The 247,822-nt window shown below is 39.0% G+C and overlaps 2 protein-coding genes across 11 annotated transcripts; one reads left to right on the top strand and one right to left on the bottom strand.

Moving 5' to 3' along the window:
• The first annotated feature begins 30,149 nt into the window (after positions 1 to 30,149).
• Positions 30,150 to 66,730, top strand: SLCO5A1 (solute carrier organic anion transporter family member 5A1). Of its 5 annotated transcripts, none has more exons than XM_070747907.1 (10): positions 30,150 to 30,168; positions 33,584 to 35,064; positions 50,384 to 50,516; positions 51,683 to 51,912; positions 53,602 to 53,766; positions 56,559 to 56,757; positions 58,961 to 59,120; positions 60,088 to 60,329; positions 60,918 to 60,982; positions 61,717 to 66,730. In XM_070747907.1, exons 2-10 carry the CDS (start codon positions 34,110 to 34,112, stop codon positions 62,190 to 62,192), a joined length of 2,625 nt encoding a protein of 874 aa, XP_070604008.1. In that variant the 5' UTR covers positions 30,150 to 30,168; positions 33,584 to 34,109; the 3' UTR covers positions 62,193 to 66,730. The 5 variants fall into 5 exon arrangements, with proteins under 5 accessions (XP_070604008.1, XP_070604004.1, XP_070604005.1 ...); XM_070747903.1 differs by lacking the exon at positions 30,150 to 30,168 and adding an exon at positions 31,469 to 31,680; XM_070747904.1 differs by lacking the exon at positions 30,150 to 30,168 and adding an exon at positions 32,045 to 32,132.
• Positions 66,731 to 70,728: 3,998 nt separating this feature from the next.
• SULF1 (sulfatase 1) lies at positions 70,729 to 190,184 on the bottom strand. Of its 6 annotated transcripts, XM_070747900.1 has the most exons (23): positions 189,881 to 190,184; positions 180,252 to 180,309; positions 177,980 to 178,134; positions 137,670 to 137,906; positions 132,689 to 132,928; positions 122,973 to 123,124; positions 119,421 to 119,590; positions 108,573 to 108,723; positions 103,542 to 103,717; positions 102,849 to 102,977; positions 102,527 to 102,583; positions 99,525 to 99,654; positions 90,387 to 90,603; positions 88,558 to 88,849; positions 86,413 to 86,509; positions 85,366 to 85,460; positions 84,771 to 84,839; positions 80,184 to 80,356; positions 79,129 to 79,271; positions 78,301 to 78,424; positions 76,907 to 76,940; positions 73,395 to 73,436; positions 72,022 to 72,099 (listed from the first exon to the last, which is right to left on the bottom strand). In XM_070747900.1, the coding sequence occupies exons 4-22, from the start codon at positions 137,839 to 137,841 to the stop codon at positions 73,412 to 73,414; spliced, it is 2,646 nt and encodes an 881-aa protein (XP_070604001.1). In that variant the 5' UTR covers positions 137,842 to 137,906; positions 177,980 to 178,134; positions 180,252 to 180,309; positions 189,881 to 190,184; the 3' UTR covers positions 72,022 to 72,099; positions 73,395 to 73,411. The 6 variants fall into 6 exon arrangements, 5 of the variants coding, with proteins under 5 accessions (XP_070604000.1, XP_070604003.1, XP_070604001.1 ...); XM_070747899.1 differs by lacking the exon at positions 73,395 to 73,436 and having other exon boundaries at positions 70,729 to 72,099; XM_070747902.1 differs by lacking the exons at positions 73,395 to 73,436; positions 76,907 to 76,940 and having other exon boundaries at positions 70,729 to 72,099.
• Positions 190,185 to 247,822: the final 57,638 nt, after the last annotated feature.

Here is a 247,822-nt window from a genome sequence, read left to right as displayed (position 1 = left end):
TGGTGGTCATGTGACCGGCACTACTAAACACCGAAGGCACACGGAATGCTGTGTTACTTAGTATTACATTTCCCAGTCATTTCTACAAAATAAAGTGTCGTAGAAACATATCCTATGAATAAAACCAGAACCTGTGTAAATTCTCTCTCTTGAATATTTATGAAGATTGACTTACATGGAACTTCCATTTATACTGTTTCATCTTTGCAATGAGATCCATTTTACAGTTTAGTTAGCAAAAATCTATAGAATGTTTCCTAGAGCGTTAATGCAGACATTGCCATAAAGGTAAGTAATAGCAGACATTTGTAATTTCTTTTCAATTAATGTTACCATGGAATACTTTTAAACCTGCTTTTTTTAATGACAGAGAGAGGAAAATAGGAGTTAGAGAAATTTCCTTGAGATCTCTTGTTAAAGAATTTGTAATTCGTAAGAGTAGAAAAATACCTGCGGATAGTACTACAACCTCAACTGATAAAATATGGTGGCTGCTGTTAACAAGTACAGTTAGCTTTTGATTCAGAATATTTTGCAGATGCAGATTTTAGGTTAATTCAGTTCAGTTAACCATGAAACAGTGTATTGTGTAAACGCAACTAATTTTTTGACAGAAATAATCATTCTCCAACTACATTTATTATACTAGAAATCATTTTTACTCTGTAGAGTAAAAGTACAGGTATAGGTCAATGATGGCAAACCTTTTTTTTCCCTTGGGTTCCGAAAGAGCTTGGGCGCTATCATGCATGTGCAAGTGCCTACACCCATAATTCAATGCCTGGGGAGGGCAAAAACAGCTTCCCCTGCCCACCGGAGGCCCTCTGGAAGCCAGAAAAGGCCTATTTCCCAACTTCTATTAGCCCCAGTAGGCTCAAAATTTCATCCTGCCCAGGCTCCAAAGGCTTCCCTGGAGCTGGGGGAGGGTAAAAGTGCCCTCCCCATTCCCCCGGAGGCTCTCTGGAAGCCAAAAACGCCCTCCCAGAACCTCTATGCAAACCAAAAATCAGCTGGCTGGTACATACATGCACATTGGAGCTGAGATATGGCAACAGCTTGCCTGCCAGCAGATATTGTTCGCCGTGCCACCTGTGGCACCCGTGCCATAGGTTTGCCATCACTGGTATAGGTGATTCCTTCACCTTCATTAGGTAAAGAAAATATTAAAGAGTATGGGTTCTTTTTTAGCCCTACGAAACTTGCCATGCCAAACCCCATAGCTTGTCAAAAAATTGATGAGTAGAGATATATCTTGACTTAATGCTAATTGCTTTGCAACTGCTCTGACCATCATCCCTGGGCTTCCTTAATGCCCAGATTTGAAGTTCCAATGGCCATAATCCTCCACCCCAGTGTCCCATCATCAGAGTTTGAACACATTAGTGTAGCCAGTCACTAAACACTCTCTGCCAAAATTCAGTTCCCTGGGATACCGATTGGTAGATTAGCTGATTAAATCATGTCCTCCCTACCCATCTACTAATATACCACCATGCACTTGACATTTTTTTTCCTGATTTTTTTCAGTCCTTGATGGCTTCACTATTAGCTTTCAGTATTTTAAAATTAGCCTAATATGAACATACATACTTACATATAGAAATATCAGGCTCTGCCTAATGATGAAATGAGCTATGGAAGCCCCACACCTTTGCCTTTGATTCTGGAGAGCTGTGCTTTGTTTTGATGCTTATTTGCTTCCCTTTTGTTAGTTTTCCTCAATTTGACTTTTTAAATTTTGGGATTGGAAAAGTCTGCCTCCATACACATGGACAGCTGTTTTGATTCACTGAAATAACTAGGAAACCTTGGCAGAATTTTGAAGAAGGGCAGGTAGTAACTCATTACAATTGTGTGCATTTGATGAGCTTTTCTAAGTAAACTGGGTATTCTGTCTTCGATTTGTGTACAACTGTTAGGATCTAATTGCTAAATATCTTCCTACAATTCTCCTTGTATAGAAATGTCATCCTTTCCTCAAACGTATCCTTCCCTCGATTTTCTATTGTGGATATCACACCAATACTCCACATTTTCTATATTTATTCATTTATTTATTTTATTTATTTATTTTGTCCAATACACAATGAAAGTTGAGACTCAGAACAATATATATATGCTGCTGTAAATATAGTTTTTATTTATTTATTTACAGCAGCACGAAGCTTATAACTTCAGCCTGATGATGGTGAATGTGATTTCACCGAAACGTCGCATAGACACTCAAAATATTGTTCTGAGTTCGGGTTTTGCCCCATGTAATATTTTGAGTGTCTATGCGACGTTTTGGTGAAATCACATTCACCATCAACAGGCTGAAGATATAAGCTTCGTGCTGCTGTAAATAAATAAATAAAAACTATATTTACAGCAGCACGAAGCTTATAACTTCAGCCTGATGATGGTGAATGTGATTTTACCGAAACGTCGCATAGACACTCAAAATAGTACACGGGGCAAAACCCGAACTCAGAACAATCTACATACATATACCCGTGAAAATCTACGAAAACATATACACACACACACACACACACACACAAAACTTCTTGTGAAACAACTTAAAACACATAGGAAAAGAAGGCTAGCAGTTCTATATGTATTTAAATAAAAGTACTATCCTTAGTATGCCCTTGTACTGCTAAGCATCACCGCCTTATTGATTGAAATTTGGAAGTTAATAAGCTTTGGGCTAATTAATCAGATGGGTAGGGACTGGAACTGCACTGCAAGGCTTAATCAAGTCATCAAAATTCTCAAGCCATGGAAAAGGTAATTAGAGAAAACAAATATGCTAGTTATATGGTAACAGGAGCCTGGGGGGGGGGGAATAAGGGAAAGGAAGATAGAGAACCCTCATTTTCTTTTGTGCATCTTTCTGGCATAAATTAGTCCTATGGCGAAGAAAGTGCTTCCAGGTTGATCTTAGCAAATGGTGCCAGACAAATGCATAAATCAGTCCAGAAAAGTCATTTAGTTCAGCTTGCCGAATTGACAGTGAAGTTATGTTTATTTGAAATAGATTTATTTTGGTACTATGGAGGCCGTCAGCAGAAGCTACTTGTGAATGTGCCAGTTTCCTGCAAGGCAGCTTGATTTACTAATGTGTGGCTTACAAACCTAATGAATAAAGTGTATTTGTGAAGACAATAGACAGATAAGGCACTGGTAAAACGTATAGTTTAATGTAAAATCCAAGTCATATATATATATATAATTGCACATTTCATAAAATATATTCTTACAAATAACATAACGAGTCTTCGGAGAGGGGCGGCATACAAATCTAATAAATAAAATAAATAATATACCTTAGATCAGTGATTTTCAACCTTTCTTGAGCCGCGGCACATTTTTTACATTTACGAAACCCTGGGGCACATTGGGGGGGGGGCTGCGGCTAAAAAAAGTTTGGACAAAAAAATTTCCCTCTCTCTCTTCCTCCTTTTCGCTCTATCTCTCTCTCTCTCCCTCCCTTGTTCTCTCCCTTCATCTTTCTCTCTCTCTCTCCATCCCTTTCTTTCTCTTCCTTCCTTCCTCTCTCTTTTGCTCTCTTTCTCTCTCCCTCCCTACCTCCCTCTATGTATTTCTCTCTCTCTCGTTCCCTCCCTCCCTCTCTTTCTCTTTCTATCTTGCTTTCTTTTACTTGTTCTCTTTCTCTCTCTCTCTTGTTCTCTTTCTCTCTCTCTTGCTCACTCGCTCTTTCTCTCTCTTGCTTTCTTTCTCTCTCTCTCTCTTTCTTTTTCTCTCCCTTTCTTTCTCTCTCTGAGCTTCGCGGCACACCTGACCATGTCTCGCGGCACACTAGTGTGCCACGGCACACTGGTTGAAAAACACTGCCTTAGATCAGTGTTTCCCAACCTTGGCAACTTGAAGATATTTGGACTTCAACTCCCAGAATTCCCCTGCCAACGAATGCTGGCTGGGGAATTCTGGGAGTTGAAGTCCAAATATCTTCAAGCTGCCAAGGTTGGGAAACACTGCCTTAGATTACATGCAAAAATGGGCATGATAAAGGATCAAAATGGCAGGGACCTAACATAGGCAGAAGAGATTAAGATGGCAAAATTACACAGAAGAATTATACAAGAATGAGCTTAACATCCCTGATAGCCAGACTGGTGTTGCTACTTACCGCCACTACCGGTACAATGTACGCCCAGCTGCACATTGCCAGTGCACACACATGCACGCACCAGTGAAATTTTACTTCTGCGCTTGCGCAGTGTTATGCCGGGTAATGGAAATTAGCCCCTATGAGTTCCGAATAAACATACCATGCATAAATTGTATAGGCCTGGGGGGAAACGAATATCTCAATTCCCCCATACCTGATGACAGAGGTGAGTTTTAAGGAGCTTACGAAAGGCAAGGAGGGTGGGGGCAATTCTGATCTCTGAGGAAGTTGGTTCCAGAGGGTCGGGGCCGCCACAGAGAAGGCTCTTCCCCTGGATCCCCTCTACAAGCTAGGCTCCAGCAGTACGTGGATGTGGATCGAGAACAACTAGAAGTACAGGAAGGATTTCAAAGAGGCAGAGGAACTAGAATTAAGTTTATTTATTTGTTTGTTTGTTTTTGAGTGTGAAAAGGTTTTTTTAATTTTTTTACCCTTTTATTTTTATTTTTTTTGAAATTTTTGTATTAGTTTTCAAATATATTTTAAAACAGACAAATAAATACCAAGAAAAGATATCATTTATGATATATGTGTGGATGTATATGTGGAAGGAAACAAGTGGGGGGAAAGGGGGGAAGGGGGGGCAGGAAAAAACAGAAAGACCTTTCACATTTATGTGACAACCAGCTTTTTCCAGAAGCCTCTTCTTCAGTTTTAATAGCCAGATAGGTTCCTAGCAAAAAGTAGCAGTTCCACTGTCAGCAAACTTTTCAATCATTTAGTATTTAAAATTTTAAATAAACAAGTTGAACTGAAGCCCAGAAAAACTGACAGCAATTGCAAGGCTTCTCAGATGGTTTTCCATTGTTTTTCTAACACTGTCATTTGAATATGAACTCTGTGCTGTGCACCAGTTACGGGTAATTTCAGTTTATTCAGCATCTCATAAAACTTTGAGCAATGTGTCCAAATATGTCAGTTATGCTCCAGCTTTGGTCTAATATCTTTTAAGTCTTTATAAGTGCTAATCAAAAGGCTAAGGGACTCCCTCTCTACGGAATTATTAATTATTATCAGAATCTCCATTGAATCTGGGTTGTTATGTTCTGGTGAACGTTGACCTACATATGCAAAAAGGCTACTTAACCTCCTGGTGCATGCTTCAACGCTTGCACCCCTTATTTTTCCCCCTTTGACATTGCAGTTATTATTAATTTCATTTATGTAACACAATTTAGCCAAAGTAGTTGCCATGCAGCAGAGATTGTTAGAAGAATACTGTGATGGATTTTTCTGGTAACCTCGGAAAGGCAAAGTGATGGGATAGAGAAATTTAGTTCCACATTTGGATCCGCTGGAATCAATCATCCCCTTGAAAAACGGTGCTCATATATGTTTTTATAAATTTTTAGATGTGTTTTTTCTTTTTCTTTTACTTCCTATGTTATAATTGATAATTTTACACACTTTATAGATGCTGTTAAACAACGATAAGATTTTTCCTTTTTTCTTTTTTAATACAAAGATGACTTCTATCCTGAGCGGAGCGACTGTAGCTCCACTGTGTTATATGTTATGTGTGTCATGTTTGTCTATGCAAATCAATAAAATATTTAAAAAAGAAAAGAAAAACGGTGCTCAAGGATTATAATGAAAGAGCACTGCTCCATCAGGGTCCTTGTAGACTGTTCATAATCTTCAGAAGATAGAAATATAGAAGACTAATGGCAGAAAAAGACCTCATGGTCAATCTAGTCTGCCCTTAAACTACTTCCTGTATTTTATCTTAGAATGGATATATGTTTATCCCAGGCATGTTTAAATTCAGTTACTGTGGATTTACCAACCACGTCTGTTGGAAGTTTGTTCCAAGGATCTACTACTCTTTTAGTAAAATAATATTTTCTCATGTTGATCCCGAACTCTTGAGTGTTTAAGTGAGAAAAGGCTTAAATATTTCTTTTTACATTTCTCCCTTTTGATTGAATGTCTGAAAGAGGTGCTAATCATTGTTATATTAGTCATTAATAATTCTGACAACTGACAGGGAACCAGTTTGATGTAGTTATTAAGGTACTAGATTAGAAACCAGGAGACAATGATTTCCACTCTTGCCTTAGGCCAACTGGGTGATCTTGGGCCAGACCTTCTCTCTCAGCCCTAGGAAAAAGGAAGTAGCAAGTTTTGACATCTTCAAGAAAACTTGCCAAGAAAACTGCAAAGATTTTGCATACGGTTGCCAGGAGTCACTGACTTTAAGAGGTGCACACAATTGTCTTAATCTCAGTAATTCATAGGAATAAATGCTTTTGGAAAGCATTTGGCCAAAAAATGTGTTTTTTGCCGTTTGCTGTGATTGTCCTGTTGGACCAGGCAGATTTCTTTCAGCTACACTTTTATGGTCCTTACAACAATTTTCTAAGGATCATACAGGTAGTCCTCAAGTTGCAAATGCAACGGAGCCTGCCCATTCCAGTTGTAGTTCGAGGATTCATAAGTGAATCTCGTACATTGAACGGGATCACTCCCTCCTTTTGTCCATGCATTCACTAATCCAATGTGAGGTTTGTTAAGTGCACATGAGGAATTTCAGCGTGGAGAGGGCCATGGGGGTGATGGAATGGGCCAACTGTCTAAGACAAACCAAGGCCTCTCCAACCCACTGAAATACTTCATGCTTCCCACAATTGCTTTTCCCCCATCCAACCTGCCACACTGGGCCCCTTACCTTGTGAGAATCTAGCACGAAGTCACCTCTCCAGCCTCTCAGCAGCATATGCTCCTCTGCAGTTCCGTTTGGGCCTCTGCAAGCCTTCCCTGGCCCGTTGCAGGCCGAAATAGATCCATCCTTGGAAGCTCCATTTTGAATGGCAACGTTCTCGTTGAATGTTGCAAAGCCTCCGCGGTTGTTTGTAAGAGCGAATAATTGCCCTGGTGCTGCAAGGTTCATAGTTTCAGAAGTTGGGGCTGCTTATCGCAAAACTTTGAACATTTGCTAAGGAAATGCTTGTTACCCAGGGATTGCCTATACAGTACACAATGGTACTTCTACTTACAAACTTAATTCATTCCTGACAAGGTTTTTAAGTATAAATGTTTGTAAGAAGAAGCAATTTTTCTTATAGGAATCAATGTAAAAGCAAATAAAGCATGCAATTGGAGAAACCACAGGGAGGGTGGAGGCCCTGTTTCCTCCCAGGAAATTCCTAGAGAGGCCGCACAGAGGCTTCTTCCTGCCTTTTCCGGCCCTGTTTCTTCCCAGGAGATTCCTAGAGAGGACCCACAGAGGTTTCTCCCTGCCTTTTCCGGTTACAGTTTTGAGGCTCAGGTTTGTAAGTGGAAAATGGTTCTTGAGAAGAGGCAAATAAAAGTTCGTAAGTAGAGGCGTTCTTAGGTAGAGGTACCACTGTATTAGATTTTTCCTTTTTATATCTGGAAGAAAAAAAGGTTGCAACCTCAGAACAGAGATTTGATGTTGGAATTGGAATTCTTTTATTGTGTCTTGCCATCTCTATGCTAGTCACTTTTTAATATCAGCAAACTGGAAACTGTACAAAGGACAAAAAGTCCCAAGCAAAGCCTGCTAATAAATGACATGTTCAGTGTTGAAGGTTTAATGCTCTTTAGTATGTCCCTCTATTGGATACAATATACAATGAATGCCGGCTTTGGCGCAAATGTTCTTCTTTAGCAAACAAAACTGGGAAGAGAAGTAGTCCCGCAAAAGCCTTTTTTCCTTTCTTTCCAGCCTGCCAGGTGCTTGCCAATAGGGCTTTCAGAATGTCAGAATCACCGACGCCAGAGCACTCTGATTGTGAAAAATTGTATTACCCTCCCAGTAATTTTTTATTGCTTCTTTTGGGCTCTCCTACAGAAAGGCATTAACTTCTGTTAGACACGATACCAATACTTTTTAGGCAATGTTATGAAGGATAAGGATTGAATTTAAAAAAATGCCACCCTCGCTTTACCATTCCAACATCCTGACCATCTACAAGATGCACAAACCAGGGGTGAAATTCAAAAAGTTTCCCTGCCGGTTCTGTGGGCGTGACTTGGTGGGCATGGCAGGGGAAGGATACTGCAAAATTCCCATTTCCTCCCTGTTATGTCCAGGCAACACGGGCGTTGCTGGGTGTTTGCCTTACTCCAGCAGGAAAATCCCTAAGTGGGGATTGGTTTGCCCAGCCTGGCAGCGGGACATATATATATAGCTTCCAGGTGTGGCCAGGTTCCAGTTTTGGTTCTAGCATTATGCACGAATCCCAGCGACCAGTTAGGTCCCACAGAGTGGGCCTTCTCCGGGTCCCGTCAACTAAACAATGTCATTTGGGGGGGGGGCAGGGAAGAGCCTTCTCTGTGGCAGCCCCGGCCCTTTGGAACCAACTCCCCCCAGAGATTAGAATTGCCCCCACCCTCCTTGCCTTTCGTAAGCTACTTAAAACCCACCTCTGCCATCAGGCATGGGGGAACTGAGATATTCTTTCCCCCTAGGCCTTACAATTTACGCATGGTATGTTTGTATGTACATTTGGTTTTATAATAAGGTTTTTTTTAGTTGTTTAGTATTGGATTGTTACATGCTGTTTTTTATCACTGTTGTTAGCCGCCCCGAGTCTGCAGAGAGGGGCGGCATACAAATCCAATAAGTAAGTAAGTAAGTAAGTAAGTAAGTAAGTAAGTAAGTAAGTAAGTAAGTAAGTAAGTAAGTAATTCCACTTGATTACCAGTAGTTTGTTCCTATTGTTCTTCCAGTAAAGGTTACCTTGTAATTACCTGTCTTCCAGCCTCTTCATTGCAAGAATTTAACACTTCCCATTCTTGGATATTGCAAAATCTCCATTCCCACCTCACTCTGGGACCAGTCAGAGGTGGTATTTGCCGGTTCTCCGGACTACTCAAACATTTTGCTACCAGTTCTCTAGAACTTGTCAGAATCTGCTGAATTTCACCCGTGGTGCAAACAGAAAAAAATCCACTTCAGCTGAAGAAGTTATGTCAGCCTGATTTGCACCAACAGTTCAGTCCAAATCCAACATACCGTATATGGAGTTAATGAAAAAAAATATTGCCAAAGTTAAGTTCTCCTTCAGGGCAAGTCACATTCAGGCCTTCCTTGACAACCAAGTGAAACATTTGCCATAACCTCCTATTGGAATCCCCCTCCCTCATTCCAGAGTATAGTTTTGGTACTATTGGTAAGTGCAATCCAAGGGCAATTCTCTTTAGCTTACCACATCCACCAAGACTAGTTGGGTGTTCTGTTGCTAGGTGAAAAAAAAGTATAATGCATTCAAAATAACTCACGTTTATTAGAGCATTAAAATTGTCATTATGTCTTTGTTTAATGTTATAATTAGCAAAATAAGTATACATGCTTCTAATAAAAATAGATGATATTTTTTATTTATTGTTCAATGAAAGTGTAAATGCAGAGACTACATCATGAACTTAATCACCATCTGGCATGTGCAATATGTTTATCTAAGTGATACATTAGCACTCAGAAGAATCTGACATTTTTATAGATAATGATGGCTTTATTACAGATAATTACTATAGACATGCTCCTCAGTCAGGCATGGCATGCTGGTTTGAGTCAGAGTAAAGTTCCTGAAAGTCAAAACAGATTATCCTCTTCAGTATCAGGTTGCTTTCAAATATCTTACCAAATCACTGTGTAATAATTATGAAATTATCTAATTAGCAGAATAAGTATATTAGCATCTGTAATTTTTACGCTGATATGGTCTGTTTGCCTATAAAGACATAGATGTGCATTGTGTATAGAATTCAGTTAAAAAAGAGAACAATTCAATTTCTCTATAGAATGCAGCTACAATGTGTTTAAGACTCCCAATGGGACATACTTTTCCCTGCTAATAAATCATTATAGAATAGGAATATTTGTTTTCATAAATAAATAGGTGCACACGTATGTATCTCCATGCCTTAAGAACCCTGAAATGATTCAGTCTGAAAAGAAAATGATAATTATCATCCAAATAAGTACCATGACATTTATTTCTTCAGGTACAAGAATAACACACAACAGATCAGAACAACTAATAGGTCTCTTTGGGCATTATCTAGGGAAAAATCCTTCCTTGCAACACTAGAATTGAAACCATTATCATGATGATTGAATTATACTGAAATGGAACAATTACAAAAATTTACCTCTTTACATTCAGACTAGCCTAGAGCTAAAGGAAACAAAAGAAAAGTAAAGAAAAGCATGGATTTTCAATTCAGTATTTTTTTAAAGAAAAATTTATTAGACCTTCCTATGTCTTCAGTCATCCAATAAAGAACACACCAAAATGTGCATTCATTAAAAACATTTGTGGCTGGCTTAGCCTTAGCTTAATATGAAATCAGTACAATATTGTCTGAATGTGGATTATGACACAGCTAGATGCTTTTAAAAAAAAAAGAAATAAAGCTGTATCTAGATTTGTAGACAAATGGATATGGTGTGGGAAAATAAATTCATGCTGATTTCTACTGGAGAATTAAAAGCATGCATCATTTTTTAAAAAAATATTTTTCTTCATGTTGTCTGGAATATTTATATAAGACATATATCCTATGAAGCTGAATGCTTGATAACAAACAATTTATGGCATGCTACATGAAAGAACAATTTTTAGATCTTTACTTGAGTTTTTCCTTTCTATGTTGATATATAATTTATGAAGCATGTATTTCAGGCAATAAGTAAGGTACATTTATTACATGATGATTATTTTCAAAACAGAAATTATTTGCCCTCTAGAATTGATGCTTATTAACTGTGGTCTAATTGTGCTCTTGAGCTATCATTCATATATTATTTACGGCCATATCCTCTAACTTAGTTCTCTATCTATTTTGCCAAAACAAGACCACCTTTCAAAATAATGCATGGTTTAAAGATATTGAAGTCTTCAAAACCAGAAAGGTCAAAGAGCGTGTCAGTCTTTTGAAGTCTTTTGGGAAAAGATCAACTTCTAGCAGGGCAAGAGGGGGAATTGAGAATATGACAGACATCTATATTAGAACTTGTTCTGCCGGCGTGTTTCAACCACCCGTAATTACAGGGTAATTAGTCCAGGAAGACACACACCACACGATAAAAGGAAAACCCAAAAGTTTTTATAAACAGAAAAACAGAAACAGCTCCCTTTTTAAATGTCAAAGGGATTTTCTGGTACACACAAGGCACAGGTTAAATGCAATCCAATTGCTCACCCAATAACTGGGAAATTGAGTCCAGTTCTAAAGTCCAGAGAGTCCACACACAATCTTGAACAGCACAAAAACCATGATCTTGACGAAACAATGAATCAGATAAACTGCCATGAGACTAAAACACCAGGTTGCGCTTTAGTAGCACTAATTACAGCAGCCCACCCAACCATAGGTGGCCTCATTTTCTCTTGTAATAATCCTTCAGTTGTTGTCTCCTATGCATCACTCTACGCATGTGTGGATGTGTCATTAATTCTTGTTCAGAATCTAAGGATGATACAGATGATTGATCTCCTCCTGGGCTATCTGCCAAACTCCCCTCTTCCCTGTCACTCACGCTTCCTTGGTCAGGGGAGGCTTCGTCGGCAGATTCCATCGGGAGAAAAACAGGCCTGCGGCATGTGGATGTTTCCCCCACATCCACCTGCACATTCCCCCACATCCACCTGCACATTCCTTGGGACAGGAGCTGGGCCAGAGATAACCACAACAGAACTAGTGGTGGATCTGAACTACAAGGTAATGTGAGCAGAGAAGTTGTGTTGCCGTTCAAAAGGAAAGATAGATGATTTATGGAGAACAGGCTTCCGCAAGTGGCTTCTGAAAGATATGTTGGAAGTTCTAGAATTTGAAGGGGCTGCTATTTTGCTTCAGAAAAACTAATGGCTTCTTTTCTTCTAGGGTTTTCTCAAGAGCAGAACATGTTGTTTGCCATTTCCCCTCAGAATGAATAAAAGGATCAAAGCCTCAAGTTGCTAGCCATTGAATCTTCAAGCTGGTGTTTTAGCTTGGGCTATTGATCATTAAGAATTCAGAGTTTCTTCAATATACTGTATGTATGCTTCTTTCATGCTAATTTACAGATTATTATTCTTTATATAATTGGACAGCTCCGGTCTTTGTATTTGATTTATTTTTTATTTTTATTAGGTTTACATGCTGCCTATCTCGTCTAGAGGTGAGTCTAGATTATTGAAACTTACTTGTTTCAAGAAGTTAAAATGTATACTCTCTCTTAATCTGCAAGTCAGTGTTGACTCCTGATGACTGCTTGGACAAGATTTCCGAAGTGTCTACTACTTAGAGCTGAGGGTGATTTATAAGTCTAAGGTAATTCAACTGGCTTTGTGCCTAAGGCAAGATTAAAACTCATGGTTTTTAGCCTAATGCTTTAACTTTCTTTCTTTCTTTCTATCTTTCTTTCTTTCTTTCTTATGTATGTATGTATGTGTTTGATTTGATTTGATTTGATTTGATTTGTATGCTGCCCCTCTCCGTAGACTCGGGGTGGCTCACAACAACAATATACTATGCCTTCAGCTAATAAACTGGATGCTCTCTAAGTAGAACTGGGTGGGTCATTCTGCTTGGCTCATGTGTAATGATAACAAGACCTAGTTTACTGCACCAAGAAATGCACAGAAGGAAATTCAGTGGTAGAAATATACTGTATGCAGGAGAAAAAGAATGAATATCCATACCTAAAGCAACATGAACTGAAACAGTTTTGTCAGCCTTCTTAAAGAGAAATATATATTTGTCCTCACTGCAAGACCACTGCATTCTGCCCATACAAATGACCTTGGGTCATGAAATATAAAACAAGTATTTAAATTCTTTTGGAAACGCTCAGTTTTAAACATATTAAAAAAATTATCTTAGTGATCAAAATTCTCAGTGGCAAGAATATTTAATCAGTTGATTCTTACTAACTGAGCCTAAACCTAGAAACAAATGGATCAATTAGTCATTGATCTACCTGGTCCTTTTGAAGTTCTTTGGGGAGTGAACAGTAATGTGATCCAGTACTTCAGGGCAACTCCATTTTGCTCACATTATGAGAGCTAATAAAACTCATTATCTTCCAATCTTTTGCTTTTCCTTCTGGCTACAAAGGGGGTGTTAATTTACTTTTGTAGCCATCTTTTAATTAACTTTTACTGGAGCATGTACTGATTTTATACAAATACTCAACTTAGGAAGTGGAAGTATTAAATATTAACTAAGAATGATTATTTTAATTTTATGGGGAAGTTATTGTGAGATTTGTGATATAGCTATTCACTGTAAATACAACTCCTCTGATATATGTTCCAAATTCTTTTTAAGATATTCATTGCAATTCATTTAAGATTTTTTTTAAAAAAAAATCTTGCTTGATATGATTTGTATTGCAAATCAGCAGAATAAAATGTTATCCTCCCCTAACCTGGAAGAACTGAGATGAGGGCCATAGCAGTCCCACTTGGGGAAAGCTTATTAAATAAATCCCAGCTATTAAGATCTTACAGTATTTCTGAATAATGTCATTGGATGCTTACCAATGTTCTGAGCTTAGGAATTTTTGCAGATTGAAACATGGGAACTAGTATAGAATAACTGTTAATAATAATTTAATAATAATAATTTATTAGATTTGTATGCCGCCCCTCTTCTTGTTGGTCAAGGACTGAGTAAAGCAAGGTTCAAGTTCAACTTCAGTTATAGGAAGCTCACTGGATTATCTTGGGCCAGTTATTCTTTCTTGGCCCAAAGTCACTTATGAAGTTTTTCTGAGAAAAAACCCTCCTCCATCTGGTGGATGGAGGAGGAAAGGTAGGGGTAAGAATAAGGTATACTGCCTTGAGCTCCTAAAGGAAAGATAGGATATAAATATGTTAATAATCCAGTGCTCTGAATTGGGATTCGCCACATGTGGCCAATATCCTATCATGTATTAAACTATGGTAGAGGGAAGGTGGGATTCAAAATATAATTCAGGAATTTTAAATTCAGTGGATAAGAGACAAATGTGAGATCTGTCCAAGAAAAATATTTTTTTCAAAAGAGCACTATGTCATAAATCCACATAAACAGATGGAATATTTTCTTTGCACCTTTGAGCAAAACAATTCTACAAATACACTCAGTCTTGGTTTTGCAATTTTCATTAGATCTAAAAAACAGAAAAACTACTAATTGAGGACTGAAGTTGGATTCCCAAGACTTCATCTGAAACAACTGTTGTGTCTGGGGATTATTTTTCCATAACACATTTTCCTAGCCCAGACAGATTCTGTGCTAATTTATGAAAACAATGAAGTATGTTACTGTCGTAGTACATGCCTAGCACAGAAAACCTGTATGAATGAAATGACCTATTGTCTGATATTTTAACTGTATTATGGAAAAGGAAGGAAGGAAGGAAGGAAGGAAGGAAGGAAGGAAGGAAGGAGAAGAAACTCTTAATATAAAGAAGCCACTGCTAATTACCTGGATTGTTCAGCACAGAGCAAGTCAGGTGTGGATTTCTAAGTACGTACACCATGTAATTTTGACAATATTCCTCCAAGGAATTGATGACTTTGAATCTGATAATGTTTAAAAAAAATTGCTGGCCATGCATTCTGTTTAATGAGCTGCTACATCTCAATGCCTTTGAAAAATGGCTAGTTTTTGAAATCTTTCAACAGAGATTAGATTCTTCCACAGCATAGAACATACATTTGCTGTCGTAGGGAAAGAATCGAACATCATCTTTCAATCATGGATGGCTGCAGGAGAAAAAGAGAGCAAAAAGAAGGTGCAAGTGACCTTCTTGTGACATCATTATGATTTCTACAAGATGCCTATGAATTTCACTATTTCAAATGGATGGCAGTAAAAGGTACCCCAATGAGGTAAACAAGGATGGAGAACCAGACTTCAAATAATGCTATTGTAATGTTCTAACATGTAGGGCTGCTTCTCTTCCCATTACTGCATTATTAGCTAAAAATCTTCCCTCTATTATCATGACACAAATCTTTAGTACACGGACTTCTCAGAATTCATTTATCACATTAGGCTATCATTTGGTCTTCACATTCGAAGTATGAACAGGCTTATATAATAGTATACAGTTGTATTATTATATAATAATTTTATTATTTGAACACTGTTTTATTGATACTAAGCAAGCCAGAACTTTTTAAAATATGACAACAATATAAATGTTTTAAATAAACAATAAAGAAGCAAAAATAAAAATGAGATAAGTTAAATTATGAAAGCCTTTCTCTAACAGATTCAAAAACAGGGAGACTATGTTTAGAAGAAATATCAATCAGAACTGTATCTAGCTAATTCTCCCAGATAGTTCTTATTTAGAAGCAGTTCTGTAAATCAGTATTTTGCTGTGTCTAAGAGGTCCACTTGAAAAAATATTCTTGGATTGTGCCTTGATAATACAAAAATCCTGATTCTGATTCTGAGTCTTCCGATTCTGAGAAGGGGGATACAATAGAAGTACTGTACGTACATCACCATGCTTACTTCCTTGCCTATCAATTTATTTCATGAAATGAATATGTAATTCCTGAGGTCTGAAAAGGTGTGTACTCGTAATGTTTATATAAAAAACATATTCTAGCAAATCATATTGGAGTATAAATATATATATATATATATATATATACATACACACACCTATCTGCTTATACAGTTCTATCAATATTGTTTTCCTGGCTATATCAATGAAATCAATAGGTTTTACTTTAATGTAAAAAGGCTTAGTATTGGAGTATAAGTCATTCTGTTAACTGGATGAGTGACCTTTATTTCTTGGAAATTGTCTCTTGAAATATAGGCCCTGGTATGACCTACAGCTTCTTCATTAACCCAGCTCTCAGAATGTGCAGTCTACTTAGTATAACATATATGGGGTCAGTTTTAAATAGGGTTAAATCCCATTCAACATGATGCCTACTTCTGGGGGTAAAATATACAATACTGTTCTATTAGTTTTTATATAATTAATTTAATTCTGTATAGTAAATACTTTTTGAAGCATTATCCCAAACATGGTCCCTTAGAAAGGTGATCTTTTCAGTAAACCTCATTCACAGTTAACCTATTACCTTAGGTTATAAAGGTAAATAGTACACAGTGATGCCACAGCTTTAGTTCTTTTCATATTGTTTTACTCTCCAATCTTCTCTAATTGCCCAAACCAGTTTGCATTGTGTGTTTAGATTTAGCCCCTTAAGTTTTTTTATTGTAGCAGAAAAGCTACCTCCCTATCTGATTTTTCTAACAAAATGGTACAGTTCAAGCCCATCACTTTAATCCTGCTGAGCTATTGTTTGATCTCAATTGCATCCTGTTTCTAAATATGCCAACTGTGATGGATATATGCACATATAACCTGAAAAGCCCCCATCAGACCTTTTGTTAGGCGAATACAGGAATCTAAAAAGCTCTTAATACACAATCATGGCATTAAAATATTAATAAAAATATTTTGCATTATAATTCACAACAAATTGTGTTGATTTCTATTCTCAAATGCTGACAGCCTTTTTAAAGCAAACATATTAAAAGCGTAAAATAAAATAAAAAACAGGAATAGCATTCAATGCGCCCCAATATAAAACATAATTCCTTACCAGAGGGAGAAAATTATGATAATCCAAAAAAGAACTTTATCATAGCCAAAGATCAGAAAGAAAAAGATAAATATAGACAGACAAGTAGTTAATATAGGAGGAATCAGTCTTGTGCTGTGCCCATTTCATCAGCTGCATTCTTCATGCTATAAGAGAGTTTGGCAATCATACAATGGACATTAAACTTTTTGTTGCTTAATAAACAAATTAATAATTGGATAACTAAATTATTACTAAAAAAGTAATGGCATGAAAAAGTAACATACATAAAATTATTGTAGCAATATAAAATCTACATTTTAAATAGATTTTGTATGCCCCAATCAGCCCTTTCAAGATCTCTCTCTCCCTCTCCTGTGTCTGTGTGTGTGTATGTGTGTGTGTTTGTGTGTGACTGCATTGTACAATCTACCTCACATTTGTGGAACATCTTTCACTTTCAAATCACTATGGTTTGTAAATCATGATGAGCGCTCAGCGGGTTGTTCAAAACCTACCAACTATGATTTATTTAACCTACCATGTTTAAATAAGCCCAAGTTATGAGGTTATGTGACCCAGATCAGCAAATTTGCAGAAATGCACATTTGCTTATTTAGTTATACATAGTATGGTGATTTGCTCAACTCTGATACCTAGACCACTCAGTTTCTAGGGTGAAGAAATTAAATGATTGTTAGTGAAATATAGAAGTCATATCATTTATAAGACATCAATAATACAAATACACTGTACAATTTTCCAATGCAAAATAGATTTTTAAGCCAAGAAGGATTTTGTATCAATGGTCCAAGGGTATGCCAGCCAGTAGAATAAAAAATGTTGGTGGAGTGGATTAGCCTTCTCTCTCTTCACCACTCCTTTCAGACACAAAGAAACAGAAGCAGAAATGGAAAACGAGAACAGGAAATACCACTGAAGCTGGATATATAAAATACTTTTAGCATTTTTTTAAAAGGAGTGATTGTACAACTTTTTTTCTGAATCATGATTTCTATCCAATATAAGACTGCATTTCTCACAATTTAACACTATCAGTTTAAATGATTAATGGTTAAATTTAGCATATTTCACCCAAAAAATATAATAATTTAATTTTAAAAAATTCTTAACTTTGTAAATCTATGGCCACATAACCCATTGAACTTAGTCACTCTTGAGAATAGAACTGCATTGTTAATTATAATTTTAAAAAATCTTAAATGTATGGTTCAGTTACAGTTGATGTACAATTTAAATCTTGTACAGTATTTCAAATATGGGAGATTTAAATGTGCATTTATCTGTCTGTCTGTCTGTCTGTCTGTCTGTCTGTCTGTCTGTCTGTCTGTCTATCTATCTATCTATCTATCTATCTATCTATCTATCTATCTATCTATCTATCTATCTATCTATCTATTGTAGTTATATACCACTCATTCCAAAACGGACTCAGAGCGGCTATTTATTTGACTCTATCTGAAAATCAATCACATTTAGAAATATCATCTGTCATTGACTGTTTACCCAACATTCCACCTTCCTGGCTATTGCTGAAACTGTTGTCATTTAGCCCTTGCTGGAAACTTTATCAATTAGCTAATCAACCAGAAAGCAATCTTGATTTTAAAAAGTTATCACCAGTAACTTAAAGAAAAGTCAGTGCTAATCTGATAAACTTGATGGATTTAAAACAGTTTAGAAAATACTAATTCTAAGTAACACTTTAGTAATACTATTTTTTTCTAGGGAGGACAGTTCAGACATGTAGATACATATGAAGTACATATATTTCTATGGACTCAAAATTTTTCAACATTGGACAGAAAAAAATTAGAAAAAATAATTGCCTTCACAAAGGCAATGTAATTATATTTTACTGTTTCACCCAGGAGTCTGAGAAGTATAGCATTTTCAAGTCTTATCAATGTTATTAAATAAGATAGTGAATATGATTCACTCAATTTGTCTGGTTTCCTGCTAAGTTGCTAGCCTTTCGTTAAAATGATTCACTGGTGCCATCTGCAGAACAAGAGTAGTATATATATGGTCTAAAATCACTAAGGATATATCAGAATTTTTGGGATCTATACAGATCATCACTAATTTAGCCATGTAGATATAAGTGAAGATTGGTCCTTCCTCAATACATTAATTTGATGTAGATTCTGTGAGAGGGTAATTATAAGAATCCACTTTTCAGGAGTAATGAGAAAAGTTTCCCTATCCAGTAATGTCTGACACTTGGACATGGGGCTCATCTTCATTTGTTGGTTTAGGGCAGTGTTTTTCAACCAGTGTGCCATGGCACACTAGTGTGCCGCGAGACATGGTCAGGTGTGCCGCGAAGAAGGAAACTCGGGTTCCGGTCTCACAACTTTTTGCTGAGAGAGAGAGCAAGAAAGCAAGAGAGAGAGAGAAAGAGAGAGCAAGAATGCAAGAGAGAGAGAAAGAGTGAGAGAGAGAAAGAAAGAAGAGAAAGAGAGAGAAAACAAGAGTGAGAGAGAAAGAAAGCAAGAGGGACAGAGAGAAAGAGAGAGAAAGAAAGCAAGAGAGAAAGAAAGAGAGAGGAAGGGAGAGAGAGAGAGAAAAAAAAATGAGCAAAAAGGGGAGGAAAAAAGAGAAATGAGAAAATGATTGAGACAGAGAATGAGAGGAAAGAGAGAGAAACAAAAGAGGGAGAGAAGTGACTCTTGATTTAAAGCATATGATAAAAAACACCCCAAGAATAAGAGAGACAAAAACCCCAGCCCTCACCTGTTTTTGGAAATGGTTCAAGAGTGTGTATACACACACACACACACACACACACAAGGGGGGAGGAGACAGGGATGGAAAAAGAGAGGAGAGTGTCTTAGGGTGTCATTTTGTGTCATTTTGGTTGGTGGTGTGCCCCAGGATTTTGTAAATGTAAAAAATGTGCCGTGGGTCAAAAAAGGTTGAAAATCACTGGTTCAGGGAACCAGTATTGTCCAATGATATTTTCTGTCTTCATGTGGTCAGCATGGATATATGTCAAAGGTGCATGGAACACTGCTACCTTCCCACCAAATTGGTTCCTATTAATCAAATTGTATTTCCATGCTTTCAAACTGCTACCTAGTGGCTAAATATAAAACTATCAACACATTTATAATCCTGAATCAAACAATTGCAGAACAAGACCTCTCCGTGATTTTATTTTCTTTCCTCTATAAAAACTGTCCCCCCCCCCTCTTTCTTAGTATTTATAGTGCAAATCAAAAGTAAAGATTGCCCCCTTCTGGGCAACTCTAAAACAACTGCTGTAATTTCAAACCATGAAATCTTCATCTATGGGTTTAACCCAGCTTTCAAATCATGATTTTCAAACTGTATCTAGTATATCTTCTGCATATTTTTATAGAAGTGAACCCATCTGGCTTCAGTGCAGTTTTTAGGTTAAGTATGCATGCGGCCCAAACGGCACGTTCCTGTTCTTAATAGGATTTTAGGCAGCCCCATCGTATCATTGTATAATAGAGTTACTGGGGTTGCAGCACAAATGAAATTTTGCCTAATATGTTGTTTGTGTACATACTGCTGACCTATAGTGGCATGATTAGACATGAAACAAAGATAGAGTGCAAACAGCTTTGTTCTTCCTCATTACAGCACTCCACGTTGCACGTATTTTTCTGACAACTGTTGGTATTAAGAGAAATAGAAGATAAGAGAAGATAGCCTAGAGAAAAGGAGGGCCAGAGCGGACATGATAGCAGTCTACAAGTATACGAGGGGATGTCACAGAGAGGAGGGGATCACTTTATTCTTCAGGGCACCAGAGGGCCGGACGAGGAACAATGGCTGGAAGCTGACCAAGGAGAGATTGAACATGGAGATAAGGAGGAACTTCCTGATGGTCAGAGTGATCAACCAATGGAGCAACCTACCAGCGGACGTTGTGAACTCCAACACTCTGGACATTTTTAATAGAATATTGAACTGCCACTTGACTGGTGTACTATAGGGTTCCTGCTTGGGCAGGGGGTTGAACTCGATGGCCTTCATGGTCCCTTTCAACTCTAACAATAAATAGATAGATAGAAGATAGATAGATAGATAGATAGATAGATAGATAGATAGATAGATAGATAGATAGATAGATAGATAGATAGTAAAAATATCTGAGGGGAAGCCCATATATACAAAACAGACTGTTAGCCAAACACTGCCAATTTTCCAAATGTTGGTATACCATGAAGCAATGCTGTTTGGATAAAACTGCTATGGATGCAGTTTTATTATTGTGCCTAGCTGCAGTAGAACTTTGAGAGCTGACAGTGCTAGTGGGTTTTGTTAATGTTAGATTTCCAATAGCTGTTCAAGAAAACCAGAGTTTGTGTATCAGTTCTGTACAGACATTTGAAACAACCACAAAAATGCAACAGAAATAGGGAGAATGACCTAAATGCTGCTTTAAATAAAGGACAACTTGATATTCCTATTGCTACTTGAACTGTACAGTATGTCAGTTCTGATATGCATTGGTTGCCGATCAGTTTCTGGTCACTATTTAAGTGTTGGTTATGACCTATAAAGCCCTTCATGGCACCGGACCAGAATATCTCCGAGACCGCCTTCTGCTGCACGAATCCCAGCAACCAGTTAGGTCCCATAGATTAGCCCTTCTCCGGGTCCCGTCGACCAAACAATGTCATCTGGCAGGACCCAGGGGAAGAGCCTTCTCTGTGGCGGCCCCAACCCTCTGGAATCAACTCCCTCTGGAGATTAGGACTGCCTCCACCCTCCTTGCCTTTCGCAAACTCCTTAAAAGCCACCTCTGTCGTCAGGCATGGGGAAATTGATTCCCTTGGGCCGTTTCCGCTTTATGTATGGTTTGTATGAGATGTAGGATTGTTTTTATATTAAGGGGTTTAAATGGTTTTTAATTTTTGATTTGTACTGTTTTTGTTGTTGTGAGCCACCCTGAGTCTTCGGAGAGGGGCGGCATACAAATCTAATAAATAATAATAATATAGCATTCTTGGATAAAATTGGTAGTAGGAACCCAAATTTAAATGTGCAATGTATACTTTTGTTATGCAACAGAGGCAAATGGCTAGAAGGATCAGAAAGAACAGATAGGCATAGCTCTATTTCTTGTTCATTACTTTTACTTTTAAGGCCAGCCACAAGCTGGATTTTCTTCCCATTAAACAGAGAGGGGCAATAAATAGCATCATTGCATTGTAAATATTGCATGCAAGAATGTGAAGAACACTGGCTGTAAATAGTTTTCTGGAAGGGGCTTTGGTCCTTACCTGATACGCCTCTTCTCGTAGGGTGGAGCCAACATCCAAGTATGGGATGACACAGTCCATTCAGCCAATGAGCACTGCGTTTGTCAAAGTGTAGATCTCTGCCTCCACCTTCGTCGCCCCCTCTTTGGCAAAGACTGAGAAATAGATTTGCCATGTGTTCTCCCAAGGTCCAATCAACATAAAATAAAGGATCACAATTTGATGTCCCAGAATGCAGACCAGATTGATTTTTGGGGGCATTGGATGTTGGCTCCACCCTACAAGAAGTGGTGTAACAGGTAAGGACCAATGCCCCAAGCATGGGACATATCAAAGCAGTCTGTCCATCCGGAGGGTTAAGTCTGGTTGTAGGTTACATCTTGCAAATGCATCCTCTGAAGTACCTGGCATACAAATGCTATCTCTGCTGAAGCAAAAATGACAATTTTGTAGTGACGGGTGAAGGGTGTTGGAGAGGCCCAAGTAGTCACCCTAAAGACCTCCTTGATGGATGCTTGTGTGGACCACGCTGCTGTCATAGCCGCACTGCACATTGAGTGTACTGTCACATGGCTAGGCCATGTTGTAAGCTTGTAGGTTGTAAGACTGTAGGTTGCACAACCATCGACTAATCGTGGATGTGAAAGCCAAGGGAATTGGGCTGGAGGGAGACAAAAGGAGCCTCTGTTCTGCACAACATGAACGTGCACTTGATATAAAGTTTGAGGGTCCGTTGGACATCAAGAATGTGCACTGTCTTTCCAAGAAATGGGAAGGGTTAGGGCAGAAATTTGGATGGACAAGTTCCTGGGCCCCATGGAAGAGGGAATTTACCTTAGGCATAAAGGTCAGATCTAAATGCAGGATGATACAATCAGCATGGAAAATGCATAGATCCTATCTAACAAATAGGCCACCAGGAACGCCACCTTACAAGAAAAATGGCAGAGAGACAATGTTCTCAGAGGCTCAATATGAATCCCCATTAATGAGATGAGAATCTTAGTCAGGTCCCATGTGGTGTACTTGTGGACCACAGGTGGACACTGTAATAATTCGGTTCAGGGTCAGTGAGGGTTTCTGCCAGCTCAAAAATCTGTGTGCCACAGTAATTGAGGAAAAGGGCACGCTTGCGGCTGCTGTCGACGTCTTTCATGCCGGCTGCTTCCAAAAATATTTCAAACTTCGCCATGTAGGCTGTCCAGGTCATTCTTTCTGGGTCAAAGAATTCAGGTGGCTGGACTACCGATGGAGTAGCCATGATAGCATACGGAGGGTCGGTTTCCTCGTCGCCAATGTAATAACTCTCAAAGCAAGGTTGAATCAAGCAAGGTTTATTTCGCTAACAGGACAAGGAAGTCAATTCAGTGAAGAAGCAATGGAGTATTGAGAGCTCTATACAATGACAGTTCTCCTATTTATACAATCTAGCCCAGCAACAGGGCAGTTTTACAAAGATACATTTTAAGCACCAAAAGAAGGCAACCAATCAACATGCAATAAACAAATCTGAACTTTTGACTTTTACCCTGTCTGGGTAGGTCACCCAGGCAAATATCTAACAGACACAGGTTAGTTAGATGAAGTTAGATGGTAGTTAGATGTTAGATGAAGCAAGATGTTGCTTCTCTTCAGTAGTGCTGATGCTGTACAATTAATAGAAATTAGGATAATATCTTTTTGTTGATATTTCCAAAAGGATTTAAGATGGAGTCTTTCAGAGAGCTTCTCCTGATTCTATATCATTGCATTTAATTCTTTTATTGTTTCTATTTTGATGTTTTTTGTTGGTGCTATTTTTATTGTTGTCACTTGTGAAATATGTTAGATATTATACTATATGGAATCTTCAAAGAGTTAATTTTATTGCTGCAGGTTAATAAATATAATACTATACATCTAATCTAATAAATCTAAACTAATTTAATGCTGATACCTTATGAATCTCTTTTCTTTTTCCTCCCTATTATGTGCAACTTTTTTGTATGATTGTTGTATTCTTTTTTGTTTTTAAATAAAATATAATGATTAAAAAAAAAAAAAAAGCTATTATCCACTAAAATGTCTTTGGGATCTCATAACCACTGAGAGAGACATGGTCCTAAACAGGGGTGGACTTCAAACCTTTTAGCAAGGGTTTCTCTGCCTGGTCTCTGGGGGGGCGTGGGAATGATGGGTGTGGCCTAGTTGTGCTCCTGCACCATAGTGGCGGAGCATTTCCCCCCTCTCCGGGCTCCAGAGGCCCTCTGATTCCAGCCTTTCCAAACTTCCAGTAAGCCCATTTTTCACCCTCCCCAACCCTAAGCCTCTGTGCGTGCCCTGTATTTACCTGCAACCAAAACGGGCTGCATGGGGACTCTTGGGAGGGACAGGGTGGAGTGGGTGGGGCCAGCCAGGAGTGGGATTTGGGGGTTCTCCAAACTGCACAGAATTTTCATTAAAGGTTCTGCCAAATCTCTGTGAACTCTCAGTAGCCCACCCATGACTGGCCATTTTATCTCCATCCTCTTAAAACTAACTAAAAGTGTTGGGTACATTCTACTACATAAAACTGTGCTAAGTACTTTAGAATTAAGGGTACCTTTTCAGGCAATTGTGCTGGAGTTTATCTCCTATTCTGGAACACAGTTTGTACTGATGCTGCCCTCTGTGCCTATAATAATACTGTCCACATTAGAATTTTTCAGAATTTGCCTTTAAAATTCTAGATGCCAACACATTATCTAATGTAAACATTATAGGAGTAAAATTCATTTTAAATGTTCCAAAATGTTTATTCCATTATTAAAAGGGAGTAATTATTTTAATAATAAAAGATAATGTTTAATTAAACCATGACATCTTTCACATTTTCCTATTTCTAAAAGTCCTGATTGCACAGTTGTTTAGAAGGACCTTGAAGAACTGGCTCCTTGCCCAGGCTTTTGGTGCAAGAGAAGACCCTTGTCTACCCTGTCATTCTTTAAAATACACTTTAAACCTATTTTTTTTAACTGATTATTTTATCTTCCTTGTTTTAGCTGTTATGAGTTAGCTGCTCTGAGTTGTTGTATTGAATGGCATTTGACTTTAAAATAAATAAATAAATACAGGCAACCTATATTTAGATTGTCTGCAGGCATTGATTGATCACATGCCTGTTATGCAATAACTCAAAAATAATTTTTTTAAAAAAGAGAGAAGAAAAGGAAGCTTTTGCAGCAAATTAGACATGGCCATATTTTTTAAAAAATAGATACTAAACTTAAATTTTGAAATGACATATAAATCCATTTGTTATTTATTTCAGGTTAATCATATAAAGGCATATGGCCAAAATAATAGTTTTCATTTATTCCAATATACCCTTGTCTAAAGACCAACCACAGCTAATGGCTTAGTATCTTCTACATACTGCTTTAGCTGGACATAGTGAACAAAAGGATTATTTTACTTTATCTGTATGACTCCTCTTGTTCTGAGGGTTAAAATTATTTCTACAGCCTTGATTTAGTGCAGTGTTTCCCAACCTTTTTTGAGCCACGGCACATTATTCATATTTTCAAAATCCTGGGGAACACTGAACGGGGGCGCAGGGGGGCGCGGGGGGGCTAAAGAAAAGTTTGGACAAAAAAAAAATCTCTTCCTCCATTTCACTCTATTTCTCCCTCCCTCTTTCCTCCCTCCCTCTTTCCATTGTATCTCTCCCTCCCTCTTTCCTCCCTCCCTCTTTCCTTTCTATCTCTCCCTCCCTCTTTCCTTTCTATCTCTCCCTCCCTCTTTCCTCCCTTCCTCCCTCTTTCCTTTCTATCTCTTTCCTTTCTATCTCTCCCTCCCTCTTTCCTTTCTATCTCTCCCTCCCTCTTTCCTTTCTATCTTTCTCTCCGTCCCTCAGCGGTGGCAAAGAAGAAGGAAGGCAGGCTGCAGAGGGCACCGAGGACAAGAGCGCTCCCTCGCCCTCTGACTTCCCTCCCTCGCTGCTGAAGGGACGAGTGCGGGCACGAGCGCGCACGCGGGCCCAATGCAAGAAGGTTTTTTTTGCTTTTTTCCCCCTTCCCCCGCCTCACGGGAGAGAGAGAGAGAGAGAGAAAGAGCAGCGTCCTGTCGGTTCCGAGTGCAGCCAGGGAAAGCGGCCTCGAGCCGAGTGCGAACTGCGGGATGCGGCAAAGGACTCCTTGCCAACCAAAAAAGGGATGGGGGGTGGCGAAGGCAAAGCCTAGGAGGCGGGGAAGGGAAGAGCAGGAGACCCCCAGACAGAACGGCTGAGGGGAAGGAAAGACGGAAGAAGGGAGGGATTGAGAAGCAAAGCCAGGGAGTGCTGAGAGAAAAGGGGAGCGGCGCGCGCGAGAGAGGGGCGGGGCGGGCATTCCCGAAACGGACGGAGAAAGCCCTCTCTCGCAGAGAAAGCGCTCCCAGCCGCGGCACACCAGTTGGGAAACGCTGGTTTAATGTATTGACAAGGAGGCAGGTCAAAACCAAGGAAAAAAACCAACCAAACTTGATTGCAGAAAATACGACTTCTGCAACAGAGTGATCAATGCTTGGAATGCTCTACCTGACTCTGTAGTTTCCTCCCCAAACCCCAAAAACTTTAACCTTAGACCAGTGATGGTCTCCTACAGGTATGGTCAGGAATACAGTACCGGTAGCAAAATTTAGAGCTCCACCCCAGAACACCCAATTTGCACTGAAAGATGTTGAAACCAAATGCATAAGCCACGCCCACAGTGTGGTAGTAAAAATTTTGGTAGACCATCACTGCCTTAGACTGTCTAGTTGACCTCGTCCCATTCCTAAGAGGTCTGTAAGGGGCATGCATAAGTGCACCATTGTGCCTACAATCCCTGTCCTACTGTCCTCTTTTTATCGTTACTTTTTACTTATGTTTATACAAATTGCTACTATTCTATAAAGGTTTGACAAATAAATAAAAATAAATAAATTTGCTAGAGGAATCACTAATAGTGATACTTGGAAGAACAATAAGAAGAAAACTGGTAGGAGAGGCAACCACAATTTTGGGTGTATCCAGCAACAGATATGGGGCAAACTTTAAAAGGATATTAATCATAGTTCCTTGAAGGTGAGTCTTCTGCCTGTTCAAGTGCCGGAGGAAACAAAATTTGAGTAATTCCACTTCCCATTAGGAGGGCGAAGCAGGAAACCAAACTGCAGATTTCAAAATAGCTGAGCTCCATCCAGTAGAGCTGCAGTTATTGTAGGAGTCAGTCACCACATTATTTTTAAAACTGTTTTAATTGTTAATTCTTGGTTTCAAATTGTTTTGTACTGTTTTTCAGGGAATTTTATATTGCATTTTGTGTATATTTGGTTGTAAGCCACCTAAAGTCCTCTGGGAGTAGAGGGGCATATAAGTCTGTCTGTCTGTCTGTGGCGAGGGGGACGTTTGCCCAGGTTCGCCTTGTGCACCAGTTGCGACCCTACTTGGACCGGGAGTCACTGCTCACAGTCACTCATGCCCTCATCACCTCGAGGCTTGACTACTGTAACGCTCTCTACATGGGGCTACCTTTGAAAAATGTTCGGAAACTTCAGATCATGCAGAATGCAGCTGCGAGAGCAATCATGGGCTTTCCCAAATATGCCCATGTTACACCAACACTCCGCAGTCTGCATTGGTTGCCGATCAGTTTCCGGTCACAATTCAAAGTGTTGGTTATGACCTATAAAGCCCTTCATGGCACCGGACCAGATTACCTCAGGGACTGCCTTCTGCTGCATGAATCCCAGCGACCAGTTAGGTCCCACAGAGTGGATCTTCTCCGGGTCCCGTCAACTAGGCAATGTCGCCTGGCGGGACCCAGGGGAAGAGCCTTCTCTGTGGCAGCCCCAGCCCTCTGGAACCAACTCCCCCCAGAGATTAGAATGGCTCCCACCCTCCTTGCCTTTCGTAAACAACTTAAAACCCACCTCGGCCACCAGGCATGGGGGAATTGAGATCCTCTTTCCCCCTAGGCCTTTACAATTCTATGCATGGTATGTATGTATGTTTGGTTTTTATATTAATTGATTTTTAATCATCAATACCAAATTACTATTGTACACTGTTTTATTGTCGCTGTTAGCCGCCCCGAGTCTCTGGAGAGGGGCGGCATACAAATCCAATCAATCAATCAATCAATCAATCAATAAATAAATAAATAAAAGAAAAGTTTGGACAAAAAAAAATCTCTCTCTTCCTCTCTTTCGCTCTATTTCTCCCTATTTCTCTCTCTTCCTTCCCTTCTTTCTCTCTCTCCATCCCTCTTTCTTTCTTCCTTTCTTTTTTGCTCTCTTTATCTCTCCCTCCTTCCCTTCCTCTATGTCTTTCTCTCTCCCTTTCTCTCTCTCTTGCTATCTTTCTTGCTTTTTTCTCTCTTGCTCTCTCTCTCTCTTTCACTGTCTCTTGCTATATGTCTCTTTCTTTCTCTCTCTCTGACACTCTTGCTATCTCTTTCTTTCTCTCTTTCTCTGTCTCTCTTTCTCTCTCTGCCTCTCTTGCTATGTCTCTCTTTCTTTCTCTCTCTCTCTCTCGGCTGACTGCGAGCGGGAGCCCTGACGGCGGCAGCTGGACGTGCTGCTGGACGCCGTATATGCCAGCCCCGCAGCGCCAGCATGTACGGCGTCCAGCAGCATGTCCAACCGCCACCGGCAGTGCCTCCACCCTGGAGCTCCCTCTCGCCGCCATCTCCCGACCGCCTGGGGCCGCTGCAGCCGGCACGCTCCCGCTCCCAGTGCCCTCCCGCCGGGCCCCAAAGGACACTTGCCGCCGACGCCAGGGAACTCCAACTGGGCGGGGCGCTGCCGGTGCCGGTGCTTCCGACCTGGAGCTCGGAGGCACCGGCAGCGCCCCGCCCAGCTGGAGCTTCCCTAGGAACTTCGCGGCACACCTGACCGTGTCTCGCGGCACACTAGTGTGCCTCGGCACACCGGTTGGGAAACGCTGATCTAGTGGACAGAATGTAGACTGGATTAAAGTAATATTTTATCTTTTGAATATTCTTTACCATTAATTTTCTATAACATTTTTTCCTTCCATTTCCTCCCCCCATTGCTTTGGATTTCTTTTGTTTCAGACAGAAGTAAGGAAAGGAGAGGACTAAACCTGCAGCTTGACATGCTTGTTCAAGCTCCATCTGGCTGTGAAATCTGCTTGTTAGCACTTAAGTTATACAATAGATTACAAGATATAAAAGAATCACATGAAGTGAGATGTGCAAACAAGGATTAGAGGAAAGTATCAGTTACAATCCTTGTTGTTTTCACTGAAATCCCTGGATGGGTCTCATTCTGTATCCATGTTGAGATTTTAGTAAGAAATCTTTAAAGAAAAGCAGAAAATGTGCTTCATGGTATTAAATTACAGTACTACTTTGTTTCATTTCCCACTCAAATATTTAACAGTTTAAATGTATTCCTGTGCTTTGTAATGTAAATTAAATTAATATACATATTGGTTTAAAAGGGTGCTTAAATATAAACAGGTTTCACTGATTTCTGAATCATGATTGGGAATAATCCACTGGATTATTATTAAGCAAAGAAATGCTTTTCTTTACCCCTCCAAATCTCATAGCAAATGGTGATCCATTATAAAATGTTATTTTATCTGAAGCTTTACCTATTTTACATGGGAGTTTAATTTTAGCATTTAATTGGGGTGGAAAAATCAACAAATCTGCCCTTCCCATTTTCTTTATTGAAGAAATGTGGGTTCTGGGGAGGTAAGGGAGTTTTTAAAAGAATGGGAAAGGGTTTTGGAAGCTCCTTCCTAAATTATGGCTGACTTCCTCAAAATCTAACAAGAGCCAGGAGAGTCTTTCGATAGCCAGCTGACTGTGACAAAGACCCAGCCCCCCATATAATAATAATAATAATAATAATAATAATAATAATAATAATAATAATAACAACAACAACAACAATAATAATAATTATTATTATTATTAATTAGATTTGTATGTCGCCCCTCTCCGAAGACTCGGATTTATATATAATAGGGTTTCATCGGCCAAACATATATAGGCTTGCTTGGAAACTTGTCAGGCATGGAAATGAGAGGCTAGGCCCTAATCAAGCTGAGCTGTTCCCCCTGCTGGGCTGTTTCAAGCTTTGGAAACTGTTTTGCTGATTGTCTGATTCTTTTATGGATGCAGCTGGGTGGTGGATTTTCCAGGCCTCCCCCATCCATGAGGTACCCCATGTTCACTTAATGATCTGCTTGCTTGTTTAACAGTGACATCCGGGAGAGCAGAGCTCATCAAGCAAGGTTATCTCATTTAATGATTGTCACTATTTGTGATTGTAATGGATGGACTCCATTATGGATGTGACTGCCTGTTTTAGTATTTTTAGAAATACTAAAAAAGCCTTTTATTTGGTTCTGATTAAAATTTTAAGATTAGATATAGTTTTTGATAGGAGTTTTGAATCCAGTGGATTGAGATGATTTATTGGAAAGTTTGGGTTGAATTTTTAAAGAGTGATGATTTGATATTGTTTTCCAGTGATTGAGATTTATTATCTGCAACCTTGTATTAAATTATATAAAATCAAATGATTTCATTCCAGTTCCAATACAGCAAACTTCCTCACTTTCTTCTTTGCTATTACATTTGATTCTACAATCTTTGGCCACGTTAAGCCAATCTTTAAATATTAAGGGGTGGTACATCAGCAGGATGTGATTATAAATTATTTCTATATGTTGATGATTTTTGGCAAATCTGGACTCAATTTTTTCTAATTTTATAAAGGTTGTGCAGTACAGTATTCGGAAAGTATTCTGGTTATAAGGTAAATTGAGAATAATTTTGTTTATTTCCTGTGGACTCAATACAATTATGTAAAAATTGGGTTTTTGTTTCTACTGATTAACTCAAATATTTGTGTTTTATACAGTTTAGCCAAAAAGTATTTCTAAATATGTGGAAATAAAAATGATGAAACCTTTTGAACTGGATATTATTAGGTAACTTTGGATAGTATTAGATGGGTTAAAATTCCTTTATGCTTGTGGAGCAATGTTAAAGTTACTAAAATGAATATTATCTCTTGTTTATGGATCTGAGAGGCTTTCCTATGTTAATATCAAATTAAAGATTAATGCTTTAAGATTAATGCTTGTTTTATTTAAAAAAAACCAACAACTTTCGAGTGGCTTTGATACTAAACTACCCAACAGATGTACTGGATTTGAATTGCTAACCCACCACATCCTGGGAATCTGACCCAGATGGGAAAGGCGAAGGTTTGTTGCCTCAACGCCGCCTTGGGAAAGTCAAGTGTCAAGGAGAGGTGGCGGAGACGGTAAAAAAAAACACCACCACCGAGCCACGAGGAGGGAGAGACACGAGGCCCGGGGCGCGCAACGGCTTAAGCTCGGGATTCCGCTCTCACCAACCGTCTTCCCGGGACCTCTCCGTCAGAGAGCGGCAGGAGCAGGTGCCCAGAGATATGAGCGAGCCCGAGTGAAGTGCGCCTGCGCCGACCATAGGGCCTCGCATTTGGAATGGTGGGAGCTCTACATTCAGTGGGATCTGGCCGGGCGGGCTCGCGGGTGAGGTGTGTGTGTGTGTGCGGGTGACGTCGAGATCGTTATCTGCATCTGGGAAACCACCCAGCGGGAGCCGGCGGTTCGGCCGCTCGTTCTGTCGCTCGCTCGCCCTCCCGCCCCGCTTCTCTGCGCGACGTGCAACCAAGCCGAGTGAGTAATTCACATCAATTCCTCATCAGCACCGAAGGCTGGCTATACTTTGCATTACGACCATCCTTTTTTAAAAAAAACTATCATTATCGCTCTCCTTTTGTATTATTACATCCCTTCGGTTTCCCCCTCCGCCGCCTTCTCCCGCCTCCGCTGTTCCCTCAGAACTTCCTCAGAAAAAATCTTTAAAGTTTTTGGACTTGGGGCGGCCTCGGAGCGAGTCCAAACCGACATAAGGCGGTAGAACAAAAGGGGAGAACTGAGGCAGTTTCTGCCCCTGACGGTCGTTACACGAGCGTTCCCCCCTCTCGCGCTCGCGCCTTTAGCTTTTTTTTTTTTAAAAGAGACTGCAGTTCAGGGGGCAGGGGGGTGGTGGGAAATCGTGGAGCTTGATGTGGGGAAGGATGGCGGAGGCTTATGGAAATTAGAGGTCATCCTGGGTGCTTTTTAAGGTGACGGCCGTAGGCTCACTTCGCTGCCAATGAAGTCCGGGGGATTTACTTCAGAGTAAACCGGCTCGGGATTGGTCGGGAAAGTCTAAGCCGGCCGGAGGATAAGATATCTTTGTGTGTGTTTGTGTGCCTTGCGGGTGTATACTGTATAAGCATTCCTCCTTACAGGCAGAAGCGCTTCTGTTGCTGGGAGCGGCGTTATCCCGGCTTCTTTGCACGCGGATGGTAGAGGTCGGGGTTTAATTGATTATCTTTGCTTTTCCCTGTGTTTTCCCAAGATGGTGCGTGGGGTTTTGTTCCCCCCCCCCTCCAAAAAAAAAATTCCAGTGCTAGACAATGTCTTTGCACAGAGCTCGGCAGATGCACAACCGAGGCCGGAATGTTGCTGTTTATTTAATAGGGTGATTGGATCTGGGCTGTATTCAAAACAAAACAAAACCAACCAACCAACCCCAAAACAAATTTAAGAAAATGTGATGGTCTTCTTTGTGATTGTCTGGCTTTTTGTGATCTGGTGGTCATTTTTTTTTAAAGGAGTGGGTGGGATACAAATGCTCATTTTCTCCTCTTAGGCAATTTCTTCTGTTCCTCATCCCATTGTGCTGGAGGTAAATGTGCTCTGAGCATTTAAAATACACATTTGCTTGCTTGCCTATCTATCTATCTATCTATCTATCTATCTATCTATCTATCTATCTATCTATCTATCATCTATCTATCTATCTATCTATCTATCATTTATCTATCTATATACCTACCTACCTACCTACCTACCTACCTATCTATCTATCTATACGGTATCTATTTGCAATATTTATATACCGCCCAATTCCAAGTGGACTCTGGGCGACTTACAATAATAAAACAATATAAAAATACAATCCTAACAAGAGTAAAAAGCAATATTAAAATTGTATTCCTTTGTTCCGTATGCAGTTCAGAAGCTCTTTGTTTTCACAGTATTGTTTTGTTCCCTGTTTTGGGGGAGTTTCCTAAAAAAAAACCCAGCCTTTTGTATCTGGAACAAATTGTGACTTGTAATTCAGAGAATCTGTTGTGCTAATATTTATAATGGAGTATTTATTCTGTCTTTTAATTTTAGCTGTTAAAAAGAAAGCAATTCATATGTCAAGTTTTGCTTTAGAAGTAGTAGAAATAAATAAAAGGGACTTATTGCTTGATATTTGTGAATGTGTTAGCTGTTATAAAAATTGGGGGAAATGAGGGAAAAAACCCTTTACCTAAGGTCGTCCTCAAATGTCTCCTTTTGTGGCAGGACAGATTATACATGAATGTATATAAATGACATGCTTTTCAGAATATTAAGATTGATCCAGACTTAAACTGGGCTTAAACAATTAGGAGAGGGATTTTAATGGAGATCAGGGATTCCAGCCATTCTGTGTTTCTATTCTGAGGCAAGAGCCTGATTATAGTCTGTTCTTTTCTAGCCTCAGGGAGCAGCAGCTGGGAACTACTACTGTGAGAAGACAAAAGCAGCATGCTGACCTTCTGTGCATGATTTCTCTCTCCCTCCCTCTGCATTGATAGACATGTCATCTGAAATCTTTAACATGGAAGCAGGAATTGTACATCTTCAGAATCTACAGTCTTATTGCCAATGATGCAGGCAGTCAAGGACCCTCATCTAGAGCGGCAGGGCATCATTAGGAGCCATGTGGGAATGAGTCTGCTGAGGGGGAGTGGTCCAGTTCACTTTGTTTAAAGGTCAGCTGCTGGCAGAGGAGAGCAATGTTAAGAAGTATGGAACTACAATAAAATCTGCTGGACATGTGCTCTCATGTGTTCATGTAACAGCGTTGAATTGTAGGGTCTCTTTTTTTCCAGAGTGGCTTGGAGAGATCTGGAAAGCCATAGAGGATGATTGTTCTTGGGATGAAAAAAGCATAAATTTGACCAAGGTCATGCATATAACAGGGAATTAGTAATTCAGCCCAAATCAAGCTTGCTCTCAGCATGCTTCTATCAGGAATAATAAAGCACCAGCATCCAAACTCTCTTGGAGAGGAGCAACTAGAAAAAGAAGATAAGAATTCTCGGTCCAAAAGCTTGCCAGCTCTGAATGGGTCTGTTCCGCAGATTAATACCACACAAAGTGCTCTCATTGCAGCCAAAAAGAACTTCTTACAGAGTTTGCAGGGGGGCTCTGATCAGAGGTGTGGCCTTGACCCCGATATATCAGCACATCACAATAATGCTACTGCTACTTCTTCCAGGACAGTATTGTCTTTTACACCTTCCAGCTTTTCGAGAATGGGAAATTTCATTGAAAGAAATGATTGCAGCAACTCTACTAGATTAAGTAATGGTGTGTCACCAACTTCCACACTGCTAGTAATGCCTGGTAGAAAATATCTTGCTATAGTATTGACAGACTCTCGATTCTTTTTGATATGTATGTGTTTCCTGACTTTCATTCAGTCACTAATGGTCTCTGGTTACCTGAGTAGTGTTATCACTACCATTGAGAGAAGATACAGCCTGAAAAGCTCTGAATCTGGACTATTGGTCAGCTGCTTTGATATTGGCAGCCTTGTAGTAGTGGTCTTCATCAGTTATTTTGGTGGGCAAGGGCGAAGGCCTCTGTGGCTTGCTGTTGGGGGGTTATTTATTGCTCTTGGGGCTGCCATATTTTCTTTACCTCATTTCATCTCTGCACCATATCAAATCCAGGAATTAAACTCCTCTGTTTCAAATGATGGCTTGTGTTTGACTGGAAATAATTCAGGAAAAGTGCATCTGGAATCATCAGGCTGTATGAAGAATTCACATGGAAATGGCCACTCATTGTATGTAGCTTTGTTTATTTGTGCCCAAATTCTCATTGGAATGGGCTCCACACCTATCTACACTCTAGGACCAACCTACTTGGATGACAATGTCAAGAAAGAAAACTCATCACTCTACCTAGGTAAGGTTGATATTCGCCCAGATTTTTGTGTCATTATTTTGAATTTCCACTTTAAAGCTCCCAAACCAATGCAGCAGCTTTAAAAGTACAAATGTTTGGATAGACAGACAGACAGAGTAGCTAATATTTGACAGAATAAATAGCTGTTACTTAATCTAAAAACTTTGTTCCATTACCTCTTATATCCTGTATTTTCTTCCATGTTGAAATATCTATGAAAATAATTGAAGTGATACCTATATCTTTCATGAGGAAAATGGAATATGAAATTGTTTCCTTTCCAATGGATTATGTGTAATGGTCTCCCTCCCTCCTTCCTCCTGTGTGTGTGCATCCATCCATCCATCCATCCATCCACCCACCCATCCATCTATCTGTCACACAAACGTGTTTGTAATACTGTATTCATTAAAATAAATGTTAAAGCAGTTTATATTTAAGCAATTTTATCATTTATTTTAACACATACACAAACCATAAAATTGCAATAGGAAAACCAGCAATAATAGATATTACGATACCTGGTTAAAAATCTGAGAGTGGTAATAATAATTTTCAATTTATTGTTGACACATAATTTACAGTGTAAATTGCATAATGTTCATGATTATGCTCAGTTTTAGATCCTGAGTTTTAAAATACAGTGGGAAGATTGTTAGGTAATTTCATATCTTTTAAATAGTTCCCTATAAAAGGGTTTGAGCAGAATTTTGATCTCTTGAAGCCAGGAATATTAAAGATAGTTAAAAATGCTGTTGGTAAATGTCTTTCAGTCTATGTCTTCCAGATGGCAACTATTGCATTGCAATAGTGATATAAAGTAAATCAAATCTTAAGAATAAAATGTATTCATAAAATATAAAACTATATCAGAAATTAATTTCTAAGATTTATTTTTGATATGTATATGTATTTTTTTGCTTAAGCATGGAAAACTATTCAATGGATTTATTCCAGGAAAAATACTTACCGGTACATTTTACATTGATAATCATTCAGTTAATTAGATCCGAAAGGTATTAATGTACCCATGGGCAATAAATTAAGCATTATAAATCAGTTTTTCTGAGTTCATGACCTCCTTCATGAAGTGCATAACCAGAATCTTAATAATTCTTGGTTAGATATTTCATTTGATCTGACATTTATTATATTACTGTGTTGTCATATTGATTTAAGTAATCAAATCAGTAGTAACAATATTTAGTAGAGTCAAATGTTTCCTATTTTGTTTTAGTTCTTTATATATCTAAACGTCATTTAGAAAATTCTTGTCACATTTTCTATTTCCATCCAGGGCCAACTAGAAATACCTACCCAAGTTTTTTTTTACTTGGAAAAAGAGTTTACTTTTAACTTTTGAAAACAGATGGTAAAATCACTGGACTTTCATTCCGCAATAATTATTTACCGTATATCCTCGCTATTGCTTAAATTAAAAAATGCTAAATCATGGTATCATGATCAAAGCTTTAGTTACATAAAGACCTGTGCTTGTTCATACAGTAATCTCCTTCCCCCCCTTTTAAAAAATGATAAATGGTTAAATTTGTTAAAAAGAAAAAGTTTTGAAGACTTTTTTTCTTAAGAGGACAAATGAAAATCTAGTTTGTTTTTACACAAATGATGGGAAATAAAGCCATCTAGGTTTCCTCTCTTTTCCCCCCTGATCAAATCTGTAGTTCTTATACCATTGTTGATGTATCTAGTGACCTGACATTTTTCCAAGAATGAACTTACTTAAATTTTATAGCATTGCTTCATTGGAAACATAAATATGACCCCCAACATTAGACAATACATTCTCCCATTTGAAAAGTGTATGTCAGGTCCCTATTTTCACATAATACTAGATATTATATTACCACATCTTTGTTTCTATATTTGCATTCTGGATTACTACCGTGTTTCCCCGATAGTAAGGCAGTGTCTTACTATCTTTTTACCCCCAAAAGCCCCACTGTGTCTTACTTTGGGGGTATGTCTTACATTGTCCCGGGCACCGGGGCCGGCTTGTCTTCGGGCGCGGGGAGCTGCCGGAAAGGAGGCGGGCGCCGACCTCGACGTTCGGCGGGTTGCGGGGAGCATCCCCTCGCCGCTCCCGGCAATGTTTCTCGGCAGGGGAGGCCAACTCCGCGGCGACACGGACGCTCGGCTGGCTGGCTAAAGGCAGGTCAAGGGGTGGATGGGCAGTCAAAAAGGGTGAGCGGCCACCGCTGTGCCCTCCTTCGCCCGCCTCCTTTCCGGCAGTTCCCTGCGCGCCCCTCGCCTTCGCTCGCCGCGGCGCCACCGCCTCTTCCCCTGCCGAGGCTCAGCTGCAAGCGGCTCCGAGGCGAGCGGAAAGGAGGCGGGCGAAGGAGGGCGCAGCTCCGGCCGCTCGCCTCGGAGCCGAGCGGCCTCGCTGGCCGCTTGCAGCTGAGCCTCGGCAGGGGAAGAGGCGGTGGCGCCGCGGCGAGCGAAGGCGAGGGGCGCGCAGGGAGCTGCCGGAAAGGAGGCTGGTGAAGGAGGGCGCAGCTCCCTGCGCGCCCCTCGCCTTCGCTCGCCGCGGCGCCACCGCCTCTTCCCCTGCCGAGGCTCAGCTGCAAGCGGCCAGCGAGGCCGCTCGGCTCCGAGGCGAGCGGAAAGGAGGCGGGCGAAGGAGGGCGCAGCTCCGGCCGCTCGCCTCGGAGCCGAGCGGCCTCGCTGGCCGCTTGCAGCTGAGCCTCGGCAGGGGAAGAGGCGGTGGCGCCGCGGCGAGCGAAGGCGAGGGGCGCGCGGGGAGCTTGGAAGCAATGTCACCCCCCCCCCCGCAATACCGTTTATACCGTGTTTCCCCGAAAGTAAGACATATGTCTTACTTTCGGGGTATGGCTTATATAAGCCGACCCCCCTGAAACCCCCCATATGTCTTACAATCGGGGGGGTCTTACTATCGGGGAAACACGGTATATTCTCTGATGGATCTTTAAATCCTATTATTGTATAAAAGCATATTTTATACATTCAGTGCAAAACTGCAGCATCTACAACAAAAGCAAGAATCAATAATTCAGCCAAAGTTTACCTATTTTTATCATTCAGCTATTCAATAAAATAATACAATATATAAATTTTAAATGCGTTTATTGTAAAAGAATTTCAGTGTTCAAGCAATTTAATAGGAAAATACTAGTTCTAGATGGAAGTGCTTGTTATGCTATAAAATAATTGAGTGGCTGACAACCAGTAAGTTAAATCTTTTATACAGGCAAGATAGAAATACAGTGATCCCTCGAGTTTCGCGATCTCGAGCTTCGCGAAACGCTATATCGCGAGTTTTCTACCCGGAAGTAACACCACCATCTGCACGCATGCGTAGATGGTGGAGTTTGCATTACCGCCGGGCAGATCAGCTGCTAGGCGGCCAAAGGAACCTTCCCTGGGTCTTCCCGCCGGCATGGGAGGCTTCCTAGCACCCCCCCGAACCCCCAACCCGGGTTTGGGGGGGTGCTAGGAAGCCCCCCATGCCGGGGGAGACCTTTTAAAACACCCGTGCCGCTTCCCAGCTGAGTCCTGAAGCCAAGCGCAGAAGTTCCAAAGGCGCTTGGCTTCAGGACTCAGCTGGGAAGGGCGCGGCTGTTTGAAAAGGTGGCAGTCGGCCTGGGGGGCTTCCCAGTACCCCCCCCCCAACCCTGTCTCCTGCCGCCGGTTTAGCCAGGAGAGGAGCGGCAAAGTGACTTGGAGGAATGGGAAACTCAAACCGCCCAGTTTCAGCTTTCCATTCCTCCACGTCACTTCGCCGCTCCTTCTGGCTGGTGGGGGGGGGGGGGAGTTAGGAAGGTTCTACTTCTCCCCCCCAGCCAAAAACTCAAAGCCTGTCTCCTGCCACACAGTTTAGCCAGGAGAGCAGCGGCGAAGTGACTTGAAGGAATGGGAAACTCAAACCGCCCGGTTTCAGCTTTCCATTCCTCCACGTCACTTTGCCGGGGGAGTCTGGGAGGGAAGATGACGCGCCGGCAGCACAGGGGCGAGGGGTGGGAGGCAAAGCTCTGCGGGTACAGCCCCTTTCGGCCAAGCCTCCCCCCCCCCGCCAAGCAGCCAGGGAAGCCGAGCCGGGCGTGACGGCGGCGGCGCTGCTGCTCCGGTCGCCCGATCGTGTCCTGCCTCCTGCGCCGATGTTCCACGCCCGGCTCGGCTTCCCTGGCTCCGTGGCCGGGGAGGCTTGGCTGAAAGTGGCTGGAGCCGCAGAGCTTTGCCTCCCCCCCCCTGTGCCGCCCGCGCGTCATCTTCCCTCTTGCTGGCGTTGCCCCCGAAGGAAGCCGCCGCCACCACCGCTTCTTCTTCCTTGCGCCCCCGCTGCCTCTCCGCTCTCTTGGGTGGCGGAGCGAAGGAAAACAAAAAGTTTCCCTTTCTGCAGCTCCTGCCTCCCGCCCACCCAAGACAATAAGAGCGGAAGAAGACCCTCTTCTCCAACACGCCCCGAGGAAAGCGGGGGGAAGGGAGGAGAGAGAAGGAAGCCAGGCACGAAGAGTGTCCCTCTTGCTGGCGTGCGTGGGCGGTGGGGAAGACCCTCAGCTGCTAGGCGGCCCAAGGAATCTCCCATGGGTCTTCCCCACCGCCCACGCACGCCAGCAAGAGGGGGAAGACCTCTCCTCCCTTCCCCCCGCTTTCCTCCGGGCGTGTTGGAGAAGAGGGTCTTCTTCCGCTCTTATTGTCTTGGGTGGGCGGGAGGCAGGAGCTGCAGAAAGGGAAACTTTTTGTTTTCCTTCGCTCCGCCACCCAAGAGAGCGGAGAGGCAGCGGGGGCGCAAGGAAGAAGAAGCGGTGGTGGCGGCGGCTTCCTTCGGGGGCAACGCCAGCAAGAGGGAAGATGACGCGCGGGCGGCACAGGGGGGGGGAGGCAAAGCTCTGCGGCTCCAGCCACTTTCAGCCAAGCCTCCCCGGCCACGGAGCCAGGGAAGCCGAGCCGGGCGTGGAACATCGGCGCAGGAGGCAGGACACGATCGGGCGACCGGAGCAGCAGCGCCGCCGCCGTCACGCCCGGCTCGGCTTCCCTGGCTGCGTGGCCGGGGAGGCTTGGCTGAAAGTGGCTGGAGCCGCAGAGCTTTGCCTCCCCCCCCCTGTGCCGCCCGCGCGTCATCTTCCCTCTTGCTGGCGTTGCCCCCGAAGGAAGCCGCCGCCACCACCGCTTCTTCTTCCTTGCGCCCCCGCTGCCTCTCCGCTCTCTTGGGTGGCGGAGCGAAGGAAAACAAAAAGTTTCCCTTTCTGCAGCTCCTGCCTCCCGCCCACCCAAGACAATAAGAGCGGAAGAAGACCCTCTTCTCCAACACGCCCGGAGGAAAGCGGGGGGAAGGGAGGAGAGGTCTTCCCCCTCTTGCTGGCGTGCGTGGGCGGTGGGGAAGACCCATGGGAGATTCCTTGGGCCGCCTAGCAGCTGAGGGTCTTCCCCACCGCCCACGCACGCCAGCAAGAGGGACACTCTTCGTGCCTGGCTTCCTTCTCTCTCCTCCCTTCCCCCCGCTTTCCTCGGGGCGTGTTGGAGAAGAGGGTCTTCTTCCGCTCTTATTGTCTTGGGTGGGCGGGAGGCAGGAGCTGCAGAAAGGGAAACTTTTTGTTTTCCTTCGCTCCGCCACCCAAGAGAGCGGAGAGGCAGCGGGGGCGCAAGGAAGAAGAAGCGGTGGTGGCGGCGGCTTCCTTCGGGGGCAACGCCAGCAAGAGGGAAGATGACGCGCGGGCGGCACAGGGGGGGGGAGGCAAAGCTCTGCGGCTCCAGCCACTTTCAGCCAAGCCTCCCCGGCCACGCAGCCAGGGAAGCCGAGCCGGGCGTGACGGCGGCGGCGCTGCTGCTCCGGTCGCCCGATCGTGTCCTGCCTCCTGCGCCGATGTTCCACGCCCGGCTCGGCTTCCCTGGCTCCGTGGCCGGGGAGGCTTGGCTGAAAGTGGCTGGAGCCGCAGAGCTTTGCCTCCCCCCCCCTGTGCCGCCCGCGCGTCATCTTCCCTCTTGCTGGCGTTGCCCCCGAAGGAAGCCGCCGCCACCACCGCTTCTTCTTCCTTGCGCCCCCGCTGCCTCTCCGCTCTCTTGGGTGGCGGAGCGAAGGAAAACAAAAAAGTTTCCCTTTCTGCAGCTCCTGCCTCCCGCCCACCCAAGACAATAAGAGCGGAAGAAGACCCTCTTCTCCAACACGCCCGGAGGAAAGCGGGGGGAAGGGAGGAGAGAGAAGGAAGCCAGGCACGAAGAGTGTCCATGAGGGGGAAGAGACCCCCGCGCCGGGCAGGCCCACCGAAGCGGGAAGAGGGGGCGTGCGCCCGGGCCTGGCTAGAGCGCTTGATCTGCGGGCGCCTTAAAAGGGGGTGTGGACTCCTGGGAGACCTTGGCGGTGGAAGGGGACACACTCGAAGCCTCAGCCGCCTGTCATAAGCGTCCTCTGAGGGAAAAAGAAAGAGTCCGAGCTTGCCGTCCGGAAACGTTGAAGCGCCCTCACAAGCAAGAGGGGGAAGACCCATGGAAGGTTCCTTGGGCCGCCTAGCAGCTGATCTGCTCGGCAGCGCAGGCTGCTGCTGCGCTGCCGAGCAGATCAGCTGCTAGGCGGCCCAAGGAATCTTTCATGGGTCTTCCCCTCTTGCTGGCGAGGTGAGCGGGCGGGCAGCGGACAAGTGGCGGGCAGCGGGCTGGCGGTGCGGAAGTAAAAACACCATGGAAAAGTGGCACGCATGCGCAGATGGTGTTTTTACTTCCGCACCGCTATATCGCGAAATTTCGATTATCGCAAGGGGTCCTGGAACGGAACCCTCGCGATAATCGAGGGACTACTGTAGTTTGAATTAACAGATTCAGGTGTTTTTAAGAAGAAGAATGAGTATGGATGAGTCCTCTGTTTATTCTTCTGGCAGAGGATTGTAGATAACATCTACAACTTGCTTTTACCATCTTTATTGCAAACATCACAAACATTTTTTAAAAACACAGGATCTTATTGTTAAGGTTGTGTATACATAATGTTCAGAATTGGTCTTTGCCAAGTCCAGGTTAACACATTTGTCTAAATGTGTGAATTTCACTTGTCATCTAACAGATGAGCCTATTCCATAGTACAAACCTGAGAACAGAAAAAAGTGAATCTAACATAAACAGAGAAGTTGGCTGAGGTTGCATGATTTTTTTTTGTATTATTGACAAGGCTTAAATTTCTTCTTTAGGCATAGTACAGGACTTTAGAGGAAGACTTGGTGAGACCTCTGTCTTTACAAAGAAAAAAAAGATCATATTACAACATAGTAGATGTTCTGCCGGTGTGTCCCAACCGCCCGTAATTAGAGGGTAATTGGTCCAAAAAGACACACACCACACGATAGAAGGAAAACCAAAATCTTTATCAACAGAAAAGCAGAAAAAACTCCCTTTTTAAATGTCAAAGGGATTTTCTGGTACACACAAGGCACAGGTTAAATGCAATCCAATTTCTCACCCAGTAACTGGGAAATTGAGTCCAATTCCAAAGTCCAGAAAGACAGCACACAATCTTGAACAGGGAAACAGCAAAACCACAATTTTGACGAAACTATGAATCAGATAAACTTCCACGAGGCTAAATCAGCGCGCTGCTCTTTTTATCTGTAGCACTAACTACAGCAGCCCCACCCAACCATAGGTGGCCTCCCTTATCTGCTGTAATAATCCTTCAGTTCTCTCCTATGCATCACTCTACGCATGCGTGGGTCTGTCATATGTTCTTGTTCAGAATCCAAGGATGATAAGGATGATTGATCTCCTCCTGGGCTGTCTGGCAAACTCCCCTCTTCCCTGCTACTCATACTTCCTTCGTCAGAGGATTCTTCGTCGGGAGATTCTATCGGGAGCAAAACAGGCCTGTGGCATGTGGATGTTTCCCCCACATCCACATCCACATTCCTTGGGGCAGGAGCTGGGCCAGAGCCAACCACAACAAGTAGATATCAATATTATTGATTGCAAATTCCTATCTGAGTATCATAAATTCATAGTAACATCTGTTCATTGTGCTCTAGTTTTGTTTCAAGAACATCTTTAAAATTTAAAAGAATCAAAGAACGTTCCAGACAAGAAAATAGCAATGTCTGTGCTATGCTAAATACTCAAAACATCATTCTTTGAACATTGAGACAGCTGTGTCTACTTTGAGACTTGGGATAGCTGCTTCGGAAGCTTCCTCAGGTTTTTTTTGCTTGTAAATATGCAGGGAAAGAAAAGAAAAACCTGCTTGAACTGACATTTATTCATTCATTCATTCATTCATTCAATTTTTTTTAATGCTACTCTTCTCCTTAGACTCAGGGCGGCTTTCAACATGTTAGCAATAGCACTTTTTAACAGAGGCAGCATATTGCCCCCACAATCCGGTTCTGCAGATCTAGCAGTAAGATTTAGTGGCCTGCAGTACTGCACTCTACTCACTGTGCCACCTCGGTTCTGCAAGCAATCTTTGGCTCTGCAAGCAATTTTTGGCTTACAACCCTCTGATTAACAACTATTCAGAATTAAGATAGCATTTAAGAGTGACTTACAACTGGTCCTCACTATGAGGATTACAATGTCTCCACAAGTCATGTGGTCAAAATTTGAGCCCATGGCAAGTGGCATGTGTTTATAAAGGTCGCAGCATCCCAGGGTTATGTGCTAACCGTTTACAACCTTCCCAGGCAGCTTTCAACAAGCTAAGTCAATGGCGGATGCAGGATTTGCTTAACATTCATGTGATTTGCTTAATGACTAGGGCAGGGGTCCTCAAACGTTTTAAACAGAGGGCCAATTCAGAGGGTGTGGCTAGGTGGTCATGTGACTAGGTGGGCATGGCCAATTTAACAGTCCATTGAACAGTGCACACAAATTAAACTTTCATTTGTTTTGCTCCGGGGTATGTGTATTTTATTTGCTTTTGTTTGCATGTTGCTCTTTTGGTTGCCTTTTCTTTTTACTACCGTAGATTGTTTTTTTCAGTTGTTTAGGAGTTTAGTGTTCCAATTCAGGAAAGTCAGTTTTGCACCAATTCTTCTCAGCCCCAAGGAGCTTGAGAACTTTTTTTCTCTCTCACTCTCTTTCTTTCTTTGTCTCTCTCCCCCTCCTCTTTTTTTGATGTATACTGTAGCACCCTATACATAGCATGCCTTTACAACCTCCAGTAGTTTTTTTATTCATATAAGAATCTCTGTCTTTAACTCTCAACACAGCCCAAATATTGCTGGAGTCACAGTCTGTTTTCTTCTGGAGTTTTTAATCATTCTATTCTGCAAATAGGATTATTGAGATGGAAAATGTTTAATAAAATGCCTGGTTCCATAGCTACTTGGCATGTGCTTGGGGGCATATAGTGATACACATACAGAAACTTGGTTTTCCTTGACTTTTTACTATTTTTCCACATAGTAAAAGGGGATTAATAACTATAGTCAAAGGGATGGCTATATAAAATTCAACCACCTAAAATATAAAAAAGAATTCAACCTTTGGATAACCCTTCTGCTAATCCACATGAACTCTGCCTGCATTGGGAGAACAAATTAACATCAATGACGATGTTATGAGAATGAAAATGATTTTCAGTTTGCATGATTATGGATCTTTGCAAGAGGGATATGTTTGTTTGTTTGTTTGTTTGTTTATAATCTATATTATACACAACTCCCAATTCTGTGAACAAATCTATTACAAAATAATAGATTAAAAGAGTATTAACAGGAGGGAGAAAAATTACCACAATCAATTAAAATAAAGGAGTAAAAGATAGCAAAGATGACAAAACCATACCAAAATGAAAAAGAACAGATCCAAAGAGGATTTCAGTCATCTTTGCCAAAGGCTTGGGCAAAAGCCAGAAACATCCCTCAGAACACCAGTAAGGGTATATGTATTAAGAGTTTATAGTTTTTATGCAGATTAAAATAATCATATTTTGTCCCTCTAAAATCAGAATTAAGTCAACTATATTTATGTACTGTCTGATACAATCTGTGACCCCAGGATCATAGTGGGACATATTAACAATTATACCGAATCATAAACTGATTTTAGTTTTTAGGCTTTTGTTTCACTTAATGTGATTTATCCTTTTCATATATAAATAATACTGTCTTTATAACATTTGGTTGAAGAGGATAAACCAGACAGTAGTTTAAGTTGAAGAACGTAATAGACTGTATAAATATTTAGCTTGAAGAAGGTAAACAGACAGTAAGGTCAGTCTTTTCAAAAACTGGAAGGACAGCTGTGGGCCAGAGTAGCTGATGCCACAGTGAATTTGTTTATAAGATGCCATGGGACATAGTATTTTTTCTGAGATTGTCATTTTTCAACTTTAGGCAAGTTTTAAAATTGAATTAACAACCATATTGAAGCAGGGGCTGTGATACTGCTATCGTGTGTCAGTGTATGTTTGTGTATGTACTGTATATTTGGGCACATATGTAGGGTTGTCCCTATAACATCTCTGCTGCATGAGCTGTAATGGGTGCCCATTTCTTCTTGGATCCAATTTGAAGTGTTGGTTATTACTTTTAAGGTCCTTCGCAGTATGGGACCAGGTTATTTGAGGAACTGTTGTATTCCTATTACATTGACCTGTCCCATTCGAAATTTCAACTGGCAGGGTCCAGGAAGAAAGTCTTTTGTACTGCTGCTCGCACTCTATGGAACATCTTGTCCCCAGAGATTAGGATTGTCCCATGTTTTTTGCTTTTCAGAAAGGTGTCAAGTCCTGGCTCTGGCAATTGGCATGGGGATCAAACTATGTCACACTACTAGGAGTGGTGGTGGTGTGGCTTAATGGCATACCCCCATCTTTTTAAACTTGTAATTTTAAACTTTTTAATTTTATTTTAATTCTGGAGTGATGCATCCATTTTAGTGCTTCTGGATCAGTTTCAAGGTTTGGGAGTTGAGGACACCATGCAATAGTGGTTCTTCTGTCTCAAGAACCAATTTCAGTTGGTCTTGATGGAAGGAAGATCATTCATTCATTCATTCATTCATTCATTCATTCATTCAGTAATAATAATATAATAATAACAGAGTTGGAAAGAGGCATTGGAGGTCTTCTAGTCAAACTCCCTGCTTGGGCAGGAAACACTACTTCAGACAAATGTTATCCAACATCATCTTAAAAACTTCCAGTGTTGTAGCATTCACAACTTCTGAGGTAAGCCATTTCACTGATTAATTGTTCTATATTAATTGTTCACTCTCCTAAGCTAACTATCAGGAAATTTCTCCTTAGTTCTAGGTTGCTTCTCTCCTTGTTTAGTTTCCACCCATTGGTTCTTGTTCTACCCTCAGGTACTTTGGAGAACAGCCTGACTCCCTCTTTGGGACAACTTAGAATAATTAGAATTCTTTGTGGCAACTTAGAATTATATAAATTGTAGCAATTTAGAATTAATATTGTTGCCCATCTCTTTGCCATGACTTTGTGTGTGCTTACATGGCATCAACAGCCCATCTATGAGGTAGTTCAGGGTTTCCCCAAGGTCTGGAAGCCAATTGTGCCACTATCATTATAATTTCTTGTTCACTCCCCTAAGCTTATACAGATAGCCATTGAGGAAAACACATGGAAGAGAAGGAGGGCTTCATTAGCTGGAGTAACTACTCGTGGAAAAAGTCTTATATGTTCTTTGTCATTGGATGGCCATTTTATTGCTGGGCTGACTGTTCTGGCTTCTTTCAGCAGATCTTCTACTGTATAGAGCAAACTTGGCAACTTTAAGACTTGTGTATTTCAACTCCCAGAATTCTCCAGCCAGCATAGCTCTAGCCATAGCTGGCTGGAGAATTCTAGGAGTTGAAGTCCACAAGGCTTAAAGTTGCCAAGTTTTAGGACCCCTGGTATAGATTGACATGACATGAAAGTTCAGCAGCTGTAGCTGCTTTTAGCAAAGTGCTCCTTGTTCTTATTTTATTCTTGAACACCAGACATTTTAAAGTATTTTCAAACTCTTTACAGCTATAAATTTAAGGAGTGAAATATGTCTAGAAAATAAGGATGTATGTTAAGTCTGTTGCCCACATATATTCAGACTTTATCATATTTGCCATATTTATTGTAATGAGGGCTGAAAGAGAGTGACCATCTTAAAGTCACTCAGCCTCTCTAAAACAGTATTAGAACTCAGGTTTGCCAACTCCTAGTTCAGTGTCCTAAACACTAGTTAAAGTGACTCTGATATAAATCTAATAATCCTTGGTATAGCAGTTGATGTGTTCAGAATTTGGCAACTTTACTATTTGTTTCAGATTCCATATTTAGCAACAGGAACATTATTAGAAGAGTCATGACTGATACCTGGGTAGCTCAGAAAAACATGAGGGACTCATTTGATTGAATTTTCTGAATAAAGCTATTATACCTGTCTTCCAGGATTTAACATATTAACAAACTTGGAAGGGACATTGCAGGTTATCTAGTACAACCCCCTGCCCAAGCAGGAGACTTTACACCTGCCTCTATCTAGGATTGAACTCACAACCTCCTGATTATAAGGATCTTAGATATCATAATATCAAATCTATTCAGCAAGAATATTCTACTGTGCTATGTGAAGCATGCAGAATGTCGTAAAACATAGTTGGCTAAAGTAAATGGTCTTCTGCTTAGAGAAGATCTAAAACTTATCAGCTTAAAGCAGATCTTGGGAGCAAGTTCTAGACTTCTTCAGTCTTTTGGAAAAAGAACCTCTTTTTCTGGTAACGATGTCCTGTAACCAGGGGTGGATTACTGCCTGGACGGGGTGGAGGAACACAGTGGGGTAGCAAACATTGAGCTCCACCCCAAAGCACCCAATTTGCACTAAAAGATGTTGAAAGAAAATGTAGGGCGTCCTGCATAAGTCACGCCTACAGTGTGGTAGTAAAAATTTTGATAGCCCTTTGCTGCCTGTAACTCTTGTTTAGTACATGATTTCACAATGAAACCTTGTGAGTTGCTAGACAAAAAAGATGAGGGCTGCAAATTCAAGAATATTTTTTTCTCTTAGAGTTTTGTAGAGCAAAAATGCTCCAATGCATTTCCCTCCATAGTTCATCTTATCTTGCTCTTCTAAAAGAAGAGTTTAATTGGACAAATAGCCCAGTGATATTAGCCAATTAGGGTCTATTTCTTTGGCTGTAGCCAATGGGGGAAAATATTTCTGCCCTTGTTTATCCATCCCAGTGACAGCTACGGTAATTGCAATTTTAGGCAAAAATTAACATTTCACCAGAAGGTCTTGGTGAGTTTTGACAAAAAAAACCCAACCAGTTTATTATTTTTGTTATTGCTTTAAAATTGTGTAATCCTTTGGAAGCATATTTCATTTGTACTAATGTAAGCTTCCAAGTTTTAAAAATAGTTTTCCTGGCACCCAGTAAGACATATTGATTTATAAGATGCAAATTTAGAACATCAGAAGATTTAAGATAATATCCAAAAAGTATATTAATTAACCATCAAACAATAGCATTAAGGTACATTTTTAACTTTCAGTAGCAGTGGCCTATGCCTGGTTATAATAATAATAATAATAAATATTACATCCATATTGATCAATGTGAATTTATGTTGTGGACCATTTTCCTGTCTTAATAGCATGGTTACCAAAAGCTAAATATATTATAGCAAGTAGAAATACTGTATCCCCTTATCCAGTAAATGCTCTTTTCACTCCTGATATTCCATGTATGAATTCCTCCTCTTACCACTCTCTCATTTTTTACTCCTTATGCATACATCTTTTTTTCTTCTTGTCTAAAAGTTCTTTATTAATGGCAACAAATTGGTTAAAAAAAGGTTCAGTAAATCTGGAGACAAATATTTGTGATCTCCTTCCAATCTTCATTTGTACACTAAAAGTTGAATATCTGTCACTCCTGCTCTCATTTAACAGGAAGTGGTAAATACTGATATTGCTAATAGGACACATTTAGAATGTACCTACCTCCCAATAATTTTCATACAGAAAGAAATGGAGACAGCATCTGTTATTTTTATTTGTACTATACAATATTTCTATTTACCACTTTGTTACATAATGTCTGTTTGACTAACAGCTGCTGCACATTGCAGTGTTATGTGTGGCAGATTTAAAGTGGAGCTATATATTATTTAAGTGAACGTCTGAATCCTGACATAAATGGTTTTAAAACTTATTTTCGCTTCATGAATTTTTAATTGTATTAACTGTCTGGAAAATATCTAATTTTATCAATTATTTTCCTCAATTCTGTTAATTTTTCATGTCTTTTAAGTTGTATAACCTATGCCACAATGTAGGCTGAAAATTATAATTTTTTTCACCTCTGTGCCCATTTCCCCAAAAGCATGTGTAAGACTGGATTGTTATTCTGGGTTAATCCATATAAAAGCACAATTAAAATCTAACATTTATTTATTTATTTTATTTATTTATTAGATTTGTATGCCACCCCTCTCCGTAGACATACCATCATATCCTAACCGACAGCTAATATATTTATTGTAGATAAATAATTACTGTACTTCATCAATGGCTATTAAATTTGTAAATTTATTTGAATTTGGAATTTGTATCTTAGTCAATCACAATTTATCTATTAATTAAAATGTGCCAATTAGTCCTGGATTTAATTTATTATGTATATGAATAATAATATTCCTGTTGTCAATATATTATTTATTTCTGAAATTATGATGCTTGAAATCTGGTTAACTTGAAATCTGTAAATTATGTAAATTCTTGTTAATATGATACTGTTCTCTTGATATTACAAGAAAGTATAAGATGGAGAATGTACTATAAAACAGAAAAAGATTAGTACAGTATTTAAAATATTCTCCAATAACATGTCCCATCAGAACCTGAAACATAGATTTACTCACTCAAACATGCACACCTGTACTTCAGTGTTCAGTATTGGGTTGCTACCGGTACGGATGAGGACGGCGCTCCAGTAGCGAAAGTTGTGCTGCGTGCACAGCTTCTGTTTTGTCTGTGCCCATCCCAGCATGTTTTTGCTTCTGGACATGTGCAGGAAGCAAAACCTTGTGAGAGGATGCACGCGCCTGTGAGATTTTGGCGATTTTTTTGCTTCTACGCATGCGCAGAAGCAAAAAAATAGCTGAAATCTCTCGCGCGCGTGTCTCCTCGTGAGATTTTGCTTCCTGCGCATGCACAGAAGCAGAAACATGTTGGGGTTCGCATGCACACAAGAGAAGCTAAGCTGCGTGCGCAACACTGGTAGCGGAGGAAATGGGAATCCGCCCCTGGCCATATTCATTATGCGACTTGATAATCATTCTATCTTGTCAATAAAATTCATTAATAAGATATATTAATAGCAATTATATACATTATTAAATATTTTCTTTCCTCTTTTATAGCTATCATGTATGTAATGGGAGCTCTTGGTCCTGCAGCAGGATATTTATTAGGAGGAGTTCTTATTGGATTTTACGTACATCCTACAAGTACTGTTCAAATTGACCAAAGTGACCCACGGTTCATTGGTAACTGGTAAGTTGCAACCATGTGGGGGTTTTATGTGCAAGATAGCAATAATGTTTAACATTTGATCATCATTTGATTAGGAATATTGAACATCTGGTTATATATTCTTTGATTCTGTAGGCTTTGTTTTGAATAGCTGTAGCCAAAAACAGATGTATAGATCAGTGATTTTCAACCTTTTTTGAGCCACGGCACATTTTTTATATTTACAAAATTCTGGGGCACACCACCAAACAAAATGATCTCTAACACAGTACATATTATACATATAGTTAGTAATATAGTTTCTAAATGTATTTATACACACTTAGTGTGAAACCTGGGCCTGTTTCAATGAACACAAAAGAATATCCTGGCGGGAATGGCAGTTTGGGGACCCATGTTTAATTTCTCCACAGCACACCTGACCATGCCGTGGCACACGTTGAAAAACACTGGTATAGATTGTTCAAATGCTGCTAACTTTACAACCATTTACTTACAATTCTATTTCTATATTTTGGGAATATTTAAACTAAAATAGTTACCCTATAAAAAATAACAATAATAATAATGATGATGATGATGGAGTTGATTTACTACTTTCCCACCTGGCATTTTTTTAAATGTACTGTACATGTTTCTACTTGTGTGTGCAAGTTTCTGGCACATTTGTCAACATTGCCAACATTATAGTAAGATGAATAGAGTAGTTTGGAGTGGAGTGGGATGGGATGGAATGGAATAGAATGTTCCTTGTAACTTTGGATGGTTGTTATGCAACTGGTCATTAAGCAAGGATCATCTATATGGATGCAGCTTTTGTGATATTCAAATCACTTATATGGTAATTGTTTTATGGAACAAACACTAACACCAAGTGTAAATTTCTGCTTCCTGTTATAGAGGGTTCAAGTTTGTGCATATCTAGCAATACCACTTAGACTTATATACTGCTTCACAATGTTTTACAACAGTCTCTTAAGCAATTTACAGAGTCAGCATATTGCCCCGAACAATCTGGGTCCTCATTTTACCAATCTCTGGCAGCTGGCAGTCAACAGAAGTAGCCTGCAGTAGTGCATTCTAACCACTGCACCATCATGGCTCATATATGTATGCTTATAGACAGCTCATATATGTGTGCTTATAGACAGCCTGTTTGTTAATGTCATTTCTATTTCTGATTTTAGGTGGAGTGGATTCCTCATTTGTGCTAGTGTGATGCTTCTTGTTATACTTCCAATGTTTGCTTTTCCCAAAAAACTCCCACCTCGACACAAGAAAAAGAAAAAAAAGATGTGTTCTGACGATGTTTCAGGTGATGATGATGATGATGATATTGTAAAGGAAAAAGGGAATTGCAAAAATGAGGTACACCCGGAAATTCCTACATCAATGGGCTTTGGAAAAAATGTTAAAGGTAAAGAATTTCCTGTTTGAAAAAAAAATGAGATTAAGATGAAATTTAAAATCATAGAATTGTTATTTCTTGTTGAAAACTGATTCAAAAATATTTTGATTTATTTAGAAGTAGCATTAAAGTAGAAGACTTTATTTCAATTGGTTCTACATGAGTTGCAGGGTAAACTCTTTCACTGAAAAAAAACCAGTATTGAGCTCCTCCAAGCCTAATTGGGCAGCCTTTATCAAGATATCTATTATTTTTCTGGCGTTATCAGCATTATGAAAAATAGATTTTGGCTAAGGATGCTGGGCTAAGGATACATTTGGCAAAGGATACATTGTCCTCAATTAACAATAAACTTTTTCCATGTCAAGAGCTATACTGCCTTTGTGGGAATTATTAAAATACATTTTTCCCTTTTGCTTTGCACTTTGATCCCTCTCCCCCAAATATAGAAATATCTGTGTTCATCATATAGAAGTATAAAACATATACATTACTTTTTGACTAAAAGACACAGTCCCTCCCCCCCCTCCGAGGGAGGAAATGTTGGCGCATCTTATATGCTGAATATAGCCATTTGGGGGCTATATTTCCCATTTGTGGGGAAAATTGGCCCATTTCTCACCTCCCAAACCCCTCATGGATGTTTTTGCCCTTCCCAGTGCCCACTCTGCAGGCCTCTAAATTTTGTGAAAAACAGGCCCATTTTCATGAAACAGGGCCCATTTTTTTGCCTCCCAACCCCCCCACGCATTGCATTTTTGCCCTTCCCAGCTTCCCATGACTTTAAAATTCCTGTGGATGCATTTGGTATAGCTTCTGGAAAAGAGAGACTGGCATAATCAGCCAGCACTATTGGAAGAACTAGGAGCATTGCCCCCGTCTTCCACTCCTCCCGGCCATCTCACAAACCACCCATTTCCAGGTTATCGGATGGGAGGAGAGACGTTGCCCCCCAGGAAACAACCTCCGCTGCTTTGAACCCCCGGGCTACCAGCTGGAATTCGGTAGCCACTGTGATGCTTCACGGCACCTAATTAACCTTCCCTCATCTGACTGGAGCCCAAGCACAGCCATTTATCGGCATCAGCGCTGACCCGTCACACCTGAGCCTGCTCGGAGGCCAAGTGAGGAAGGGAGAGAGAGAAAAAGAGAGAGGGGGGAAGCATTGAACTAGTGTCATAAACTGCACTCAAAGGCATCAAAGGGCTGAGCAGATCCATGTGGTGAGGCAGGCGGCAGCTATCTCTGACCACGCAGTCATTATGCACTCCAGTAGCACCACTAAAGACAAGATGTGGGGAAAGAGGAGCATGCGCGCGCCCCCCCCTCCAAATTTGGTTGTACATACACTAGGGCACAGAAAATATATCTTTAGGCTTAGTCCAGAATTGACTCATTTAGTAAATGTTTCTGGTAGCAACTTTCTTTACCAGTGACATTTGCCATTATCTGCTATCTGATCTTTTTCAGTGGGAAAGCTATTAAATCCCGAACTTTATGACTATGGAATACATGCTATCTTACCAAATGCTTTGAGAAAACACACCAGAGGGCAATTGTTTTTTGCATCCAGTGAACATTTTCATGACTTGAGAAGGCTGCTACTCACTAAGTGATACCTTGATTGTTCTTTGTCTCCCACCCATTCTGGACAACATTTAGGTGTCCTTCTTTTATTGCTTTTTGTCTTTTTTATAGAACTTCCAAGAGCAGCTTTCAGGATCTTAAGCAACATGACATTCCTTTTTGTGAGTTTGTCATACACAGCTGAATGTGCCATTGTTACTGCTTTTATTACCTTTATTCCCAAGTTCATTGAGTCACAGTTTGGCATCCCAGCTTCCAATGCCAGCATCTACACTGGTAAGATATTTCTGTAAATAAATCTTTTAAGGATTATTTTTCTCAGATTAAAAAAGAAAGTTAATGGAAAATAATCATGATTCTGTTCTTAATTCTCTGCCTCACACTTATTGCTTTATGTATGATTTATTTATTTATTTATTTATTGGATTTCTATGCCATCCTCTCCGACAATTTGATACCACGTGGACTGGCAACATAGGATTTGTGGCACTATGATGTTTGGTTTTCCACCAAACAGCCTTTTTGATCAACCCACAGTATTAACACTAACAAATAGCTGATCTGTGCTTTTCATCAAGGGAAACATTTCTGGCATTACTAACATTCTTTAAATGTTCGCAATGTTCGCTTTTATACTAAAAATTAAAATTTATGTTTTTTTAATCATTCTCTTTGCAATGCTGCATGGATTTTATTTATCCCTAAAATGTACTTGTATGAATCATCCCTCTACATAATCATAATATTTTATTGCTCTGGTTTGTAAAAATGTTCTTACTTAGAATATTTACTGTATATTTAAACAATATTTTGAGTATACTTTAGGATGTTTTTATTGTAATTGTCCTTGATGATTATGGCAGTACACAAAATAAGTAAGTGTTGCCAAACTGGCTGAGACTAGAAATCTATTTTAGCAACAGCTAATCCGATATCTGGTGCAGTGGCAACTGAAGCTGTCCATACTGTTTAGTATGATGTAGCCTTTCAGTTGGAGGTTTTCAATATTTGTCATCATGTAGTAGCAAATCATATGCTGTATCCTTGTCCTATTTTCAGCCAAGAAGCTTAAAAAGCCACAAAGCTTAAAATGCATACATGTATTGGAATAGAATAACATTAAGTTAAATAGTTAAGCAGTTAAATATGTCAGTATCAAAATGTTCCAGATATATCCCATGTGGACTTGCCGAACTGTTTTTAACAGCCAATAATTTGATTTACATAAATAAATAAGAAAGATTCATGAAGATTACTTCTTGGCAAAACTACTAGTCAATCGTCACAAAGATAAATTTAATGTTTATTAACAAAGAAATTTAGTAGAATTGTCAGTAATATTTTAATAAGTAATTTCATGTGTTTTTTGGACCACTTAGATAATTTAAATCATGAAATAACTGTTCTGATTAAAAAAATAAGCTTTTTAGTTCTTACAACCCATAACGTTTAATATGAATCTTTTTTAAAATAATCTGATTATGGAGTTGTATCATGGAACCTAAATTTTCTAAAGGCATTTTGGTTTTATGTACAGAAATAATCTGTCATTTCTTGGTTTGTGGTAGCGGTTCAGTACACTTGACATTAAATAAGTTTGCTGATTCTTAATGGTAGTTCTGAATGATATTAATACAGTATAATACCAACAGTATGATTTTTTCAAATGTGTGTAGCTTTTTTAAAACATCAAATGGACTTATATAATTTATTGATTAAAAATGCATAAACAGAAGTTTGGAAATTGTTAGGTTTACTTTTATATAAGAGAGTAAAATCGGACTGCAGAATTTGTTCTTAAACAATAACAGACATTTATATTCAGTTATAATGGAAAAAAGAAATTGGAGAGAAAACGTAACACTTTTTTTCTAAGATGATCATGGTAATTTGAAGCCTTCTGATTTGCTCTGTAATATGTTCAGATACCGGTATTAAGAGGTCACAAGCCACACCAGTGAAAACATATGTTAGTGTGTTAAAATATATGAAGACGCACAGCCTAATTAACACAGGTTTTCAAAGCCAATCCTATGTATATTTGCCAATAAGTGAATTCTGCTTATTCTATACAAAAGATAATAAGGATTATAGTTACATGTAGGAAAAGCCATCAGAAAGGGATTTTTTAAAAATATGAGGAATTTTGACAGATCAAAGGAGGAAGCAGGAATCTGCTCACTGAAAACTGGTTTTGCTTTAGGGTGCTTTATGCAGTGATTAAACATGTGCTTTATTTGGAATTTTCTTTTGAGCAAGGAACAGCATAATTGAGTGCTATTTTTAGGAAGCTTTGTTTTGCAGTTCATACATATTATTAATTACATAATTTTGATAAGATATTTTAAAACTTTACTAAAAGTTCAGCTTGGTTTTAGTCTGGTTATAAATAGTAGATTTTTGATTTCTAGGCCTTCCATTCTAAAAACAGGATTCATATATAACTAGTAAATATTCTATTGTCATAGTCCTAGAACAGTGATGGTGAACCTATCATAATTTCAAATAGTCACTAACGTGCCTGGTTGTAAGTCAAGGAATACCTGGTCGTCCAGTTCTGAATTCATAAATACCTATCATCACATGCCATTGCCAACTTAGTTAAGATAAAGGGACTCATTTCAATAGTGGATTATTGCATTTTAAATGGTCTTAATATATTTCCAATAATAAGCAATGGCACTGTATCTTAATTCTAATGTGTAATTTCAGTGCAACTCTTAACCTCTGAGATTTTTATTTCCAGTTTCTATTCTAAGTTAACATTGCTACAATTTTGAACCTCTTCATTTTTGTTGTATAGTGGTTTTTTTAAAAAAAAGCTCCCCTGCTTCTTAAGTCATTCCACTATAGTTGTGATTATTTATTTTCTAATTATTTAGCACTAAACAACTCTTGGCTAACCAAACAAATGACAAAATGACATCTTCAGGGTAGGGTTATAAATATTGTTAATATAAAAATTGTAGAGATTTGGCATAGTTCTCTTATAGAAAAGGTATTTCCATACTATACATTTTAATACAACAAATGTTTTAACTTTCCTCTTCTTCTTTTTCTTTAACCAGGTGTGATTATTGTTCCAAGTGCTGGCGTTGGTATTGTCTTAGGAGGTTACATTATAAAAAAGCTGAAACTTGGTGCAAGAGAATCTGCAAAGCTAGCAATGATTTGCAGTGGAGTATCTATGTTATGTTTTTCAACACTCTTCATAGTTGGATGTGAAAGTATTAATCTAGGAGGTATAAATATACCATATACCACAGGGTAAATATATTTTGAGCTTTCTAAATAATTTATGCTTTGCGTCAAAGCCAGCCTTTTTGTGCTGTATAAAAGGCAGTATCTTTTTCATAAGAACATTAAATAATTTAAAAGTGCTTTAATAAGTAAGTAACAAAGAAACATATTGTATAATCATGGATTAAAATAGAATAGAATTTTATTGGTCAAATGTGATTGGATGTACAAGAATTTGTCTTGGTGTATATGCTCTCAGTGTACATTAAAAAAAATAAGTTTGACAAACATGTAACTATTTAGGATCCTTGTTCTTTGGTAGTCAATTTTATAATGCTACTTACGTTGGTTTTATATTTGGATTCTTCAAAGAGAATGAATTGGAAGTGAAATGGCAAATGAGATTTTCCATTGTATGTTCAAAGTAATTGCATACTATGGCAAAATTATTCCCAATTTCTCATTGACACTGGTAAAACATTGCTGATGATGCTAGTTAGCGCAACCTAATATGAGAACAGTAATGAAATATTTCCTATGATTTAGCATTAAACGTTAAATATTGTGTATAGTTTGATCATTATGTCTCATGGGTTGAAAATCTGTGGCCAAGAGGGAAAATAGACGAACAGTGAGATGCGGATTTGTGGGCCAGCAAAATCTGGAGATACACAGGTTCTCAGTTTCTGCTGTATCTCAGAAATATTATTATAGAACTAGAATTTGTGCATGAAAGGCCAGGCAAAATAATCAAGGGAGTGAAACACATTTTACATTTACTTTTAACTTAGTGGTAGCATCACTACCCCCCCACTCTCTCTGCTTTCCATAAAGCTCTAAAGACCCACCTCTGCCAGCAGGCTTGGGGCCATTGATACTTTGATATCTTGCCCCACCCATTGAATGAATGTATGAAGTACGAATCTGTTTGTCTAATTTTTAACAATGGGGACTTTTAGAATGTAATTTTATTTAGATTTCTAATATGTTGTAAGCCGCCCTGAGTGAGGAAAAGGGCGGCATAGAAATTGAATGAATGAATGAATAATAAACAATCAGTCAATCAATCAGTCAATCAATCAATCAATCACAGATGTATAAATGAGAATATAGGCCATGGCACCTCATATAAAAATAATTGTAAAATACTTTTTTAAAAAAATTCAAACATCCATAGAATAAGGTATGAAATTCTAGCCTGTTTTCTCTGTTCTTGGTGGGAGTTTTTGTAATGATTCTTAGTATTCCTGACATTTGGTGTCATTTAGCTAGAAATACCATTTTCAGCTAATTTTAAAAAAAAGTATTGCAGGAATTTTGAAACATAAAATGGATTTAGAAAAGTTTTTACATACTGGTAACCTTCCCCAACTAGTTATTCAATTGTGTTGGAATTGTGCCAGTTGTGGATGATGGGAATTACAATTCAAAATAATGGAAGCATCAAGTTGTAGATGTAAGTTAATGCATTATTATTATTATTTGAATAAAATACTAGTATTCATTTAATGTATCAAAACAAAATGTAGAAAGCATGATAGAGATCTTCCAATAAGCAGCAGACAAGATGTCTAGAGTTTACCTTTTGTATTTAGTGAAGGGCTGTGAAATCATGATGATCAGGGCTGAATTTAATGGTCAGGAAAAGGACAGGACTGTATACAAACAAAGCATCCAAGTGATTAGGATGCATCATATACATATAGAAGGAGCCAGGATCTTTTTTTTCAAGGGATTAGAGTGCTCCATCCCCACTTCAGTTTTAAAGGTGTTTATCCTATCCCTGTTTTTCATATACAACTCAAGGTGAAAAGCTTTATTAATGCTCCCTTCTCCTATTTTTCCACAATAACAATTGAGGTGACTGGGAGTTTCACCATCCCACCAGACTGATTCCCTTTTAGAAGGATTGCTTGACCCATCTAAGTTAACATTATAGTTTTTATGTACTTCCTACTTTATTAGTTTTAAAAAAACCTAAAAATTATAATGTGGCTAGATAAAATTCTAGAAGCTGCAGGAATGATGGTTTGGGGATTTAGTGCAAGAAACACTGATGTTTCTCTAGCATCACATGTGTGGATCTGTCTGGCTAAAAATTATAGCTTGATTTGTATTTTTATATGATATTGGAAAATATATTTCTTAGAGTTTGTATCTGTTGGCATCAATTTATCTTCTGCAATGAATATATATAACCCACCCAGACACCATCTTCTTCTTTTTTTAGACCTACTCTCACCATGGCACATAGGAATCTGACTGGAAGTTGTAATGTTAATTGTGGCTGCAAAATCCATGAATACAAACCTGTGTGTGGATCAGATGGGATCACATATTTTAATCCTTGTCTTGCTGGTTGCATTAGCAGTGGAAATTATAGCACAGGAGTGAGTATGCCTACAAGCAATCAAAGTGATAACTTTTGTTGCTGTTAGAAAAACAATGTATGCACCAAAGAGAAATACTATTTTCAGTATTGTAAAATCACCAAGTTGTTTTCTTAAAAGTCTGGATAGTAACATTGTAGTAAAATGCCTGTTTTTCCATTGGAAGGAATGAAATATTTCATCAATTTTTTTGTGACTCTATAGTTATGGAGGATCCCTATCCTGTATGAATAAAAGGAACACAAACCATCTTGGGAATTATCTAATCTGTAGAGATCTTTATGTTTGTGCTCTCTTCCTCCTTGTTCTTTATAATCATTTAAAGCCTAATTATTTGTCTAAGCATTTCAGTCTGTGGGCTGGGATCCCCAGGCCACATTGACAGATGGTGCCACCTCTAGCCAATGCCACCTGCCCAGTAATGCAAAGATTTGTATTTTTACAATGATTCAGAGGAAGGGGTATTGTGGTGCCCCTAACCTTTGGTTTTATCTATTTGGCTTTATCCTAAAGCCAATCCAGGAATCTTCAACATAGAATTTTGATACTGTCTCCCCTTTCATATATACATTTTTCTTGTTTCTGTGAACTTCATCAATTAGCAATTAGCTAGGTAATTAGCAATTTGTAAAATTTTGGATTTAATTAATTAAGCGTTTAGCTTGCTATTTGCAAAACAACAACAACAACACTATAACTTTAGACCAGGAAGGCCTTTCTTATATCTTCCTTTTAAAACACTCAATTCAGATATTTTGAAATAGTGTTACAATTTTTTCTGTATGGAATATTTTGCCTTCAGATGAAGAATATTTCTTATCTGCTGTAACTGTTTCTGGATGTATTGTGCTTTACTTAAGAGTCATACATTAAGCACATGTACCAGATGCAAGCATTCTTGATAAAATAAAGATAAAAATAAAAATAAGGAATAATGATTGTTTTACACTTTTTAAATCTTTTACAGATAAGAAATTACACAGATTGTGCCTGTGTCCAAAGCCGACAAGTTATTACACCACCCACAGTTGGACAGCGTAGTCAGCTAAGAGTGGTGATCGTCAAAACATATCTCAATGAGAACGGCTATGCTGTATCAGGAAAGTGTGATAGAACTTGCAACACACTCATCCCTTTCCTCATTTTTCTCTTCATAGTAACACTTATCACAGCATGTGCCCAACCATCAGCAATCATAGTTACACTCAGGTGAGAAGTTACCTGGATCATTCCTGTTTATTAGCATAGCATGCTTTATTATAATTGAGTTTCTCTGTCATCTCCCACAATACATAATTTATCTTTACTTTTCTGATGATTAATTACATTGCTTCTAGAGATAGATGGATTTACAAAGTTTGACTTCGCTCATCTTTTCATTGATGATACATAATCAACATATGAATCACAATGTTTTAGAATTGTAGAAGTGAGAGAGGGTAATTGTTGTGTCTGAGAGGTATTTGTTATTGGATAGGTTGTAGGATGCTAAGGAGAATGGGAAGGCAATTTACTTAGAAAATAAATCTACTTGTCAATCTAGATTTGATTGAATCTACTTGTCATCAGAAATATAAGGAAAACTACTCACTTGGATAAAGTGGATAAAGTTTTTGTTTCTCTGAACTTCTGATTTTGATTCTACTGAACACCGGGCTCCTGCATGGTTGGTGACTAGCATTGGGTCACTCTCCTGGGATATGGCTAAGGAGAAGAGTTATATCAAGTAACAGTTAAGTAGTCATTCCTACCATTTTCCCCGTTTAAGACTTTAAAATATATTATATCTTTTTGTAGGTCTGTGGAAAAGGGTGAGAGGCCTTTTGCCCTTGGCATGCAATTTGTTTTATTAAGAACTCTTGGTAAGTGCAAAGGCAGATCTAGTGCCTCACAGTTGGTTACATTGACTATATTGAAATATTATGTGATCTGGTTTAAGCTACGTATTACCATTCCCCCTCTCATATTTCTCTATTGTAATAAAAGGGAGGACTCCATAAATGTTTACTTTCCTAACCATGAATTCTTACGTGTTCTTGTTAACATTTTCCTTCACTGTAAACCTGATTTGTTTATACAGTAATAGATTGCATACACTAAATAGTATAGTTAGCTAAAATTGAATATATGGTTCTGTAAAAGAAACAGGTTCATGGTCAGGCTTTGTTGACTCCATTGCTCTGCTGCGCGACTCCATGAGTCTCCAAACAGTTGATCAGTGCGTAAGCATCATGGCTCTGCTCTTCTGTTAACTAGTTCACAGAATTCTTAAAAACTCAACAATTATCTGTGATGAACCAGTATTAGACACATCTAGCACTCAATTGGCTATAATTCAAAATAAATAAAAATGTACTATTGGAAAGAGTTAAAAATTAAGTATTCTCTTCATTATTTCTAAATAATTTATAAGCATCTTAATGAGAATTCTGTCCCAATTCTTTTTGTATGTGATGTGATGTGATGTATATCCTAGCCAAAATTGCTTAAAAATAGAAATATAGGTTTAGCTTTACTCTCTATTTTCTCAAAAAAATCCCCCAATAACTGTTTTGATATAGGAATTGATTGACTTCACTTTTCTTATTTATTACAGCATACATTCCCACCCCAATTTATTTTGGTGCCGTCATTGATACTACCTGCATGCTATGGCAACAGGAATGTGATGTTCAAGGGTCATGTTGGGAATATGATGTGACGTCATTTCGTTTTGTGTACTTTGGTCTGGCAGCTGGTCTCAAATTTGTTGGCTTCCTATTCATTTTCCTTGCTTGGTACACCATTAAGGATAAAGAAGAGAAGCAGCAAAGGCAGATGTGGGAAGATGCTTCGGTCACCACTGTGAGCGAAGTGGTGTGTAACAAAGTTGCTCAGCAAAACTATGCAAGGACTAGATCCTGCCCCACTTTTAGCTCTCAAGATGACCGTGGTAACAATGTCAATCTAACAGCAACAATGCATTACACAGCACAAACCTATCCTGGCCCCCTGGCATTAGAAGCAATAACTACATCAGTTGAGAAGCCTTCACAAGAAGTCACTTCTGAAATAGAGGGGCCCTTGCAGTAACTTCAGATTATTATTTATTTGTAAATATTAAGTATGGGGCCTTTTGAAACGCCTGTGCCTTCTTTTTCCTAATAAGATCTGCCACTGATAATAAACCAGAACAGCTTAATGCATAGAGCCATGGCATATTTGAGGGCTGGTTACCTCCAAATAACTTAGATAGGCCTTTCTTGGTTTTAGGAACTGGAATGTTAAAGTAGGTTTGCAAGCCCTTTAGGTATGTCTATTCAAGTTGCATGTTCAGGCAAATGCTAATAGAGTCTCTACTGTGAAAATCAGTTCTGATAGAAATGTATGCCACTGGTGAAGATAAAGGATCTATGATTCTTGAACTAGGGGAGAACAAATATGTATTTTTAATTCTATTTCAAAGCACAACTTAGCTATGCAACATGGATAATTTGTTCAGTTCTGTGTATTTTTAAATCAAAAATTTCAGTCACCTGACTTGGGAAAAAGACTATTTGAAGTAGTAAAATATCCAATTAAACATTTTGTTTTAAAAGATAAAACAATCTTAAGACAAATCAATAACAGGATAAGTTATTGCTAATTTGTTTTATTTTAATACAATAGTGTACTTTTCATTTTAATTGCAAATTTATAACTCATTAGTGATTTCAGTACTATTTTGTAATAACCTTAAAGCATAACAAACTGATCAATAATTTACTGGTTTGTATTTATATATTTTTGCAAGCAGGAACAATCAGCTGCAGAACTCTTATTGAATTCACCAAATCCAAATTTAAGATTACCTTTGTTTCTGTGCATACAGAAACTAACTGATACTGCAGTAAACTGAGATGACTTTAGTACAGGCTAATCTTTTTGGCATGGAGTGCCAAATACTAATCTTTAGTATTGGCTAATCTTTTTGGCATGGAGTGCCAGAATGGGAGCATGCATACATGCATGCTGGAAACAGAAAGAGCAGCTGCCCGGAGCGCATGTGTGTGCTGGGAAGATGATCTTCTGGTTTCTGGCGCATGTATACGCACCAGCAAGCTGGTTTTCACACACACACACACATGTACACCAGAAATCAGAAGATCAGATGGGTGGTGCACATGTGTGTGCCAAAACTCAGAAAAGCAGCTGCCCAGCATGCACATGCGTGCCAGTCGGCTTCTATTCTGGTTGCCTACACTCCCATGGGTGTCCTGACCAGCTGGTCAGGGCTCCGGAACCCAGAAGGGAGTGTCCTGAGAGATGGCTCTGCATGCCACTTCTGGCCATAGGTTTGCCATCACGGCTCTAGTATGCTGGTAGTGTAGTTATTTGTTCTGACACAGGGCCCAGATTGCTGTTTACATACCTCATCATGCTCTAAATATCATTATGAGCATATGCTGCACAGTCAAATGATTGCTTTGCCAGGTTGTCTGTTCTTAAGTTCCTACCGATTCTTGAGGGAGAATTACAGGCCTTAAGAATCCATTTCATGTTAAAGGCTTATACAGACCTACTTATATTTCACCATTGGGGGTCTACTACATTTATTTAGCTTTGTCAGCAATAGAAATTGTCTTGGGCATCCTTTTCATTGGGGGGGGGGGGGGGAAAGGGTGTGTGTTTATAGATGCCAATATCTGGAGAACCTGAGACTGAAACTCAACCTGTAATACTCAGTTGTGCAACTCTTTCATCCTGCCATTAGGGATTTTTAATGCAAAAGATCTACTGGCTAGAGTGGAACATTTGCAAGGTAAGTGGATGCTTATAGATTTCCCACCCTGCCATTTGTCTGTTCAGAATTATACATTTTAACAGTTTTCCCCCCATTTAGTTAACCCTCTTTTTCTTCTTGGAGGAGGAGGGGGGTTATGAAGAGACAAATGGCAAAAAGAATAAAGATTCCACAGTTCCTGCTTTTTGCACTTGCCAGAATTATTTAATCTTTAAAAAAAAGATTACATATTGCTAAAATCAAAAATACAAATTAGCTTTCCATAGTTATGCTTATATACTTTAAAAGAGTGAGATTCATAGGCAATACTCGGATATTTTCCTGATGAAGCCACAAAAGCCTTGTTCAGATCTGTTTTGGAAGCCCTATGTCTCATGCAATTGCACCGTGCTATTTTTGAATCTAAAATATTTTGTTAACATTCTTTTTGTCTGATACTGAGACTAAAGGGATCTCTTAAGTCACGCATTGAAGAGCAGTTCCCTAGGCAGGACCAATTGGATGTTCAGGGTAAATTCAAAAAGGGCTTCTGAGAGGCACGACTTTCCAAAAGTTGAAATGAGAATATAAGATTCCAATGAGATGAAATGCTTATAAGTAGGGAATTTTTTAAAAATGAGGTTAGGGAATATTTGATGGAGGAAATTGAGGTGTGAGGAGATACCTCCTTATATTTATCAGATTGTATTCTACATTTTTGAAGGCATCAGCCTATCTGAACTAGGCCTGTGTGTGTCATTGCAGTCTGAGGAAAATCGATGCCATGAATAGAACATGTATACAGGTAGCTTGCTACAGTAGCTGAATGGCCATTTGCTCTTTTCTTAGCCATACATCTTCCAAGCACTGTGCATGGCTATATATTTTCATTTCGAGCAATATCACTGCAGTAGCTTAAAAGAGTAACAGGAGGTTTAGCCATGCTCTGTTTCCTAATCTAGGTGTTACATTTTTTTAAGCTGTGGAAGAGAAACTAGAGAGCATGCACCAATGTAATACTTCAACTTATAACTGAAGAATTTTGTTATCTCCTTGTTCCATCCCAGAATAAGTGTTAAATTTCTTCATAGTGTAAATAATGTACATGGATGTAGATTGCCATAAATACTAATATATGTTTATTAATATAGAACTAAGATTATTTATGCAAACCTACCATTGCCTCAAAAATGTAATTATTCATTCAGTATTGATTGCATACTTGAAATTTTGAAGTAGATAGTTTATCCAATTTGTTGGCTAGTTGTAGTCTACCAAGAGAAGGTAAAGAGAGAACTCAAAAGGGAGGAGGACAGAGAGCCATTTGGGCCCAAAGTGGACCAGTGCTCATGTTTGCTTAAATAGAAGTACAATTCTCTGAATGTACCTTAGTTTATTGTAAGGTCTTATTTTGCACTGACAGCTCTACTCCTATTTTAGCAAATATGAGTATAGCTCCTTTTCAGACTTGATTTCTGTATCCACCCTATGGAGATAGGAAACAGGTGGGCCTAGTTTTGCGCTCACCATGTATTCTGGCAAACTTTTGAATGGAGCTTCTTAATATACATATCAGTTCATTATGTCATTTAAGCATTGGTACTGTTCTGGTTTTTCTGCAATGTACTCATAAAATGGAGAGTGCCCTAGAGAGTGTTGTCATCCCAAAGTCTTTTTTAAAGTATTGTTAGTATACCAGAAAATGTACATTGGTCCTCTAAGGTAAATGAGTGACCCTATAGATCAGCTTTGAACTGATCCAACTGGTGCTAATGGGATAAAAGAATTCCCTCCTGAGGCTGAAAAATACTTCAAATAGCTGCTCAGGTACTTATCTTGCAGGACTATCAGCTTAATGGTAAATTTGCAATTTGCTCCACCAAATATTTATGGAGCAGCACAACTTTGAACTAGTTTAGATATTTTAACTGAAAGAATTGGCTCTCATTTGCCACCTGGAAATCTTTAACTGTTCAATCTGGAAACAGTTTTCTGGCAGAGAATAGTGTGTCTCGATGTCCTGCCAAAGTTGCTAATTGTTTCACTTTTAGCTATACTGACTTGGAAGTCTAGGAATCAAAATTTGGTGCAGCTGAGGAACAGCTTAGTAGGGAAGGTTTTGTTCTGCAGGTATTAATGACCAGTGTTTCAGACTGGTACCTGTTAAATCAGCACAAAATGTACAATAGATAACCCTTGATTACTCCCAGATTACTGTCTCCCTCAGTCATTTGGTTAGTATTGAACTGTGGTGGCAAAGACAAAAGAATTGTGTCCTTGATTTTTGAACTTTAAAATATAAATTTTCAGAACAGAATTGTTAGCCAAAACCATGTGTAATTAAAAATACACTGTATGCTGAAGAATCTAAAAAATACTGTTCCAAAATAATCCAGGGTTGAACTTAATATTCTTAAATATGCAATTTTGAATCATTACTTTTTTATACTTCACACACTCCCCCATTAATATATAGACAAGACTGTATATTTTTTTTCATTGATTTCAGGAAAATAGCAGTATGTTGTATATTGTATTTTGTTTTAACCTAATATACCTGGAAGAGGGAAAATATTATTAATCAAGGGGTAGACTAGTTAAAATGTTAGTTTTGATAAATGTTTTTAAGTATGTCAGTCAGGAGACTATATATTGCATCTGTAAAACAAAATGGGGATTTGTGGACTGTTCCTTTTCTTTTTTAGTGAAGATTTGAACTAATATTTATCTCTCAGTGGAACAAAGACCAGTTTTCAAACTCTTATGTACAAGCTTGTGTAAAACTTTATGGACAATATGTGTAAATAGCTGTTTGCAAATGAACCTTCAGTACTTGGCATTTTGAAATAAAAACGACTTCTTAACTTTGTAGTGTTTTATGTCACATTTTGTTGTACTATTCCAAACTTAAAATGTCCTTTTGGGGAGCAGGACAGTAGAAGAATCCATTCTGATCCAAAATAGTTTTGCTGCAGAAATAAATATAGTGAATATGGAGAGTGCTACTACCTCTTTTAGTATATTGTTGCTGCTCAGCTCAATTGCATCTGTTTTTCATAATTAGCTAATCATCATTATGTATGAGTCAAATTGCCTTTGTTTTAAAATATCAGTTATATTTATTGATGATTTGTAATGTAACATTTAATGCCAGTTTTAATGTAGGTCCTTTTCACTTTATATTATTTTAACTCCAAAATTCACATTTTTAAATATATTAGTTGACATAGGCAGTACAGTATTTATAATTTAAGAATCCCATCTCTACACCAATATTTATCATTATTACTGCAAGTTATGTGGTGGTGTAGTGACATCCAATGGATATTTATGAACAATAATTTTATACCTGTTGAGTAGAGTGTGATTTTATTTTACTGTTTAACAGTAAAAAAACTCTTGAAGACTTTTAGGCTGCTGATTTCATGTTCAAAAGGTGCACCTTTTTTCTTGAAGTATCTATTATGATGTTCAGCCAGAGGTTTAGACTGGCTTTGACATTTTTATGGTCTGATGTTTCATGATGTTAAACGTATATATCACAGGATGGAAATTATTCCAAGTAAAGCTACCTTTTACAATTGACTAATAGTAGTTTTATCAATTCCTCTGATCTTCAAGTGATGCTCCAGATACTTTTGAATTGTACAATATGTCTATTACCATTGGTATTACTTTTATTTTCTTTATTAGTCTTTCTACTTCTATTTGTAGGTCTTTTTGTTTTGTGATACCTCCCCCAACCAAAAAAAAAAAATCCACTATCTAGTATGTTTCAATAGTATGAAATCAGAGCTGCCACTTTTTTAGCTGATACTGGTTTTAACATGCATCAAGCTTTTTCTAAGAACTTAGGATATTTTAAGATATAAATGTAATATACAGTATTTTTCGAGTATAAAACGCACCTTAGTTTTTGGGGAGGAAAATAGAGAAAAGAATCTGCTTACCAGGTATTCATCTGGCTAGAATCCTTAGTCTGGTCAGCTCCAGCACATTATTTTATCCCTTGGTTAGAGCTTTAAAAATTGATTTGGAGAGAGTAACAATGAAAGAACTTGCAAGCCAGTAAGAGCTGGGAATATCATAAGCACCTGGAAAGAAACATTCGAAGCAAGTAGAGCAATGGAAAAAACCCTGCAAAGACTTAGAGCTTGGAAAACATTCTTCACAGAGAGTAACAGTGAAAGAGCTTGCAAGCTGGTAAGAACTAGGAATATTGTTAGCACCTGGTTAGGGCTGGAAAGAAACTTATTCAGCGTAAGTTAGAGTAATGAAAAGAAAAGCCTGGAAAGACTTAGGACTTGGAAAACATTCTTTGCAGAGACTAAAAATGAAAGAGCTTGCAAGACATAAGCTCTGGGCCAAGTGAAGATCTTTATGCCAGTCCCATCAGCAACAGCAGAGAACTTTACTTAAAACCTCTAATTACTACTGATCCACTTTCCCATGCTGCCAAATGGACATTGTGGTCACTATTTTGTACTTGCTCCTGAAGCAGCCATTTTTTTTTAACTTTGTCTCTTTCTTGTCAAAGTGCTAACCATCAGGGACACTGTTCCGGTTTGCCCCGCTTGGCTTGCAGATTAAAAGTTCTATCCTTTTAGCTGCCTGGGGTCTGAGAGTTTCTTGCCCCTTTTTTCCAGAGATAGTTCCCTATTGACCAAGAGGGAGTATGGTGGTTTCGCGCCTCTCCTGCCAAAACACTACAAAGGTTTTATTCACCCTCAACTTCTCATAATCAGGGCTCCAGTTTGATCTGGTCCTGGGAGAGTGAAGCCAAACACAAGGGCACAGTAGCTGCATATACTAAGGGAGCTTCATGATCTGAGTGTTTTAGATGTTTATAGCCACACTGCCACAAGGGCACAGCAGTTGGGCATGCTCAGGAAGTGGCTCATTCTGAGTGCCTTGGTGGCTTGTAGCAACGCCACCGCATGGATACAGCATTTCTGGATGCATTATCATTCCTGGCTATGCCACACAAGGGCACAGCAGAGGCTCCATCTGACCAGTTCTCAGGGTCATTGCTGGCAGAGCCAGTGCTCTAGCTTCGAGCCTACATTCTTCAGCCACAGCAGCTCCATCTCATCCTTTGCTTTTCATTGAGGCTAGTGTTAACATGTGCCCATGGCATCCAAGTCCTCCAAGTCTGCTTCCAGCTCTGCAGACAAGAGTGGCAGGAAAGGAGGAGGATCCAGAAGGACTTCCCCCCCATTCCCCTCAAGTCTCGCCGCCACAAGATTCTGAGTAAACTCTGTGATAAGGTGACCACCAGCCAGCAGATCAAGCAGGTTCACACATCAGAAACTGGTATTGTTCCGAATGGACATCAGGTGGTTCTTCAGACCAGGGCTCCTGAAGAGACGTTTATGTCTCTTCACTGGACAATATTGTATCCCATTCAGAAACTCACCTCTGGGAACAAGCCTTTAACCATGCAGTCCCTGAGGACCATCTTCTGGCTCCTTCAACAAGACCCAGGAATGCTCCAGAGACCACATTCAGTCGCTGGCCTCTGATCCAGTAATGACAATTCTGCCTTTCCAGACTCTATGCAGGCCATAATAACTAAAGCGATTCAATAAGGCATCTCTGCCGGTTTACAATAGGCCCAACCGACCATTATGATGGCCCGAGGACACTTGATTCCTCCGATCTATCACAGAGCTCTTCTCCAAGAGGATTCTCCGAGTCTACAGAGACGGACGGCATACAAATATAATAAATAATAATAATTATTATTAATATGGTGAGTCGCTTAGACAAGGGCTACCTATTTCTTCAAGGGAAGATTTGTTGCAAATCTCAGAGACGAAAGGACCTATAGACCTTGACAGCATCACACCAGACCAAACTGTCTACGACTTGTATCTGAGATTGGTATCTGAGATTGGATAGTTATTTTAAATCAAGTAACTACAAAATATTACATAATAAAACATTTCTTATTAGTTTATAGATTGAATTAAAATAATTTAACACTTTATGAAATTTGACTTAACTGATTTCTATAAAACAGGTAAAGTAACATTTTTTATTTCAAGAATTGTAGCTTCTAGACTTTCCTGAAGCCAGAATTGTTCTATAAAATTACTGCAGAAAATTCTTACATAAACAGTTTGTAATCTAATGAAAATCTATATAAAAATAGCATGATTCACATCCTTAAATAAATTTGTTCTAGCATTCAGTTTGAGACATGTAAATGATAAATATTCATGTTTACAGAATCTATTCAAAGCTTTTCATGAAAATTATTGAAATACCTTCAATAAGTAAATGTTACATAAACTATAATACAACAAGGAGCATACAATTGAAAATTAATACATAAATATCAAGACAATTGTGTCTGACAATGGAGCAAACAATCGCAAGTTTGTATATAAATGGCAAAAAGGAGAAAATAAATTTGAATACCTTGGTAATAAGATCTAGGATGTGTTACTTGAGTGTTCCCTTTATTTTTTTGAGCAGTATGCAAACTCCTCTGATGTTTCTGTGAAAAGCATTCCTTTCCTTGATTCTGGAGAACAGTGGAAAAGTACTTTTGCACATATTATTCCCTGCAAATAATATCAATTGCTGTTTAAAAAGTATACCTACAATTCAGTATTCCATAGGGCTACATTCAGACATGGGAATGCAATTTGCAGTCTTAACTTACATTGTGTTTAAAAAGGGGCATGTGTTGCACTTCTGCAAATGTGCCAAGATGCATATTTGTATACAGGACCATTCTTTGGACTATATTTTATTCTAAAATGACTACAACAGCTGTAAATACATTAAGACCTTTTGCAAAGTAGAAATCAAACTTTCCTGAAAAAATAAAAATCTTAATAGCAATTTAATCTCTATCTATTGGAAAATGAAGTCATTTTAATATCTTTCTGTTAAGTTTCCTGTTTGTTATATCTAAGAAAAAAGTTACTGTGAATTGATTGGAAGATAAAGATTTTAAATCAAACACGAACATTTGCTCAATATACCAATAATTGCTTTTTAAAATCCATGTACATAATGTATTTTCTATCAACTTCTTTTATTGTTTTGTAAATTACATTCCATTAGCAAAACTAAGGACATGTACATGAGTCAGATTAATAAAGATTATGGCACAAAGATTACTAAAGGGCATGTAAATTTACTTTGACAACATGAAATTTCAATTGTTCAAATTAATAAAAATTACTCAAACATGGGATAAGAATATTTGTTATGAGAACAGAAAAAAAACTTATTTCCTTTGAAGGTGCATTTAGACTTTAAAAATACAGCTCTGCTAAAAAAAAAAGTCACAATTACGCCTTTTTAATTCTCTGATTTTAGTAGCTGCAGCCACATTGACAAAATGTGTATGTAAAATATACACTCCTGGAATATACCTGCTTTGTTGTTCCATTTGCCAGATAATTAATAGTACCCAACTTGCTAACCCAACCTAATTTGAGGGGAGTGGATTTGAAGCACTGCCTTCTTCATTCAGAAACTCTGAAGATTTCTGGAAACCTTCCCTTTTCCTCAACGTTTCAGTTTTATGTTGCGGAACGAATGTATTTAAAGGCCAGCTGACTATTTTTCCAGCAGAATTAATGGGAAGGTAGACTTGCTCTTCAAAAATACCCTGTGCAAAATCTTTGTCTGTCATAGAGGCTTTCTGAATAATGTTAATTGGTTGCAAGATGAAGCTATGTCTGGACTCCAGTTCTATCAAATCGTTCCCACTAAAATCCATTTCTGAATTAACTGGCGCTTCAATCTTCAGCCACGTTTTGGCTTGGGGACCATTTGTACTCCTTTTTGAAGGAATATCATTGCTTAATTCAAGTCTGCCATCCTTGCTTGACACCACTGTGCTCAAGGTCAAGTCTCCATAATATGTTGGCATGATAGATTGAGCCTCTAGGGTGGTCAACCCACTCGAACCTTCATCTATTTCAGCAGAGCTCATTCCCAGCAAGGAAAATGATGTGGATGATTCATCCAAGTCTCCACTCGTATTAACAGTGGGAGTCTCTGCTCTTTGATTTTGCTTAGAGTAACTGTTCAGCAGTGCAAAGATTCTATCTACATCCTTCAAGTAATTTCTCCAATCATCAGGATGAATGCTGTAGTTGTTTCTGGCTTCGTATAAACTTTCATTCACGCTGTACAAATCTTCCAGTCCTTGGCAGCTGATGCTTTCTGTAAAATTTGGGAGTTTAGCCTTCCCATCCATGCCATAAGTGTCCTCTGTTAAAGAAAAAAGGGAACAAAAACAGTGATATTTGTAACATTGGAAAACGATCATGTGTAGTTTAGTTCGAATCTGGTTCAAATTGATTTGGTTCAAATCGTAATTTAATTTGGAAAATCAAATCAGTTCTGTTTGGCACGTCAAATTGATTCAAGAATACCTTGATTGTTGATTCAAAGTGATTCATAGATCCCATTGAAGAACCAGTGATTTGAATTAAATATCAACCTAATCTTTGCACAATATTTAATAATTGCCTTCTTCTCAATTGAGTAGCACAAAGAGGAAAATCCTTACATGCTCTTTTTCAGAATTTTAGTATACTGGATGCAATGAGAAAATACCAGCTGTTTTAGGTGGGGATACGTAATCAATATTTTGTGCAAGGAGCTCAAGTGTGACATGAGTGGGTTAATACCAGAAAGCAAGTTTCTTGCATATGTTCATAGCAGGTCCCATTCAATATGATGAAAGTGAATTTGCTTTAGAAATTCTTTCCCCCAAAAAGAAAAGCATTGCAGAAACATTCACATGGATTTCTTGCTGTTATAGTGATTGACATTTAGTTGCAAAATAGCAAAAGCATATGTATGAACAGTCTTTTATGATACACTCATTTCTCCATGGCTTATTGAACCCCTGGGGATCATAAGGAAGCTCCTTTCATTGGAGAGTACCTCTAATTTGATGTTTCCAAATCTTTGCAAAACCTGGGGTTTGTAACAATATGCTCAAATATAGTCTAATGGTTATATATTTAAGCAAAGCATGCTGTGCTTCATAACAAAAACAATAATTTATAAGCAGTAAATAAATATGGTGAATATGTTGAACAATGCTTTTTTTCCCATAGTACCCCCTGAAATTGGGGCACCACAAGGAGCTTCTGTTGAGATCTTCTAAGATGAGTTTAATCTGATTGGTGGCCCTGTAGATACCTAGGGACCAAGCCATATAGAGAATTTCTCTTTTCCCTGAAGATGTAGATATATTTAGACAAAGCAAGAATTGGCTTAACTTTCTTTTTAACTTAAAAATAAACTTTTTAAAAAATTAAATGCTGTCGAAGAATCACTTACGAGAAAGCGCTGTTATACACGTCTATAAATTGTTTTACCTTTACATATAATAAAATGTTAAGCTAATTCTTGCTTGCCTTCATAATATTTCTCAGCTATATTAACCTAGCTTTGCTTTAAATCTGTACAACCTCTCTGGCACAAAACTGGAAAAGCTATCGATGCCCAGCTCCAGAAAAAGAAGAATGACCACATTATCTATAGTTCTGTACCTTTCAAATGGATTGCGCTACAATGACTGCCAAGAATGAGATCTATATTAGAACATATATGGAGGAAAACAGGTTAAGACAGAAACATAACAGGTATTTTTCTACCAAAAGAAGACATTTGAAAATTTTAGGAAAGTTCTCATGTGAGAAATAATTGATACCAAGAGTTCTTTTATCTCTGTGTTATTCATAATGGTTACAAAAAGAAATATTTTATGGAGGCAATGGAAAAACAAAAGGCATTTAACATAAATATCCTTATAGCAATAGAAACATTACCAATACGCTAGATTCATTTGGGTGCTCCTGGAAATAACCTCACTAAACTAGAGATTGATGAGGACTTATTATAGACACTAATTGCAAATATAAACTATATGCACATATGGACTATACAGGGGAGTCACCAAGAAAGGTTTTAGCATGCTTGAAGAATCTCAAAATCTGTGAATAAATGCTTTTCCTATCAAAAAGGAAGCAAATCTTATATAGTTAAGACTCGGCATGTCCAAATATTTGGGGAATTGGAAAGAGAAGCAGATATGGATGGAATTAAAGTATAGGTATCTGACACTGAATAATATTCAACCACTTTATCATAGGTCCAATTTGTAGCTAGTAATTTTTAGATCAATCTAATCTTTGCGACTGTATGCAAGGTCTAAAGAGAAGCAACAAAAGATCTTACACTGAAAACCTGTCTTTACTTTCCCAAGATGTCTGACTGACTACCATGTTTCCCCAAAAAGAAGACCCTGGATAGTATTTTTTGAACCCTGAAATAAGCGCTTGGCCTTGTTGCCATGCATTCAAAAACCTGATTGGGCTTATTATCAGGGGACGTCTCATTTTGGTGGAAACAGGGTAGTGATAAAAGTACTCAGCTAGATAATGACTTTAGATTATATATTCTTCAGAAATATAAAAGAGAAACTTTTGGATATAATTTTAGAGGCTGCTGGAGGGAGGTTTTAGTGCTAACTATTTAATTATTAGCAATATGAGATATAATCGCTTTCATATTAATATCAATTAAACAGCAAAGTTTTACAGAAATGGGAAGATGCAGTTCAGAAGAGAGACCTTAGAAGTTACTCCGGTAAAGGACTTGGTACTATACAAAATGAATTTTAAAATGGTATAACACAATATGGGAAACTTCAACTATATCAAAATAATGTTTCCAAACTTAGTGTTTTCCAGACAGATCAAGAATTATGTAAATCTAAGCCAGAGGTTTCTGTGGTTGTAAGACAGTGGGAATCCCCATGCCATTGGGACAGATCTAGAAAGTGCCAATTTGAAGACTATTACTCCAGAAAATGTCATGTTACTCAGGACAATATTTTGGTGTAGCATAGTTTGGTTGGATGTAACATTGTGAAGTCTTTCTGAATACAGGTACTCATCAGGTCTGGACAGCAACTGACAGCAAGAACTCCATCACTGACATGGTCATAAAGCATGAAATCATGTGACTGCATCACTTAGTGATGGCAAGGTTGCCATTGTTGGACAAAAATTACATGGATCATTAATCATGGACCTCATGTGCTCATGACTTCAGATTTTCCACTGGATTCCCTGTTGATGTTGCTTGTGGGAACCTGGCAGAGAATGTCAGAAATTATAATGAGTGAAACTCCGAGTCTCTATCCTATGCTTATAGGTGTGCCAGTACATATAGATCCTAAAACAGCACAGCAATTTAGGGCTGGAAGATATCTCAGAGGTCATCCAGTCCAACCTATGCTGCAGCAGGAAACCTTATATTGTCTGAATTATTTTGGTGCCTCTAACAGAGGGGAAAATTGCTAGAAAGGAGAAGGAATTCACTAGGACAAGGCTGCCATGTAGAGGAAGACAGAGAGAGTTCTTGACATGACCACAATTGAGCCCAAAATTTTGGTTGCTCAGCAAGAGCATTGTTAAGTATGTTTCACCACATTTTGTCATGACATTTCCTGGCTCTAACGGTCATGTGAAAGCTAGGGAAGAACAACTGAAGTCACGTGTAATGTTGTAATGTACGGAAGTTATGGTTAAATGTGTAATAGAAAGTGAATTCTAGGTGTGTTTTTTCCAAATGCAGTAAGTGAGGCTGAAGGTGTAGTTTTAGAAGAGCTGTGTGTGTATTTGTACATACATACAGTATATATATGTGCGCCTGTGTGTTATATGGATGTACATATATGGCATACAGTATATACGTAGGATTAAATAATATATTTTGGATGTTCAGTAATAGTAAATAGATAGGGAAATTGTATGTCTTTGAGGCAAGGAGAGGTCAGGCACCCTAACCCTTGATGTGAGTGATGTCAAGTTGGCCATGCCCACCCAGTACCATGACCAAATCACATGACCAAGCAGAAACTTCACCCAGTCCCATGCCCACAAAGCCACTTCCACCCAGTCACATGCCCACAAAGCCACACCCACCATCACATAGCCATCAAGCCATGCCCACAAAATAAGTCACGGCCGCAGAATGGTAGTAAAAAATTTGGAATCTGCCCCTGTAACTAAGCCCAATTTCTTTCTGAAATTCTGCAAAACAATACAATAATCCCAAGAGTTACTCTTCTTTGACAATTGATTTAATAATTATTATCTCAAAGTATTCTATATCATCTGGGTGCTGATCCAGTCCACATTGGCTTAACTTCAACAGCTTTATAACATCAGTATTATGTAATTCTGTACAATTCGGGTGCAGAATGACATAACCCTTTTTTGTATTTTATTTGGGAAATGTGCATAAGTATTTAATGGACCAGGTCGTCATCTTGCAAGCTGACATCAGTTTTATAAAACACCAAGTTGTATAGGAGAAAAAATGAACAAACATCCATTCAAATATATGAACAACTGCATACAATGTAAGCTCAGTTGATATTGCTTTGCTGTGCAAAGGTATACATATTTAAGCACCCTCTTTAGGGCATCATGATCTACAATACATACAACAGTACAGGAATGTATTCTTCATTCCAGGTTGCCTAAACACATGGAGATGCCTGATGTCCACAGAGAGTGATATGTAGATGTTCTAGATCAGGGCTGTCAAATGGTGGAATGCGTCAAGCGCTAGCCATGCCCACGCCTGGTTGAGTAATGGGGGAAACAGTCCTGGTATGTCATGTGATGCTGCCTGACGATGTGATTTTGACACCCCTGTTCTAGATGGAAAGAGAGATGGGGGGGTGGATTGGTGAATAGATGACTGAGCATTCTTTCTGCGCTATACCTTCTCTCCTTTCCTCTGCTTAAATATGAGGATGAGAGTGAATTTCCTAAGGTGGAATAAAATAAAATGAAATTTTGATGTAAATATATTAAATGTCATGTGAAAATGTAAACACCGGTGGTTTCATGAACAGCATTAAGCGCTTGCATGCAGCAAAAGTATGTGATGTGCAGCAGGCAAAGTAGAGGCATTAGTTGAAATGGACCAGGTCATGCAATTATTTGGAAAGAAGCTGCTGAGGAGAATAATAAAGTGTGGATACCTGTGTGGGTCATAGCTTCCTCCATCTTTATTTCCTGATATAGGAAAATACAAGAGTAACTTTTGTTAGTGTTTAGATTTGGTAAAATCATTCACAATGTAGCTTTCCATGCACAGCATCTAATTCCTAATAATAATTTTATGGGGTTATGATCAAGTAAAGAAGCAGTCCAACAAAGATACCCGACTAAGGTATGTTCTGAAATAACTACTATAGGACAAAAAGATGATTAAATTACAAGAAAAGGAAAATGTTTATTGATAAAAGAAATGAAACCAAGGAACAAACAAGGAACAAACCCATGATTTTAAATTATATTACAGATGATAAAAGAATGGACATCTTGCCCCTTTGGGAGAAAGTGAGAGATGACTCAGCTATGCACTTCTGTAATGTAATGTTGTGCAAGACTGATGCCAATTCAAATTCCTTTCTCCTATTTGCAAATTCAGGTTGCTATTGCTCTATGATGTGTAAAAAGAGGCAAGTTTCAGGTTTTGTCCATCTCCAGTACATTTCCTAGGCACCAGAAAGCTCTAAAACCAGCTAAAGAGAATATTTTCAATGACAATACAGAGGATATGCAACATCAAACTAACATTAAGGAACACATATTAACACATAATCCAACCATCTTAATTTGTATAATAAAAACATAACCCCTATAGATCTTTTATTTTTATTTTATCATACTCTTATCTCAATTTCCCAATGGATTTGGGGAGAAAATAACCTAGCCTACTTGATTGACAATGGGTAATTATTGTATAAGTTAGGGGTGATTTCTTAAATCTATCGTAGCGTACATTGACAAAATAAATAAATAAATGCCAGTCTGTTAGAAATATGTAGAGCAAATGTATGGGTAAATAAGGAAATTGAAGGTTTTTCAACTCCTAAGATGATTGCGTCAATCACTGTCTCTCAGTCCAACCCATCTCACAGGGTAATTGTTGTGGGGAAAATAGAAGAAATAAATATTAGATTGGTTTGTCACCTTGGCACGTAAAAAAATGCAAGTAGAAAAATAAGGACCACTTTGGTGGGAAGATAACACCGCTCCGTGCACCATTGGGGTTTAGTCATGCCAGCGACATGACCACGGAGATGTCTTCAGACAGTGCTGGCTCTTCGGCTTTGAAACAGAGGTGAACATCGCCCCCTAGAGCCAGAAATGACTAGCACATATGTGCGGGGAGGACCTTTACCTTTAATTTTATTCATATGTCCAGTGAAGTGTTTTCTTGAACTTTTAAGTTCTTATCTAAAAGTCACTGTCAGGATCCATATTTTGAACCTTGAATTATTAAAAAGTTTCACAGACAATTTAGCTGCCCCTTGGAATAATTGGGAGAAACAAAACACAATTTTCCACTTTTTAAACCATAGGTTACCTGTGTCAAGTCCCTTAGGTCTTGGATTGCACTGCTTATAACCTTGACAACTTCGTAGCTCCATTAGCTGAAGATGTAGCTGGTTCAAAATGCCTCTTTCTACCGTATGTACCGAATTTGTTAGCTGGGCATGAAAAGAAATGAATGAATGCCTGCATATGCAAAAGGTGTGAACTTTAAATGATTATGCTTAACTACATGGATTTTCAGCAAGTTATAACTATTTCTCACATTTCTTTTGTAGTTTTATTAACCCCTTTGGAATGTATATGCTAGGATCTAGAAATAATTATTGATTTACAACTCTAATGCAGTCTGCTCTGATGGTGATGGTCATAAATTATGTCACCCACATCACCAATCCAATCTTTTTTTGCAGTGCTGATTACATGAACTAAGGGGCTGCTTTTGCCATTTTTGGCAAAATCTTCATAAAAGGCAGTTATGTGACCAAGGCAGCTTAACATACAACTATGTGATGGGGGGGGTGGGGGTGGAGAGAACGAACAGCTTTCAAAACTTTGGAACTGGGTTATAAGTATCCCAGGGAAGTCTGTCATAACTTTGAACAGTCATTAAGCAACTGGTTTTAAGTCAAGCACTACCTGTAATCTTTTCTCATGCCCCATATGCCATGTATTAAGAAAGCTGCAAAGTATTCCTGACTGTACACTTGGATCAAAACTTGGAAGTGAAAGTATTTGGGGAGACCAGCTTACATTATTTTGAATTCCATTAAGATATAAAATGGGATATAATTGAAATGTATTAATAGTGGCTTAACAAAAGCAGTGTTCCACAACTATATCCTTTTTAACATATATTTACCTGATAGGGATCAGAATTCATATCAAAATACTCCAAAAATCCTGTAGCAAATTCACAGAAGAGGAAGTTGTGTGTTTCATTTAGTGTTCGCAAACACCAGTAAGTGTTGTTGTTGGAGCTTGTACAAGCACAAAATGATCCCACTATTATAGGGGGGGAAATAAATGTAAACATTCATGTATTCACTTTATGAGCAAGGGCAATCCGTTGATAGTTCCATAAGCATATCACAAGCTTCATGCAATGATATTGCGTATTAGTGGACAATGCTTGTACAAAGTACATATATAGCTGTTACAAGCGCACAAAAACATTTCTGCAACCCATTTTATAATGTTAGAAAAGCAATCTCCTGATGATAAAACTACTTTGGAACTCTAATTAGTTACCAGGAGAACTTTTTCTCCTGGGAGTTCTTCAAAGCAGAGCCTAGATAGCCCACCGCTGCCTGAGTTCAAGCTCTAGATTTCTTGAACTGAGCAAGACCTACAAGACCTCCTCCAGATACATCAATAAATAGATAATGGGCACTGTTAGGTTTCCTAGCACTGTCACGTACTGTATGTTGCTGTCCCTTTTGCCCACCACCCATGGTGGGCTGCTGCCCAGACCGGGGCAGGAGGAACACAGTGGGGTAGCAAAAATGGAGTTCAACCCCAGAGCACCCAATTTGCACTGAAAGATGTTGAAAGAAAATGTAGGGCGTCCTGCATAAGCCATGCCCAAAGTGTGGTAGTAAAAGTTTTGGTAGCCCTTCACTGCCCACCACCATCTATTTAATCAGGCAAACCTTTATACCTCTATTGAGTCACACGAGATCTCTGATTTCATTTACTTGGAAACTATTTTCACTCAGAAATCTGTAAATTAAGTCTAGTCAGTTCTGCTCTAAATGTAATTCTAGTTTGAATTAACATACCCATTTTTTAATGAGCTCATTGTCTTTTCCTCTCCTCTCCATATGAGATCCAGAACAAATATGCCCTCCAACTCCCTAAGAGCTCACATCAATTCTTATCTCCCATGAGCATGCATCTACCGGAAGTGGTTCTCACAGTTCCAGAATGGCGCAGTCTGCCAGTGATTGTTGTCGTGAGTAAAGCAAGTGAGTCCTGGAAGGCTGCATTCGTCTCCTTTCTTCTGGCGCTTTTTCCCTTTCCTTTCTTTTTTTCTCCTCCGGTTCTCTTTGAAGAGCTGAAGTTTACCATCCACCTCTTGAGCAGCTTCCCTAATCATTCAAGAATATTTCATAGATATTTTTTCTACTGGGTATTATGAGAGGTACCTATTCTAAAAATGTAAAATATTTAAGCTTGCATATTACAACAGCTGCAAGGATTGTATTTGCACAGAACTGGAAAAATCCGCAAATACCTGAAGACAATGACATCATCAAGAAAATATACGACTGTGCAGAGATGGACAGATTGACAATGGAGCTTAATAATCGAAAAGAATCGGACTATTATGAAACCTGGACAAAATGGTACCAATGGACAAAAAAAAGAAACTTAAAAGAAACATTGAAATAAAATATAAAGAAATTTAAAAGCAATTAAAAGACAATATCGATAGGAATGTATATATGATGTAGATTCATCTGTAAATATGATCATGTACTTTTTTTAAAAAATGGAAAAATTTAATAAATATATACATATGAACTGACAACTGTAAGTTGGTTTATAATCTAGAAACATTATGTAGTATTATTTTCCCTAGTTTTGGAAGAGGACCAAAAGTCACATTATTTTTATTTATTTATTTATTTTGTCCAATACACAATGAGAGTTTTAGTGGGTATGTATATATACACACACATAATAAAATACATGATGAAGTTTATAGAGGAAATACTCATAGTAAAATATATCTAAGAAAGAATAGAAAAGAAGATATAGTAATAGAACATATCAATGAAAGAATAGAAGAAGAGATATAGGAATAGAAGAAAGTTATAGGAGATATAGGAGGGCAATAGGACAGGGGAAGGAAGGCACTCTAGGCTAGGGTCACTACAGCTCATGGGAACTATTATGCAAAATGTAAGGATTGCACCAGGTTTTGAGAAATTAATCTGCTTTGTATTAAAATCTGTGATTTTAGTTTTGCTTTTACTTGTTTTTTCCCCCCAGAAAAGAAGAACTAGCTTATTTCACATTGGAACACAGATATTACTTCTCAGCTACTTGTCTCTATCATTAAAAGATTAACAGAGTTGGAAGGGATCTTGTAGGTCATCTAGATTCTAGACCAACCCTCTACTCAAGCAGGAGACCCTACACCATTTCTGACAAATGGCAGTCCAATCTCTTCTTGGAAGTCTCAAGTAATGAAGCTCCCACAACTTCTGAAGGCAAGCTGTTCCACTGGTTGATATTAAGAATATAAAATCATAAACATCATGTTCAGAAACCTAAATTTGTGGCGGTCCTGGGCCTTCGGAACGGACTCCCTCCTGACCTTTTTCAAAGCCTTGAAGACTCATCTCTGCCAGCGGGCACGGGGGGCCATGAGTGCTGAGACCTAACTCCAGCCGATGTCATGAGTGGCTAGATCCAGTTGGGATGAATGTGGATGATGGTGTTAGGATAAAAGGGGTTTTAGGATTTTTTAGTTTTTAGTATTTTAATATTAGATTTCTATTTATTTTATTTTATTTTATTTTATTTACTTACTTACTTACTTACTTACTTACTTACTTACTTACTTACTTACTTACTTACTTACTTACTTACTTATTGGATTTGTATGCCGCCCCTCTCCGCAGACTCGGGGCGGCTAACAACAGTAATAAAACAGTATATAACAGTAATCCAATACTAAAAACAGTTAAAAACCCATTATCTAAAAACCAATCAACCAATCAATCATTCTATACACTTGTACTGTATGTATTATGTTGTATGCTGCTCTGAGTTGGTTGAGAAGGGTGGCATAGAAGTCAAATAAACAAACAAACAATCAAATGCTTTTAAGTATACATAGAAACCTGACATAAGCAATACTTCCTGCTGTTATTTATAGTCTGCTTTATTTATATTCTGTTATTTATACCCTGTCAGTGCTGGAACATAGTTACTGTTGTAACAATACTTTCCTATTGTTTACTCATGCATCTATAATTAATAATTATAGATAATTAATAACAGATAATTAATAACAACATGTATTTTTAACAATGGTATTATGCTTTAGAATGGCCATCTCTAAAATTTAGGCTGATTAACTTAATTACTTCCTCTTAGAAGCTATGAAACCTGAGATCTTGTACGATTGGGATGTGATACTTTGCCATATAATCACCATCAATCAATTGCAGCTTTACTTGGAACAGCCTGCATCTTGCAATCTTATTCTTAATATCATCAAACAACATTTGTCTCTCTCAGGTCCTTGGGGAGAGCTTAATGGGTAAAAATACCAAATTCTTGTCTAAACATCCATCTCATTGCAATCAACCATAATAATAAAATCCATTTAATTTAAATATATAAAAAAATACAAACGAGACACATTAAAACCTAAGCAGCTCTAACCCTAAGGGAATAGTGGAATACAAATAGATAATAAACTTTCTAAAAAAAAAAAAAGAACACCTACACTAGATCAGTGATGGCGAACCTTTTTTCCCTTGGGTGACAAAAGTGCATGCACACACACTATCACACCTGCGCAAGTGCCCACGCCTATAATTTAATGCCTGGGTAGGGTGAAAATTGCCTCCCCCGGAGGCCCTCTGGAGGCCAGAAACAGCCCATTTCCCAACTTCTGGTGGGTCCGGTAGGCGCATTTTTCCCCCTCTCCAGGCTCCAGAGGCTTCCCTGGTGCCTGAAGAGGGCAAAAAATGCCACCCCCCATCCCTCTGGAGGCCCTCTGGAAGCCTAAAATGCCCTCCCAGAACCTCCATGTGACCCAAAAATCAACTGGCCAGTACACACATGCTTTCTGAAGCTGAGCTAGAGCAACAGCTTGCATGCTAGCAGATACGGCTCTGTGTGCCACCTCTGGCACCCGTGCCATAGGTTTGCCATCACTGGACTAGACCCTGTAAAACCTACTAATAATTTATAACCAATTGAAAGAAGTGGACAGCTTATTTCAAGCTGTTAAGTGAGGCCATCTATGTTTTGAATCTATATCTCTCTTGGTTGGTCAAGGCTTCGTGGGAGATGACTTGCAGTAGCTATGAATGAACTGTTATGAGATTAAGTGGTTCTGCAGGCTCTGAAGGAGACAGTGGTCTAACCACTCCAATAAACTATGACTGGATCCTATGAAACATCCAGTCTCCAATCTTCCTTTTTTAGAAGGGGATTGAGTTTCAGGAAAGGGCCCTGGAGGAAATGAAATAAGCGAGAACTCCTTTTCTTGATTCAGCTGGTGAAGTAACCCTTTTTGATGAACCTATTGTGCACGTGGGGAAAGATATCTTTCTTCTGACCCTCTTTGATCTCTCAGTAATCTTTATTACCATCAACTATGTCCTTGTTCTGGACTGGTTTAAGGGGGATTAGTAGGCACAATGTAATGGTGGGTTTCCTCCTATCTCCAGAACTGGTTCCAGCTGGTTTGCTGAGGAGAAACTGATCTCCATGGTGGGGTGGCCTAGGGATCCATTCTTTTCCACTTTTCTTTAATTTACTGTAAATAAAGTTATATAAATAAAACTGCTAGATGTGGTCATTCATTGATATAGCTTAGGGATCATCTATGTGCTTTGACAGTCAGTTGAATACATCCACCCTGATCAACCAAGACAAGTGATGGTTAGTTATAGTCCTAGGAAGATGGGAGTAATTATAGGCTCATTGTATTTTACACAATTATGATATTTAACCTTGTCAGTTTTAATGTGTGTCTAAGTCACCAAAAGAAATGGATGGGAATGAACTCTGTACACAGGTAGATTGAAAATGATGTATGTTATTGAACTAAAAGAATTCCAGTGAAATGGACCAGAATATCTCCGAGACCGCCTACTGCCGCACGAATCCCAGCGACCGATTAGGTCCCACAGAGTGGGCCTTCTCCGGGTCCCGTCAACTAAACAATGTTGGTTGGCGGGCCCCAGGGGAAGAGCCTTCTCTGTGGCGGCACCGGCCCTATGGAACCAACTCCCCCCGGAGATTAGGATTGCCCCTACTCTTCCTGCCTTCCGTAAACTCCTTAAAACCCCCCTTTGTCGTCAGGCATGGGGGAATTGAAACATCTCCCCCTGGGCATGTTTAATTTATATATGGTATGCGTGTGTGTATGTCTGTTAGTATATGGGGTCTTTTAAATCTTTAAACATTTTAAAAACTGTTGGATTATTTATGATTTGTTGTTACATGTTGTGAGCCGCCCCGAGTCTTCGGAGAGGGGCGGCATACAAATCGAATAATAATAATAATAATAATAATAATAATAATAATAATAATAATAATAAAATAAAAATAAAGTTAAGCCATCAACATGAGATATAACAACAACAAAAAGTTAAAATGTAACCAAGAAATTCTTTAGAGCAGTTTATTCCAAATCCCACATCATTAAGTGAAACATTTTTTCCCATAGCATGGGAATGACAAGATGATTGGAAGATAGGTCTCATGAATATATGCTGGAAATATAATAAACTGAAAATTAACAAGACTCACTTGAATGGATGTAAATGACTTGTCTTAAGTTTTTCTTGAACCTTTGCCCCCTTTTCTTTGTGATAATAACTGTAAAGAAATATTATAACATAAACAACTTTCTGAAAAATGCCCATTTAAAGCAAAAACATTGCTTTAATTTTAAAATCTGATTATGAACAGTACTGATTCTATATTTAGTGGGCCTCTTAAAGAAGCATGGATCTGGGGTTAAAAAAATTGGATTTCAGAAGCGTTTACTTTGAGCAGAAACTTTTTGGTCAGTTTTTTATATTAACAACATTAAAAATCTGGACTTTAGCAATATGGTCCTAAATTTTGTTCTAGAAACGCTTCTAGGATTATTTACTTCAAAAATCTTCTGAAATTTAACTATATAAGTACAATTCCATCAAATAATGAAATTATACAGTATAATGAAACAAAATCAAATAAAACAATACTTTGTCTAACAATACTGTATTACTTCTTTTTTTACATGCTGTCATAGCTAGTTACAAAATCAACTTGAGAACAATTAGTCATGCTCCCATGTATATTGGTTTCCAAGTTAGATGATAATATATACGTTATTGAGAATATAAGTTTTATATACTTCTTTTTGCTACAGTCACAGTCATCTGGTTTTCGTCTTTTAAGATGTCCTCTTACTTCTCTTAAATTTTTAATTTTATCCTGGAGAGCTTCAATCTGAAAAAAGAATGACTGGTTTAACAGCAATATTATATACCCAATCCATATATTGTTCCTGATAAATCTTCCTATTAAACTATTTCATATCATTGCTAAATGTATATGAAAATTATTATTGCTTTTTAACTCTTTAAATCATTCATATATTACAAGCACATTTTGTAAATTGTTCTTTATCAACACATGCCACTATAGTAAGTTCAGATGTTAATTATAATAATTAATTATCACTAAATAATTATTTCCAAAGGCCATAGAGTGTTTAGAATATTCTTTAGTGTGAGGTGGATTACCACAAGACATTGACTACTTTCAGTCTGTTTGTTTAGATCAGTGTTTCCCAACCTTGGCAACTTGAAGAGATCTGGAATTCTGGGAGTTGAAGTCCAGATCTCTTCAAGTTGCCAAGGTTGGGAAACACTGGTTTAGAGTCTGCGGAGAGGAGCGGCATACAAATTCAATAAATAAATAAATAATTAAAATAATAATAATTTTTCCATGCTCCGTTTGTTATATTAATTTTTTGAAGTGAACAGTGTTGTTGTTACACAATCCTGATGTGTTTAAAAACTTCATGTGGGAAAAACTGGTTTAGGGAATCAAACACCAAAACATGGCCCATTGTCAAAAGCTCCTTTTTTGTATTATTATAAATAAGACTACAGTTTGCCCAAATTAGTATTTTATAAGAAATCATAGTGAATGACAGTGGGGATCTTCCATATAAGAAAAGATACTGGAAAAGAGAGAACCACAGGTAAGTTTCTTTCTCATAACACTGAAACAATAGTTTACCATTACCTCCAAGAACATATATTGCATCAATATGCAGAAATTTGTAGTCAATTCCAATATCATTCCAAATGTTCATTCAATATATATTTTCTCATAAATTATTCTGTATCAAAATACCAGTTCTAATTCTAAATTAAGAAAAAGACCTTCCAACCTCCTTGTCAATGTAGACTTTGTGATCTTTCCAAGCTCTGGCTGAATGGTATAGCTCCCTTTCACAATGGATAGAGTCATTTGAAAGAATAAAACATCTGTAAGGAAAGAATGAATGAAGAGAAAAATAATAATAAAGGGTGAGATATTTTAGATAGCTTGCCAGCCTAAATTCTAGGACTCTGAACAGCAATTTAAAAAAGCAATTAATCTCACGGCTTTAACAGTTAACTGTGCTAAATGCTTGGTCTAAAACTTTCTATAGAGAAAACAATACCAATGTTTTAGAACAGTGTAAATCTTAAGTACAGAGACATTTCAAGGAAAGGTATTTGCTTTCAAATATATCTACTGCATTTCCCAGGACTTAAATGATACAAAACTATCCCTAAAATTGTTCTTTTTCTATTAAGGGCATAGAATGCCAGTTCTAGAATTCTATTCCATTCTAAGGTATTCATATCTCACATGTACTTTTCTTGCCTTCTTGGTTAGAATATAATAGAACAGAGTTGGAAGGGACCTTTGAGGTCTTTTAGTCCAACCCCCTGGTTAGGCAGGAAACCCTACACCATTTCAAACAAATGGTTATCCAACATCTTCTTAAAACCTTCCAGTGTGGGAGCATTCACAGCTTCTGGAAGCAAACTGAATTTAAACATTCTTGGGATAAACAGATATCCATCCTAAGATAAAACACGGGAAATAGTATAAGGGCAGACTAGATGGACCATGAGGTCTTTTTCTGCCGTCAGTCTTTTATGTTTCTATGTTTCAAGCTGTTCCATAAATTAATCGTTCTATCAGGAAATTTCTCCTTAGTTCTAAGTTGCTTCTCTCCTTGATTAGTTTCCACCCATTGCTTCTTGTTCTACCCTAGGTGCTTTGGAAAATAGGTTGACTCTCTCTCCTTTGTGGCAACCCCTGTGATATTGGAACACTGCTATCATGTCTCTCCTAATCCTTCTTTTCATTAAACTATACATACCTAGTTCTTGCGACCGTTCTTACTATGTTTTAGCCTCCAGTCCCCTAATCATCTTTGTTGTTCTTCTCTGCACTTTTTCTAGAGTCTCAACATCCTTTTGACATTGTGGCGACCTAAAACTGAATGCTGCATTCCAAGTGTGGCCTTTTCAAGGCATTATAAAGTATTAAGTATTTCATGTGGTCTTGATTCTATCCCTCTGTTAATGCAGCCTAGAACTGTGTTGGCTTTTTCAGCAGCCTCTGCACACTGCTGGCTCATATTTAAATGGTTGTCCAGTAGGACTCCAAGATCCCTCTCACAGTTACTGCTGTTGAGCAATGTACCACATATACTGTACCTGTGCATTTAGTTTTTCTTGCCTAAATGTAGAACCTTACTTTTCTCACCGTTGAATTTCATTTTGTTAGATAGTGCCCAAAGTTCAAGCCTGTCAAGATCCTTCTGTATCTTGAGCCTATCAGGTTCTCAAGAAAGGCTTTCATCCAAATTGATTTGTTTGTTTGTTTGTTTGTTTATTTATTTATTTAATTTTTATGCAGCCCTTCTCCTTAGACTCAGGGCGGCTTACAACATGTTAGCAATAGCACTTTTTAACAGAGCCAGCCTATTGCCCCCACAATCCGGGCTGAGTGAGTGATGAGATTTGAACCGCTGACCTTCAGATCTACAGTCAGCTTCAGTGGCCTGCAGTACTGCACTCTACCTGCTGCTCCACCCTGGCTCTATAAAAATTTGAATAAAATCTTCCATGCAATCATAAACCTGTTTCATCTTGAATTCTCATTCAGGATGAGTGTGCTCATGTTTAGGCAAAAATAATTCCAGGCCTTCCTCCTCAGTGAGGGTAGTTGAGAAAAGTTGAGAATGGCCACACAGGGAAATGGGCAGAAGGGCTTTTATGCTGCTCTAACTTTGATGTTTCAGATCTTCTGTAGTTCTTCTAGATAAACCAAAGCCTCACTGGCTTTACTGTTTGATATTTATCCTAAAATGAAAAGCAGATATTCTTTTTTCTCAAAATGTATCTCCCCAAGATCTTCTGTTTTCTATCCCTGAAATCTGCCTGGGGCTATCTTTACTTTTGAGCCTGGTATAACACACATAGTAGATGCTTCTGAACAAATAATGAAAAGCAATTAAGTAAGGCACTCCTACTTATGAGTAACTTTGACCGAATCTGGCTGGCCAACCATGTTAGTCCCATCAGCAAGCATTGCTTTAATCCCATCACCGTCTTCTGGATGTCGTTCCTCTGCTTCATCCTCTTCCTCTTCACTGTAACTTCCATGCCTCTTAACAATGCTTTTGGACTGAAGAATGTGCAACTCCTCCTCCTCCTCGTCCTCCTTCTCCTCTTCTTCCTCCAGATTTATACTGTATATTTCCCCTTCAAATTCCACAGATAAGGACCGAGTTTGGCGAGTATGAACAAATCGGGGTTTGTATTCTGCATAGGATCACAAATTTCATCAGTAGGCAACTATAAAATCACACTCTTTGAAAGATAACCAAGACACTGGAACTAGGGATGACATTCTTACAATGCTTATGTCTATATAATCCACATAAACGATATAAATTCTGCATTTCAGGGCAAAGATTTTCTAAAGATGTTTGCTACATTTTAAGAATTATTATTTATTTAAAAATAATCGTAATCCTTTCCAATCTTGACAGACTCTCGGTGGCTAACAACAAAACAAAAATAATTTAAATGCAACATGAAAATAATGAGAACAACGATATATAAAAATGCCTATAATGGCTGTCCAGAATCAGTTAGGGCCATTCTCTAGTTTGTGAAATGCAAAAAAGATAGGGTGCCCTAACCATCAGAAAGATATTCCACAAAGTGGGAACAACACTGAGAAAAGCTATCATCTTCTCTATATCAAATGCGCATTGCAAGGAAGCAGGCCCTTCTACAGGGTCTATCTAGATAGCTGGATTGGATGGGCAATTTCAATCCAGTTATGTCTTTAAAATAATAATAATAATAATAATAATAATAATAATAATAATAATAATAATATTTATTAGATTTGTATACCGCCCCTCTCTGAAGACTCGGGGCGGCTCACAACAATAATAAAAACAATGTTACAGTGGAACAAATCTAATATTAAAAGAGAAAAAGACATATAAAACCCTATCATTTAAAAACCAAACAACACATACATACCAAACATAAAGTATAAAAGCCTGGGGAAGGTGTCTCAGTTCCCCCATGCCTGGCAATATAGGTGGGTCTTGAGTAGCTTACGAAAGACAAGGAGGGTGGGGGCAGTTCTAATCTCCAGGGGGGGGAGTTGATACCAGAGGGCTGGGGCCACCACAGAGAAGGCTCTTCTCCTGGGGCCCGCCAAACAACATTGTTTAGTCAACGGGACCCGGAGAAGGCCAACTCTGTGGGACCTTATCAGTTGCTGGGATTCATGCAGTAGCAGGCGGTTCCGGAGGTATTCTGGTCCAGTGCCATGTAGGGCTTTAAAGGTCATAACCAACACTTTGAATTGTGACTGGAAACTGATCGGCAACTAGTGCAGGCCACGGAGTGTTGTAGAAACGTGGGCGAATCTGGGAAGCCCCACGATGGCTCTCGCGGCTGCATTCTACACGATCTGAAGTTTCCGAACACTTTTCAAAGGTAAAAGATAGCTAGTATTGAAAGAATATACTTGGATTTGCTTTATGCAGATAGAAGAATAAGAGAATGAATTGCACAAACTCTGCAGGTGGGAAATTTAATTTTTGAATGCTCTGCAATGTAAAACCAAGACATTCTTTATAAGATTTTACCTTTGCTCTTCCAGATTACCACCTGAATATTTTTTTAGGATGATAATTCAAAGATGTGATTCCAATTCTAACAAGTGAGTCTGAATACATTGGCAGGTTTTTTTTTCAACCTATAAGGAACAAATGATTCTTTAGCATTGCTGCCCGTTACGTTCTCTGGCTCTTTCAAATCTATCATCACCTACTTTGTACACTGGATGTCCTCATGAAGCCTCTTTGATTTTTCCTTTGGGCCCGACTGGTCTGATAATCAGCCTCCCCACAATCACATTCTTTTTCTTTGCTGCTATATCCCTGGGAATGGATACTCCGTGTTCTTTTTCTCATGGCAAGAATGTCACTGGCCCCTTTGCATTTGTGAATACGTAGTTTTCCAGACGTGTCTTCAATACACTGCCATTTCTTTGGTAAAAGAAAAAGACAGTTCGGTGAAACAGAGATGGCAATAAGATCCTAGAGAACACTTATTTCTTTTGCATCTTGTTAAACATTAATCTGTGTACTACAGTGACATTCATATTAGCCTCACCTTACATATACTGCATATCGGGATCCCCAAAATTGGCAACTTTTAGGACTTGTGGACTTCAACTCTCAGAATTTCTACTCCTCAACCCAAAACCTTTAACCTTAGACTATCTACAATTGACCTCTCCCCCTTTCTAAGAGGTCTGTAAGGGGCGTGCATAAGCACACCACTGTGCCTACCATCCCTGTCCTATTGTCTTCTTTTGTTACTTTTTATCATTACTTATCTAATGTTTAATTTGTACAAATTATCACCCTATAATTGTTTGACAAAATAAATAAATAAAATAAATAAAAATAAAGTTGCCAAGTTTAAAAACCTTCCCCTCCCTGCTGCTCTCAAATACCAAGCCTGCAAGAAACATAGAAACATATACTGACGGCAGAAAAAGACCTCATGGTCCATCTAGTCTGCCCTTATACTATTTCCTGTATTGTATCTTAGGATGGATATATGTTTATTCCAGGCATGTTTAAACTCAGTTACTGTCTGCTGGACAGTAACCATGTCTGCTGGAAGTTTGTTCCAAGCATCTTCTACTCTTTCAATAAAATAATATTTTCTCATGTTGCTTTTGATTTTACACCCAACTAACCTCAGATTGTGCCCCCTTGTTCTTGTGTTCACTTTCCTATTAAAAACACTTCTCTCCTGAACCTTATTTAACCCTTTAATATATTTAAATGTTTCCATCATGTCCCCCCTGCTACATACAGGTTAGCAAATTGTGTGCAGCAGTGCCCAAAATTTGTCAGGTGATGACCAGTACTATAAACTAGATTTAATGAGCACCTAGTTAGTTATGTCATAATGCTCTGTAACTTGACATAGACTTCCACATAGTATATATACTACATATATACTATATATTATAGTATTATAGTACTATACTATATTATAGTACATACTATATATTCCACATATTAAGTTAAGGTCCCCTACACTTCATCTAAAGTCTTCTTTTAAATTTTTATTTTTACATGTACTGTATTTTGTTTTTTAAATTCATAGGCCCTTTATATTTTATAGCTTTTAAAAATAAAGAATTTTATAATTTAACTCTGATTCATCTTTTGGTTTTTAAACAACCATACTGAACCTTTCCTATGACAATAAATAAATAAAAATTAAAATGTTTTTAGGCAAAGTAGTTTTTAAAAAATGAATGCAAGCAAGGTAGAATTTTGTTGGGAGAGGATACAATTATAATTTGCCAAATTCAAAAAATACTTGCAGTATTTTCATGTCACTTTAAACTTCATTTTAGTGTTAGCTTTGTTTTGGGTGGAGTCATATGAAATTTCTATGCAATTAATGAAGCTATGCTTGCTAAGTTTTCAAAAATGAGACACCAGGCTGAAGGTTTACTTCCATCCTTCTAAGGTCGTTAAATGAGAACCCAGATTGTTGGGGGCAATATGCTGATTCTGTAAATTGCTTAGAGAAGGCTGTAAAGCACCGTGAAGCAGTATATAAGTCTAAGCGATATTGCTATTGCTATGTACATATCCCTGGGGTCTGCAGCTAATGAAAAAGGCACAGAGCTGTGATAGTGCACCATATAGTCCTATCCGAAGAAAAGCAGCAGCAGTATTGGAAAGTCTTAGATTTGAAAAAGTTGAGACTGCACTTCTTACTATTACCAAAAGGGGTCGGTAGAACCCTGCTCATAATTTAATCTTTTCAGATGCATACAAAGTTTCTTTATTCTGAGAAAGATATTCACAGCTCCTAATGGAAAAGTAATTCTGGTTGAAAAGTATGAAGTTGCAGTTCCAGTCAACGAGAAGTGATTCTTTCATGATAACTAGGAAGCTACATCATTAGCAAAAAGAAAAAGTCAGGGTCAACTCTCAGGGACTAGATAGATACATTTTCTCCAGTGGAATTTGCCCTAACTTAGTATTTCAGATCTTTGAATGGTGCACCTGTCACCACTGTTAATTAGTCCAACAAAAGGACTAGAATAACTGAAATTTATAATATCTAATCTGGTGCTTAATAGTTCTGGAGTAAAATAGATAAAATACTCATCTAATGAGTTCACCCTTGATGAGAAGGCAAGATACAAGATGTGTCACTGAATGTTGAAGCAACTACTTGAACTGCCAGGATTCTATATATAATTTTCAGAAAATAGACAAGTAGTTAATAAATAATTCAATCTTTATGTTTTTACACTCCATATAAAAGTAATGTGATCATATCAATCATGTGGAAGAATACTGGGTAGATTTTGTTGTGGTTAGCTCTGGCCCAACTCCTGCCCCAAGGACTGTGAATGTGGGGGAGACATCCACATGCTGCAGGCCTGTTTTGCCCCCCCCCCCGGTGGAATCTGATGATGAAGGCTCCTCTGACCAAGAAGACATGAGTGACAGGGAGGAGGAGAGTGTGGCAGACAGCTCAGAAGGAGATCAATTATCTAGCTCCTCCTTGGATTCAGAACAAGAGTTAATGATACAGCCACGCATGTGGAGAGGGAAGCATAGGCTACAACAACTGAGAGATTATTATCAAAGAAAATAAGGCCACCTGTGGTTGGGTGGGGCTGTGGTAATTAGTGAGGCTGCTATAAATAGCCCTTGGGTTTGGCCATTGTGGAGGATTATCTGATCATTGTGTTTCATGACTGCTTTACTGACTTTGACCTTTTGTGTGCTGATCCCCCCCCCCTCCCGCTTTGAAACTAAACCAGAGCAAAGTGTGTTTCACTTTGTGAAAGAAGAAGGACTGTGAATTGCCTCACAGCTGCAAGCTAAGTATCACAGAACTGATAAGGGACTTGTACAAATTACCAGTTTGTTTGGAGACCAGTGCTCTTTGCTATACCAAAAGAGGGCTTAGTTCATGTGAATTTTCATTATAAAGAACATTGTTTTGAATTTTCAAACGTGTGTGTGTCTGAAATTTGTACCTGTGAATTTTTGGGAGGACTCTACCAGAGAGCCCGACAGAACAGATTTATATTATACTGTAATAGGAGGATATAGAAGTGAGGAGAGATTTATATTATAATAGGAGGATGTAGAAGTGAGGAGAAATAGACTTCCGGAGGTGATGTCAGCATGAGTGGAAGCGAAGAAACAGGCTGTTTCCCAAACTCTGAATTTTCCAGTCTAGAAGCCTTAAAAAGTCACTATCTGCCCTGGAGAGGTAAATAGAAAAAAAAGAAACATCACTTCAAAACTTATGGAACACTGAAAAAGCATATATGAGCCGTTCCGAGTCTTCGGAGAGGGGCAGCATACAAATCTAATTAATAAATATATAAAGGGGCTCACAATAACATACAGCAAAAATAAAAAAAAGAAAAGAAAACAAGAATAAGATAATTGGCAGAAATAAATTAAAAGATTAGAATTGAATTTACAAGAAGACCCCTCAAAACAACAAAATTAAGGAAAGAAGCGATATAATAAGACATAAATTAAATTTAGTAATGAATTACGTATAATATTTCATCAACTATAAGATGAACAGAGAGAGATATAGAGAGAAAAGAGGAGAAGTAAAAAATATAGCACAAAGGTCTTTTTTCAGAATCTATATGTTCAAGAAATATATTAGAAGAAGATATTAAACATTATTTGGATAAAATGAACCTAATAAAATTAGAAGAGGCTCAAAGAGAGATATTAAATGAGATGTCTTAGAAGAACTTGAACGATTAAAGATAAATAAGGCAATGGGTCCAGATGGCATCCACCCCAGAGTTCTTAAAGAACTCAGATCTGTCATTACTACCCCCCTGACTGATTTGTTTAACCAATCCTTGTTAACAGGAGAAGTTCCTGAGGATTGGAGAATGGCCAGTGTTGTGCCTATTCACAAGAAGGGCAGTAGAGAAGAAGCTGGTAACTACAGGCCAGTTAGCTTGACATCAGTTGTAGTTAAAATGATGGAGACTCTACTCAAAAAGAGGATAAATCAGCACCTAAAAAACAATAACTTATTGGACCCAAATCAGCATGGCTTTACTGAAGGCAAATCATGTCAGACTAATCTCATTGATTTCTTTGACTATGTCACAAAGGTGTTGGATGAAGGTGGTGCCGTGGATATTGCCTACCTGGACTTCAGCAAAGCCTTTGATACGGTTCCACATAAAGAGCTGATAGATAAATTAGTGAAGATTGGACTTAATCCCTGGATAGTTCAATGGATTTGCAGCTGGCTGAAGCGTAGACATCAGAGAGTTATTGTTAATGGCGAGTATTCTGAGCAGAGTCAGGTTACAAGCGGTGTGCCACAAGGGTCTGTTCTGGGTCCTATTCTTTTTAATATATTTGTGAGTGACATAGGGGAAGGTTTGGTAGGGAAGGTTTGCCTATTTGCCGATGACTCTAAAGTGTGCAATAGGGTTGATATTCCTGGAGGCGTCTGTAATATGGTAAATGATTTAGCTTTACTAGATAAATGGTCTAAGCAATGGAAACTGCAGTTTAATGTTTCCAAATGTAAAATAATGCACTTGGGGAAAAGGAATCCTCAATCTAAGTATTGTATTGGCAGTTCTGTGTTGGCAAATACTTCAAAAGAAAAGGATTTAGGGGTAGTGATTTCTGACAGTCTCAAAATGGGTGAACAGTGCAGTCAGGTGGTAGGGAAAGCAAGTAGGATGCTTGGCTGCATAGCTAGAGGTATAACAAGCAGGAAGAGGGAGATTATGATCCCACTATATAGAATGCTGGTGAGACCACATTTGGAATACTGTGTTCAGTTCTGGAGACCTCACCTACAAAAAGATATTGACAAAATTGAACGGGTCCAAAGACGGGCTACAAGAATGGTGGAAGGTCTTAAGCATAAAACATATCAGGAAAGACTTAATGAACTCAATCTGTATAGTCTGGAGGACAGAAGGAAAAGGGGGGACATGATCGAAACATTTAAATATATTAAAGGGTTAAATAAGGTCCAGGAGGGAAGTGTTTTTAATAGGAAAGTGAACACAAGAACAAGGGGACACAATCTGAAGTTAGTTGGGGGGAAGATCAAAAGCAACATGAGAAAATATTATTTTACTGAAAGAGTAGTAGATCCTTGGAACAAACTTCCAGCAGACGTGGTAGATAAATCCACAGTAACTGAATTTAAACATGCCTGGGATAAACATATATCCATCCTAAGATAAAATACAGAAAATAGTATAAGGGCAGACTAGATGGACCATGAGGTCTTTTTCTGCCGTCAGACTTCTATGTTTCTATGTTAAATGAAATTTACATAAACAGAATTAAAGAGGCCAGGAAAAAACAAAAAAATAACAAACACCATGCCCAGATGGAATTCCAGCAGAATTACATAAGATATTTCAAGAATCATTAGATGAAATTCTCTTAGAAACTTTTAATGAGGCAATAATGGAAGCCAAAATACCAAACTGTTGAACAGAAGCTTTGATTACTCTTCTTCTAAAAGAAGATTCAGACCCACAACAAATTAAGAACTATAGGCCAATCTCATTATTGAACCCAGACTACAAATTATTTGCAGCAATTATTACAGGAAGATTCAAAAATATTTAATAGACAATCAAGGAGAACTGAAATCAAGACAATAGCTTAAAGAACAGGGTACAGACGTTGATTGGTGGGCATACATACAAATACAGACTATATATAAAACAAATTTGGAAAAATATGAATTTCAAAGGGAAAAATATGAATTTTTCTTGTGATATGTGATATAAAACATGTGATAACAGCTGAAAAAATAATATATGCTCAAAATTGGAAAAATAAATACATACCATCAGAAGAAAACTTAATTAGAAAGGTCTTAAGAGTGTACCAAATGGATAAACTCACAAAGGAAATATATGAAAAAGAGGAAATAAAATATTATAAATATGGGAAAAGTGCTATGAGTGGTTAGAGAAGAGGGTCAAGGATAAGAGAATAACTTAAGAAAGAGGATAATGGAATTACTAGATGGTATTAAACATAAATAAATAAAAGTGAAATAGAGAAAAGGTAGAAATAGAGTGCCCTATTATATGATGTATACAAATAGAATTGTGAAATACTGTATATGTATATAATTGAAATGAAAAATTGAACAGGAAAAAATAGCAAAACTTAAAATGTTTAGCGACATTGTTGTAAAGAAGGAAATTGTATACATTTCTGTGTTTGTTTTTAACTTTAAAAATGTTCAATAAAAATATTTTTTTTAAAAGAAGTAAGGAGAGATAATTCCAGTATCAAAGTGATAAAGCATGTGCTATTTTCTAAAATTTGAATTTATTTATCATTACAAGTCCTGTTGAAAATAGGCAAATCATTCTTATATTATAGAGAACCACATTTTGCCCAAGATTTTGCCCATTAGAATAGCAAAGATTTCTTACTGATTTTCTCATAGACACTTAATGCTTAATTCTGACCATGAAACCTAAACAACTTAGAAATGTAAGAATTTATAGGCATGTTTATCTTGACTGTATGTATTATAGCTTTCTGATATTGCTGCCTTTTCTCAGAGTAATCCCGGACCTTGTGCTTCCATCCTCCTGCTACATTCTTTTCTAAAATTATTTTTACAGACTAAGCTATCTGAAACAAAAAAAACAACCCTTTTCCTGTCTGTTGAAAAAAATTACAGAGAACCAATGGTGACAAATATAATTCTGGAAAGATTTGCAATAAACCACATGAGGTAGATTATGATGTTCTCCCTTTATTGGTTTTTGTAAGAGTGTTAATGTAGCTTTGTATTCAACATCATTAAAGTGCAATAAATGTCCCTCTGAAGTCTAAAAAGTGAACACCGTTTATTTAATATGCTGTGACAGCTCGAAACAGCCAGATAAAGCCTTTCGTGTAATAAGGAAATTAATTACATCGTCTACAAAATATGTCTCAATGATAGGCACGCCTGAAGGTTAGGGAAAGAACCATTGCCAGCTGACAATTCAAGCTTTAAATATGCTGGAAAGTTTGACTGCCAAGACATAAAAAGTGCAAAATGGAGAAAAGAACTTGTTCATAGGATTCAGCAAGACTTAAAATTCCTCAACGTAGTTTGCACTATAATATATGTAGTAAAAGAGTCTAGTCAAGAATGAATAGAAGCTGAGTGAAGGTAGATTGAATACACAGGCCATCCCTGATAACAGCCACTCAATTATGACTGTTTAAAGTTACAAAGGCACTGAATGAGAAGTGACTTTGATCAGTTCTCCAAATTCCAGCACCTCCACAATCATATGATTATGATCAGAGCGCTGGGCAGCCAGCTTGCAATTATGACAGTTGCAGCACTCATCTATTTGACTGCATAGTGGTACCTCTACCTACAAACCCCTCTACTTACAAATTTCTCTAGATAAGAACTGGGTGTTCAATATTTTTTTGCCTCTTCTCAAGAATTATTTTCCACTTACAAACCCGAGCCTCCGAAACTGTAACAGGAAAAACAGGGAGAAGCCTCCTTGGGGCCTCTCTAGGAATCTCCTGGGAGGAAACAGGGCTGAAAAAGGTGGGGGAAAGCCTCCGTGGGGCCTCTCTAGGAATCTCCTGGGAGGAAACAGGGCTGGAAAAGGCAGGGAGAAGTCTCCATGGGGCCTCTCTAGGAGTCTCCTGGGAGGAAACAGGGGTGGAAAAGGCAGGGAGATGCCTCTGTGGGGCCTATCTAGGAATCTCCTGGGAGAAAACAGGGCCTCTTCCCTGTGGTTTCCCCAATCGCACGCATTATTCGCCTTTACATTGATTCCTATGGGAAAAATTGCTTCTCCTCACAAACTTTTCTACTTAAGAACCTGGTCACAGAAAAAAATAAGTTTGTAAGTAGAGGTACCACTGTAATTTGCAACCTTCCTTGCTGGCAAAGGAAGCAAGCAAAGGGGCAAAATGGTAGGGAAGACTGCAAGTTGTTGGGGTAAGTCCTCCACACCTATGCACCCAACCCCTTCACACTTGCACCATGTCCTCTGGTTACTCACACACCATCGCACACTTTTGCTCCATCTGGCACCCCAAACCCTCATATACTCATGCCATGACTAGCCTGATAGTTGCACACTCTTATGCATTTTTCTTGCCAGCAGCATTTATTTTCTTAACTGCCAGTCTGCTTGTAAACTAAATGGATATATAGGTTGAGATGAAAGGAAACTCTGAGAAAGTCATGGTAGGATGGAGTTGATGAACTCATAATTGCTAGGTTTGTCAGGAAACTGTTTGAGGCAGTGTTTCCCAGTTGATGTCAGGGTAGTTTAAGTCCCCTTCTAATACTGAAATGTGCTTCTTCGTCCAAACCTACGTACGAATTGTGACAGGAGCATTTTATGGAGCAAAAAATACAGGACTTCATATATATATCTAAAGGAATTCCATTTCCTCTTTTATTAGGTCTGTTTCTTTAATCCCTTTACTGCATATTCCATTCATTGGTTTCATTCCACGTTTCCATAATGCAACAGTATTATACTGTTATAATACTGTTATTATAATGCAAATAATAAATAATGCAACAGTATTATACATGTACTTGAATTCTTGAATGAGGATCACCCTGTTTATTCCTCATCCTTTGTGCTTTGCTGTATAGACATTTGAGTCCTTACTTTCTACATACCCTGTTTTTTGTCCGAGTTCCCCTTCTTCCTTACCACGTTTTTTATTAGTGCACGTGGTATGGCACACACGGTCAAAAGCTTGATTTTCCTTGGTATGAAAAAGTCCCTTCAAAAGCTGGTTCATACAACATGTATTATCAAAGTAATCACTGCGTTATCACATCAGATCTCAAAGTATAATTAAATATTATGTGATTATCTGCTGCTTACCTGACCAGGTTGCTCACAAGCTGTTTGGTATCGTGTTTGTTGACATAATTCTTTTACTCTCTCATATTTAGGCAAATGATTTGACTGCTGGGTATTTTTGCCCATTTCTTCTTTCTTACGCAAAAATTTGCTTTAAAAAGAAAAGAGGCAGTACTTTTGAGAATGTACAAATAAGATTCCTGAATCAAAACAGAAGCGCCTCTATGAAGTGTAAGTAAATCAACAAGGACTAATAATTGTTTATCGTAGAATTAAAATGCAATGCATTGAAATACAGGTTAGGGTGAGACACGAGAAGAGCCTTAATCTAAAGCAGTGTTTCTCAACCTTGGCAACTTTAAGACGGATGGACTGCAACTCCCAGAGTTCCCCAGGCTTCACACTGAAGTTCACATCTCTTAAAGTTGCCAAAGACTGAGAAACATGGGCATAAAGAGATCTTTGAGCAGTCTTATGTATACATGTTCTGCAGGCTCAATTCTTTCCAATGAACCGATGTCCACATTTCAAAGTGTTGGTTATGACCTTTAAAGCCCTTCATGGCATTGGACCAGAATATCTCCGAGACCGCCTCCTGCCGCACGAATCCCAGCGACCGATTAGGTCCCACAGAGTGGGCCTTCTCCAGGTCCCGTCAACTAAACAATGTCGGTTGGCGGGCCCCAGGGGAAGAGCCTTCTCTGTGGCGGCACCGGCCCTCTGGAACCAACTCCCCCCGGAGATTAGAACTGCCCCTACTCTTCCTGCCTTCCGTAAACTCCTTAAAACCCACCTTTGCCGTCAGGCATGGGGGAACTGAAACATCTTCCCCTGGGCATGTTTAATTTATATATGGTATGCTTGTGTGTATGTCTGTTAGTATATGGGATCTTTTTTAAATCTTTAATATTTTAAATTGTTAGATTATTTATGATTTGTTTCTACGTGTTGTGAGCCGCCCCGAGTCTTCGGAGAGGGGCGGCATACAAATCTAAGTAATAAATAAATAAATAAATGCAGGGAGATCTGAACAACGGAGGGAGGACATATTTTATTATAGAACATGTATATGTATTGTATGTATATGAAGGACAAACATGACTGGCAAAATTCAATGCTGCATTTCATACAGTTGTTGTGTCGTAATGAGAGAATGCATGTATGGAAGAAAGGTATATGTTCTATATTAAAATATGCAGGATAAACTCAAACAGGGATATGACATTTGCAAACGCTTCCTTTCTATCATTTCTTGGCACAGGCTGAGAAAACAGTGCAGAGAAAGAGTTGGCATCCGGCCTTAGTACTGCATTGGATGATCTCCCAAGGCTTGTTCATCACAAGCTTTTAACATGGAAGCTGTCAAGAATTGGAAGGATTCCTTCTCAGCCCATATACTTTGGCAGGCCCCTTCTTATGTACTTCAGTTGTGATAATAATCTGACTGAGGCAAGGATAAAAAGAGACAAACCAGCAGTTTTCTTTTGTCAAATGACTAAAAAAAAGAGAGAGAAAAGAACAGATTCTCTTCCCTAGGCCTGCTGGTTTGTGTAGGACAGTGCAGCCCTAAAACCCAACCAATTTCATTCTTATTAAAATGTTGGGTTTTACTGTTTTGTTCCTTTCTTCAGTTCCTACAGGGTGCCATTGGAAAAAGTTTGTATTACTAAAACTGAGTAGATGGAAAGGGCTCACATCATCTTGCTGAAAGAGCTGAGATCGGGGAAACAGAAACAGAAAGCGGCACGTTTCACTGCGAGAGTCAGACCATGCCTCTCTGCGGTCCAACTCACCAATGGGGGCACTTCTGCCAGGCCATCTCCGCCTCCCCCTGCTGGGCTGTTGTGATCCACAGGTCAGGGGAGCGCTTCCCCACACCGTCCCCTTCTTTCTCTTGGCCTCGCCGACAAGAGAGGAAGAATGCCATGCTTGGGCGATGGCCCCCACCCTGCAAGATCCACCCCCACTCTTCTCTCCTAGCAATCTTTACTGGTGGAGGCAGCAAATGTACCAGGTGGAATGCTGTTGCTGCGCAAAGGCAAGTACAGGGGTGTTTTGCTCCCACACTAAGGCTCCAACCATGCCACTGCTGTGTCAGGTGGACAGGGAGCCACGATAGAAGGCCCAAAGAGCTGCATGCGCATCTGGAGCCACAGGTTGTTGACCCCTGCTCTAAAGCACCCAAGGAGATTTTATTTTAAAATTTGGGTCAACCTGGCATGGCAAGGAAACAGTTTCACAACCTGCACTGTTAATAGTAGCAAAACAAGGTTGAACAAAGGATGTCGACTACTGTAATGCTCTCTACATGGGGCTACCTTTGAAAAGTGTTCGGAAACTTCAGATCGTGCAGAATGCAGCTGCGAGAGCAATCATGGGCTTTTCCAAATATGCCCATGTAACACCAACACTCCGCAGTCTGCATTGGTTGCTGATCAGTTTCCGGTCACAATTCAAAGTGTTGGTTATGACCTATAAAGCCCTTCATGGCACCGGACCAGATTATCTCAGGGACTGCCTTCTGCTGCACGAATCCCAGTGACCAGTTAGGTCCCACAGAGTGGGTCTTCTCTGGGTCCTGTCAACTAAACAATGCCGCTTGGCGGGACCCAGGGGAAGAGCCTTCTCTGTGGCGGCCCCGGCCCTCTGGAACCAACTCCCCCCAGAGATTAGAATTGCCCTCACCCTCCTTGCCTTTTGTAAGCTATTTAAAACCCACCTCTGCCACCAGGCATGGGGGAATTGAGATACCCTTTCCCCCTAGGCCTTTACAATTTTATGCATGGCATGTCTGTATGTCTGTTTGGTTTTTATTATAATGGGTTTTTAATTGTTTTTAGTATTGGATTATTATTATATGCTGTCTTATTACTGCTGTTAGCCGCCCCGAGTCTCCGGAGAGGGGCGGCATACAAATCCAATCAATCAATCAATCAATAAATAAATAAATGTCCCTGCATACAAAATTAAGAGAATTGCCCACCAGGCAATTTTCCTAGAACTCACTCAACTTCAATAATTACCCTCTTTCCACTAGGAATGTATCACGCCAAACTTTGGTTTTCTTGTTTGTTCGAAACCTAAAATAAAAATAAAAATAACAATAATTACTGTTGGCATTCATGGCTATTTTGGCTATGCAATTAAAGATGACTAATTTATTTTTACTCCAAGCAAATTATTTGTCCACAACTTCCACAATTTTATAAATATGATCTTTAAAATTGTTTTGTGTGCTGGGAAAGCCAGGGTCACTTGTAGTTGTTTACACATGTTTCGTTTTCCATCCGCTTCCCAATCTAACTCAGGCCTTTGCTGCCAAATCAAGACAGTGCTTCATCTCACCTGTTCCCTGGTTTTTCAAGGTCCAGAAGTTTTAGAATAGATTTTCCATCCATATCTGGAGGTGGATCAAGTCCTGCAATATCCAAAACTGTTGGAGCAAGGTCAATATTCAGCACCATGTGAGATACTCTGCAAATGAACAGAGAAGGCCAGAGCTGTATTATGCACATTAGAAGAAACATCTTAAATCTTTATAGAATTAAAAGAATCTGAGTGTCATTTTATACAAATATGGCACTTGAAAACAGCGTTATATGCTGGCAGTTTCAAGTTTTTTCCAAGTTTCCCTCACCGGGCAGTGAATTAGGACGAGGCATGCTAATTTCAGGATGTACTAAGTTATACAATGAGATAAAGCAGCCATGCTATTTGAGCCAGCAGACTTGTGGCTAAATATTTATATACTTAGTAAAGCCACAGTAAGTGAAATATATCCTCATATGACCCTGTTACAGTCTTAGCAGCAATCTACAAAATAACTGTCTAACAATAAAACAAAAAATATGCCATTATACTTCTAGCAAAAAGCTTGGAAAGAATAACATTTACAAAGTAACAAAAAGATGCTCTCCTTTGTTCATGCTTTGCAATAATCTTGATGAAATAAATCATCCACAAGAATGACAATCAAATGTGCTTACAAATATTTTACATTAGGTACAACAGCTGTGCTGCAGACATAGGAGAACGTACACTGATCCCGGCTCTATACTTGGACCACGAATAAAGAAAGGAACACGAATATCAAAATCATATGGCATTGACTTTCCCTTGACCAGTCCAAACTGTCCAATATGGTAACCATGATCAGCAGTGTAAATAATGTAAGTATTCTCCAGTTCTCCAGTTTCCACTAGCATATGATATAACTGAAATGCAATAAATGGGGGGGAAAATCAATGCAAATCAATGCTAAATCAATCATTATACATATATACACAGCAGTATTTACAACATTTATATTTAAACAATTCTGTTAGAGGCATGTCACTAAAACCAATTAAAATCCAGCAATCATGAAACCATCACCATAACGCTTCTAGAAGAGGTTACACAAATTCCATCAGATATAAAGCAATATTGAAATGCACATTTTAAAGCTTGAAGCTTCAAACAAAACACATCAGTGGTTTCCAGATTGGAACAAAGTGCAGTAGCTTGTCATGATTTTGGAACAGAACTAGTCTATTTCAAGGTTGAAACAATTGAGGCTTTCAACCATTATAAGAGAGACAATTGGACTTCGGTGCCATGTATTTATTTATTTTTCTTTTTAATTTCTAGCCTACCAGTTCAACAACTTTGGCTTGACTGATCTGAAACATCTCAGGCCACTTAAGGAAAAGTAGCCATTCATTTTGTAGGTCCAGAGAAAGAGGCCAACAGCTGTAACTGACCACCTGCAAGAGGACTGCTACAGCTGTCTGCCTTCAAGGCAAACCATCCTCCTGCTCCCATCCTACTTTAGCAGGTTGTCTCTTTTTAATGAGTTTGATCCTCATTCCTCTTTCCCTGCTTTTCAGTTATCTCTCACACATAAAGAAATAACTTACAAGTTACTGTATTTTTCGGAGCATAAGACCCACCTAAAAGAGACTAAAAATGTGGATGCAGCCTATACTCCGAATGTAGCTTTTTTTTTTATTATTCTCCTCCATCCAAAGCTTTTTCCCCCAGCCCTAATGACATGCTAACGATCTTCCCAGCTTGCAGGATTTTTTCATTCCTGCTCCAAATAAGTTTTTTTCCAGCCTTAAGTCTTTGCAGGCTTTAACCAGGGGATAAAATAATGTGCTGAAGCTGACCAGACTAAGGATGCTAGCCAGATGAATACCTAGTAGGTAGATTTCACCCCCCCCCTGTTTTCCTCTCCCAAAACTAACATGTGTCTTATGCTTCAGTGTATCTTATACTCTGAAAAACATGGTACATGAAATCCTTTCCTTTTGCTTTTCTTTTTCTTTCACCTTTCATTTACAATACACCTCCCGTTTCAGACTAGATAACTAGTTCCAGTTTATCTGCCTTATAAAACTCTACTCTCCAAGGCAGAATTTGCTGGTCAGATGTGGGGAAAAACAACTGCACTGAGGCCTGACTTAATAGTACATTCTTCTTGTGGTACATCAGACATTTATTCAGACATAGGTCAGTTTGCCCCCCAGCAGTTAGGGCAACCTTCTTGTGGTCCTCAGCCTTCTGTTGGCCTGAATTTCTCCCAGGAGCAGAGCAGCCTCGAACTCAAGCAATCCATGCCAGTCTCAGCCTCCGCAGGTTGGATTACAGGCTCGCGCTACCAAGCCCGGCTTGCATCATAACCAAATCAGCTAGCATCATAACCAAAGAAACCAAGACAAAGCCCAGGACTAAAAAATAGGCTTTCTCCCCACCACAAAGAGAAAACAGCTCCCCTTAGCAAACCACTGGGCACCTGGTCATCACTCTCTATACATACGTGTATATGGTTATTGGTGACTCATGAAAGCTATTCTTCAGATACCAGTTCACCTGTGTCTCACACTAGATGTAGAGGGTGGAAGGAAGAGCTGCTACCAAGGAAACAGAGAAAAGGAGCCTGAAGCCAGGCAAAGAATTTAATGTGAATAAAAGTTTTAAACAAGTTCTTCCCTAGCTTACATGAAAATGAAGGGAAAGATCGGAGAATATTATTCAGACTTGTAAGGTTCTATTATTGTAGCTTTACAATAAAAGTAGTTCTGATCTATGAGGCATTGGTTTCCTAACTCAGTGATTTTCAACCTTTTTTTGAGCCGCGGCACATTTTTTACATTTACGAAACCCTGGGGCACATTGAGCCGGGGGGGGGGGGGGGTTTGAGGGGGCTAAAAAAAGTTTGGACAAAAAAATTATCTCTCTCTCTTCCTCCCCTTCGCTCTATTTCTTTCTCCCTCCCTCTTTCTCTCCCTTTCTTCCTCTTTCTTTCTCTCTCTCTCCATCCCTCTTTCTTTCTCTTCCTTCCTTCCTCTCTTTTTTGCTTTCTCTCCCTCCCTATGTCCCTCTATGTCTTTCTCTCTCTCTCCTTCCCCCCTCTCTTTCCCTCTCTCTTGCATTCTCTCTCTCTTGGTTTCTTTCTCTCTTGCTTTCTCTCTCTTGCTTTCTGTCTCTCTTCCTTCCTTTCTCTCTTGCTTTCTCTCTCTCTTGCTTTCTCTCTCTCTTGCTTTCTTTCTCTGTGAGCTTCGCGGCACACCTGACCATGTATCGCGGCACATTAGTGTGCCACGGCACACTGGTTGAAAAACACTGTCCTAACGAGTCTACTTTGAGGGACTGATTTTATTCTTCCCATCCTTATTGTGGGTATTCAGTGTTGGACTCTGGTTGCTAATTATCTTGCAAGATAAAATGTGCTGACTCTGAGACCACACACACACTTATTTATTGCCTTAAAGACAAAGACATAATTCTCTCAACAGCAGCAGAATTGGCCACAGCCCAGTCAATTAACATAATGTCTTCATACCATTGCCTGCCTATTTGGGGTAAGTAAATTATTGCTATTTTAAAAAATTAATTCTGTTATGGTGAAACTTAAGTTCACCATATGGATAGTAGGCAAATACAAAACAAGTGTGCTTGTGAGAATGAGGCTTGTGAAGTAACATTGCTGAGATTAATTTGCTTTGAATGATTTGTTGGGTCTATTTGTAAGTGGGCAGTCTGTGGCAAGCTGTTATGACTTGTAGAAACTGAGTTTCCAAAGTGTATTCAAAAATACACTCACTGACATTTGGAATTGTTTGGTGAACTGATTTGATGAACTCTTCTGTTTAACTTTTGCTGGATCTGTGGTTGCGAGTGACATATGTTTGTGAATAGGCAATCAAATGCAAATAAACATATGAGCACATGATTGTCCCTGCTAATGCTTAATTAGATTTTTCAGAAAGCATTCTGGTCTAGTTTTATATTCAACTAATATTCTGTAATTTTTCTGCAAGAATTATAATAAATATTTTAAGTAGTAAACAGTGCTTAGTTTAAAAATTATCTGGAAAGATAACAACAAACCTAATAGGGATCGTAGCACCCATAAGAAATTATTTTTTTGTTCAGATCTGCATCTGGTTACTTACTTATAGGTTGGTTTTCACCAAAGACTTGTGGGCTGGCTGTTAACTGTTGAGTATCAATGAATCTCTCAAGCTTCCTCTCTTTGGTTTGAACTGTGTTGCTTAGCATCCCAGGAATGTGTTTAATTAAAGACTTTTGTGGCCTTTCCTGGACACCTTAAGGGTTTTTTAAGTTAATAGTTGGGTAAAAATGCTTTACTTATATTTTAAAATGTTTTTAATTGCTACTTTTTCCAATCTTCATGCGAGTTCATTGACCAGCTGTTACCTACTATTGTGGTCTTGGGCCACAAAACAAGGCAGCAGCAAAAACACTTACCGGTAGTATTGTATATACATTTTACAGTGCTTTATAGCGTCTCTAAGCAGTTTACCCAGTCAGCATATTGCCCAGAACAATCTTGAGTCCTCATTTTATGGAACTCAGGTGGAATACTGAGAAGGCAGTAAGGATCTGATTCCAAGTTATCATTTTTCTTTTGGAAACCCAGAGCATACAACTTATTTTAAGCTTGATATTATGAAAGAACGAATCTAGTTTGTATTTGTTCTATTAGATTGTTTCAAATGGGGCTGTTTGTTTCAGGCTTGAAACAAACCACGTTTTTCATTTTATGTACACCTTGGGAAGCTTTTGTTAGTTCTCTGCAATTCTGATATTCTACAGTCATATGAATCTATTTGGCTGCAAAATAAGCAACTATGATTGTAAAATTAAACTTTAGAGACTTTCAGTGACACAGGAAGTCTCTTTAAATGTGTTCAACTACAATTTGTTTAACTTTTCTGTCTTTTCTTTTTCATCAGATGAAATGATCCCATCAAACTATTTGCAATGAATGAATGAAATAATACAAACAACCCAAGGTAGGTCCTATTATACAATGTTTTAAATTAGTAAAGAACACAGAGGGAGTCATACAAGTAGTTCTTGACTTACAAGCAATTGTTTAGTGAATATTTGAAGTTACAGCAGTGCTGAAAAGTGACTTATGATCATTTTTCCCATTTAGGACCACTGCAGCATCACCATGGTCACATGATCAAAATTTGGACTCTTGGTAATTGGCATGAATTTATGAGAGTTGCACTGTCCCAGGGTCTTGCAACCTTTGCATCAGGAAAGCAAAGTCAATGGGAAAAGCCAGATTTGCTTAACAACCACACAATTCATGTAACAATTAAATCACGTAGTGATTCAGTTAATCACTCTACCAAAAAAGGTGATAAAATAAGGCTCATTAACAACTCATTAACAACTGCTTCCCTTAGCAACAGAAATTTTGGGCTCTGTTATGATCATAGGACTACCTGCACATTACAATGCTTCACTACACAACCCTTGTGTATATGTTATCTATTTTACCAGATGAAATATTTCATGTACTTGGTTTGCCTTTCTTGTATTGTTGCAGGAATGAATGGAATAAAAATGGAATAAAATGGAATAAAAATTGGAGTATCATATAAAAATGGAATGTATTGGAATTCTGGAACAAGAATTTCCTACCAGAACCACTCAGAATCCGTTTTGGAGTGAGTGGCTATAATTGCAACAAACAAACAAACAAATATTCAAAACAGAGCAGAATGTGGTGCTACAGAATAGCTTTAGCCATTTTTATTTGCTTACCCTTTCCATGGAATCATCAACTGACAGCAGAGTTTGAAGTCTTTTTCGATGCAGGATATTTGTAAATTCCATATGGATGGGAAGCATAGGCCCTGTATACTGCATGATCCAATGTTTATCCATATTGGGTGCATAGTTGTAACTAGGAGTTCTGCAGGGGAAGATAATAAAGATTAAGCTCCAATAGAAGAGAATATCTTACCAACTAGGTAACATCGTTAATGAAAACATACCACCAGGCACAGAGAGCATCAAGAACTCCATAGTTTAAGTTATTTGTGGTTTCTGATGTAAAATCTGCTCATTTTGCTATAATCTACTGCACATCAAAATATCTTTTAGACAAAATGCAAGAAATGAATGTTTATAAATTACCAGTTGAGAGCAGTGTTCCCTCTAATTTTTTTTCGGGGTGAGCGGAAAAGTATAGTGTCTGAGCGGCAGTCCTTTTGGCACTGGGCGGCATATAAGTATAAATAAATAAATAAATAAAGTAAGTAAGTAAGTAAGTGTGGGCGTGCGCTATCACACATGAGCAAGTTCTTGCATCCATAATTCTATCCTTTCTATGTCTTCCTCCCTCTTTCCTCCCTCCCACTTTCCTTTCTATCTCTCCCTCCCTCTTTTCTTTCTATCTTTCCCTCCCTCTTTCCTTTCTATCTCTCCCTCCATCTTTCCTTTCTATCTCTCCCTCCCTCTTTCCTCCCTCCCCTTTTCCTTTCTATCTCTCCCTCCCTCTTTCCTCCCTCCCTTTTTCCTTTCTATCAATCCCTCCCTCTTTCCTTTCTATCTTTCTTTCCCCCTGCCTTTCTCCAAGCCCTTCCTTTTCCCTCTCCCTAACTACCCCCTTCTCCCTCCTTTCTATCTCTTCCTCCCCCTTTCTCTCTCCCTTCCTTCATCTTTCATTCCCTCTCTCTCCATCCCTCTTCCTTTCTCTCTTCCTTCCTCCCTCTCTTTTTTGTTCTTTCTCTCTCCCTCCTTCCCTCCCTCTATGTCTTTCCCTCCCCCTTCTTCCCCCTCTCTTTCTCTCTCTCTTGCTTTCTTTCCCTGTCTTTCTCTCTTGCTTACTTTCTCGCTTTCTTTCTCATTCTCTCTCCCCTCCTTTCTCTCTCTCTCTCTTTCTCTCTCGTTCACCACGCCGGCAACAGAGAGAAAAAAAGAGAGAGAGAGAGAGATGGAGAGAGAGTGGAGGGTGCCGTTGTCTTCGCCTCTGCCCGGCGGCTCTGCAGCGAAGAGCACAGTCGCGCACTGCCTCCCGGGAGCCCGGCCGACTTTTGGAGCCGTTTTGTTTTCGGCCGGGCGGAGGCAGCGCGCGGAGGCGAAGATACGGTGCCCGGCCACGCTCCGCCTCCCGGGAGCCCAGCTGAAAACAAAACAGCTCCAAAAATTGGCTGGGCTCCCGGGAGGCGGAGCGTGGCCGGTCACCGTGTCTTCGCCTCCGTGCGGCTCTGCAGCGAAGAGGAAACAGTCGCGCACCACCTCCCGGGAGCCCGGCCGACTTTTGGAGCCGTTTTGTTTTCGGCCGGGCGGAGGCGGCGCGCGGAGGCGAAGACACGGTGCCCGGCCACGCTCCGCCTCCTGGGAGCCCAGCTGAAAACAAAACAGCTCCAAAAATCGGCTGGGCTCCCGGGAGGCGGAGCGTGGCCGGGCACCGTGTCTTCGCCTCCGTGCGGCTCTGCAGCGAAGAGGAAACAGTCGCGCACCGCCTCCCGGGAGCCCGGCCGACTTTTGGAGCCGTTTTGTTTTCGGCCGGGTGGAGGCGGCGCACGGAGGCGAAGACACGGTGCCTGGCCACGCTCCGCCTCCCGGGAGCCCAGCTGAAAACAAAACGGCTCCAAAAATCGGCTGGGCTCCCAGGAGGCGGAGCGTGGCCAGGCACCGTGTCTTCGCCTCCATGCGGCTCTGCAGCGAAGAGGAAACAGTCGCGCACCGCCTCCCGGGAGCCCGGCCGACTTTTGGAGCCGTTTTGTTTTCAGCCGGGCGGACTGCAGCGCAAAACAAGAAGAAAAGATCAGCTGTGAGGCGCGCCTCCCCCCCCACGCCTTTCCGCGGGATCTTTTCTTCTTATTTTGCGGTGCGCTCCGCCAGGCTGGAGCTTCCCTTGCGGCGGGTGCGTATGAGCTTTGGGGCCCGGAGGGAGGAAGGGTGGCAGGCGGCAGCAGCGGCACTGTGACTAGCTGTGGGGCAGCGACAAGGTGGTCAGCTGTGAGGCAGCTACTCCCGGTGCCGCTGCTGCCGGCCATCCACCCTTCCTCCCTCCGGGCCCCAAAGCTCATACGCGGCCCCCGCAAGGGAAACTCCAGCCAGGCGGAGCGCTGCAGCTGCCGGAAAAGTCGGAAGGCGCAAGTAAGAGGGCCCCGCGGAAAGGTAACACGCCCGGTCGTCGGCACCCCCCAGGCTTAGAGGCCTAGAACACCCACACACACCGAGGCACCCGGTCGGCGGCAACCTCTCCCCTCCACACACACACCGAGGCTTAGAGGCCTAGCGGTGGGCTGTGCCACCTGCCCTCTTACTTTGCTGCGTCACTCTCGGCAGTCGGCGGGTGGCGGCAACCCCACACACGCACACCGACGAGGCACCCGGTCGGCGGCAACCAACCCACCCACCCACACACACCAAGGCTTAGAGGCCTTGCGCCACCAGACCTCTTACTTTGCTGCGTCACTCTCGGCAGTCAGCGGCAACCCCACACACGCACAATGACGAGGCACCCGGTCGGCAGCAACCCACACACACACACACACACACCGAGGCTTAGAGGCCTAGCGGTGGGCTGCGCCACCAGCCCTGCCTCACCTGTCTCGGCAGTCCGGCGGCAACCCCCACCCCACCGAGGCTTAGAGGCCCGATTTTCTTACCTTACCCGACATCAGCTAAACAACCGTTTGGCTGCCGGAGGGCGGGGAGGAGAAAATCCAGGATTTAAGGGGCGGGGAAGAAAGCGGGCCTGCTGTGATTGGCCACTTTGCACTTTGTTTCCCGCCTTTGCTTAAGGAACTGTTGCTGCCCTATGTTGTAGAGCAGCAACCGTTCTGATTTCAAATTCCAGCACGGAGGTTGGTCCTCCGCGCTAAATTTGAAATTCCCGGGCCGACGAGTAGAAACCTCTGCGCTATAGCGCACTGCGCAGCTTACAGTGAACTATGGTTGAGAGTAAGCAATCACAATTAAGTATCTAGTTTATTTCATACAATTCAGAGATCTGACTTCCAGCATATTATTTATTTATAATCCCAATATTTATATTCACCTGGTCTTTTTTGGGGCCGATATTTCATTTCTCATCCAAAAAACTTCTTCAGTTCCAGAACTGAAGCCTCAGAAGCTTCTTGGATGAGAAATGAAACAACTTCAAAGGAAAACTAGAAAATCCAGTTGTCCCTTGAAAAAGCACCTTTGGGAAACTATGACCTGTTTGACTGACAATCTCCATAGACATTAATTGATGTTTTAAATAATAAAGGCAATATGCTCCCAAGAAACAACTTTATCAGGGATGTGAGCAGTAATGGGCAGCCAAAACTTTTACTGCCACACTGTGAGTTTGGCTTATTTTATGGGTGTAGCTTTATGGTGATGTGACTGGGTAGGAGTGGCTTGCCGGCCATGTGATCAGGTGGGAGTGGCTTAAACGATCATCATCGTTCAAGTGAACTGTTAAGTCCTCAACGTACAACCTTACCAGTGTCGCTCACTGGAGTGACAATTAGCTTCATGTTTCCCCGTGCTCTCCTTCCTGGGTTGCCCCCTCGCCTCAGGCTGGGTAGCTAGGAGAACGGGTGCTGTCAGAAGTATAAATGCTGCCAGCGCCACTTCCATCCACGCCTTCTGCTTGCACCTCAGGCGGGAGGTGGCTGCGTGAAGCTGGAGGGGAGCCAGGCAGGAGAGAGGGAAGCTCATCCAAGGCCAGGAAGGAGGAAAGAGGAAAAAAGCAAGGAGCACAGATGCAGCAGCATCAGCAGCAGGAGGAAAAAAAAGGAGAGCCGATCCGAGACCAACAATCCAGGAATTGACAACCGCCGATCAGCTGGAGCTGCGCATACATCTTCATTTCCGCCGGTGGAACCGCGTTCTGTGTGACTCCCTGTGTGAGTCTCTTGCTCACAAGACATAGCATATTTCAAAGTTTGCCACTTTAAAAGGTGTCAGTTTAAAAGCATGCTTTCAACTTTCAGGCTTGCTGGCTGTACCACAGCAAGATTTTTAACTGTTTTCACTAACTTCTGAAAATCAACATTTCTGAAATTAATATTTAAACAAACTGCTGTACTATGAGTATAGTTGTGCTCATAAGTTTACATACCATGGCAGAATGTATGATTTCCTGGCCATTTTCTAGAGAATATGAATAATAATACAAAAATTTTTCTGTCACTCATGGCTAATGTTTGGCTGAAACCATTTATCAATCAACTGTGTTTACTCTTTGTCTATTATAATGAAAACAGAAACTACCCAATGACCCTGATCAAAAGTTTACAACCCCTGGTTATTTTGCCCTGATAACATGCCCACAGGTTGGCACAATGGGGTTTGAATGCAACTGTATAACACAGTCATGAGAATTAGAAAAATTAAGAATAATTTGTTTTCCTTATTCAATAGCAAAATTTCCTACTGATGCAAGAATGTCATGTAATTAAGGAATTGCTTAATTAACAGACATTCCTCATTAACAGACACTGCATCATAGTTCTTTAGTAATAACGATAATTTTTCATCTAACAAATTATCAAGCAACATTTGTTCTGCTTTCCATTCTTTGCAGCAAACGGAATCACAATTTCTGCCACTCACATAAACAAAATAAAACTAAGCATGCACATACCATGCCATTCTATGCAGGACTGTTATCTTGATTTCTGTATAACTGCCATGATTACAGCCAGAAAATAGTGTTTATCTTCCGTTTTGATTACTGAAGAATCTATTGAGGTTTGGATGCTGCCTAGAGAGCGTCAGCTGCCCCAATTGCCCCTAAGACAATGGCTGCAGCCATCATTAAGGAGGATGTTATGTCTGTTCTCATTATGATATGGGAGAATATAACACTAATGCTGCTGTTTGTGCAAATATAAAAATTAGACAACTTACTCTCATACTTATGACAGTTACAGTGTCCTGGGGTCATGTTATCACCTTTCACAAACTTTTGACAAGGAAAGTCAATGGGGAAGCCAAATTCATTTAACTAATGTGTTACTAATTTAATAACTATAGTAATTACTTAACAACTGTGGCAAGAAAGGTAATAAAATGAGGCAAAATTACTTAACAACTGTATCACCTACCAACAAAAATTTTGTGTCAAGGACTATCTATGTATTCGTCTCGTATCCTATCTGGTTATTCTGAATTGCATTAAATCAGCCAGAATTAATTAGGGTTCAATAAAAATATATTTACATGCTTAAATATGCTTAGGCCATATTCTGAATTATTTATTTTCTTGTTATAAAAATTCCAAAGAAGTTCAATTAAAATTTGTCTCCATCTTCATACAAACAAAAGAATATCAGGTTCTCAGACTTGAGGTAAAATTAATATTATTAAAATTATTTTAACTCCAAGGTGATTTATATTTTAAAAGAAATTTCTATTTATACTCCTTTTATATTATTTAATAGTGTTAATAAGCTTATTACACTATTACATCTTATAAAACACTTTCCCGTATGCTTTAAGATTTTTTACTGTGTTAGGATTCAACTGTCTGCTGACAAAGATCATTTTCAGGCTTATAATTAGCCATTTTTTACAGCTCTGGCCATTGTTTAGAATAAGGAATTGCAAAATTCAATTCCTTTTGGGCTTCAATTTCAAAAGTCCTATTTGACCTCAATTCTGATGAATATTATCTTTATTTGATTATCATTTTCTCACTTGCATTTCATTCTGCAAAATACAGTAATAAAGGAAAATAAAGGACTGTGGCTAAAATTTTGAAGGTCTTAGCCACGAACAAGTTATATTATTTTCCCAATATAGTAGCAAGGAACAAATTTTTAGTCATTTTTAAAATATTTCTTTTGCAAATAATACATTTTTGTAGCCTTTTAATCATTTTGTCTTTCATTTTAATATTACTTCCCATAGTTATCATTATACAAATACATTTGTTAGTCTGACCTATTAATTCAAAATCAACCAAAAAAGAAAAGTCAGACAGGTTAAATTTAAACCCACTACCCAGAAAAAAATGGTGCCAAATATATTTGACCACCAAAAGAGAAGGATCCTCAATAGTTAAATATTCAAACAATGAAACTTCTTACCAAATCATTATATTGCTCTTGCCATTATTTTCATTATTTTCATGAGCTATGCCAAAGGAAAAGTCAGGGAAACATTGGATTTTTCCTTTGTTATCTGGCCATGATAAGCTGGCAGCATATTAAACTGTAGAAACCATTTAGGCACGCAAACTAGCAGTTTATCCTCCATTTTTTCTTTTACTTTTCCAAATAAGATTTTATTCAGTTTCGTCTTTCAGTATTAAAACAACCTGCAGAAACTACTGAATAAAAGATGCTTAAAACTCCCAGAATTTCAACAAAGCCAGGTTGGAAGAAAATAGTGGTTTCTGATTTGGGCTTTCACACTTTTTTTAATCGGTTAAGCACAAATCAGTTTGGCTTCAACTATTACATATTTGCAAGAACGCATGCTGAGTTTAACAAAAGTTTCCAAGGTTACCAAGTTCAGATATTAATATCATACAGTGTTCAGTGCAGACAAAACTTTTCTCAATCCTCTAATACAGAAGAGTGGAAGTGGCTGCTAAGTTTAAGGCTTGAGAGCCTTCTTTGATCATTTTTAAAGTGAGCACAGGCTTCACATGCAAAATGCGGGCAAGTGTGAAGACAAACAATTTCACTCTGCTTTGCCCTCCATCATTTCCAACAGGTAACAAGCCACTCACTGCAAAAGAGGGCTTCCTTTGTCTATGAAGACCTTTCATTTAATTGGAAACCCTGGTCAATCAGAGCTCTCAACTCTGCAGACAGCCTCCACAGAGAGTGGAGTCTCTCAGCTGCAGACGCCCCCTCCCCCATATGTAGAGGGCGGTGGGAACAGTGCAGCTTACATGCTTTAAAAATGATTAAATGGGGCTATTACTTGGCCTTAGTTTCAACCACTCCATGAAATCTGCTTCTAATTAAAATTTTAGAACACAGCCATGTCTGAGAGGCTTCAGGCAAGCCCTCCCCTCCCCTTCCTTACTCCCCTGCCTCATCTTGCTATCCTGTCTGCTATCCTGTTTATTTTTGGGGTGGTGGGGAGAAACGGTTAGCTGCCGAAGTGATAATGCATTCTTTTTCAGAAAGTCAAAAATTTTAGAAAGTCAACCTTTCAGTATTTAAAAAGTAAGTGCTCGGCCTAAATGGAGCTGTTTGCTATTCCAGTGGTGGTGGTGATCAAAGACTCCCTGCTAAGAAGGACCATAGAAGCAATATGTTGGTCCAACAGTCTGTCAAGGGAGTGTGTGTGTCCCAGTCTCCCACAAAAGCTTAATAGAGGGGGTAAGCAAAATGCAGACTGGATTTTACTCCCAGGAGATTGTTATAGAACTCATTAAAGTTATAAATCCCAAGGTGCCTACAGGAGTGGCTCTCAGTCAAGCAGAAAGAGGTGTTGAATGGTAACACTACGAAAATCCCAGGCTCTGTATTGTTAATATATTTATTAATGATTTGAGTGAGAACTTATAAAACATAATATGGATGACATATGTACAGTGGTACCTCTACCTACGAAAGCCTCTACGTACAAACTTTTCTAAGTAAGAACCAGGTGTTCAAGATTTTTTTTGCCTCTTCTCAAGAACCATTTTTCACTTACAAACCCGAGCCTACAAAAAACTGTTACTGGAAAAGGCAGGGAGAAACCTCTGTGGGGCCTCTCTAGGAATCTCCTGGGAGGAAACAGGGCCGGAAAAGGTGGGGAGAAGCCTCTGTGGGACCTCTCTAGGAATCTTCTGGGATGAAACAGGCCCGGAAAAGCGAGGTGAAGCCTCCATGAGGTCTGTCTAGGAATCTCCTGGGAGGAAACAGGGTCAGAAAAGGTAGGGAGAAGTCTCCATGGGGCCTCTCTAGGAATCTCCTGGGAGGAAACAGGACCTCCACCCTCCCTGTGGTTATATATAGGGTAGACAGTGAATTATTACAGTTTCAGAACTTAGGATGGTATTGACAAGCTGCAATAATAGGCCGAGAGCAACAAGATGGATTTTGACATGAACAAATATGTAGTTCTTAATTTGGAAAGGAAAAATCAAAAGCATAAGTGTAGAATAGGGAGACCATGTTGGTAAATAATTCTCCTGAGAGAAACTGGGTGTCTTGGTGTGTTTCAATTTGAACATGAGTCAACAGTGTTGATGGAAATAAAGCAAATCCAACTCTAGTTTGCCTTAATAGAAGTACTGTGAAAATATCAAGTAATTTGTGCTATCATTTCTGTGCTGGTGGGACAAACTCTGACACATTGGAGTACATCCAAAGAACAACTAGTATGATTAAGAGACCTGGAAGAAAATCTTTATGATAAAACAATTGGAGGAGTTGTGGATATTTAATTTGGATAAGTCTGTGGGGAAATGTGATAGCTGTTTTCCAAAATCCAAAGGTTTCTAATGTAGAAAATAGTTAGGAAGCAAATTTTGATTGGATATCAGGCAGTAATGCTGCCAGCTGCCAATGCATGATGCTAACAGCTGTTAAATGGAACAAATTGCTTCAGAACATGGTAGACTCTTATGGGAGGTGTTTAAATAGGGTGGACAGCCATCTCCAAGAGATAGTATAATAGTAGATTCCTGCATTGGAAAGGGAGTTGGGCTAGATGATCTGCATGACTCTTTCTAACCATCTGGTTCCATGACTACATGACTATGGTTGCTTCAGCTTATGTAGATTGTTGTGGTTAGCTCTGGCCCAGCTCCTGCCCCAAGGACTGTGGATGTGGGGGAGACATCCACATGCTGCAGGCCTGTTTTGCCCCCAGTGGAATCTGCTGATGAAGGCTCCTCTGACCAAAAAGACATGAGTGACAGGGAGGAGGAGAGTGTGGCACACAGCTCAGAAGGAGAGTTAATGATATAGCCACGCATGCGGAGAGCGATGCATAGGCAACAACAACTGAGAGATTATTATCAAAGAAAATGAGGCCACCTGTGGTTGGGTAGGGCTGTGGTAATTAGTGAGGCTGCTATAAATAGCAGCCTGTGGGTTTGGCCATTGTGGAGGATTATCTGATCATTGTGTTTCATGACTGCTTTACTGACTTTGACCTTTTGTGTGCTGATTTTTCCCCGCTTTGAAATTAAACCAGAGCAAAGTGTGTTTCACTTTGTGAAAGAAGGACTGTGAATTGCCTCACAGCTGCAAGCTAAGTATCACAGAACTGATAAGGGACTTGTACAAATTACCAGTTTGTTTGGAGACCAGTGCTCTTTGCTATACCAAAAGAGGGCTTAGTTTATGTGAATTTTCATTATAAAGAACATTGTTTTGAATTTTCAAACGTGTGTGTGTGTGAAATTTGTACCTGTGAATTTTTGGGAGGAGTGTACCAGAGAGCCCGACAAAACATAGATTGGGAAATTTTTATATCTTAAAATTATGTTTACCTACAAGTTCAGTTAACCAATCTCATATATTTGGGATATATTTATGTACTGAGTATTTGTTAGACATTTGGGGTTTCAAAACCAGGAATAGACAAAAAGAAATGCTGTGGAGTTGGAATGTCTCAATTTCAAGTACAAAAATAAGCTCTTTTAATTATTTTGAAAGTATTTTAAGCTAGTAACAGAACTATTTGAAGATGTTTTTAACCTGAAATATTCAAAATGATGAATTTTACAGTTTCACTTAAAACAGTTTAAAATAAAGCACTTCACAAACCCTTGAGAATTCTGTCTTTATCCACATTTAATGGTGCTACACCAACAAATTTTGGTCTTAATTTAGCACACCAATTAAAATACCAAAGCAGGAGCAGGGGAGTTGTGGGTTGGGATGGAAAGAAATATAGATGTCAAAAATATAGCATTTTTAAATTATTGTTTTAAAATGTTGACATAAACTGCCTTTTTTCTTATGCAACCATTTATCTAGGTTTAGTTTTATACATATAGCATAACATGTGGAAAATATGAAATTTATTTTCTGAAATACATTTTAGGCTGCAAATGTGTCTACCGCATTATAAAAACATTAGCAAAGATGGTTTTTTGCTAATGCAAAAGAAAGATCAGTGTTATGTTAATTCATACCCATTTCGTAGATCCTACTCAGTGGTTTTTAACAGAGAAAGGATGCAAATATATGATCTGCATCTACCGCCATGAATAGATAAAATCCACTGCACAATACCAAGACTTCACTGTTTCTCTTCCAACAACCTTTAGTGCAAACTTCATATCAATTGTACAGAAATGAGAAAAAATGTTCAGAGAGAAAACTGAAAGAAATACAGCCAACCCTAGGGAGGAAAAACGAAATATGGAAGGAAAAATGTGTTCCAACTGCTTTAGGCACCTACCGGCCAGACACCAAGCCAAATGACAATTTAATATTTCTCAATGCCAAAAGTGTTTACAAGGCTTTCTTCAAACAAAAAAGTAACAATTATGCTTTCCAAAAAGTAGAAAATATGGATTGCCCGCATAAGTATGGAATATTCTATAGTATTTCAATGAACCTTCAAAGAACTGAAGCAAAGCAAAGAGTGACTGGTTGAGGCTATGCAGGACATCAACTTTCCATTTCATTACACGCCTAAAAAGGACAGTCAGCAATGAAGAAGCAAATCATGTCCACAGTATAAAGTTTCACTTACATGTGCTGAGAAGCATTTGCATACAGCTCAGAGAATTGTGGTGCAGAGTCTTCTGGGCCATGGGGAGCTGCATGGCTGATTACCATCATTATAGGTCTATGGGGATAAGTCCTCTTAGACATTTTGAAATAATTGATACTGTCATTAGTGATTAAATCTGTAAAATAGTCCTGAAACAAACATTCAATATTAAGTGACAATTTTCCAACTGCATCCAATATCACAAGGTCATATTATAGTGACTTAGTCCAATGGGCTTTGAAAGGATTTCACCTGTCTAGTTTTAGAGACTAGGCACAGTTCCCAGATCAAATATATGCAGATGAATGGCTGCATTCCAGTAGGCTTATCTGTGTAGGTAAGGAGGAATAACACCTTTTAAGTAGAAGACAAAGACTAAGAAACATTTAAATCACACGCAAGCTCAGAGACTATAGCCTCTTGGCTATAATTGTAATTTTAAAAAGAATACAGTGATACCTTGTCTTACGAACTTAATTGGTTCTGGGATGAGGTTTGTAAGGTGAAAAGTTCGTAAGATGAAACAATGTTTCCCATAGAAATCAATGGAAAAGTGATTAATGCATGCAAGCCCAAAATTCACCCCTTTTGCCAGCTGAAGCGCCCATTTTTGCGCTGCTGGGATTCCCCTGAGGCTCCCCTCCATGGGAAACCCCACTTCTGGACTTCCGCGTTTTTTCCCAGCATCGCAAAAATGGGCGCTTTGCTGGCAATGGAAGTCCGGAGGTGGGGTTTCCCAGCGAGGGGAGCCTCAGCGAAATCGCAGCATCGCAAAAACACCAAAGTCCTTGAAACCCCACCTCTGGACTTCGGTATTTTTGTGATGCTGTGATTTCGTTGAGGCTCCCCTTGCTGGGAAACGCCACCTCCAGACTTCCGTTGCCAGCAAAGTGCCCGTTTTTGCGATGCTGGGATTCCCCTGCAGCATCGCAAAAACATGGAAGTACGGAGGTGCACATGGAACCATGTATGCCGGCACGTGAGCCATTGCCCTAACATGGTTCACATGGAGGCTCTAGGACAGTGATGGTGAACTTATGGTGCAGGTGCCACAGGTGGCACACAGAACCATATCTGCTGGCACACAAGCTGTTGCCCTAGCTCAGCTCCAATGTGCATCTGTGTGTCGGCCAGCTGATTTTTGGCTCACAGAGAGGCTCTGGGAGGGTGTTTTTTGGCTTCCAGAGAGCCTGCGGGGGAATGGGGGAAGGCGGTTTTACTTCCCCTGGCTCCAAGGAAGCCTTTGGAGCCGGGGGAAGGCGAAATACGAGCCTACTGGGCCCACCAAAAGTTAGGAAACAGGCCATTTCCAGAGGGCCACCGCAGGATGGAGGAAGCTGTTTTTGCCCTCCCCAGGCATTGAATTATAAGTGTGCGCACTCGTGCATGTGCAAGAATGTGTGCGCACACTCTTTTGGCACCCGAGGAAAAAGAGGTTCACCATCACTACTCTAGGAGGACGTTTTCGGAGAGGGTCTCTGGGGAGGCAGAGGAGGGCATTTTCGCTCTCCCCGGTTCCAGGGAAGCCTTTGGAGCCTGCAAAGGGAAACAAACAGGCCTACCAGGCCCACCGTAAGTTGGGAAGAGGGAAAGTGGAATGGGTCATGCATGCATGTGCAGGGGCAGTGGGTGGGTGGGTGGGTGATGCAGACATGCGCAAGGGATAGAATGCATGGGGGCATTGAATTATGGGTGTGGGCAAGCATTTGCGCTCGATAGCACTTGCATGTGCATTTTTGAGGGGGAAAAGGGTTACCATCACTGCTATAGGCAATGTAATAAAATGAAAAATGACACACACACACACACACACACATGGAAAGGACTTTTTAAAAAGTTGGGAATTAAAACTATCTGCCATCTCTAGGTTTGCGGAGTTTTTGATCAAATAACTGGCATGTACTCCAGTGAGGAGTTCCAAGGTAACATGAACATACAATTCCAACCATTTCCAGGCAAGACTAATCAATCAGATGATGTGGACCCAGGGTCATGAACAGCTGCAAAAGCAGCAGTGAAGAAAAAAAAGTGCCTTTAATTCCAGGACTGTTTCTCAACTCCTAATGCCAAAAGTACTTTGCAGATATATGTGAAAAACTATGAAATAAAGTATGTCATAACTCTAGAGTAAGAGGTCAACTTTAAAAATATAACTGCTGTAAAATTTATTTCTTTATACAGTATTTCTTTTTGTCTGAGCTTTCGGCTTTGTTCTTTTTAAAAAAAAAAAATCTCACCTGGCTTATTAGTTTTAGTTAGTTTTTATCCTAGTTTAAAAATGTGATAAAGTTATAAAAATCAGTATGAGAGTATAAATTTTACTGATTTTCAAATACATTTTGCCACTAGCACTTCTCTCAAGAACTTACTGGATAAATGTATTTTATGAAAGAGCAAGTTTTCTCCAAATTTTGAATGCCAAAATATTATACATTAGAGGTTTCCAACTTTGGCAACTTTAAGAATTATGGACTGAAGAAGTCTGGGAGTTGAAGTCCACAAATCTTAAAGTTACTAAGGTTGGAAACCCTTGTTATACATAACATAGACCAGTGTTTTTCAACCAGTGTGCCGTGGCACACTAGTGTGCCGCGAGACATGGTCAGGTGTGCCACGAAGAAGGAAGCTCAGGTTCCGGTCTTGCAACTTTTTGCTGAGAGAGAGTGTGAGAGAGTGAGAGAGAGAGAAAGCAAGAGAGAGAGAGAGAGAAAGCAAGAGAGAAAGAAAAGAGAAAGAGAAAGCAAGAGTGAGAATGAGAGAGAAAGAAAGCAAGAAAGAGAGAAAGAGAGAAAGAAAGCAAGAGAGAGAGAGGAGAGGAAGAGAGAGAGAGAAATGAGCAAAAAGAGGAGGAAAAAAGAGAAATGAGAAAATGATTGAGACAGAGAATGAGAGGAAAGAGAGAGAAACAAAAGAGAGAGAAGTGACTCTTGATTTAAAGCATATGATAAAAAGCACCCAAAGAATAAGAGAGAACCCCCCCCCCCCAGCCCTCACCTGTTTTTGGAAATGGTTCAAGAGTGTGTATACACACACACACACAAGAGGGGGGGAGGAGACAGGGATGGAAAAAGAGAGGAGAGTGTCTTAGGGTGTCATTTTGTGTCATTTTGGTTGGTGGTGTGCCCCAGGATTTTGTAAATGTAAAAAATGTGCCGCAGTTCAAAAAAGGTTGAAAATCACTGACATAGACAGTACTGGAAACCAGATCTTTTACAATTTATTTCTCTTCCAAAAGATACAAGATAATTGCTTTTTATGAGAAACAAATGTGCTATGTAATTTTTGTTGTGTGTGTCTGCATGTTTGTGGCCACAGTCAAGTTTCCAAGATTCATAATTTCTTCTTTATAATCAGAAATCCATAGTGTTAACTGACCTTCTATGAACATTATGCGGAAAAAAAATTATGACCATACAGTAACAGAGAAAATTAAGAGTACTATTTCAATGAAGTGATTTCAAAATATAATTTCTTCCGTCAAGAATAGGTTTTACTTATGTGCATAATACGATAAATGTGATTATTTCTTACCTTTGCATATTCGAATCCATGCTTCTCTTTAAGACCATTGCGACAAACAGTGTAATTATAGAAACGAGAATTTTTTATTAATCCAACCCACTCTCGCCAGCCAGGAGGGATATAGCTGCCATTGTATTCATTGAGGTATTTTCCAAAAAAAGCTGTGAAAGAAAATTCAATGACACTTGGTGAATAGTGGTGTTTTATGAAGTTAAAAAGTTGGTTGCAGCAAGGGTTGGCAACATAAGGACTCAGATCTGTATGAAACCCTCAATCTTGTGCCAATTGGAGCATTTTCTATCCACAAAGCAGTAGTGGGTTCTAAACCCCATCGCTACAGGTTTGCTCGTGAGTGCACAAGCTGCTTCTGTGCATGTGCAGAAGCTTTTGTGCATGCGTAAATGGAAATTTACGCATGCACCCCGAGCACCCAATTTGCACTGAAAGATGTTGAAAGAAAATGCATAAGTCACGCCCACAGTGTGGTAGTAAAATTTTTGGTAGCCCTTCACTGGTGCTAACTGGACCCATTTTTCTGTCTGTATCAATATCCATAAGTAACAGTTTTATTTTGTCCCGACTCCCGTATAAGTATTGTTTTGTATTGTTTTATATTGGCCAGAGCTTCCCACCACTGCCACTGGTTCGCAGAACCAGACCGAACTAGGAGCAACCCACCACTGCTGCAAAGACCAAGAATTGATGGCACATTTTTCATCACTTTGAAGCAGATGATACACAAAGATGAGAGGGGCAGCATACAAATCCAAACAAACAAACAAAGAATCAAAGAAACAAATAAAACAAATAAAATAAATAAAATAAATAAAATAAATAAAATAAATAAAATAAATAAAATAAATAAAATAAATAAAATAAATAAAATAAATAAAATAAATAAAATAAATAAAATAAATAAAATAAATAAAATAAATAAAATAAATAAAATAAATAAAATAAATAAAATAAATAAATAAAATAAAATAAATAAAATAAATAAATAAAATAAAATAAAATAAATAAAATAAATAAAATAAATAAAATAAATAAAATAAATAAAATAAATAAAATAAATAAAATAAATAAAATAAATAAAATAAATAAAATAAATAAAATAAATAAAATAAATAAAATAAATAAAATAAATAAAATAAATAAAATAAATAAAATAAATAAAATAAATAAAATAAATAAAATAAATAAAATAAATAAAATAAATAAAATAAATAAAATAAATAAAATAAATAAATAAATAAATAAAATAAATACATACATACATACATACATACATACATACATACATACATACATACATACATACAGAAAATTGCAAATCAACACATGAGTATTCTTCAAACCTTTCCCTTTCCCCCTAATAAGCCCACCCCAGTTCTTGGGGGGTGGGGTGGGAAGCCTAATCTTACACTGAAAATAATTCTTGCTACATATTCACTGAAACAATGACGAGTGGGAGTGGTGAATGCATGCTTGAGAGAGGAGGTGGTTCTGCCAGGTCTTAAAGAAAGTGTGGTGAATCCCATGCTGTTGACCCTGTCCTCTTGAATATTCTTCCTTCAGGTATCAGAATGCCCTGGGTCCTGTTGGCCTTTCACAAGGCTGTAAAGACTTGGTTGGGTGCTAAGCAGGGGTGGGCTACTGTCCAGGTGGGGGGGGGGACGCCGCGGGGTAGCAAAAATAGAGCTCCACCCCGAGCATCCAATTTGCACTGAAAGATGTTGAATGAAAATGCATAAGCCATGCCCACAGTGTGGTAGTAAAATTTTTGGTAGCCCTTCACTGGTGCTAAAGGACCCATTTTCTGTCTGTATCAATATCCATAGTAACAGTTTAATTTGATCCCGACTCCCGTATAAATTTATTTTGCATTGTTTTAACTCTTTTTATATTTCATGATGTATGCCACCCAGATGTATTTGCTAAGATAGGCTGATATAGAAATAAAACAAAACTAATACATTTCAGAAAAGTACTATATTATACTGTCAAAATAAGAATTAGAAGGATGTTTGGGGGGAAAAACCATTACTGTAGAAGCTAAATAATTAAAATAGATCACTGTAATAATTGCAATAAAATGTAATATCAATTAATCTGTGATTTATAATATAAGCCAGCTTTTCCTCAGTTAAATGCTCTACAGATGTGTTGACTTTTAATCCTCATAAGCCCCATGCAAAACCAAGAAAAACATTCCAGCTGGCTGCTCACACCTTTGCACTATTTAAAGTGCCCCTGGCTAATGAATATATTTAAAAACGGAGGCAAAGAAAATTAGGAATTAATTTATTTATGCATAATTAATAAGCACACAAATGCAGCTGAATTAATAAAAAGTCTCATTAAAAAACAATATCACTGCCCATCTTTTCATTATTGTAACTAATGGTGCCCACAGGAAGAATTTCAATTTGTAAATTCTAATGAGGTAAAAAACAACAGTCAGTACACAGTGGAAATGGTGAGCAAACACCCCCCCCCACACACACACTTTAGTCTCTTAATTGCAACTTATTTTAAACTTATTTTAAACTCATAGCTGTTTTCATGCTATGATTCAAGCAGTCAATAAACTCCCAGAATCATTCTAGTTTTTTCTAGTCATATCCTCTGAATCTGAGAATCCAATTTTCCCTTAAATTCTAGTCATCTATCCTCAGCCTCATGCTCACCCGATATCTGAGACTTCAATATATATTACCCCGTTAAAAGATTATGCTGATCTTGTAGATGCCAGAGGGCACCCTATTGATTAACACCATTTTAATGACAATACATACTCCAAATATTTTTTAAGTCTCTTTTTTTCCTAGAGGTAACACAATATCTTCAGGCATTAGTGAATTAACTAAGAAAAATGTTTTTCCTGGATCTCCCTTGTCCAGTGAAATGCATATACGTGTATATGTGTAAAAGTAAAAGTCTCCAGTATTTAAATTAATGTGAAAAACAATCAAGGATTTGTAAGAATATGTCTATAATTGATGGAGATGACTAGTGGCAGTTGTAGTCACAAACCTGAGAATGCTGATAGAAAAAATGCATCAAGGAAACAATAGATTTGCAGATTTCTTTGGTTGGCTGGTGCAATGGTAGTATGAATCTTAGACTCACATGCACGGCCACCAAAAATTCTTAAGATGGAAGGTTCCAAAGAACCTGTAATTGAAGGGTAACTCTCTCTATATATATAGCATAACTATAACCATTCCTCTGATAACAGCAGTATTTGTAAAACAGGATTCTTTGATCCTACTGACCTCATAGGATGGGAACTAGATGCATTCTAAATCTGCTGGTCCCATTCCTAAGTACAGTATAAAGATTGCTCTGCAGCAGGAATAGGTTCTACTTACCTTCTCTACTGGTTTGCATTGCAACGGAAGTGCGTGTTTTGCATATACACGTTTTCTTTGCTCGCACCTTCCTACATCATGGTGCGCAAATGACACTGTGCATGCGCAGTAGCCTCTGTGCATGCGTAGAACATTTTCCCCCAGCCACGGTGACCTAAAAAGTGGTTCCGGGGCATGGGCAGCCACAAATCGCTGCTGGTTCGATGAGCAGGGGCAAATTCCGGGCATGGGTAAACTAGTCCGAATCGGCAGCAACCCATCCAAAAGCAAGAGGTGTTTCATAGAGTAGCCGAGTTGGCGCAGTGGGTAGACTGCTGTACTGCAGTCCACTAAAGCTGACTGCTAGATCTGCAGGTCAGCGGTTCAAATCTCATCACCGACTCAAGGTTGACTCAGCCTTCCATCCTTCCGAGGTCGGTAAAATGAGGACCCAGATTGTGGGGGCAACTGTTAAACTGTTAAAAAGTGCTATTGCTAACATGTTGTAAGCCGCCCTGAGTCTAAGAAGAAGGGCGGCATAAAAAATCGAGTAAATAAATAGCTGCAAATTTCTTAAGCGGGATCGTATACGAAGATGGTAACAAATATGTTTAGAACATGGAAGATTTCAACATTGCCCATGGCAATGCCCATGTTATAGAACACCCCCCCCCGCCCCTCAAATAACATTCACCTCTGCCTTCCTAGGATTCAGAAAATTCAAAAAAAAGAACTTTTTATTTATACACGTGCTATCTATTTTTACTGCTTTTTAGTCGGTTGCTTTACAGTTTTATCTGCAGTTTAGACCGGTTAATTGCTTACTGCTATATAACTGGAACTGTATGTGGATACTTTATTGTAATAATTGTAACCTGCTGAGAATTACTTGGATATGGTGGTCCCTAAACCAATGAACAAATATTTGAACTTCTGAAACAAGTCATCCACCCTTTTGTTGAGATGCAAATTATTTTGAAGTTGGATGGGAAAAAAATAATAGTAATCCCTATTACTGCCTTTGGTTTAGCCTACAAGCTGTCTGGGGCCATTCCAAGCCATCGTGGCTTGTCCTTACCTCCAAAGAATGTTGAGCCCTTCCAAACAACTCTCACAGGCCAGGTTCCAAAGGCCATCTTAATGGGCAAATCTCCTTAGACCAAATAATGTAATACTATTCTCCAGGACTGCGTAGAGGTAAATGACGCAGTCTCGAAATTTATGGAGTTTGTAAGAGAATGCCTTTGAACAATTTTAATCCCTGAGGAGTTGCCAAACCAAAAAGGATTCCGTCTTTATTGGATCCATCTGAAGTCTTTTTAGTGAAATGTGATGGCAAAGAAAGTTAACAGTGGCTACTTGAATTTAAGGTTTTTTTTAATTTGATCTATAGGTAATGCTCCCGGATCCACTGTAAACTACCACAGCAGGGCATGTGTATCTCAAAGGAGAGAAAATACACCAGAATGTCATCCAAATAAATAGTATCAAATTGTTCCATGAAATCCCAGAAAATATCATGCTTTAGATCAGTGATGGCGAACCTGTGATGCATGGAGCCATATCTGAGGGTATATCAGCTCCAGTGCGCACTGCCCAGCTGATTTTCAGTCTTCTTTTCAGCCATTTTTACAAGTCTAATAGTTGCCAAGTTTGAGGACCCCAAGTCTAGAACTTTCAGCTGGTCCAGAGTGCTGCAGCAGAGCATAGAAACATAGAAGACTGACGGCAGAAAAAGACCTCATGGTCCATCTAGTCTGCCCTTATATTATTTCCTGTATTTTATCTTACAATGGATCTATGTTTATCCCAGGCATGTTTAAATTCAGTTACTGTGGATTTACCAATCACGTCTGCTGGAAGTTTGTTCCAAGGATCTACTACTCTCTCAGTAAAATAATATTTTCTCATGTTGCTTTTGATCTTTCCCCCAACTAACTTCAGATTGTGTCCCCTTGTTCTTGTGTTCACTTTCCTATTAAAAACACTTCCCTCCTGAACCATATTTAACCCTTTAACATATTTAAATGTTTCAATCGTGTCTCCCCTTTTTCCTTCTGTCCTCCAGACTATACAGATTGAGTTCATTAAGTCTTTCCTGATACGTTTTATGCTTCAGACCTTCCACCATTCTTGTAGCCCATCTTTGGACCCGTTCAATTTTGTCAATATCTTTTTGTAGGTGAGGTCTCCAGAACTGAACACAGTATTCCAAATGTGGTCTCACCAGCGCTCTATATAAGGGGATCACAATCTCCCTCTTCCTGCTTGTTATACCTCTAGCTATGCAGCCAAGCATCCTACTTGCTTTTCCTACCGCCCGACCACACTGCTCACCCATTTTGAGACTGTCAGAAATCAATGATGGATATGCCTCAGTATGCGCTTTGCGAGCTGCACTGGCTACCAGTTTTCTTTTAGTTCAAGTTCAAAGTGCCGATTGTTGCTGCTAAAGCCCTACATAGCATAAGGCCAAGTGCTGTATTTGAGGGACTGTCTATTCCCCATGGTTTCTCCTGTGTAGTCAGCCAGAGCTGACAAGTTCCAGGTCCTTTTTTTATAAAACAATGTCATTTGATGGATTCATGGAATGGATCTTCTCTGCCATTGGGCCTAGCTCTGAAAATGTACTCCCAGATGATCAAGTAACTGTCAGCTCGTTCCACTTATATGAATCCTTAAATACAGTGGTTCTCAACCTTTCTAATGCCATGACGCCTTAATACAATTACTCATGTTGTGGTGACCCCCAACATGTACCAATTCTCTCCACAGAGCTTTAAGATGATTAGCAGGAAGGTCAGAGGGACCCCCCCACTGTAAACGCCTTATCGGTCAGATTGTAAAAATATGTTCCAAGGCGCCAGAATAGAAGCTTTAGTTCCTAACAGCATGGGAAATTTGTCTTTTCCCATGGTCTTAGGCGACCCATTGTGAAACGGTTGTTCAACCCCAAAGGGGTCCTGACCCCCAGGTTGAGAACCACAGCCTTAAAATCTGAGTCTTTTCCCACATTGTGACTTAGAATGGGAAGTTGGCTCCTTGAGAATGCAACTGCGATAGAATAGGGGTCTTAAACTCAAATGAATATGTCATGTCACATTACTTTCAATGTGATAACTGTGGGCTCTCTGCAAAAATTTAAAGTAATATTAAAATGAATTGAAACTGATTTTTTTTTAATTTAAAACCTATTGGGTAACATGTTTATACAATATCATGTTCCTACTGTAACAGAAAGCCACATTTCCTTTTGTACACTGACTATATAACCCAGGGGTCTTCAAACTTGACAACTTTAAGACTTGTGGACTTCAACTCCCAGAATTCTCCAGCCAGCAAAGCAGTATGGAGAATTCTGGGACTTGAAGTCCACAAGTCTTAAAGTTGCCAAGTTTGAAGATCTCTGATATAACCTATCAGCCAAACCAGACACATTTGAGAGTGATAGGGCACTAAAATAATAAAATAATAAAATCATGCAAAACTATATGATTTTTTAAAAAAACATTCATTATTCTCGAGTTTTCCATCTCCCTTCCATTCTATATAGTGGTGGGCTGCTCCCGGTTTGGACCAGTTCTTAGAATTGGTAGTGCCGGTGGTAGGAGCCTCTGCCCACCCACTTGGGACAGAGCACTCTTGCAAACCATTAGCAAAATCATTAGGATCCACCACTGATTCTATACCAGCAGCACCCCCTGGCTGTTTGATTCTTTATGCCATTAGCAGTCAAACCAGCTGGCTCAGATGAAGCAGGGTACATAAACTAGCACTGTTCCTGCTATTACTTCCCTTGTGAGGCTCCTGGAGAGCTCCCGCCTTCTTCCTAAAGCACTACTTTCTCCTCTCTTGTTTTCCTTCTGCCCTGGTAGCACCAGTTTCTTCAGAATGGGCTTTTCCCTTATGGTGCCATGCAAGCCACTTCGGGCACTAAATGCACTTAGCACTGCAGTAGTTGGCACTATGGGAGAGCAGATTATCCTGCAAGGAAGGAGACAGTGGGGTACATTTTTGCCTAAGACTTGAAAATCTAGGACAGATCATGAATTAGGAATGTACAGTCATTCTGTTGAGAAATTACTGCTTGGCATGGGCAAATATGTACAAGAGAAAAGCTAAGAAGTAACCACTAAAGGCTGCACATGGCTGCAGGTTTGAGACCTCGAGCATAGAAGAATATGTGCATTTCCTCCTCATTTAATTATTGTCTTTTACAGATTTCCTGGTTTTCTTTCCTGTTTTTATTATTGTGCACCGTATAGAATCCTCATTACAAAGATGCTAAATAAATAAATAAATAAATATTGATAAAGTACTATACTACAGATAGCTGCTTAATGGATCCACTCATTTTGTCAAAAGCAGGAAGTTATTTAAAAGTTCTGCCACTGGGTGGTGCCCTTGTTGCAGCTTTCTGATCTGGTGATTGGCAGATTTAATGGGATGTTCAAGTATAAGGCAATAGAATTGCACATTTGGCCACTGCTCCCTACTATTTTCTGTCGACTTTGTTAGATAACCTTCAGGGTGTTGGAAACTGGTTGTGAGAACCCTCAAACTTTTCAAGTATGGCTACTGGACATTCGTATCATATAGGGACTGAAGCCGTCAACAGTTCAGCTGCCATGATAAAGCATCAATCAGAGCAATTAGCTGAAGCAGCTGGGCTCTCAACTGAACATACTCTATTTCAGCAGAGAAAACTGCAAGGAAAGGGGCCTTTAAGGACTGGCAACAAACTCTTCTTTTCAAGGTAGAGCTGAGAGCAGGTGGGAGTAAATTAACATGTAGGTCTTAAGTACTTCAATTACTTTAGCCATAAATCAGTTCAATGCATAAACAGAGATAACACACAAGCTGAAGGTTGTAAATCAAAGTGAACCTTACACACAATGGGAGGTGGAATCTTGCCTATGGACTAGACTCTTTGTGGAAGTAACTGGGGGAGATAAATTCCCCTGAATTATTTAGACAGAAGTCCAGAGCTAGTGGAGTCAGAGAGCTGACTCAGCCCATTGAGGTCAGGAAATAGAAGTCACAAGAAATGTACTTTAATGCAGTTAAGATATTGGAACAGATCTTGAAAGCCTGCCAAAGCCCCCTCCCTTTTTTTTAACTTCATCTTGTACCTAATGCAGTCAAGGCAGAGTTGTTTTGAATTTATTTCTACACTTTCTGTTTTCCCAAGGCTCAGATATCTTTTCTGTAACAGCCCAAAATTCTCCTCCCGTCTTTGAGTCAAAGCCACATTCTTCACAACTGAAAACTGGATATCAATCCACAGGGCAAAAAAAAACTAGGAGGAATTAGGAACCTGAAGCCAAAGAAAGTCAGATTAGGAATTGCTTCCAATAAAAGAGGCAGCCTTGAAGAATGTTTTCTATAGGAAGAGTCAGCAATCTTAATTAGGTTGACATCCTTTCCTCTTTCAGAGTGACACAGATCTCTACTGCTCAGCTGTTTTTAATTGCCACCTTGTTTTAGAGCTTATATTCAACCAAAATCAGGATCCAACTCTTTATTGCCAGAGTCAGCAACCTATATGTGTCAGCCTTATTTGGCTGACATTCCCAGATAAATGCTGGCAGTCCATTAGATTCTCTTCTCCACTTCCTTCATAACAAGATTAGGGCATGATATTTATCTGCAGTTTTCATTTTCAAAAAATAATATTCTATTTGTTTTAATTTAAACTTTAGGACAATGCAAAGGACAGATAATTGGTTCTATGTTCTGGAATACAAGGATTAAAAGGCAGGCTCCTTAATGAGGAAAAAAAATCCCTGTTATTTTTACGTGAAGACCTTCAAATTAATATGGGCCCAGGTTTATTCTCTAAAACAGGGGTCTCCAACCTTGGCAACTTTAAGACTTGTGGACTTCAACTCCCAGAGTTCCTCAGCCAGCAAAATTGGCTTTGTGGAATTAAGTACACAAGTCTTAAAGTCGCCAAGGTTGGAGACTACTGCTCTAAATCACGGGTGTCACTCTCTTTACATCATGTTGCCATATTGTGATGTTTTGCGATATTTTTTCCATTCACAGAGCTGAGTCCGTGTGATCTGCACATGACGCATCAGGGCAATATGATGTAAAGAGAGTGACACCCAGTTCTACACTGTGCTATCACAACTTCCCTCTATCTACCAAAGCTACTACACTTTAATAGGTTTAGTATGTAGTATTTTTTATACAGATTTCTGCCCATTTCCTACCCACAAATTAACAAGACACAGTACCATTAAGCTTTGCAAAATTGCTGCATCCACGTTCCAAAAATAATTCTGTTATTAACAGCATTAACAGACTGAAAACAAGCAACTTTTAAAGAATCAAATTGAAAAAGGAGTGTGAAAAGTAATCCCTTACCAGTTCTATATCCAGTATTGTTGAGATACACAGCAAAGGTGCGTGGCTCATGTGTTGCTTGCCAGGACGGAGAAGAGCAGTTCTCATTGTTAGTATAAACATTGTGATTGTGAACATATTTTCCTGTCAACATTGAGGACCGCGATGGACAGCACATTGGAGTAGTTACAAATGCATTAACAAAACTGGCACCTCCATTCTCCATTATCTTCCTGGTTTTATTCATCACTTGCAAGGACCCTAAACACCAAAAGCAAACACATAATTAACTCACATAGGGCACACATTCAAAGTTATATAAACTATGACCTTGATCCAAGATATTGCTAAATACAATTTTCAGTGTTACATTTTAATTTATCCCAAGAAATTTTCATTTATTAAAGTGTCTCTTGAATATACCCTATTGTTTACAGTGAGCGTGATTTAATTACTTGATTATATATTTCTTAAGGTTTTTTTTTCTCACAATAAGATAAATCTCATAAAACAAAATGCTTTTAGGTTCCAGAAAGATCAAGAAATTTGAAAAGCTATTTCTGTCTGGGATTAAACTGAAACAATGCATTTGCAACAGGAAGGCTTTTGCCCTCAAATAATTACCTGAGATTCATTGAGAATAAAAGAAGACTGAAATGGAATGAGCAATGTGCAGAAATGAATATAGATGTGGCTATCTGAATAGAAGAGACAACCGCTGCTCAATTTTTTTTGACCTGATGAGTTTAAGTCTTTTAAAACACCTAAGAAGTGTTTTACCCCCTTTCACCCCTATGGCTAATTCAACAGGAGTTGAGTTGCTTGGCTACCATCTAAGTGTTTGTCCAGATATTTGATTAATATAGTCACATAGTAATCTTTGGCAAATAAACTAGAGCAAATCTAGACAGCATACTAAAAAGCAGACACACCACCTTGCCAATAAAAGTGTGCATAGTCGAGGCTACGGTTTTCCTAGTTGCAATGTATGGCTGTAAGAATTGGACCGTAAGGAAGACTGAGCGCCAAAGAATTGAGGCCTTTGAACTATGGTGCTGGAGAAGATTCATGCAAGTCCTTTGGACTGCAAAGTGATCAAACCGGTCAATCCTAGAGGAGAACAACCCTGATTGCTGTTTAGAAGGCCAGATCCTGAAGATGAAACTCAAATACAGTGTTCCCTTTTCGCGGGTTCGAACTTCGCGAATAGCCTATACCACGGTTTTTTTAAAAAAATTAATTAAAAAATACTTCGCGGTTTTTTTCCTATTCCATGGTTTTTCCCACCCAATGATGTCATATGTCATCGACAAAATAATAATTTTTGTAAATAAATAACAAAAAAAATAATTATTGTTAATAAATAATTATGTTTATAAATATCAGGATCACTAAGTGTCTTATTCAATGGTGAGTACCAGTAATAATGGTGAGTAAATGGTTGTTAAGGGAATGGGAAATGGTAATTTAGGGGTTTAAAGTGTTAAGGGAAGGCTTGTGATACTGTCCATAGCAAAAAATGGTGTATTTACTTCCGCATCCCTATTTCGCGGAAATTCAACTTTCGCGGGCGGTCTCGGAACGCATCCCCCGCGGAAATTGAGGGAACACTGTACTTTGGTTACCTAACAATAAAGAAGTACTCACTGGAGAAGAGCCAAATGCTGGGAATGATTGAGGGCAAAAGAAGGGGACGACACATAATTAAGGGGTGGATGGAGTCACTGATGCAGTCCACGTGAGCTTAAATGGACTCCAGAGAATGTAGAGGACAGGAAGGCCTGGAGGAACGTTGATCATGGGGTCACTATGCGATTGGGCTAAGAAAAAGTAGCTGGTCCATTGGACATGACTTCGCAACTAACAACAACTAATCTCTGTCTCATACACAAACATATATAATATCTTTGACTGGAAGATAAATATCCTGGATTAGTTTCAACTGGAGTTGGAAACTGGGTTGACAATGTGGGTATTGCACATAATTTTTGTCTGTTTGCTTATTTTCTGTAGGAACGTTCAACTCAAGTGCTTTCTTTTTAATAAACACTACATTATTTTTTAAAAGTTCAGTAATGATAAATGTGCTATCAGTTTTTAACTAAGAATACAAGGAACAATTTAAGCTGTTGAAAAGTCCTCAAGCACTACAAACATCAATTCTTAACATTTAATTTCACAGGGAAAACTATATTCCATACTATAGAAGTTATATTGTCACATTTTATTGCTTTGAGATAATAGTAAAGTATTAGGTTTAAGCCCAGGAGCCTTGTAATTAGTCGCTATTTACATATAAACCAAGTGCTATTAAAAACATAAAGTTAATTTTTAAACAAATGCACAGCGAAAATGGCAATCCCTCAGAGCCATACTTTACATATCAACACTGTTCAAAGGAATTTCTTTCATTTAAATTCTGTGTTCAAAATTTGAACCTTTTTGGTATACATAATTGCATATACTGTAAGTCCCAATTGCACTACTTCTAACTAAATGTAATCCAATTTCCAAAATAAATTAGTATTTTATTCTTGATCGCAGTTCAAGAGACACAAATTAATAATCTGTAATCAAGGATTTCAAAGTACTTTTCTATCTATCTATCTATCTATCTATCTATCTATCTATCTATCTATCTACCTACCTACCTACCTACCTACCTACTTATCATTTATCTGTCCATCCATCCATCCATCCACAATTATAACTAACACTCCTACCTCCTATTTTTCTCATAACAGCACTATGAGATTGGGTTAAGAAAAAGTAGCTGGTCCATTATATCCATTTATGTCAGCCCTTGTGGTTCTTGTGAACCAAAGTACTTTCATGAACTGGCAAAAAAGGATGAAAAGAAAAAAGCTCAGTTCCTTGTAGATGTAGTGAAAAATAAACAGTTAAAAATCATTCAGACAAATGCTATAGATACAGAGATGAGCAAAATGGATATTCAGAAACCAGATCAAGACATAAAAAAGAGTGCAAAAAATGGGAAAGTTTAACTTTGTCAGAAGAAGACTTAGGAAGGATGATACTTTCCAAGTACCTGAAAAAGTGTCACACACAAAAAGATCAAGACATATTTCTCTCCCCATTGTTTGAGAAGGCAGGACATGAAGTAATGGCAACATCTGATAGACTTTGGCTGATCTCAAAAAAATAAGCAGGGTTTTGACATGTTTGACATTTAGTTGAACTGCAGGCCAGATTGGAAAGTTGAAAGCAAAATCACTTCTCTATTATTGCCAATAAATTTAATAGAAGAACCCATGAAATCACTGAGTGTTAAGCTCAATTCAAAGCATAACCATAACCATTCACCATTTGCTTACTTTCCAGAAAATGTTGACTCACAGAAGGCTAATTGACCCCACAGGTGGAATACTTTATCAATACCAGGTTACCTTGGGATCTATATTGTCCAAAATGAGTCTGCCTCTACTCTTAGATCACTGAGTCAGGTTTTGTTCTATGAGTCATTCTCCTGCAAAATCTGTCCCAGTTGTGACCCCAGTTCCATGGAATACCTTGGAGACATGCTTGGCCCCTTTATTTCAGACTTTTAGAAAGATATCAACAGCACATAGACTTATATACCACTTCACAGTGCTTTACAGCCATCTCTAACTGGTTTAGAGCAGAGATTTTTACCTTTTTTGAGCCGTGGTACATTTTTTACATTTACAAAATCCCAGGGCACACTATCAACCAAAATGACACTGTAACACAGTACATATTATACATATAGTGAATAATATACACCATCAGGATAGACATAACCAGCTGAGGCTGAGGCTTCATCTAATGGTGGCAACATTTACCTCCAGTCCTGACCAGGATTAGAAATCGGGACCATGGAGAGGAGTAGCAGCTTCAACTACTTGCCGCGGCCACACAATGAGAAGTGTGCAGCAGCCCGAGCGGGGACCTTCCTGGATGTGGATGAGAGGCGGCCTGCTATTGGTTCATCGCTAGTGGTCTGGATGAATCCTAGAAGGTGATTGGTCAGTGAGCGTTCCCTGTGCCTCCACTCTTCCTGTCGCTGATAGCTGGAGGAATTGTGAGGGGAATGTTTATGTTCGGATGGAGGCGGCTGGCGGCGGGCCAGATAAATGGCCTCTGCGGGCAATATCGGCACGCGGGCCGTAGTTTTGGGACCCATGTTTAATTTCCCCACGGCACACCTGACCATGTTTCACAGACTCCAAGGGCACACTGGTTGAAAAACACTGGTTTAGAGAGTCAGCATATTGCTCCCAACAATTTGGGTCCTCATTTTACCCACCTTGGAAGAATGGAAGGCAAAGTTAACCTTGAGTGAATGAGATTTGAATTGCCAAATTGCAGGTAGCAGGTAGTCATTCTTAAGATTCTTAAAATCTTCTATTTCAAACAATTTTGGTACTCTTGTAGGCCTCACTAGCCTTTTGGTTGCTTTATTTTATATTAATTGATGGATTTAATGTTGAGAATTCTTACTAAGTTATTTTTAGCTAGAATGAAATTGGGCCATATTGTACATAAAAATGCATAGTGAATATTAATAAATGCATAAAAATTGTAATTGTGTACAGAGATAAAATAGAAGTGTAATTGCATCCAAGAGATTATGTTTTCAGTGTTCCAGTTCTTTAATGTTTTACACACATTCATGAATGGCCATTATTAGAAAATTAACTGCTGTTGACAGGAAACTTCCTCTTTTCCATTCTACCCAGTCTTATAAAATGCTTCAGTTAATCAGAGGTAGCTTAACATTATCTCCATTCTTCAGTTAAATAGACATAAAATATATCAGGTTGAAGCATAAAAATCCAGATCAATTTGTTTTCTGGGAATGGGTTGTCCAAATCTGTCAAGTAGTTACAATAATGGACAGGAAAGGCCACTATATATAAGGATTATTTACAGAGCAGAAAGTGATTTTCAAAAGAACAAAACAAAGCCAAAGAAAATTGTGATGGAGGTAAAAAGAAGCTGCAATTCAAAACAGACTTACCAAGCTCCACATCCTGGTCATCTGTAAGCACAAGTATAATATTTGGCCTAATATTTTTTCGTTCATGCTGCACTCGACCTCTGAACCTTGGGGATTTGACAGGTGTACCAAAGCTCCTTAGTAATTCAGTGCCAAGCACAGTGCACATAAAAACAATGTAATAATAATTCATTGTTATCAGTCCAAGGCCAATCTTAAATTATTTTGCAAATGTTGCTTTTCTTTAGTTGTCCAATTCTGTACAATAAAAAGGGGAAACACAGAAATCAATTCAATTGAAAACATAACATTTAGTCAAAGCAGCCAGAAATCTGCAAGATACACATGAAAAAAGTACCAACTAGTCAAAGTGTTACGTCATTAAACATCCAAGCCTAGGATAGTTTATCTGGGAGGAAACTATATGCAATGATTGATTAAAGTAAAAGATGAATGGATGGAGTGATAGCATAAAAAGCTGTTCTTGAAGCTTCAAATTGGGGTTTAGAACTGAGACTAATAATATTCTTCAACAGCAATACATTTTCCCTTTGCCAAATGTCCATATTTTAACTTTTTTTAAAAAAAATTAAGCTAATACCTTAATATATTGAATAACATCATTATTTTTAAAAAATTCATTGTATTTTACTAACATAACTTGAGAGCAGTCTAAGTATTCTTAAAACTGCCTATAAAGAGAAGGTCTCAACTTAGTTTTCTGTTAAAAAAAATAAATTCTCAGTTAGATAATGGACTTTCTAGACTGTACAATAAGCACACACTCTTTTTGGGAAGATTCAGATTTTCTTAAAGGGAAAAAATTAACAAAATAAGTGTTTAAATAACTCTCCTGAATTTTATTACATTTCTTACAACCTTCCAAAATGACAAGTGGTCCTTTGAGTCCCAGGCTGTTCATACAGCATCCATCCTGTTTTAAGTAAACTCATCTGCAATTCCAGATTGGTGGAGATGGCTAGGCTGCTGGTCTTGAAATGCTGCAGAACACTGATATGTTTCCAGTTTTATTTTTCAGTGTAAACAGTTTGTTCAGATGATCCTACTTACTGCTCTGAAAGCCTATATTACTATCCTTCTTTGGTCAGCAATGGGATTTAGTGCATCATCTATTATGCCTAGAAACTCTGAGAAAACCCTTGTTCCCAATTCTCCATTTCCAGATTCGGCTCACTGAGCCTATCAGAATCATTTCTCAGGAAATGTCAATCAAATAGCATTGCTATTGTGAGCTCTGACGTACTCTCAGGAGTCTCTGTGGTGCAGCAGACCTAAAGCCACAACAGAAAATGATTGATTGGCCTTTTAACTAAAAAGGTTAGTTGCTAGCATTCTCAGACCTGTTGACAGACACATCACCAGCAGAACTAAACTTGCAATGGGGCTAACTTAATTCCCAGTTTAATTGTCTCTATTTATAAAACAACTGAAGACTCATTGGTCAACAAAGTTAGTCAAATGTGGTCCCACGGGAAAGTTTACTTGAAAAGGATGCTACACTAGATTTAATGAGAATGAGATGCAACTCATTAGGCCACTGGTACTCCCACACCTGAGACTTCATATTTAGACATGCAACATTAACCAGCAGGAGATAAATCAGCAGAACTAATTAAATGGAAGCATAGCAGAGCAGAGGTGTGTGTGGATGAGAGGAAAATGGCTCGATTGCTCATTGCAAAATACAAAAAAGAGATAGATAGATAGATAGATAGAAAGATTGATAGGTAGGTATGTAGGTAGGTATGTAGGTAGATAGATAGATAGATAGATAGATAGATAGATAGATAGATAGATAGATAGATAATGTGTGTAAGTTTTCTTTGTCCCCCTCTTACTTTTCTTTATTCCAACTTGAAGCTTCATAACATAGCCTATAAATGGTGTCATGTATCTCACTCTTCAGGCAGATAATTGCCCCAGGAGACTGTGAACATTTCAAAACAAAACTTCAAGCTCTAAGCAGAGAAATTTTGGCTCCATTGTCTGAACAAACATTCCAATCTCTGATTGACAACACAGAAACTTGTAAGCAGGATGCTGGAGAATTCAACATTCTCAGTTAAATGCCACTGCTCTGACCAATGAAGTTTAGATAAGCAGATTGGAAACTGGTTGAAGTAGACCCAGAGGCAGGGTTTTGAGCAATCGGTACTTTTATTCAGCTCAGAGAACAAGTGACAGCTCAGCAAAGCAAAGTGACAATTCAGCGAGTACCGACTGACTCTGCCTGGAGAAACCGCTCCTTTTATACATTTGCGGTTCCCGCCAAAGCTAGAGCCGGCCGCGTCTGAGCCAATCAGGAGCGACTTCCTGCTTGGGCTCAGACAGCGCTGGAAAGAGGAACAAACTATTTACAGAGTTACAAGGTAGCCATTTCAGGATACAACACCCCTCCCCTCATAGTTGGACACATCCATCAAGAAAGCCATGTGACAAAGTCGTCCAATCGGTGGGGCCTCCGAGGAGCTCGCGCTGACCTGCGCAGTTCAATTTCTCCTTCGCCATCGACTGTGGAGGATGGCTCGCCGCTGTTCTCCCGGCGCGGCGGACTTGGCCTGGCGGGCCCAACGAAGGCTTCGGAGGACGAGGATGGCTCGGCGTCGCTGGATGGTTCCCCCTGGCCCGATAAGTCTCTTTGCGTGTTTCTTAGCTCGGGCAATGTACAAAAGTCTGTTGAAGGGGGAGAGTCCATGTCAGCGGTTTGTGGCAATTGATTTTCTGCTCGCTTTCGAATGTGGTCTATGTGTCGTTTCCACAAACGACCATCCTCCAGTTTTACAATATAAGTCTTGGGTGCATTTTGTTTAACAACAATTCCTTTCATCCAGTTTACATTTCCATCAAAGCTTTTTACATATACATTTTGTCCCAAATACATTTCTCTTTCAGGTTTTACACACATTTGGTTATTATTAATACAGAACCTTGGGTTTAGCCTGTCTATTGGTGACCTCAACTTCCTTCCCATCAATAACTCTGCAGGGCTTACATGTGTGTGTGAGTTAGGGGTAATGTGCTGGGTTAGTAAGAATTGGTCCAAGTTTTGTTGCACATCCCCAGGGCCTGACCTGCGCAATGCCTCCTTTGCCACCCGAACGTAACGTTCTGCCAATCCGTTAGCCCAGGGCGAATAAGGTGAGATGAGGGCATGCCTGACCCCTAGGCCATCTAAGAACAATTCGAATTGCCTGGCTGTTAGCTGAGGCCCATTGTCAGACACTAAGATATCTGGGCAACCATGGGATGCAAACAGTCTACTCAATACCTTGATGGTGGCACTTGTGGTTATATTGTTCATTGCTATTATTTCCACCCATTTGGAGAAGGCATCAACCGCTATTAAAAAATACTGGGACCCCACCGGGCCAGCAAAATCAATGTGGATTCTAGACCAAGGACCAGCAGGCTGTTCCCACTCAGCCGGAGTTGTTTTGGGGGGACTAGGCCGTGACTCTTGGCACGGGTCACACTTTGAAACCCAATTTTCAATATCAGCATCCAGCCCTGGCCACCATAAATGCCCCCTTGCCAAGCTCTTCATCCTGACAATCCCAGGATGGCCCACATGTAACATTTTGAGTACCTTTTCCCTTAGATTTTTTGGGATGATCACTCTATCTCCCCACAACAGACAACCCTTTACATACGATAACTCAAGTCTTTTGTTTTTAAAATCACACAATTCAGGTTTCACAACATCATTTTGCCATCCCTTAAGAACACAGTTCACCACTTGTTTAAGGATTTGATCTTGCTGCGTGTGTGCAGCTACCTCTTTTGCTGTGGTTAGTGGGTTTTCCTCGAGATCTATCATTAACACATCTGTGGAAGGAACAGGGTCTTCCACTAAGTCTGTTATGGGGCACCTGCTGAGGCCGTCTGCGTGATTGATTTCCTTTCCCCCCTTGTGGGTGAGCTCATACTGATACCCTGAGAGGAAAAGAGCCCATCTGATTAGTCTTGGAGACATAAAAGGTGGAGTGGGCTTGTTGGGGGCTAGCAGACCTAGTAGGGGCTTGTGGTCAGTGACTAGCTCAAAACTTCTTCCAAAAATATAATTGTGAAACTTCTTTACCCCTGCCACTAATGCTAGAGCCTCCTTGTCTAACTGGCTATAATTCCTCTCTGTGCTGGTCATGGTTCTTGAAAAAAATGCTATCGGGGCCTCTGTCTTATTAGGTAGAACGTGAGCTAGGACTCCTCCTATGCCGTACGGCGAAGCGTCGCACGTGAGTCTAATGGGTAGCGAAGCACTATATTGGACTACTACGCTTTTAGAAGTTAATAAATTTTTTATTTGAGAAAAAGCTTCACGTTCAGTTTTCCCCCATGTCCAGCGGGCTTCCTTCTGGAGTAAACGATGGAGAGGCTCTGCTACTGTTGCCTTCTGCTTTAAAAAAACGGAATAAAAATTAAGGAGGCCTAAAAATGCCTGCAACTCATTCTTATCTCGTGGCTCTGGGGCTTCTCTGATTGCTCTCAGCTTCTCTGTTGTGGGGTGGATACCTTCCTTATCTATTTTATATCCTAGGAATTCTATACTGTTGGTTCCCCAGACACATTTATCAGGCTTGATCCTTAAACCTTTGTCCTGCAACCTCTTAAGTACTTCCCTTATTCTTTTGTTTACTTGTTCCTGGTTTTCCCCTGCAATTAAGATGTCATCAAAGTATGGAATGGCCCCATTTACCCCTGACAATAGGCGTTCCATAATGCTCTGGAATATTCCTGGGGCTATGCTTACCCCAAACTGTAACCTCGTGCATTTGAAAGCCCCCCTGTGCGTTACAATTGTCTGAGCGTTTGCTGTTTGTTCATCGACCGGAAGTTGCTGGTAAGCTTGCGCCAGGTCGATCTTTGCGAACCTTTTCCCCTCCCCCAGGGAGTGTAGAAGTTGCTGCACAACTGGGATGGGGTAGGGGTGGTGTTGGAGTGCCTTATTCAGGGTTGATTTGTAATCAGCGCAAACTCTTAAAGAACCATCTGGTTTCAGAGGTGTAACTATTGGAGTTTCCCATGGCCCCTGTTCCACAGGGACCAAGATACCTTGGCTAATGAGTTTATCCAGCTGTATGTCTAGCTTGGGGAGAAGCGGAAGGGGGACCCTGCGAGGTTTTAGTCTGATCGGTGGGACCTTGGGGTCAATAGAGAATGATATAGGGGGCCCCTTGTACAATCCCAAGGTGGGGCTGAACACTTCAGGGAATTCTTTAACAAAGTTAGGCATATTATCACAGTTAACCTTATACACACCCGAAATCTCGATTCCCAACGGTTCCATCCACGCTAAACCCAGAAGAGAGTGCTTGGCCCCCGTTACAATAAGCATTGGAAGGGTACATTTAACATTCTTGAATGCGATAGGTACATTAGCTGTTCCCAGGACCGAGATTACCCCCCCTTGGAAGTCTCTGATTACCAAAGAGGTTTGATTTAGGTCAGTCTTAGACACATTAGGCATATACAGTTTAAATTTTTCCCAGGGCATGATGGTATATCTAGAGCCCGTATCCAGCTCCATTGAGCAAGGCTGGTTATTTAGTAACAATGAAATAACAATTTTAGCCCCCTTTTTAGTTGCCGTGTTATTCACGGAAAATTGAGAGTTACCTCTATAGTAGTCGCGGTTAGCGTTTGGGTAGTTCCGTTGACCCGAGTTGCGGAACGGTCTCCTTTCTCGCGATTGGGGGGGTCTGGTTTTGTGGTCGCTGGTATTGTGGCATGGCGAAAGTGTCTTCCGGTGTTGTCGCTCTGCAAGCGATGGCGATGTGGCCTCTCCGGTTGCAGCGGCGGCATGTAGCGTCTCGGAAAGGGCATCGATGGCGCTGGTGATTTCCCCGGCAGCCCGCGCAGGGGGCTGGGTGAGTAGCTTTCAGGTGTCTTGGCTGGTCTTGCACAAGGAGGCAGTTGTCTCCGCTGTGAGTTGGTTGGTTGAGGTCGTCTGATTCCACGGCGCTGGAAGACGCGGAGTCAATTTTGGCAATGAGTTCTCGCCTTCCGTGCTCTTTTAATTCTCTAGCCGCTGCGTCGGCTGCTTCTGCGGTTTGCGCCAGTTTAATCACGGTTTGTAGAGTCGGCTCTTCTTCGGTGAGGAGTTTATTCCTCACTGTGCTGTTTTTCATGCCGAAAACCAAGGCGTCGGTTAGGCGAGCTTCCGGGTCTTTAAACTTGCATTGGGCAAGTACCGTTCGAAGCCGCGTTGTAAATTGGTTGATCGACTCGGTTTCCTTCTGAGCCATCATGGAAAATTGATGCCGAAAAACCATGGCCGGTTTTGTCGGCTTGAAGTGGCTCGCTAGCTTTTCCTGTAGGACGTCCCACGCTACGGTTCTTGCTTGCTCCGGTTCGGTGAGCGTTTGGGCCAGTCCACGGATTTCTGCGCCGCAGTAATTAAGGAAAATAGCCCGTCTGCGATCGGCTTCGGCGTCCTGTATTCCCGCCGCCTCGAGGAAGATCTCGAAGGTGGTCATGTATTCGTCCCAGGTCGTTTTCTCGGGATTGAAGAGTTCCGGAGCCTGGCCGATCTGGACTTTGTTCATTTTTGCACGCGATTCTTCCGTCCGTTCGTCGCCAGTGAAGTAGACCCAGAGGCAGGGTTTTGAGCAATCGGTACTTTTATTCAGCTCAGAGAACAAGTGACAGCTCAGCAAAGCAAAGTGACAATTCAGCGAGTACCGACTGACTCTGCCTGGAGAAACCGCTCCTTTTATACATTTGCGGTTCCCGCCAAAGCTAGAGCCGGCCGCGTCTGAGCCAATCAGGAGCGACTTCCTGCTTGGGCTCAGACAGCGCTGGAAAGAGGAACAAACTATTTACAGAGTTACAAGGTAGCCATTTCAGGATACAACACTGGTAATTAATTTAGGGAGATCTGGATTCCCCCCCTCTTTCTTAAAAACATTTTAGGTTCAGGAGAAATAAGATAGATACAGTAAGCATTTTATTATCTAATGTTACCTTGATATTAACTTAACTTATAGGGAAAAAAACCCAAACAGACATTTCTCCCAAGGTTGTTCTTTAAACAACCTTGTTGATGATGTGTACTTTAGTGCTCACGATAGCAATGCTAAACAATAAATCTTAGACAAGGCTTGCCAAAAGGAAGAGTATGTAAGAGTAAAAAGAAGCAAACATTAACATTTCCTGGATCAATTATTTTGCTTAGAAAAGTTTCAGATCATGTTGTCTCAGCAAAATATGTTTTCTAAATACACCAAGCCAGAATTTCCCAGCTCAGTCCTTTCCAGATGTGCTGGGACAGTATCTTGCAGAATTTACAGCCAAAACTGGAGGATGATTATTGTAAGGAAATACTGGGGGAAATCCTAAGGCTTCAGTTTTGTCATGGGGTTTTTAAGTAATATGGTGAGGTTCTCTTGCATCCATGTGCCTCAGTGGCCTTATCTGCTGCAATATTTTTAACAGCTAGATCAAAGTCTCCAATTTAATTTCCTACAATGTCCTCAAGTTACTTTATTTTAGGGCATTCTGGGAGATCTAAAATATGTCAGACTGAGTCACTCAGTACTGACTGAAGGTTTATATTGGGGATGGGTGGGGAAATTAAATGAGACCCAGTGTTAGCTATGCTCAGCTGTATCACTGATGCCGGCTAGCAAAGAAACAATTTTCAATTCTGAACATTTCAAATGAAAGGACTTCTTGAACTTGAGTATACTGAGTAATAACCTCATTATAAATAAATAAAGTTTATTATAAATAAATAAAGTACTATCCTAGTTATAAACAGACGACCATTTGCATATTAGCATGCCTTTTCCAGGAAGAACCATCATTTTTCAGCATCTAAATTGTAAATAATTCTTCCTTTCTCTGTCTGCAGTTTTGTTGCAAATAAATACTGTTTAGAGACCGACAACATCATTAGTGTCTACTAATATTTGTCTTTTCCCATGATATTAATTCAAAGTCTATCAGAACTTGCTACTTTATCATAGCATAGAATTTTATTTATTTATGTAAATAATAATAATAATAATAATAATAATAATAATAATAATAATAATAATTTATTAGATTTGTATGCTGCCCCTCTCCGAAGACTCGGGGCGGCTCACAACAATAAAAACAATATTATAGTAGAACAAATCTAATATTAAAAACATATAAAACCCTATCATATTTTAAAAAACAAACAACACATTCCTACCAAACATAAAGCAAAATATAAAAAAGCTTGGGGGAAAGGTGTCTCAACTCCCCCATGCCTGGCGGTATAAGTGAGTCTTGAGTAGTTTACGAAAGACAGGGAGGGTGGGGGCAGTTCTAATCTCCGGGGGGAGTTGATTCCAGAGGGCCGAGGCCGCCACAAAGAAGGCTCTTCCCCTGGGGCCCACCAAACAACATTGTTTAGTCGACGGGACCCGGAGAATGCCAACTCTGTGGGACCTTATTGGTCGCTGGGATTCCTGAAATGTATGTAGTCACCCATATTGTAATATAACTCAGAGGAATGGAGAATGATGTTGAGAGGTGGATGCTCTTAGCTCCCCTCCCTCCCTTCTATTATTTTTTTCCTTAAGAACATAAGATTCAGCTATGTTGAATCAGGCCAAAGCCCATCGAGTCTGGCATTCTGTGTCACACAGTGGCCTACCAATTGTATATGGGGGTCTTGAGCAAAAAAAGAAGGCAAAACCCTCCCTTTTCTCCCTCTTGTTCCCTATCTGACCTTCCAAGTTGGTTCTGCATCTTGAATTTAGGTTAAAAGCTTTGAAAATTGAAGAATGAATCATTTTCTGTATTTAGGACAGTGTGGCTATTGCAGAACAGATAGCTTTGTGAAAGTACCCAAATGCCAAACAAATGGAATCCTATACAAGGAATTTTCTATTGACATTAATAAAAATACAAATTAGGAGGCACGCTATCAATAGTTAAAAGACTTAGAAAAGATGAAGAGTGGAACATAAACCCCACCATATTTACAATTGCTAAGAGGGAAATAAACATGTGAAGATGTGTCAATAGGTTCACATTAATTGCAAGTCATGGAATGATTTAATTTTGAATTGTTAAATGAGCCACATTGTTTATTTATTACACTAGATATTAGTCAAGGAAACCATACAGTATTACAACTTAAAGTAATGTCTGAACTCAATATCAAGCTTTCCATCACTCATAAGCTGAAAACTTTGGTAACGCCTGGTTTATATTATAGATGAGCATCTCTTGCATGATACAGAGGCGGGCTCCTCTCACCTGATACCGATGCACTGTGCACGCATTGCAATGTTCTCCCATGTCTGCATGCCTCTCACGAGATTTTGCTCCTGTGCATGCACAGGAAGCAAAAAAAATGGAAAAATTCAGGAAAAAAGATGACATGCACGATGGCCCGGCAAAGACGGTACCTGAGCCACTGTGTGCAAATTATGCAATTGGCGGGCCCCTACTGGAAGGGCAGAGTGGACTATCCAAGTAGAAACTCAACACTGCATGACCATGCATCCTGAAAAAAATTGGGTTTCTAATGGCCTGCTTAATTAGATAGGGCTGTATAAGACATGGGCGAAAAATGACAGAGTAGCCCGCTACATTGATTTCTATATAGTGTAGTACCTCTACTTAAGACCTTTTCTAGATGAGAACAGGGTATTCAAGATTTTTTTGCTTCTACTTAAGAACCATTTTCTACTTAAGAACCCGAGCCCGAAAAAATTTCACAGAAAATTTGAGAGGAGCATGAAGGCCCGGCCAGTTTCCTGCCATTCCCCCTTTAATCCCGGCCATCTCAGGCTTTTCTGGGCTGCCAGAGGAGCCTTTTGATGGCACTTAAGGATGCTTTGGCAGTCCAGAGCAAATGGAGTGTTTTCCTTTCTCTGGGCGCTTGGAGAGGGAATAAACCATTTCGCTGTGGTGACTCCCTTGTGCTGCTTCCCATACACCCAACACGAGGTTGCCTCCTGGAGCATCTGGGCATGGAAAGGCAAAAGAGGGAGCTTTGCCCCAGCCAGATCAACTTGTCTTCAGCCAAACCAAGGAGTCACCACAGTGAAGGAATGAGCAAGAGAAGAGGGGAGCCCTTAAGAACCTGGCCACAGAACAAATAAAGTTCCTAAATAGAAGTACCACTGTATTCATTTCTCATATCTGTTCTGAAAAAAGCTACAGTTTCAGACAAAAATAAAGAGTTAAATGGTACAACCTACCCATGATACATGTTTTCCTTTGCATGAGGATTTGTCTATTCAAAAATGACCTCTTAAAAATGTTTTATCTGCTTGCAACTTGTCTACCACTTCTTGAAGAAAATGAAGAAACCAGAGGTGAGTTGTTCCTGGTTTGGTCCGGTTCTGTGAACCGGTAGCTGCGGCGATTGGAGGCTCTGCCCACTTGCCCAGATGCTTCTGCGAGTGGAACCCACTACTGGAACCTCCCGTAAAAAATAAAACCTAAGGCTTCACAGTGGAAACAATAATATAGTCTGTGCGAGTGTTCTTAGAGACAATTTATCTTTGAGAAACAGTCCAAAACTAGAAAAATTAAAGAGGCCTTTTCCCTTCACACATGGTATATTAACATAAAATATTTTGCAGTGTCCAAGATTCAAGAAGACACTACACATTGCCTTTCTTCCCCAGGGTAAATGAAAACAGATTTAAGTGTACTGAAAAATACGTTACATGGAAATTGTAAAGGTGTTTTTATAGAGATGAGCACATAATCAACTGATCTCAGATGGAAAAAAATGAGAGTAGTTCCATTCGTCAATAGTTTCACTGACAAATATTCCTTTGTGTTACACATACTACATCTCAAAACATCAGATCTGCAGCAAGCCCTAAGAAATTCAGACATTTGATGTATTTACATAGGTCCATATCCAGACTGAGCCATTTTGTCCTATTAAACTGTACAATAGAATGAGACTAAGCACAGTCTATGTTATGAAGACTGGCTTGAATAAGAACATTAGCACCTTTAGTTGAATGCTGCCAACACTATCTAATACTGTGGTAGGTTAATTTTTTTAAATACTTAAAGCCAGGGGTCAGTTCCTCCTGTTTCAGACCAGGTCACCTGAACCAGTAGCAACCTGCTGGTGATGTCACTGAACTGGATCAGCTAATGGCAGTCCATGGGGGAGTGCCATCTTTAAAAAAAAAATAGAGAATTTTTTACTATTTTGAAGTATTTTCTTGTTCTGCTGCTTATAAAATGGACCTACCACCCATACTAGGTTTACACTGACCTTTATTCCTTCGCCCAAAGCACAGCTGATCAGCTCCTCAGCTGTGTTTCAGGCTGACTCGTGCTATGGATCATGCGTGGATGCAATGCGTTGCGAATGAGATGCGAACCTGTGATGAAGGTAAGTTCTGCTTAAAGCAGAACTCTTTTCAGTCCTACCTTAAGATTCCAGAACTTAAAACTGGGACTTTTTGTATGCAAGCCATGAGATCTTTGAATGAACTATGACCTAATCCAACGAATCATTACAGTTCAAATTGCATTATAAGCTTTTCATCCATAGACGAAAGATCTGGAAAGTACAAAGTACTAAAAATCATTACGCTATGTCAATAATAGTCCAATTTTTTCCCAGGATTTTGTCTCTTTAAAAAAAGCATTACTGTATTGTAATTTCTACAACTTAAGCTAATAAGCCAATCCACAACAGATAAAGGGTTTGATAACTTTAAGTATAAAAGCAAAATGTGAAGAAATTATAACAGACCATTGAAACATCTGTAAAAACTAAAAACATCTGATCTGATTGGGACTTTGATGCATGATATCACCTGGAAGCATAATTTATTACATTTATTTACTTTGGAATTTTGTTTTTGAAGCAGTATTGCTTGAATTGAAACTTTTGTCTTCATTAGTCATTGTAGCAGGTATCACACAGAAATACATATAGCAGTTGCAAAAGCCAAGTTTGCCTGAACACAAATTATCTGTAAGCAGTTAAATCACACATTGTTTACAATTTAATTGGTTATCCAACTATATCAGGATTGTATAAACTGGTGCAATAAGTGACACAATTGCCAAATAAGCTTTTTTTTAAAGGCATTTTTGTAACCAAGGCAGACTTGCCTTCCATAACACTCAAAGTATCCGATTTCAGAGGTTTTATTGATTTATGTCAGGTTTTTTTTTTAATGGAATTATAACCGGTATCTACAATTATGTGAAGTAATTCAAACATATTTCAAGTCTGCAATCACCAGCTTTTTCTCCACAGTGCAATTCCTTTCAGCCAAGGTATTGTGTAATGTAAAACCCTAAAGACTTACACACATACACAGTACCTTCAGAATGAGTTTGAGCAAAGAGGAATCTAATTTTCCTGCATGAATAGGTTTACAGATTTTAAGTGAATTCACCATGAACAGGTGCTCTGTTAGAAAATATAATTTAAGGTCACATATAATTTTGAAACATTAAAAAGACAAAAACATATAGAGTTTTCTGTTGAATTTTAGTCAAAAGAAATCCAATGTTTAGAACTGTTTCTTTTGGAAATGTACAGTTATTGACAATCAAGAGTTCTGTTCAGTCACAGTAAGTTCAAAATATCCTGAATGTCAAATAAAAATTAAAAGGGAGCAATAACGCTTTTAAGGTTTGGCATTCAAACTGCATCTCTGAAAAATAGAGATAATAATATTTTTAGCAAATCAGGAATAGTACAGTGAAATTCCATTACATTGCTCAATGGGGTATCCGGCATTTACCATGGAAAATTGCAGTACAACAAAATCAAGAAACAGCAGGATCTATTGCCTCCTCTTAAAGGTTAATCCATTAATCTTAGTTGTAAAATGTTAGATTTATATTGAATACGAAGAATGCAGTTAAATGTCTAAGTCTAGCACTTATCTCTCCGATCTACATATTTACCAGTCAATCAGAATTATTTGCTCTCCTCCAAACATAATCTCCCTATAATTACAATGTTTTAACCCCTGCCTAGGGATAAATCAATGCACCTACCAATTATAATTCAGTTAGACTGCAGGCACAAGAATTTGTAACCTCATAATAAGCAAATTATAATTTACATAAACAGCAATATGCAGGTGATTGACACATAATCTGAAAAACAATTTTTACATGAACAAAAATGCTCATATGTTTTAATCTATCATAACCATGTACACACCCAGCAGTGTTATAAATAAATAAATAAATAAATAAATAAAAATTAGATTAGTATCAAAGGTGTTTTATACACCATTAGGATATAAAAATAGTTTACCCCATGTACTTGGATGTACAGAATTACCAAAAGACTTTGCATTTCCATATTGTATCATGTTGCTGCTTTCAAAATGGGCTGATAATACCATTTCTAAAAAATTTAATTTGGCATTGTAAAATAGACTGTAATGTGGAATTCATTTGTTTATTAGAAAGTTATACTGGTACTGCATTTGTATTAATTAAACATTCTGAATATTTTAAATGAAAAATTATGAAGCAGTTTCCAAGAAAATAATCAAAATATAATAATCTAATGCAATTCTATTATTACCGTAAATAAATAAATGAAAAAATAAAATTAACAATTTGTAGAAATATTTGCTGAGTATCTATTCAAAATTATACTCCAATAAACAAGCATTTCTTGTTATAAGAAGCTTCAATATTGGGAACTACAAATTTCAATAAAAGATCATTTTTGCATGTAACAGGTATTATTCAAATCTGATAAACATCCACTAGTTCAGATTGCCGTAATGGTTGTCAAAATATATTGTTCAAGATGGTACTGTTCATTTTATGTTTTTAAATTGTTTCAAGGTTTGAGGCAGTTAAAACTTTTTGGTTTTAGTCTCCACAGATGAAACCATGTTAACAAGCCAAATCCAGATTGTATTTTATTTCTTTACAAAAGCAAAAACTCATTCAATGATGGTGCAGGAAAGAATATTTTACAGTGCCAGTTTATTGTAGGCATGATCAAAAGTTAAAACACATTAAGATTGAGCCTTACATTAACCACATGTCACATGAAACAATTCAAAGGAATGTTCCAATATGTATCTTTCAGCAAAAGGAGCTTTTACAAACAATTCTGGCATAAGTTTTTAACACGCTCTTTCCCACTCTTTTTTTTCTTACTGTCTAATTTGCTTTGTTTCAAAGCTTTATATTTCAGCTTGTTAAGGATTGCACTTGTCACACAAAAGGATGTTGATATAATTAAGCCAGATGATGTGCCCCACAAGTAAAACCAGCCATTCATGAAACCTGGTCACCAGAGGCCATTTCAAACAATGCATATTTCAGGGTAATCTAAAGTAATCCCTTCTCTCTGCTGATTTGGTTTCCAGGCAGTCTTAAACACATGTGTGGAGCAAACAGGAGTCTTATTAAAACCTGATGTTATATTGGAGAATGTAAAGCAGTGGACTCATGATTGAATTCCATGTTTCTTAGCCTTCAAATAAAAAATATCAGATATGGAGATGTTTTAAAATGGAGAAGTGAAACCATACAGCAAATGGGCTCTTATCAACTTCATTAAATAAATGAGCACTTTGAACTCTGTGGAAAGGGGAAAATAAAAAAAAAGAACATCATAGCCTGATTTAGCCATTATCAGGAAATCCATGGCAAAATTCTCTCATGTCTTTTGTAGCCATAAACAATGATCTCAGTGTTTACAGGAATTTAGGCTATTTTCATGTTGCCTTTGTAAACCACGTCCTTTTGCTATTATTCTCTGAATTGCTCAGCAGTGAACAACTGAGGAATCTGAAGTCAGGATATCAAAGGGTCAAGTAACAAAGTGATCCTTTTTATATCTTATTAGAATGCTAAAGATTGGGGAAGGTGGAGTCAAGAGACATTTCAAAGATCTTTCCCAACTTGGTGCTCCCCAGAAATGTTAAGACTACAGCTCCAGATTTTTATTGTTTATTTTATTTTATTTATTTATTTATTTTATTTATTATTTAGATTCGTATGCCGCCCCTCTCCGAAGACTCGGGGCGGCTCACAACAAGATAGAACAAATCATAAATAATCCAAATAACTTTAAAATATTTAAAGATTTAAAAGAACCCCATATACTAACAGACACACACACAAGCATACCATGTATAAATTGAACATGCCCAGGGGAGGTGTTTCAATTCCCCCATGCCTGATGGCAAAGGTGGGTTTTAAGGAGTTTACGGAAGGCAGGAAGAGTAGGGGCAGTTCTGATCTCTGGGGGGAGTTGGTTCCAGAGAGCCGGTGCCGCCACAGAGAAGGCTCTTCCCCTGGGGCCCGCCAACCGACATTGTTTAGTTGACGGGACCCAGAGAAGGCGCACTCTGTGGGACCTAATCGGTCGCTGGGATTCGTGCGGCAGAAGGCGGTTTCGGAGATATTCTGGTCCAGTGCCATGAAGGGCTTTAAAGGTCATAACCAACACTTTGAATTGTGACCGGAAATTGATCGGCAGCCAATGCAGACTGCGGAGTGATAGTGAAACATGGGCATACCTAGGTAAGCCCATGACTGCTCTCGCAGCTGCATTCTGCACGATCTGAAGTTTCCAAACACTTTTCAAAGGTAGCCCCATTGTTGCATATCTTCATACCAGTAGATATGATGTACCCATTACTTTTTTAAAATGATCTTTTAAAGATCATTTCACTTTTCACTTATCATGTGAAATGATGTGGAGGCAGTTTGATGTAGTAGTTAAGGCAACTGCTCACTTTCTCTAAGCTCTAGGAAGAAGGTAATGCAAACCACTTCTGAAAATATCCAGCATTTGCCAGGAATCAAAACTAATTGGGAGGCATCAATTTGTTTGTTAAATTGAACTTCTATTAAAGATGTCTTGGGATAAGAAACAATAGAAGAAAAACCTGCAGTTTTATTTTAGGAACCAATGCCCCTTATTATTGTCACAGATATAACTTCTCAAATTGAAAAAAATTGTTTTTAGAAGTTGACACTTGTATCTGGTATAAGTTTTGTCTGCAATTCTGCTACATTAAAATGGGAATCCTTTTTTATTACATTCAATAGTAACATAATGGCACATCTTTTAAGACCAAAACATATTTAGGTAAAATAACTGGAAGTCAAAATGAAGGTTTCTTTTACTCTTTAGAATATATCTACACATGTAATTTTCAAAAGTATCTTTTGCATCAGTTCCTCACTAATATATTTATATCTAAATATATTTTTATATTTATAAAATACAATATTGTATAAAAGCTCACTGCATAAATACCCTATAATTTTTTAAAGTAAAGTACCGGTATTTTTCTGCAAAAAGATCAATGCAAACAATAAAGGACTCATAACTACTTCAAAGGACAAGCTTGTTTTAGCTAACTTCCTTAAGAGATTGAATTGTGGCCAGAGATTTGGGGAAATCATTTGCATCTTGAAGTCTGTACTTTTAACAGTCTTCTCTAGGTTCTTAAACCTTTGGTGAGAGCTAAACTTTCTGAAGCTGGCAGTCTGCAACCAATCAAGTAATTAAAAAGACCATTGGCAAACAGTGATCATACAACACATTTGTTATCAAATAGTGATTAGTATGCTTATTGGCATCAGCATATAAACACTATTTGGGAGAAAAACTGTAAAAGTTCACATGGAAACACAGTGTATTATAAATATTTTTCCTTCGGAGTTCTACTGCTGTTTGACAAACAACTAAGAGAAAGCCAACTACAGACTGATATTTCTCATTTGTTTCTCAAGAAATAAAGGCTTTTGATTTGCAATATCTGTGTGATTCACATCATAAAGCCACTGAGGTTTAGCAATGGTTGATGAATAAAATCACTTGCACCTGAACTGATCTGGCTAAAATTGATTTTATAAAATCTGGTGTGGTGATTTTATATTGAGAACATTGCTTTAACCTCTTACATTTTAAAACTTTTGAAACCTTAGGATAAAAAATCTTAAAGACTTTTATATATGTAATATACAGTAGAACATTGCCTGTCCTGCATGTGAATTATGACAGACATGGACAAGGATTATGAATCCTTGATCAATAATTCTGAGAAAGAACCAATGGCATCAAATATTTTGTACTGTAGTCATCTTTTTGTTAAGGGCAATTAATACTGTAATGCCCATTTATCATATTGAATTATATTAAAAAAGAAAACAACTTCTCAAATCCAGGCATGATGATTATTTGAGTCTATTACACTCCTTTGCCGGGACATAAATATATTTACTTCAATAAAAATCTTACACTTAGCTGCATATATAATGTACAGCTATATTAGTCCTGTAAGTTTAGCTTACTTTCAGTACACTTAATTGAATAATTAGGAGAACATCATAGTTAAGCTGGGCTTTGATAACAAAATATTGCACTAAGGGGCTATTCCAGGCCATAGAATTCTGCTTTATATCATCATCTTTGATATATGAAATGTCCTAGGATTTATAATTGGGCCTTTCAATATAATCACACTCTACGACTACAGGATATAGCAGGATTCTGAACCTGGATAGTGGAATAAGCATGGAAAGTGTATATATCTATATCTATCTATATATATATAGTATACAGTATATGTATAAATAAATTATTCATTTCAAATGTTCCAATTTATACCACCAAGCATAGAATGTCTTAAATTGGGCACATCTTCTTTGAAAGAATTTAGGTTGCCGGAAACCTTAGTTTCTGTGCCTTGTTGAAGCACTTCATCATTAAATTGTGAGGCTTTTCTAGCACCCATAGCATAATTTTAAAAATATAATTTAAAAAAAGAATCTAAGCCTTTCACCAGTGTGGCCAGTCTACGGAGAGGGGCGGCATACAAATCTGATAAATAGATAGATAGATAAATAAATAAATAAACAAACAAACAAACAAATAAACAAACAAATAAATAAATCAACATTTTATTGTGATCAGGATGGCAAAGTATAATCTCCAAGTGTTCAAAATTACATGGAAAAGTTTGGTATTTTAAATTATTTATGATTTGAAATAGATTGAACTCAGGCTTTCACCAAGTCTGACTGTTTATTAGCTGTGACAGGCAGCCGCTCCCAGGAGATTTTAACAAAAGACTTTCTTTTCCTGAGAAGCTTGCAAATTATTTTGAAAACCCTGAGTTTGCCTAATAGATGTTTTGGCTAAACATAGAGTGACACTTCTTTTCCCCTAAAAACCCACAGTCAATCAGGGAGTCAGCATTAGGTTACATAAAGGTTATCTGGCTAAATATGAGACAGCTTATTATGTATTTGTGCCTTTTACAGGGATGTATGATATGTTTATCATTAAACAGAAATATGTTTCTCCTAGGAATTATTCTACTAAGAAATGCAAGATTGTGCCCACAGGGTTTTGCAGAATCTCTAGGTAATGGTAGTTCCACAGACCTAAATTTTAAAAATTAACATTTTTGGACTACATTAAATTTTGGCATTTTGGCATGAGATCTCACACAAGAATATTGCCATTTTGCAGGCTTTGGGATGGAAAATCCAGACCATTACATTACAGCTGTACACAGGTCCAGAAAACCATGCTAAATATGATGTTATACTTTTAACAGTCATTATCTCAATATGTAGCAGCACCTGGCTGATCTAGGTTGGGTGAGACCAGATTAGTACTTGGGTGGGGAAACCACCAGGAAATCCTGGGGTATAACTAATAACAGTGTTTCCCAACCTTGGCAATTTGAAGATATTTGGACTTCAACTCCCAGAATTCCCCAGTCAGCATTCGCTGGCTGGGGAATTCTGGGAGTTGAAGTCCAAATATCTTCAAGTTGCCATGGTTGGGAAACACTGAGCTAGAGCATTGATAGAGCACCTTTTTTGGTTTGCATGCCAAAAGGTGTGTGTGTGTGTGTGTGTGTGTGTGCTAGCATGAATGCATGTGCCCACACCTCTTCCCTCCCCCTCCACATATTCACCCTCCACAACCTCCCCCATACAGCCTTAAACATGACCTAAACATTGCCCACAAGATCATATGCTACAACGTACTCCTTGTCAACAACTACTTCAGCTTCAACCACAACCACAACAACACAAGAGCACACAACAGATTCAAACTTAATATTAACCGCTCCAAACTTGACTGTAAAAAATACGACTTTAGTAATCGAGCTGTTGAAGCGTGGAACTCATTACCAGACTCTGTAGTGTCATCCCCTAACCCCCAACACTTTACCACGGTTGACCTCTCCCGGTTCCTAAGAGGTCAGTAAGGGGGGGTGCATAAGCGCACCAGTGTGCCTTCCATCCCCTGTCCTAATACTTCTCTTATATACTAAATCTAGAAAATTTACAACTACGTCGTCTCCGAACTGATTTAACTGTTGTTCATAAAATCATACATCATAATGTACTTCACCTTTAACAACAACAACAACACAAGATCATGTAATAGATATAAACTGAATGTAAATCGCTCCAAACCTGACTGCAGAAAATACGATTTCAGCAATAGAGTCGTCACCGCCTGGAACTCATTACCTGACTCTGTTGTTGCTTCCCCCAACCCCAAATTCTTCAACCTTACATTATCTACAACCGACCTCTCTCCTTTTCTAAGAGGTATGTAAGGGGCCTGCATAAGTGCACTTTTGTGCCTAATGTCCCTGTCCTACTGTCTTATTATCCTTTCTGTTAATATGTTCTACTTATGTTATGTTATGTTAATATGTACTATAATACTATACTTGTTTGACAAATAAATAAATAAATAAATAAATAAATAAATAAATAAAATAAATATTTCTACTAACTACATGTATATGTTTATGAACTCTACTATTTCTTCTATATTATTCCTGTGTCTTTTTTTCTAATCTTCCATTGATATATTTTACTATGATGATATCCTCTGAAACCAACAAAATGTATTGGACAAAATAAATAAATAAAAAATAAAATAAATAAACCTTTTTTGGTTTGCGTGCCAAAAGGTGTGTGTGTGTGTGTTGTGTGCATCCCCCACAACGTCCCCGCCCCACAGCCTTTTTGAAGCCCAGTAGGTGAAAAAAATGCCCAAAGTTTGGGAAAACGTACTTCCCATTTGCCATTGTGCTGTTATTTGCACTTTGGGGCTTCAGGAAGCTTCCCTAAACCTTCCGGAGGGCAAAAAGCAACACAACGGCAAATCAGAAGTGTGTTTTTCCAAACTTCCGGTTTGTCCGTTGGGCAATTTTATTTATTTATTTATGTTTGCCTCTGGGGCTTCAGGGAAGCTTTCTCAAGGCCGAAAATTAGCTGGACAGCGCGCGCAAGGGCGCTGAGACTGAAACATAGCAAAGTCTCATGTTCCCTCCAATATGGCTTTGTGTGCCATGCATGCAATAGGTTCTCCACCACGGAGCTACAGAGTGAAGTTGAAAAATATTTCAGAGGAAAGCAGTGGTACACTGCTTCTATACTGCTACCCAAAAAATATCATGGGGATTAAGTCACAGAAAGTGAGCTAAACTCATATCTTTCTCTTTCTTTTCCATGCTAAACACATCACACATAATGGCATTTCCCAAGTCTCTCTTGAATGCTATTGCTCAGAGCAACTTTTGGGTGCATTTTTTCCCACAAGAAGCTGTTAAATTTGTTACATAGATCATGTGATGCACATCAAGACCTCTTTTTTCTTCTCATTTTTGTGCATTATTATAGACTTTGAAACCCATGTCCTTGTGAAACAATCACAAACAAGGTAATGTAAACAACTTGCGCATTTGGACCTCTGAGAGTATTTGTTTTCCATGCTCCGTTAAATATTTTAATGTGAGTGGCTGCAGAAGTGATGTGGTCTATGACATGATGCTGCTTGCTAATTATGTGTGACATCAATTTTTGCCAGTATACAGTGATCACTTAAAGGGTATAAAATTAATACAATCAAGTTTGCATATTAAATTGCTGAAACAGTGTTAAGTTTTTATTCCCACTCAAGTCTTTATTTTAAAATCTTGTAGAAAAATAATAAAAAAACTTTATGGAAAAACAAATCTTAGTCACTCTAAAGCAACATAATCCATTGCCAGGGAAAATTCTACCATCCTCTTCTTTCACCTGTCAAAACAAATATAGGTCAAAAGTTCCTGTCTGAATATATTTAAGCCTTATTAGTCATATAGTTAACAAGTCTGGAAACAAATACATTTGCAATCTAATGTACATTACGATCTATTTGTTTTTTCTTTGGATTTTTTTTTAACCACAGAAAAATTTAGTATCAGAATTATCTGAGCTTAGAGACAGATTCTCTGATCCCATAAAAGTATATGTGCAACATTTCTGTGCGCATAAGACAGCATATCTGAGTAGTACAAGTCAATATACAACATTAATTGCACAACTATGCCTATTGTCTTAATATCATTCTTTTTGTACTCCACACCCTGAGTGTTCAACTTGAGATTTACTCACCCACGTTCCCAGCAAAAATAATAAATTTGGCTTTTTTGTCACTGAATTTCAGAAAACTTTTTTTTTTATTACAGCTGGGAAGTTCCATGTTGTTACAGACTATCTAGCCTCCCCCGTTTCCCCATATATTTTATAAAACAATATATTCATATATGACACAATCAGGTCCAGTAACAGCACTTGGTACTATGGGACAATGTTGGAGCTACAAAACAAGAAGCAATGGGTGGAAACTAAGCAAGGAGAGAAGCAACCTAGAACTAAGGAAAAATTTCCTGACAGTTAATTAGTGGAACAACTTGCCTCCAGAAGTTGTGAATACTCCAATGCTGGAAGTTTTTAACAAGATGTTGGATAACTATTTCACTGAAATGGTGTATAGCAGTGATCGCGAACCTTTTTTCCCTCGGGTGCCAAAAAAGCAGGTGCGCATGCTACTGCACATGCGTGAGTACCCACACCCATAATTCAATGCCTGGGGAGGGCGAAAACAGCTTCCCCCACTCCCCGGAGGCCCCCTGGGGGTTGGAAACAGCCTGTTTCCCAACTTCTGGTGGGTCCAATAGGCTCGTGTTTCATCCTCCCCAAGTTTCAAAGGCTTCCCTGGAGTCGGGGGAGGGTAAAAACATCCTCCCCCATCTCCCCGGAGACTCTCTGGAAATCAGCTGGAGCTGCATGCTGGAGCTGAGCTAGGGCAATGGCTCACGTGCCAGCAGATATGGCTCCATGTGCCACTTGTGGCCCCCGTGTGATAAGTTCGCTATCACTGGTGTAGGGTTTCCTGCCTAAGCAGGAGGTTGGATAGAAGACTTCCAAGATCCCTTCCAACTCTATTATTCTATTTTCACAATTCAACCTCCTGATATAACTAGACCTCTTGATAAACAGTGGCAACAAGTATAAAATTCTAGGTCTGTTAAAGAACAAAATGCCAGTATGGCAGAAAAACCAGGAAATGGCCAATACTCCTGAATATGACAAGTGAACAATATGAACAGTTTTTCAATATCTATTGTTCTTTTGATATATCAGCCGATGAAATGAGCATGGAGAATTTTGAGAATCTAGATTGGGGGAAGCTAATAAAGACTGATACAGTGCCTTAACTAAGTTTAAATAAGAAGCAAAATTGGTAACGTTTTGGATTTTGGACTCATTTAGTACCTGTTTCTCCTAACCATGACTTTACTTCCCTACTGTCAGAGTGAAGCATATTTTTATTCAAAAACACTATCTTTTTCTGCTATATTTTTTTAGGTCATTGCATTTTACAAAATTGAGGCTGAACTACAAGATAAGCAGGGGTCAAAGCCCACTTATCTCTAAGCCTTTGGTAGGTAAGATCTCTCCTTCTGCTTCAGTTCCCTAGCTTAGCTGAAAATAATTAAAGTCGTCAGCCAATTGGAGAGAAAATATCATCATATGGTTTGAGTCTTCTAGATAATTAAATAATGGAAGATATTATTATTTCAGAATTTTAAAAAGGGTGTTTTTTTAAAACTGATAAAACATCTATAGAAGGTTGCAAAGTTACATTAGAAGCAACAATCCCTAATTTCTGATATACAAAAATGGAATGCCTCTTTAAGTGGAATAGCCACTTGCAATTTTCAAACACTTCATTTTAAAAAAGTAATTGATAAAAGTTCAATTATTTGCAGATCCCTAAATAACAACTAAAAGCATTTTTGCAGCCAACCGAAATTAATCCAGTCACTTTAAATATTGCAGCTCCAACCATCATTGTGAGCTAATTCACAAAGTTTTAAAAATAAACATTCCTGGAAAAGGCTGATTATTTTTTGTTTATTAAAAAATTACACTGTTTAGTCCTGGGAAAACATGCATTGATGGACATGTCCAAAACCATATGCAATCAATATTTTATAAGATTCCAGATGGTGTTATGTGACTGAATTAGGGAGAGTGAAACTAAGGGTAAAAACTGTATATTAAAAATAGAATGGGACAAAAGAACAGCAAGTATTGTCCACTATCACAGGGTCCTAGAAGGAGAATCCTAATGAAATGTTATACCAGCAGGCTTGCAAGGCTTAAAAACTCATGGTCACAGAGCTCCAAAGATAGCAAAATATATAAAATCTAATACAATATAAATGAAAAAAAGGAAAATGCAATGAATTGAATGCAATATTCATGTATGGCATCATATTCAGAATGTTTTGAATTTAGGTTATACTAGGCTGAGTTCTATGGCTCAGTGTTGGTTAACAGGAGGAACATGTGAAGTTGGTGGTAGTAATGGGGACAGAATTGACTATTTCTGTTTCTCTCTCCTTCAAATTCTTCCACTTCTTTTATATTAACTGAAAATGAAATGGTCTATCTGTGAGCTTTGTTTCTGTTACATTTCCAGTCATTTGTTCTAAATAAAAATGAATGAATTTAATGTCATTTGCTCTAAATGAAATCAATGAAACATGACTTTAAGGCAACAATAGCAATTTCTGCATTATCAATAACAATTAAGAAGAAAATGGAAGATAATGCCTCCACCACCAACTTCCTTTTACAAACCTTCCTGTTACAAGGTAATAAATGAACAGTTTTGTTAGATGAACAATTGCTTTTCTTTGTCCCAGCTGTTGATGCTATAAAAATAATTGCAGGATTAGGAAGGAAGCAATTGAGCTGTCTAGTGATTTTGAGAATTCCTGTAATGTCTTTGATGTTTACCTCCTGTCATAAGAAGATGTCTTTCAGATAGACCATTATCCACTTATGGCTCTTGGAGAAGACCTCACCTGTACCTTTCCTTTCTAAATTTACTTGCACCAATTGGGTAATGCTGGTCCTCATCCCAACTAAATTGCTAGAAACTATTAAAAATGTTGCAGATTTGCAAGCTTTAAACAGGAACTTGTTTTAGGTCATTAAAGCTTTTTTCCCAGCAAAAAGCGTACTAGACCATTCCTTTATCATTAATTTAGATTTTTTTTTAAAAAAAAAACATCTTTACATATATCCATGCATAATGATTCCAGCATGTGAACTTTTGAATCATATTTTGCAGCAAAGATTATTCAGTAGCTTGATTTATTGTGTTATTTTAGAACCTACATTTTAAAATATATAACTCAAGGTGGAAAACATATCTATTTCTCCCCCTCCCCCACCCCACAATAGACTATTCAAAATGCAATCCTTCTTGAATTGAATGGGGAATGACTGGGCCAAAGTGACTCTGCAAATTTCCATACCTATAGATGTGAACCTCGCTGTCTCCTTAATCCAACATGACACTAGATTGGTTGTATAATGCTACAATCTAACTCCTGCCAAAGGTTGTAATGCCAGCACTATATCTTAATTCATAATTTAATCTCAAACCATTTTAAGAACAAATGTTGTATGCTTCTGCTCTGGCAATAAACATGAAAATAAATCCAACATACAAATCCAACATATCCAACCCAATATATGATGGAACCACAGTTTAATTAACAGGTAAACCCAATTTTCTTGCCAACCTTTGTTAAATCTTAGCATATCTCAAAATCTAGATGAATGTGCTAGTTTTAAATGTTCTGTAGTGGAAAACAGGGGGAAAAAGTAATCACCTCTAAAATCACTGGAATTAAAAACTATATTTCTATTAATGTTTTGTCAAGTGTACAGGTTTGTTATTTTTACAGTCTAATAAACTTCCTAGATACTGAAGATGTGCAGTAATACTTATTACCAGAAAACCTTATACACAGTGAAGAAAAAATTAACTTTGTGAAACTAGTTCACTCTATAATTTCTCTCTTCTTTTCTCCACTAAATACTTCTAGATGCAATGAAATTACATTCCCCAGAATTCTCAGTCATTACGACAATTCCAACTTGTTATTTTGTACTTTATGAATAAATTGTGTATATTATAATCCTGGTAAATATCACTATGATACACTCTGCATAACATTAAAAGCTAATGGGCAAACCTTAACAGGAAAAATAATCCTAAAAGAATTATAATATTCCATATAGGCAGTTCATGCCTAGGTGGTGCATAAAAGGACTTGTCCTAAATCAGATTTTTGGGTGGAGACAGCAATTTATGATTGCAACAACCTAGTAAAATGCAGATTACATATTATTAGTGCTTTTGTTACAAATGAACGCAATAATGATAAATATAGATAAGGTTAGCAAAACTGATACTGCAGTACATATCTGATGTAATAATGTATATAATAATGTTATATCTTGAAAAAAATGGAAATGTATTTTGTGAATAATGTTTCACCTTATTACTGAAAAAGCAAGCATTAGCCCATTTTAGCTGCTTAAGTTCCTTTTCAGGCAAGTAATATCTCTTTGTTCACGAGACTTGGGTCAGTTTTATTTAATCAGATTACAAGACCTCCCTTCGTTCTCCTATGTGAAATGCATTATCTTACAAACTGAAAAGGTTCCTCCAATGCTGTTTTGTTTATAAAGGAGGAGGAAAGAAAAGAATAGTCATTCAATCATGCTGTGCAACAACTTGGCCTGAAAGTTTTAAGAGCTATAATCCTTTTTCTCTTCAATCCTCCAGAAAGAAAGTGTTAAATCATAAACACATACTCCCCGGCTGTTCCTATCAGTGAGCAGGAAATGCAGAACATATAAACTTTGGATTTTCATGATTCTAAAACATCAGTGTTTCAAACTTATTAAAACACTTCCTTATGCCCCTTAAATGTATATAGCTTTTTCATCTCATCTATTCAACTTTTAATTGGGGATGGTCATATGCATTTAAATTGAACACATATCTAAATAGGTGTGCTTGGCTTGCATTTCTCTACATTTCTCCTTAATTTTTTTAGCTCCTTTCCCCTCCCCCTTTCTTCATTCACACTTCTGGAAAACAAATAATTTGAAAATATTTATAGCTGAATAGTAATTAAGGATTTTAATCTAGTATGCTAAAGATATTAAGAGTTCAGTGAGTTTTGGTTTTTTTATATAAAAGAAAATATATCTATATATTTTATTTATCTATCTATCTATCTATCTATCTATCTATCTATCTATCTATCTATCTATCTATCTATCTATCTATCGATTTATTCAATTTTTATGCCGCCCTTCTCCTTAGACTCAGGGCGGCTTACAACATGTTAGCAATAGCACTATTTTTTAACAGAGCTAGGCTATTGCCCCCACAATCTGGGTCCTCATTTTACCCACCTTGGAAGGATGGAAGGCTGAGTCAACCTTGAGTCGGTGATGAGATTTGAACCGCTGACCTTCAGATCTATAGTCAGCTTCAGTGGCCTGCAGTACAGCACTCTACCTGCTGCGCCACCCCGGCTCATTATTTATCAAATCAACTCCTCCTAATTCTGAAAATTGGCTCCTCTAGTAATACTTTAGTTAATCAAATTTATTACAGCCACCCGCTCTGTTAGGGATGGGGTGACTTATGGGATCTAAAAGCTAATTAAAATAATTTTATAAAATTAAATAAACCTACTCAAGTAGCCTGGATGAAAACAATAAAAATAATAAGCTATTCAAATATGAAGCTTCCCCCTAATAGATTAATAAACTGATTAACTGGTAACAGAGGTAACTTTAAGGAGTTTCTGGAACCCCAAAAGATTGGGTGTCCTTCTTATGAAATCAAGTGGGGCTTTTCAACAGCTGCTCCTTCACTATGAAATCATTGGGCCCTAATATTAAGATGCCAAAACCCCTCTGACATTTAAAAAATTCTACCACGGTATATAAAACCAGCATGTTCACTCTGCGACGTCCTAAAGGTATTATTTTGGAGGGCAAAGTAAGACCATTTATATCTGTCTTGAAAGCCTACATTCAATTTAAATGCTAAGTAATTCATTTACACCTCTTTTCTTATTCTCGCTAACTATCTCAGGCAACCTTCGCTAAGAGTAAGCATTTTTGTTAAAGCAAACCAGATGGAAGGAATTCCCCCCCCCCAGAGTCTGTTTTGATTTGTATAAGTTTTTTTTTTTTAAAAAAAATTGAATTGCATGCTGGATGATTGTTGAAAAGAAGATCATACGCTTACATCTCCTGTTCCAGGTTGGATATTCAATATATGAGCAGTATTTTTGACATATAGCTATAAATCTTCTATTTAAAATCTGTAAGACCTATCATTTCAAGAATTAGACTGAGCTCTCAGAATCCATAACCCCCCTCCCTGAGAAGCTTGTATTAGGTTCTCTTTTGCAATGCCAAGCTCAGTAATAACAAAATTTGATCCAGAAACAAGCCAACCTCCTGAGATCACCAATGGCATAGGATTTAGAATCCAAAGGCTGTGTTGTAGGCACAACCAGTTATAAGGAAAGGCTCCTAAAGAGTCCCTATGGCAACAACATTTATAATGAAGTGATTTATGCAATTATTTTTAATAAACAGTTGCTGGAGTAAGGTTGCAAAAACAAGGACATTATTCAAAACAGACCATTATTAAGACATTATATCTTGTCACCTTATTCCTATAGTCCATGTATTCAGCTTCATACTTGAATCTCTTTAACCCTATCCCCTATATATTATAGGTATACACTCCATATGTCTTCCCAGCAGCCTATCTGCAGACCCCAAAGAGGTGAATGTCTTGGAAACTTTGTTTTAGGAAAGACCTTTTTTAAATAGGCAGGAAAATGTAGGAGGGAGAAGTCCAGCAAACAGTAGTAGAAGGGGAAGATTTTGTTGTTGTTTAGGTGTAAGCTCCATTGTACTCAATGGGAATTTGTTTTGAGTAGATGCATATAGAATTAAATTATCAATTTACTGCAGATCAGAAAAGGTTGGATACAAAACAGTGATGGGTTGCAAAAAATTTTACTGCCACATTGCAGGCGTGGCTTATTTTGGGGGTGTGGCTTGCTGGTCATGTGAACAGGTAGGAGTGGCTTGACAATCATGTGACCGGGGTGGCTTAAAGGTCATGTGTGAGTGGGAGTGGCTTACTGACCAAGATAGGTTTTCAAATAGGTGCTTTCAGTTGATTAAATCACATTATTTGAATAGCCACAAAAAGGACAGATGGTAGACAGCATTATTTGTTAAGCAGCGCAATAACATTTTAAGATTTTGTACCGAACCCACAATTATCCCACAAGGTTCAGTATGATAACAGATTAGGCAAGTAGTTCAATTTTCTTTAATTGCTATAAAAGTTCAGTACCAGATAATGACTAAAATGATTAAAGCGTTTATGGATAAAAACATACTTTTTAATTATTTCCTATTTTAAAAGTGATTAAGGATTATACTAAGCTGCTAGAGAAGGAAGGACAATAAAAAAACTATTAAGTATTCAATAAGTAGTGCATAAACATACTACCCCCATTGCCTCCCGCCCCCCCCCCCCCAAGCCGGGCAGCAGCCCATTACTGGCACAAAACAATAGAAACACTCTTCACAATTTAATGAAACCACCAACCTGCATCTACTTGCTTTCTTGATTAATCTGAGTATGTAGGTTCATTTTTAAAAGCAAAAAGTAACATTCTCGTTTCACTGCATAATCAATATGCCAACTTCTTCAGTAGCTAAGTCCAAAATTCCTCACTCTCTAGTAAAAGGTACACAAATTCCTGAGTATGGTGTGTGGAGAAAACTAAATGAAACTATATAAATTGCAGTCTAGTGGATATTTGTTCTATTCCCTCAGACACAATCTTGGAGGCCCATTGCCTCTCTCACGTAGACACTGCAGATTTTTAGCTTTGCTGAAGCAACCCTCTCTCATCAGACTTGGGAACAACTTATACTTACATGCACATCTATGCCTGAAGATGTGACCTCTGCTGCTAATGAATAGCACTGTCCCATCCAATGGCATCTTCAATTCATATTCATGTTTGACCCTATAATTAATGTATTATTTCTGAATGCTGTATAACTACATAATTTTGTATTATGCCAGGCATTGCATTGGAGACATATTATGAGTCTGTACTATACTTACTAAAAACTGCAAATATAAGATTAGTATTATTACTAATTTGTATCTTTTTGTATCTGTATTATATTATATTATATTGTTTTGTAAGCCGCCCTAAGTCTTTCGGGATTGGGCGGCATAGAAATCAAATAAATGAATGAATGAATGAATGAATGAATGAATGTATGAATGAAAGAATAAATCCTTTTCTGCTGAACTTTAATTAGTATGGTCTTAAAATTGGGCATGGTTATGTTTTTTGGTTGCATCAACTATTTGCATTAACATGAATGTTTTTAACTATTAGCGTTTTTATGTTAGTTTGGAAAGCTGGTGATAAATAAATTAGTAATAAATATTTGGTTTGTGTTGAGACCCTTTCCACATGACTGTTCCAGAAAAAAAAATGTATCATTATATCTATATATAAAAATATTATTTCAACCTTATATATCTTTCACTTACATATACACTTGTTCTTTTTTAAAAAAAATAAATTTTATTGATTTTTATAATATAAATGAATGTTGTGTGTATTCATATACACTGGTTCAATGAAAAGCAATGATGATGTCTAAGGAATTTAGAGCCAGGTCCAGTGAAAAAATTAAAGGAACTGCAAATTTTTATCCTTGAGATGACTTAGAATACAACAAAACTTTGACTGCTTTAAAAAAATCATCCCAATAATAAAACAGAACTGATTATCCAGAAAGATGATTGTTTACCCTTCATTAGATACAAAGAAAAGACTAATCAACTATTAAGTCGGGACCAGAACGGAGCGAGTATTAACAGTCTTTTATTAGTCGGAAGCAACACAGACAGGAACAGCACTTTGACAGCTGACAGGGTATTTATACCCGGCACAAAATCTTACATAACCAATGAGGAGCGAGTATTCCTCCCGCCAACCAGAACGGCCAATGGCAAGACAGTGGCTAACTCTAAGCAAATACATTACACTCCTTTCCCCTTACTGTGGAAACTACATAATCCCGTAAATAAGCGGGGGGGCGCCGCTCCCGCTCGGATCTCCGCAGGGAAGGTTCCCCTTCTGCCGGATGAAAGTTGTCGGGGATGTCTTTCCGGCCCTCGGGGCTTGGGACACTAATTCCCACCGGATCTAAACCAATGGGAGGGGCCACTTCCCGGGGAAAAGGAGGAAAATCGATGTTCTTCCCACTAGGGCTTGTGTTCTCCTCCTGGTTACAAGGAGGGACTGAGCAACTTCGACGTCTGAGTTGATCCACATGGCGGTGCCATAAACGCCCATCACTAAGCCCCACCACATAAGACCTTGGTCCCTTAATACCAGCGACCTTTGCCGCCACCCAGGGGGGCCCCCCATCATACGAGCGAGCAAACACCGGTTCATCTAAACTAAAAGAGCGGTCGGGCTCCGGCCAAGTCGGACTATGAGCATAAGCCGGGTTTAACCTATCCAACGTAATTCGCAATTTCCGACCCATAAGGAGCTCAGCCGGGGATTTGTTTGTCGGGATAGTCGGAGTAGAATGCTGTGCAAACAGAAAGTCTGCAAGTTTCTCCTTCCAAGTGCCCCGGGACATCTTCTTCAACGCATCCTTAGTGGTCCGGACCATTCGTTCTGCTTGTCCGTTAGACGCAGGGTGCCAAGGGGCTATAAGTCCGTGGCGAATACCCGCCCCCGCTAAAAAACCCTCGAATTGGGAGGACGTAAATTGCGGCCCATTGTCGGATATTACCACATCTGGGAAACCATGGGTTGCGAAAAGGGAGTTTAGGACCTGAATAACCGCCATAGATGTGGTTGAGTGTAATATGTTAACTTCCAACCATTTTGAATACGCATCAACTGTCACTAGAAACATCTGCCCCATAAAGGGCCCCGCCAAGTCCATATGAATTCTGGTCCACGGGCCGGCTGGCGGTTCCCAGGCCAACGGGACCCCCAGCGGGGGTGACGGTCTATGCTCTTGGCAGGGCCAACATTGAGCTACCTGATGCTCAACGTCTTTGTCGATGCCAGGCCACCACACATACCCCCTTGCCAAAGCCTTCGATCTCACCACTCCCGGATGCCCCTTATGCAAGAGAGAGAGCACTTTTCCTCTTAATTGTGGGGGAATGCAAACCCGACACCCCCTTAGCAGACAACCCTGTACGACTGACAGCTCGTCTTTGCAGCGAAAGAACGGGATATATTCTTCGGAAGGGGCGACCCTGGGCCATCCTTGTAAAACCCATTGTAAGACAGTAGATAAACACAGATCATGTTTGGATTCCTCGGCGACTACAACTGCGGATAAAGCTAAAGGCTGGTCGGAGATGGCTAACACAACAGAAGCTGGGGCCGGGTCCTGGAGTACCTGAGGCGAGGGACAGCGGCTAAGCGCGTCCGCATGGGCAATATGTTTACCCGGCCAGTAAAGTAAGTGGTAAGAATAATTGGCCAAGAAGACGATCCACCTGGACATCCTTGGCGACAAAATAAGGGGGCTCTGGCGATCCCCGGACAATAGGCCCAGTAAGGGCTGGTGATCTGTTACAATATCAAAGGGGCGGCCGTACAAGTAGTCATGAAATCGTCTGACTCCGGCTATGATAGCCAGAGCCTCCCTGTCGATATGGCCAAAATTCCTCTCCGCCCTGGCCAGTGTCCTTGAAAAAAAAGCCAGCGGTACTTCAGTCCCATTTGGGAGTCTGTGACTGAGTACCGCGCCCACCCCATACGGGGATGCATCACAGGTCAAAATTAGAGGTAAGTATGGGGAATACTGTGCTAGAACAGTGTTGGACGTAAGAACTTCTTTGACGGCCACAAAAGCCTCTGCCTCCTTGGGTCCCCAAAACCATTTCTTATTCCTATCAAGTAGTCTGTGTAGGGGCTCGGCCAAGGTCACCTTATGGGGGACGAAAACTGCGTAGAAATTTAATAACCCCAGAAAAGCTTGAAGCTCCGCCCTAGAGTTCGGGGTAGGAGCTTCCCATATTGCCTTGGTCTTTTCAGGAGTGGGGTGGATTCCCTGCTTATCAATGATGAACCCTAAAAATTCCACTTGCGGCACTCCGAATACGCACTTATGGGCTTTGAGTTTCAACCCCGCTACCTTAAATTTGGACAGCACCATTTTGACTCTATCCAGGAGATCCGCCTCGGACTGGGCGGAGACCAAGACATCGTCGAAATATGGAACCGTGCCAGGAATCCCATACAACAAACGCTCCATGAGTGCTTGGAAAATCCCGGGGACCGTGGACACCCCAAACTGTAAACGTTTACACCTAAACACTCCCCTGTGAGTTGATATGGCCTGTGCGTCGGCCGCCTGAGAGTCCACGGGCAGCTGTGGGTACGCCTGGGAGAGGTCTAGTTTAGCAAAAACATTACCCTCCCCCAACGAATGTAAAAGATGTTGCACTACCGGAACAGGGTATGAATGGTGTGCCAGTGCCCTATTGATGGTGCACTTATAGTCCCCACAAATTCTAATTCCACCCCCCGCTTTAACAGCCACAACAATTGGGGTCTCCCACGTGGATTGGTCAATTGGTTCCAAAACGCCCTGGGCCACAAGGCGATCTAATTCAGCGTCTACTTTGGGGCGTAAGGCTAACGGTACCCTGCGTGGTTTAATCCTTACCGGTGGGACCAGGGGGTCTAACCCAAAAGATATAGGGGAACCCTTATAGCACCCCAGGCTGCTATCAAACACATCCAGAAATTGTAATGCAAGTTCAGAAAATGCCTTACCCCCAGACACAAAACTGACCCCCGAAACAGAGAGACCCAGGGAATCAAACCAATTCAGGCCCAGTAAATTAGCAAAAGGGCCATCCACGACAATAAGAGGTAATAACCCGGAAAACTGTTTGAAATGTACAAGAAAACGGCCCTGCCCCACAACTGGAATCAGGGACCCCTGATAGTCTCGAAGATTCAGGGGGCACGCAGATAAAGACCTCTTCGTTACACGTGGAAAGCAACTCTTGACGGTTGTCCAAGGTACAAGCGAATGGGCAGACCCGGTATCTATCAGCATCGAGCAAGGGCTCTTCCCTAAAATTACAGTGATGGAAATCTTCTCAGTAGGCGGGCCGGTAGCGGCGATCCTGACGGTAGTTCGAGGGCGGAGACAGCGGCTGGAAGAAGAAACTGAAGAATAAATGGCATTACAATTAGACCGACGATATGATGAATCTCTTGGAGGCGGACGGAATCCTCCGGCCATGGAATCCTTATAGCCTGTAGACTGATTTGAAAACGGGCGGCGGACATTACAGGTGCGGGCGATATGTCCCCGACCCCCGCAGCGACGGCACGTCAGATCCTTGAAGGGACAAACAGCCCGGAAGTGATCACCGCCACACCCTCGACACGGAGAGGGAGGAGGAGGGTGGGGCCGGGTGGTAGGAGGGGCCTCCCGCGGCCTGGACGCAGCCAGGCGACAAACTTCCTCCTCAGAAACCAAGGTGTTCTCCACATCCTGAGGTAATTGTGAAATCAGCTTGACCGGGGCTGGCGAAGTCGCGTTGACTGACACATCCATAGCAGCCAGGGACTGACTAGACATCTCGAAAGCTCTCGCCTCCGCGAGAGCGACTTTAAAGGAGAGCCCCTGGATAGCCAGAAGACGGCGCTTCAGGCGCCCGTCTCTCACACCAAAGACTAAACGATCAAGGAGGTAATCTTCCAAATCCACAAATTCACAGTACAGGGCAGCTCTCCTGAGAGCGGCCACATAATCATTTATTGACTCAGCCTCCTGTTGATTCCGGTGAAAAAAAACATAGCGTCGAGCACAGCGGGAGGGGGCGGGGGCGTAATGGTCCTGGAGGGTTTAAAGAAACTGTTCCCAAGGCACGTCATGGATCAGAGTCGGAGCGAAAATAGCCCTGGCGGTCTCGAACATTTCAGCACCGCAAAAACTAAGGAAGTATGCCCTCTTTCTGTCCCCCGAAATCTCGGTAAACCCATTTGAAATGAGGAAACATTCGAACCTTGCAACGTATGAGTCCCAAGTTTCCACTCGCGGGTCGAATGGAGCGAAAGTCAGTTGCGTAGACATGCTGTAGACAGGGATAAATAAGCATATGCTCTGCACGCGTGGAACAATTCCTCATCGCCACTATTAAGTCGGGACCAGAACGGAGCGAGTATTAACAGTCTTTTATTAGTCGGAAGCAACACAGACAGGAACAGCACTTTGACAGCTGACAGGGTATTTATACCCGGCACAAAATCTTACATAACCAATGAGGAGCGAGTATTCCTCCCGCCAACCAGAACGGCCAATGGCAAGACAGTGGCTAACTCTAAGCAAATACATTACATCAACCATCTGTTGGGATGTTTTAATTCATATTGTTGAATGAAGCAGTATTTTGACTTGATACTTTAGCCTAAATAGCCCCCTCCGTGATTCTAAGTTTGGCCACAAAAGAAAGAGCCATCCTGCTGCCCTATAGGCTACTCCCATGAGTTAATCTATGTTCATCTAGGTGCCCTAACCCGTATTCCAAGGTTAACATCATACCAACAACTAAGTAAACAATACTGCAATCAAGGAACTGCCGAACAAGCCAACCAAACAGTCCAACCAAAAATCTTTAAGAACGCCCTTCCCCACCAACACTGACAGGGCAAGCCATTAAAATAGAAACTGACAGTTAACCATCACTGATTACGTCACCTGATTTGGGTAATGACACTTTCGCATGAAAACAGCCAAGGACTTCTCACTTCACCCTGAGCTACAAATATTCTACGTTATTGGTACACCAGACTTTAACTAATTATTATTACTAACACTTTTATTCTATTCACTAAAATAAGGAAAAGTCCTTATTTTAAAGGATGTCTATTCGCCTGAATTAGTCTACAAAATTGAGGGTTTGTTGTGACTGAAAGTGTGGCTACCTTTAAAAAAAACCCTGTCCACATCAGATGTGTTACTTCATATTTTGGGTCATATGTACATGTGCTTCCTATCATAAGGGAAAAGGAAAAATATTAGTATGCAGCATAGAGATTAGAATTACAATCATGCTCTGCTCATTAGTTCTGTTCCCCACATATTTCTATATACATCTTTTCAATCTTCTTTATGAAATTTAATCAAAAGCCTAAGACTTATAGAACTAAAAGTGAGCAAAAAGAGGTACTGTAGTATTCTTGGGAATATGCCAAAATAGACAAATCTTCAGAGATTCTATTTGTTAAATTTCCATTGTCTCCTGACCTTATCATGTCTCCTGCTTGAGATTGCGGCTTGTTGTTTCCACATTCAAATATATGGGGACTTAAGTGGGGAGATGTCACATTAGTTAAAAGTAGTAAAGCTATAGTATCAATGAACTGACAGTTGTGATAGTAGAAAACAGAATGGCCCTTTAGAAGGGAAAGGGAATAAGAACATTTTACTTCAGGGCTCTTCAAAATCTGGAATTAATATTGAAAATAATCATTTTCTGTGCCATAAAAAAACTTTCACAAATAGCTTTTGTAACAAGATATCTAGCCATCAATAATAAAAACTAGAAAATCTGTATTTTCTTAAATACATTTAATGGTAGAGGGAAAAAAAGATTTAAATTGTTCCTATAGCATTTCTCTTAAATCTGCACATAAAAAAGACTGCATGAATGAATTTACATAGTGAAGGGCACAAATCGTAGTTTCAATGCTGCCCTTTCATAAATTGTACCTACATATTTTGCTTTGTTCTCTAATATATTATGAAATATGTTCTCTCCTTTTAACATATAATTATTGAAAAATTCAAAAGGTGACAGAGTAATATTGAAAATTAAGGACCTTTTGATCTCTTCTATCCATTAGTCTTCCACAAAATCAAAATAGCTTCAATTGTAGCAGACTTTTTCAAACCTGTATGCAAATTGCAACAGAATCATCCAATCTTATTAGAACATCCACGGAGAAACTACCTATTGCAGTGATGGCGAACCTATGGCCCGTGTGCCACAGGTGGCACGCAAAGCCATATCTGCTGGCACATGAGCCGTTGCCCTAGCTCAACTCCAGTGCACATGTGCATGCTGGCCAGCTGATTTTCAGCTTGTGTGGCAGCTCTGGGAGGGCATTCTGGGGTGGGTGAGGGAGGCCATTTTTGTCCTCCCCAGGCTCCAAGAAAGCCTCTGGAGCCTGGGGAAGGCAAAAAAAAAATGGGTCTACCAGGCCCACTGGAAATTCAGGAAACAGGGGGATACGGGGGTGTTGTCTGCGCATGATCAGGGGTGGCAGGACAGTGGGGAGAGTCATGCGTGCATGTGCAGGGGGCATTGAATTATAGGTGTGGGCACTCGTAGGCATGCAATAGCGGACACACATACACTTTCGGCACCCGAAGAAAAAAAGGTTCACCATCACTGATGGTCTCAAATTTCCAAAAGGATTGAGAACTGAAGCCAGAAGGCAATGCATTTATACAAAAACACTAGTGCTTTGGAACAATCTCATGACATAGTCCCCTTCTTGCTAGTATTTAGTAAAATATTAAAGATTAAATACTTACTTAAATTTATATATAAACATTTATTCCTTTTTCCTATTTGGTCCCCTTATTTATTGTTTATAAATAAATGTTTACTTTTATATAAATTAATTTTACTTTTATATAATTAATTTTCTTTACACTTCTTTCTTTACATCTTGTTTGAAATTTTAATTAGAGCATGGACATTTAACTGGTTTTATATTCGATGTGTATCACAAACAGTAATTTTGACTAGTGATAATTGGTAAATTAGGTAAATTTAGACAGTGTATCTGCTCAGAAATATTATGTTATTTTATTGTCGTTAATTAACAAGAATTTCACCAGTGAAGCTTTAAATTATGCAACAACCTGAAAAGGAAGTGAATTTCCTCCCAATACATTCATGCAGAAATTAGTACATAGCCATTTAATCTTCTTTGCCTGTTTGACAATAATGGCATTGTTTGCATTCCAAACTTAAGTCTTAATCAACTCGAATTTGCCACTATAGTGCTGTATTGTTTGGTTTGATACTGATGTGGTAAATTGTTTCTACTCTGGATTTAAGCCAGAAAAGGGATTTCATTCTTTAAATTTTTTCCATGTTTTGAATATATAGTTGTAATCCAAATGAGGCTATTGAGTTTCATTTATATTAGAGAGCTTGAAATACAACAGTCCACACTGGGTTCATATTACTGACAATTGAATCATGCGGTTGGCCAAAACGTATTCTTCCTCTACTTGTATGTATGGAGGAAACAAAATGTAATCACCTTGCAAAGCTCTATATTTTTAAAGGAATCTTCTTAGAAAACATTGCTTGAAAAATCTGATTCAAGTACATTTAAGTAACAATAGGAGTTGTCCATTAAAGTGCAGCAAAAAAAATATAAATTGATGTGCAGGACAAAAAAACCCTTCTGGTGATAGTTTCTAGGCCCGTGATGGTAAATCTATGGCACACAGAGCCATGTCGGTGGGTATGTACCATATTTCCCCGAAAATAAGACACTGTCTTCTATTAATTTTTGCTCCAAAAGTTGTGCTACGTCTTATTTTCGGGGGGTGCCTTATATTTCTCAAATAAGACAAATTCACAGGCAGAAAAGCTGACACCTCCAAAGAAAGTGTACCATACAGTACACTGATTATGGTATGGTACCTGTCAGTATGGCACACACACACACAAACGACGGCACTTATATGGTACAACAGTATACTCCTGCTATTGCAGCTTCCGGCCACCAGAGGAACTACAGTCTACGCACTGTAGTGGAGACGGTAATGGTGGTGAGACAGCAGCAGACTGTGTCTGCTGTACTGGATGGTACAAAGCGATGGAAGGGGCCAGCAGGGGACACCACATTATTACGGCACCGCTATGGACAGCTTTGAATGGTACCGTATGTTTTTCCACCGTACCGTATGTAAACTTGACTACGCCTTATTTTCGGTGGGTGCCTTATATAAGCAAATTCTGCAAAACCTCTGACATGCCTTACTTTTGGGGTACGTCTTATTTTCGGGAAAACAAGGTATGTGCAGGCTGGCCAGCTGATTTTTGGGCCTTCTGGGCCCCCTGGGAGTCAGGAAACAGGCTGTTTCCAGCCTATAAAGGGGGGAAGTTCCATTTTTTTGCTCTCCCAATCTCCAGAGCCTTTCTAGCAGCTTCAGCTAAATTGCCTTATGATAATGGTGGCTAATTTAGGTTTATCAATGGGCTTTTATTATGGAATGAAGCCATATTGCTTCCTTTGGGTTCATTTAAAAAAAAAACAATGTATGACCTTTTCAAGTTCTGGAAAGTTTGTGAGTCAGATTTCAGAAGAAAAGTCTGATTCCCCAAACTTGGGAAGTTGCTAAATATATGTAGATATTAATTGGGCTGCAGTTAATCTTTGATCCACACTCACATGAGAAAATGACATTATGGAATAATCCTAATTTGAAGACGGAGGAAGTAAAAATGTTTTATTTGGAAGTCTTGGGCCAAGCAAAGGATTAATACCTTAAATTAATTATTTAGTAAAAGCTATTTTAAGAATCTTGAGACATTACATTTTAAATGTAATCTCTTTGAACCATTGCTTGGCACTATGTACAATTAAAACATATATTATCAAAACAATATGGCCCAGATGTTTTAGCAGCTTCAGAAGCACCATAATATTTGGATGTTAAAAATACTGTATCAGAAGTAAAATAAAAAATCAAGTTACATACAAAACTAAAAATATGACACAGACTAATATTGGAAAAATTATATGAAATAATTTATGGACTTAATTTTTCAGAAGTGCTAAGCACAGTTTTTATGTCCTGGGAATGAAGCTAATTCGTCACAAAAATCTTATCTAAATTAGTTTGTCATCCCCAAACAATTTTTAAAAATGTGTAACACTAAAGAAAATTTTAGGGCTTTCTGACTCAGTCCTGTTTGTTTCATCTCTCCTTTGGTTTCAAATTATCATATAAGCTAACACAACCTTGGGGAAAAATATAACATAGCTCAGTAAAGGAATAAATACTCTCACCTTATTAATGCTGAGAAAGTAAATGATATATTTCAATAATATATTCCGTTTACTACAAGAGTTTAATATGGCTGCCCTTTACATTTGTGTTTCAAAACTCCAAAAAATATTTTTAGCATGTCCACTCTAAATTCTTTCCAGCACATAATGACTTTGTTCAGTTTCATATGTTACAAATTTGCTTAATTATTCACAGTGCCCCATTGTACAGGAACTTCCAGCAGAACATGGCATTCATATATTAGAATATATTGGCCAGTCTCTAGCTATATCAAGTTAGAGAAAGGTTTTTTAAAAAAATGATATTTAAAAATATCAAGTTAAAGAGAGTTTTTAAAACAAACCTATTTCCCGTTCACAAGTGCCTCAAGTTATTTTCTATTTTCTCAAGTGGCTGGTAAGGGCAATACTTTTCTCTGTGTTGAATAAACTGATATATAAAGCCCTTCGTGGCATCGGACCAGAATATCTCCGGGACCGCCTTCTGCTGCACGAATCCCAGCGACCGATTAGGTCCCACAGAGTTGGCCTTCTCCTGGTCCCGTCGACTAAACAATGTCGTTTGGTGGGTCCCAGGGGAAGAGCCTTCTCTGTGGCCCGAACCTCTGGAACCAGCTCCCCCCTGATATTAGAACTGCCCCCACCCTCCTTGCCTTTCGTAAACTCCTTAAAACCCACCTCTGCCATCAGGTATGGGGGAATTGAGACATCTCCCCCGGGCCTATACAATTCATGTATGGTATGTTTGTGTGTATGTCTGCTTTAATAATGAGATTTTTTAATGTTTTTAAAATTATTAGATTTGTCTTGAATTGTTCTATTGTTGTTGTGAGCCCCGAGTCTACGGAGAGGGGCGGCATACAAATCTAATAAATAAATAAATAAAATAAATAAATAAAATGTGGTATCAATTAATAAGCATTTTCTAGAGGAATAATTACTTGACTGTAAATGAGGTCCAGGTTATGTTTGTGTAAAACAACTCACCAAAACAGCTGGCGCGGAAAATATTTTCTACATCCGTCTGCAAGGCAGTCATAGATGGTCAGTCAAATGGGAAACCATAATATCTGATCAATTCCCAGCCATTGCCAAGAGAGCCAAGATGTTGTTATTTCTGAGAGATTTTCAAAATTTTTGGCCTAAAGTGTAAAAAAATAATAATTAATGGTTAAACTAAGAATACAACTAGTGCAGATAGCATTGGTAGAGCTCTGCCATCTCCCTACTACTTTCTTCTCCTGTTTTATGTCCCTTAACCAATATGTAGATCAATTGGTGGCAGCAATAAGCAAAAGTTGTGCACTATTTTTAATAGAGATGAACAGAGGCTATCAACATTGTTCTTAACTTCCTGAGTGGCAACATTTGTGGCACACTGTTTAGGAAGTGAGACAAATTTAAATATAAAGTAAGAAAGATCAATACTGTAATTATACTTATATAATTATAATTGTAGATATTGTATTCCATGGTAATCAACATAGATTTAGACCTCAAGATATTGTATTCCATGATAATCAACATAGATTTAGACCTCAAGTCAAAATGGGTATTTATATTTATCTTGTTCATTTAAAAATTAACGAACTGATGTACGCTCCAAGAAATTGGTTATACTCTTATTGCTGAGTTACATAAGATTTTATGTGGTCACATGAACATAATGTAAAACTATTTTACAAAAATATGAAAATAAATCAGAAGCAAGTCCTGTAATAGTAATTCAACTCCACAATACAAAAACACGAGGATACCTATGATAGCACCCAACACACCCAAAGACTTTCTTTGTACTTAAGCCTCTCAATCGCTGTTTTAATCTATCTGGCAGATTGTAATTTTTTTTCAACCATAAACACTCAATCATAAACACTGCAAATGACATGACTTTTGTTGTTGGAAATTTTGGCCCTTTAGAAAGATTTCATTTTTCATATTCCAAGCACTATATTTACAAACTTAAGATACAGTAACAAATTATTTGCTTGATATTTTCCATTGCCATTTTCAACAAAATATTTTAAATATTTAAAAAGTTAGTATTTTAAGACATATATGAATCAATCAAAAATGAATTTTCATGTACATGAAAATTATAGAAAGCCAAACTATTCCATTTGAATCATTTTTGCTATCTTCTGGCAAGAAAAATTAATGGGGAAGTCAGATTCACTTAACAGCTGTGTTGCAACTTAACAACTGCACTGATTCACTTAACAACTATGGCAAGAAAGGTCAAGAAATGGGGAAAAACTCACTTAACTATCTAACATAGGAACAGAAATTTTGGGCTTAATTGTGGTTGTATATTGAGGACTGCTAGTATTCTATTGGCGCAGTTCTATCAGAATATGATAGCTTGGCTTTCAGTTGCATGCTAACAGAAAAAGAAATAAATGCTATTGCAAATATTCTTGTGTGTTTCCATAAGATCTTAAAGTTTATTCTGAAATTGAAAGCATGCACTAAACCATTCCCTCAGTATGGATTCATTTAGATCAATTAAAACTTCCACTTTTATGTTAATACAATAATAGTAGAACATTTGAAATATATTTCTTGAGGTCTAAACAGTAAGAAACTAATTCATTCAATGACAGTAGTAGCCTAAAGCCAATGTCTTAATAACCACTTGTTATTTAATATTGAAGGAGTGGCTTTAAGGTAATTAGATACATGTTTAAGAGTTTTAATTTAATTAACTCCACCATCAATATTTCCCCAAGTAGCTTCTGCTTTTTTTTAGCACTGCTTACTGGAAGCTTTTCACTTGAAGAGATAAAACCAAGTGTGCATCCTAGTCAAGTGATAGCATTCCACAGCATCCTACAATTACAAAGTGAATGGAAAGTTTCCCCTAGCTAGAATAAATCAATTTCTTAAAATAAAATTAAAAAGCACCAACTTTGGCCACCCAAGATGAGGATGCCTTAAGACAGTCTTTCCCAAATTAGTGCCTTCCAGATGTTTCATCATATCCCCAATGACCACTGCAAGTTTGTGTCCATCCTGTAACCCAGAGGTCTTCAAACTTGGCAACTTTAAGACTTCTGGACTTCAAAAGTTGAAGTCCACAAGTCTTAAAGTTGCCAAGTTTGAAGACTTCTGCTCTAACCATGATTTTTCTCCACCCATTAGCATGAATAAAATATAGCACTAAGCAAAGTTGGTACTGTGATTTCATAGGATGGCAGAATATATTAACATCAAATGAAATTTACTTCCCAATATTCCCTAGGAAAATTATTTTGCTTACCTCACCTGAAGTATGAAACAAACAAAACATCAACCTGGACTCTGCAGCATGCAGTCAACTGTTGTAAGAAGAAAACTGCCCGTAAATAAGAGTTTTAAGAATTATTGTTTTTTAAAAAATAATCAGACAACAAAGATGTATGAAAGAGATATGTATTACAGTTTTGGTTTGAAAGTCTGATTCCAAAGGAAGATTTGCCGGATGCGAATAGCCTTTTTCATTACAGGATATTAGAAAGGGGTGGGTTGAAACCGTTTATCTCAAGTGACTAAAATATGATAAAATGGTAGAACTGCATATGCTTACTGTACATATAGAGAGCATATGTTGGCCAGAAATCTACCCATATGAAAAAAAGTAATTGGCAATTACTGGAGTAGCACAACAACACAGGCCTATACAATTGGCAATTACTGGAGTAGCACAACAACACAGGCCTATGTAGCTATTCACAACATAATTCACAGCCCATAAGTAATTGTATTAAGAGATACAAACAAGTTTAAAATGCATTTGCAGAGCAAAAAACTCTTAACAAAAACAGAGTAAATCAGCCTCTGCAGCTTTCACAAAATTTAAATATGGTAAGAAATTCCAATATCTTTATACTGATATCAAACCCACTACTCTAATATCTCATCAGCATCTCTAAACATCCTGAAATAAATAACAAAATATCAAATATTGCTATGCTGCATAGAGAAGGCAACCTTTGAGATAAACTTGACATGTTGAACTTGACACATAATAACCAACATTGTTTCTGTGCCAAGACAAATGAAATGTATTAATATAATATGTTGTAAGAAATGAATACAAAACCACTGTAGCCACTACAGTGCACAGGCTATAGGACAGCACATTGCAGTAGTCCAATTTATATGTGAACAGGATAGCAGTTAAACTTTTATGAAAAAGGGCTAGCAGGCACACATCAAAACTCCTAAACTAAGCCATGTCCTCTAAGGACTAGCTCCTGTACCTAAATAATGATTCAGGACTTTCATAGGTGATTTGGCCTTTACAAGAACCAAACAGAAAAACCAAACAGAAAAATGCATATAACTAACTCCAAATTGTCTATAAGTCCCATCAGAAATTAAACAACACAATGAACAAACAGATCCTTTAAAATTAAAAGAATGTTTTCCATTAGGATTGAGCATATACTGTATTCTAAATAATCATGCATCTATACATTAAAAATGAAAATGTTTAGAGATTTCAGCATTGTAATACCAAAATTCATCTCTTCTCAAAAAAGACGGTGTTCCTATTATTGAGTCAGTATTATTTTAATTAAGTCTACCTTATTCATATTTTAAATTTCAATTGCATAGACCAGTGATGGCAAACCTTTTTTTCCTTGGGTGCCGAAGGAGCATGTTCGTGCACTATTGTGCATGTGTGAGTGCCCACACCCACAATTCAATGCCTGAGGAGGGTGAAAACAGCTTCCCCTGCCCCTGGAGGGTCTCTGGAGGCCAAAGGCAGCCTGTTTCCCAACTTCTAGTGGGCCCAGTAGGCTCATGTTTCGCTCTCCCCAGGCTCCAAAGGATTTCCTGAAATCAGGGCAGGGTAAAACTGGCTTCCCCATCCCTCCAGAGGCTCTCTGGAAGCCAAAAATGCCCTTCCCCTCTGGAAGCCAAAAATCAGTTGGCCGGCACACATGCATTTGGAGTTGAACTAGGGAAATGGCTTGCGTGCCAGTAGATATGGCTCTACATGCCACCTCTGGCACCCGTGCCATAACTTCGCCATCCCTGGCATAGATTATTTATGGGAAGGAAGACAATTCTCATTAGTCAGACTGATTATTTGCTTAATATATTTCAATGAATTGTTATTTCAAAGTTATGTGTTATAGTAACTTAGTAAGGAACATAAGAACAAAAAATGTTGAGTATGGAGTAGTTGAGTTGAAAGGTGAGTTAAAAATCAGCCAATAAGTACTGCCTTTTCATGTTTTAAGGGTTGTGATAATTGATCTACCATACGAGCATCTGTTTATGCAAGAAACCAACCAGATACATAGAGATGACACGGTGTGATCAAACTGCAGGTATAACATAATTTGAAATATAAATTGGGAGAGGTTTCCCCACAAAACAAATAACAACTGTAGAAGAGGTAGCTTCTTCTGCAGAGCAAGAGGAAAGAATAAATTCCCGCCACCATTTTTCAAGATTGACCTTTTGCATTTTTTTCCTTTGCTATATGCCTACTTTGACCTTCTTAATTAAAGAACAGTGAGTCTCAATTTGTGAGGTACCTCAACACCATATCACAAAGAAACAGGGCTCCATCTTAATACAGTACCTCTGTTTTAGCCAGCCAGTTCATTTTAACCAAAAATGTTTTTTTGCTATGCTGGACACCTCTTTGAGAAGCTGCTTCATCAAGGTTTTAACAGAAGTAAAGTACCTTTTCAAATCTTAATGAAAGACTAATGAATGCAGACTTGTATGATTATAGCTTAGCAATTGCTTTCCATAATAATTGGAATGGAGAATTTACATTTATAATGTACAGTATTTGGAACTGAATAATCTTCAATATCAGGGGCAACTGCAAAAGGAGTGACAGTATCAAGAAAACTTGGACTTTTCTGCAGCATTTCTCTTGTTTTGCGTTTTAATTTTTACATTAAAATGTGCTGAATTAAATTCTGTTATTGTAAAAAAAATTGAAGATCATAGAAGAATCCAACTTTATTTTTCTTCACTTAGTTTATATTTGGGGCAATATTACTGCCCTTTTAATGACCCTGTAATTCCTGATTATTAACTGTAATATTAAACTGAAGAAAATAAATAGTTAATAGTTTTCTTGTTTGTTTCTTTAAAACACATCCCTTTAGAATTAAAAAAAAAGTATTTGTTAATGTGAAATACCTATTTTTGTAGTTATTCTTTAAGATATTAGACTTGCACCTGTAGACTTTCTTCCTTGGGAATAATACATAATTATTAATAATACATAAGAATAATCTCATGTATTAGGGCACCTCTAATGATACTAGACATCAACATTAGAGACCTTCAAATTTCTACGTTTGACCATATCGCAAGATCTAAAATGGGCACCTAACATCAAAAAAGTCATCAAAAAGGGCCAACAAAGAATGTTCTAACTGCACCAACTCAGAAAGCTCAAATTGCCCAAAGAGCTGCTGATACAGTTCTACAGAGGAATTATTGAGTCTGTCATCTGCATCTCTATAACTGTCTGGCTTGCTTCTGCAACCCAACAAGGCAGACACAGACTTCAGAGGATAATTAAAACTGCATAAAAATAATTGCTACCAACCTGCCTTCAATTGAGGATCAGTATACTGCACAAGTCAAAAAGAGGGATGTGAAAATATTTACAGACACCTCACATCCTGGACACAGACTGATTCAACTCCTACCCTCAAAACGATGTTGTAGAGCACTGCACACCAGAACAACTAAATACAAGAACAGTTTTTCCCAAATGCCATCACTCTACTAAACAAATAATTCCATAATCACTGTGAAACTATTTATTAAGTCTGCACTACTATTAATATTCTCATCGTTCCCATCACCCATCTCCTCCCACAAATGACTGTATGACTGTAACTTTGTTACTTATGTCCTTACAATTTATATTGACTGGTTCCTAATATGATTGGATTGCTTATTTGTACCCAGACTATCATTAAGTGTTGTACCTTATGATTCTTGACAAACTTACCTTTTCTTTTATGAACATTGAGAGCATATGCACCAAGACAAATTCTTTGTGTGTCCAATCACACTTGATCAAAAAATTCTATTCTACTGTTAGGAAGCACTTATAAAGCACAGTGATTCTTGTTAGTAGGCAGAGTATTGTAAAAGAAATTACTGTTGAGACAGGAAGTATTAATGTTTTTACCAATCAAGAACAGTTTCTCAACACAATAAATTTATAATACTGGGTTTTGAAGATTTTGAACTGATTTTGTAATTAAAGAAGAGGAAGGGAAAATGCAGGTGACTGCTTAATATTGGTAAGCTTATTAAAAATCATGCTCACAAGAAATAGGCCAGATATTGGATCTAAATCTCAAAACATTTCATTCATGCGGGTTTAAGCTTAAATCAATTTCAAGAATTAAAGTATAACATTAGTGAAATGTTCTCACCCCCATCACAAAGCCTTTTTCAGCAACCATGCCCATGTAGCAATTTGTGTATGTGTGTTTGTGTGTAAGAGAGAGAGAGAGAGTGTTTGAAAATTCTAAGTGTTGCTGTTGTAATATAGGTGGGAAAAGTTAATCTGTAGATTATTATTATTATTATATTTTCCTCCATTGCAACAAGAGGATTAAACAGCACATTATGAACAAAGATAAGCAAATGCAGGTATTTTGACCTACTTGAATACTAACACTACCCTATCTTCTTGGATTCCTTTAACCTGCTTATAGCATTTTGATTGAACATCAGAACTGATGACTTTGCTTCTACTATAGTCAGAGAACAAAGCTAGCTCTTACAACACAGCATGCAGTAAATCCAAGGATAAATCCTTGAGTATCAAGAAGTCATCCTTTTATTTTCCAAACCATGCGAAATCAGAACAAATAATCCAGTTTAATATGGTAATAATATAACAGGATCCAGTATCATACAAGCAGACTTGCATGAGCATGATGGATTTTTAATCTGCCTAACACTTCACATTGTCAAAATCTATTCTAGAAAGATGAAAGAATATCTGCAGATTCTGAGAATGGATGGGAGCTGAAATCAACTTGGCTAGTTTTACTAGCAAAAGCACATAACTGGACAACAACCAACTCATCCATTTACCACCCAGTAATAAGAAAGCAAAATATGATCTGCCTAGATGACTATTTGATTGTGATTATGCAAGTTTCAAAACATGGATAATAATGTCTTTAAAATGCTTTATAATAGAAGACTTAAAGCAATATTTGAAAAAGATTCAAAAATCATTATCAAGTTGACTAACTTCTTTTGAGAGCTCTGGTTTATAATACCTTCCATATTTGAAAATACTAAGCCACTACATTTCTATGTACTTCATGATTTCTTTTTCATTGAATCCTGCTCTGAGTGGAAACCATAATTTGATATAATTATTCTCCCAATATTTGCTACTATTTCAAAGGAGCCAGTAATTTCTTTTCAAGTTCTCTGGGGCAGACATTTGGCAAGATGAGATGATATGTTTGCATCACTGATCAGCACATTTTAAAAATGTTTCTAAAAGTATGTATACTTGTATAGAAGATTTAGCAAGAATTACATAAGTCATAGGCTAATAGAAAACTCAAATCACAAAAGTATCAAGCAACATATGATGAGTAGAGCAGTCTCATCTACCTTGATAATAAAATGCCAAAAGGAGAAATGTCTTGCCAAGTAATAAACTAATACACATTTATGTGAATGTACATCAAAGTACCTTGTGCCTCAAAGAAGTCACTGCATTTGCCATTTGCCTAACATTAAGGTGGAGAGGGAGAGGAGAAGAAATAAGCTGGGCTAAAGCAACTACTACTATTTGCTTCAATTAAATTATATTTCTGAATCTAATCACAAGTGGGGGGTGCTAGACTATAAATCCTAAGCAAGCATATCAAAGCTTATTTTACTTCAATTAAATTCTTCCCAGACAAGAATTTAATTGAAGTAAATTTGCGTTCAGAGCACCAGTGCCAGCTATTCTATTTAGTGTTGAGGATAAAGTCTGGAGAACTTTTACTTTTCATAGCCATATGGCTATTATTTGATTATGTATAAAGCTTCCTATTAACCTGGAGTGGGGGGGGGCAGCTCAATAGACTGCCAATAGTTTGGCATCTCCAGATAGAAGTATGAAATATGCCAATACTGAGTCTGTGCTAGGCCTCCAATATATTATGCCCATGGTTTACTAAAGTAAACCACTATTGGTCACGGTCACACCACAGTTCAAGCAACATGTTTGGCCACAAGCTACATTATGTAGTCTCAGCAGGTTATGTAAACCCAGCCAATATAAGGCAATTTCCTGTATTCTTAACTCATCTACCGTAAAACCATTTAATAAGCTTAGCAGTGTTTTGACACTTTTCTTGTCCAAATTTGGCATTCAGCATAAAAGATTTTGACTCATCTGGTATATTTGACTTTCCATTTTAAAAAAAATCATGCTTCAAAACTGAGAAAAATAAATTGAATTTGGAAGGTCTTTTTGCATTCTGGCAGCTTTGCCAGACACAAGTGGTTCTCCCTGGCATTTGAGAATATTTTTCCTTATTCTTCAAATAATGTAGTATTGCAGCATCCTTTAAGCTCTCTGAGTAGTTTTACAGCTGTTAAGTTACTAATGGGAACTTCATGTGTTTGTGCCCAGCATAAGTGCTGTCAGGAAGGAACCAAATGTCAACCAGAGGTATGCAGCAGTAGCCATAAATATTCCTTTGAACATTTACCATCTGGAACCCTAGATTACAGCTTGACAAAGAGCTGGACTAGTTTAAAGGCATTTTCCCTTCTCCTCTTTTAAAGAAGTCTCATCAGGTCAGTGATGTAAAAGCATGGTTTCACATTCAATTTCTTCTACGGCATCTTATCAAACAGAAATAGAGCACCCAGGTTTTTTGGACTTATATCTAAGCACTTTACTGCTTAGATTTGCATACTCTGTTATGCCATGATGGATTTTTCTAAGTTTGAACTTTATGCATTGTGCCAACGTTGCTACCACATGCTGAACTGTAAGGTGTAGGTTCTGTTTAATTTTTGTTTGCACAATACGCTAGCCTTTAGTTAACTATGACTGATAAATTTACAGCAGAAGACAGTGACTCATAACTAGCCACATTGATCAACAAGGTTTTAACCTAGTGTTTTGTGTACAAACATCTTTTTTCCAACAGAGTTTTTTTGCCAGGCCATTTTTCAACAGAATTTTAAAAAAATAATAACTTGCCTTAGCACATGCAATAAAAGACTTACCTTTGAAATATATGACACAAAGTTATGTTATAAACTTCAGTTGTCTGGAATACAGCTAGAAAGCAAGAAGCAGTTATACTGCATCAGTGCACAAACTTCAGGCTGGTAATCTTACCATTCCTGCACTTGGTTTAACAGTGTGGCTATCCAATTCTAAACGTTCACCCAGTTTTGTCTGGAAACAACTTACTATGTTTATGTATCTCTCTCATTGATGCATGGATGCCATACAACTACAAGTGGTCTTCTTGTCAGTGTTTGTATCTAGGAAAGTTTACGTCACATCTTTGACTGGAGGGTAAAACTACTTCATTTTAGTCATTTAATTCAACTAATTAGCAATTTATGATGTACAAACACAGCAGCGGTAGATTGCTCCCGGTTCGGTTCAGTGAATGGATAGCGGTGGCGGGAAGTTACGCCCACCTACCTGGGACGCTTCTGCGCATATGCAAAAAAATCTTGCGTGCACGCGAGGGCGTAAGTGAACTGGTGGCAACAGGTTTCAGAACCCACTACTGGAACACAGCCGCATACTTCTGGAGTTGTTGTTTTTAAGGGTATTTTCTCCCATGCATCAAAACTGAAAGCCAACAAATATATTTGGAAGGGGAGGCTGATATATCAAGTTTCACCTTCAAGCTGCTGCACAGATTCTTTGATGTTTGGTCAAATACCAGAATCACAGAACACTCAACAGACCCATGTCTCATAATCTAGCTGCCTAAATAATTGTTCAGAAAGTACACAAACTTTAGCATTTCATGCACAGGAAATTCAAGCTACAAACGCAGAGAGAGATATTGGGCTTTCTTTTGTACTCATGGAAAAATGCAGGAATTGCATACATTCATCTTTTGGGGGAATTATCATTTAGCAACACATTCATAGGAACATTGGATTTTGCACTCTCTACCTGAATGCCTACCTTAATTCTATCCCTGAGAATTCTAAAGTTCCCTTCACCTCTTGCCTCCTCTGCAACTGCCTGTTTAATGAGATATTAGAACACCTTAAGAGAAATCATTGCATCACAAGACATCTAGTGCAGTGTTTCCCAACCTTGGCAACTTGGAGATATTTGGACTACAACTTCTAGAATTCCCCAGCCAGTGAAACACTGATCTAGTGGAAGTTCAGGTAACCAGGCGTCCATGCCCAGTTAGGTTTCTGCATCTTCTTTAATCACCATATTTTAAACAATCGTTCAATTTAATTAACACTTCAGATAGATTGCTTAAATACAGCTAGGTTTTAATGAGCGTTATGATGATGCTACTTGGTTTGCAGCCACTGGTAAAACTTTCAGAGACCTTTATATGAATTACATCCCACTGCTGTGTCCCAGCTTCCTGGGGAACTTCTCCACCCAGCAGGGAAGGTTGCTGCTGCCTTTAATCTCTTCCTCCCTTTATGTGGAAAGTCCACAAGGAAGCTTTACCAAGACCCTGGCATCCCCTCCACCAGCTCTTTCTTTTTCTTTCTTTCTTTCCTTCCTTTTTCTCTTTCTTTCTCTCTTCTCTTTCTCTCTGTTCTCTTTCTCTCTCTCTCTCTTTCTTGGAACACTCTTACTATCCTCCAAAGTTTAAGAAGAAATGCACACTGCTCTACTGCTATTTCAACAGCCTTTATAAATTACTCTCTTTCCAAAATAGAGCCTTTCCTGGAGAAACCAGACAACTGGGGATAACTTGTGTTTTTTTAAAAAAGAAAACTGCATGTATGCAGTTGGACAACGTATCATGCCTCAACAAAACCAGTGGCGACATTAACTTTTTTCTACCCTGCATCAGAAAGTTCAGAAAAGGAGGGAGAGACAGAGCGAGGGAGGAAGGAAGAGAGAGATGGGGGAGAGAGGGATAGAGAGAAAGAGAGGGGGAGGAAGAGAAAGAAAGAAAGAGAGAGAGGGGGGGCACAAAGATGGAGGGAGGGACAGAAAGAAAGGGGGAGAGGGAGAGAGAAAGAGAAAGAGAGGGGGAGAGAGAAAGAGAGAAGGAGGGAGATGGAGGGAGGGAGAGAGAAAGAGAGAGACGGGGGAAAGAGAGAAAGAGAGGGAGGGAGAAAGAGGGAAAGAGAGAGAAAGAGAGGGAGAGGGAGGGAGAAAGAGAGAGGGGAGACAGAAAGAGAGAGGGAGCGAGGGAGAAAGAGAGAGGGGAGGGAGAAAGAGAGAGGGGAGACAGAAAGAGAGAGGGAGCGAGGGAGAAAGATAGAAAGAGAGAGGGGGGAAAGATAGAAAGAGAGGGATGGAGAGCGATCAACTGGTGAGCGTGTGAACGCAGGAGATACGCGTCATGCACTGCCGCCCGCGGGCGCGAGAGCATTCTCAATCGACACCTTCCCTGGTCCTAACCCCGTACCCAGTCGCGGAGGCGCGTTTGGTCTGCGGGGGCCAGGCAGGCACCTCAAGGCTGCCCGGTCTCATCCGCTAGCTCCCACAGCGGCGGCACTGAGGCTGCGTTTGACAAGTGGACCACGCGCGCTGTCCCATTCAAAACAGGAGGGGGGAGGGAGAGACACGGGAGGGAGCTGAGGGAAGAAAAAGAGGGGGACTCGCTCTGCGCCCCTTTACCTGTGCGAGGGAGGGAAAGACGCCCTCATTCTTCACCCCTCCCCTCACCCACCCAAACGTCGGAAAAAACGAAAAGGCACCTTGGCTGAGGAAAGTTGGGAAGAGGAGACCACACAGCTCCGGGTCGGCACCCCTAATCCCCGCTCGGACGAGATGACACGCTAACCCCCGACCATCTGTTGAAACACGTCCTCGAACCCTCTCGGCGCAGCACAGTGTCAAGACGCGGCTGCCCAATCGCCGGCGCTGGCTGGCTCCGGAGGCCAGGCGGGTGTGCGTGTGTGTGTTTGGTGGGGGGGGAGTGTTGGAGAGCGCGCGAGAGAAAGAGAAACAGGCCGGCGGTCGGAGCGCGCGCGCCCTCCGCCAAGTAACCTGAGAGTCGCCGCAAGGAAAAAAAAGGCGGCTGTTAAAAAGAAAGTGGGCGGGATTGGGGTGGAGGGGGGGAAGGTAGAGGGGAGGGGAACCCGCCTCCCGCTGCCGGGGCGGTCGTGGGGCGGGAAACATGGAGTGGGGGGAGAGAGAAGCAGTCGGCGGTGACGCGGCGGCGTCTCCTCAGTTCTTGTCGTTCCCCGGGAACCCGCCGTGTTGGCTGCGCGAGGGAAAGAGCGCGCGAAACCCTCAGCACGGCCGTGGGGATGTGCGGAAACTCCATTCAGAAAGTGACGGGGCGGGCAGGCGGGAGGCCTCAGGGAAACGTCCCTCTGTGAGAGGAAATGGACTTGGAGGAGTAGCTGTATCCCGCTGCTCTTTTGCGCCAACCTGGAATATTAGCATGGCTAATCCCAAAGCGTTGCAAAAAATCTTAATCCGGCCACTTTTCCTTGCGTGACCGCGGGCTGTACGTCCTTGTTTTCCAGAATTAAAAAAGGGGGGGCGGGGGAGCAAATCAAGTTGGTTCCCTGCCTCACATACAGGTGTAAATACGACGGGAGACGCTCCCAACCCGGCCGGGACCGATTTCTGCAATTGCATTCCTTTTTCCCCCTAGGATAAGCGTTCGTGAAGTCAGGAAGGTTCGTTTTCGGGATCAATTTACAGCATTGCTCTGTGCGCTCGTACCAACAAGGGGCTTTATTGGGGGGGGGGGGGGTCAACTAGTCGTAACCCTGGTACTTATTTAAAATTAAGCAAACAATACAAATCAGTTTGCTGCAGTGGTTAAGGCTAGGAATGGGGGTGACTGTGTTTAGTCTCTATTGGGAAGAAAAGCTACCTGTGTAATTGTGGGTCCATCTCTCCCTCTCTCTCACACATACCCACTTGAAGGCATACAAGTAAAATAAGTGAAATAATAAAGGGCCTTCTCTGTGGCAGCACTGGCTCTCTGGAACCAACTACCCCCTGAGATCCATACTATCCCCACCCTACTCACCTTCTGGAAAGCCTTGAAGAAACTAGCTCTGCCAGCAGGGGCCATTGAGTGAATTATACACCTTTTAGATCGGGCCACAATAAGTGTGAATGTTTTACTAAGGAGTTTTTAAATTGGTTTTATATGATATTTTGTTGTAAGCCCCTCAGAGTCCTTTTGGAGTTGGGCAGGATACAAATTAGATAGTTAGATAGTCAGATAGATGAAAGAAAGAAAGAAGAGAGAGAGAGAGAGAAAGAAAGAAAGAAAGAATTCCAGGAAAATTACTGTTGTGAACTCTTGTGTGGACTGAACTGCAGCACATGACATTTATTTTTAAAGCAGATCTAATCATCCTAATAAAATGTACATTATAAAATCTGTAAACCAATAGGATCTTGTTGAGGTGCTTTTTAATACTGTAGCCCAATGTGGGAGGGGGGGAGTTTTTTTTTTCAAAGGCTGTGGGTTTTTCTTACATTCCAAAGTGTCTTAACACTTGGGTTGAATCTGCATTTCTAAAAAGAGAACTGTCATTAAAGATGCAGAACTAACTTGTACATGTTAATTGTTTTAGATGCTTTGTGCACATTTTTTCCTAATGTGGTTTACTTGATTTGTAAAATCAATGTGCCTCAGTGAAACATATTTTTGACTAACCAATGCTATTTCATAAAACATTGAGGAAAGTACGTTTTGTGCCAGGTTAGTAAGTGACATGTAAATGGAAAAAAATGAATCAGTTCCTGATTTCATTTGCTTCTGTTTCTTCCCAGAAGTGATTATGTGACCTCTGCTTCAACCTATTAAAAGAGCAGTGCTTTCATAAATGCTGTATAATAATACAATCTCTAATCTCCTAAACTCAGATAAACAAGGAACTGGACAATATTTTTGAGAAAGGCAAGTAACCAGGTCGTGTTAAAACTTTGTTGAGTAGTGAAACTTTATTTCTTTTCTTATTGGAATGTGAAAGACTCTTAAGACAATTTTAAAACTAATTTCTTTTATATTTGCTTGAATATTCTAGTTTGTTTTATTTTAGCATGCTCTTGGGTACCAAGTGTAAGAACCCATGAAATTGAAGGCATTGCTTTCACCTCTATCCTGTCAGTAACACTACATCCAAAGCATATGCTAACTGTTCAAGGTACAGTATATCTAAATTACTACAAATGATGCAAACAGCATTAAAAGCTGGGTGTGAATTAAAGGTGCAGAAAGTTTTTATTTTGCATACTGAAATAATTAAGATACAGTACTACTACCCATCTTTTCCCGAAAATAAGACTCTGACTTATATTTTTTTGAACCCTGAAATAAGCTTGGCCTTACTGCCATATGTACTCAAAAGCCTTATAATCAGGAGATGTCTTATTTTGGGGAAAACAGGGTACTAAAATTCAAGAAAAGAAAAGTTAAAGAAAAATAGAAAGGAAAAAATACACAGACATACTATCCGATATTTACAGCATTTATAATTCCAAATATATATTTATCCTCTGTCCCTAATATTAAATCATGTCCTGCTATAATCTAACCTATTTAATTATAAAAACTAAGTCACAAATTCATTTTTACACAAAATCTCCAGAAGAGCCTTCCCATGACCAATAAAGGTAGATGAGGTCTTTGGTCAAAGAAGTTAATATATTCTAATTCCAAAGATCTTTCAAGCAGACTGTAATATCAAAGTCTGTTCATATATTCATATTCTGCACTTGAAGTCTATTGGATCTATTGATCTATTGAATGGAACAAGTAAAGTACAAATAACAAGTAAAGAATCCAGCAAGCACATGCAGGCAAAAAGCAACACATTCTTTAAAAGGTCATAGAATTCCATACAAGTAAACTGGGTCAGAGGCAACCTATATTTGCATATTATCTCCTAACTCAATGGTTTTTTTGAGATTTGGAAAGAGATTGTTATAACTGCTTTGGTCAAACAACCCAGCATAAATGGTGAAGGAAAAATGAAATCCTGACTAGGTCAGAATGACCTTACTCTGATCAGATTTGAAACAAAATAAATTACACATTCAGTAATAGGTTAAGGTAATTCTAAAGCGCCAGTTCCATTGTTGGTAAATTAACTGTTGTCTACTACCTTTCCCTGATGTTTTTCCCACACTTAATATGGGCTTTTAATTTGGCAGGCCATTTAATTCTATGATTTATGCTATCAATACAACCATTTATATTGTATTGCAAAATTCCTCTTTTTTCACAAGAGGAAAATACAAGCAAACCTGGTACAACCCCCACCCCCCAAAAAAACCTTTATAGAAATGTAATTAAATTCATTTGGGTGAGAAACTGGGATGGGGAATCACTCAGTGACTAGGCATCTACCCTCCATGTAAATATTTATAGTAGGTTCAGATCCTAATATTATTTTATTTTTGCTGCAGTCAGAGAGATTCTGAGCAGTTTGCAACATCCATCAATACAAACTACACATATTTGTATAACAAAACCGAATAGTATAAGAAATCTAACATGCTCTCTACATGGGGCTACCTTTGAAGAATGTTCGGAAACTACAAATCATGCAGAACATGGCCACACAAGCCCTCATGGGTCTCCCCAGATACACCCATGTTTCCCCAACACTCCACAGCCTACATTGGCTGCCAATTGGTTTTGGGACAAAATTCAAAGTGTTGATGATGACCTACAAAGCTCTACATGACATCGGACCAGATTACTTACGGGACCGCCTTCTGCCGCACAAATCCCAGTGGCCGATAAGGTTTCACAGAGTTGGCCTTTTCCAAGTCCCGTCGACCAAACAATGTCATCTGGCCGGACCTGGGGAAGAATCTTCTCTGTGGCGGCTCCAGCCTTCTGGAATCAACTGCCTCCAGAGATTCATACTGCCGCCACCCTTCTTGTCTTCCGCAAGACACTTAAGACCCATCTATGTCACCAGGCATGGGGCAGTTAGATCATGCCCCCTTCTTCTCTGACCGTCAAATGTTATGTATGGGTGTGATTGAGTAGACTGACTGTTTCTTATATAATGGGATTTTAGTTGACTGATTTTAACTATTAGATTTGTATACATATTGTTTGTTTTGCATGTTGTGAGCCGCTCCTGGTCCTCGGAGAGGGACGGCATAAATGTTTAATAAATTGAATTGAACTTGAATACATAGTAGCAGATTAATGTAACCTATTGTGTTAGCTCATGTGACAAAGAGAAAGAATCCCTTTCCTTTTTTTTACTACCAGTTCTGTGGGTGTGGTTTGGTGTGGCTTGGTGAACATGGCAGGGGAAGGACACTACAAAATCTTCCTCTCCACCCCACTCCAGGGGAAGGAGGCTGCAAAATCCACATTCCTTCACCACTCCTGGGGGAAGGATATTGCAAAACTGCCATTCCCACCTCACTCTGGGACCAGCCAGTGGTAGTATTTGCCGGTTCTCTGAACTACTCAAAATTTATGCTACTGGTTTTCCAGAACCAGCTGAATTTCACCCCTGGTTAAAACCATGAGTCTTGCAAACACAGTGCCAAAGGAGGTAATGCTTTCATAGTTAAAAACAACACTTAAGCAAGTAGTGTAGGGCAGTGTTTCCCAACCTTGGCCAGTTGAAGAGATTTGGACTTCAACTCCCAGAATCCCCCAGCTAGCAAATGCTGGCTGGGGAATTCTGGGAATTGAAGTCCAGATATCTTCAACTGGCCAAGGTTGGGAAACACTGGTGTAGGGAGCCAATGCAGGGCCTGGTGCATGGACATGTGCCATTCAGCAGCAAGTTTTCAAATACTGGACCAAATGGAACTTCTGCATAATCTTCAGAGGCAGCCTCATGTGCAACACATAGCAGTAATCTACACTGGTGGGAAAGCTGGCATAAGATTGCAAGCTTCTTGTGATCAGGTAAAGTTGTAACTAATGCATCAGCTGGACAAAAACTCTTTTCCCACCTTTATCCATCCACTTCCAGAGTCTAGAACTTTCACCAAATTGTAGATTGCTTTGGCAATGACTATGCCGCCTGAATAAGACTCAACACCAGGGAGATCAAAAAACAAACATTATTTCTGAGTTCAGCTTCTTCCTGATTCATCTCACAGGGCTGGGGGAAAAAATATCTTGTCTGACTCTTGGGCAAAGCAGCAAATTAGGATCTACAGTATTAGGCTTTGTGTTCCAAGGATCTGAAACTTTATCATTCCCCCATCTCAAATTTAGTTTCATGTGATTAAATAGATCAGTTTTAATTTAAAAAACCATAAAGCTTTAAGATAGCTATAAATAGCAGGGATTTTAAAAGAGTTTCATTGCTGGGGAAGGAAATAGTAACTGTCTCCAAAATTTAAATTTAACTTCTATCCCTATTAGATGTGCAATACTTTAAATACTGGTTTTCCTGTAGCAATGGGCATCTCATAACCTGAGTCCACTTGAGTCCATGGAGAGGGGTGGTATATAAGTCCAATTAATAAATAAAATAAATAAATACAGGTTTGATTTTGAGTAAACCCATCAGAAGCATTTCTGATTTTTAAGAAACCATCAGTCTACAGTGATGGGGGTGATTTATATTTAATTGTGGCCAAATGCACCACGGGTACAAATCTCCTAATTTAAAAAGAAATGAAACATACCAGGTTGCTAGTTATTTCGCAAAATGAGATAGTAAAAAAGGGAAAAATAACAGGCAATCAAATGATGTGGCTGGAATTCTAGATTGTAATGTTCTATATGGCAACATTTTCACTCAATTTGTACTTATTAGCTCTAATATCCATGGTAACTGACAAGTGTTTGTAAGTAGGGGTCTTAAGCATTTCTCATCTTGAGCTGGAACAATTCCTTACTTTCCCCAATCTTTTCATTAATTAAGGGTCTTATAAACCTCAGCTCATTTACCTGGAGCACTGAACTCTGGAGCATAGACATGAATAAGATTGGCCTGCATAGACTTTGGAATTTATTTATTTTTTAAAATTACCCTGAAATATATTTTGCTTGGTTCATTCCTGATTATCTCTAATCACTATGCATATAGGATTGCAAGCTACAAAGCCCTGCAGTATTATGTTTAGCGTAATATAAAAACTTGTTAATTCATTTTAATCTGAAGAACAAGAACGGCATTAAATTTGGTACACATTTATATTTGTTTGTTTGTTTGTTTGTTTATTTACTTACTTATTTACTTATTTATTTATTACATTTGTATGCAGCCCCTCTCCATAGACTTGGGGCGGCTAACAACAATAATGAAATATAACATATAATGTTATAACATATAACATATAATGACATATAACAAATCTAATATTTAAAATAATTAAAAGACCCTCATTTAAAAAACCGAACATACACACAAACATACCATGCATTTATTGTATAGGCCTAGGTGGAAGGGAATATCTCAATTCCCCCATGCCTGACAACAGAGGTGGGTTTTAAGAAGCTTACAAAAGGTGAGGAGGGGGGCAATTCTGATCTCTGCGGGGAGTTGGTTCCAGAGGGTCGGGGCCACCACAGAGAAGGCTCTTCCCCTGGGTCCCACCAAACGACATTGTGTAGTCGATGGGACCCAGAGAAGGCCAATTCTGTGGGACCTAACTGGTCGCTGGGATTCGTGCAGCAGAAAGCACTCCTGGAGATATTCTGGTCCGATGCCATGAAGGGCTTTAAAGGTCATAACCAACACTTTGAATTGTGACCGGAAACTGATCGGCAGCCAATGCAGACTGCGGAGTGATGGTGAAACATGGGCATACCTGGGTAAGCCCATGACTGCTCTCGCAGCTGCATTCTGCACGATCTGAAGTTTCCGAACACTTTTCAAAGGTAGCCCCATGTAGAGAGCATTACAGTAGTCGAACCTCGAGGTGATGAGGGCATGAGTGACTGTGAGCAATGAGTCCCGGTCCAGATAGGGCCGCAACTGGTGCACCAGGCGAACCTGGGCAAACGCCCCCCTCGCCACAGCTGAGAGATGGTTTTCTAATGTGAGCTGTGGATCGAGGAGGACGCCCAAGTTGCGGACCCTCTCTGAGGGGGTCAATAATTCTCCCCCAGGGTAATGGACGGACAGATGGAATTGTCCTTGGGAGGCAAAACCCACAGCCACTCCGTCTTATCCGGGTTGAGCTTGAGTATGTTGACACCCATCCAGGCCCCAACAGCCTCCAGGCACCGGCACATCACTTCCACCACTTCGTTGACTGGGCATGGGGTGGAGATGTAAAGCTGGGTATCATCCGCATATTGATGATACCTCACCCTATGTCCTTGGATGATCTCGCCCAGCGGTTTCATGTAATGTTGAATAGCAGGGGGGAGAGGACCGACCCCTGAGGCACCCCACAAGGGAGAAACCTAGGAGCCGACCTCTGACCCCCCACTAACACCGACTGCGACTGGCCAGAGAGGTAGGAGGAGAACCACTGGAGAACAGTGCCTCCCACCCCCAACCCCTCCAGCCGGTGCAGAAGGATACCATGGTCGATGGTATCGAAAGCCGCTGAGAGGTCAAGGAGCACCAGGACAGAGGATAAACCCCTGTCCCGGGCCCGCTAGAGATCATCCATCAACGCGACCAAAGCGGTTTCCGTGCTGTAACCAGGCCTGAAACCCGACTGTTGGGGACCTAGATAATCGGCTTCTTCCAAGGATCGCTGGAGCTGGAGTGCCACCACCTTCTCAACAACCTTCCCCATAAAGGACGATAGTTATTAAGTACGGCTGGGTCCAGGGAGGGCTTCTTGAGGAGGGGGCGCACGAGCGCTTCTTTATAGAGTGATGGAAAAACTCCCCTCCCCAAGGAAGCGTTGGTAATCTCCTGGGCCCAGCTCCGTGTCACCTCCCTGCTGGCCAAAACCAACCAGGAGGGACACGGATCCAGTAAACAGGTGGCGGAACTCACAGCTCCAATGGCCTTGTCCACTTCATCAGGTGTCACCAGATCAAACTCTTCCCAGACAGGTGGACAAGTACGTGCCCCAGTCACCTCGACTGACTCGTTGTCAGTCGACTCTGTCTTACAATTGGAGTCGAGGTTGGCCCGGATCTGAGCGACTTTATCAGCGAAAAACGTGTTAAAATCCTCGGCACTACTCTGCAAGGGCTCCCCAACTCCCCCCTGGTTAAGAAGGGAGTGGGTCACCCTAAACAGAGCGGTCGGGCGGGATTCCGCTGATGCAATCAAGGCGGCATGGTACGTGCATCTTGCCGTCTTGAGCGCCACTTTGTAAGTCTTAATAAAAGCTCTTACAAGTGTTCGATCGGATTCAGACCTACTCTTCCTCCATCGCTTCTCTAGACGTCTCTTTTGGCGTTTCAACTCCCGGAGCTCCTCGTTGAACCATGGGGCTCTACGGGGTCTAGCGCCGCAGAGAGGTCGCAAAGGCGCAATCCAGTCAAGAGCCTCCGCAGCAGCCGTATTCCAGGCCTCCACAAGAGACTCCGCCGAACTGTGGACGAGTGCCTCTGGAATAACCCCAAGCGCCGTCTGAAAGCCCTCTGTGTCCATCAGGCGTCTGGGGCGGAACATCTTAATTGGCTCCGCCTCCCTGCGGGGAAGGATTGGAGCCAGGAAGTCAAGCCGTAGTAGGAAATGGTCTGACCATGACAAAGGCAATGTTTCTAAGCCCCTTAGTCTCAGACCATTACTCAATTGCTCGGAAAGGAATACCATGTCAGGTGCGTGCCCTCCCTCGTGAGTCGGACCCTGTACTACTTGAGTCAGGTCCATGGCTGTCATGGTGGCCATGAACTCCTGTGCCAACCCAGAGGTTTCGCCGAGTGATGGCAGGTTGAAGTCCCCCAGGACAATAAGTCTGGGGAACTCCACCGCCAACCCGGCTACCTCCTCGAGTAGCACAGGCAGGGCTTTTGACATGCAGCTGGGAGGCAGGTACGTGAGAAATAAGCCCACCTGAACACCTAAGTCCAACTTCATCAAGAGAGACTCGCAACCCGCAATTTCCGGAGCAATGAGTCTACGTAGGCAAAGGCTCTCCCTGGCTATAATAGCCACTCCTCCCCCCCTTCCCTGGGGTCGAGGTTGATGCCATATCTGAAACCCAGCTGGGCAGATTTCAGAGAGAGGAACACCCCCCTCTGGGCCCAGCCAGGTTTCAGTAATACATGCCAGGTCGGCCTCCTCATCCAGGATCAAATCCCGGATGAGGAGAGCTTTATTTACCACCGACCTGGCATTGAGCAGCAGCAACCTGAGCAGAAACCTAAAATATCCAAACTATTCTATAAAAGCAACCCATGCATATAGCTTTCAAGGCTTCTGGATTGACCTGAAATATTATGGTACAACATTAGAGCATGTCAATATGTTACCAATAATTAGCAATTATTTTAATTGTTGACAAAATGCTTGTAACAGTTTACTAACATTAACCATATTTTAAATGCATGTGAAAGATTAAAAGAACACATTTATCTACAATTTATTTAGATATATTTATTGAATTGGCAGGAATTAAATGTGTTCACACTATATGCTAAGCCTTAAAACATAATTTACAAACCACAATGGCTGATTTTACACAACATTCCTAAATCAAAAGCAGAGAAATTACATTATGGCTTAATATGTTTAAACCCAGGCATATTTTTTTTAAAGAATAAAGGCAAGAAAGTATGGTCTAGTTATTAGATTATGATTGTGAAAAATCCAGAATCCAGCTCATCCTTACTACTAGAAACTCACTCAATAACTTTGGGCCATGCTCCCTTATTTATTTTATTAAATTAAATTTATAGGACGCCCTTGTCCAAATAGAATCAGGGTGGCGTACAACAATAAAAAAGTACAATAATAAACTACAGATAAAAAAGTAAATTGAGTCCTCTTGGAGAAGGGCATCCTATAAACGTAAGTAAGTAAGTAAGTAAGTAAGTAAGTAAGTAAGTAAGTAAGTAAGTAAGTAAGTAAGTAAATCTTGAGGGAAGAATTTGAAACAAATGATATGTGGGGTCTGTAGATAATTTTCATAGCCTTCTTTCTAGCTGTTCAGTTTGCAGAGGTGCATCCATCCCCACTTTCACTGTGACCTGCTTCTGCTCATCCTCTCTTTCCTTTTTCCTTTACCAGCATTAGAGCTTTTTCTAGAGAAGTGTCCCTTCACATAATGTATCCCTTTGGTAATAGATATGTTGCTTTTGCAGTTTAAAGCATGCTGTCAAAATAGTGAATGGTTGACTGGAGATGTAAAGCTTGTCTGTCTGGATGGTATCCTTCTGCGCCGGCTGGAGGGGTTGGGAGTGGGAGGCACTGTTCTTCAGTGGTTCTCCTCCTACCTCTCCGGTCGGTCGCAGTCGGTGTTAGTGGGGGGGTCAGAGGTCGACCTCTAGGTTGCTCCCTTGTGGGGTGCCTCAGGGGTCGGTCCTCTCCCCCCTGCTATTTAATATCTACATGAAACCGTTGGGTGAGATGATCCAAAGGTATGGGGTGAGGTATCATCAGTATGCAGATGATACCCAGCATTACATCTCCACCCCATGTCCAGTCAGTGAAGCAGTGGAAGTGATGTGCCGGTGCCTGGAAGCTGTTGGGGTCTGGATGGGTGTCAACAGACTCAAACTCAACCCTGATAAGACGGAGTGGCTGAGGGTTTTGCCTCCCAAGGACAATTCCATCTGTCCGTCCATTACCCTGGGGGGGGATCACTGACCTCCTCAGAGAGGGTCCACAACTTGGGCATCATTCTCGATCCACAGCTCACATTAGAGAAACATCTTTCAGCTGTGGCGAGGGGGGTGTTTGCCCAGGTTCACCTGGTGCACCAGTTGCGGCCCTACATTATTATCGGACCAGAATATCTCCGAGACCGCCTTCTGCCGCACGAATCCCAGCAACCGATTAGGTCCCACAGAGTGGGCCTCCTCCGGGTCCCGTCAACTAAACAATGTCGGTTGGCGGGCCCCAGGGGGAGAGCCTTCTCTGTGGCGGCACCGACTCTCTGGAACCAACTCCCCCCGGAGATCAGAACTGCCCCTACTCTTCCTGCCTTCCATAAACTTCTCAAAACCCACCTTTGCCGTCAGGCATGGGGAAACTAAACATCTCCCCTTGGGCCCGCTGAATTTATACATGGTATGCTTGTGTGTGTGTATGTTAGTATAGGTTTTTTTAAAACTTTTAATATTTTAATTAATTGGATTATGTATTGGATTGTTTTTTCACTTGTTGTGAGCCGCCCCGAGTCTTCGGAGAGGGGCGGCATACAAATCCAAATAATAAATAAATAATAATAAATAAATAGTTTGCATTTTTATTTTTATTGGCAAAAATTTCATATGGCCACATTACCCAAAAAAAAGTATACAGAAAGCCTGCATAGTACTTAGTAATAAACACATAAAAACCAGTTTCTGTGTACATACAGCTAAGATCGTATGAACAGAATACATGTTTTGGGTTCTCATTGTATCCTCACCTCCCACTTTCTTGTTTATGTTATGGTTAGCTCTGGCCCAGCTCCTGCCCCAAGGACTGTGGATGTGGGGGAGATACCCACATGCTGCAGGCCTGTTTTGCTCCGGGTGGAATCTGATGATGAAGGCTCCTCTGACCAAGAAGACATGAGTGACAGGGAGGAGGAGAGTGGGGCAGACAGCTCAGAAGGAGATCAATTATCTCTCTCCTCCTTGGATTTGGAACAAGAGTTAATGATACAGCCATGCATGCGGAGAGAGATGTATAGGCAGCAACAACTGAGAGATTATTATCAAAGAAAATGAGTCCACCTGTGGTTGGGTGGGGCTGTGGTCATTAGTGAGGCTGCTATAAATAGCAGCCTGTGGGTTTGGCCATTGTGGAGGATTATATGATCCTTGTGTTTCGTACCTGCTTTGCTGACTTTGACCTTTGCGTGCTGATTTTTCCCCACTTTGAAACTAAACCAGAGCAAAGTGAAAGAAGAAGGACTGTGAATTGCCTCACAGCTGCAAGCTAAGTATCACAGAAGTGATAAGGGACTTGTACAAATTACCAGTTTGTTTGGAGACAAGTGCTCTTTGCTATACAAAAAGAGTGCTTCGTTTATTTGCATTTTCGGTATAAAGAACATTGTTTTGAATTTTTAAACGTGTGTGTCTGAAATTGTACCTGTGCATTTTCGGGAGGATTCTACCAGAGAGCTCGACAGCTCTCTTTCATCCATTATCACTGTCGCTTTGCGCTCCCACCAATAGCACCATTATCTCTTTCCAGCCAGCAAGAGCTTCGCTGTTTTTTGAACATTCCATCACCTGCAAAGTTGCACATTGCATGTGCCACCTCCTGTGGTGGAGATTTCCAGTTCCACCATGGGATGGTCCCATATTCCAGAGCTGTAGTAGTCACAGGACTGGCCCTTTGGTTCATATGGGACTGACTTTCCCAGCAACATCAGGAAGCCACTCTCAGTCTGCCCGTCTTTGTTTTCTTCACTCAGATGGATCAATTCTTAAGAGAAGGAACACAAAAGAGGTTTCCAGGTTGTGTGCCTGGACGAGGCACTTTCTCTTGGGCCTCACACCTGGAGGACTCACAGAAGCAGACAGGCAGGCCCGAAAGGTGGCTGAGCCTCCCCACACCATGGGATTTAAAATTATGAATTTGGTGGTCCCTGAGGTCCAAAAGGTTGGAGATCTCTGCTCTGGAAAGTATGTTTGAAAAGAATTTGCTGGGCCAATTCCTTGTTTGTCTGCCAGAATTGATTAGAAATTCAGGGTGGATGCTATCAAAATCTGGTGCTTTGCTGGACTTTAGACTGCTGATGGCTGCATCAATTTCATCCACAGGGAAAGGGTGGGTGAATTCAGAGTGTGATGGAGCTGACTGTTGAAAGGATGAGAGTGCTTTCTTGATGGCAGTTGAGTGCTCTTTCACCTTTGGGCTTTAGAGAGGGAGACAAGTCAGGAGGCTACTTGGTCAGCAGTTACGTTGGGTTTTTGTCGAGTAGGTATAAGATATAACAATGTATTAATATTAAAACAGAATTGTATATTATTATTATTATTATTATTATTATTATTATTATTATTATTAATTTGTCCAATACACAAATACATAGGAAGAAAAATAGACATGTGGTAATATATATGAGGGTAAAAGCGAACTTAGAGGAGAGGATATATGAAAGGAGGAGAATATATATGATAGGTGAAAGAAAGGAAAGACAATTGGACGGGACGAAAGGAACACCAGTGCACTTATTTACGCCCCTTACTGGCCTCTTAGGAACCTGGAGAGGTCAATCGTGGAGAGTCTAAGGGAGAAATGTTGGGGGTTAGGGGTTGACACAATTGAGTCCGGCAATGAGTTCCACGCTTCGATAACTCGATTGTTGAAATCATATTTTTTACAGTCAAGTTTGGAGCAGTTCGTATTAAGTTTGAATCTCTTGTGCTCTTGTGTTATTGTGGTTGAAGCTGAAGTTTGAATCTCTTGTGCTCTTGTGTTATTGCGGTTGAAGCTGAAGTAGTCATTGACCGGTAGGACTTTGCAGCATATGATCTTGTGGGCAATACTCAAATCGTGTTTTAGGCGCCGTAGTTCTAGGCTTTCTAGGCCCAGGATTGTTAGTCTATTTTCGTAGGATATTCTGTTTCGAGTGGAGGAGTTAAGGGCTCTTCTGGTGAAATATCTTTGGACATTTTCAAAGGTGTTGATGTCTGAGATGTGGTATGGTTTCCAGACAGATATATAAAAACAGGGCTAAAAAAATCTAAAAGGAGCAAAAACATTAAATGTTTTAAAGAGTAGTACTAGTACTAGTAATTAGTACTACTAGTAGTAAGAGTAGTAACTAGTACTAGTACTAGTAATTAGTAACATGTGCTTTGCACAATAGCAGTATCATCATACCAATGAATCTATGGAGATTCTTAGTCATCCAGGACATTTTGCTTCTCATCTAAGAAATTTCTACTGTTCAGATTTGAAGAAACTTCTTGGATGAGAAGCAAAATATCTCCAAGCCAAAACAAAGAGAATTCCCCTTTTCAAAAAGCACCTTTGGGACATAGCCAATGAGGTTAAACCAATGTGTAATTATTTATAATTGCAAACAGGAAATGAATTTTATTGTCGCTAACAATAAATGTCTAAAGTTTCATGGCATAAAGCAAATCTAGAGGACAATTGCAGGCATTGTCAGTGGAAAAAAATGCCACTCAGAGAGCAAATTTTAATCCAACACCTGATGGAGAGATGTGGTCTCCAGGAGTTGACAATGACTTGAAGGTGGATAATCAATCAAATTAATCAAACTTCAAGCATTAGCTATGAGAACTGGAGTAAATGACATTGAGCTAAATCTTATTGATAGTTTGTTGTTATCAGACAAAGAATTATTGTGATAGCCGCTCTTCCTTCTTATATTCCTTATAGCTGAGCCAAACACAATTCCCATCTTAAGGCTGTAATTAAGAAAATGCATGCAGCCTGGTTTAATAAAGTAATTTGTGGGCTGATTTGAATTTAGAGAACTGGTCCTCTTGGAGACTATTGTAACCATGTCTTCTCTTGCATTTCTAAATTAGCTGCCTCGCTTCAAATGTAGTCATGTTTACTAAACTCATTAATATCACTTAAAATTATGCTTTGACTACATACATGCCACTGTATGTATGCATGAATATGCCACTACAGCATATTCAACAAATTATGGTTAAAATGAATGATGAATTAACATGAAGTGGATCTCTATTCATACTGGCACTAATCTAGCATTATTCTATAATGTGATTGGTATTTAATTTGATGGGCAGTGAATAATTCCTATTACACAAGGTTTGATCGATACACAGAGATGCTTAATGACATGCTATAATCCCTTATCAAAAATAATGATACAGAGAATTGTGTATGAGTACCATAAAGTTTGCTATCTTTTTTCCTATGTCTACTCCGGTGCCTGAAATAGAGGCCACTATAAAAGAGAAAGAAAACAAAACCTGTTTTAGTAAAATACTTTTACAGAATGTACTTAAAAAGGCATGTCTTACCGGAAATTAATCCTGTTTAATACCATATCATAATGGAATTGATCCATAAAGGTTCAGACATAAAATAGGACCATAGACCAATGAAAACTGCCCTGTGCAGAAGTCCGGCAGATGTAATCATTTGGGGTTTCAGAGCAAGCTGAGCTCAGTCTTCATTAGTCCAAGAGAAAAAAAACACTGCGAACAGCTTTCTCAAAGTATTCTGAAATCTAGGAAGAAACTGTGCAGAGGATGACCCTTTGAACTGTCCTTTCTTTGTAGGCAAAAGTAGCACAATGCCACTGCTATACACCGCCCCATTGCAATACATGTTGAAATGAAAGATCTACTAGAAGCAGATGGGAAGCAGCTGCCTGAATACGCTCATTGATCAATAACCTATTTAAGAAATGTTTGTATGTGTCTTTCTTAGATCTATCTTCAAGTCTTCAGATTTCTCAAAGACAACTAGTCATTTTTAAACAATTCTCTGCTGTACTACCTGTCCAGCAGCATTTGCAGAGGTAGAGCTGTTCTTGATTTTCCATCTCAATCCCAGTCATAGAAGAACGTAAGAACTCTGGTGAACCAAGAAAGCTTTTTTAATACAGACTTCTGTTCTCATCATGTCCTGCCAGACATCTATTTGAAATTCAATGCAGAACATGAGCACAAGAGCATCTTTGTGCTTGCTTCCCCCAGCAACTGATTTTCAAAGTTTCTAACACTAAAGATAATATATTTGTCATACAATGTTATACAAACATCTATCTAACTCTCTTTTGAAGCCATCTAAGTAGGAAGTTGTCACTATATTTTGTAGTAACTACTTTCACAGTATCCATAGTCAATGTACAAGCTTCCATCTCTTACCTTGAATCTTATATCCCCCTCAATCCATATGCTCAAAAAAAGAAAGGGAACACTTAAATCACACAGTATAACTCCAAGTAAATCAAACTTCTGTGAAATCAAACTGTCCACTTAGGAAGCAACACTGATTGACATTTCACATGCTGCTGTGCACATTCAACTTTGTACAGAACAAAGTATTCAATGAGAATATTTCATTCATTCAGATCTAGGATGTGTTATTTGAGTGTTCCCTTTATTTTTTTGAGCAGTATAGAAAAAATTCACTAAAAACACCTTAGTTCAAAGTGATTTGGGGATTGAAGATTAAATCAAAACAGATACATACATATCTCTAGTATAAATATTTATTTTATTATGGTTCTATAGATGTAGAAGACTTAGCCAAAGTTTCTTGAAATGTTTAATAACCATCCAGATATGTGCTCTTCAACTCTTACAACATATTCATTGTGGGAGTTGGTATCCAATAAGAATTAATCAAACGCTCTCTAACAGGGCTATCAAATTCCAGATTTGTGGGATGGATACATGGCCATTAAGTAAGGGGGCGGGGAGTTCTGATACATCACATTATGTGGTGATGATGTGAGTTTGACAGTGCCACCCCTGGTTTATAAGAATTATTTCAGCAGCTGAATTAATATTCTTCACCAAGAGTCCTTGATTTGAGTAACATTTGAAACTCTTACTTTTAATATGCATTCCAAAAAAAAAGTACAAAGTTTCAAATTAATTCATCTATAATTTTCTGAAAATTTTAAAAACTTGATGTCTATTATAAATATCCATCTTAGGGATATCTAATTTTTACTGCAAATCATCAATTTGATATAAAGCAAAGGGATATAAAATTTATTTTTTACATATATTCTTTTGAGATTCAGTTACAGCATTTGTGATTTTTCATTTTAGTTTTCTTTTTTATTCTCTTGTAATTTAAGTATGTAGCTGTTTTCCTACCTGGTTTTCCATTTTAAAGATAACTAAAAGCTAAACCATAAAAATTCCTAGATATTTCAAGTAGCCGCTTCAATTATATATTATTATATGTGAGGTTTCAAAGAGAGAAGGAATTGTATAGTGATGTGTAACAGCTGCAGCATCCAAGACCAGAATTGAGTCATAAATTCTATGTTCATTTACCAGCCTTGTAAAAGTCATATTGAACAGGCATGGTTAAACATATTATGGAAGACATATTAACATCTGGATGGATAATTTTCATATAAGCTTCTCTTAAGGAACATCAGGTCATTTGTTTGGTTTCAAACATTAATTATGCAAACCTAGAATTTTGTCTTTAAACATGGTTTGGGAAAGCAAATATAGAAATCTGATGGTTAAAATAAGTGGAAATTGATTACATGTTAAATAGGGACCTTCAATTCATGATGCACTAGCATATCACCCAATTAATATAATTTCTCTTTCTTTGATTAAGTTGTTTAGTAATCATATGAAGGCAGGTGTGTAGGCTTGGTATATTCAGAATAATGTTAGGCTACAATTAAAAGCAAGTTATAAACGTAAGTGAAAGATCTAAAGAAAATCAATCAATATGTAGAATAAATTAATTAAAATACAGTATTTCCCTTCTCTAGCATGCTCTGTAGAATGTTATGTGCAAAAATGATTATTTTTGAGTTGTGTGAATACAAATGGAGGGGGGGGGGAAACTGACCATTATACATTAAATGCCTATACCTAGATGACATGGACAGGTTTTTGTTACTAATTAAATAAAAATGATTTTAAAATAGCTGAATTATTATGAGATTAACCTTGCATAATACTTCAGTCAATTTATGTTTAAATACATATATTTAAATTCCATTTCATTCCATTTTTCTCAGATGTTCATAGGCCAAAAGTATATATGATCAAGAAGCTTGTGACCCTGTTTCAAGCTTGATTTTCAAAACCCCAGACTGCTGTGTAACTCCTATTTAGGCTGCTTTGAAGAATTTGTTCATTATAATTGCATTTAGCTGTTTTCCAAACCTTCTGTCAAACAGTCATTGTGTGTGAACCCTCTAGTTCTGTTTATTTTAAAATCCATCGCTTTGATATTATAATTGTTGCCAGTGGATCCAATTAAATCTTTATTTGGAAATCTATACTGATGCAAGCTATTCAAAGAAAGCCACTGTCTCTGTATTTTCATGTGCTTTTATTTGCTTGAGATAACAAATAATTTTAGCATAAAAAAGAGTTAATCTGTAGTGTTACATATAGCAATCTTCTCAGTCTTCTCCTCTTTGCAAAATGAGTAAGCTAATCTAAATTAATAAGCAAATATTTTATTGATTATTTAGGAATGTGAATATTTCAAATAGAGGTTCATATTTCTAATTGAGTAGAGTAACTTTAACAAAAATCACATACTCATGATAATCTACTAACTGAATTGGTTTTATCAATGGAGCTGGGAAGGAAATTATCTTTCATGACCCTCAACTTATTACCCACCTGGCTGGAGACAGAGAATGTGTCCAACCAAATACAGTAGTACCTCTAGATATGACCTGCTCCACATGCGAGTATTCCAAGTTACGAGCCACGACAGGAGCAAAATTTCTGTTCAACACCCGAGCTCAAATTTGGGATACGAGCCGAGCTTCCACTAGGTGGCGCAAGAATCCTTGCTTCTGGTTATCTCAGCGGGGAAAAAACAAAGTCTAAAGGCATTTGTTCGAGATCCGAGTTGATTGACATACGAGCTCGGTTCTGGAACGAATTAAACTCGTATCTAGAGGTACTACTGTAGTAAGTTTTAAGAGAAATGGTTTCTATTTTGTCTGCCTATGTATGAACAACATATTCTCTGGTATTACCGGGGTGGGCTACAGCCCAGACGGGGTGGGGGGAATGCAGTGGGGTAGCGAAAATGGAGCTCTACCCCAGAGCAACCATTTTGCACTGAAAAATGTTGAAAGTAAATGCAGGGCGTCCTGCATAAGCCACACCCACAGTGTGGTAGTAAACATTTTGGTAGCCCTTCACTGGGTATTACATATATACGAGATGTTCTTAGCTGAACAAATTGCTCTGAGCTTGAGGCAAAATAGGACTGTTTCAACTAGGCCCGTGATTGTGAACCTATGGCACGCGTGCCACAAGTAGCACGCAGAGCCATATCAAAGGGCACACGTGGGCTTCCCTATGTCAGCTCCAGCACATATATGCCTGCTGAGCAGCTGGTTTTTGGCCTTAGGAAAGGCCGTTTCGCTTCCCGGTCACTTCAGAGAAGCTTCCCTGAAGCCCCAGAGTGCAAAAAAACCAACAGGTAAACCAGAAGTTTGGAAAAATGGACTTCTGGTTTGCCTGTTCTGCTGTTTTTTGTACTCCAGAGGTTTCAGATCTTAGGAATACAGAAACATAGAAGATTGACGGCAGAAAAAGACCTCATGGTCCATCTAGTCTGCCCTTATACTATTTCCTGTATTTTATCTTAGGATGGATAGATGTTTATCCCAGGCATGTTTAAATGCACTTAAAATCTTCCTGAAGCTCCGGAGTGCATAAAAACAGCTCAAAGGACAAAATGGAAGTTTGGAAAACACACTTTTAGTTTGCCCATTGTACTTTTTTTTTTTTGCATTCTAGGGCTTCAGTGAGGCCTGTGCACACACGTGGGGATGGGGAAGGATTGTGTGCATGCGCATGGGCAGCGTGGTAGGGGTTGCACATGCGTAGGGAAGGGAAGGGGTATGGGCGGATGTACACATGCTAGCAAACCCCCACACACCGTTTTGGCATGTGAACCCCAAAATGTTGCCATCATCCTTCTTTCTGCTTATATAATATTCTATTTCCAAAGACTTCAAGCAAGGTACAATAACATCACAAAATTGAAACATGAGCAGTCAATAATATATGTGTAATTCCCAAAAAAATCCTAATATGTCACCAGAGAATCTTTAGGTGTCAGCCTTCCATCCTTCCAAGGTGGGTAAAATGAGGACCCGGATTGTGGGGGCAATATGCTGGCTCTTTTAAAAAGTGCTATTGGTAACATGTTGTAAGCTGCCCCAAGTCTAAGGAGAAGGGCGGCATAAAAAAAAAATCAAATAAATAAACAGTCATAGTAAAGGCATGAAAAACTTGGAGAACGTTACATGTGCATTTCAATTAATCAACCTAGTCATAAGTATTGCAAATGGGGAAGGAAAATGAAAAAGTGACTCTACTGAGTAAAACAAAAATTAGGATTCTAGGCTTCAGCTAAAATTCAGGTAGTAATTGTTCCACAGTAACGTATGAAACATCAACCAGTAAATGTACCCTGCTTTATAGTTCGCACATCCAGAAAGAATGAAAGTTATGGTATAAATGTGACAATTTTTGTTAAAATACTGTATATACTTTTTAAACCAACCTGGATGCAGGCTTAGAAACAGTGTCTTTTAAAAAGCTAAAAAATGAGAAACCCAATAACTGCTCTTACTTGCAAGATAAGGCATCTTGTTTAGGGATTCATTGTTTTATGATGTTTGTATAGAAAATAATGTAGGTAAATTCTAATCATGCAAAAAGATATCTCTGTCCACCTATATGGAATGAAACCAAGAGTTGTCTCTATTCTCTGGACTTTATTCTATCTACTGGTTGCGTGTTCTATATGAAATAAATCTCCAGATGTTGCATTAAAGTCTAATAAAAGCTTCCTCCCACCCCATTGGAATTTGTTTTCCAAACTTGACTCTACTGTGTTGGTAACAGAATCAACATAAATTTACAGTATTTACAACTTAAATAGTCAAGTATTTGCATAGACAAATTGTTTATTGCCTCATAAAATGATTTCTTCTCTGTTATTCTAATTCCTCAGACATTCAGCACCAGTAGCCCGCACTTCACTGCCACTGAAATAGCTATTTATTTTATTTTGTTTTGTTTTGTTTTGTTTTATTTTATTTTATTTTATTTTATTGTTTTGTTTTGTTTTATTTTATTTTATTATTATTTTATTTTATTTTATTTTATTTTATTTTATTTATTTTATTTTATTTTATTTTATTTTATTTTATTTTATTATTTCCTTTCCTTTCCTTTCTTTCCTTTCCTTTCACCCATGTCTTTGCATTCTGTAACCTTTGCCCTTTCATTTGGTCTAACCAAAATGATACCATTAGAAATGAGGATTTGTGGCTATCATAATACCCCATTAATCTTGTAATGTTCTTACTGACTCAACCCAAATTTCTCAGCTTATTTAGCAAAATGAAATTTGTCTCTAAAATAATTGAGTAAAGGTAGTAAACAACCTAGGACCTTGGTTTAGCAGTGTTTTAAGTGCTAGGCCTAAATGTCTTCACTGTGAGATAATAGCATCATGAAAAGTCCTTTTGGGGGTAGGGGTCACTTCTCACAACTCCCTGGGAATGGCATTTTTATCGGGCTGACATGAAAGCTTCACCTTTGTTTTGATCCCCAAAGTGAACCCATGTGGAAATGATTGAGAGTGACGTCACACATTCAGCATTATGATTTAAATCAAAAGTTCAGCAGGAGAGGAGGAGGGAATTTTGTCTGAGGTGGTAGATAATGACCCTTGCAGTCAAACACAACTCATAACTGTCAAGACCCAATCTCACACAATAACAAAAGCAGAGGTAAAATTAGGAATTTTTATGGAGACATTTGCACACCATCATTTAGATGGAAGCAATTAAAATATTCTGGTGCTTTCCAGAGGCAGTGAGATACAACCAGGCACAAAAATAACAAGATTTGTGTAACGGAAGGGTATCAAATAGGGGGATTTGCTTTCTAAAGTTGGTTTTCTAATGGATCTTTTTCTACATGTTTTGCTGTAGAGCTTCATTTAAGGCTAAATGTGAACCGGTACACATCTCAAAACCTGTTCCATCATTTAAGGCTAAATGTGAACCGGTACACATCTCAAAACCTGTTCCATCAGCAGCAACTTATCAGCAGAGAAATGACACACTATTTATGAAGATATTTGGAATGCTTTATATATACAAAACATTATTTCATCCTTTTGATAAAACATTTTCAAAGTAACTTAAAACATACATTGAAAATAGTAACAAAGTTAGTTAAATACAGTACTTGAACTGAAGAATATATTATTGCAATCAATTGTAATGACAACCAATTTAGAATACTCTAAAAGGAACCAGAGAACCAGTTTTGAGTAGTTGTGGTTAAGGTGTTGGCCTACAAATAAGAGCCTGTATGTTTTTGCCCTGTCTTAGGCATGAAGTATTGACTATTTGATTATAGGCCTCTCTGTCAATCCCACTCAACAACCATGGTTATTGTGGATTGAAGGAAGTTAGCACCTACCCCTCTCCTAAAAAAATGAAATATCACAGGAAATATTTAAAAGGCAAAATATTATATAGATTATCTCTAGAAAACTGGAGGAATGTGTTTTAGCCAGGAAACAGACTCACTCTTAGTAGCCCCCAGCGTTGTCAATATGTATTGCTTTATGTGTTGATTATAATTATTATGCACAGCCTATTTCAAGATTTAAATTTAAATCCCTTTAATGAAAAGTAGATAAATATGATATTTGCCATTGTTGTAATTGATGGATTATTTATTTAGTCCAAAGAAAATGGATGGAGAATAAACAAACTGGTAGATGGTACTGTATATAACACTTCTAGAAAAAATATTTAAAATAATCTTTGGGAATGGTGCAATAATGTTAAATTTAGATTCATGCAGAACGAGGCTCCTCCAAATTTCCTATTCTCGGTATATAAATCACCATAATCTGCTAATTGGTGAAGGAATTTCTATAGATTTTATCAGCTTTTTCTGCATCCTATTGGATGACTGTGTAAAATAAAAACCTGATGTTTTGATTCATACTGTCATGCTATTAGGAGACTCTCTTAGGTTTTGGCAGGACATGTCAAATGCAGGAGCATGTTTATTGTCAATTCACAATCAAGTGATATACATGACCAGACTACTTAAAAGACTGTTTGTTTGTTTGTTTGTTTGTTTGTTTGTTTGTTTGTTTGTTTGTTTATTTATTTATTTATTTATTTATTTATTTATTTATTTATTTATTTATTTATTTATTTATTTATTTATTTATTTATTTATTTATTTATTTATTTATTTGTTTGTTTGTTTGTTTGTTTGTTTGTTTGTTTGTTTGTTTGTATGCCGCCCCTCTCCGAAGACTCGGGGCGGCTAACAACAATAAAGAAAACAATGTAACAAATCTAATATTAAAAAATAGTCTAAAAACCCCGATTTAAAAAACCAATCATACAAACAAGCATGCCATGTATAAATTCTATAAGCCTAGGGGGAAGGGGAAAAAAATTCAATTCCCCCATACCTGACGACAGAGGTGGGTTTTAAGGAGCTTGCAAAAGGCAAAGAGGGTGGGGGCAACTCTGATATCTGGGGGGAGCTGGTTCCAGAGGGTCGGGGCCGCCACAGAGAAGGCTCTTCTCCTGGGTCCCGCCAAGTGACATTGTTTAGTCGACGGGACCCAGAGAAGGCCAACTCTGTGGGATCTGACCGGTCGCTGGGATTTGTGCAGCAGAAGGCAGTCCCGGAGATTTCATTTATTTCATTTCATTTATTGGATTTATATGCCGCCCCTCTCCGAAAACTCTGATATTCTGGTCCGATGCCATGAAGGGCTTTATAGGTCATAACCAACACTTTGAATTGTGACCGGAAATTGATCGGCAACCAATGCAGACTGCGAAGTGTTGGAGTAACATGGGCATGCCTTGGGAAGCCCATGATTGCTCTTGCAGCTGCCTTCTGCACGATCTGAAGTTTCCGAACACTTTTCAAAAGTAGCCCCGTGTAGAGAGCATTACAGTAGTCGAACCTCGAGGTGATGAGGGCATGAGTGACTGTGAGCAGTGAGTCCCGGTCCAGATAGGGCTGCAACTGGTGCACCAGGCGAACCTGGGCAAACGCCCCCCTCTCCACAGCTGAAAGATGTGTAAAACACAACAATAGGTGCAAGTTAATTCCATTAATAAATTAATCCCATCCCTTTTTTTTTTTGTATGGTGTGCTCCAGGGGTGGTTTCCTCCTGGTTTAGACAGTTCGACCGAATCAGTAGCGACCTGCTGGTGACAACATGATGATGTCACTAAACGAGATCAGTCAGTGTAGGGTGTGGGCTCTGCCATCTTTTTTTGCATTTCTTTTAAAATTAATTTTTTAAAAAAAATATCTTTCCTTTTGAGCATGCATAGAAGCTGAGTTCTACATGCAGTGGGGATCTTCTTTTTATTTTTGCTTTTCCCCCCAAATCTTTTGTTACTGCACGCGTTTATTTTATTTATTTATTTATTTTGTCCAATACACAATGAGGGTTTTAGTGGGTGTATATATATATATATATATATGTTTTCGTAAATTTTCACGGGTATATGTATGTAGATTGTTCTGAGTTCGGGTTTTGCCCTGTGTAATGTTTTGCATGTCTATGCGACGTTTCGGTGAAATCACATTCACCATCATCAGGCTGGAGTTCCAATCTTTGTGTTTTTGCAAATGAATATTAGCAACTGACATTTCTTCTTAGCATGTAGTGTGGGGGTGGAGATTTGCTTTGAATGTAGCAAATAGATTGGGTGACTATGCTTCCGTGATCTGATTGGTTGGTGTAATCATGGTTATAGAAGGAATGGCATGAAGATTATGAAGTGTTTTGTTTAAGTCTGATTTCCAAATATAAAATTCTAAAATCATAATAATTAAAGGATTGACATATTGATTATAATGAGGTGTTTATTTTGTTTAAGGCTGGTTTCCAAATCTCTGGCAGGCGCGAGGTATCATCCCTTTTATTTAAACAAAAAGATCTTTTTTCAATTTCAATAGCTTCTAGAGAGATTCTTTTATATAAATTCTCTGTTTTGTGGAGTAATTTAGTTTTTTCAAAGTCAATTTCGTGCCCTGTTTTTTTAATGTGCTGGACAAGGGAGGAGGTCTTCTCCTGTTTCTTGACTGCATTCATATGTTCTGCCATGCGCTGGCTCACTCTTCGGTTAGTTTGTCCAATGTATGTGGCTGCACATGTTTTGCAAGGGATTTCATAGATACCTTGGTATTCTAATTGGATTTTATCTTTGGGGCTCCTTAGGATATTAGATATTTTTTGGTTAGTGCAAAATGAGGTTTTGATGTTATGTTTTTGTAGAATTTTACTAATTTTATCCGTGGTGCCTTTGATGTAAGGAAGGATGGTGGTGCCATTGTCCTGTTCTTGATCTTGTTTTTTGGGGGGTGTCTCTTTATTGATTAGGTTTGTTATTGTTTTCTCTTTGAATCCATTAGAAATTAGTACATCTTTGAGTTTGTTCAATTCAGTTTTTAAGTGCTCATGGTCAGCTAAGCGTTTGGTTCTGGTGATGAGAGTTTTGGCCACTGAGGTGATTTGTGCGGGGTGGTGGTGTGAGTGTGCATTTAGATAACGGTTGGTATGGGTTTTCTTTTGGTAGATAGTATGTCCTAGGCTGCCATTGGGTTTTTTATAGACCAGTACATCTAGAAAGGGAAGTTGATCATTGATTTCTGTTTCCATAGTAAACTGTATTTTGGGGTGTAGGCTGTTGAGATGAGTGAGGAAATTGTCTAGTTTTTCTTTACCATGTGGCCAAATTACAAAGGTATCATCAACATATCTCAGCCAAAGTTTGGGTTTGTATTTGGCTTGCTCTAAAGCATTATTTTCGAAATATTCCATATAGAGGTTGGCTATGACAGGTGATAGAGGTGATCCCATGGGGGCTCCCTCTATTTGTTTATATCTTTGTTCATTATAGATGAAGTATGTATTGGTCAGGCAGTGGTTGGTAAGGTCTAGGATATATTTGGGGGGTTTGTGTTTGTCTTGGATAGCTGTCAAGGCTTCTGTAATAGGTATTTGTGTGAACAGGGACATTCATAATCTTCATGCCATTCCTTCTATAACCATGATTACACCAACCAATCAGATCACGGAAGCATAGTCACCCAATCTATTTGCTACATTCAAAGCAAATCTCCACCCCCACACTACATGCTAAGAAGAAATGTCAGTTGCTAATATTCATTTGCAAAAACACAAAGATTGGAACTCCAGCCTGATGATGGTGAATGTGATTTCACCGAAACGTCGCATAGACATGCAAAACATTACACAGGGCAAAACCCGAACTCAGAACAATCTACATATATATATATATATATATATATATAAAGAATAGTCCTAAAAATGCGAGTTCCAGGTACATACGTGAATGATGAGGCAGCAGCCATCTCGATCACCGGAACATAGAAACTTTAATAAAACCACTAACCCTACAGCCAGCAGGATTAAGCCTCACAATTCCACCCCCTCCCTTGGGGAGGGAAAAAGGCAACAAACACGAGCAAAAGAGGTAGATCTCCCTTTAGCCAGCAGGATTAAACCCACAATTAGGCTTACTGCAGGGGGGAGGGAAGGGTGTGGCCCCGTGACACGGGCAATGAGCAGACTGAGTAATGCTTTATAAAGATGTTTGTCTCCCACGGCATTTTAAAACTCTGACGAAGTTAGCAGCACGCTAACGAAAGCTAAGTGGTTTTATTAAAGTTTCTATGTTCCGGTGATCGAGATGGCTGCTGCCTCATCATTCACACACACACACACACACACACACATATATATATATATATATATATATATATATATATATATATATATATATATACTGTATATATATACACATACATACAGTGGAACCCCGACATAAGAGCTGCTTGACTTAAGAGCTACTCGAGATAAGAGCTGGGAGAGGAGAGACATTTTTTAATTTTATTTTATTTATTACTTGGATTTGTATGCCGCCCCTCTCCGCGATACGAGCCGAGAAGAGCCGGGCTGGCTTACTTTCCTTCCTTCCCGCGCTGATGCAGAGCCACTCGAACAAAGCGTCGCGCCCCTCTGATGCTTTCAGCGGCTTCCGAAGCGACGCTGGGCTCTTTTGCCGCCAAAAGCGTCAGGGGGGCGTGACGCTTTGTTCGAGTGGCTCTGCATCAGCGCGGGAAGGAAGGAAAGTAAGCCAGCCCGGCTCTTCTCGGCTCGTATCCCGGCACTTGGTGAGTGGAGAGGCGGTCGCCTCCCCTGCCGCCCCACTCTGGGGGTCCTTGGCTTCTGCTGGGGGTGGGGGGATCCAAACGCTGTTTTGAATTTCACATTCTGAGTGGCCCAAACGCCAAAGGATGGTTGCATGTTACTTTGTTAGTAGATTATAGATAGATATCAGAGGAATTGAACTCAGACAGAACATCTAGTTTATATTTGGCCTATGTTTTTTTTTTGTATTTGTTTTTCCTTTGGTGCCGAGTAAGGAGTTTTCAGTTGGTTTCTGTTTTATTGTCATTAGTGTTGGATAGCCATCTGTACCACTTCTCCCAGGCCTTACTTTAGTTTCAAAGCGGGGAAAAATCAGCACACAAAAAGTCAAAGTCAGTAAAGCAGTCACGAAACACCACGATCAGATAATCCTCCACAATGGCCAAACCCACAGGCTGCTATTTATAGCAGCCTCACTAATTACCACAGCCCCACCCAACCACAGGTGGCCTCATTTTCTTTGATAATAATCTCTCAGTTGTTGTTGTCTATGCATCGCTCTCCGCATGCGTGGCTGTATCATTAACTCTTGTTCTGAATCCAAGGAGGAGCTAGATAATTGATCTCCTTCTGAGCTGTCTGCCACACTCTCCTCTTCCCTGTCACTCATGTCTTCTTGGTCAGAGGAGCCTTCATCAGCAGATTCCACCGGGGGGGCAAAACAGGCCTGCAGGCTGCAGCATGTGGATGTCTCCCCCACATCTTGGGGGAGGAGCAGGGCCAGAGCTAACCACAACACACTGAATGATTTATATGCTGCTGATATGAAAATAATGTGGACATTTAATCCAAAGGCAAGTGGTACTGAAGATGGTCCTGACATTTAGAAAACTCAAAGGTAATTGGAAAAGGAGGCCAACAGACTAGATAGATACTATCACTGATGACCTATATATGAGTTAACAAGAACTCAAATAAGCTTTTATTGACAGAGAATACTGGAAAAATACAGTTTATCAGGATCATAATAAATCAAAAATGCCATTAGTAGATTTTTTTTTAAAAAAAATTCACACTAGAATTGGCACAGTGTTCTTTAATCAGAAAAGAAAAGATGGATAGTGCAGAATACAGATATATACTCAAGTAAAATATTCATTTACCCATAAATCAGAATAAATTCTTAAGCACAGACTAAAGATATAATCAAAGATAAGGAATATATCACTTAGGCTTTTAGAAGCATATAAAAGTATTAACCAAGACGATCTCATTGCTTTAAGGATTATATGTCCTCAGTTTTATGTATCTGTTAATTGAATCAATTTTACTTCTCAGTAAAATTTAATTGGGTGGTAGAAATTTTGGCTATGTGGAAAAGTGATTTAATAATTGCTAATTCAATTTTTTTACAACCCAAAGCAAAGAATAGCTCATAAAAATAATACACAAGATCCATTAGCATTGGTAATGGACCAGTTAGGGATATGTCTTGAGCCATAAAATCTGCCCTATTAGTTTACATTATAGTTATATCTTAAATTTAAATTGATAAAAGTATTAACTAAAGAAATAGCAATGCCTGGGTGCATCTCTAATCAACCACTGGTTAGTTATAAAAGATTTGCCAATTATTACATTATAGCTGATTTACTTTGTACAATAATTTCTGGTTATTTATTTCAAATTTTTTATCCTACAAACGTAGTTTTTGTAAATCAAGAGACTTGCAAGGGTCCAATTTTTTAGCTTTAGCTAAATTACCAAATCAGTATTATTTTATAGGCTTCCTATGTTGTAACTTTGGAAATAAATGAAATCTCCCATTAATGTGAAACTTGATCAGCTCCCCTAATACAGAGAATGTCGCAGACATTTCTAATATTAAACTTATCTATGCAGTATTAAAAGAAACTAGAAAAAGAGGATGACAACAATCATAGGACTGCTTTACCAAATATTCAGTGAACATGGAAAAGAGAAGGACTTCAAGATCTCTGGCTTAAGTCTGAAGCTGACTTCATGTGGAATAGTTAACACCATTAACGGCAAGAATTATGAGCAGTTAATGAAAGCAGGAAATGTCATGCAGTATGGCAGCTGGAAAGCTCTCTTAGAAAAGGCAGCTGCTATGGAGGTTGGCCAATGTTATGTTTGATCATGTAATATTTGAGTATATTCTTTTTTTCCCCCACAGGCTCTTCTTCTCCTCTACTATGAACAAAACAGGATATGGGTGAAGACATTATTAGTAATATGATATTTGGTTGACACTGGCAAGTTCCAAGAATATATATTGTATTGCTCACTACGTACTGCAAAAATAAGAATTTTCAAACACTGTAGCAGTGATGTAGCAGTAATTTTCCATGGATTTGTACCATCATACTGCTAAAGATTTGAAAGTCAATTTCCAATGGCCTAGATTCTTCCATTGAATAGTTATCTCTGATTCCAGCTCCGATTCCGATAATACATTGACTCGTATAATGTTAAATAAGTATTACAAAGCAGTAAAATGATATGTGTCTTTTGTTTTCAAGTACATATGTCACATATATTAATAAGGCATAAATATACAATACAATTAGATAGATACTGTAGATGGATGGATGGATAGATACACAATACAAATATACACCACAATATGCAATTCAAATAGTTACATAATAGACATATACTGTAATATGAACACTTGTCTGTAATAGTAGCAGTTCCAACTATTAACTTAATTTGCTGAATTTTTTCAAAACAAAACACAAACAAAACAATCCTTCAAAACAGAAAATGTTTCCTGATAATTGAAACAAATTAGCCCTTACACAGAAGACCCAAGAGTATTTGAAAACTAAGACAATTATGTATCTACTTGTATTATCAAAGTATGTTTTTCAAAGGTTCTAGCATTATTATAGCAGAGGTGGGTTCCTCCCAGTTTGAACCAGTTTGCCCGAACTGGTAGTGACCCACTGGTCATGACAATGTCATGGAACCAGTTTGGTTGGTGCTGGTGGGTGCCACCATCTTTAAAAAAAAAAAATTAATGTTTGAATTTGTTTTCTTCTGAGCATGTGCAGAAGCTGAGTTCTCTGCACTGTGCGTGTGGCCATCTTGTTTTTTGCTGCTTTCTGTATTTTTTGGCACTGCACATGCGTGTGTGTGCCCATGAGGCACGGTCATGCAATGCAGGAGGAAGCAAACCAGCAGCAAGGTAAGTTATAATACCCCTGTGTTATAGGTTTTATGCTCTCAAAACATCTGGTACAATGCAAGAAATGCACAACACACGAACATCACAGATTGTAAAATGAAGGGCATCAGAAATGACTTCTAGAAAAATGATATACCCCGATGCCTACTCGGAGCAACATGTGTTTTGCATTTGCAACTTGATTTTTAACAAAGAGCTAATATGAAACGTTTTAGGGAATTTTTAAAAACTAGTCTTTTTTCACTGTCTATGTGTGAAGTTTGGCTATCTTAATGACCATTAAATTCTATGGCCATTCACTCAACACATAACTTATGAGAACTATATATAAGTTAAGTAATTTAAAATAATTAAAAAAAAAACAAGTCTCATGTTTAGAGCAGGAGTGGCTTGTAACTTACCACGCTGCCAGTTCGCTTCCTCCCACAGTGTGTGGCTACGCCTCATGTGTGTACATGCGCAATGCCAATTTTTAAAAAAAACAAATAAGGTGAAAACAAGATGGCAATACATGCACAGTGCCATAAACTCTGACTTCTGAGCATGTGCAAAAATTTTAAAAATGGAAAAAAAGTCCTCCATCCCCCCCAAAAATGCCGACATCCAAGGACTTGCACCGAAAGAACTAGTTTTGTGACATCGTTGTGATATCATCAGTGGCTTGCTATCAGTTCAGATGAACCGGTCCAAACTGGGAGGAAGCCACTTCTGTTTTAGAGTCATTCAGCAATAACAAAAGTTAGTACAAGAAGACTGGCTCAACTCATAACATGCCTCAAAGCTCAGAGAAAGAACTAGGTCTTTAGCATCTTTTTAAAGATAACAAGGTTGGGGTCATACAGTTTCAACTTTGTCCTTACTTAGTTGGCATTGGCTATCATTTGAAATATGTTTGACTTTGTTTTGATGTTCGTTTTTATAGTTTGTTCTTGTGCTGTAATAAATTTCCTTTGTTATTTTTAATTCCAGTTTTCAACTATTTGTAAGTCAGTTTTTGTCTGATTTTCTTTATTATCATGAACTTTGTTAATCTGGAGGACAGAAGGAAAAGGGGCAGGGCTGTGCTGCTGTCTGGACGATGGGGAACACAGTGGGGTAGCGAAATGGAGCTCCACCCCAGAGCACCCAATTTGCACTGAAAAATATTGAAAGAAAATGCATAAGCCACGCTCACAGTGTGGTAGTAAAAATTTGGTAGCCCTTCACTGGAAAGGGGGGACATGATCAAAACATTTAAATATGTTAAAGGATTAAATAAGGTTCAGGAGAGAAGTGTTTTTAAAGTGGACACAAAAACAAGGGGGCACAATCTGGGGTTAGTTGGGGGAAAGATCAGAAGCAACGTGAGAAAATATTATTTTACTGAAAGAGTAGTAGATGCTTGGAACAAACTTCCAGCAGACGTGGTTGGTAAATCCACAGTAACTGAATTTAAACATGCCTGGTATAAGCATATATTCATTCTAAGATGAAATACAGGAAATAATATAAGGGCAGACTAGAAGCTGAAGGAATAGCACCATAGAAAGATGGTTTTCCTGCCTAACATCTGCTTATTTTTCCTTTTTAAATATTTTATCTTTGTTGCAAAAATGTAGATAGATTCATATAACACGAGCTGAAACAAGAGGGTGTAATTTTCTTCTTCTTTTTGTATGGAGAGGGAAATAGTGTTTGGAGTGAAACCTTTCCAGCTTCTCAAGACATAACAGTGTTGGGTTTTGTTTGTTTGTTTGTTTATTACTCTAAAGCTGTGGCAGCTCAGAAAGTAAGAATCTGAGTTCTAATGTTGAGCTTCTCTGTTGACCACCTGGAGAAACTAATGGTCTACAGCTTGGTTTAACAGTGTTCTTTTCTTATTCTGTTTATAAATCAGCAAGTGGATAAACTCACCAGTTAGCTTTAAATTGGTTTGGAAGAAATTGGGAGATGAAAACCAAATGAACACTAAGCGTTTCCTTTCACAATAAACTTTATTGCTACTGCTGTTGTTCTGCTAATTGTAGACATTATTTCACTTTAAAATCTCACGCAAGCAATATTTCTTTCTTTAGTTTTAAAAAAAGAGCAGATGCTTATAATTTTTGCTCTAGAAAGTCACTTTTAAGCATAAAATGGCCTTTCCAGGATCTCTAAAAACATAGTTTTCTAGTTTTAAAAGATGTCTTTATTTCTAAAGACTATGAATTTAAATGGGAAAATAAACAGGTGATTTTAGAACGTGTAATATATGTATATAAAGCTCCTTTGTGCATTAAAATTTACTACTTTATTGTACATAATTCTGGCACTTTGTTTTTCACTCTGTCAGGATGCCAGAACTGGATTAGGGGATCAAAATTGCACACCAAGGATGTGAAGCTTGAAGAAGAGGCTAATCTTTCATTGTTCCAAGATGTTCGCTCAATTAGACAGAATAAAAACAGGAACTGAGACAGTCAAAATGATATTTTCCAATATGAATATAAAGCCAGGGCTGGTATATGCAGCCAAGCTCCATCCAGGCTTTAATTGAAGAAAATGCTTGCTTTGTGAATGTAGAAGCTTAGCAGAATTAATCAGACTTATTTTAATGGCGGAGATATAGTTGATTTTTTAAAAAACCCTTTAATCCTTTACTTTATTTATCCAGTCCAACCCCAATCAACTCCTGTGATTTATTTTTTTTATACTGCTTTGTTGATAATCTCAGCACAAAGAGCTTTCTAGGTGATACAACTATGAGCAGAGCAGTTGCTGCTCTTTCAACAGCACTGGGACTTTTTAAAAAAGTCAAATCATTTCCAAGAAAATTATATAAAACATTTATGATAATTTACCACTTGCCTCCAATATGTACTACTGTACAAATGTTTTGCTGAATAGACCCATAAATGTATTTATGTAGTAAATTATGGTGATTATCAACAATTAGAATGCCATCGGAACTGAGGTAGTAAGACTGCTTGTAAAGACCTGAACCTATTTCTTACCTTGAGAAATTTCAGGCAGACATTTTGAGTGTGTATGTGTAGATTGTATGTGTATGTTTACTCCATGCTTATTTTGCATATCTATATCTCTGTTATCTATTTTTATCACTTAGCAGACTCCTTATCTAAAGTGGAAGGAACAGCACTTGATTTTGTATCCATTTTACTGAACAGTGTTCTAGATCATAATGTTACGCATGCCAAAAATTAAGGCATCAGTGAGACGAGCGTCTGGATTATCGAATTTGCACTGATTGGGATAATAATAATAATTAACAGATTCTACCAACTACACAATATCAGCTTCCACTTATATATTCAAAAACACTTATATATTAAAAAACAAGACTCTAACTTGCTCTGTCCCCAAATATGGGTAATGATTACATTATTATCACTAGTTTTCCTCCTGCTTAGCTCAATAATAAATTTGATAAACTTATGATTATGCTTGGTGGGCTTTAAGCTCTACAAAGAAATTACATCATAGCTTACTGCAATGTGTTGCCTCCAATCAATGTGACTGCCTCTTATATTTCCCTTTAATATATGGGAAATGAGAGACTATGGCATGTTCTAAGCATGCATTCTTCTTCTTCTTCTTCTTCTTCCTCTTCCTCTTCTTCTTCTTCCTCTTCTTTTCCTCCTCCTCCTTTTATCCTCCTCCTCCTTTTATCCTCCTCTTCCTTCCTTGGTCTTTTTTTCATGAAGAGAAGTCATTTTATGGCTAGGTCCCATTCTTCTTTTTAGAACATTATCTCCATTCTTAAAGGCCTTGGCTGTTGTGTATACTATGAAAATAGTTTTTCATTGTGATATTTAAAATAAATGTTATCGTGCTGATTAATTAACAGAAAGAAACCACATCACTGTAGAAAAGAAATCCATTGTCAATATATGAGAAGCGGTAATTAAAAAAAGGAATAAAATAAAGGGAAAATTATGCAAATCATGCTACAAACAGAATTTTGAAAAAAAATGTTTCGATATCCTTGTTCCTTTTTCAAATAAATGCACACATATACATAGAAAACTCTAATTATGTATGTATGTATGTATGTATTTATTTATTTATTTATTTATTTATTTATTTATTTATTTAATTAAATTTATTTGTCACCCATCTTCATACTGGTGACTTATAACTATTTCTACAAATCAAGAATATATTTCTATTTCCAGTGTTGGAATATTTTTTTAGCCATCCTGCATGCTAAAAAAATCATTCTGCATCCTTCCTTCCTTCCTTCCTTTCTTTCTTCCTTCTTTCCTTCCTTCTTCCCTCCCTCCATCTCTCCCTCCCTCTTTCCCTCCCTCCCTGTTGAGAAACATTGTTCTAGATGCAAAGACTGCTATATTATTGTTCATATGAATGGTTAATGAACGGTGCTTGGGAAAACATCACTCTCCAACTACATTTCTTAATCTTATTTGTACAAATTCCTTGACCCCTCTTCAGACAGTAATTGTATTCACAATACATCTGTTTGAAATGCTGCCTCATTATGGAAGTTATAAGTGTGAGTGTAACTGATGCATTACATATACAGTTTATTCACCTGTTAGTTGTTTTTATTATCCAAACATTGTTGAATGGGTCACATATTTGCTTTTTCAAATACGTTATTAATGCATAATAACATAATGGAGAAGAGTTGGCTGCAGTCTTCTCTCTTTCATACTACTGTTCAAATTTTAAGCTAAACTATCTAAAATATATAAGTCTCTTGGGCTTGTGAAATTACAGCTGTGCTTGGCTCTCCAAAGGGCATTTGAAATAAAATAAATTACCTTTGGGTGCCAATTCAAACACCAATTGCCAACTGTTATGAAGACTTCCTTTTGCAACTGGAAAAGATTAATCATAGAAAATGAAATGACAAGAAATGCTTCTGCTTTTCACATAATCTGTTTGTACTCAAAATTTTCCTGCCACAGATGTGTGATTCATACTTCATTTTTATCAAAGAGATTTGCCAAACTGGAGATGTTGACTTCAGTGGAAAGAATTACATGTACATTAAACTCTACTTGCTGGATATTTTAAAACCTGCTACAAACCATCCTTTCGCACTCCTGTATGTGAAATGAATTATGACAAACAAATAGATAATATTGATTCTACAAAGTCTGTTCCTTAAAGCTGAGTTGTTAGATAAAAAAATAACAACCAATATTTTGTATTAGACTGCATCTTTATGTTTCTAGTATAGTGGGAAGCATCCAGTTGGCTTTGTGCCTAAGACAGGACAAGAATTCACAATGTCCTGATGTCTAACCTTCTATTGTTAACCATATGTAGCTAGCATTTTATTCAGGGGTGGGCTACTTCCCGGACAGTGGGGTAGCGAAAATGGAGCTCCATCCCAGAACACCCAGTTTGCACTGAAAGATGTTGAAAGAAAATGCAGGGCGTCCTGCATAAGCCATGCCCACTACCACGAGTGTGGTAGTAAAATTTTTGGTAGCCCTTCACTGATTATATTCCTATGGACCACGGTGACAATAAATCCAAGTCATAGACTATGACATTAATCAATACAAAACAAAGTATTTTTTAACCAATACATTAGAAATAAAACGGGATCTTGTTTCTCACTACACAGAGCATAATTTTTGGTAGATCTGTATGTATTCTATAGTTTGCATTATTATAATCATAACTAAGATCAGGGGTGTCTAATATTTTCAAAATATGAAATTTTAAATAAGAATATGGTTGAAAACATGTTATATATTTATTAGATTTTTTTTACCACCTTTATTATTTTACAAGTAAGTCATACTTAATACTCCACCTTTCTCCTCTTTTCCCAACCAACCTTTTGTAAAGGTTGGTTGGGCTGAAGGAGAGAGTGACAGGCCCATAGCCACCCATTGGGTTGCAACTCGAGAGATTCTTTTTAAACTTTGCTCATGAATTAATTAGAGCATCCATTGGAACCCTGACAGAGAACTTTCCTGCCTAAATCAGGACTAGGACTCAGTTTCCTGGCTTCTAAGTCAGATTTTAATCAACTTAAACACCAAATTAAATTATTGAGGTTAACAGGATTTAGGTAGACCAGCATATTTGAGCAGCAACTATCCTAAACCACTAAATCTTTCCTGCCATCTAGTTGTTTTCCAGATTTTGAAGGTCAAATACATACATGAGTAGCAAATTAATGAAAGTAAATATTTAAGAAGGAAAATAACAATAATCAATCAATTAATGAAAATAATCAGTTGACTTATTTTGTTTTGGTCATGTTTTATCCATATTCAATACCGAGTCTACAGAGAGGGGCGGCATACAAATTCAAATAATAATAATAATAATAATAATAATAATAATAATAATAATATTTGAGGTATATATTTAAAATAATTTCAACCTTTAGCTTTTCTATTTTCACTTACATTTTATGCCATTGTAATATCTTTGATGGGAAACACAATTTATTAATGGTTATTCTATGCAGAGTTAAATGTCAAACCTTCCTAAAATGGATGAAGAATTAGAAACATACACAATTCTTTCTGAGATATAAAAAAATATATGTTTGCAGATTGCATTGCTATCTTTGAATAAAATGATTTGATTGTTCTTAGGTTTTGAATGTGTGCCCCACAATATTGTCATCACTTAGTACTTTTACTGAAGTTATCTCTCCCATACAACTTGCTATCTCATTTTTTAGCCTTTCAATAGACTGCTGATTAGTGTCACTTACTTCAGAAGCATGTTTTGACCCAATGGAGCCAACCCTTTCATTAAGGCTAGCTTCCTACTGTGTAAAGACAAAGATCAAAGAGCCAGGAGCTTCAGAATCATACAAATAAATTCTACTCTTCATTATTATTTTGCTTCAGATACAGTTTCTCTCTATAAAAATGTGCTATTTATCTTAACCTTTTATATTTTACATCTCAACTATCCTTCTATTAAAAAAACCTTTGAAGAACCAGGAAAGAAGTTGGTCTATATTTTTTCTAAGGAAAAACATTTATATGCTCACAAGTGTTCTGCTATTACAGCTAACATTACAATAAGGTAATGAGTTTTTAAGGATAAAAATTACATAGATATTTTTGTTAGTAAATTTCAGTTCTACTATTTTATAATATAAACAGTAAGCGTTGTTATTTAAGAACAATTCCATTAGGATTTGACAATCCTGGTATGGCAACAGTCTTGCCAATATTTTATATTGTCATAAGCAGTTATGGACTCCTATGGGTACGGTCAGGTACGCAGAACCGGTAGAAAAAATTTGGTTAGGGACGCAGAACCGGTAGAAAAAAAATTGAATTTTTTTTTTCTTTTTTCCCCTTTTGGGCCCTGGGCATGTTTTTCCTATTGCGGTAAATGAGCTTGAATGTGTATAATTTTAGAAGAACTCTCTCTCTCTGTGTTTGTGTACATACACATACAGTTTATATAGTAGATAATGCATATTTTTGTGTGCCTGTGTGTAATACGTATGTACATATATGGCATATATATATAGTAGATAATGCATATTTTTGTGTATAGTTTGGATGTTTAGTAATAGTAAATAGATAAGGAAATTGTACCTCTTTGAGGCTAGGAGAGGCCAGGCACCCTAACCCTAACCCAAACCCATGACTTGAGTGACATAAAGTTGGCCACCTTTAAGCCTGTCACATGACTTTTAAGCCACCCCCGGTCACATGATCATCAAGCCACTCCTATCTGATCACATGGTTGGCAAGCCACATCCACAAAATAAGCCACGCCTACAGTGTGGTAGTAAATTTTTTTGCAGCCCTTCACTGGTCATAAGAATAAAATATAAAAGACAGATGATATAATAATTCCAAAAAAAAAATGACTGAATTTAATTGACCAATATCTGAAGTTGGCAAATATGATTTGAAATTGTGTCTCAAGGACTGCTTTAACAGAAGTTTGTAAGAAATATTCCACACTTTCCTGTGTTTTTCAGGTGTAGCATGGGCCTCCAGATGTGACAATCCTGATTTTACAATGATTATCTTAGATCACTTGAGGCTGAATGTAAACAATCCTTGAATAGGTTATCTTGATCAAACCCAGGATGGGAGAAAACAGCAAAGCAATGATCCTGATTAGAGGGTGGGGAATATTAAAGGAAAGGGGAATGGCAGGTGGCATATACTGAAGATTGATATGGGAACTAAAGAAGAGGGAAAACCTAGCCATTGTTAAAAAATTGGTGTCTTTCTTAGACAGTTCCACGACTTACTAGTTCAGAATTGTTAGTCTGAAAGCATATTTATCATTTTTTAGAGTTAAACTAGATGTGGCATTAATTGAATGAATACAATTAACATGCATATTTTGAAGCTCTAGAGAACTCTAAATGGTACTATGGAAAGTAGAATGAAATCCATTGTTTCATGTCATTATCCAAGCAGTTTCCATAAGAACAAAAGAACATAAGAAGAGCCATGCTGAATCAGGCCAAAGCCCATCTAGTCCAGCATTCTGTGTCACAAAGTGGCCCACCAATTGTCCATGGAGATCTTGAGCAGAAAGAGAAGGCAAGACCCTCCCTTTCCCCTGACCCCCAACAAATGGTACTCAAAGGAATTTTGCCTGCCTCAACCAACATAGAGGCAGCACATGGGCATCCGTTTCAATAACCACCGATATACCTGGCATCCATGAATCTGTCTAATCCTGCCTTGAAGCTAACAAGGCTGACAGCTATCACGACCTCTTCTGGAAGTGAATTCCATTTCAATTAAAATTTATATTGGTACCAAGATAGATGGATAGATGGATAGATGGATAGATGGATGTATAGATAGATAGATAGATAGATAGATAGATAGATAGATAGATAGATAGGTAGGTAGGTAGATAGATAGATAGATAGATAGATAGATAGATAGATAGATAGATAGATAGATAGATAGATAGATAGATCTATTTATAGTTTGAACCTAGATTTATAGCTTCATGTATAATGAATGTGTGCACCACAAGTTTCGATGTCACTTTAGTAACAGTTGTCTAATAATGCAAACTATTTTGCATAGGAAGGGAAAAGAAAAAAAGGAAGGAAGGAAGAAATTTGGTACCTTCACAACGAGTCTATGAATGTGTTTGTAAATAACATTTTTAAAAATTGAATAATAATTAGGAAATTCAGCTCAAAATGCCCTGTGCCTTTTATCAGAGAATCAAAAAGAAAATGAATTATGATGCATTATATTAATCCATAATGTAAAAAAACCACACAATATATTACCTTTTGTTCTACATTAGCAAGCACATTCATCTAACATTAAAATATCAATATTAACTTAAATAAAGTATTAGCAAATATATTATGAAAGAACACTTTAACTCCTATCTGAAGAAATCAAAATTCTGTTAATGCCCTAAGTATTTCTTAATTGTAACTTTTTGTTAAGACAGAGAATTTTGTAAATAAACAGAGGAGTTATCTCTCATAAATAAAAGCACTGTAGGTATATATTAACAATATTCTAAGTGTTTCTTCATGTATAATCCCTTAAAATAATACAAAGATAACACACGAGCCAAACAAAGCTAGGCACTTTTAAATCCCATTGATTTGGGAGGACACCTAAGGACATGTTTTAACTTTCCGTTGAGATCAGTGGAACCTTGAAATATGTAACTTAGTGGATCATGGTCATAATAATGTTTATTCTATAGCTTAGTTAACTATAATTAAAAGCATTAGAAACAGCCCAAACAAAAATATATATCTTACATGGATAAAAAAGTCGGGAGAAAGACTTACTGCTCAGAAAAATATAAGCTTTCACTAAATAGATTCCCTTTTCCCCCCAGCCTATTCTGTTAAGGCTCTGTCAAATATGAAAATATTTTAAAGGTGCAATAAAGAAATATTAGAAATAAAGTCAGTATTACAAGTATACACTTGCAAACTGTAAAAGTGTGTGGTGACGGGAATAGCCAAATGATCAACATAAATGAATGAATGCATGAACCAGAAAGAGGGCTGAGAAAATACTTTTCTATTCTATTCTATTCTATTCTATTCTATTCTATTCTACAGTATTCTATTCTATATGATATCATTTCTGTGAAATCTATATTTTGATAATATAATAATGGGATTGGAAAATGTCATTTAAGTCATCAAATACAAGTCATTGTTCAATGCACACAATGAAATGTTAGTGAAGAGTAAAATTCCACCAAATGCAATGAAAAGAAATAACATGAAATTGTTGTACAGTGGATTGCAGCCTACTTTATCTAATGAAAAAGATGTTGCATTGAGGTCAACTGAATTAAGTTCAGATATAAATGACTAAGTTTAATGTAAATTTATTTTGAAATGCACATTCTGCACAATACATTCTTAAGGCTTAATTCCTTGAAAACAAGCTTAAGATATAGATTTTAAACATAAATCTGTATAACTGTCTTAAAGTTACTTTAAGTAATAATGAAAGGTTTATATTTTCATGTTTCATCAGGGAAAACTCCTCCTCCTCCTCCTTCTTTTTCTTCCTCCCCTTCCTATCACTCCTTCCTCCTTCCTCCTTCCTCCTCCTCCTCCTCTTGTTGTTGTTGTTGTTGTTGTTCTTCTTCTTCTTCTTCTTCTTGTTGCTCTTCTTCTTCTTCTTCTTCTTCTTCTTCCTTCTTCTTCTTCTTCTTCTTCTTCTTCTTCTTCTTCTTCTTCTTCTTCTTCTTCTTCTTCTTTTCTGCTCTCTGCTCATCCAAATCATCTTCCATTTGGAATATTGCAATGTACTCTATATAGGGCTATCTTTGAACTGTATCCAGAACCTTCAGCTGATACAAAAATGACCATCCAAGCAGTCTTAGGTCCCCACATGTAACACCTTTGCTATACAACTTTATTTATTTATTATTTCGATTTATATGCCGCCCCTCTCCGAGTTGCATTATGTGCAATTTTGCTTCTACACCCAATTCAGAAAGTTAACCATGACTATTAAAGCCCTACATGGCACAGAGCCAGGTTACCTACAGAACCATCTCTGCCCTATCACATGATCAAGGAAAGAGCTTGCTCTGTTTTTGCCCCATCCAGAGTTGAAATAGGCACTCATTCTACTGGCCTTTCAGAAAGATGTAAAAACATGGCCACTTTTGACAGCTGATCTAGTTTCATCAGAAATAAAACTTCTCTATTTTACGCAGTTGCCTATGTTCCTCATTCTTTACCTCATTGTAAGCTAATGGTATATAAGATAAACAAACAAACAAAGAACGAAAAGACCTGACCTCCCAACACAACTATCTATCTATCTATCTATCTATCTATCTATCTATCTATCTATCTATCTATCTATCTATCTATCTATCTATCTATAGCTCTATATCTCTATATCGATCGATCAATAGATTAGAAGGATGGATGGATGGATGGATGGATGGATAGATAGAGATAGAGATAGAGATAGAGATAGAGATAGAGATAGAGATAGATATAGTGATAGAGATAGAGATAGAGATACACACACACACACATACAGACGTGTGTGTGTGTGTTTGTGTGTGTGTGTGAGAGAGAGAGAGACAGAGATTGTAAGCAGAAAGAAACAAATTCAATTAGGGACTGGAAATTTTCCTCATTAGATTACTGATTAATCGATTAGGACTCATTTGTTACAAGGTATGGCGGGAAAATATACCAGACTGAAATAGTTAGTGAGTTCATATACTCAAACTTATTTTATCAGCTTGTCATAGAAGATTGTCTATATCACAGAAGAGTATCACATTCTACTTCTCAGACAAAAAAAAAGGCTCTAACTCTGTTAGGTAACGTCCTCTTATTTACAGTTGACAGGATAATAAGATCATAATATGTTTGAACAGCACTAAACAGAAGAACCTCGAGATATAAATATAGAAGTTTAGCCAGCAGAAATCTAAATAAAAGGTTAGTCAATCTGCAATTTACGTAGCTAGGTTGGTGCAAATTGTTTAGCATAGTTAAAAATGTTTTAGAAAGTAGACTAAGAGCCATGACAATCATTCTCCACAGAACATTTTAAGCACATTGAACAATGTACCAACCTAGCTTTCAAGCCAGCATATATAAATTGCTGAATTTTTCTAAAGTTCAAAACAAATCTTGAAGTTGCTAATCATCGTATGTGAAATGTAATCATTCTTATATCTAGCTTTGGTCATTTTCATTTAATCTTGGCAAAGAACTGAAAATTGAGAAAATAATATGTTTTCCCCCCCAATGATAACATTTCCATATATGGAGATGTGATCTTATTCGGCAACTAAAGAAAGAAGGAACCAATGGTTTATGATAAGGAAGAATGACACAAAAACAGAAACAAGAATTGACGGGGAAAGTAAAAGAAAATGGTGCTTCTGCTAAGAAAAAAAACTGTTTAAAACTGTTCATAAATAAGAGAGGTGGCATACAAATCTAATAAATAATAATAATAATAATAATAATAATATAATTTTTATTAGTTCATATATCTCAGACCATTTAATAAAGAAAAAGAAGTACTATTCAGTCTGTTACTGAATATTAATTGCCTTTCCTACTAGTTTCCTATATACAAGACTTGCTCTTGAAGAAAATTTATATAAAGTTTATTTCTTCTCTTTCTGAGCTCCCCAGTATTATTGGCCAGGAATAAATGAGAATAGCAAATGCTTCTTCCTAAATAGTTATTTATGGTTACTTCTTATTTTAATCTACTTTCATCCATCTAAGTTGAACCACTCAACAAAAGGGCTATCTTTTGCAGACAGCCATTATCTGGTATTAATCTGTTTCAGAAGCTTAATATACCACTTGAATACTACTTATAGAATTTCATTTTTTTTTTTAATGAGAAAGCCCAAAAAGTATCACTAATCACTGACTGCACCTGCTTAAGTCATATTGCAAAACTGCTTTTGAACAGAATGGTAATTAAAAAACAGTTCTACCATCAGAAATGAAGCTGCATACACAGCTCCAGCTGATTGGCGGCAGTAACTTCCTGGATTACTGGTCTCAGCTCCACTCTCCTTTTTTCCCCTGCTGCTGCTGCTGTGCACTCCTCGCTTTTTTCCTCTTTCCTCCTTCCTGGCCTTGGATGAGCTTCCCTCTCTCCTGCCCAGCTCCCCTCCAGCCTCATGCGGCACCTCCCGAGACCAGGAGAGCCATGCCATGCCAAAGCAGTCTGGGCTGCGGTCTTTTTCCTCTTTTTCCTCTCACGAAGCCCTCACTCTGCCCACAGCTGAGATGAAAAGGCATCGTGCAGCAATAATAGTTCACTTGAACGATGATGATCATTCAAGCCACTCCCACCTGGTCGGTGTTGTGTATACTCCTGTTCAGTTTGGGGTTTTGCAGATTCTGATTCGGAAAGTGTTTATGAATTAGTGGCAGGGCCTGATTTACAGGCAGAGGAAGAGGGAGGAGACCAACCACAGGACTTTCTATGAGTTCAGATTCAAGTGAAGGAGAAACAGATTTTATTATTTATTTATTTATTTATTTATTTATTTATTTATTTATTTATTTATTTATTTATTTATTTATTTATTTATTTATTTATTTATTTATTTATTTATTATTTAGATTTGTATGCCGCCCCTCTCCGCAGACTCGGGGCGGCTCACAACAAGACACAACAAATCGTAACAAATCCAAATAATTTAAATATTTAAAAAGTTTAAAAAGAACCCCAATATACTCACACACACACACACACAAACATACCATGCATAATTGTACATGCCCGGGGGAGGTGTTTTAGTTCCCCCATGCCTGACGGCAAAGGTGGGTTTTAAGGAGTTTACGGAAGGCAGGGAGAGTAGGGGCAGTTCTAATCTCTGGGGGGAGTTGGTTCCAGAGAGTCAGGGCCACCACAGAGAAGGCTCTTCCCCTGGGGCCCGCCAACCGACATTGTTTAGTTGACGGGACCCAGAGAAGGCCCACTCTGTGGGACCTAATCGGTCGCTGGGATTCGTGCGGCAGGAGGCGGTCTCGGAGATATTCTGGTCCAGTGCCATGAAGGGCTTTAAAGGTCATAACCAACACTTTGAATTGTGACCGGAAATTGATCGGCAGCCAATGCAGACTGCGGAGTGATGGCGAAACATGGGCATACCTAGGTAAGCCCATGACTGCTCTCGCAGCTGCATTCTGCACGATCTGAAGTTTACGAACACTTTTCAAAGGTATCAGATGGGTAAATCCTTCTTTCAGACACTTGCAAAGGTGAAGAGAGCAAGTGTCAGGAAAGAAATATTAGGAGAGGAACGGATTAATTAATTAAGTAATTAATTTGTCACATTCGGGTGTCAGTGGAACAAAAGGGTGGAGTTCTCAATCTGCTATAAAACAATATGGAGGTGTCTTTCCACAGCTCTGAAAGTAAGCTTTGTTTTGTGTATTTTTAATTGCAGTTTTTATTTTCGTGGGCTAACGCTACCTAGCCATAAATCTTAGAATGACTTGGGGAATGCTTTGAGGATGTTTATGCTGCCTTAACTACTAAAGACCGAAATAAGAGAGACTGCATACCGAGATGATGCAGTTTATAACAGAAGGAAGAAAAATAAAGATGATGTTTTGTTTTTACAAATCTCTGCATTTCTCAAGACTTTATTTCAATTAACAATGGCCTTAGCCAGATATCAGAACAGTCACATGGCTGGCAAGCTACTCCTACCCACTCACATGACCATCAAGCCACACCCACAAAATAAGCCACACCCACAGTATGGCAGTAAAAAAATTGGGTGCTTATTACTGAATATAGGAATATGTGCGTGCCTGTATATGGTATTCAAAGAAAGTTTAAACTTCTTAGTAAGCATACAGTCAGTCTTTTAATCATGTCAAAGTAATCTTTAGGACTCCAGCCAATATTTCTATGAATAAACAATGGATGTTTTACAGGTAGCAAGTAAAGTGAAGAAATTCACAGGAGGGAACACATAGTATCTTACTACGGCAAGTTAACTTGGCTGTGAATTGACATCAGCCATTCTCTTTCTTTTGCTAGGAAACCTTCCAACACTTGTATTTCAAAGTCTGGCTGCTTGTAGCAGGCTTTCTTCTGTTGATCAGCCCCTAGCATTGGTAAAAGGAGCAGGAATGCTTAATCTATAAATATTATGATTTAAGGTAAAAAAGCCTGACAGGAAAATTATGCAATCAGTATCATTCTCTGGATGAACTTCAAACTGGGGCAATTCACCACAGTCACAGCTCTAAGCAGATGAAGACACCATCTTAAAAACAGCTTTGGTAATCTTCACAGGGATTTCAGATCATTTTATTTTATTTTAATTTATTTGTTTGTTTTGTCAAGTACATATTGGTGGTACACAAAGATATGATAATATTCATATACAGATACTAGTAAAAGAGAAACATTAGGATAGAGGATTGAAGGCACGCTGGTGCACTTATGCACCCCCCTTTACTGACCTCTTAGGAATCGGGAGAGGTCAACAGTAGATAGTCTAAGGGTAAAGTTTTGGGGGTTAGGTGATGATACTATAGGGGTGCCAGGGGTGGGTTTCTCCCGGTTTGACCAGTGTGTCCAAACTATTAGCAACCTGCTGGTGATCGTGTCATGGATCCAGTTTGGTCAATGCTGGTCTGGGGGTGCTGCCATCTTTTAAAAAGAATTTTCCCATCTTTGGATGGCTTTTCTGCTTGAAAAAGAGCCCTCCCGCCCACTTCTAGGTTCATACTGACCTTTATTTCTTCGCCCGAAACACAGCTGATCAGCATCTCAGCTGTGTTTCGGGGTGAATCCTGCTTCTGAGAATGCACAAAAGCGAAAATGCACAAGGGGACGCATGTGCGAAATGTCCTGATGTGAACCAGTAGTGAAGGTAAGTGGAATCACCCCTGGAACATACCTACTATTAGCCTCGCCTTAAAGTTAATATTTTAAGGCGAGGGTAGAGAACATGCTGCAACCATCATAAAAACATGCTAGTTGCCAAGTGCCTGAATGTGACCATGTGAGGAACAGTTGCAAGTCACCTTTTCCAGCCCTGTTATAACTTTTAACAGTTGCTAAATAAATGGTCATATGCAGTGATGGGCTGCCAAAATTTTTACTGCCACACTGTGACTGTGGCTTGCTGGCCATGTGACCAGGTGGAGTGGCTTGACAATCATGTGACCAGGGTGGCTTAAAGGCAGTGAAGGGCTACCAAAATTTTACTACCACACTGTGGGCATGGCTTAAATGCAAGATGCCCTGCATTTTCTTTCAACTTCTTTCAGTGCAAATTGGGTGCTCTGGGGTGGAGCTCCATTTTTGCTACCCCACTGCATTCCTCCCTGTCTGGTCATGTGTTGAGGACTTGCTGTAATATAATGCTGCGTGATCACAATATCTAACAACTCTAGAAAACATAGCTAATTATAATTATATTCAGGAATATCAGCAATTTAAAAAAACAGAAAAAAAGGAAAAATAGTAATTTAAAAAAATCTGCCTAGTTTCAAACCAGTTTACAAGTCAGATCATTGTCATTGTACTGTTATTGGGAAAAGAGGCTCTAGAAAACATTTAGTGGCAAGAAAAGAGATTTTATTTTAAAGTTGTGCTTTAGTTTTGTTTATGTAAATTCAGCTGAAATTTGTATATGTACCAAAATAAAAGTATCTATGTCTCAAAAGACCTACCCTATGAAGGAAAGCAATTGGCAATTGACAGTGTTAGAATGGGCCTGCAGGAGTGGTCCAGAAAATCTCTATCCTTTGTTATGCCAAAAAAGCCCACACAGTCCTAGGCTGCATTAATAGAGGGATAGACTCTAGATCAGTGTTTCCCAACCTTGGCAACTTGAAGATATTTGGACTTCAACTCCCAGAATTCCCCAGCCAGCATTCGCTTCAAGTCGCCAAGGTTGGGAAACACTGCTCTAGATCACATGAAGTGTTAATTCCAGTTTATAATACCTTGGTAAGGCCACACTTGTAAGATTGCATACAGTTTTGGTCACCATGATTCTAGAAAGGGTAAAGAGAAGGGCAACAAACATTGTAGTTTAAAACATGCAGAATAGTTGCAGGAATTGAGTATGCCTGGTTAATGAAAAGAAGAACTAGGGGTGATATGATAGCACTGTCCAAGGGGCTACCACAAAAAAGACTGGATCAATCTATTCTCCAAAGCATCTGAAGGCAGGTTAAAAAGCAATAGATAGAAAGTAATTAATCAGAACAATTAATCAGTGGAATGACTTGCTTTCAGAAGTTTTGGGTGTTCCAACACTGGAGGCTTTTAAGAAGAGATTGGACAACAATTGTCTGAAATGATACAGGATTTCCTGCTTGACCAGGGTTTTGGACTAGAAGACCTCTAAGATCCCTTCCAACTCTGTTCTATTCTGTTTGAATCTATAGTAAAAAACAAGGTTTGACTATGTTCTCACATATGAAAATAATAATTTTACTCCTTAGTTGCTCAAACACAGTAGGTTTTTTCTTACCTCCAGAACCATAAGGACTATAGATCGCTCTTCTTTGCTAAGTGTCCCTTGAGCGTGAATTCTCACTTGGATCTGAACTTTGACATTAATGTTCTCAGCAAAAAGGCAAAAATAAATCCATGAGAGACAGACAAGCACACAAACACATACTGTATTCCTAATGTCATTTCCTGGCTAACGGTGTTATTTTATTTCTGTTAAGGAGGCAGTGAGTTTCTGCCAATAGTAGGTTTGTCTCCATAAATCCCATAAGGCCCCGCTTAATTCCTTATTTTCAATATCAGCCTGGTTGTCTTTTTTGCTTTGTTTTGGTTGAAAATATCATATACTGCCGAATAAGTTCATTTAATTAGGGGGTTTATGAGGTGCTAAAGTAGGCTACAGGCAAGATAGTGACCAAAAAAAGAACATAATCTTAGCTATTTTCTCACTTGCTGTTCTATGCATTTATTATCTAAAAATTAAAAAGTTGCACAGTTCAAAAGAGAAGTTTGCTGGGTGGTGAGGGATAAATATTTAATAACAACAATAATAATAATAATAATTAATAATTAATAATAATAATTTATTAGATTTGTATGCCGCCCCTCTCCGAAGACTCGGGGCGGCTCACAACAATAATAAAAACAATATTATAGTAGAACAAATCTAATATTAAAAACATATAAAACCCTATCATTTTTTTAAAAACCAAACAACACATTCATACCAAATATAAAACAAAGTATAAAAGAGCTTGGGGGAAAGGTGTCTCAACTCCCCCATGCCTGGCGGTATAAGTGAGTCTTGAGTAGTTTACGAAAGACAGGGAGCGGGGGGGGGCAATTCTAATCTCCGGGGGGAGTTGATTCCAGGGGCCGCCACAGAGAAGGCTCTTCCCCTGGGGCCCGCCAAACGACATTGTTTAGTTGACAGGACCTGGAGAAGGTCAACTCTGTGGGACCTTATCGGTCGCTGGGATTCGTGCGGTAGCAGTGCTTATGTGCTTACCAGTGTTTATGAACTATGGAGACCCCATAGATAACATGAGACATATATGTTAATTTGAAGCACCTAGGATTTAGTCAGAGTCAAGGCAACATGAACCACTACCCACCATACCTTTATACAAAACTATCCTGGAAATGATGTTGTTTTTAGCATGCAAAGTGAATAGCTTGATTCCTAGCAGAAGGAATTGCAAGACAGCCAGGTTCCAGCAGCCAAAAGGGACATATTTCCTATATAAAGTAACTAGCATTGAAATATATGTAAGCCCTTGAATTTTTCAGTAAACGGTAGCACAGTTTGTGAATAATAAGCCTCAGAATGCAGAAGTTTGTTCATATGATATGCCTACAACGGCAATAGTCTAAATTACCTGTCATGGAAGGTAGTTTCTAGATTCAAGAACATAGTTTGCATAAAATAATATGAGCATTTGCAACACTCTAGAAAAATGTGTCCAGATTAACTGGTTCTTTCTTTAATATTAACAGGAAATGCTGCATATGAGGATATGACAAATCTACTTTTCTCTATCTTGTTAAAAAGCATTATGTGGAAACCTCAATTGACTCAGTCATGATGAGTGGTAGAGATTAACGTTAATATGACAAACTGTGATGTGATGACCATGCGTAGGCCAGATTGGAATGTTGTAAAAGCATAAACCAATCCAAAAGTTAAAAAAAAAGCATGTTATGTTGTGTGTTTGTAAAAGTAAGATACTAAAGGAAAGATGTAATAGATCTGAATGAAAATATCTCAGTCTCATGAGTAGAATTGATATAACTGAATGCAGAAGTGAAGCTCTGGGATTAATTGTGCATGGAAAGACTAATGTATCTTAGAAAATATGAATGGAGATAATTTAAATTATTGTGGCTACATAAGAAAATAGGAATTCAAAGGCTGGCAACAGTTGCATGTTATGCTGCAGTAAATGATGATATTCAATAAGATTTGAGAAAAAGTGCAGCATTTTGAATAAATATGCTCCAATGAAAAACATTATTTTGTTAGATAGTGAGAATAGATGAGATGAACATTCAAAGCAAATAATTTGACCAAAGATCTGAATTTAGTCTGAAATTAATCAAAATTAACTGTTACTGCACTAGCTATGATGATGATTAGATTATTTTCCCCCAGGACAAAATAGGTCTGAGGAAAATAGGTGTTTCTTTAAAAGACTCTTCTGCCCACATTCTCATACTTCTCTGATGTTATAGTTCTAAACAACAGACATTACATGTCTTTTGATCCATGTGCTCCAAGTTATACAATACTATTACAAGCATCAAACTGGGATCTTGATTCAAATGAATGATCATAGTGACCTCCTTCCTAATTAAAGAAAGTAGCTTTCATTCTTCATTTCCATCTGCCGTAAAATGAATGAGAACATTTTAATAATTACTAACTGTAATTAGAGAGTAAGCTTCAAAAAAACCTGAGTGGACTTATTGAGCTGACATTTTTCAAAAGATTTTAAAACATATATATATAACAGAGGTGCTTCCAAATAACAGGAGGATTGCATGCTCGGCAGGTTTACAGTGATTAAAATGTATTTGTTGTATTATAAAGCCAATTTTGTTTATGGAAAATTATTGCAGAATTATAAATAGGAGTAACTCGCTTTATAGCTTACACATTGAATTTTTCCCAAGGAAATGTTTCTAAAGAAATGAATTACAGATATATTACTTTATAAACTTCTGAAGAGAACGGCAACATGTGCAATAACATGGCAATCAAGAGAAACATGGATGACTGCAATAATACTATGTGTCAATGTTGAGCTACCCCAAACCATACAAAGGACTATGTGTGTACTATTTGAATCTCTTTGGAGTTACAAAACTCCCTGGGTAAACTATTCAATATCTATCCATCCAGCAATTTATCTATCCTTTATATATGGAATCAGAAATTACAGTGGTATTCATATACAGTGGTACCTCTACTTAAGAATTTAATTCGTTCCGTGACCAGGTTCTTAAGTAGAAAGGTTTGTAAGTAGAAGCAATTTTTCCCATAGAAATCAATGTAAAAGCAAATAACGCGTGCAAACCCATTAGGAAAGAAATAAAAGCTCAGAATTTGGGTGGGAGGAGGAGGAAGAAGAAGAGTAGGAAGACAGTCGCTGCTGAAGGAAGAAGGTGAGGTGAGGGAAATAAAAAAAATCCAAAATTTTAAGGCTTTAAAAAAAAAGAGGGACTCTGAGGTGGCGAGGAGGAGCACATGCCTCCCATACACCCAGCGCTAGGCTGCCTCCCATACATTGCGCCAGAGAGAGAGAAACCCAGGCGGGCAAGAGGGGGGAACCTCCCACTCCTTTGACTGAAAGGCCGCTGCTGCTGCTACCTGCTTCCTCTTCCTTCCCATGCTAAAGGACTCACCTCTCCTCTCACTTGCTGGCTTTGTAGCCAGTGCCTTTCCTTCACTGTGGTGACTACTTGGTTTGGCTGAAGTTCAGTTGATCTGGCCAGGCAGAAGCATCCCGTTTGCTTTTCCGTGCCCAGATGCTCTGGGAGGCAACCTCGCACCAGGTGTATGAGAGGCAGCACAAGGGAGTCACCATAGTGAAGTGGTTTGTTCCCTCTCCAAGCACCCAGAGGAAGGAAAATGCTCTGTTCACTCTGGGCTGCCCAGAGCAAAGGGAGTGTTTCTTTTCTCTGGGTGCTGGCTGAGGTTTATTCCCTCTCCAAGCACCCAGAGAAAGGAAAATGCTTCGTTCACTCTGACACTAGTAGTGAACCAACCCTCGACAAATTCATTTGTCAGATTGTTGGGAGATTCCCCAAGTGCCTACCAGATCCATGAGGCATCTGCGACCACCCAAATGAGCTCAACCATGTGAAAGTAATGGGTGGCCATCAATCACTCCTGATCAGAAAATAATCAGACTTCAACAAAAAAGTGAAAGAATACTTTCTGTATCGCAGTATAAGACGCACCAGAGTATAAGATGCACCTTAGTTTTTGGGAGGAAAATAGGGAAAAGAATCTGCTTACCAGATGTTCATCTGGCTAGTGTCCTTAGTCTGGTCAGCTTCAGCACATTATTTTATCCCCTGGTTAGGGCTTAAAAAAAAACCCTCCTTATTCAGAGAGAGTAACAATGAACGAGCTTGCAAGCCGGTAAGAAATAGGAAAATCATTAGCACTTGGTTAGGGCTGGAAAGAAACATTTGGAGCAAATTAGAGCAATTAAAAAAAATCTGCAAAGACTTAGGGCTTGGAAAACATTCTTCCCAAAGAGTAACAATGAAAGATCCTGCAAGATAAGAGCTGGGAAGATCGTTAGCATCTAGTTAGGGCTGGGGAAAAATAGCTTTTTTTGGGGGGGGGAAGCTACATTCAGAGTATAAGACGCACCTGAATTTTCAACCTCTTTTAGGGAGGAAAAAAGTCCATCTTATACTCTGAAAAACATGGTAAATCTTTGACATTCTATTTCCCATTGACTTGGGTATTTGCTCATTTTTCTCCTTTTACATACACAAAATTATAGAAATATGCACACACCTCTCCATCAGGATGAGCTATGTTAAATGTTCCTAACATATTGTACATCCTCCATCAACCCTGTATTCATTATTCAGTTAAGAATGTAATATTAGAAGGGTCTATGAAGAATTCCTTAGGTATTGTTTTTGAAAATATGTGCCAAAATTACAATTACATAAATACTGTACAGGACTGGAATCCAAGACTGAAATGGCATTTACCAATATTCATATTCTAATTCACATAATAATCTAGACAATAAAATATTGTCTATTGATTTTTTTTCTTTTATTCCTCTGTTACCTCTTATACATAAGATGAATTTGAACTGGGGGGAAAAAGGAAATAGCAATGTTTGATTACCCTTTCAGTAATTAATACTGAAAAATTGTCTTTATGGACTAAAGATCCCATTTATTTATATTTTATCTCCATATTCCCCAATTTGTCTTAAACTATTGTCCAATAAATAATTAGCATTGCCAGGACAATTTGCCTCCATTTTTGTTCTTTTCTTCATTTGCAGCTAGCTAGTGATTTTCCCCAAGCTGTTTTCTTTTACAAGAGGATTGCAATAATATAAAAAACTATGTTATCTTTTATCTTACTGTGTTTTGAAATTAAGGCATGCAATCCGCTTCAGCTCCAGCTGTGTCAGTTGCTCAGTTCCTGCTTTTTACAACTACTAGAGCAATTCTTTTATTTGGAATCATTTGATAAACATGTGGGAACCCAGGAAAAATAATATTTCTGTTGTTTCTTTGTTGCTATAGCCTTGTCGCTGCTATTTAAAAATGTTCGTAAGGACTTCCAGAACACAGCTGGTGATTTTAAAGCTAGTTTATGTTCTAGCATTTTTCATTTTACAAGTCACGTCAGAGCTACTTCTTTTTATTGCTGACACGAAATCTGCAATTTAGGGGAAATTAAAACTACCTTAAAACAACATTTGTGTGGCTCAAAATTTCAAGTTATGGTAATGCTATACAGTACTTTATTTTTTGCTAAATATATGTCAATAACTGAAAAGTCTGCAATCATTTAAGTTTCTAAATGTCTCAGAATAAGATTCTGAACAATCACACTAGGTATTATTAGATTAGATTAGATTAGATTTATTGGATTTATATGCCGCCCCTCTCCGAAAACTCGGGGCGGCTCACAGCAAGACAAAAAACAATATATAATGACAATCCAATACCCACCAATCCAATTTCAGTTTTAAGCTAAAAATTCACAAAAACAACCCCAAGTATTAAAACAAATAAACAAAACACACATACAATCAATCTAATACCAAAACAACATGGGCAAGGGGGAGATGTTTCAGTTCCCCCATGCCTGACGGCAGAGGTGGGTTTTAAGAAGTTTGCGAAAGGCAAGGAGGGTGGGGGCAATCCTAATCTCAGGGGGGAGTTGGTTCCAGAGGGTTGGAGCCGCCACAGAGAAGGCTCTTCCCCTGGGTCCCGCCAGACGACATTGTTTAGTCGACGGGACCCGGAGAAGGCCAACTCTGTGGGACCGAACCGGTCACTGGGATTCGTGCGGCAGAAGGCGGTCCCGAAGGTATTCTGGTCCAGTGCCATGAAGGGCTTTATAGGTCATAACCAACACTTTGAATTGTGACCGGAAACTGATCGGCAACCAATGCAGGCTGCGGAGTGTTGGAGTGATATGGGCATACTTAGAGAAGCCCATAATTGCTCTCGCAGCTGCATTCTGCACGATCTGAAGTTTCCGAACACTTTTCAAAGGTAGCCCCATGTAGAGAGCGTTACAGTAGTCGAACCTCGAGGTGATTAGGGCATGAGTGACTGTGAGCAATGACTCCCGGTCCAAGTAGGGCCGCAACTGGCGCACCAGGCGAACCTGGGCAAACGCCCCCCTCGCCACAGCTGAAAGATGTTTCTCTAGTGTGAGCTGTGGATCGAGGAGGACGCCCAAGTTGCGGACCCTCTCTGAAGGGGTCAATAATTCCCCCCCCAGGGTAATGGATGGACAGATCGAGTTGTCCTTGGGAGGCAAGACCCACAGCCACTCCGTCTTGTCTGGATTGAGTTTGAGTTTGTTGACACCCATCCAGGCCCCAACAGCCTCCAGGCACCGGCACATCACTTCCACTGCTTCGTTGACTGGGCATGGGGTGGAGATGTACAGCTGGGTATCATCGGCATATTGATGATACCTCACCCCATGTCCTTGGATGATCTCGCCCAGCGGTTTCATGTAGATATTAAATAGCAGGGGGGAGAGGACCGACCCCTGAGGCACCCCACAAGGGAGAGACCTCGAGGTCGACCTCTGACCCCCCACTAACACCGACTGCGACCGACCAGAGAGGTAGGAGGAGAACCACTGGAGAACAGTGCCTCCCACTCCCAACCCCTCCAGCCGGCGCAGAAGGATACCATGGTCGATGGTATCGAAAGCCGCTGAGAGGTCAAGGAGCACCAGGACAGAGGACAAGCCCCTGTCCCGGGCCCGCCAGAGATCATCCATCAACGCGACCAAAGCAGTTTCCGTGCTGTAGCCGGGCCTGAATCCAGACTGCCGAGGACCTAGATAATCGGCTTCTTCCAAGGACCGCTGGAGTTGAAGTGCCACCACCTTCTCGACAACCTTCCCCATAAAGGGAAGGTTGGAGACTGGACGGTAGTTATTAAGCACGGCTGGGTCCAGGGAAGGCTTCTTGAGGAGGGGGCGCACAAGTGCCTCCTTATAAAGGGCCGGGAAGGACCCCCTCCCCAAGGAGGCGTTGACAATCTCCTGGACCCAGCTCCGTGTCACCTCCCGACTGGCCGAAACCAGCCAAGAGGGACACGGATCCAGTAAACAGGTGGCGGAACTCACAGCTCCAATGGCCTTGTCCACTTCATCAGGTGACACCAAGTCAAACTCCGCCCAGACAGGTGGACAAAGACGTTTAGCCCCAGTCGCCTCAACTGACTCGTTGTCAGTCGACTCTGTTTTACAATTGGAGTCGAGGTCCGCCCGGATCCGAGCGATTTTATCAGCGAAAAACGTGTTAAAGTCCTCAGCACTGCTCTGCAAGGGCTCCCCAACTCCCCCCTGATTAAGAAGGGAGCGGGTCACCCTGAACAGAGCGGCTGGGCGGGATTCCGCTGATGCAATCAAGGCGGCATGGTACGCGCATCTTGCCGCCTTGAGCGCCACTTTGTAAGTCTTAATATGAGCTCTTACAAGTGTTCGATCGGATTCAGACTTACTCTTCCTCCATCGCTTCTCCAGACGTCTCTTCTGGCGCTTCAACTCCCGGAGCTCCTCGTTGTACCATGGGGCTCTACGGGGTCTAGTGCCGCGGAGAGGTCGCAACGGCGCAATCCGGTCAAGAGCCCCTACTGCAGCCTTGTTCCAGGCCTCAGCAAGGGTCTCTGCCGAACTGTGAACGAGTGTATCTGGAATGACCCCAAGCGCCCTCTGAAAACCTTCTGGATCCATCAGGCGTCTGGGGCGGAACAACTTAATTGGTTCCGCCTCCCTGCGGGGAAGGATTGGAGCCAGGAAGTTAAGCCGCAGTAGGAAATGGTCTGACCATGACAAAGGCAACACTTCTAAGCCCCTTAGTCTCAGACCATTACTCAATTGCTCAGAGAGGAATATCATATCGGGTGCGTGCCCACCCTCGTGGGTTGGACCCTGAACTACTTGAGTCAGGTCCATGGCTGTCATGGTGGCCATGAACTCCTGTGCCAGTCCAGAGGAACCGCCGAGTGACGGCAGATTGAAGTCCCCCAGGACAATAAGTCCGGGGAACTCCACCGCCAACCCGGCCACCTCCTCGAGCAGCACAGGCAGGGCTGTTGACACGCAGCTGGGAGGCAGGTACGTGAGTAACAAGCCCACCTGAACCCCTAAGTCCAACTTCACCAGAAGGGACTCGCAACCCGCAACCTCTGGAGCAATGAGCCTACGCAGGCAAAGACTCTCCCTGGCTATAATAGCCACTCCTCCCCCCCTTCCCTGGGGTCGAGGTTGATGCCACACCCGAAACCCAGCTGGACAGATTTCCGAGAGAGGAACTCCTCCCTCTGGGCCCAGCCAGGTTTCGGTCACACAAGCCAGGTCGGCCTCCTCATCCAGGATCAAATCCCGGATGAGGAGAGCTTTATTTACCACCGACCTGGCATTGAGCAGCAGCAGCTTGAGCCCAGGGCCAGGATTACACTCGTCACCAGTATCTTGGGTTGAGCTCAAGGAGCCGGAAGGAGGGATCGCTACTAAGCAGCGATCTCTCCTTCCCCTGGAACGGCTAGCTCCAAGGCTCCCACCATATCTGCCATTCCCCAGCAAGACCGGGATATTTTGACCCTCCGCCACCCCAGAGATAGGTGCCCCCTCCCCTCCTGCCTCTCCAGCGTCAGGTGTGCCAAGGGTATTATTTAAAACATAACCATTCAATTCATACATACTATAATCCCACCCCCCAAACCCATTCCATTTACTATCCCCCTCCCACCCACCCCCATTAAATTCATTCCCATAAAAATCTACAAAAATGTACTGCTGAGATAGATTAGCACATAGAATCCTGAGCTGTGATAAGGTTCAGCCTGGCTCTTTAAAGGTTATATGTAAGCAGTAGTCTACAAATCATCCTCAAACTGCTTAGTTATTGCTCTAGACATTAGAATTACCAATGCTAACAGAGCCTTTGAATTATTTGTGCATTGAATTACAGAGGCCAAGTTGCCTTGATATGGAATCCAAATTCTGCCCCTTTTTAGGTGCTTGCTATGTTGACTCACCTGCCCTCTGCAGATGCTCCTGCAAAGGCATTTTTTTCTCTCACCTCTTTTATATTATAGGTTGGGTGACATTAGCCATTCCTTTCAATCTATACCAGTGTTTCCCAACCTTGGCAACTTGAAGATATTTTCACTTCAACTCCTAGAATTCCCCAGCCAGCGCTGGCTGGGGAATTCTGGGAGTTGAAGTCCAGATATCTTCAAGTTACCAAGGTTGGGAAACATTGATCTAAACTATCTCCCAGGGTCCCCCCGCCCCATGGTTATGTTAAACTCATTAAATGTGGGGACCCAGGAAAAATAATATTTCTGTTGCTTTTCCCCGCCTTTTCCAGCCCTGTTTCCTCAGGATATTCCTAGAGAAGTAAGCAAGTAGAATGATAACAAGCAGGAAGAGGGAGTTTGTGATCCCACTGTATAGAGCGCTGGTGAGACCACATTTGGAATACTGTGTTCAGTTCTGGAGACCTCACCTACAAAAAGATATTGATAAATTGAACGGGTTAAAAGACGGGCTACAACAATGGTGGAAGGTCTTAAGTATAAAACCTATCAGTTTGTATGGTGGACAGAAGGGAAAGGGGGGGACATGATCCAAATATTTAAATATGTTAAAGGGTTAAATAAGGTTTAGGAGAGAAGTGTTTTTAATAGGAAAGTGAACACAAGAACAAGGGGTACAATCTGAGGTTAATTAGGGAAAAGATTAGAAGTAACATGAGAAAATACTATTTCACTGAGAGTAGTAGATGCTGGGAACAAACTTCTAGCAGATGTGGTTGTTAAATCCACAGTAACTGAATTTAAACATGCCTGGGATAAACATAGATCCATCCTAAGGAAATAGTATAAGGACAGACTAGATG

Source organism: Erythrolamprus reginae, chromosome 3 (assembly GCF_031021105.1).
Source record: "Erythrolamprus reginae isolate rEryReg1 chromosome 3, rEryReg1.hap1, whole genome shotgun sequence".
In the NCBI taxonomy this organism is placed as follows: Eukaryota; Metazoa; Chordata; class Lepidosauria; order Squamata; family Dipsadidae; genus Erythrolamprus; species Erythrolamprus reginae.
This window is presented reverse-complemented; position numbering and strand designations above follow the sequence as displayed.

Bases quoted from the DNA above. Each gene is read 5' to 3' on its own strand.
- SULF1 (XM_070747902.1), bottom strand. From the start codon at position 137,841: ATGAATTATTATTACATTGTTTTTATGTGCACTGTGCTTGGCACTGAA. The intron at 90,604-99,524 runs GTAAGCAGCAGA...CTTTTACCAAAG, and splicing joins CTTGTGAGCAACCTGGTCAG to AAATGGCAGTGTATTGAAGA. The intron at 85,461-86,412 runs GTTGGAAGGTCT...TTCTTTTTTCAG, and splicing joins AAGTCTACATTGACAAGGAG to ATTGAAGCTCTCCAGGATAA.
- SLCO5A1 (XM_070747907.1), top strand. From the start codon at position 34,110: ATGCTTCTATCAGGAATAATAAAGCACCAGCATCCAAACTCTCTTGGA. The intron at 59,121-60,087 runs GTGAGTATGCCT...AATCTTTTACAG, and splicing joins GTGGAAATTATAGCACAGGA to ATAAGAAATTACACAGATTG. The intron at 60,983-61,716 runs GTAAGTGCAAAG...TATTTATTACAG, and splicing joins TGTTTTATTAAGAACTCTTG to CATACATTCCCACCCCAATT.